This window comes from Equus caballus, chromosome 17 (genome assembly GCF_041296265.1).
Source record: "Equus caballus isolate H_3958 breed thoroughbred chromosome 17, TB-T2T, whole genome shotgun sequence".
In the NCBI taxonomy this organism is placed as follows: Eukaryota; Metazoa; Chordata; class Mammalia; order Perissodactyla; family Equidae; genus Equus; species Equus caballus.
The window spans coordinates 81,554,288-81,842,645 of NC_091700.1; the positions used below are offsets into that span (position 1 = coordinate 81,554,288).

The following is a 288,358-nucleotide window of genomic DNA, read 5'->3' on the forward strand; positions in this document are numbered from 1 at the left end:
TATGCATTTTTTTTTTTTGAGGAAGATTAGCCCTAAGCTAACATCTGCCACCAATCCTCCTCTTTTTGCTGAGGAAGATTCGTCCTGAGCTAACATCAGTTCCCATCTTCCTCTACTTCATATGTGGGACACAGCATGGCTTGGCAAGCAGAGCGTAGGTCCGCACCTGGGATCCTAACCAGTGAACCCCGGGCTGCCAAAGCAGAATGTGCAAACTTAACTGCTGTGCCACCAGTCGGGTCCCAAGTCATGCATATTTTGAAGAATATAAAATGTTGTTTGAGTGATGAATTCTGTACATGATAATGTCTTTTTGTTTTTCCTAAAACTAACATTTATTTCCAAGGAGTTTCATTTAATTCTGGTATCATGGAATTTTGTGATCTTACATGAATCCTGGAAATAGAGATACTATCATAATAGGGCAATTATATATTGCTTAAATTATGACTACATTATAAAACTTAAGAGAATGCATAGAATGTGTCAACAGTAGTAATGAATGTATCAAACCCTTAAGTAAAGAACAGCAAATATGACACAGGTGCTGATATCAGTTCTCCTACATTAAACCCAGTATGTATGGGGTTAAAACCAAAAGCACTCATCCCTTTTCCCTGCTTACTCTTTGGCTTCCTGGCACCAGAATCCACCTTCCACCACAGAGGCAGACAACCAAGAACATCCATCTGTAGACGCCCTTATTTCAGCATCCTCCTCTCTGCAAGCTACCTCACAAGGCCGAACTCAGGCTTGTGGGAAATGGCCAACCAGCAAGGCCTCAGGTTTCCCCTCCATACAAGAAGCTGCATTCCTTGCAACCTTTAAAACCCCTTGCCTCCCTTTCTTTCTTTCTGGGAGACAAGAGGAATTTGAGGCCTCACTCCTGTGTCCAGGCCGATGTCACCTGAAATAAAGACGCTTTCCTTGCCATAAGCATAGCATTCACATTTTTATTTGGCCCCTCTTGTGTGGTGGGTAAAGAACCTGTTATGTTCCCAATAACAAATATGCCTAGCTTATGAGAATAAATAGTTCAAACACCTGAATTACTTTAAATGGACAAGTGTACTGAAATTATCATTATGAATTAAGGTTTAAAGTAAGAAACTTTATTTCTCTAATAAAAATGTTCTATCATTAACTATTCAAGTGAGAAGCTAAAATATTGGCTTTCCTCATGGTTCAAGTACAGTAAGACATTTATTAACCATGTAAATGCAACTTCATGTGCGCACGTGGTCATAAACTTTGCTACCAGAAATGAAGTTACAAAACAACCAATGATTTATTCTAAACTTGAGTAAAGTATGCATGGGTAAAGTCGAGAGTTCAGCCTTAGGATTCAACAGTGTTCTTTTTGTTTAAACTAAACGTAGAAGTTAAACATCCTGGGACTTTATATACATATATATATAGACACACAAAAAGAGTAAATATACAGAGCAGTTTTCAGATCTTGCAAAGGCCCCATTTGGGTGTTATCCCCATTCACTGAGAAACTCTGAGCGATAGACACAGATCTCAGCCCTAATTCCTAAAATTTTTGAGCCAATGACTTTAAAGTTACTGGGGCAATCACAATGTCTAAATCATATCTGGACTGGAAATTCATTATGGCCTCTAGCATCATTTATGTATCACCATCTGTGAAATGTAATAGCTAGTTTAATAGATTTTCTTTTGAGACATGGCAATATGTAGAATCCACCCATTTATTAAATTAATTTCTTCAGTCATTTACTTAGCATACCTACTGATGGTTAGATTGTTTTCAATTTTCGCTATTATAAGCAATTAAATACCTTCCAAAAATAGTATTGTTCTATTAAAACCAAAGCTAAATATAAAATGTTTGATATTTATTGACAAATTTCCTTTAATAAATGCAGTAACAAATTATTCTGCCTTTAGAAATTTATGAATGTCCTATTTCTACAGACTCTTGTACATAGCCTTAAAATATTTTTCAAATTTACATGAAACAAGAGTTAGATACAAACATACATCTATATGCCATCATCAAAATCTACCCATATCAGAGTTATTGCTCTTTGGAATGATATCAGCATGGTTTTCCCAGAATAACCAAAACTCTTAAAACTTTAGGTCAGGAAATTATGGCCAGTCTGTAAGTTTGATAAGTATTCTAGCTGATTCTGTATTTTAGTTCTGTCTCTACCTGTCTTTCGCTGAAATAAGATAAAGTAAGCAAGTTTTCAACCACGTAGCTAAATGTAAAAAACCAAAACAACCAAAAAGCAGGATGAAATGGCCATTGGGTACATGAGATTGACAGACTGACACACATTAGAGAGTCTGCATTTCACTAGAGTCTTGCTCATGAAATAGAAAATGATCTTATATAACGTTTCTGATTCTAATAGTCTTCACACCTCTCTTAAAAATGTAAAAAACTCTCAGATTTTTCTCAGCATTACCAGCTCATAGTATGTTTTCAGGACCATCTGTCCCATTGGCCTGTATAAGAGTAGTTTCAGAGTGAAATAAAGGTAGAAGCCAGATGGGTAAATATACAAAGAGTAAGTCAAGTCAGTGAGCAGAAAGCATTATTTCCAGAAACTTCACTTATAAAGTTAGAAGGCAGATATGTCATTGTCTAGAATTTAACTCTCAATGGAGAGTTTGATGGTTTTGTTAGTTTGTTTAGTCTTTAAGATAGAAGATACTTGAGTATTATTATATACTTACGACAAAGATTCAGGAGAAAAATGTTGATGGCCCTAAAGAGAGAGAGTTGATGGAGCTAGGCTCGCTCAGAAATCATAGAAGACGGAGCCATGGCAGAAGGGAAACAGTTAAGTGTAGATTAGAAGAGATACATCAATTCCACTTAAACTGAAGGGAAAGAGAAAAGAGGAAATTTATTGGTGGAGAAAGTAGATAGTTAAGGGAATTCATGACAGATAGCTTCAATTACTTCTCCAGAGTAGGCGGCAAAGGTATCTGGTCAAAGAATGTTTGAAAGAGGGAGAGGTGCAGTGCAAAGCTTAATTGACATTGACTTCTGTAATGAATAAAAAATAAAAGCTGGTTGGGGACATGTTTTCAAACTGTGTTCAAAACTCAAACTGAAAATATTAAAAGCAAACAAACAAGTCAAAAAAGGCCAAAAGTCCATATTAAAGTTGGTTGAGAATTGTTAAAATGTTTGAGAAACATTTAAGAAATGCTGGTTTAAAGAAATTCGAACAAGATGAGCTTTTTTAAACTGGAAAGGACTTAATATAATAAGGTTCATGGATTGTAAAGAAGATACACATAGAGGAAATCAATGGAAAAAAGATGAATAAATTGAATGTGCTGCTAGAAAAAATGATTACAGTCATTAGGCAAGGGGATTAACCCATGCAGAGAAGAGGGTAAGTAATGGAGGAGATATAGATAGGAGAAAAAGGAGGGATCCAGCCATGGTCAGACTTGCTGAAGAGAAGGATAAAAAATTTGGTCAGAGAATTGGCTAATGAGGAATGCCGTCATGGTGTGGGACCATCTAATTTACTGCTAAGATACACTGTGAGGCCATGCTGATGAGTTGCTGAGGCTGATTGGGGTTGATCATTTGCCATGCCATTTTAAAGAGGAATCTAGGGCTGAGGCTGGGTTAACCTCGTGCATTCCATGGATGTCAGGAATTCTGGAAATAGTTTGGAGAGGAGAGAGAATGTCTTGTAGAAAAAGCCTTGATAAATGAAGAGGAGTGATCTAAACATTAGTAGGCCACACTAACAAATCCAGGGGGTATAATTAAATGAAACGAACTTCGAAAGAAAAGATAATTTTGCCTGATGGTAGAGTCTAGTGGCAGCTCTGGAGAATTAAGAGAAACAGGTGCAAAGAAACTTGTGCATTCAGAATTACTTTGAATTTTTATCTAACCCAATGTTACATAAAACTGTGTATAATAACTTTAATATATATTGTTATTAAAATAGAAACTTGGATTGACCTCTTAATCCTTGTCAAACTTGTACTATGTAGCTAAATATGTATATGCTTTAGCTCAATAAATTCAATTTTAAGAAAGTGTTGGGGACAGCCCTGTGGCCAAGTGGTTAAGTTCATGCTCTGCTTAAGCAGCCCAGGGTTTCACAGGTTCAGATCCTGGGCATGGATCTAGCACCACTCATCAAGCCATGCTGAGGCGGCATCCCACATAGCAGAGCTGGGAGGACCTACGACCAGAATATACAACTATGCACTGCGGGGCTTTGGAGAGAAGAAAGAAAAAAGAGGAAGATTGGCAACAGATATTAGCACAGGGCCAATCTTTGAAAAAGAAGATACTTATAATACTTTATAGATAAGAAAATGAAGACTTAAACATTTAAGTATCTTTTTTGAAGGCCAAACAGCCGGGAAGAGGAGAAGCCTGTATTTAAAAAACCAAGTCTGTGTGACTATAGAAATGCCTCTATTGTAGGGTGCAAGTGGAGGAAGGAGCGGGTTGAAAGCAAGAGAATTGAACATTGGTGACTAGGTGGTGATTAAAATAGTAAAAATTTCTTTAAAAAATTTGATGAGAATATTAGTGATAAAGAGTGAGATAATAATGTAGCATAAGAAGAATCAGAATAGAATTTGGCTTGTTTGGTATTTTCTTATTTTTGCATAAAGAAAGAACAACTTTTACTACTTTGGGGATAGATCACGTCTAGTAAAAGGAGCTTGTAGAGGAAAGATGAAAGATAAGCCAAGATAAATTAGATGAGATGACTTTTCATAATATGATTTGAAATGAGAGACAAGGAATATTTAGAGTAAAGTGTCAAAGGAGAAGGAAAGATCAGTAACATACATTAGCCTCTTGTCAGTTTTTAGATTGAACATGGACTTGGTTTTGAAAGAGTTGTAGTTCTTTTATTCGCATAAGTATCACTATTAGATATTCATTCCTTGCATAGATATCTCTATTAAAAGGATTTCAGGGGCCAGCTCAGTTGCGTAGTAGTTAAGTTCGCACGCTCCGCTTTGGCAGTCTGGGGTTCACAGGTTCAGATCCCCAGCACAGATCTACACACCCCTCATCAAGCCATGTTATGGTGGCGTCCCACATACAGAATAGAGGAAGATTGGCACAGATGTTAGCTCAGATGTTAGCTCAGGGTCAACCTTTCTCATCAAAAAAAAAGAGGACTTCAGTTAATTCAAAATGTGTTAAATCATTTTTCTGTCAAGCATGATCAAGGCGCTAATGAAAATTACAGTTATAAAGAAGGAAAGAAAGAGAGAGAAAAGGGAATGAAAAAGGGAGGAAGGAAGAAAGAAAGGGGGTGTTTATTAGTTCATTAAAATTGATTGATTAGCGTCTTTTCATGTGTATATATATTCCTTGGTGAAATGCGAATATTTTGTCCATTCTTAAATGTGTTTGTCATTTTCCTATCGATGAGTTTAGATAGTTCTTTTATATCTAAAAATGAGATCTTTTTTGGACGTTCAAATTGAAACTATCTTTGCCCAGTCTGTAGCTTGTCTTTTCATTCACAGAGTTAACAGTGTTTAATTTTGATCAATTCCAACTTACTATTTTTTTCTTTTGTGAATCATGGATTTGATATTATATCAAAAACTCTTTGCCTAATCCAAAGTCATGAAGATTTTCTCATGTAATCTTCTAAGAGTGTTATAGTTTTACACTTTATATTTATCCTGTTGATCCATTTTGAACAAATTTTGATATAACATTGTGAGATATAGGGAAAGATTCTTTTCTTTTTTTCTTTTTTTTTGCATGGCTATATCCAATTGTTCCAGCACTATTTGTAGAAAGGACTGGTTCTCTCCATTGCATTGTATTTGCAACTTTTAGAATTCAACTGATCATATTTTGTAGGTCTATTTCTGGACTATTATGTTCCATTGATTTGTGTGTCCATCCTCTCACTAATACCACATTGTCTTGAATAATGTATCTTTACGGTAAATCTCAAAATTTGTTAGGCTGATTCTTTCAATCTTGTTTTTTCTTTTTCAAAACTCTTTGCTACTTTAATTCTTTAACCTTTCCATCTAAATTTTAGAATCAGTTTGTTTATATCTACAAAGATTATTGCTTTTCTTTTCATTGGATTTGTTTTCAATCTGTGGATGAATTAGGGGAGAATTAACATCTGAACTGTACTGAGTCTTCCAATTCATGAAGCTTTTAATTTCTTTCAACAGTGTTTTCAGCAGCTAAATCCTGCACATAATTTTGTTAAATTTATACTTAAGTATTTCGGTTTTGGGGAGCTATTGTAAACAGTCGTAGTTTGTGTTGAGAAAATTATATTTATTCAAAACTGAAAATTTGATTTTATATTAAAAAATCACTATAAGTCAAAATATTAAAAGATTAATTAGAAAAATGAAATTTAATAATTTCGATTAATATAGGAAAAGCATTTAAAAAATAACTTTATACTTTAAGATTTTTAAAAAATGTCTCAGCATAATAGAAATACAAGGTAAGCTGATATAAAAGGTAAGTTAATTTTCACAGATGTAAGTTGTATCTGTGAAAAAATAGACAGCAAATAACATTAGTGTTTAAATTTGAAAATAATCCCGTAAAGTCAAGTGCAAGACGAAGGCTGCTACACTCCTTCCAGCCAAGGCAGCTGAGTAAGGTGAAATAGGAAAGTCAAAGATGTATAAAGTAGATAGAAAGACACAAAAAGTTTTATATGCTGGTGATGCTTGTCAACATCGAAAATCCCAAAGGATCTAATTAATAAGTATGGCAAGGTTGTCTGATTTTTTAAAAAAAATTGATATAAAACTCAAAAAAATTGATATAAAACTCAATTCCATGTCTACACAACATCTGCCAATAGTATATAAATATTAAAATGGCTATCTTAAAAATAGCATTAAAAAAGTCTCCAGGCTTAAATATAATGAAAGACTTGCATGAATTTTGTGGAGAAAATTATAAGACATTATTGAAAAATATTAAAGAAAACCAAATAAAATAGAGATCCCGCTTAATAGCATCTAGTGCAAAAGCAGATATAACATAGGATGTGTTCATTATTAAATATCCCTTATGACTACTGCCAATATGATCATCAGTGTCAGTGCCCCTGGTGTATTTTAGCAATTTAGGGAAAACAGCACATGATGTCTTTAAACCAATTTGTCTTTCTAAAATGACTTAAGAAGTTAAAATTGCTTTTTTCCCCCTTATTTTCGTAAAAACATGTAACTTGGTTATAAACTAGGCAGCTGCTATGGCTCCTGCAGCCTTATTTTGTCACTACTTTGTCACACAGTTTAGGATAGTTTTGATAACAATCCTAAAGCAGCACCCTGCATTCTGGACAAAATTAAACGTGAATTGGTAATGAAATATTTCCAAAAAAATCATCTCAATTTACAGGAAAGAAAAAGTGGAATTTTCAGGTTTGCTGAATAAGGCAGTGTCTGTGCAGAGCCAGCTTTGAGGAACATGTGTTTCTAGACTCAGAAAAAAAGGATCTGATTCTTAGACAATTATGAGCAGACTCACAGGGTGGGCCCAGTTCTGTGGCAGCACACTCCAGTGTGCGTTCCTTTCTGCCTGGACAGTAATTCTTGAAGATGTCAGTTCCCACTATATTTAAAGACAGTGTCTACCTGGATTATTCTTAATGTATTACTTTCTCTGCCACTTCCTTTATTTGAGAATTAACTGTTAGTAATGTAGTTCACAGGCTTTGAATTTGTCAGATTTTATTTGCTTTTTTGTGCCAGTTATCCAAAGATTTAACATGAAATAGGATAATTTTGCAAGAGGAGATTTGAAAACAAAAATTCTGCCACACTCGCATAAGTATAAAACACTGTGACTACTAACTTTAAACTGTTTTATCATTCAAAGGTACCATTCCCTAGTACTTTGAAACATTGTTCTGTGGTGTCATTGTGTAAAGAAAGCTCTTTGCGCTGCTGTATATTTTCAGTTATAATGTTACATAGTAAAGCATGCATACAATAGCGTACTGAACAAAAGTTATGTAGACAGGATCCACAAGTACACCCTTTTTTAAAAAGGTAGAGCATTATGCTGTTTAGAGCCAGACAGGTAGAATTTGGTATATTTGCATATATTTATATGACTCCATATGCACAAACACACATATATAATTTACTTCCTATGCAATTTTTTTCACATAGGCAAATTCATCAAATATTGAAAAAATAGTTCATCAATATCTACATGAGAATATTCCTGACAAACCTTTGAAAAAAAGACGATGAAAATGTTAAGTAATTAAACACCAGCACATCCGTGCAGAGTGCTTTCCATTATACAATCTGTTCAGTAAAATTACTTTAAAACGTTTAACAAAATCTCTGAGTTCTAAAAAATGAGGTGTCACTAAGCATTCCCCTAGCTAAGTCTTCTAGAACTTGCTCAACTTAGCATCCTCAACTGGTTGAATTCCTAGAATTTTTCCTTACAGTTTCCTCAATGCCTCACCTCACATCCTGCACACATTCATCCACAGGAGATCAATGGACAGACAAGATTATATGTATATATTTTCTTTTTGTTCCTTTGCTGTCCTTTTCGAATTCCAAGGAACAAGTTGAAATGTCAGAGACATCATTTCTGGTGGCATTAGAGGTGTGTAAAAATGTGATGTGCATTCTCTATTTTCCCCAAGAAAATAAGCAACTGTTATTACACTTTGTTACTGACTAGTTAAGCCTGAGTATAAGGGGAAATGATTGAATAAGACCACAATATTTCCTGTATTCTGACGATAGGATTCTAAGGACAAATTGTCCATATACCTTAATTCCAAGAACTTCTAAAAAACATCCAGGTAAAGCAATACTGCAGAAAAGAGTTGCAAACTTAGATTTGACTTCTTATGCCGTTTGGAATCAGATAAATGGATCCAGATTAGTTTTAGAACCATTTCTTTTCTAATAAGATTAAACTGATTATACGATACTCTCAAAACCAGGCATCGCCATTCAGTGGGAAACATCAATTATTTCCTCTGTTTTTGCAGTTACAAATTAATATAGCACTCCATTAGTGAGATGAACTTCAGGTTACTAATTAGTGTGGCACCTCATTAGTGAGTTCTGTTTGCTCTGTCATTTGGCAAAATCTGTTTTTGGAGAATGTCCTAAATCTTGGGCTCAGAATACTCTGTTCTTCTATTTTTTTGTTTTAATCTCTCCCCTACCTCCAGATCTGCCCTTTGTCTCTCTGTCTCTTTTCTTTTTTCTATTTCAGTGGAGGCGATTGACTTTACTGCTAGCCTGAGATGTACCTCTCTTAGCATATTTTACTTCTCTCTTTCTAGTACCAAATTATTCTCTTCCCCTTATAAGAACTCATTTGAATGGCAAGCAAATGGGTCCATTTACAAAAAATAATCAATATCGTTATTGCTGAGACCTGCTCTATAATAAACCTGAAACACTTGTCCAATAGTGGAGAGACACTAAATTGATTTATAACACCTTTGTCATTGGATTACTCTTAGACTCAACTCCATCTTTCCTTACATAATGTCAACAGTCCCCGGGAATTCTAACTTGAGATTAGGGTACTTTTTAGACTCGCTATTAGATAGACACTGGCTGGTAACAACTATTGACCTCTGTTATACACTCCTTGTCATGAAATAGTTAGTATAACCTCTAGGCCTTTAAAACTACCTGGGTACAAAGAAGTTAATCAGAGACAAAGAAGCCTAGTCAGGGGTACAACTGGTTCTCCTAGGTCTGCTCTCTATTTCCCCAAATGTTGTGAGGCTCAGGCTAGCATGAGTTCCTATGATCCTCTGTTATTTCTACATTTTTCTTAGGGTGACTCAGTAAAACCTTAATGTCTTCAAGGAAGCTATTTTAATAGTTTCTCCATTAGAGAATAATCCTTTGCAAGCATCCTGTGGAAACCACTAATCCCAAGACATTTTGTAATTCTCTGTAATGGCCATGGTAAGATCTATTATTAAGTTGATTTTTTTTCAGTTTTAGGCTTTACCTTGTGTGAAGACATTATATGCTCAGAGTATTACATCAAATAGGAAAACCACGCCTGCTTGACTCATACTATTTCACGATGTTCTTTCTTTGCCCCTGTTCTTCCAGAGTTCTTCCTAGCACATTGATGTAGTTTAAATAAACAGATCTTGATAATTCATACCTCCAAAAAGATTTGTGTAATAAATGCTAAAATGTAGCAAGGGCCTGAAAATAGCTTGAGATACACTTTCCAAAATAAAGAGCTGCTGAGAACAGGTTAAAGCAGTGACAAATTTTTTTATAACTCCCTTTCCTCATAGAAACAACTTTCCACGGTATGTTGTCCAGGGCAATCCAAAATCAGTGGAACTATCTGAATCTGTTTTCATATAGTCACTCAATTATGTGCTTTAATTTTGTCTAATTTATTAAAAACTACCATGGGGCTGGGGGTGGGACACAGAGCTATAGGATTCAGAGATTACCTCAGTAAGCATCAAATATTTAATATGTTCTTACAAATAAGTTCATGACTTCAAACCATGCAATCGCATTTGACTTCTCAAAATCAGGCATCAATCAATTTTTATCCTATGGTGCATATTCTAAATTTAGGCCACATCCCTTGCATGGAGGAGATAAATAATATTCTTGGCTTAGAGTTTCTTCTCAATTTCTCTTTGCATTACAAAAATGGAAGCTCTCAAACTTTCATTTGGGAAGAAATGAAGGCATGATCCAGTCCACACACCTCCAGAGTAAGACCAGGAATGAACATCTTAAGCTTCTACTTGGTCTTTATCTGAATCCAAAAATTGCATTTATAACATTAATGGAAAAGGCACATAAGTATCAGGTTCAGGCATGCTTCCTGAAGAAGATGGAATCTGTTCTGTTCTGTGCATCTCTGCAGATCTCCTGGATCTGGTGAAAATACAGAAGTTCTACTTACTCTCAACTGAACCCAATTTCTGCTCCTTCCTCCTTCAGGAAATACTTGTCTGGTGATTACGTAAAGCGTTCATGAATAGCTTTTGGCAAACAAGCCACAAGGGACAGCCATTTTATAATATGATAAGTCTATGTGTTTGTCTAGAATTATTCGACCATGGTGATAATATATAATGCACTATCTGAGTTGACTGTTCTTCAAAATCCTTCTGTCTTTGCCTCTATCTCCAACTCAGCTCAGGGCCCTGCATGTTTTGAAGAGACTGGAAACTGTTCAAGGAATGACTTGCAATGAAATTGTTCCAGAATGACTCCCATCTTTGGAACAGTCACTATTTGCACCATACTTTTGGTGCTCTCATCCCTCTAAGAAATCACAGATGATTTCTTATCACGACCCCCATTTTGCTTTGGTGAAATTACAGGGTTAAGAGGTTAAGTTGGCACTTGTTCTTTGGTCTACTCAATTTCCTTTACTTTTTTAGTCAGCATTGGAAAGCTTGAGTAAGAGTATCTATAACCCAAGTTCCCCAAACCCAGCTAGCACGCCTTTAAGGCATTGTTATATTTGCTCCTCTCTCACTGCCTGTCAGGATCTGCACCAGCACTACCAGCAGAGCTTCTTCCAAGTTATGTGGTCTCCTCTAAGGGTTGAGAGCTAGTCTTTCTCCTCGATGTGTCTGACTAGTTTCAATAACTAGAAAAGAAATTGAAGAATCGTACATAGTATCAGGCTAAGTTCAGAATGGAGGTTTCACTTAATTTAAACCCAGCCTGAAACTATATCAAGCTGGCACATTTGGGAGTCCAAAGCCGTTTGGTCAGAAGCCTTAGCACCAAAATCTCCAGCCACATGATGTACACATATAGACAATTGTTTCTAAGCTTTCTGGCAGATACCATGTTTTGCTGCTTTATAGCTCCCTGAATGCCTCATACCCATGAATATTTGGACACTTCGACTCAGTCATTATAGTGCTATTTCCTTTAAGGACTCACATGATCTCAGAGGCTGGGCTTTTAGTGCATCACCAGCCTCTATCATATATCAGACTTTGACACTCGCCATTCCGGCAGCATCTCAGTAATGCTCCCTAACCACGGATAAGTGGCACTTCCTGGAAATAGCCCCAGCTTTCCATAACATCTCATTTCTCAGTTATAAAAAGCATAGTTTCTCTAAGGGTCTGCCCTACTATATGCTTAATCTTTGATCGTTCAGAAGAAGCTTTGCACTCAGAAAAGGATGCTATAAATAAAATGTCTAATGAACCCCTCTAGGAGTTAAGCCAGCATTTTAAAGAAAGCGACATTAAGGTGCACAATTTGTATGTCCTAGCTCAGTCCTTTCACATTTTCTCTCCAAATGACTCTTGGGGAGCACTATGTGACAGCAACTACTAGTTTTCTTTTCTAACTTTCTTTTCTACTTTATAAGAAGGATGTGCATATATTTCAGTTTGCCTAAGCAGAGTTGGGTTAAATCTCTTGTTCCAGGATAATTGATAGCACCCAATTTCACTATGAATAAATACTGGTTATACAACAAATTCTGTGATCACCCTATTTATAATAAAACCATAGATGATCAGAATGAAAACTAAATTCCTCAGCCTCTCTTTCAGATAAGTAAGTGCATGTGGCTAAGCTCTGGACAAGAAGATACAAAGAGAAGAATTGAATGGGACTGTCAGAAATCTCCTTGGAAACAAAAAGACACCTGTTTTGCCTTCCCTGTCTGCTGCTGCCAATATAGAATGTAGACATGATGACTAGCGTTCCAGCTGCCACCTTGGATCATGAAAAAACTTAATGATTGAAGCCATGTGCGTTATTTAAGGTGAACTCTAGTAGATATAAGAAGGAGAGTAGAAAAGAACCCAGTGGTTGAAAGATATATAGATTGATTTCTCTTTCACTTAATCATCCTCAGATTAGTGGTCCAAGACAGTCAAAGAATTTTCTTCTATATGGGCTTATTTGGACCAGTTTCTTCTATCACTTTTCCATTACTTTCTAGCTCCTTGCTACTTATAATTACAATCCACAAACCAGCCCCTCTGAAGTCACTTGGGATCTTCGTAGAAATGTAGGCTATCAGGCCCCACCCCAGGCCTACGGAATCAAAATCTGCATTTCAGCAACATCTCCAGGTGATTTGTATGTTCATTCAATGTAAAAAAATCATTGCTTTACTGTACTGTTATCATCTGTATGGTCAAAAGTACAGAAAAAAAGTTTAAAGTTGATTGTTGAAAAAATGAAAAATTGAAGCTCTTTTTTCCCCACAAACTAATAACTTGTTAAGCTTATGAGATAATGATATCTTAGAGAAAATGTGAAGTTTGCCTATTAATGAGCAGGTCTAAAGTTGTCTACTGTCTTTGCAAATAGATGCAATAATGCAGGCTGGTGGCTTAGTCATAAAATTGTCACTAGAAATGGACTCATATTATATAGGTAACACCAGGATGTGGGACTTGTGCACAAAGAGAATTTCTAAAGAAGTCTGAAGGGGATTCACTTTTTGGAAAAGAAAGTCAAAAGAACTTTGTGGGCCTCTTTTCATGTCTTTTTTTTTTTTTTTTTGGAGGAAGATTAGCCATGAGCTAACATCTGCCACCAATCCTCCTCTTTTTGCTGAGGAAGACTGGTCCATCTGCCTCTACTTTATATGTGGGATTCCTGCCACAGCATGGCTTGACGAGTGATGCTTAGGTCGGTGCCTGGTATCTGAATTGGTGAGCCACGGGCCACCAAAGTGGAGCACTCAAACTCAACTGCTGAACCACCAGGCCAGCCTCACGGGCCTGATAGTTTTTGATGGATACTTGGCCTTGTGATTTTAACTTGGTGGTGGTAGAAATTTTTGTGTCCCTATAAATATTCCTGAGTACTATTCAGGGACACATCTAAATTACTTGGTGATGGTTCAATCCTCTCAAGGCTGCTTTCAAGCTTTGCTAGGCAGGATAAGAACAGCCTTTAGTCTAGGTCTGATTTTGCCCCACCATCAAGGCAATGCCCTCTGAGGACTCTACTCAATAAATTGAGAGGGTTTTTGACTCTGGCTAGTGAGAACAAAAACCATTCCAGATTGTATTTGAACTCTGGGGCTTCTTACCTTAAATTCTTTCAAGTTTTTCATACCTGAGCCTTGGCTAGTTTCCTCACCTACATTCACTGAGCAGTGATCAGTTGAAGACTCATGGGGATGCCTGTAGATAACCAGAGATCCCCCTCTGGGCAGGTCTGTCCTCCATGGTAATCGTACTGCAAACTCTTGTCACCTTGGTCTCCCCAGACTCCCAAGTCTATCTCTCAGCTCAGGGAGGGGCCTCCCAAATTAGGCAGAGGCCAGGCTTACTCTTCCCGGGGAGTGAGCTGTGTCAGCCTTACAGCTAGCTCATCATTGGTGCTTCCCCTTCTCGGGTATCTCAGTCTTGAAAGCCTGATGTCCAATGCGTGAAAACCATTCCATCTATACCTTGTTAAGTGTTTAAGTTGTTTCAGTCAGGAAGATATATTTGGTCTCTATTCCTCCACCTTGACTAGCAGCAGAAGTGCTACCACAATTATCTTTTGAATTTACTTCTAGTATTACTCATGTTATGAAATGTTAGAGGATTACTTTAAGCCTCTAGTTATTCCCTGCTTTATAGAATAGTTAGGGATTTTTCCCCCTTATGCATTGGTAATATAGTTTTGCATGGATTGTGTATAAATACCATTTTTGAAATTTAATGTCATTGATGACAAGCTTCATGCTATTCTTTTTTTGCTAAATGAAATTTCTCTCCCTCTCTATTCTGCTTGATTTCGCTATTACGCTGTTCCTTTAGTAAATATCTTTGTAACTCTAAATTTTAATTCTTTAAAAATGTTCATTCCTCATTTCCTAACTTAAATTCAGACAGTGCTGACTAAATTATTGCTGTTAATAATAAAAACACGTGCATATATGCACTTTCACTTACTCTATCACTCTACTTGCCTGCAGTTTATGTAATTATGTTTATATTGTTAGATTAACCATTTCCGCATTATGATTTGCAGCTGTAATTATCTTTTGTTTTTGTCTCTTTATTGATCATGAAAACAGATGAACATCTTTTACTATTGTCATTATGTAACTATTATTCATTTTAATACCATGAATCATGATTGTTCCACATAGAATTAAGTAGAATTCTCTATCACTAAAACTACCATTTATAAGAAAAACTTATAACAAATTTTTAAAATACAGCCATGCATTAGAATTATCTTGGAATTTTTTAAAAAATGCAAATGGTCCAGGTATGTTTTCTCTCCAAAACTCCATATGTGATTCTAATAAGCAGCCATGTTTAAAACCAACTGGACTATACGGTGCTCTTTTAATTTTTCTAGTTTATTTCACTTTTTCTGTTTCATATTTAGTTGCTCCCATTTCATTTAGTTTACGTTTTCCAATTTCTGCCTCTTTTCTTTTGTTGTAGTCCTTTCTCAAGTATACTAAAAAAGCTTTTATATATATTATATAAATAGTATATATATTATATATGTGTATTTTAGAAAACGAGGATTTTTGCTTAGCTAAAAGTTTTATGACATTTGATTCCATTTGTTTGAATAGGTGTGAATAGAATGCTAGACTTCTAATTTATTCTCCCTCAAAACTTCGATATTGTTGTATTTATTCTAGAATCCAGTATTACAGCTAAATATCTTGAAAGCTTATTATTTTAGTGATTTTAAAAAAATCTTGAATGAAGGTTCAAACCATTAATCCAATTCTGAGAATATAAAGAAATAGTAAGTGGTAAATTAAGAAATTTAGGTCACTTTCTTTTCCTAAAATTCCCATGCATATTACTTCTCGTCGTGTTAGTTGAATGAAGATAATAAATTTTCTTTTTCATATTAATTTTAATTTCTTTGAGAGAAACCACGTTCTTGAAGTACAAAATAAAAGCATCATTTTCATATTGCACGAAGGAAATATAATATGCCCTTATGAAAAAGGGTTTGTTTTTCTTCACACACTATTAAACTCAGTCTCTAAATTTCGATTAAAACCACGCCTGAATGAGACCTGTAGCCTAAAAACTGATTTATGATACTAGGCAGTTTAACGTTTGGTCATTCATTACTGATTACATGGCATCCATCTCTGGGTTGCAGATTACTACAATTTAATAGTCAAATAAATTACCTGATAGAATACTTCATCCTCAACCTTGTCTGACTTTTGGACAACTTAATTTGTCCTCTGTAAATAAACAATTTTTAAATACTGATTTCAAGCAATTGTTTGCCTCTTTATGTAGGTAACAAAGAAATTGATAATGTTCAGTCAAAGGAAAATTCCTTTATACACCAAGGACTGTTAAAAGCGGCCTCTTTGCTCCCTCACTTTCCTCTCCGTCCATACATAGAGTGTCTGTTTGTGTGAAAGGTCACTTTTCCTTTGCCATTCTTGTTTATTGTGTCCCAAGCATGTATGAAGATCTAATTTTATGTCTTCAAAAGTTTTCAATAAAGATGACTGTCATACTATTGCCCAGTTCCCATCAAAATTAATTCATGACCCTTTGTGTCACCATTTCCAAACCTAAATGATGGACTATCTGGGTCCTTGCCTTCCTTGTTGGCCCTCCAATTCTTACTGGCCGCAATTATACTCTGTTCTAGTTCATTAATTATGCTTATCGGGAAATTTGGAGATACATAACACTGACTTCATGTTCAGTGTCAACTCACACACGCTGCTGTTTCAAAAGCAAACGTATGCGTTGATGTTAATGCCAGATTTCCTCATGGCAGAGTTCAAGCCCCTCCTTCCTCACTAAGCTCAAGCCACACCTGTATCTGTTCATTTTTTCAATTGTGCCATGTAGCTATGCATCTAGGAGTTGAACTGCTGTGCAATAAGGTGTGAAAATGTCCCAATTTACAAGAAAATACAAACACCTTTCCCAAAGCAGTGGTACCCATTTGAATTCCTAATAGCTGTATGTAAGCAGAGTTCCCATTGAATCATTTCTTCTCAGATCCTCGGTATTGCCTGATTACTTAATTGTAAGTTGGTGTCTCAGTATGGTCCTAGTTCATTTTGCTCTAATTGCAAATGAAGTTGAACATCTTTTCATACCAGAGATGACTCCAAACTGATGATTTTCCTTGATGAATCCTCAGACCATGACATCCTGGAATATCTGATAGAAAGTTAGAATTCCAGATGGAGCCAAGACATCTGTGGGAAGATGAGGTTTATAAAAGAAAGACCAAACCTATAATTACCTTCCTTAAAGAAACCCAGGAGATGTTGTAAAATCTCCTCAAGTTTCTCCAAGAAAATACTCTGGGGGAGGTTTAAAACAGCAAAAACGTCAGTACCCTCCATCACCACCACCACTAACAACAAAATTAACAGAGCATTACACATGTGCACAATGTGAAGAATTCTGTTAGAATATTTTGCTCAAAAAACAGTTTGACTATGTTGGAGGATTTTTAGTGGAAAGGTAAGGTTTACAAAGCAAAAAAGTACTTTGTGAATTAAACTATACATGCAGAAACTTAAACATGCATAGATTAAAAGAAGTCACTTGTCATGGGATAGAAAAAAGATTTGTCCTTAAGGTTAGAGTCTTACATTTCTCCTTCTAGGTGGTTGGATTTGAACAGATAGCCTCCAATCTTCTTGTTACAAGACTCATATATGATTTTTGCTGGTTTTCTGAAGCATTTATTGTAATTTCTTATCAATTTCTCATAATGTACCTTTTATATTTTCAATGGTAAATAAAAATATAATAAAATTTGGAATTTAATTTTTTACTTTAATGTCAAAGGGTATAATGATGTTGAGGTTTTAGATGGAGCTATGTGATGTTATTAAGAGCTTGAGCAACCATACATTTAAGCTCACGAAAGACATTGAAATTCTACACCTAAACCAGTTATAGTTCAATGTGAGTGAATTATAAATCATTAGATTTTAAAAACTTATTAAGCTGAAATATGCTAGCATTGTTAAAACAGTTGTTTATGAATTTGTTTTTGTAAAAATCTAGATAATCAGAAAAAATACATGAATGAAAAAAGTTTTTGACTTGAACTTTTGGATAACATAAATGTGGAAGGTCTGATTTTTCTGACAAGTATTGATAAACACAATATTTTATTTTCATATACTCTGGTTATTTTAAACATCCTCAACTGGATTTTGGAAGTTTGAAATACCATAGAATTGAATAATGGATTTGTATTATTCAAACACCTCTTAGAAATTGGGAGTTCTACACTAAGATTGACTGCATATACAAAATAAAAATACTGTAAACAATTGCATAAAATAAAGTCTGACTTTTACCCATGAGCCAAAAAATAATTTAATACAAAAACACAACAGCCTATGTTTATTTCTTTTTCTCAGACAAGATGGTGTAGCAAAATACTAGAAAAAACTACTTGATCCTCTTACTTATACAGTAAAATTAAGACTTAAGTTGATACTTGGTAAGCTAATATTATTAGGAGAATCAAATGTGCTAATACAAAACAAATCTTGATATTACTATAACAACACTGTATATTACTCTGATAAGGAATATAGTATATTACAAAAAAGAAGAAAAGCCTGAAGATCAGAAAAGGAAGCAAGATAAATTAAAAAGCTCTAATTCAGAATAGAATTTGATCAAATTAAAATTTACTTGAAAATATGAAAATATAAATGTCATACATTACTAAATATTAAATAGTAACACATAGAAATAGTTTGTCTATTTAGAACATACACATAACTTTGTCTAATTACAACTAATATATAAGTATTTCTAACTCTGTAATATGTCATGAGTAGACAAATCACGCAGTTGCAAAATGAAATTCTTATGTAGAACATTGGGAATTAACATGCTGGAATTTCCTTATTGTCTCAAAGTAGACTGGTAGCTGGGCCTTAGTTTCTCCTCCAGTAGCTGAGTATGATCAAGAAGAAAAGAGCATTGTCTTAGAGTCTCCACAAAGTTAAGATTTAGAACTGTCAGGCATGGTAATAACAAAGCCAAATGGAAAGAAAACTAAAATGATTGATTAAAAGGTCCATCAGATAAGTAATTATAGAGTCACACAAAATGATGCTTAACGAGACATCTTAGAAAAATAAAATTGACTGTGCATACATAGCCAGGTGCACCAAAGAACCAAAGGAAATGAAGACAGAATCTTGAGCTTCATTCAGCACTGTCATTACTCACATTAATATTGAATTGCCATCTTCTATTTCCTTCTCCTGTAAAGGAAACAAGTAAGTATGCCATTTCATTAGGAATCAAGTTATCTAGCGTAAGAGATGACAAATAAAAATGGCAAGCAATAGGATATATTGGAGTATATGAGGAAGCCATTTGGTATAAACCTAATTCGGCCTGACTTCTTTTTTTTTCCTCCAAAAGGGCCTGACTGGCTATTGAGCACGCATTGCATATCTGCTTAGACATTTCCTTTGGCCAGAACAAAGGCCCTTGAGATAAAGATGCAACTTCCCCCCGACATTGGCATTTTTCTTTAGGCTAGGAACTGATTGCTGCACTCACCTCCCAGCTCACTTGTGACCACCCAGCTGGAGACAACAGACTGCCACCCTGCTGTGTTCACAGAGACAGAAGACCTACCTGCTATTTCCATCAATCGCTGTGCCGACAGAGCAGTCTCGCGACTATTGTAAAAGGGACATTTCAATCCTATGTGAAACATCCTCTTTGAGGGTATATAACCACCCTTATACCCCCACTTCTTTGGAGTGCTCTGTTCCTTTGTGGAAAGACTCTCCCGGGTTATAATCCTCAGATTTAAGCTCAGAATAAACTCACCCAAATTTTCATTTATAGATTGGTTATGGATTATTTTCGTCAACAGAGAGGAGGGAGACAAAATATAGAATGAAAAAAAAAGTAGCAGCATTTTAAAGTTGGATTGAATTGTACAAATTTTATCAAAATTATCTATCTGTTTATTACCTAAAAATGCTCTTCAGATCTGTCCATTGAAATGGGTTCAGATCAATTCAGCCTATACTTAGATCTTGTTCTTTAATACTATTTTTCAATTAAAGATAACCAGGGATTTTTGGAGAACTAGTTCATTCCATGTCTGGAGCAGGAGTGTACAAACAGAGTCTGCAACATTAATATTCTAATGTTTAATTAAAAGCATTAATTAATGAAAAAAATTAGTGTTTAAAAACTTTACGTTAGTATTTTTTGAGTCAGAAAGAAATAAAGCTTGCGAGTATTAACAGTTATGCCAGAGCACATAGATGCCAACTGAAAGACAGACGCTGTGAAAATTTGAGCCTCAAAAGGAGGATAATGGCTGTATTTAATTAAAATACATTAAATCTATAAAAAGTCCATAATAATCAACCAAAGGGAAAATTAACATAAAATATTTTAAAAGAAGATTAATGTAAGAAAAAAACATGATTATCTTGGGCCTTTTTACTGGTGTGGTATTATTGACACATTTATTTTATCAATAGAGTATATAGAAATAAGCGCTATAAACAAAAATTGGAAGACTTTCTCTGACTCAGGGAAGGATATCAGCTTAATTGTCACATTTGTTGTAATAGTAAATCAAATAAAATCATGCAAATTATCTGGAAATCAATTGAATATCATTTTAATTATCTCTAAGGGTTCCATGAGCCCAAGGATATGAAAGGATGCAAGAACTCATCAAGGCTATCTTAACTCTATATAGCTAAGGATTCTATTCAGTTCTAAGAAAGACATTTATATAACTTAATTTATCAACCAGAGTGGGAGCTACAAATTTCTGTAAATAGACAGATGGTTAACTAATGTGTATAGCTTAAATCCAACCACGCATGCTAAGTGATTGTATACTTCCTGAAGGAATGGAATCATTCACATAACCACTAAAACTAGGCTTTAAAGTGTCGCATCCAGTTACTACATCTAGCCTAAATCTTTGGTAGTAAGTACCTTCAATTAATTGGGAAGGTAATAAACTTCTTTAATGGGTAAGCATTTTTTAAACCTGAGACAATTTAGGAAGAAGCAGAGAAATGTTTATGAGAATTCAATCTATAGTATTAATAGTTTTGTGTTAAGAAGAAAGCTTTGCATATTTGCTAATTTATATGCTTGTAATGCATAAAAGATTTTGGCTTTTTAGAATGATAGTATTGTAACTTTAATTTGAAAGATACACTTACGTAATTTATTTAAACATAAATTTTATATGAAATGATAGAAAAATCAGACTTGCAAGATGAATGCAAAAGTTATCATCTTGTGGAAGCTTTAGCCCAGACAAGAAAGTGATTATGCTGTATAATCTACAACAAATTGAAGACCAAGATGAAGCCTTGAGGGACTGTATGAATATGCACACCAACCCCTCTTAGGACTTGTGATAGAGACTGGAAAACACTAAGCTAATTCCTCACTGTCATGGGACATTCTTTTCAATGTCTTAACAATAGTTGCTGCAATGACAATTACTTCTGGAAAGCACTTTAGTGAAATAGTATGTAAATGTGTGGAAGGTATAACCACAAAGGGAAGAAAATGAAGAAGAAATTGATGTCTCTGTAATAAGACAGCAATATGTGTTGATAGTTAGAAAAAGTTTCCATCTGGCCAAACTTTGTGAGTGTTTCCAAAGGTATTTCATCAATATTCTTTTACATTATTCTGAGTATCAGAAGGAGACGAAGGGGCATTTACGTTGCAGAAAGGAACTGGAATGTGATCCCAGGCTCTAGTTTGTAAGAATCGTCATCCTTTTTTATGATATATTTCAGCATATGATAAAGGATTTTATAGAAGAATTATAAAACTAATTCTAAGTCTGTGCTTTTAATTTCTAACACAAGAGATCTGTTGATTCTTTTAAGGGCTAATTTTAACATAAAAATAATAGAACATGAATTAAATTTTATATTAGGGAGTGGCATGTTATGTTTTGAGTGTAGCATGTACTCTGTAGATATACTCTGTGGGCACATTGGGGAACGAAGAGGAGGGATCCCCATGGATTTGGAGAGGCCATTTTTGGTGACATCCAGGAAAGAAATGGTTATGAATTGAATGCATCCTCGCAAAGTTCATATGTTGAAATCCTAATGTGATCATTCCTGGAGATGGGACCTTTGGGAGGTAGAGTTAATTTACTTAGAGATTAAATGAATTAAACATTCATCCAGATAAATACTAAAATTTATTTGTATAAAGCTGAGAATGTGTTTGACCAGTAATATATAACCAAATCTTGTCTTTTAAAGTATAATTTGATTACTTGTAGCATTTAATAAGACTACATTCCTTGCAGAGCGTTTTACATTTGAGATCTACACATACAACACAAGCAAGAAAAAAGATGCTAGCCAGATTTGATAAAGCATTGGTGTGATATGTTAATGGTCAATTCATGTTTCTATGATAGTTTACACTTTTTCTAAAGTGAACATAAATACAGAATCACAATACAACGTGAATTCCTTCTGAAAAATCAACTTTTACATTTTGTCCAACAAATTTCTTTTCTTCTATTTAAAAGAAATTCCTATTTTAGATTATAAACATTATCCCATACTCTTCCTATTTTACATCTGAGAGAAGAAGGTTCACACCATTTTGTAGATTGAATACTAAAAGTTTTTATTTATTTTCAGTTGATCTTCTTAGCAACTGATCACCTCCTTAATATTTCTCACCTTCAAACTCCATAAAAGAAAGGACAGGGTCGTTTCTCCCAGGTATCACGTAGAATGAATTTTCCCATAATTTTTTGAGTTTTTGAGCCAGGGCACATCATATGGCACAAATCAGATTATAGATCATATTCCGTTGAAGAAGATGTTCACCCCGCCCCATCAGCTGAGGCCAAGGTGATTGTATTCTAAGCAAGTTTACAGAATTACCAAATGCATTTCTCTGGAAAGAGATCATTCATGTGGAAATTTCATTAAAAGAGGCTGAGGAATGAGAGCCCTGCAGAGCATCATAAACTCCTTTTCAGAACACGTGTACACTCGCACACAAATAACGATGATACTGTACATGGAAAAGTATAGTCTCCGCAACCACAGGAATAATAACTCCACTGTACACTCCACTGGGCAGCTCCTATTAGAGAATTCAGTCACCCTGAGTCTCTGATCTGTAACAAGCACTGCTATGGAGCCTAGGACAGCAGTATATGACAGGCAGTATTCCCGTCATCAAAAAACTTACATTCTATTTGCAGCCTATTGGCAATGAACGCTTAAATAAATAAATGAATAAGGTATTGAAAAGAACCATATAGAATGTAAAAATAATGCAATACAATGGAAAGCTACTACTGGTACTAAGAAGCACACTATATATGCTAAAATTTTCAGGAGAGACCTTCAGGAAATTGACATGAGACTTAGCACCTAACTAAGAAAGAGGCAACCACGCAAAGATCTGAGAAACGATGTCCCAAGTAGAAAGAACAGCAAGAAACAGAGCCCTGAGATCCAAACAACCTAATTGTGCTGGGAGACCAGGAAAAGGAGCAGACATTTGGAGCATACTGAATAAAAGGGCATCATGAAGTGGGTAAGTCAGAGAGATAGGCAGGGGTGAATAATATCGGCTCTTGTAGATGACCGTCAGAATGCGTTTTTTATTCTAAGATTAATGGCAAGCCCTTTGCACCTTAAAGCAGAGGTGTGATGTGACCTAACAACACTTTAGCAATATTACATAGAGTTATAAGAGGAAATAGAAAAAATAGAAAAAATGAGATTATTTAGAAGGCTTTTATTATGATCTAGGTGAGAAGCTGTGTGATCTTGGATCAAGGCTATAGGGAGATAGATGGTGATGAAATATTGATTTCTTTTTATATATTATTTGGGAAATTTGCTCATTGAACATACTGAAGAATTGAATATAGAGCTTGAGGGAAAGGAATTGAGCGTATCTCCTACATTTGGGCTGGAGAGATTGGTGCGTAGTGGTAATCTAACAAGATAGGAACAGACTGTAGGAGGTAACTCACATTCTTCGTTTTGGCCATTTTTAATTGACTGATGGCTGGACTTCTATGTAGACATCTGAAACAGGCAGTGGGTTATATGAATGCAGAGCTCAGTATCTAAGTCCAGGCTAAAAGTATAAGCTCATCAGCACAGGCATAGTATCTACAGCCATGAAGTTCCATATTGAAATCACCTAAAGATACCACGTAAATAGAGAAAAATAGCAAAGTACTCCATCAATATTTTGCTTATTACACAGAGAAGCCAGTTTTCCCTGGAGCTGCCTGTGGAATGTATGCATCTGGGGTATCTTGCCTCTTATGGTTTCAGAACATTTCGACCTCCCTGAGCCTCTGACTCCCTGACAAGTGAGTTTGACATCCAGACCTCATTCAAGGAGGCATCTCAGGAGAGTATTGGGACCAGCTCAAATTTCTTGCCAGCAATTAAAACCAGAGACATCGAAGATTGCTCCCATGTCAGCCTTACATTTTGACATCCTCACTCTTCTAGTACAACACTCTCAAAATCCATCCCTTCATGTGTTCCCTTTCTCCTGCCAATAAACGTTAGCCAGATCCCTCAATTCATCTGGTGAACAAAATAGTTCCTCTATAAGCAAGATTTGACTTTTTTCTGGAGAGCTATTTTGCAAGTTGACTCTAGTCACTGATCTAGAGGTGACAAAGGGTAAATAATGAACTGATATGACAAAATTTCTTGTGCTCAACTTCATTAATAATCAGAGAAGGGAAAAATTTAAACCACAAGGAGATACCACCAGCTGGCAAATAAAACACCAGAAAGAACCAAGTGCTTGCAAAGATGTACAGCAAAGAGATTTTGCATTAACTGATGACCAGAGTGTGAATAGTAAAAAGATTTTGGAAAACAAGCATTACCTAGTAAATTTAAACATATGCAAACAAGATGACTCAATATTTTCACTCCTAGGTGTATAGCCTAAAGAGGATCATGTGCATATGTGCCAGAATACAAGTACAAAAATGTTCATAGCATTCATAACAGCCCAAAACTGGAAACAAAGCAATTGTCTATATATGGTAAATAAATGAATAAATTAATTTAATGAAATAAAAAATACAAAATATGCAAGATACACAAAAACATAAGAAAGAATAACTACATTCCATTTCTATAAAGTTCAAAAACAGGCAAAACTAAAAGGATGCAATCATATGTGGTAAACTATAAAGAAAAGAAAGAAAATGATAACTAAAAAAGTCCAGGAATCTTGGGTAAGAAAGGAGAGTTTTATTGGGAAGAGACGCATAGTGCGAAGCATAGGGGCCTCTAGGACTTTGCCCCATTTGGGTCTCAATTAGAGGGAGTTTTTGTGTATTAGCCAAAACCCCAAAACCTTATCAGATGTTGCCTCCAGCAGTACAGAGAAAGGTGCAACTTTTCCATATTGTGAATTCACTTTTTTATACCAATAAAATTCAAATATATTAATCATTGAGATTATTACCACAAAGACACCTTTAAAACACTTAGCACCCACAATTATTGCATCCATTGACCGCCCATCTCAGTTTGCCCAGGACTGTCTAGTTTTAACAGTAAAGGTTGAGTTTCCAGGAAACTTCCCAGTCCTGTGCAAATTGTCTAGTATTCAGTAGAGTTATGAAGATAAAAGCCCTGGAGATTTAACAGATTTTATGAACGAAGGCATCAAGGTTCTGTTTATCCATTCTTCTTTAAGGGTTTTTACAAAATCATTCTGATGGAAAGTTTTGTATTATAATTATTTAGCTATTTTCTTCCTTTTAGTAACCATGAAAAACAGCTAATTGTTTAAAATTTGAACTTAGCAGTCAAGTAAGTATAATTTGTCTCTGCAGTGGGACAATGAAACAACATGAATGGAGCTGATTAGAAAGACTGAAAACTCAAAAGCTCAGGGCCTTAACAGCTCTGCGGACAAGTGTAGAAGGGCTGGGTATTTTTATGGTAATTGAATGTTACTACTTGTGGGTTAACAACTGTCAGGAATGTTCACAAAAAACAAGAAGCCACAGAAAGAAACGCAGGGTTTAGTAGCACTATTAGAGGTCAAATCTACCAAAATAGAAGAAGTAAATTTAAATACATATAACACAGGCACAAAAAGAGAAATGCTAATGGTTAACATAATATATTTGAGGAATAAGTAAAGAGTTTCAGATTGTGGTGTCTGAATATACTAATCAACTTTCAGATATATAAACCAATACATATTTTAATGAAAACTAATAATTTAATATTTTAAAAATAATGTATAGGCACTGGCCTAGTGGCATAGTAGTTAAATTCACATGTTCCACTGTGGTGGCCAGAGGTTTGTGGGTTCAGATCTTGGGTGCAGACCTACATGCCACTCATCAAGCCATGCTGTGTCAGCATCCCACATACAAAATAGAGAAGATTGGCACAGGTGTTAGCTCAGGGACAATCTTCCTCAAGCAAAAATGGGGTTGACAACAGATCTTAGTTCAGGGTCAGCCTTCCTCACCAAAAAATAATAATAATAACAATAATAATAATGTATGAAAGCCTATAATACAGATTGTAAATTAAGTAATTTAGCTTTTAATGTGAATGAAATTCACCTCATAAAATATGTATTCCTTTGTATTAACAGCAATGATCTCTTTTCCTCTTTGATTCTATTTTTCAATATTGTGAAGAATCCTAACCAGAAAACCTTCCAAGATAATACGTTAAAAAGTATGTACTTTTTTTGAACAATCATTTTTAATCATAATATTCCATTATTGAATTAGAATTTATCTGATGAGTGAGACAATTTTATAAGGCCAAGCTCAATTGTCACTCCAAGACATAAATCTTTCTTCTACCTCCTAGGTCTACCAAAGGGCCAGCCCATTGGGTGCACGACTGTATTCCATGCACTCTCGCCTCCTCAAAGATTTTGTACCTGAAATGATTATCTTCTCTTTCTTTTGTCTTATCTCTTGTATCTTCAGCCATTTTTCTTTTCTCCATCTTCACTAGATATTTCCCAACAGTACTTGCGATTCTTTATTGTAGGGGAGGAAGAAATTTCCCCTACCCACTAGGTTCTCCTGGCTGGTCTAAGAATTAAATTGACATGAAACAGATTAATAGGAGAAAATTAAATTTAATTAATTTCACACATACAAGAACCCCAGATACAGGAGAGGGTCAGAGACTGAAAGGTAAAGTGAGGTACTTATGCCATCTTGAGGCAAGGAATGGGATAGGGACCTGGAGCTGCAGAGGGGAGGAGGGAAACTGACATGAGGATAAAAATAGCAGATATGTTTGGTAATTTAGATGCTGGCCATATCATAGAGATATGTCATAAAAAGATTATTTCTGGTAATTATTCTCCTTATAGGCAAAGCCCTTAATTTAAATTCCTCAAGGGAGAGAAAAAGTTTCTCTTTAGCCCACAGGGTCTCAATTGCCTTCAGCTCAAAATACTCCATACTCCAAAGTGGCACATCTTGGAGCGGCTTGCCCTGAACCTCATCATTACGATCTCTTATTCATAATGAATAAACAAATGAACAAATATGTAGAAAAATAAAATAAAAAATAAAGCCTTTGAAAATCTTCAAGAGATTATAAATTGGTAGATTGGGTAGTGGGAACATGAAATCACTCCTCAAACTAATTATGATGTTTTCCTTTCGAAAAGATCATATAAGATTGTTTTTATTAAGTAGGTTTGGTCAAGATCTTTGGCACATTTTCTGTAAGTCTGTATTGAAGGAAAATTAATAATGTCTATTAATCCCCTGGATAATCTTCCTTTTGTTTAGGAATCTTGTTCACTGGTATTCCACTAAAAAAAGGAGAAAAAGCGTGTCTTTTGTTTCCCCAAAAACACAAAGAAACTTGTAATTGGATTTCAACTTAAGCTCAAATTTTGCCCTGGAAAATGTAATTAAATAGAATTAGAGCACTTTCTCTCACAATCCCTGACATGTTAACCTTAGTAGACTACAATAACAATTTGTCATCTGCCCCCAGTCCTTAAGTAACAACTCTAGCTCTGGGGTACAGGGACATTGTTAGTGGCCATTGGGGTGAACACAGTGCAGGTGATATTTGAATTCTGCTTATCAGTGCATCTGAAGGAAAATAAAGGGAACGTAAAACCTTGCGTTGGTCTTTCCTCATGGTGATTAAATATTATATCATACTCTAATTAGAAGAAAAAATTGTCTGGGCTGTCTATTCTATTCTATTGGTTAAATTAAATTATAGTGACTTGAATTGAATGCATTTCTATACATTAACTACAGCAAAGGTTATTATTGGGTGGATTGGGGGAGTGGCTGTAAAAGTACTACCCAACCTGACAACTCTGTCCGAGCTGAAAAAAAAGGTCAAGGCTGTTTGCATTTACCAAATGAAAAAAAAAATAAGTGATAAGGGAACAATTACCAACTCTATTAAGGAATTTTCTGTATATTTTAGTCATTCCTATATTTTTTTAAATATCCCATAGAACATAATACATCAAAAAAAAGTCTGTTTTGCAACACTGAATGTCTGACTTCTATTACTTTTTGTTGAAATGTATTAGAAGATTATAAACAGCCCATCTTTAAATTGTTGAATTCATAAATAAATGACCTTAAAAACTAACTCAGATTGTTTATCAGAGTGGAAACTGAGAAGGGTAGCTACTCTTCAGAGCATTAAGGTATTTGTTTACATCTTGGACGTGCCTTTTATATGTAGTGTAATGTTAAACAATTTACTTAAATTTGGGATGAGAGAATTAAACTCATGGAGTGTTGGTTGGGTTAAATGACAAAAACATCTATAAAGTGCTTAGTCATGAATTTGGCAAATATTGTTACAAATAATTACACCTTTGATATGTTCAAGAAGCTCTGAAAATAAAATGAAACCATTGTGTAGTGTAACAGTGAAAAGCCTGAGGTCACAGGTTTTTTCTTCCTTTGAGGCAGGAGAGATCTAAAGTATTCCACACTATCTGTTGATTTCTTTGTTTGTTTTTTCCATTAAATAAAATCAGCTGATAGCATGAAAACACAAAACAGCCTCCAAAAACCAGTGTTCTGTTTAACATGTTGAGAATAATTATTTGCAAAAAATTTAAGTACTCTTACTTTTACATACTTTGACTTTTAAATGAAAATGTAAATATTTTTAAAATTTCTGATAAAAATTAAAACATTATTCCACTTCTACTTATTCATAATTGGCAAGAGAATCAAGGTAAAAACCATCATACAGGGTTTAAATTTTAAATCTTAATTATAAACCAGGCTAATGGGTAATTAAGATATACTTATTAAGTGGTTCTATTAAGATGAATTATCCTAATATAGCTCTTAAATTAGCTCAAAATTTACATAATACGCAATAATTATAAATATGAAGGGTCCTATCTACTGCTTCATTACCAACACCTCCTTTGCACATAGTAACTGAGATTAGGAGGGCATATTCAAAACGTAATAATCATACAAATCGTCTCCTTGCTAAGCTAATCTCTTCTAATAAAGTACTAAGGTACAGACACAAATCTGTTTTTAGGACAAATAATTAGTGCTGTAAGCCTTTATTTTAACATTAAACTTTTCTTCTAAAGAGTTTAGGAAATACCACAGGACAGAATTCAGCATCACAATTAAATTTAATCCAACAAAATGCACACAAAGCCTAATTTCCATCATAAAGTAGAACCCCAGGAAATAACGCTCCAGTGTACATTTTAATTTTCTTAGTATAACTAGACAAATCCAGACTAATAATTGGCTAACCAAATTGGGTTGAATTGTAACAAGAAACTAAATATAAAAAGGTGTGTAGGCCCCAAACGCATTATTTATTCTGAGTCCCAGTCACATAGTCAGAGGGAGAGAAGTCATAGGGGAGTAATTTTTATGACATCTCCTAGGACTAAATTAAAAATGGTCTTGTAATTCAACCTGAGAACAAGAAGGAGACAGATATTCTACATCACAATTAGGTGCAAAAATTATACTAGAGCTGTGGGGGATATGAAACTTGTAGATCATGTGATACTATTTGTCAGAAAATGGCTCTTGCAATATCATGAGTCTGGTTTTAATTTTTCTAAGGTATGGTAGGATATGGGAAAAGAAAACAAAAAACAAGAAAGGAGTGAGGGAGCAAAGAGACGGGGAATGGATGAGGGTTCAGAAGCGCAGAATGGGCCACCCAGCACAATTGTTGCTCTTCCTCCCCACCCCTACCAACAGGGTAAACGGGTGGCATAGCAGCAGTTACGCGTCAGTGACCGAAAGAATTTAGAAAAATTATGCACATTGTTGCACAATTTAGGCTGCATCTAAAAGCTTTAATCATGAGTTTAACTACCTGCAAAGTACATAATTCCCAAGATACTACATTACATTTAAAAGTTATATTTAGCCTTTACATGTGTAAAATGTAATGGCATAGCGATATTCGCTAACAATAATCATCTATTTATAAAATGTACATGAACAAGGACTTTAACAGGTGGTAATTTTATGATGTCGCCTTTTCATTTAAAACCTGTGCTACCACTATTTCCCCACCAGAAGTTTATGCCAGCATCCTTTGCTAATCCCTGTATCATACATCCCCAAAATGAGCAACCCTTCATAAATGCCACAACACACTTAAAGTGAAATTTTCATTTCTGTGATTAGAAGTCTCCAAGTTTTAAACGAAATTATCCAGCTTGAGTTTTCATTTCAATTATTAATACCAGATGATTAATAAAAACAACATGAATGCTATAAATTTTGCTGATGATTAATTATTGAAAATGTTTTTCTTAATGACAGGGAAAACATGATATTTATTGCTACATGAGACTGGAGTACACAATAAATTTTATAGTAATATATCTTTAGATGCCAGTGCTGAGAAAAAACTTGTTCATGTAAATGAAATGGAAGGTGTTTTATAATATTTCACACAATGATTTGAATTTCTTTAGAGTTATAGGCTAGAAATCATACAGTGATCGATTATTACAAGTTAATTTTTATTGATTTATTGTCTCATAAGTCGATTTGTCACTCCTTTCTTTTCTGTTGAAGTAAAGAAATGTAAAAAGATTTCTTCCCCAATTATTAGGGTCAATCATGCTTTTAGTTTCTTGGAAATGTACTATACCTATTAATTTCCCCCTTAGAGGAAATTCTTCTTTAAACTAAAAAATATTTTGATAAAATATTTAGATAAAAATAATATTTAGATAATTTTGGAAATCAAATTGTTCTTAAATTCAATATACATTTCCAAGTCTAGTTTTTTATTAAAATGTATCTATTTTATCACGTGCTTTCAATATATTTTCAGGAAAACTTTGGAGCTACAGATTCAGCTCAGTTAATATAAAATATCTATCATATAACCTAATTAGTAAACCCACTCCCCATCTTCTAACCAAGCAGCTGAATCAGGGTTGCTTTCTTTCATGAAGACTGAATTCATTTTTCAGTTTAAATATTTGTTTTAATATAGACTCCTATGATCACTATCTGTCCTTTAGTCCTCATTCAAGAAGAGAGAGAGAAAGAACTTGCTCTCTCTTAAAAGATGGAAAATAGGTCTTATTGAAATGAAAAACATCTGGAATTTTTACTTTATTAGATATCTCAGGGATTTTTACACTCGTAAAAATGCAGCATCAGAAGATTAAGGGTAGCCAAGAGGTTTATACTTCTTTTTTAGAATGAGAGAGATAGCAACTAGGAAGGCGGAGGTGGGAGAATGGACCAATGGGAAGGAGTTCGTGTGGAAGTTGAGGATCTCAACTGTCCATGTCCACATACCCTTTGGGAAAGTTTGTGTACCTCCCAGGTGTAGGTATATCCAAAGGTCAAAGCCAATGGGAGAAAGAACAGGTTTAGCTTATCTCTCACAAGGTAACTAGAGATTACCAAGGTCCAAGAGGTGGTGGGAATGGAAGAGAGGCAGAGATTTCAGGTAGAGAAGGGAAGTTAAAAGAACAAGAGAACAAAATTAAGTGACCAAAGGTTGTAATGTAAGAAAAGAAGAGAATTTTCTTGAGGGGACACACTGCTGGCTGAGGGCATGGACAGTTTTGACGTCTCCAAATTCTGAACAGGAAGGGTCCATATACATATAGTTCATTGGAATGAGTTAGTTAATCCCGATGTTTCAGTTATGAGTTTTCTTGTGTTTTCCAGGAACATAACCCTCACTGAGTGTGAAGGAATGCTGTAGTCCTTTGTATATGTCTGATTTCCATTTCACACTGAAATGTTCAATAAATCCCAGCACTTGCTGAAATAATACGAATAATGTCATCACAAAAATTTTACCAATAAGTTGATACATAGATGATTTCTTTTTACTCATGCAAGCTTATTTTTAAAAGAATTAGACAGTTGTGGTTGTTTGAAATTCAGATATAAATTCAAACCCAAGGAGGGGCATTATGTTCTTTCAGCAGTAGTCCTTGATTAAAGCTAAAATGTATTTTTTTTTCTTATGAGGAAGATTGGCCTTGTGCTAACATCTGTGACAATCTTCTCCCAATTCTACATGTGGGACGCCACCACAGCATGAGTTGGCGAGCAGTGTGAGAGTCCACACCTGGGCTCTGAACCTGTGAACCCTGGGCTGTCCAAGCAGAGCGTGCACACCCAACCACTATGCCATCAGCCAGCCCCTAAAACGTAACTTAACAATCTACAGGTGTTCATGTGAGTCTGTAAGAGGTTTATTAACTCCAGGGTACAAATTAGTATCGAGGTTAGATGATAGAGAGCTATAAATAGATGACTGAGAATTTTGAAATTAATTTGACTAAAAAGAGAAAAATATGCAATACCTCAAATTCATTGCTAAATAATAGGGTTTTGTAGAGTTTTGAGTTGTTTTACAGTAACAACTTATGATCTTATATAAATTCTTCTTTGAAAGAGTGGTATTCATTTAATGTTACTAAATAGACCAGGAATGTAATCTGACCTCAAGAAATAGGACATTATTCTATCCCAGGTAGGAAAGGCATCCAGACCTTGGCCTATTATCATCCATGGAGCCACAAGCAAAGGGACTGGACACATCTTTTCACAGATAATATCTTCACTATTTCAGTCATTTTACAAAAGCATGTTAACATCCAAAAGAAATTTGATCGACACTTACAATATTTTAAATAAAAATAATTAGGTCATATTTGGTATTACAAAGGGGCATTCTGGATACAAGAACAACATGTTAGCAATTTTAGTAATAGAAATTACTAAATATCATTCATTTAGAAAAATCAATAACTTATTTAATGATTTCAATTTTATATATTATAATATGATTTTCAATGTCACTACATTTTAAGTTTTTCTTAAAATATTGGCATAGGTTTTCATAGAGAATATTAAAAACCTCAAATATTTTTGTATAAAAAACATAAAGAGTGACAATCCTGCTCATGTTTACTTGTTATTAAGCATGATTTAAGAATTAAATTTCCTCATAACAACACTCTTAATATTTTCTTTAGAGTTCTAGAAAGAGAGTAAAAACATTATTTTTTTATTTTAATGAAATAAGACTTCACAGTAATAATAATCTCATCTGAAACCATCCAAACTTTAATCAATACATGAAGAATAATAGCAAAGAGAAATTATAATTCTTTTTTGGACTTCCAGCATATAGTACCAAAATTTCACATTCATTTTCATTAATTGGGCATAACCTATAAAACAATCTAAGAAAAAATGATTAATCAGAATCTGAAGTTGCGTGCTAATTATGATCCATTGAAACATTTTATATCGCAGCATAAGCTTTTTATACTCTCTTCAGCTTGCACAGCTAATGTTAATTACTGTATGGATTAATAGCTGTCAAGTGTGTCCTACTTTCAGTATAAATGAATATAAATTAGCTTCATATTTTGGCAATAAATAGAGTACCTCACTTTTGGAATTCTTTTAACTCTTATCCGCACACATCGTCACAGAATTTAGAGTAGTAGTTATATAGTTCTCTGAAAATAAAATGATTCTCAATTCTGAAGCAAGAAGAAATAACCTTGGTTTTGTTTCCCCCTCTAATTGAGATTGTTGATGAAGCAGACAGCAGGGTGTCAGGCCGCCTATGAGTACACACCGTGGAGAATGAAGCAGGCTGAAGGCAATGACCCTGAGCTGCCACCATCAAAAACCCTTTGTGTGATTTTTCCTTCACACACTGTTTTGCTCCTTACAAATGAATAGGTATTAAAACACTTAATTTTTCCCATTAGTTATTCAAGGTTTAAAATCTAAGTTCATTTCATTGGAGACAAACCAAAGACACCTGGAAATTTTAAAACAGTGCAACAGTCATTGCAAATAAACGTTAAGCTCCTCTTTCTCTGAAAAAGTTCATGGATTCTCCAGCACTAAGTTTATGTTCTCTAGAAATCAAACAGCCTATAGTTTCTTCCCTACAGATTATGCTTATCACTTTATTAGAGTCTTGCAACAACAATTCCAGAGTTTATTTCCTTGATTCCAGTATCTCTTTACTATCATTTATCCCAAAGTCCACTGCCAGAGCAGTATTTCTTAATTATTTTTTTAAAATACCATTATTTCACACAATGTCTCCCTCTTTCCTTATCTATTCAGTATTACTAGTAAACAATCAACTAAAACCTGGAAAACTGGAAAGAGATTGTTAACCCCAAACAATGGAGGGTTACCCTCAACCATGGTTATATTCCTAGGACATCAGACCAAAGGGATGGAAGCCTAGAAAGACATCGCCTCTTGGGTCTCAGCTCTGTCTTCCCAGCCAGGTTTCTTCTGTGAAGGCTTGTCTTGCCCCTGCTATTTGACACTAGCCATTTATGGCCAACTTCAGAAGAAATGAAAGCACCTGTTAGAATATATCCCTGGCCAACGACCTCAAGAAGATGACAGAGTCAGAGTACAGCATCATAAACTTAATTTTTGAAGACAAGAAAACAAGTTACTGTGGCCATTGTGTTGTTTTGCTAACAATTCCTTTGACCCTATATTAGTTTCTCAGGGCTGCCATAACAAATGGCCATAAACCAGGTGGCCTAAAACGACAGAAATGTATTCTCTCAAAAGTCTGAAATCAAGGTGTCATCAGGACCATGCTTCCTCGGAAGCCTCTAGGGGAATATTCTTCCTTGCTTTTTCTAGCTTCTGGTGGCCTCAGGCATTTCTTGGCTTATGGATGCAACACTACAATCTCTGCATCTGTCTTCACGTGATATTCTCCCTGTGTGTTTGTATTGAGAATTTCCTATTTCTTACAAAAATATCAGGGGCCAGCTCAGTGGCACAGCAGTTAAATTTGCACATTCCACTTCAGTGGCCCTGGGGTTTGCTGTTTTGGATCCTGCTCGGCACGCCATGCTGTGGTAGGCGTCCCACATATAAAGTAGAGGAAGATGGGCATGGATGCTAGCTCAGGGCCAGTCTTCCTCAGAGAAAAGAGGAGGATTGGCAGCAGTTAGCTCAGTGCTAACCTTCCTCAAAAAAAAAAAAATCAGTCATATTAAATTAGTTCCCCCCACCTCCTCAAATGACCTCGTATTAATTCAATTATTCTGCCAAGACCCTGTTTCCAAATAAGGTCAAATTGACAAGTACCAGTGTTCAGACTTCAATGTATCTATTTTGGGAAGACGTGATTCAGTCCACAACAGACCTCATTTTTGGAAAAGCAGCTTAAGGGAAACATTCTCTGGAGACTTTGGAGATAAACGATTCTGGATGATGAGTCACAGAATACAACCTCTGGAGTAAAGTTCTTCTGGGTTGGATAAAAGGTTATTTTTATTACTTAAGTCCCATGTATCCTTTTCATTTTATAGCATAGTCATGTATGTTCACAAATGCTTTCAGAGGAGTTTCCAGGAACTTACCTTTATACTTTTGGATGGGTTATTCTATTGTATATATATATTATTTTTTTTTTTGATACTACAACCTACGAGGAATACTGACAAATCCTAGTATAGAAGAAAAATAAGTCAAATAATGAAAGCTCTTGAAAGCATTATATCTGGAGAAAAATCTGAGGAATCGGGGAGCTAAAAAAGAAAAGTCACTCGGTAGCTGTCTTTGGATAGACTTTGTGTGTGTGATTTGGAAAGGGATTAGAGTGACTTTGCTCATCTTTATGAGGCAGAAATAGGACAGAGGGGTCAAGGGTATAAAGAGACAAATTTCAGTTCAGTGTAAAGAATGCTGTATTTTATGATATCCAGACTCAAAATCAAATGTGTAGGACAGTAATCTTATAAGAAGAAGTCTTCAGAGGTGGATAATCCCTTCCATTAGGTTAAAAAAAAAAAAAAACGTTTAATAAGCACAGGCTCTGTAACAGGGTCTGGGGAGGTGACCAAGCCTGAGGATGCAAGTTTTGCTTGGATGAGTAGCTGGATTGGGCTGGTCCTGGCCCCCTGAAAAGTCCTCTGATCTCTAGAATTATGCTTTAATATACTACTAAACTTTCAAAGACAGGTCTAACGTTATTAAACTTGTAAGTCAAATTAAATAAACATAGAATGAGTTTGATTATAAAATACACAGTGCAGTACAGAGGAACTGTCATAGTATATGAAGCCATTTTCTGACCAGATACCTTTGCTGCCCAATAAGGAGTAAGGACATGGTTATGTTTTTCCCCACCGTATCCTCAGCTTCACTGAGAGTCTTGATGAGCATACAGCACTGAAACCTGTAAAATACCTTTGTCTCCAACCCAAAGGTGAAAATACATGCTAACACACTGGATAATAGGAAGTAGACCAATTATTTCTAACTTAATTAGCAGAAATTCATTCACAGTTTATGTTGGTGTCAATTTAGCTCTGAAAAGCAAAAATGTAAATAGAATGCAAATCACAATAATCAGTAAGCTAAATCGTTTGTAATAAATGTACATATGGTATGTTTCCTCCTAGCTCATCAGAAATGATTGGAGTATAGAAACTATCTCATTGGAATTAATGCAGGTTCTCTACTGCCATCAGTATTTTCAAGTATTACTCCACTATTTTACAAATTGAAATCATCAGGCGTTAAAATGGAAAAACAGTGCTGAGTTAAGATGTAATTATCTACTGTAGCACATTAACACTTTCAAGCATCAGATTCATAATTAAAGGCCAAGAGAACCACCTAAGGCTTCCACAACCATCTGTCAATTTAGCTTTATTGTTGAGGAATATGAATAAACAGAAACCTTATTTCATTTAGGATTTAGTGAAAACATAGCTCAATAGAATTAACTTCCAACTAGAATGATGAAGAAAAGAAGTGAGAAGACATAGATAGCGAGTATCTGAAATGAAAATGATGTGATCATACCTTTCTGACATCTAAAAGATGATAGCGGAATATTACCCACTATTTTAAACCCATAAATTTGACAACTTAGATGAATTGAATGAACACTTTGAAATAGGCAAACGATTAAATTTTACTCAAAAGAGATAACTTGAATAATCCTGTACCTAATAATTAAACTCCAATTATAGTTAAAAACCTTCAATGAAAGAAAACTCCAAACTCAGAGGGCTTTACTGGTAAGTTATACCAAAAATATAAGGAAGACATAACACCAATTCTACACAAACTGAGAATATAGAAAAGTAGTGAATGCTTCCCAATTCACCCTATAAGGCCAGCATTACACTGATACCAAAAATAGACAAAATGTTAGAAAAAACACTATCCCTCATGAACAAAGACGCAAAACTCTTCAAAATGTTAAACTAGATAAAACAATATATGAAAATGATAATACACCAATACCAAGTGGAGTTTATCAAAAAAATAGCACGTCAACATGTCAACTAACTGTAAGAGGGGGGAAAAACACTTGACAATGTCATTATATGCAGGAAAACACATTTAATAAAACTGCACATCCACTCATGCTAAAACCTCTCAGTGAGGGGTGGCCCCATGGCCGAGTGGTTAAGTACATGTGCTCTGCTTTGGTGGTGCAGGGTTTCGCCGGTTCGGATCCTGGGCGTGGACATGGCACTGCTCGTCAGGCCACGGTGAGGCAGTGACTCACATGCCATAACTAGAAGGACCCACAACTAAAGTATACAACTACGTACCAGGGGATTTGAGGAGAAAAAGGAAAAATAAGATCTTAAAAAAAAAACAAAAAAAAATCTTCTCTGAATAACAATGGATAGGAATTTCCTCAAACTGATTAGGAGCATGTACAGAAAAGTTACACCTAATATTCCACTTAATGGTAAAAGAATGAATGCTTTGCCCATAAGATTATGACCAAGGCAAAGATGTTTAGTTACCACTCATTGTTCATCTGACTGGAATATCTAGCCGGTGCAATAGTGCAAGAAAAGGAAACAAAACATGCAACAGACAAATATATTGGAAACCAAGAAATAAATTGCACCTATTTTCAAATGGCATGATTGTTTATATAGAAAATCTCAAGCATTGTTGAAGATAACGTTAACAGGAACAATTCTCAAAAATGATGAAAAAATATAATCATGTATGATTTAGTAAAAGAGCTTTAAAATAGATAATAATTGTGACAATTACAAGGACAATTTTACAAAGCTTATTCAGAGTGAGAGAAAGTTACTTGCTTCTATTGATAATTGCTAGGCAGGCCAACTAAAAAGAGTAATGATTTAGAAAATTTGAATAATAAAATTAACAAGTATCACTTTTACCAAATGGATGTACAAAAAATTTTGCACTTACCATTAAAAATATACATTTTTTTCAGCACACCTGGAATGTTTTTCAAAACTGATCACCTGACAAGGCAGAAAGTGAATTTGAACAAATGTGAATTAGTAGCATACACTCCAGAAAACTTTAACCACAACACAAATCAAGCAGAGATTCTAAAAAAAGGGTACATTCATATATAACTACATGGATTTAAAAGTATTTTAATATTCTATTAGTTACAGAAGAAATTGTAATGGAAATGAGAAAATATTTAGGACTGAATAATAGTTGAAATATTCATATCAAATTTGTAGGATATGTATAAGCAGAGCTTAGAAAATTCTAGCCTTAAATCATTATATTTATAAATAGAGGAAAGACTAAAAGTTCATGAGCTAATATTTCAATATGAGAAATTAGGAAACAAACCTAGAACAAGGGCAATACAAGAAGAAGGATGGAAATAATAACATCAAAATCATAAGTTAATGAACTGGAAAACAGGCGATCTAGAGGAGAGTCCAAACAAACAAAATCCAGTGATTTCTTAAGATTTACAAACAGACCTCCGGTAATATGGATCAAAATCAAGAGAATGAATTCCATTTAAACTTGACACATTAAACTGTTTTAATATCTAATTTCTCTTGAAATTTCACTAAAATTGCAGTAAAGGAATAAACACACACACAGAAACAAAGAAGGAACAAGCAAAGAGAGCAGACAAGCGATGTCAACGTAATTTTGAACATGGGTAACAGATAAACACACAGTAATTGAAACAGCAGAGAAAATGAAAGAGAGAATTCCAGCTAAGAAGGGAACCAATCTTAATTGGCTAATTTACATTCCAGAATTCTGGGAAGGCTCTAGAATTGAGGACATCAGATTCTTCTCTTTGGAAGATGAAGCTGAAAACAGATTGCCCCTCTTCCCCCAGAGCTAGACACACCTGTCTTCTCTTTGACAAGTCTAGACCTCTGAAAGCTTGTGGTAGAGCTCAGGACACTGAGAAAGCAGGCAAAGTTGACATAGGCCATGAATTCAAGGTCTGAATGAACATATATACACTCCTATAGACTTGTATAAGTACACCAATGTGCACACATAATTTTATAAATGGGAAGTTCAATAATCAGATAATTAGTTTTGTTTTAAAAAACAATGAGTGGTGTATGCAAGTAAATCTTTCAAAAGTTGTTTATGACAGGGAGTGTACTCTTCACTATTTCTAGGTAATACTTCACTGATCATTCTTCCAGTTTTGGCTTGGGAAGAACACTCCATACTTATAGGCAATAACTTTGATCTCTTTAACTATTTAAAATATGACTATATTGCATTATACTTCAGATTGTTCTTTTTATTTCCTTCTTAGGATACTATTCCTCCTGAGTGTGGTCTCTACCCACTCACCTCGTGGGGGATGTTTCTTGATGTAGATTTGATCTTTTATTAGGAGCTCATTTTCAGGGTCCTACCAATCATCAGCCAATCATTGAGACACATTTGGGATACTGGAAAAATCAAGGGAAAACACTGTGTTTGTTTCTGTTGGGCTTTCCATTATATTACCAAAGCAGAGGCAGTTTTCATATTAATCTCTGGGCTTGGCATTTACTTTAACATGTGAGTAATTTACATTTGTTGTTCATAACCATGCATGGAGGAGCCTTGAGATTTGTATTTCTCATGAAAGATTTTTTTCCTGTTTTCCTACCAGATGCACAGGGAGACACAGGCTTCATTGATTTCTTTGAGTCAATAAGTAGAATATTTCTGTTTTCTTTTATGAGACAGCATTCTCTCTAAGGGACAGCTCCAATGCTGGATTCTTATCATAAACACCCCGGCGCCCTGCACAAGTCCGCTTTACCACGCTAGGGTATAAACCCCCCAGCTGCCATGAGTGTAGAATGCTGATGATTTACTCCTGCCCCTTTCCCCCAACAAATTGCCTTTGGTTGAGGGGAGTCACCTGACCTGAGAAGTTACCTAACTGACACCCCCAGGCCATAGTCAATGCCCCACTGAAGCCAGACTATAAAAGCATAAACCCTAGTCCCAAGGGCGGGGAGTATTCTGTGATATGCTTTATATGCCAGAGTCTTCCCTGTGGGCTATGCCAAAGCTCTCCCCTTTCCTGTCCTGCTTCATTTGCTCCTTGAAGACTTTTCCTGAAGAGCGTTGTTCTTGAATAAATCTGCACCTGAATCCCTGTCTCCAGCTCTGTTTCTAGGGAACCCAGAACATAGGCCCATTTCCAAGAAAAATTCCTACTCCTCCCTTTCTCCACCCAAAGCTCCTGTGACAGCAGCCCAGGAGCTTCTGCAAAATGAAACTGCTCTTTCTTTCAAGGTCAAATTTGAGTTTAATTTTGTGTTTGTTGTTACATTTTTATCTAGCAGTCCTGTCTGTAATAGGCAAGGTGGTTCTTCTTAACTCATCCTGCGACGCTGTTGTTTTCAAACCACATAGTTCATGTCATCCGTAAATTAGGATTAAAACTATTTGCTTTATGCAAAAACTTTCTGACACTTTAGTCTGAGTCTTAGAGTTTAGAGAAGGGTTATTTGACCATGTAAAGCACTTCTGATTAAGACAAGGGGACAGAGAGGAATAATTTCCTCTGTACTGGGAATGGAAATTAGCACAGCTTTTTTTGGAAAGCAAGTTGGCACTATGTAGCATGGATATTAAAAATATTCACACAATTTGACTCAATTCTACTTCTTTCCTAAGGACACTTTTGAAGGAAAGAAAAATTAAAATAGAAGGAAAAACATGCATAAAATGGCAATGATGGTATTACCTTAGAGAGTAATTGAAAACAACATAAATGCTGCTCAACCAATGAGTGTCAAATAAATATAAAAATGAAACCCCAACAGACTTCTTTAAGCAATTTATCAGATTTAAATAAATCTCTGAGTTAGGCAGGCTCTGCTCTGTGTTCAGAGGCAAAAACAGCCAAGCTTTTCTGTAATCAACCTGATAAAAACAAATTGAACCAGTAACATTGTGGTTGAAGAGGCCAAGGTCACTTGAGCAATGGCCTGTGATTGATCAGTGCTGTGGCAGCATCCTCGGAATTGAACTTTCAGGGTTGATAAATGCATGCATAAAAGGAAAGTCATCATAACAAGTCAAATCATTACCATTTATTTTATGGAATTAAATAATAAATGTGTTTTAGGAGATAAAATATAGCTGGAGATGAGCCCTAAAATCTGTTTTCACTCTTAGATCAGGCCTAGTTGTTGATCTTAGTTGACCTAAAAGAAAGTCTTGTTACTTAATTACACTCTTATTTGAACTTAGTGTCTTTCTTTATGGTTTTTTCCTTAGAATTTTTTTTTCTATTTTTGATTTTTCAACATTTTTTTTACTCTTTAGGGACTAACTCGAAGGTAGCTTATTAATAATTTCCTGGCAAAATCCCCTTCCATGTCACCACTGTGGCATGTCTGATAATACTGTGTACTGATTTATGAATAACTACATCTCTTTCTCCTACAGCAGGCTTCAAGAGCAGGCAACCTATTTTGTCTTTATAACTGCACGTCTAGTAAACAGCAGTAGTTAAACAAGGGCTGAGTTAATGTAAATTGAATTAGATGCAACATAATTGAATTTTTACCACTCAAATTTTATCACTCCTATTTTGGTCACCATAATATACTCTTTCTTTGAAAAAATTGTGATGGCAGATATTTGAGAGAACCAAATTGTTGGGATACAGAATTTCAACATTCCTTAAAATCTTGAGAATTGACAATAATTTTGTTGTTTTCCACTGCCTTCTACTTTGGGACATCATTCCAAACATGGGATTGTAGAGATGTGGACCATACTTATACATATATAGAAAGCTGAAATACATTGGTAGAGTGAGTATCCTAGCCATGCAAGACTCATGAAAATCATTAAATTCTTTTTAATGTGGGTGACTTACATGTTTTAAGAATTTTTCTTTTGACCCTTTTCCATTAACACTCTGTAACTTTTCTCCCACTACCACTCTATAAAACTGCTATAAGATCAATAATAATAATATAAAAATTTTAGTACTTACTACATGCCTACATTTTTTTCCTAAAGCATTTATGTGTAATGATTAATTTAATTCTCCAAAAACTGAGTAATTGTCTTTTACATATTCACCTTCTATTTAATTCATTCCGGAAAAGATATGTAAGAAGAATTTTAAACAGAAAATTGTGTTATTGAGAAATATATCTCATTTATAAATAAAACTATCAATGAGAAAGAGTGCTTCAATTTTTTAAACTCCTTCTAGTTCTAAATTATAGTGAAATTGATTCCACCATCTGTCAATCAGATATAAATGCAATATTTCCTATCCACTGATATAATTGAACAAAAATTAACTTTATTATATCTATTTAATTGGCAATTTTGTCTATATTTCCTCAGTAAGTTGCTAAATTTAAAGTATGTAATATTGCATTTTCCATTGCAATATTGGATTTTCTATGCCAGCAATACTTTGCTTTACAAAGTATAGTATGTATCTGTCTATGAATAAATGCTATTAAGTAACTTTAGGGGGCCAGCCCTGTGGCTGAGTGGTTAAGTTTACATGTTCTGATTCAGCAGACCAGGCTTCGCCTATATGGATCCTGGGCATGGACCTACACACTGCTTATCAAGCCATGCTGTGGTGGCACCCCACATAGAAGAACTAGAATGTGTTACAACTAGTATATACAACTATGTACTGGGGCTGTGGGGAGAAAAAAAAAGAGGAAGATTGACAACAGATATTAGCTCAGGGCCAATCTTCCTCACCAAGGACAAAAGAAAGAAAGAAAAGAAATAAATAACTTCAGGTATATAATCAGGAAGTGGTTTTTTTGTGTGTTATTTATATATGCATACACTACACACACAAACACACACACCCGTTGGAATAGACATACATGCCATTTAAAACATTTAACTTAAAAGTAATAAACATAGAAGAGGATTTGACTGTGTACCCAAACACACTGGGAAGAGGTCAGTGTTGGTGGATGTGATGCAAAGTGATTGAATTTGGTATATCCTGTATACTGAACTAACAGGACTTCTGATGAATGTGAGTTATGAGAAAAGTGGAGAACAAAGGATGACTCCTATTTATTTTATTTAAATAACTGAGGAATTTACTCATATGGAATAAATGAATAATTTTAGGATTTATGTTTTAGAATTGTCATGTGTGCAGATAGGGTGCTAACCAAGATATTACATGAGCTCCCTTGCAGTTACGCTGAGGCCATATGATTAGGTTTGGCCAACAGGATGTGGTAAGAAGTGATGGCGTCACTTCTAAGTTAACGACGTTAAGAAGCCTAGGATCCTGACCTCTTCTGTAGTAACCACAGATTCCAGATGGTATGCCTACAGATGGCAGGATCTCCATCAGCCAAGGTCCTAGAATGACTGTGGGAAGCAGAGCCCCCTCTGAAAAGGGGCTCGTTCACGTGTAGCATGAATAAAAAACACACCTTTTGTGGTATTACCCCAAGAATATTTGTGACAGTTATGTATTAGGGTAATGAGCATTGATTCTCCTGAAAAATAAAATGCCTTAACAGAGTCTAATTTTGATATAGAGTGAAAGGTTTTACTGTTTTGGAGTAATCTGCTATTCTTATATTGTTTAATTAATTTCAAAACTTTTTGACAAGGGATTAAAATATTAAAACTTCCCAGCATTCTGAATACCATATTGAACTTTATAAAATATTTTTAATTTTTGCTAAGAATTTTGGAGGAAGAGAGCAGAACTGGCAGTTCGGTGTATATTATTCATATTTGGTGCCATAAACAGAGAAATATCAAGAACTAAGAGATAAGGAGTAAACTTTAAGAGAGCAAAATGTATGCAGGGACTGAGGCTTTGGGGGATGCTGAGGGGCAGGACTGTAGACCCAGCATTTTGTAGAGGCCCTTGTATCTGAAGCCAGACTTAGGCTTTCCTAGTTGTGCAGTTGTTCATAATTCTGAAGCCTGAGTGTGGTAAGAACAAACAGAGCTCCCCGCCCCCAAAGATATCACATTCTAATCTCTAGAACCTGAGAATATGTTATATTACATGGCAAAAAGGAATTAAGGTTGCAAATAGAATTAAGGTGGCTGATCAGCTGATTTTTAGATGGAAAGAGTATCCTGGATTACACAGGTGGGCCCAATGTAAGTAATCACAAGCGTCCCTATAAACTGAACAGGGCGGCAGGCAAGTCAGAGAAGAGGCAAAGACGGAAGCAGCAGTCAGAGCTCTAGGGTTGCTGGTTTCGAAGGTAGAAAGGCTCTAACAGCCAGGGAACGCAGGGGGCCTCTGGAAGCGAGAAAGGGTTAAGAAAGGGGCTCTCGCCTAGAGACTCCGGCACAGCCCGGCTAACACCTTGATTTTAGCCCACTTCAGATTCCTGATCTCCAGAATTATAAGCAAATAAGTTTGTTATAACCATTAATTTGTTTGTAATTCATTATAGCAACAGTAGGAAACAAATGCCCTAAGTCCTTAAACCTGCTACGTGCAGTAGTTTAACTTTGAAGATAGCTCCTGTCTATGGGATTTTGGTTTTGCCCTCAGGGCTGTTTTTAGAACATGCTGCCTGGGATGTTTGTGGTCTAAGAAGCAAACCTGCAGGAGGGAGGGCTTCAGCCTGGGGTTGGAGAGTCTGGAGGCTTAGCTGAGTCACAGAGTGGGGAGCAGGAAGATCTAAAAGTGTCTGGGGGCCGATCCAGCGGCGCGGGGGTTAAGTTCGCAGGTTCCACATCTCTGTGGCCAGTTCAGATCCTGGGTGCGGACATGGCACCGCTTGGCAAGCCATGCTGTGGTAGGCATCCCACATATAAAGTAGAGGAAGATGGGTACGGATGTTAGCTCAGGGCCAGGCTTCCTCAGCAAAAATAGGAGGACTGGCAGTAGTTAGCTCAGGGCTAATCTTCCTTAAAAAAAATAAATAAAAGTACCTGTTCCCCCTCCTTCAGGGCTTCTGACCTAAATGGTTGAGGGTGGGACCCGGGCATGGAGATACATAAATGCTCTAGGTGATACTAATGTGCAGACTAAACTGAAAGCTACTGATTTAGAGAATGACATTCTGGAGGCCTTTTAGAAAAAATGAATAGAAAAGTACTTGCTACTTGTTAGCCAAGATGATGGCTGACACACAATGCCAGGGCGTTCTAGCTGTAAATCATTAGTTTGAGATCTAAAGATAAGTACTAGATTAGCTGACCCTCAACTGTAGATTTAGAGCCAGAGAGGAAAGTGGTCCATGATCAACCTTGGATTTACGCGGCTGGAGATTGGGTCTGAGAGTGGAAAAACAGACAAATTTTGTGAGTTTCAATGCAATGCAGGCTTTGTAAGTGGGTGTAGAGGCATTTCCTCTTCCTTGAGCAAACGCCTGAAAATGTGTGGATCTTGAAAACCGAGAGAGTGTGCTTTGAGGAGCTGAACGTATTGATCCTCGCTGGTCTGAGAAACACAGATTTTAGACGTAGCAGCAACATCATCTTAGGAATCTGTTCAGAGAGATTTTTTTCTAGTTGAAATTTTTCCAGTTGTTTGAAGTGACAAACACCATTCAGGGGCACGTTTAAAAAGACTAAACCTGTGATTTTCAAATGTGCCTGTGTATTAGAATCACCTGGGAAGCTGCCCAGGCCCTAACCCATCTGACTAAATAGGAATCTCGGGTTTAGAGCCTGGGTTAGTTTTCTTAAAGTGCCTCAAGTGACTTTCAGGTGGTCTTAATGTACAAATCAGGTGGAGAATCCCTGGCCTAGGCTGCGCGGCAGCAAGACGGGATAGCAGCGGCTTCTATGGCACAGAACTAGTAAGGTTTGACCCCAAGATATCACGAAGTCTGTTTTACTAGACAAATCACTTCCTGAGAACCAGAAGCAAAACCTTAAACAAAAAAAATAGAAATTAAGATGTTTTGGATATGGTGGGTGGAGAAAGAGGTACCTCAAATAAGTCCTGGTGACTGGGACTACCCTCTGCCAATTTCTACACGTTTAGGAAGGAAATAATTTCAAGTGGCACTTGGTGAAGGAGGAGATAGTTGGTGTGCGTCTATTGCTTATCTCATTCCAACCTCCTCACCCCTGAGATTCGGTAAATGAATGATGCCAAAGTATCCCTTGCTAAGGATTCTCCTATTTGAGTTGCTTCTACTTATGGGCACAGACTGACTGGTATCCCAAGGCAGTTCAAGCGAGATGACTTTTTTCCCCACTGAATGCTTCTATGTGTCTGGGGTAGTGTGCTGGGTATTATGGAAACATAATTTAGCCTGAGATGTCACCTTTAGAGTCTTGATTTTGGCTTCTTTTCTAATATGGAGCCACTGTAGTAATCATATTTCCTGTTGAACCATTTGGACTCTATTAAAAGAGGCTACCTGGTGTTAGTTTAGCTTCTGATATTAGAGCTAAAGACTTTACTGCAAGAGAACATTTACATCGTAGTTGCTACAAGCTTGAATCTGTGCAAACCCCAAGAACAGTTCCAGCTGAGATTGATAGAGGAGGAGATGAGAGGGAGGGCTTGCATCTTTTTGGACTTCTAATACACAAGGTTAATAAAAGTTGATAGTGTGCTCTAATGTTAGGAACTTCTACTTTCAAAGGCACTATTGTGTCTATTGTTTTCTTCCTTCAAGTTCTGCTATGCATTAGGGAATAGTCAGCCCAGCCCACAGTCTCGTACCCTTTATGTCCACTATTCTATTGCACTAGCTCCTTAACCTTTCAAATCTCCTTCCTTTATGCATTTGAGTTCAGACAACTATGAGTGAACATCTAATTACTGTTTGCTACTGCATGCTATGAACCCCTAGTGTCCTATTTTGTACTAGCTGTGAGGTCGTGATAAGCTTCAAATCTAATCAGATCATTGAACAAATTGCAGTTTCCATTTTTAAGTTTTTTTCCTAGATACATGTCTATTACCAAAAAAAAAGTCAGTTCAGGAAAACAGAAGCCACTTGATATGTTCTAGGTATTTTAATATATGGATCTGGGGCTTAAGCAGCCATTAGGAAAGCAAAGGTCATGACAATTCCTTAGTCTGAAGCATCCCTGAAGATGGTCTCCAGTCAGGAAGGTGTCGTGACTCTCAGTCTCTGGGGAGCTCTCACTGGCTTTCTCAGTCTGAAGCAATGAAGCAGGTGGTTCCCGCAAACTCACTCAATCTGCTGTGAATCTCATGTCTGTCCGCACATCTAGCCCCACCTGTCTCTAGATTAATGATGTCTTCCTCCTACTTTCAAATCCTGTGTGTGTATCTTTCACTGGGAAATTACAACCTGGAACCATAAAGGAAAGGATAATATGCATACCAGGGTTCCTGTTTTCTGTGACCCAAAGAAAATCTTAAAAGGATGAGGTGCTGATGCCAAGTTGACTGCAGATAATCCAGCATAATCAATGTTCTTTTAATTTAATCTTTTCTTAAAATTCAGCTCCACGTGAGGCTAGCCCAGTGGCATAGTGGTTAAGTTCATGTGCTCCACTACAACGGCCTGGTGTTCAAGGTTCATATCCCTGGCATGGACTTACACCACTCATCAACCTCTGCTGTGGCAGCATTCCACATATAAAATAGAGGACGATTGGCACAGATGTTAGCTCAGGGCCAATCTTCCTCACCAAAAATTGAAAACATTAAAAGCTCCATCTATTATGCAGCCTTTAGTTTAAAAATACCTTTGTAAGCATGTGACAATACAAAATAAGATTGGCAAATGTCAGGCAAATTAAAAAAAAAAAAAAGAAAAGCAGTGGTTTAACTTTTTCTGTAAAACGTTAAATAATAAACACATTCTGCTTTTCCAGCCAGACGTTCTGTCTCAACTACTCCACTCTGCAGCCATATCATTTAAGTAGCCGTTGGCGGTATATAAAAGGACATGCCTGTGTTTCAATAAAACTTTGTTTATAAAAACAGGAAGAGGAGGCTGGATTTGACTTGAGAAGCTTAGTTTAATCCCTATGGTTGAGAAACACTCTACTTGGATACATAGTGGGGAGAGAAAGAAAGTTCTTATTACTTCCTAGAAGTTAAGAAAAAGGAAGAATCTAATGGTCTTTTAGAAAATCTGTTAATTAGGACATTCAAAGTATTTTGAAGGTTAATGCTGTTTCATTAAATTCTTCATGGAGTTTGTCATATTGATCCTTAAAACATGGATATTATATATAATAATAATTCTCCTCAAAAGTAGATTTGAAAATATGTAAAACATTATTGACATGACTTTTTTACACAGATCTTCCATAAAGACAAGATTAAAATAATTAACTTTCAATTGGGGTGAATTGCCACTGCATTTTAAACTGAAATAGCAAATTTAGCTTTTCTGAAAAAAAAGGAAGTGTGTTTAAATTTTAGAAAATCTAGTCATTCTTTATGCCCCTTAGAGTGTCTTGTCCATCAACTGTTTTTTTCAACATTTTTGTAATAGTTGGATAGCAGTATTCTAACAGAAATTTAATGATTTCCTAGAAAATATGATCTCAGAAGATTACACTTTTAGTCTTGTTTCAACGTCTATCCAGCTTTATGAAAATAGGCCTGTCACTCAACACTGGTTGTTGGCTGTAACAATTCTTAGGAAATATTGGGAACACTTTTCAAAAAGCTTTACGTTTTACAAGTGACAATATGTATTGATCTACTGAATGAGACAGAAAGGAGCACTTAGAGATCTTTTGAAAAAACTAAAAGGGATTGATATTAAATTACTGTAGGTTGACAAATATGTGTAAAGGGAGCATCTTCAAAGTAGTATCGAAATTTAGATTGATGTTAGAACTGTTTAATTCTGGATTTTTTTGCCTCTGAAGTTCCAAAGTGCTCCAATAAAAATGGAAAAAAAAATCAATAATTAGAAGTATTTGGAAGCATTTGAGTCTTTTTTTTTCATGTCTTATTTGAATATGTAACAGACATGACTTTAGGGAGTGAATTGATGCAAACTGGAGCACTGACTATTCTAGAAAACGGCCACTTTATCAGTATTTTGTTTTACTTGTAACATCTTTTCATCGGTTAAATGGATCTGAAGTTGAGAGAGGAAATAACTTCTAGACTTGGAAATAAGGCAAATTATTGTAAAATTATTTTTGTCTTTCTAACTAAAGTTCTTCATAAAAATCCATGGAAAGTGGGACAGGAATAAAACTAACCTTTACGCCAAGTCAAAACAGTGATGTTGATCAGCACAGAATCCTGTACATGCCAAGTCAAGGCCTGACTAGAGTAAGATCTTACTAACTTTCAGAACCGAGTTCTGTGCCCACCCCTTTCTGCCAAAAGAAAAAGAGCCGGTTTTTTCATATTCATCAAGTTTCCATGAGGAAATTAGTTCATTAAAATTTTCACAATGTATCCCACTTTTCGGTGTTCTGATTTATCAACTTTACATTTTTCTTACGACCTGGAAAGATATGTATTTGTAACAAACAGAAAATATATATTAGAAATTATAAATGTCCATTCTTTGACCTAGTAATTACACAATATTTATACTTATTTTAAGGAGATATATACAAATAAACCTTTATCAAAATGCTCATTGTTGGGGCTGGCCTGGTGGCACAGCGGTTAAGTTTGCATGTTCTGCTTTGGTGGCCCAGGGTTCGCTGGTTTGGATCCCGGGTGTGGACATGCACCACTTGGTATGCCATGCTGTGGTAGGTGTTCCACATATAAAGTGGAGGAAGATGCGTGTGGATGTTAGCTCAGGGCCAGTCTTCCGCAGCAAAAAGAGGAGGATTGGCAGCAGTTAGCTCACGGCTAATCTTCCTCAAAAAAAAAAAGTTCATTGTTTATAGTAATAAAAATATAAAAACTGATATCTAAATATTCAAGCTACTAAGTTATGATTCATACAAGTGATATAATCAGCCACTAAACATTGTTTTCTAAACAAATTTCATAACAGGAAAATTCTTATGGTGTGTTAAATGAAATCATGGTGGAAAATAGAACACGAGGTATACATAGTTGGAACACTGATTATCTGGTAATACAGAGTTTCATTTTGCTTTGTAAATATTTTTATTTTATATTTGTTTCATAAGGAAATCTCTAGGGCATCTCATGGTACTTTCGTACCTGGTGATAATGATGAATGGACAGTTGCAATAACCATGAACTGATAAGAGCAAGTATTCGAACATCTCAGGGTTGAAGGTCAAGACAACCCCAACCTAGAAAGTTACCTAGACCAGTAGAAATGCTAGTGATGGGTAAGAGAAGTCTAAAATAGGTAGTAGAAGAGAAAGATAATCAATATAAATTAATAGCCTTAAGTCAGTTGCAGGAGCATCGATTGTAGCTTGTTACAAATTGGCTTGCATTTTGGCTTTAATAGACATTAAGGCTGACTTCAAGCTTAAAGACTCAGTGACAAAACAGACCAGAGTGAACACAAATGGATCTGAGTAGAAAAGGAGTGGGCTGTAGCAAACACCTGTCATACCCCATGTCTCACCGCCTCCGTCCACCCCTGATAGTTGATATTGGATCGTTTCATTCAAGCTCAGACCCACCTGCCACCCCTCACCTCCCATGCTGACCATATTTTTGCTTTCTGACCTCGGACTTTCACCAAGGCAATCAGTGTCTGCTGGATCCACACTCAAATGCAGCCTGGAAGAGTTAAGGACTTAATGTTCTTAGAGTCGAGCTTCAATACATCAGAGAAGGGATCTGGCAGATAGACACTCCACCTGACAGTCCTACCGATATTTCCGGAAGACATTCTGTACACCTCTCGGGGACCTGAAACAGAATTGGTCCCCATTTCCCACAGCAGTAGTTTTGAAACAACCCTTCTTTGGCTTTTTCTTCTTCCTTGCCTCTCTCTCCCTGATCTTGGATCACTTTCCAAATATACTACCTAAACCCACGTTATTTCAGGCTCTGCTTTTTGGCAAACCCAAACTTAGCCACTGTTATATTAAGTTTATTTGGGTTACTATGATTGTAATTCTAATACTGGATAAGGATGCTATAATAAAATAAGGTTATAGTCTTATTAACTATATACAGATTTGAAAATTCTAAATAGAATATTAATTAACAAAGTATACTAAAAATCATATAATTAAGAGATCCTAGAATTATCCTAGGGATAGATACAAATAACAAAGACAGAAAAACCAAAGTGTCATTTTTAAGTGATACAGTCACCTCCACATAGAAAATCCAATAAATTTAACACAACAATTTCAAACTAACAAGCCAAGTCAGGAAGTTTGCTTGATGAAAGATTATATAATTGACAGTTTTATATACTGTTAATATTAGAAAATTTAAAATAAGATACCACTCACAGTAGAAATTTAGATAAGAATCTATGAACTAACTAAAGAAGACACAAAGCTTATATTGAGAAACACATAAAACACTTATAATAGATTTTAAACAAAGAAATGTCACTAATGCATGGTATTAATTTTAAGATGTTAATTTTGTTTTAATCTATAAATTCTATCAAATGCTATTCTAAATTTGGCAATTATTTTATTAGAAACCTTGTCAAACAACCTAAAATCTTATCAAAGAGTAACAATACACAAAAACAGGCAGGAAAGAACAAGTGGAAGGGACTTGTCCTGTCAGATATTATATGATGCATAGCTATGCAATAAAAACAATGTTATATAAACACAGGAAGGAACTAACCGAAAATTAAACTGAAGAGAGAGCCTAGAACAGAAATGTATGCATGGGAATTGACATATGATAGGGGTGGCATCACTAATCAGTGTGGGGCAAGGATGGATTAGTCAATAGTGGTGAGAAAATTGACTCCATCCATGAGGGAAAGGTCTGATTTCTAACACAGTCAAACGAAAAAAACCCAAAACTCTGCAAAGTGAATTCATGACCTAAAAACAAAAATTGAAACTCTAAGTCAAATAGAAAAGGCAAATCAACTAAATCAAATCAAATAGTAAAAGGACAATAGCTGTACAGATGGAGAGATGATAGATAACTTTTAAAACAATTCATAAAAAGCATATATAAAAACAAAAAGTGGATCTGACTACATTAGTTTCATCTTCAACCTGATATGCTCTAAAATGAGAATGAGAAAATATTTTTGACATCTGAGAGTAATCATTTAATACTTAAAACATATAAGGGTACCCTGTAACCACTAGGAAGAAGGTAGGAAAACCATAGAAAAATAACAGGTATGAAAAGTTAATTCACAGTAGTAGAAAGCTAAATGGCTAAGAAAAAAAATGAAACAATGCTCAACTTTACAAGTAACTAGAGAAATGGAAATTAAAACCACAAACTTGGGGGGGATCAGGTCAAGATGGCAGTGTAGGCATACTCTGAATTCACCTCCTCCCATGGAGACAGCCAATTTACAAATATTCTTGGAACAATTGCCCCTGAGAAAGAATTGAAAACTTGATAGAACTCCTGTCACAAGGGACAGTCCTGACTGAGGTGCAAGAGGCAGAAATTCCTTTCTGAAGAGAATAAAAAGCTGCCTTCACGAGCCACAGAGCTTCAGGGCCAGCCAGGAGCAAGCCTGATTTACACAGCCTTTCCTAGAGGAGTTGGGGAGCATCACCACTATAAGCATACTTTGGACTCAGCACAACTGAGATGAGTCTCATAACACCTGGCTTTGCTGGCTATTAACTACAGTGGGGAATGCCCCTAAAAAAACTATCAGACATAAGCAGAAAAAAGCTGACTCTTAAAGTGCCCACACGCAAATTCACCCATTTTGGAAAGCAAGCTAAAATTACCAGAAAGAAAGGTAAACAGTCTTTTCTTGAAAAGAGACTCACCTGATAGGCTCTGGGTGCATCTTAGTGAGAGGTGAGACCTCTCCAGGGTTAGAGATACTGACAGTAGCCGTTACTGTGATCTAGTACAGGTGTGCTGACACAGATGCCTGCAGACACCAGTGGAGTTCTTCCACCCATGAGAGCACTGATTTAATCCAGCTCAGCTGGGGCAGGGAGCCTGCCCTAGGGAATGGCCCCACCCAACAGCAAGCCCTAGGAATTGTCACTGCATAATGTGAGACTGAAGGCTGATGCTTGCCCTTCTGATTTCTTTATGTTATTCCTCTGGGCATAGAGTTTTAATATTTGGTCAACATAGAACTCTTCTAAGGATTTCCTGTTACAGTAAATGACTGCATTGTAAGCTCCACAATTGCAAATAATTTAGCTAACTCATCCACTGCTAGCTATTTCCCCACATGCTTAGCACTGGAAGTGGCCAAAATAAGATGCTTAATACTATTGAGTAGAATGATAAGTGAGTCTTGCCAAAATAATACACTACCAGAATTGCTACTACCACTCCCATCACAACCACCCACTGCTATGGCCTATATACATAGCAACAGATGGGAAAAGGAGTAGCTAAAATATTCCAAAATACTATCTCTGTGACTAGTTTTTAATATTCTATATTATAGCACCCCTCATTTCATAAAAAGTTAGTGGGTCTGAAGTCTGATGTGCAAATACGGAAAAAGTGGTCCTTCTGAATTCTCTGATCTTCACAAAGCTTTCTATATTGGCTGTGATAAATATGACAACTAAGATACTCTGAATTTGTGGTGTGCATGTGCAAGCAGGTTCAGTCTTTGCAAAAACACTTTGGATATTTAGAAAGGGTGATATGTGGTTATCAACATTCACAGTACATTATGTAATTTGTTAGCTTGACATTTTATCCCTATTGTTGGCAGTAGTTTATTTATAACAGCTATTTAATCACTAAGATATTCAGCTAGTTGATTAAAAACAGGGAGTAAATCCTGATCAAGAGGGTATCCAAAAAAGAGAGTTGAAGTTCAATCCTCTGCAACTGGACTCACTAGAAGACACAGATTTCCTATCTTTCTCCTAGGTAGCCTTTTAGAGTTTGATTTTTATTCTTTCAGTATCTGAGCTTTTCATGGGGAAATATTTTTAAATTGGGAAAACCTATTCTTATTGCCATTTTTTACCACCTGAAAGTCAAGAATTATTTTCTTTACCTTACCTCTCTGCATTAAAAGACAGAACTCCACTTGGTAAACAGTAGCCAACCCAATAAGGTGGTTAGAGAGTGGTTCTAATGAAGCCAGGGTCCTAGGTAAAGCAGCATACATGCCAATTAGTTTGATGTGTAGAAATATATAATCCCATGGCTACATGCTGCATTCCTAGCTGGGCCCAGATTTCAAAGACGGAATTAGAGAATGCAATGACTCAGCAGAAACCTGCCATCATTAGCTGAAGCAGGGGCATTTTGAGTTCACGTCCTCTTACATATTGACCAATTCTGTCTTTTTCTTTCCTAAGTAAAGGGAACATTTTGAGTTGGACAGGTAAAAATCTGGAAATGTAAGAGCTAAAATATTTTGCAAAATACAGTGCAACTCTTCTTTTCTCTCCACCATAGAATCTCGGCACCACTTTATTACAGAATGTGTTTACATAATACATGCTTATGGTACAAAACTTAAGTTTCTAAAGGGAATACATAAACTGTATCTCCGTTTCTTCTCTGTTGCCCAGACATCCAGTTTCCTCTGTAAATTGAGTAACTGTAACAGATTCTTATTCATTTTTCTAGAGAAACTTACTGCATGTAAAATTATATGCTATAACTTGTCTTTTTTCTCCCTCATTTATAACAAATGACTTTATTCTTTGACTCATTCATGTGGCAGTTCAGGGAAACTGTTGCCTTCCTCAAATCATTGTCCAAATAATTGATCTTTATAAAGTTTACCCCAGTAATGAAATACTGAATCAAAATCAGTCTTCCTAAGGAATCCTTCATTCCTTCATTCATTCACTCCTCAAGTACTAACTTAGTACCTGTTACGTGTTGAGTGCTGTGAGTATTGTACGTATATCCTCCTTGAATTTCCTAGTGATCTGTGTGCTACACAGATTACTCTAATGACTTTTCCTAATGATAGATTTTTGTGTAGTTGAGTTTTTCATAAGATTTAATACCTTCTGTTCTTTCAATTGTTGATCATATCATAATTTGAATGCCCTTTTCATTGCTCTACTTTGAATATGCAAAGAAAATTTGGCACCTGTAGATACATACAATATTATTTGATTAGCACAAAATAAAGTGAACTTAACATCCGCCTTGTACCCAGATGCTTTGTAGTAGAGGTTTATCTTGCTCTCTAGGTATCCTCCTCATGAAAATGTCTTCCCTTAACACTACCCATCAAGACTGTTAGCAATTAATCTAAAGGGATATGCTGAGCCATCAAATACCCCTGTGCAGGTTAGACAGTGACCAAAGATGTTCAGCCAAGAGGATAGTCAGGACTCAAGCTCAGCTCTACTTTACTTTTCATTCTGTTATCTTGCTACACAGCTGGGGGCATTTGGGGGCAGGAGCATCTTTTCTTAAAAATAAACAATAGCCCATGATGCTGTGTCAGCCTAGAGGAGCATTGTTACAAATTTCAAAATGGGGCGAGATAATTCTGCAGTTCCTCTCATTAAAAAGTAAAGTCCATTTTCCTTAACTTTGAATTTTGGCTGGCCTTGTGTCTTTCTTTGACCAGTTCAGAATGCGGCAGAAGTGACACCTTGTCAGTTCTAGAATTAGGCCTTAAGAGGCTTTGCAGCTTTTTGAATCACTACCCTAAGATGGCCATATAAAGAAACCAGTCTAGGCTGTGGGAGAATGAGAGACCACATGAAGGTGAAGCAAGGCACCTTAGGCCACATCCAGCACTAATGATTAGACAGGTGAGAGAGAGCATCTTGAACTTTCCACCCCAGCTGATCTGCCAGTTAAATGCATTCTCGTGAGGAAGGCCGGGTAAACCAGCTGAGGAATTTCCCAGCCAACCTACAGAGTCGGGGGAAAAAATAAATTGAGGTTTTAAGCCATAAGCTTCCTAGTGATTTAGCAGCAAGAATTAATTGATAACTGGTGTATTTTTATCAATCCTTTGGTCAAGTCCAACATCCAAGTACAGAGGGACCCGGGGTTCTTTCTAATTCTTCACATTGTACAATATGTGCTAGCACTGATACTGTAGTTCAAAGCAATATCTTGAGGAGTTAAGACATTCAGATAGTATGAATCCCAGGTAAGAGCATCAAAGGGAATAGTTCTTGAGTGACTGCCTCCTCCATATATATAGCTATTATCGATAATAATACTGAATTATCAAAGTTGAGGGTCTTTACCTAGTTTGCACTTTTGTCTTTTATATTAACTTTGGCTAAAAATAATGCTCAGAATCAAATTTTCTAAAGAAATTTTTAAAAGCCATCTCAACAATTATAACAAAGAGCCCATGCTCTTGGTAAGATGCCTTCCATGCTAGGTTTCAATTAGTTTTATACTTGTGTTTATGTAGTATACTCAAGGAGTCTAGGATGGAATGTGACCAACCAAATGGACTCTATCTGGTCCTTTTGAGACAATTTTCTGCCACTACCTAAACATAGCTGTGTTGTTTTTTGTTTTTGTTTTTCCCTGACTGTGGCATATTTTAACACACAGGAAAGTATTGCAATTATTATTTTTTATTGAGAGGTAATTGTCATAACATTAGTTTCAGGTATACAACATGAGTCAATATTTGCATATATATTATGACATGATCACCAGAATAAGTCATTAACATCCATTACCACTCATAATTATGTATATTTTTTCTTGTGATGAGAATTTTAAGGTCTACTCTCAGCAGCTTTCAAATATTCAATGCAGTATTATTAACTATAGTCACCATGCTGTACATTACATCTCCACAACTTATTTATCTTATGACTGGAGATTTGCACCTTTTTGACCACCTTTACTCATTTTAGCCACACCACACTTCCTGCCTTTGGCAACCACCAATCTATTCTCTGTATTTATGAGTTGGGTTTTTTTTTTCTTTGATTCTACTTTTAAGTGCGATCATGAAGTATTTGTCTTTGTCTTATTTCACTTAGCATAATGTCCTCAAGGTCCACCCGTATTGTCACAAATGGTAGGATTTCTTTCTTTTATGGCTGAACAATGTTCCATTATGTACATATACACCACGTTTTCTTTATCCGTTCATCCATTGATGGACGCTATGTTTCTTCCATGTCTGGGCTATTGTAAATAATGCTGCAGTAAAGGTAGGGGTACAGATCTCTTTTTGAGTTAAGTTTTTGTTTCATTCGGAAAAGTACCCAGAAGTGGATTACCGAATTAGATAGTAGTTCTCATATTTTTGAGGAAATTCCATACTGTTTTCCATAGTGGCTGCGCCCATTTACATTCCCACCAACAGTGCACAACCTTTTCTTCATAACCTTGACTCCACATTTCTTGTTTTCTGATAATAGCCATTCTGGCAGGTGTGAGGTGATATCTCATTGTGGTTTTGACTTGCGTTTCTCTGATTAGAGATGTTGAGCAACTTTTTGTGTATCTGTTGGCCGTCTGTATGCCTTCCTTGGGAAAATGTCTATTCACATCCTCTGCCCACTTTTTAATCAGATCGTTTGTTTTTTTTTGCTATTGTGTTTTATGAGTTCTTCATATATTTTGATATTAACCCCTATGAGATGTGTGATTTGCAAATATTTTCTCCTGTTCAGTAGGTTGTCTTTTCATTTTGGTGATTTCCTCTGTTGTGCACAAGCTTTTTAGTTTACTGTAGTCCAACTTGCTGACTTATGCTTTTATTGCCTTTGCTTTTGGTGTCAAATCCAAAAAGTCATCACCAAGACTGGTATCAAAGAGTTTATCACCCATGTTTTCTTCTAGGAATTTTATGGTTTCAGATCTTATATTCAAATATTTGTTCTACTTTGAGTTAATTTTTGTGTATGGTATGAGATCCTGGTCTAGTTTCATTCTTTTGTATATGGCTGTCCAGTTTTCCCAGCACCATTTATTGAAGAGACTGTCTTTTTCCCATTGTGTAATCTTGGCTCCTTTGCCCTAAAGTAGTTGACCATATTTGTGTGGATTTATTTCTGGGCACTCTACTCTGTTCCACTGATCTATGTGTCTATTTTGGGGTCGATACCTTACTTTTTGACTACTATATCTTTGAAATGTAGTTTGAAATCAGGAAGCATGATTCCTCCAGGTTTCTTCTTATTCAGGATTACTTTGGCTATTGGGGGTCTTTTGTGGCTTCATACAAATCTTAGGTTTTTTTCTATTTCTATGAAAAATGCCATTGGAATTTTGATAGGGATTGCATTGAATCTTAGATTGCTTTTGGTAGTATGAACGTTTTAACAATATTCTTCCAATCCATGAGCAGGGAATATCTTTTCATTTATTTGCACAACCGTTCAATTTCTTCTATCACTATCTTATAGTTTTTGGTGTATAGGTTTTTTGCCTCCTTAAGAAATTTATTTCTAGGTATTTTATTCCTTTGGATGCAATTATGAATCATATTTATTTCTCTTTCTGGTAGTTCCTTATTGTATAAAAACACAAAAATTTTTTGAAATTGATTTTTTGTATCCATCAAGTTTACTGAATTTGAGTAGTTCTAACATTTTTTTATGGAGTTTTAGGGGTTTTTATATGTCATCTTCAAATAATGACAATTTTACTTTATTTCTGATTTGGATGCCTTTTCTTTCTTTCTTCTTCTTTTTTTTTTTTTTAATTGCTCTGGCTAGAGCTTCTAGTAATATGCTGAACAAAAGTAGTGAGAGTGGGCATCCTTGTCTTGCTCCTGATCATAGAGGTTTTCACTATGAGTATGTTGGCTGTGGGCTTGTCATATATGGCCTTTATTATGTTGAGGTATGTTCCCCCAATACCAACTTTATTGAGAGTTTTTAACATAAACGGCTGTTGAATTTTGTCAAATGCTGTTTCTGCATCTATTGAGATAATCTTATTTTTATTCTTTTTTTTTTTAACATGGTATATTTATTTGCAGATGTTGGACCATCCTTGCAACCCTGGAATAAATCTCACTTGATCATGGTGTATGATCCTTTTAATGTATTTTGAATTGGGTTTGCTAATATTTTGTTGAGGATTTTTGCATGTATGTTCTTCAGGGATATTGGTGTATAATTTTTTTCTTGAGGTGTCTCTGTCTGGTTTTTGTATCAGGGTAATGCTGGACTCATAATGAGTTTGGAAGTGTTTCTTCTTTGATTTCTTTTGGGAAGAGTTTGAGAAAGATTGACTATTTGGTAGAATACACCAATGGAGTCATCAGGTCCTGGACTTCTGTTAGTTGGAAGGTTTTATTTACTGATTCAATTTTTTTACTAGTAATAAGCTAATCAGATTTTCTATTTCTTCATGATTCAGGGTTAGTAGGTTGTGTCTAGGAATCTATCCATTTCTTGGTTGTCAAATTGGTTGGCATATAATTATTCGTAGTTTCTTATGATCATTTATATTTCTGTGGTATCAGTGGGAAAGTCTACTCTTTCATTTCTGATACTGAGTCCTTCACGGTTAGTTGAGCTATATGGGTTGGTCTATTTTGTTTATCATTTCAAAGAAACAGCTTAGTTTTGTCAATCTCCTCTTTTGTCTTTTCAGTCTCTATTTCCACTCTCATGTTTATTTTCTTCCTTCTACTACCTTTGGGCATCATTTGTTCTTTTTTCTAGTTCCTTAAGGTGTGAAATTAGGTTATTTTTTTGAGATATTTCTTGTTTCTTGATATAGGCTTTATTGCTATGACCTTCTCGTTTTGAACTGCTTTTGCTGCATCCCATAAGTTTTGGTATGTTGCATTTCCATTTTCATTTGTCTCAGGGTAATTTTGTTATGTCTTCTTTGGCCAATTGGTGATTCAGTAGGATGTTGTCTAGTCTACATCTATTTGAGTTTTCCAGTTTTCTTGTAATTGATTTTTACTTGCATACTATTATGGTTGAAAGAGATGTTTGATATGATTTAAGCCTTCTTAAATTTATTGAGACTTGTTTTGTGGCCTAATATATGATCTATCATGGAGAATATTTCATGTCTGCTTTAGAAAAGTGCATATTCTGTTGCTTTTAGATGGAATGTTCTGTACATGTCTATTAAGTTCATCTGGTCTAATGTGTCATTTTAGGCCAATGATTCCTTATTGATTTTCTGTCTGGATGCTCTCCATTAATGAAAATGGGGTATTAAAATCCCTTACTATTATTGTATTGCTATTTTTCCATTTAGGTCTGTTAATATTTGCTTTATATAATTAGGTGCTCCTATATTGTGTGCATAAATGTTTACAAATATATTGTCTTATTGGATTGACTCTTTTACACTCATATAATGACCTTCTTTATCTCTTATTGTAGTCTTTGTCTTAAGGTCTATTTTGTGTGTTAAGTATAGACTCCAGCTTTCTTTTAGTTTCCGTTTGCATAGACTGTCTTTTGCCAATCCTTCACTTTCAGTTTCTGTGTCCTTATATTTGAAGTGAGTCTCTTGTAGGCAGCATAAAGATGAGTCCTGCTTTGCTTTTTTAATCCATTCAGCCACTTTGTCTTTTGGAGAATTTGTCCACTTACATTAAATGTAAATATTGATAAGTATATTGTTAGCATTTTGTTAATTGTTTTCTGGCTATCCTGTAATTTTTTTTTCTTTCATCTTCCTTTGTGATTTTGTGATTTTATGTAATGCTATGCTTAGATTCCTTTATCATTTTGTATCTGCTATAGGTTTTGCTCTGTGGTTATCATGTGGCTTATGTAAAACAACCTATGTTTGCAACAGTCTATATTAAGTTGATAATTTAAGTATGAATGCCTTCTAAAGTTCTATATTTTTACTGCCCTCTTCCCAACATTTTATGTTTTGGATGTCACAATTTACATCCTTTTATCTTGTATATCCGTTAAAAAATTATTGTAGCTATAGTTACTTTTACTTCTTTTGCCTTTAAACTTCATAATATCTTTACAAGTGATTAACCCCTCACCTTTACAACATTAGATTATTCTGAATTTTATATATTTACCTTTACCAATGAGGTGTATACTTTCATATGTTTTTCTATTACTAATTAACACCCTTTCTTTTTAGCTTAAAGAAGTCTCTCTGATATTTCTTGTCAGCCTAGTCTAGTGGTGACTAACTCCTTTAGCTTTTGCTTGTCTAGAAACTCTTTCCTTCAATTCTGAAGGACATACTTGCTGGGTAAAGTATTCTTGTTTGGCAGTTTTTTTTTCTTTCAGCAATTTGAATATTTTGTGCCACTCTCTTCTGGCCTACAAAGTTTCTGCTGAAAAATCTGCTAATAGACTTATGGAAATTTCCTTGTACATAATAAGTTGTTTCTCTCTTGCTGATTTTAAGATTTCCTGCTTGTCTTTAACTTTTGACACTTTAATTATAACATGTCTTGGTGTGGGTCTCTTTGAATTCATCTTATTTGAAACTTTCTGGACTTATTGGTTCTGGATCTCTATTTTCTTGCCCAGGTTAGCGAAGTTTTCAGACATTATTTCTTCACAGTAAGTTTCCTGTCCCTTTCTCTCTTCTTCTGGGACCCCTATAATGCAAATATTGGTCTGCTCGATGTTGTCCCATAAATCTCGTAAGCTATCTTCACTCATTTTTTTTCTTTTTTCTTTTTGCTGCCCTGATTAGATAAGTTCCACTGTGCTGTCTTCAAAATCATTAATTCTTTTTTTATCTAGTCTGCTCTTCAATCCCTTTATCATATTTTTCAGTTACTAGCTTCTGCAGCTCTGGGACCTTTATTTGGTACTTATATTTTCTGTCTCTTTGTTGAAATTCTCACTTTGTTTATCCATTATTCTGAGCTTAGTGAGCCTCTCTAAGGCTCTTATTTTGAACTCTTTTCAGGTAAGTCACTTATGTTTCATTAAGTTTTTTTCCTGATGTTTTATATTCTTTCGTTTGAAACACATACCTGTTTCTTCATTTTTGCTTGACTCTCTGTGTTGGTTTCTATGCATTTGATAATATAGCCACCTCTCCCAGTCTTGGAGTGCCATTGTGTAGGAAATGAATCTTATTTTCCAACCCTGCCCTAGCTCTTGGTTGTCTCTCAAATCTTTATGATTTTCCAAACAGTCTATTTTATTCTTAACAGATCCCAGTAGTTGAGGGTGTGCCAAGACCTGTCAGTGTCTCAAAGGGGAGGATCTCAGTCAGTACCTAGATTCAGACTGATTGAAAGCCAGACCCTCAGGCAGCAACTTTTAAAGTATACAAACCTACCTCTTTTAGGGAAAGATTGGGAAACAGCATTTCTGTCTGCTTCCTCTGCTCTGGTCCTGGTGTGATAGCCAGTTAAGAAACCCTGCTTGTCATAGCCACCAGAGCCAGGCTATCAAGGGATACGTCCTCTAGGCTGGAGGCACAAAAGCCAGGGTGCCTGATGTCTACACATGATCCTTTCTCAGAGATGCCAAACTGTGGTGGAACATAGGAAGAGCAGAAAGATGGGGCCCATCAGCCTCTCCAATCTCTGGAGAGGATTCTACTGAGTCCCTAGATGTGTGTTTAATAAGAAGCCTTCTTCTCAGGCCACAACTATAGTAAGCTAATAGTCCTCTTTCACAGAAAGACTGGGCTGTGTTTTGGTGTACTGTCTCTGTTCTGTGCCCTGGGGGTGGGAAGTCAGTTAAGAACTTCTCTGTTTGTTACAGTCTTATGGGATCTGTGGATAAAAGCCCCACTGGCCACTAGAGCTAGGCAATCAAAGGATGTCTATTGGGCAGCAGCTGCAAAAACTGGGTCACCAGATATGTGCACTCATTCGTTTTCAGGAAATACTGGCAACCTGGAGCAAGGCAGAGGGAGACCATGATAGACCCCGCCCTCTGAGTTCTCTGGAGAGGATTATGGTAGTCCCATAGACCTGTATTAAGTTAGATGCCTGCCCCTCAGGTTGAAGCTTTAAGATAAGCGAATAAGTGTCTTTCACAAAAAGACTGGGCACTTGTTGGTTGCCTCTGTGTTGGGCCCTTGGGTAAGCGAACGTGGGTGAGCCCATGCTAGCCCTTTAAGACCTGTTTCTCAGTTCACTATAGCCTTGTGGGCCTTGTGGATGTAAACTCTGTTGGCTTTCAAAGCTAGATGTTTTGGGGGCTTCTTTTTCAGGTGCAGGTCTTAAAATTTGCTGTGCCAGATGTGGGTGTTCAAACTGTTTGCCCCTCAGGGAGAAGCTTGGGGTTGTGAGTTCCCTCCTAATTACGGGTCCCCACACTGTGGGTGGGGCTTATTGCAAGATTTTGACTTAGCTTGTTCTATCTGCTTCTATGTGGGGCTTTTCCCCCCATTTGGCAGATGTATAGGAGTTGCTCAGCTAGTTTTGGGATTTCTTTCAGACGAAATTGTTTCACATATAGCTGTAGATTTGGTGTGTCCATTGGAGGCAGTGAATTCAGGATCCTTCTATGTCACCATTTTCAACTGGAACCCCCACTGGTAAGAGTCTTAAGGATTACGATGTCCCTGTAGTTATCACCACCCACTTAACACCAACGGTGGCATCCCAATTGCTATTGGATTAATGAGTCATCAAATGATATTACCCAGTACTAAGGCCACATAGTGGGGAGAAAACCACCATGCCTGGATTTCCCAGAAAGCATAAACCTGAGGAAAAGTCTTATGCACTTCTAATTTAGTACAATTGCAGAAAGCAAGCATGTAAAAGAGTAAATGAAACATGACAGGAAGAGAAGCCAATCTGATGGGTTGTTACTTACCTGGCCACTGTCTGATATCAAGCAAGACTGATTTTTATCCTCATTATTCAGATAAAGAAACAAAGCAATTTGCTTATTCCCTCGTAGCTAGAAAAAGGAAAATCTCAGATAGAAACACAGCACTAGGATTCTGTTTCTGAGAGGCCAATCATTATGTTACTCAAAAAGTCCTTTGATTCTACTAAATAGTTCTCGAATTATCCTTTTTAATCTGTGCCCACTATCAAAAACTCAGTCCAAGTTGCCATCTTCCTGAATTTATACAGAGCTCTTAACTAAATGCCCCGTTATCCAACCTTACTCCTTTCCAGTCCACTCTCTACATTTCAAACATCACTTAGAATATAAATGTGATTATGTCCATTCCTATGTAATGTCATTCAAAGGCTTTCTAATGATCTTGAAACAGCGCTGAACTTTGTTAACATGGCTCACAGTGGATTTAGCATTCTACATGTGGCTTATGCCCTCTTCTCCATATCGTCTCTCCAGAATCACCTTCTATCTAAATGATAGCCACATTCAGATAGTTTGTCTTCAAAGATACCACACTGTCTCTCATGACAACACCATGTCTTCTACGTGCAACCTTCTTCCTATCTCCAGCACTCTCATGCACATTATTTTTCTGGTTTGACCCACTGATCCTCATTTTTCAAACTTAAACTTCCTCAGAAAAGACTGATCTCGAAAAAATGTATGCTCCTGATTTATAAGATTGTTTAGCTACATGTATCCCCCTCATTATATTATTAATAACTTTAATGTTGTTATTGTCTAGTGTCAGTATTCCCTGTTTGACCATAAGCTCCCTGTGGGCAGGGACCATGTCTGGCTTGCTCACCACTCTTCATTGCTAGCACAGCACTGGGTACAGGAAAGTCTTTTTCTCACACATGCAAATATGTACACACACATGAACGGGAAACCAAATGCATGCACAAACATACACAGAGGGGCTTACACCATCCAATAAATTGGTTTTGTAGGGTTCTTCCAGTTTGGTTTGATGGTTAGAAAAAATACTCAACTGGGAACAAATGGGGAGAAACCTTAATTGGGTATCACTAGTTAGACATTTTCACGTACTGACATGAGAAAGCTTAATAAAGTTTGCTTCTAATTTATCAAACTATTTGCAACATCTTGTCTGAAAATTGTTTCTCTATCTTTATTCAAGATCCTTCTTTTATTTTTTTCAAGATTAGCACCTGAGCTAACATGTGTTGCCAATCTTTTTTCTTCTTCTTCTCCTCCTCCTCTTCAAAGTCCCCCAGTACACAGTTGTGTATTCTAGCTGTAAGCCTTTCTGGTTGTGCTATGTGGGACACCCACCTCAGCATGGCTAGATGAGCAGTGCTAGGTCCATGCCCAGGGTCAGAACCAGCAAAACCCTGGGCTGCCGAAGTGGAGTGCAGGAACTTCACCCCCAGGCCATGGGGCCGGCCCCTCAAGATCCTTTTGATTGTAAACACAACATTGGGTTTGTTCTCTCCCCTCCTTTAAATTCCCCTACATTGATATGTACTTAAGCAAATGTGTTCTACAAAATTTCTGATGCTATGTTTTAAATAATCTAAAGCAGCTTTTCTTAAATGAGCTGCATTTAATTAACCTTAAACATTAAAACCTAAAAATACTACTGGATTAGGCATCTAGGTAAGTTCCAACCTTTTCTCTTAGCATTGAAAAATACTATTTTCTTCTCACAGCATCTAAATAGAAGTGTTTACTGCATGCTAAAGAAAGTATAAAAAAGGGATGAAATGCAGTTTAATTTTCTCACATTAAAATGAGAACACTTTGAAATAAACAGTTATCTCAGTATTGTTGTCACTAAATACCTTAATGATATTCCCCTGGTATGAATTCTAAATATTGTAATCAGAGCATCAATCCAGATGCTTTATCCAACTGAAAGTCAATATTTAAAAATTCTGTCCCAATGCAGGTAATTTCAAGAAAACAGCTTTCTCTTAAATCTACATATAACAACAAAATAACGAATCCATTCTAAAAAATTTTAATTTGATCTGTCTCTATGCATTCAATACAGCATGCTGTGATTTCTTGCTAAAAATACATCTTAAAACAGTGATTTTTGAATTTTGGCAACATGTATATTTTTATGTGCGTATATCTTAGAAAAAAATTATTCATAGTGATTTCTTAAGAAATGATAATTTTCAGTACTTTCTGAAAATAATTCAAAGTATTTAAATATGACTGAAAAAGTGTTATTCCTTTGTTTTTTTTTTTGCACTGAGGAAGATTAGCCCTGAGCTAACATCTGTGCCAATCTTCCTCCACTTTATATGTGAGTTGCTGCCACAGCATGGTTGATAAGTGGTGTAGATCCACTCCCAGGATCTGAACCTGCAAACCTGGGCTGCTGAAGTGGAGTGCACAAACTTAACCACTCCACCACAGGGCTGGCTCTGAAAAATGTTATTCTTAACTCTGAAAATAAGTCTCTATTTGTAAGAGAAACACAAATAGCTTTTGTTTTTTTTTTCAAAGATTGGCACCTGAGCTAACAACTGTTGCCAATTTTCTTTTTCTTTTTCTTTTTTTTTCCTGCTTTCTCTCTCCAACCCCCCCATACATAGTTGTATATCTTAGTTGCAGGTCCTTCTAGTTGTGGCATGTGGGACGCCTCTTCAATGTGGCCTGATGAGTGGTGCCATGTCTGTGCCCTGGATCCGAACCAGTGAAACCCTGGGCTGCCGCAGCAGACTGCATGAACTTAACCACTCTGCCACAGGGCTGGCCCCACAAATAGCTTTTGAATGCAACTATTAAAACATTCTATAAAATTTCTTTCACCTTTCCCACTCCATCTCATATCAGGTCCTTATACTCTACAATAATAACTTTGCTGTTTTTCCTGCCACAAATCTTATCTTCCTCAAATGCCTTCTAGTCATTCTTGTCCTGTTTAAAATGCAACCTTGACTATAAAACTTTGCATATTTAAATTAGTTGATGATCCCTGTTGGTTACAGGAGAAAGTTCAAACTAAAATAACATACAAGTTCTTCCATAAACTTGCCTCTCACTTTCTTTCACTATAACCAATATAGAACCTTGGTAAAAGTGGGATAGCCCAGCATTGGTGAGCCCTGGAACTCCATTTCACCCATAGCCAGATCTGTTCTTTTAGCTCTGGTATCATGTCCTTTCATGACACCATCCAAAGGAAGAAGATATGATTTATCTTTGCATGTCTCCCTTACCAGGGGGAAAGCTTCCACGGAAGCCACAGCCCCTATCCTCTCAGAATTGCCCTTAAGTTTTGTTGGCCAGGACAGGGTTACATATCCACTACTAAACTAATTACTATTACTAGTAGTAATTAGTTTAAATACTAATACTTTGATCAGTTTGGACTAATTGTGATTAATTCCCTGGAGCACAAGAGAAACCTATCTCTCTTGAATATATTGGCACTTGAACAAAATTGGAGTTGAATTATTTGGCAATAATAACAGGAATTCATGTTGGATATGCAAATCATGATTCCCAAATCCTCTGAATATTTCTAAAAGTTTGGTAACTGGCTTATCTGTCCCCAGAATGTTTCCCTTTGTTGGGTTTATTTCTTATCTTCCATTCCTTCACTTCAAATCTCCAACGTCCAGTGTCATCTTTCATTCTTCCGATTTTATACATTTTCATGCATAAAGCAAATATAGAGGTCTTTAATGACACATCACTACTCACGTTTGAACAAGCACATCTAAGGTACTAACTCTTCATGACCCAGGGAGGAGACAATCATAGACTTCATGTTTTGTCCCAGTTGTATTTACAACCTTAAAACCCTAAACTTCTTTTAGGTTACTGTCAAAGCCATATTTTTTTAACTCAGGCTTCAACTCTTGATCCCACTGTGCTTATATATGTTTTCTCCATTCCATTTCTGCTACATTGGCAGCTCCCAGATCATCTCTAACAAGCCTTCTCTGACTTCACTGGCATTTCGTCACCTTCCTCCATGCTTCCAAAATACACTGGACATATTTTCCTCATTGTCAAAATGTCCTTTATAAAATCAGAAATGGCATGCACTGTTATGATGTATTTTTCTTAATTTTGAAATGTAATGCATGAAGTTTTAGATTTGTCTAACATGCACAACAGCTCAAACTCTCTAACCTGTAAAATGTAACCAAAATTATCTTACATTTTGTTGTAAAAAAATTTAAGTTGATATGTAATATCTAAACAAACGATTTAATACCAGTACTTACCAATGCTAAAAATGGTGATTTGAAAAATGACTGTTTAATTATTCATGCATCTCTCCTATTAAGAATATTAATTGAATTCATTATTTTTATAGTAGCTGTACCAGGTTATTGCAATCTTACCACTATAGGTAAGCTGTCATAGCATCTATTTGTTAGTGGCTATTACTGGAATTCCTTACCCTATATTCCAGAACTCCTCCTTTCACTACTTCATTTTTTAGGTGTCTTATCATTTTTTGAAATGTAACAAGATAATTTCAGTAAAAATATAGATGAAAATAGCAAAACATTATATACTACACAATATTAAAAATAGTGTATGAGTGTGTGTCAAGGAATGTTGTCAGCATTTTACATGTACTAGTTTATGTAGTCTTCACAAACCACTCTAAAATAGTTATCATTAGCCACATTTTAAAGATGAGGACTGAGATAAGTTGCCCAAAGTCATACAGCAAGTTAGTGGATTAATCAGAATTCAAACTAAGGCATTCTGTCTCTGAGGATAGTAAATGCCTCAAGAATTAATAATTAACTTATATATTCAGATCCTGAGAAACACTGAGAAATAAATTCCTTGTTTCACCCCAGAATGAAGCAAGAATGGGAAGCTTAGAAAACAAGAGACATTTCTCTCTTGACCTTTGTCACTTACTAAAGGCAATTTGTTTTATAACGTCACTTATAAATTCATTTACCTTCAGTGATTCCACATTACCTCAAGGTTAAAATCCAAACTCTTACAGGGCATTCAAGATGAGCTGTGATATGACCCCATCCACCTTTCTCAGAACTATCTTTAGCTGTCTTTGTTGTTAGCGTGATGTGTAGTAAATCAAGAGGACTAGACTTTGGCTCTGACTGATCTGAGGTAAATCAGGGCTAAACTATCCTCCAGTTCTGTTACACTGAGTGTCTTAAGTTTTGTCATCACTACGCTCTCATTTGTGAAAGGAAATGATTCCTACTACATCTTGGGTGATTGGCAAGAATGTGTATGAGAACTTCAAAATCTTTTCCTGGTCCCTTCCAGGTAATTGAGGCCAGGAAGCATTCCTTAATGTAAGAGCATTTTCATGGTTTACATCCTCATTTCTAAGAGCACTAATCTGTCCCCACTGCTCTGAAAACCTCTTTGTCCTATGGTGGATCTCTCCTACTTGTGAGCTATTATAGTGTTTTCTACTGAAACCACTTAATTGACAATTAAGCAATGGTTTCTCATATTTGTCTCATTATTTTAAGTTTATTTCTATTTTACTATCTAACAACTTTTTAATTCATGATTTAATTAAACAAATTGTTGGGGCCAACCCTGTGGGGCATGATGGTTAAGTTTGGTGTGCTCTGTTTTGGCAACCTGGGTTCTCGGGTTCAGATCCTGGGCATGGACTTGCACCACTCATCAGCCATGCTGTGGCGGTGACCTATACACAAAATAGAGGAAGATTGGCACAGATGTTAGCTCAGAGCCAATCTTCCTCGCAAAAAAAATTTCATCCTTGAGGTCAGGAAACATAGATTGTGACTACGTAAGAGTGCTACTAATAAAATGATATATTGACAGTATTTTGCTTATTCTACCTATCATGTTGCTATATTGTAATCATCGCTTTAAAAATATATCAAATTCAAGGTGTCTGAAAGGAGAAATTTATTGGGTACTCACCTTTTGCTCGAGTCCATGCTAGCCACCTTTTAATGTTATTTAATCCAAACAACCCCTCCGTGACGTTACAGCTAGGAACTGGCAGCCTGAAATAGGGGTTGTGAAAAGATAGGAAGTCAACTGAGTATGTACATGTGTGAGCATGAATAATCTGTATGTAAAGCAGTGTCATTGATCAGCTTGAGTCCACATCCAAAGCAGGGTCATTTTGTAGAACTGATAACAGAGTATGTTAATGTATGATGAAATTATGGTGAAAATTGAAGAATGCAGGCCAATAGATTTATCATAATTACTACTATTATATATTCAGGTTAATCATTGTAAGCAATATTTATCGTCTCAATATTGGACACTCTGCTAAATACTACACATGTATTACATCATTTAATACTCTCAAAAGTCACAGATAAGTACTATTATTTCCCCAACTTTCCAGGCAAGAAAACTAAGACATAAATATTAAGTAAATTGCTCAAGTTTAAAAAGCTATAGAGTAGTAGAGACAAGAATTACAATATAAAATATGGATTTGATTGATTTTTTACATGCCCAGGAGTGTTACATATCCTATACTGCCTCCTGTATCAGATTAGGTTGTAGTCCATAAAAGAAGGCGTAAATGAAGAAGAATAAAATGGCAAAAAAGACTGCATGACTTACATCTGTGCTCTACTTTTCACTATCATTTTAGCCAAGAAGCATGGTCCACTTGTGATCTCACCACCAAAGAATGATTATAAAATTCAACGATGAATAATAAAAAATCTGAGGAAGGAATAATCTGGGAGCTGTTTGGTTGTTTGTATATACAATTGCCCATACAAGAATACATGTGAGATTATAAGTGTAGCTGTATGATTTATTAAATTTATCTGTATCATATCAATCCACCCACTAGAATGTAGCCACCATATAGGTGGATATTTTCATCTTTTTTATTCAATATTGTAGCTGCTTTGCTTAAGCAAGTGCTTGGAATATCTTAGATACTCAAAAGTGTCTGAAGAAATGTCTGTGAGTTTATGCTTTTTTGTTCTATGAACTCCTCTGGAGTCTCAGAACATGGGTATGTAAGGCACTATCTTGTAGTGGTTAAAACAGTGCATTTCACACAGAACTGCATTGATTTACCCTCATAGAAACTATAGAAACTATGCTAGACAAAATATACTTAATAGCATATATTAAAGTGAAGAGACAGAAGGCTAAGAATTGATTATATAAAACAGTCTTAAATATCTGAAGGCCAAATTTAGAGAGGAATGTGCAAGTGATTTCATTTTTAAGAAGTAGAGAATGAGGTAACAATTTATTTCGGCTGTGACTGGTCATTGCTCAACTAATACCTAGAACATGTATGTTACCTACTGAGTCTTTATTTAATACCCATGGACTCCTCAACAAATTAAAGTCCACTTGACTCACAGGCCTGTGATGCTGTCCTCACGCCAGGCATCAAGCTAATCAATTAGCACCCATAATTTCATCTAATCTCCAAAACAGAACAGAAAAAAAAGTGGGAAGTACCATTAGTTTCATTTTACAAATGGAGAAACCAAGGTTTGGAAATTCAGGTCTGACTCCAGAGCCCAGGTTCTAAGCTAGTGCTTCTCAAGCTTTATTTTTTCTTCCATTTTTATTGATGTAATTGACATCCAGCACTGTAAATTTAAGTATAATGATTTGACTTATGCATATTGTGAAATTACCATAATGTGTTCAGTTAACATCCATCATCTCATATAGCACAAGAACAGAACAGAAGTTTTTCATTGTGGTGAGAACTTTTAGGATTTACTCTCAACAACTTTCAAATACACTGTACAGCAGTGTTAATTGTGGTCATCATGTTGTATGTTATATCCCTAGTACTTATTTTATAACTGGAAGTTTGTACCATTTGACCACCTTCATCCAATACCCACCTCCCACTCCTACCCCTGTCCTCCTGTCTCTGGTAACGACAAATCTAATCTTTTACTGTGAGTTTACTTTTTAAAAATTTTCAATATAAGTGATATCATACAGTATTTGTCATTGTCTGACTTCTTTCACTTAGCATAATGCTCTGAAGTTTCATCCATGTTGTTGCAAATGTCAGAACTTCCTTTTTTATGTCTGAATAATATTCCGCAGTGTGTGTGTGTGTATCACACACAATTTATTGATCCATTCGTCCATCAATGGACACTTAGGTTGTTTCCATGTCTTGGTGATTGTAAATAAGGCTGCAATGAACATAGGCGTGCAGATATCTCTTTGAGTTAGTGTTTTCCTTTCTTTTGGATATATTACCAGAAGTGGTATCCCTGGATCTTATGGTAGTTCCAGTTTTAATTTTTTAAGGAACCTCCATACTGTTTTCCATAGTGGTTGTACCAATTTACAATCCTACCAACAGTGCACAATGTTTCCCTTTTCTCCACATCCCTGCCAGCATCTCTTGTCTTTCTTATGCTAGCCATCCTAACAGGTGTGAGATGACATCTCATTGTGGCTTTGATTTGCATTTCCCTGATGATTAATGACGTTGAGCACCTTTTCATGTACCTATTGTCCATCTGTATATCTTCTTTGGAAAAATGTCTATTGAGATTCATTGCCCATGTTTTTAATTAGATTTGGGATTTTTTTTGCCTTTAAGTTATATGAATTCTTTATATATTTTGGACATTAACCCCTTATCAGATACATGGTTTATAAATATTTTTTTCCCATTTTATAGATTGTCTTTTCATTTTGTTGATTCTTTTGCCATACAGAAGGTTTTTAGTTTGATGTAGTCCCACTTGTTTGTTTTTTGATTTTGTTGCTTGTCCTTTTGGTGTCAAATCCAAAAATCATTGTGAAGACCCAGGCCATGGAGCTGTTTTCCTATGTTTTCTTCTAGGAGTTTTATAGTTTCCAGTCTTACATTTAAGTCTTTGATACTTTTTGAGTTGACTTTTGTGAGTGGTGTAAGTAGTCTAGTTTCATTCTCTTACATATGAATAACCACTTTTCCCAGCACCATTTATTGTAGAGACTATCTTTTCTCCATTGAGTATTCTTGGTTAACCTTGTCAAATATTAGTTGACCATATATGTATAGGTTTATTTATGAGTTTTATTCTATTCCATTAGTCTCTGTGTCTGTTTTTACGCCAGTAACACACTGTTTTTGTTACTACCACTTTATAATACAGCTTGAAATAAGGAAGTATGATATTTCCCACTTTGTTCTTCTTAAGATTTATTTGGCAATTTGGGATCTTTTTTGAGTCCATATACATTTTAGGATTGTTTTTCTACTTCTGTAAAAAAATGCTGTTGGGATGTTGATAGGGATTGCCTTGAATCTATAGATAGTTTTGGGTAGTATGGACATTTTAAAAAATATGAATTTTTCCAATTCACAGAGGTGGCATACCTTTCTATTCATTTGTCTCTTAGATTTCTTTCATCAATGTCTTGTATTTTTCAGTACAGAGATCTTTCACCTCTTTGGTTGAATTTATGCCTAAGTATTTTATTTTTTTTGATGCTATTGTGAATGGGGTCATTTTATTTTTCAGATAATCTTTAGTGTATAGAAATGCTACTGATCTTTGCATGTTGACTTTATATCTTGCAACTTTTGATCTCTTCAGGATGTTCTCTATATATAATCATGTCATCTGCAAATAGAGCTAATTTTGCTTCTTTCCAATTTTAAAGACTTTTGTTTCCTTTTCTTTTCTGATTGCTTTGGCTAGGACTTCCAGTATGGTGTTGAATAGGAGTGTTGAGACTGGGCACCCTTGTTTTGTTCTTGATCTTAAAGGAAAGGCTTTCAACATTTAACTATTGAGTATTATGTCAGTACTTCTCAAGCTTTAATGTGTGTCTGAATCTTCTAAAGATTTTGGAATATTCAGGTCTGGGATGGCACTCAGGTTTTGTGTTCTATCAATCTCCCAGGTGATGCTGCTGCTGCTGCTCATGGACCATATTTCTAGCAGTCAGGCTTGAAATCACTATACCATACCGCATACAAGGGTTTTATGACAGGTGTGTGGATGGATGGATGAATGTGTATTCCAGAACACTTATTTGCAATAAATGCAGCTGAAAATATAAATATTTCAAGAAAAATCTTAAATTCAAGTAAAATCAACCAGGCTATCATCAATAACCAGCCTATTCAATGATGTTATTGAAGTTTGCACCATCCTTATCCCATATCATTAACATTGATGTCAGTGTCATGAATTACGCATACACATACTATCCTTTTAATGTCAAAAACAATCTATTAAAGCTCTTATCTTTGCATAGAAGTTTTTGATAATTTTCAAAACCTGACATGCTTTTTTGCTATCAATAAAATAAACGCAATTTTAAACCAGAGTGTGAAATAATTTCTTCGCTTTTATTCCTATCTGTTTTCTTCCTTGGCCAACTTATTTATATTTTTGTTCATTTGTGTATATAACTGACAATCATTAAATGAATTTATATTGCTAACATAATAGCAAGTTTTTTCTTAAAGCTTTGCATTATGAAGTTTTTTGCTCCCATCTAACATTTTCCTCATGTATTTAGGTACATACCTTCCATGACTGTTACAAATTTTATCAGTGTGTGAAAGAAAACTGTTTCTGAGCTAAGAAAACAAAAATCTGTCAACAACTTACATAATTGGGGAAGAAATGTTTTAAAATTATCTGACAACTCAAGTTGGCTAAAAGAGATTTTAATTCTTTGTCTTCTAAGACTGAAAATAAACAGGAACAAAATCTCCAAGGACATTACATTTAATTTTTATAAACTCAAAAACAAATAGGTGACTAGGAAATGAGATTGTAGCATAAGAGTGAAGAAATAATAAACATCACACTAAATCCACAATCAAAACAATGCATGTCATTTCTGATTTTATAAAGGACATTTTTCTTTAGTTCCCCCAAGTACCTATTTTCTATTGAAATATCAAATTTTAAGCATATTCTTACTTAATTTTTTCACAACAGATTTGCATACATACTCCTATCACTGCAACTTATAACATTGCTGATCATTGGGATAAACTTTTTTTCTGGAGAATATAGTAACTATATCTGTATCCCCAAGTTAAGATTGATATTAAATGCTAAAACAGCATGTTCTTATTATATTAAAAGATGGATTTATTCATATGTTCTCTTGGGACATCACAAACAATTTTTATATTATCTAAAAGGTCAATTTTTTCCACTAACTTATTTATGTTTGCTAATTATTGAAATAGGCTAAAGGATGATTCTGGATTTAAAATGTTTAAAATCCAATGCAGGGGCCTGCTCCATGGTCAGGTGGTTAAGTTTGCACACTCCACTTTGGTGGCCGAGGGTTTCACTGGTTCTGATCCTGGGCACAGACATGGCACCACTCATCAAGCCATGCTGAGGCAGTGTTCCACATAGCACAACCAGAAGGACCTACAACTAGAATATGCAAATATGTACTGGGGGGCTTTGGGAAGAAGAAGAATTTAAAAAAATAAGAAACAAAATAAGAAAAAAAAAAGATTGGCAATAGATGTTAGCTCAATCATTAAATCGTTAGGCAATCGTTAAAAAAAAAACAATTCAAAGCAAAAGAATATAAACAATAGCCATAAAATATGAAAAGATGAGGCCATTCCTTTGATTATAATTAAAGAATTTTTTAAATAGACTAACATCCACTTTTTAAGAAAAAGCAAAGAGAAAATTTAGAAAACTTGTAATACCTGCTGAAACAACAGACAGGAGTGCAGGCAGCAGCGGTCGGGGTGAGGAGTCTACTTCATGGAAATTTGTCAGACATAAGCCCAGTACCTCTAAATTACTTGCGTAATGTTCAAGCATAAATTCTTTTTTAATAATTCTGAAAAGCAGACCATTGCTAATAAGTATATGTCAAACGGCTCTTGTTTCCAGGCACTGTCCTAGAAATGTTAGACTATTAAAAATAGATCATGGCATGGTGGTTAAGTTTGGTGTACTCCACTTTGGTGGCCCAGGTTTGCAGGTTTGGATCCCAGGCATGGACCTACACCACACATCAGCCATGCTGTGGCAGTGAGCCACATACAAAATAGAGGAAGATTGGCAACAGATGTTAGCTCAGGGCAAGTCTTCCTCAAGAAAAAAATGTATCATTCAGGTCAGAATCAGACATGGCTTTTCTCTGCAATTTTAGCTAACTTAGTTAATGTCTTATTGCTAAAATAAAGACAATGGTACCAGTCTGAAATGATCACTGTGAGAATTGAAGTAGTATATATCAATCTTAATCCTAAACAAGGTAACCGCTTTAAAAGAACTGGTATTCTCAACAATTCAATAGGTTTAATTTTTCTTAAAATGTTATTTAGGAGTATAAAAAATAGACTTTGGCAAATGGTCCTAATCTTTGCTCAGGGTGAGCTGACAAGAGCTCATGAGGTGATCGGAGGGATACTGAGAGATGCCATTCTGAATTCTACATGTTTTTAATGTTGGCAAATGGGACCCCAAAACCTAGAAAAAAACTTCAAGAATTCCATATTTTCCTACTTTTCTATTAGTAGATTGAAATTGATGAGAGTTGTTTGACCCTTTTCGACCTAAAATACATGGCATTTTATTAAGATGACTCTTCCATTATATGAATCCTATATCTTTTCCTTGGGACCTTTGAGACCCTTGAGATGTGTGCCTGTGATCCAAAGCACCTTCCCGACAGAAAAAGCATGCATTTTAGAGGAGCAAGAAAGGAGACAGATTCCAGAATGGAGAGGATTAGAGAGTTAGCAGTCCAAAGCCTACAGGACAAAAGGCATCACATTCTTAAAGCCTCTCACCAGGCCTCTCAAAAGTCATCCCCAAGTGCCCAGAAGCCAGTCCTTATGTGTCACACTGGTGTTTGTAGACTTCATGCCCAGCAAGGCTCACCTACAAATTCTGGAAAGTCTGGTTAACAGACTCTGGCTAGAGAGGAGCAGAGCAGGTGAGAGTGCAAAAGAGGACATACCCTGCCCCCTCAGCCCAGGTTTCTGAATAAACTGACTTGTGAATTCTCTGGGAAGTTCACAGAACTTTGTGTCAATTGTACATCTGTTCTCTAGAGTTGATTCCCTTCTGTTTAATAATCTAGAAAACAAAACGTTTGGATCATCAAATATTTCTTCATAAATGACTGAATTCTCTCTTCCTCACTTTCTGTCTCTTTATATATACAAGTTCATGTATATGTATTATACATATATGTATACATATTTATGAGAGCAAAAAATGTTGAGGTGGTCTTTTAATCTTAACTATAGCACTTGATCTTCAAATGATTCTTTGCTATTATGTACATCAATGAGTTCAAGGAGATACTACATCAAGAAGACTTGTGATTGCCTGCCTTATTTTAGAGCTAAAATTTAAACAATTGTCAGATGTCAATGATTTTCTGCAACGTGTTCCTGCTGTTAATAAGGGAGGAATGCTATCTTCTGTCACATGGTAATCAACACGTAGAGGAGCCTGAGAATATCTAGTACATGACTATGTGACCAAAAATAACGCAAGGTTGAACCAGTTAGCTGGTTGGGGGTAAACTCTAGAGGGAGAACTTAGTATTTTAATGGAAATGGGCATTTTTTTAAGGATAGAGGGCAATGATTACAATATCAGAACCAACCCATAAAGCCAATGGCTATTATTAAGAAGAAAAGGAGTTTAAATAAATAGAAATGGCTCTTAAGACTAAAACTAGAACAGAGACAGGAGTCCACATGGAAGCCATTTGATCCCAGTCATACAGCCTCTTACAAAGCCCCCCTAAGCCGCTGTAACCTGTCTCATTCTAGGATTCACTGTGATAATTCTTCTGTGCTTCCTGGAGAGTAGAACCAGTGAAGAGCCCCAGTCAGGAGGAATGTTTCACAAGGAAAACTGAGTAAGCTCAGTTGAGATCACAGCCACCTTTAGTGTACAGAGGACAAAACCTACCAGAGTCCATGGGAAAGCAGAGAATTATTTAAAAGTATCAGGGGAGGGGCACTGAATTGAGGATATTCTTTTGTTTTTGAGGAAGATTAGCTCTGAGATAACATCTGCTGCCAACCCTCCTCTTTTTGCTAAGGAAGACTGGCCCTGAGCTAACATCCGTTCCCATCTTCCTCTACTTTATATGTGGGATGCCTGCCACAACATGGCTTGCTCATTTCAAATTTTACACCTACATGTTTTTCCTATGATTACATTTTATTGTCTGTCTGACCAATAGACTGGAAGCTAGTGGTTCTCAAACTTGGCTGCACATGAAATCATTAAGGGCCTTTTAAAAAAATTACTAATGCCAAGACCCCACTCCTAGAGATTCAGATTTAATTACGCTGGGGCAAGGTCTGGGCCTCAGAAATATTTAAGAACTTCCCGGATGATTTGGTAGATAAAGCTGATAATCTATAATGTAAAGTCTCTGAGACACGAACCTGTTATGAAAAAGACTATATCATTTTTTTTCAGTTATTGAGGACATGATGGTTTATAACATTGTGTAATTTCAGGTGTACATTATTATTTATCAGTTTTTCTACAGACTGCATCATGCTCTCCACCAATATTCTAATTTTTACCCATCACCATACATATGTGCCCCTGTACACATTTCACCCACCCCTAACCCAATTCCTCACTGGTAACTACTAATCTGTTCTCTTTGTTCATGTGCTTTTATCTTCCACATATGAATCAAATCATGTGGTGTTTGTCTTTCTCTGTATGGCTTATTTCACTTAACATCATACCCTCAAGATCATCCATGCTGTTGCAAATGGGATGATTTTGTCTTCTTCTCATGGCTGAGTACTATTCCACTGTACATATACACCACATCTTCTTTATCCGTTCATCCATAGAAGGACATGGGTTGCTTTCATGTCTTGGCTGTTATGAATAGGGCTGCAACGAACATGGGGGTGCATGAGTCTCTTTGAATCGTTGATGTCATGCTCTTTGGACAAACACCCAATAGTGGGATAGCTGGGTGGTATGGTATCTCCATTTGTAATTTTTTGGAGAAATCTCCATACTATTGTCCATAGTGGCTGCACCAGTTTGCATTCCCACCAGCAGTGCATGAGGGTTCCCTTTTCTCCACATCCTCTCCAACATTTGTTAATTTTTGTAATGTTAATTATAGCCATTTTGATAGGTGTAAGGTGATATCTCATTGTAGTTTTGATTTGCATTTCCCTAATGATTAGTGATGTTGAACATCTTTTCATGTTTCTATTGGCTATCTGTATATCTTCTTTGGAAAAATGTCCATATCTTCTGCCAATTTTTTGATCAGATTGATTTTTTGTTGTTGTTGAGTTGTATAAGTTCTTTATATATTTTGGAGATTATCATCTTATCGGATATATGATTTGCAAATATTTTCTCCCAGTTGGTGGATTGTCTTTTCATTTTATTCATGATTTCCTTTGCCTTGCCAAGCTTTTTAGTCTGATGTAACCCATTTGTTGATTTATTTTCTTTTGTTTCCCTTGCCTGAATAGACATGGTATTCAAAAAGATGCTGCTAAGACTGATGTTGAAGAGTGTACTGCCTATATTTTCTTCTAGGGGTTTTATTGTTTCAGGTCTTACATTCAAGTCTTTAATCCATTTTGAGGTAATTTTTGTGTATGGTGTAAGATAATGGTCTACTTTCATTCTTTTGCATGTGATTGTCCAGTTTTCCCAGCACCATTTATTGAAGAGACTCTCCTTTCTTCATTGTATGTTCTTGGTACCTTTGTTGAAGATTAGCTGTCCATAGATGTGTGGCTTTATTTCTGGGCTTTGAATTCTGTTCCATTGATCTGTGTGTCTGTTTTTGTACCAGTATGTTTTGTTTTGATTACTATAACTTTGTAGTATATTTTAAAGTCAGGGATTGTGATCTCTCCAGCTTTCTTCTTCTTTGTCAGGATTGCTTTGGCTATTCAGGGTCTTTTCTTGTTCCATATAAATTTTAGGATTCTTTGTTCTCTTTCTGTGAAGAATGTCATTGGGATCCTGATTGAAATTGCACTGAATCTATAGATTGTCTTATGTAAACGAGACATTTTAACTATGTTTGTTCTTTAATCCATGAGTGTGGATTATCTTTCCAGTTCTTTATGTCTCCTTCTATTTCTTTCAATTGTCTTATAGTTTTCAGTGTTTGCATTTTTCACCTCTTTAGTTAAGCTTATTCCTAGGTATTTTATTCTTGTTGTTGTGATTGCAAATGAGATTGCATTCTTGATTTCTCTTTCTTCTAGTTTGTTGTTAATATATAGAAATGCAACTGATTTTAGTAAGTTAATTTTGTAACCTGCAACTTTGCTGTAGTTGTTGATTATTTCTAATGGTTTTCTATCTGGATTCTTTAGTGTTTTCTATGTATGGTTTTCCTGAATCACGTTGTCTGCAACCAGCGAGTGTTTTGCTTCTTCATTGCCTATTTGGATTCCTTTTATTTCTTTTCTTGCCTAATTGCTCTGGTCAAAACCTCCAGTACTATGTTGAATAGGAATGGTGAGAGTGGGCACTCTTGACTTGTTCCTGTTCTCAGAGGGATGGCTTTCAGTTTTTCTCCATTGAGTATGATCTCGGCTGTGGGTTTGTCATATATGGCCCTTATTATGTTGAAGTATTTTCATTCCATACTCATTTTATTGAGAGTTTTATCACAAATAGATGTTAGGTCTTGTCAAATGCTTTCTCTGTATCTAGGGAGATGATCATGTGATTTTCCTCATTTTGTTATTGTGGTGTATCACATTGATTGATTTGCAGATATTGAACCAGCCCTGAGTCTCTGTTATAAATCCCACTCAATCATGGTGTATGGTCTTTTTAACATACTGCTGTAGTTGGTTTGCCAATATTTTGTTGAGGAGTTTTTTCATCTATGTCCATCAGTGATATTGGCTTGCAATTTTCCTTCTTTGTGTTGTCAGAGTATATCTCTTTTAGATTACTACCACACCACTTGTGTCCAGTAGAGTGCCTACCACAATACCAGAGACTCCTGAATGAAAACATGGGCTCTCACATTGAGCAACTCAAGAATGACATGCAGAATAAACAGGTTTTTCAATTATGACTAAAAAGCTTATAGATATTTTTTGTAAAGTAAGAGTAGGGAGACAGTTTGGCTGAAATCAGAAGGATGTCAAGCAGCAAGTAAGGTGTTATTTGAGTAGTCTGAATGGGTTCAAGTTACAGGTACAAATAGTTTAAATATTCACCCTTTTATTGGCTGTGTGAGCTTTGGCAAATTTTTTGCCTTGCTTGTGCCTCTGTTTCGTCATCAGAAAAGTGGCAATAATAATGATACCTAACTCATAGAATTCTTGTGAAAATTTAATGAACAAATGAGTATATAGTAAGTGCTAAGTAATTACTAATTGTTATCTGGTATCATTATCAGTAGCTAAGTATTTTATTCTGAACATACAACTACATATTAACCTGAAGAGAGTGACATATTCTAAGGGAAATTGCCTGTCTTCCACTATTGCCTTGGAAAATGAGCACTGTGTAGCAACAAGATGAAAATAATGCCTTGGACACTGCCACAGTCTGATGAGGTCATGGCTGTTCAGTCAGAGACCTTTGGAATGAAGCCCAGCCACACAATTCACGAAAGCACTGAGAATTTCTCTCCTCCAAAGAAAACTCTAGATTTGTCTCTTTGTTTTGTGTTCTTACAACACAAATTTTATCCAATATGTAAATTATCTAGGTAGATATATACATGTAAAAATTACTGACAAACAATAAAATATGCTGACATAGCAAAAAAAATGTTTGGAGTTAATGGAGGTTTGAAGAATAGACAAGGTAAAAAAAAAAAAAAATTAAAGCACGAATAAGAAAAGACTCCCAAATTTTTGGGACAACATTGAGAGTTGGTAAATACCAAAGCTCTAAAAGCCAAATTTATGATGTCATTCTGGTTATTAACATTGTTTCAAATGTATGCTGCCAAAGATTGCCAATTTATAGAATAAAATAGATGTAAATAATTAATTCAGCAATAATGTCCCTCAATTTTCTTTCAGAAAGAGCTAGTTGGATAAACAGTAGCTTGAAATTTATTAAACATGTGCTCTGATTCTATAGAAGACTTTTGTTCAAACTCCTTTTCTTGATACAAGGAAAACAAAACCAAGTCCAGAAGTGCTGATGGATTTCTTTCAGAGCGTGCTTGAGAGTGTGTACCTCATATGGTCCATAATGACTGGCAATGTTATTTACTTACAAGGGGAATTGGTACCTTGAAAGGGCTGTCTTTTTCCAATCCCACAGTCTTTAACACTATTTTTATTGCACTGAATTCTCACTTTTCCATAGAACTGAATAGTCTAAGTCACGATGATGAGTCTGGTCTTCAGAGAGTGTGAGTTCTAATTTGTGAGTCTAATTAGAAATGCTGCTAGGGAAGGTCATATCAGAAACAGTGATGCTAAACCCCTTTTGCTGGAAAGGTCTTTGAGCCAGAGAATTCCTTCCTCCGTACATAACTGGCTGGTAATTCTTTACCATCATTATGAATACGTGAACATTGCCAGGGTAACACAAGAAAAGTTTCAAAGCTGTTGGAATCAAAAATTTCAAGTATTTCCTTTCTAATATAAAACATAAAGGTGATGAATGTCAGCTCTTCCATTTTTAGAGTTTTAACAAAACTGGAAAAAGCATGATAAAAGCCTAGTGTCAGAAGTTTAGTTGGCTATTATTATAAAGTGCCTTATATGTCCTGAAATTAAATTTAAGAGGAAGCCAATCTTTAGACAAGTCAATAGTTTTTAATGGACAGGTAACATCAACATGGACTTCACGTATGAGCTTCACTTTCATGTCTCTATTTTTTCCTCGTCTGCAATCCTTCTCCTCAAAACTAAATTTTAAATATAATACAGGTGATATTACTATCCAATACCTGTTATTTTAGAGGTCTGCTTTTGTTGTCGCTGAAGTCTGATCAAAAGATTGCTGAGATTTACTTTACATCCTACCTTTACATTCTGAATAGAGAAAATATTTTCTTGTTGAACATTCGAAACCTCAGGATTAGTTTAACGCAGGGTCTCTTATGCTTCTTCACAGAACTGTCATGAAACTCTCCTGCATGCAATTTTTCAGTCAACACAGTTAGAACATTTATACACCCACACCAGCTGAACTATGGCAACTCTGCTGTTTGGGGGTCTGTCTGTCTGTCCTACCTTGTAAACAGATAACAGCTGAGTAGTTTGATCTAAAATGAGAGCTCCTGTTTCTGCTAGTTTAGTAACTGGTAACACTTCTCAGCAGGAGAACTTGTTAGCACGACCATCATCTGTAGCTGTACGAATGTTGCAAAAGCAGTATTGCAATTTGGAAAAGCAAGTTAAGGAACCGTAGACCGCACTTTAACTGCTTATATGTGCACACTGCTTGATATAAAAGTTTTCTAAAATAATACTTTTAAGTACAGAAGATAAATAACATATTTTTACTTTCTATAACAAAATAGCAGTGATTTTAGAAATATCTATTAACGTGATGGACAGTGAAAGAATATAATGAACAAATGCAAACAATAAAACCACCACTATCCTTCCAAGAGACACACCCTGGTGGCTTTTTAAAAAATGCCATTTAATACCATCCCATTAATTACTAACCTGGATCTCTGTAAAATGAAATCAATTCCAATTTGGAAAGGGTTACATTTTGTCGTTATTTATTTAGGATATAGAAACCCCCAATAATTGCTTGAAAGAAATCACTATTTTAGGCTTAATCTGAGTTAGCGAACTCCATGTGTAGTTTTGGAAGTGAGCAAGGCTCAAGGGCTTTATCGGGACCTAAAGGCATGTGAGAAGAATGACGACTTAGCAGTTGCGTTCTTAGATGGGAGACTCTGAGATAGTTCTGCCCAATGCTTTTCAGGCTGTGACTGACTGGAGTGGGTCAAAGGACGAAAGTCTACCAGAAGGATTTGCAATAGTTTAGATTTAGAATGACGCAGTACCTAAAGTACTGTACGCTTTCTGGAAACCCAATGGGTAAATAGAAGAATGAGGGGTCTGATTTTCTCTTAGGTGCTCAAGGCTGCCTGAATGAAGTACCGCTTCAAAGTTCAACGGGCAGACTACATCACCGGCAGACTGCGTTTCCGAAAGCCACATTTGAGGCAAAGAGGTCAGAGAAAAGAATAGCATGGTTAGTGCCTGGAGTCTTTAGGAGCCTAAATTAAAGATTTTGAGCATAAAAAGAATTGCCTTCAAACAAGAAACAAGACATTTGGAAGCTTTAAAATTTGAAATGAAAATAGAATGTCACTCTTTTACCTTAAAGTAGAAAGAATTGAAGGAGAATGGGGAAAAACTTACCAAGGTTAACAGAACCTGTACAAGTGAGAACTGCGATACTCTTTTATGAAATGATGTATTTCAGATAGTCATCATTTGACATCACTTTTTTTTCTGTTTTCAGAATTTTGCAGGCTTTTTTTCACCCCCACTTTTTCATATCTCATATATCCTCGCCTTATAATGCTAGGTGATAGTAGCAATATTATGTTTTTATTTTGATTTTCATTTCTTTATTTGATCTATGATAACCTCAGGGGAAAATGGTACCAATATGGCTTTTAAATTTTTAGGGAAAATTATATCAAATCCAATTTGGAAAAGATGATCCAGTTGACATTTGACATTACATGTGACAACAAAACCTGCAATATAAGCTGCTAAAACGAGTATACATGGTTTTCCATGCTTTTTCCCCCCTTTGCTTTAAAGTGAAACTTAAATTGAGAGCTTTCTTCACCTTTTGGCTAGAGCTGGGCTTTGTGGGCAGAGGTCATGTTTTTAGCAAGTGTAAGTTTGCCTCAGGCTGGACGGCTGCTTTGAGAAAGGGAAAAAGGCGATGAGTACATTACTATCCGTGTGTGTGTTTAATATAGCCCAGGAGGCAAGTTACTCTGCACAGAACTTCTGTAGCCATTACACTCTGATGCTGGTGGAGAGCTCTTCCTCAGTCAGACTTCCACCATCCCGCGGGCCTTGTCCTTTAGGACAAAAGAGGATGGCAGTGAATGGGAGCAATTGATGTTGTCAGCTCTCTCTGTATCTTGTCAGTGCTGGACCACACAACTCCTCTCCCTCCCCTACGGCTAGCAAAAGGAAGCACGGAATTATTGTAATAAATAAGAATTTTATGATTTCTAAGTAGTATTTATGAATTCAGTCTCTAAGCATTATTCTGTAAATGTCAAAAGAGGCAGTCTCTTTGAAAACAAAGATACCTAACTTTTTTCAACCAGTATTAAATACTAAAAAAGCACTTAGTGAATAACGTGTTTAAACCTTGGCTCCTCTACTTAATTGCTGTGTGGTCTTGAATAATTTGCTGAATGTCTCTGCAGTTCAATTTTTTAATCTGTATAATGGAAATGATGATAATAGTTGCTTCTTCCTAAAGTAACTGAACGAATTCAGTAAAAAATACATGTAAAGAACTTTGAACAGTGAATGCCATCTTGTAATTGCTCCATAAATATTATTTTATCATTATTATAATTATTGTTAAAACTCCTGGGGATTTGCACACAAAATTATGTCAAATTTTACACTGATGTGTGTTTGAACAGCCTTAAGATTTGGTTTGTTGATATGACTTTGGAGATGATCTATGGTTTCAGCTCCTTTAAAAAATATCTTGGGGTCAGCCTGGTGGCGCAGCAGTTGAATTCGTGTGCTCTGCTTTGGCAGCCCAGGGTTTGCCAGTTCTGATCCCCAGTGCAGACCTAGCAGGGCTCATCAAGGAATGCTGTGGCAGATGTCCCACATATAAGGTAGAGGAAGATGGGCACAGATGTTAGCCTAGGGCCAGTCTTCCTCAGCAAAAAGAGGAGGATTGGCAGCAGATGTTAGCTCAGGGCTAATCTTACTCAAAAAAGTTTTTTAAAAAAATGATCTTAACATTTCTTAAATGCATAGCTTGGCATATATATATAATTATGTGACTTGATAGAAGTGTTAGCTAACACTACAGACGGGGTCAAATTGCAATATAAAGTTTCAAATCAACATGTTGTACACTTTAAGCAACATTATATGTCAATTATATCTCAATAAAAATAGCTTATGGCACTTAAAGCTTACAGCATCAATAAAGAAAAAGTAAATATATAGAGGAGTAATAAAAATTTCTATTTGCTTAAAGTTACTCATGGTCACTAAAAGCTTAACATTGGTCTACATGGTAGTCACTTCATGATGAAAAATGGACCAAGGATCTTAGAATGAGCATAGCTTCATACACACTCTGATATCCACACATGCTTCTAACTTTGGGATGTTTTGTTGTAGTAAATTGAAAAGAGACTCCATGGTAGACATATATTTCTGATACTACCTCAAATTCCCACCACTTCTAGGATTTCTTGAAAAAGCTTTAGATTTTGTATGTTCCTTGAGAATCTGTAGCTCTAATCAGGAACACGCATAGTGGGTAGCAAGGCTCTAATAAACATTAATGAAATGAATTGACGAAAGTTTCCATTTTTTCCTATGTAAAACAAGTGGTTCTTCTTGGTTCTCCTACCTTTCCTTTCTCAGTGCCTGATAACGGTGACTACCTCCATTCCTACAGGTCTTTCCTCCTGTCTTCCATTAGGCTGTTCCCTTTGCTCTCATCCTATTTTTTTTTCCTTTCTGTTTGTTTGCTTCCTTTTTTCGTTCCTAATAGAAATGACCTCACAAAGCCCTTTCCTTAAATCTTTAACAGTCTTTCCTCTCACTTATGCTCACTGTGAAATCTTTCACCTCTGTGGCTTCTACTAACACTTCTAGACTCATTATTTTTAAATCTTAATCTCTAATTTATGAACTCAGCTGTTTCCAGTTCTGTTTCAAACTCGAAACATTTGTATTTGGATATCCAACCATCCTTTCAAGCTCAAAATACCTGCTTATGGCTGGGCCCTTTGTCTTCAAAACTCGATCCCAGTGAGAGGTCACCAGGTCTATTACACATATGTTGACCATCTTTTGACCAACTAGATTGAAAACCAGGAAAACATTGATAATATGCCCCAACTTTACTTGTAGCTGATGACAGCTTGTCCTTGACCAGTCATTTCTTCTTTGAAACATCACTAAGATTTGCTATTTATCCTCTGGTTCCAAAGTTACCACCTGAGTAGAAACCTTTCAACTTGCATTATGGAATTGCCTTCTAGTTTCCTGTCTTTGGCATTTCCACAATCTTCTGTAACCTACATGCTACCCTCAGATTAATCTTGATGAGACCCCACTTTCATCTTGCTGCTCTCCAGCTGCTCTCTCTGTGAAAAGCACCTCTTATGATCTTCAGAGCAACCAGAAATCATCCCCAGTCCTTCTGTTCAAATACATTTCCCACAACATACACCCTTTGTTCACTCAGTGTTTCTGAAACTCCCACTTCCATGCCCAGACTCAAACCCACGACAGACTGTCTTTCCTCCTGTACTTCTTCTCATGCTGGTCATCCTCCAAAGCCCACAGCACGCACTTTCTTCCCTGTAGAGCCTCTGGAGTGAAGTGATTTCAAGTCTCACTGTTTCCCTTTTCTATTTTTGTGCTGCTCTGAGGGTCCATGGTTATCGCACTGCTGCATGGTTAGGGACTTCTGACTTCTCTAGTGATATCAATTATCCCAGTCAAATTTTAAATTTCTTAAGAAAAAAATCAGGCCTTGGGCTCTCTTCATATCTTCATAGGATTAGCACAGTTTTAGGCACTCCAGAGGGTGTCAATACATGATTGTTTAGTTTTTTATCTTTAGACATATAATTGATTGTAAGAAGACTCTTAAAGTTCCTTTTTCCTTACTGATCTATAATGTCACTTGTGTCATATACTAAAATTCCTTATTTTCATGAGTCTGATCTTGGGTTTTCTATAATATCCTATGATTAAGTACTACACATTCATAATTACTAGAACTTTGTAATAAGCTTTGAATAGTTTTAATTTTATATTTAATTAGAAATAAGCTAGAAGAGTTTTAGTTTAGCTGAAGCTCATGGGACTTGGCAGAACATTTTCTTGAATTTGGACTTCGAAGTCTTCTTTCAGAGTTCTTTAGCTAATTTCATTCCTTTACACTTACATGTGCACTTTAAACTTTCACTGAATACAGAAAGTATACAAACAAGAGTATAGCTCACTAATTTTTCATCCAATGAACCTTCCTTTGACGGTTAAAACTATAAAATGGCTTTCAAGATTCCTGCCCCTGATGTGCATGCCCTGTATGATCTTCAGGACTGTGAATGTGATGGATTTCATTCCTGTGGTTGGAATATGTTATGTCACAGTGGACTTCAAGAAAGAAATATTTTGATTGGACCTGACCTAATCAGGTGGGCCCTTAAAAGGGACTTGGTTCTTCCTGAACACAGAGATTCTAAACACCAGAGGGGTCTGGGCTAAGCATAAGAATGCAAGGGAGATCCTTGTTGCTGTCTTTAAAGATGGAGCCATGTGGCAAGGAATGCAACTTTAGTCCTACGTATCTGAGGAATAGAATTCTGCCATAACCATATGGGCTTGGAAGAGTACCCTAAGCTCCAGATAAGAAAGCAGTCCAGCTGATACCTTGATTTTAGCTTTGGGAGACCCTAGGTAGAGAACTCAGATACACACCGTACCTGGACTTCTGACCTACAGAATTATGAGCTAGTTAATGGATGTTTTAAGCTGCAAAGTTTGTGGCAATGGAAAGCTAGTACATCACTTATTGTAGTTATGCCCCTCCAAAAAAAACATATTATCAGCAACCCAGAAGTGCCCCCGTTAAGTTTAGCCATAGCTATACCTTGTATCACTTGAATTTCTTTTCTGATGCTTCCCAGTTCCATGTGTCTTGCTTTATCCTCCAGGAGTACATCTATCATTTCTAGAGAGTGAGAAGTGCCAGTCATGATGGAAGCAAGCTGTATCCTCTCCTCCACTCAGCCTCCTGTCAGAATCTCATGACGATGAGAAGTGCATTTGAAGAGAGAACACTTCCTGAAAGACCATCATGATAAGAGCTGATTCTCACAGAGGCCTCAGCGAATGATCACGTCTCTCTCAGGATACCATGAAGAATATACACAAGGGTACAATATCCAGCCCATGAGTAATTTTATGCTTTCAGCTTATTCTGCCCAGAATGGAAAATGCTATGACAATAAAATCTCTGCAGTCAGGAGATTTACTCTATTTAAGTTTTTGCTGTTAACCATTTAAATAGTCTGTTTCCTGCCTTTTTGATACGTGTATCATCAAAACCATCAAAACAACAGCCTCCTTTTTCTGCACTGTTTGTACAATCTATCTCTTAAGCATATCATCATACGACAAAGCTTGTCTCAAGTACACTATGATATACACACATGAATCTTTATTTATCCCTTGCTAATCTTAATATAGCTCCTCACACAAAACAATACAATCTAGCTCATTTTTTTAAATAGACTTCATATCTTTTCTCTTATTTCTAAATTCTTAATGGCAACAGCCACCCAGACATTGAAGCTCTGGATAAAGTGTAAAACATGTAAAAGACATTAGATTTTACACAATTTAGATGCTAGTTTAATCTTTTCTGAACTGTCAAGCAAGCAAACGTTCAGGTACTAAAAAAGTTTCAAGGATAACTAAAAGAGAAAAGAAAGCCTTTAAAATAAACCTTTCAACTTATTTTCCGTAGGAAAATAAAAGGTTCTAATCCTTTCATAATGAACAGCAACAAAATTAAATTCTATTCAGCGCAATCGAATTTTTGAAAAGGTAAAAGAAAAAATTAGTTAGAAAATTTTTTTTTGCCCAGACCCGTGAGCTTCAGCTAAACTAAACACTGCCTCTCTAGCACATTTCTAATTAAATATGCAATTAAAATGTACACTGCACCCTAAGGCCTCCGATCCTATTTAAATAGCTTCTTGTCCTACTTTAAAAGGCAAGTTATAACTTTCTTAGTACTTTTTAAAAGTCCTTTAGATTTTCCACGTGATTTCTCTAACAAACTTACCTTTCACTGAAATGTACCACGTTAGAAAGTGAACAATGCCTTAAACAGTTAATGAGCAGAAATTGGACATCTGTAAGCAGCTGATATAAGTCAAAAAGCAAAATTCTGTGAAAAATGAGTGTCTTTAAAGAAATTTAGGTGTGATTCAAATAACCACATATATTCATGTTTTTGACTTAAGTACCAGTGGAAAACTACAAAATCAAATACATGTTCCAACTCATTTTATCTCAATTATTTATTATCTAATAGAAATTAAGCTTTATATATTTCTACAATTTCAAATGATACTTTCCTGTATCATGCCTTTAAATCATATGTATGCCTATTTTTAGTAAGAACATCTTAGTGTGATAAAATTATCAAATTATAGATAATATCTATGGAAAAAGTTCATTTCAGATTATAAGTATTTTTAACAAATCATTTTTGAGATGAGTCAGATTCAACATATATCAATAGACAACTGATTGGTTAATTAGCTCTCTAAGCTTTCCATGTTACGACATTCAACTGAAAGAATAAAAAAGACAATGACAACAGCTTTTATTACTAGAGGTTTTATATAGTAAAATTTTATCATTTGGACTTATTACTTAAAATCTTTCTTTGACAATGGTTAGGTTAAAAAATATACGGACCTGTCTTGGTTCTTAGGAAGAGGGCAGACTATTGATGGATTTTTGGCTTCCTTCTTAGAGGTCACCCTGGTGATGACACTAGGCAAGTCTAGGTTTGTGGATTTCAGATGAAAAATAAATGAGAAATATTCAGGGAAAGCAAAGATGCTTTTGTTTTACCACCCTCCCTCTGCCACACACATGCACATTTACCTGGACGATCATTGGCCAACATGTCACCTTTGTGGGATTAAAAAAAGGACACTATAACTGAGATTCCAGGAGGAGCCTAGGACCTAACGTCAAGCAATGCTGAAATACGTCTGAGGAGGAAACAGATTCTAATGAGAGCATCACATGGACAAGTCAGCCATGGTTGTTCTTTCCTGCTACACATCACCCCAGGCCAGGAAAACTGTTAGATATCATCAGAAAACTAGCAATCACTGTTGTGGTGAGAACACCTCAACATATTTGAAAGTTTTATGGAAATTAGTAATATTTATAACATTTAACATTAATGAGTCTTTAATATCTAGAATTCACATGAAGAATTACTGTTCATCTAAAAGAAAAGGACAGGAAATCCAGAATAAAAATGGAGAAAGTTATCAATAGACAATATGCACATGAGGAAATCCAAAAAGCTAAAATCAGAAAAATGCAGACAACACAAGCTTTCCATATTACACCTGTCAAATTGACAAAATTTGACAAAAATTAAAAATCAGATAATATCAAATGATGGTCAAAAATGTGGAGAAATATTATACGTGGACCTGTTGGTGGGAGTTTTTATTGTAACGCCCTTTCCGCAGAGCAATCTGTTAGCATTTAGTGAAACTAGAAATATGTAGGCCACGTGCCCAGCTATCTCCCTCCTGGTGTAACTGCAGAGATGGTCTCTCATAAGGAGTAATGGACCGCATACAAGGAACATTATTACAGCAGCTCTTGTGGTAGAAGCAGCCTGGAACCATTCAAGTTTCCATCACTAGAGATTGAACAGGATAGATGCACATTTCAGAATATTATGGAGGAATCAGGAGGAAGACACTGGATGTGCATAAAGAAGTATGGCTACATCTTAAAACCAAATTGAGAACAAATAGTAGAGAACGAAAACAATAAGACTTACAGCCTAAATATCTGTAAATCATACATAAGACAAACCGTAGAGACGTGAATTTTATTGGAAAACTTAGAGTAGATACCTATGAGGCAGCAGGGAGTAGGGTTGGGGTACAAGGGAAGCCTTTCATGGGTTGATGATTGTAATGGGTAATAATGTGACATTGATGAAAGATTTTGATTAACTAAATTCTCTGCACCTGAGGTTCAAGATAAAGTCTGCTGATACGATAAAGTGCAAATACTACTATTGAATAGACTTACACCTACTCAAGAGAATAAACTGATTTAAGAACTCTTTGGACTACTTATATATAGACAATATGCTCATTATAAATCTTTATCTTAAGTTAGTCTTTCCTCCCAGCTTTCCTTATCAACCTTTTTGTTAGTCTAGTTTGAATTACTGTAGAGAAACTGAAAGCATTCAAACTTATTCCATAAATAAATCTTTTTATTCATCAAATATGACCTTTGCAAAGTTAGACTGTTTTTTTCCAGGTTAGACTGCTTTGTTTTTCTTTTCAAATTTTACCTTTATTTTGCTCTTGCAGAATAGGAAAGTGTTTGGAGTTTGATGGGTTTTTTTGTTTGTTTCTAGAAACTCAAAGCTAGATCTATTCAGAAAACAAATAGCAGTAATTCATTAAAGAGATGAATGACAAGAAAATCATACAAAAACAAAAAGACTGTAATTATGTAGAGACAATATTCCAGTAAATATTGAAATGTGAACAATTTAATAGCATCAAAATCTATAATAAAGTCTTGTTTTAGTAAGAATAATTTGGTAATCTTCATCTTCAAAATTAGTATTTCTGGTCTCAGCTACTGTACCATATGTGATATACTGACTTGGATGGTATTCTAAAGGAATTCTCTTAAAACACTCAACATTCTGTATTTCCCTATTTTTTTCAGAGTTTAAAACTATACAATCGTTTCCATAGTATAATAACATTACCTAGCAATATTAAATGTTAATAATGATAGTCTTAGACATAGACTCAACAAGAAAAGTAGACAAAAATTGCTTACAAAATATACTTTATTTCCTCAATATTTCCAGGTTAAAAGCAGCATTGGAGAGCTAATTTAGCTTCAGTTTAATACTAGAACATAGGAAAAGAATGGTGTGTTCTTCAACCTATGATATATCCTTAGTTTTGCCTTTGACCGCAACAGCCTGAATCAATACTGGTGATGGAGTAAGAAACTGAACCCAGAACTGAGTGCTAGGCCTAGATGATGGGCCTTGATAAGTCAGATCTCAGGAATGCATGAAAAGTCTTGGTATGTGCCCACTCAGATCATTCAAGTTGGCAGGAGCTCATCTGGGCAAGGCAGAATTCCATGGCCAACAAACTAAGCATGTCCAGCAAGGAACTAAGGAGATTCAAGAAGCTGCATGCATTACACTTGCCCTTGCCAGGTATCCTCTAATCCCCACTGCTGAAAGTCAACTCCTTTGGCTAATCACAGGGAAATGTAATTTGCACAAGATTTTTGTGCTAAAATGTTTATTTTTACCAAGGTTCTCTGAGGTTATTTCAACTTCCTCAAAGGAATTAAATATGGTTTGAGGTGAGCTTAGAAAAATGGATAGGAAAAACCGGCAGGAAAAGATGGAATTGAAGGCAAGTTGAAGGAACATCTTTGGCAAAGTGACAAAAGTTTTGAAATGTGGCATGTGTTCAGAGATGCCGGGCATTTGCACGGGAGAGGACTGAGAGATGAGACTAGAAAGGAGGCTCAGAGTTACTTCATGGATAATTTGAATGTAAACTAAACTGTTTGGATTTGAGTGTTTATGCCAGCATTCTCAAGATCTTAAGCATACCCCCATATGTGGATATTTAATCATTATATACATGCGCTCATATGATTACATAACATGTATGTTTATAGTAAAACAAATCCAAAATTTTAAAGGATGATATAAAAATATGTAGAAAAAGGGGCCGACCCGGTGGTGCACAAGTTAAGTTCACAGGTTCTGCTTCAGCGGCCTGGGGTTCACCAGTTCAGATCCCAGGTGCAGACCTACACACCACTTGTCAAGCCATGCTGTGATAGGTATCCTACATATAAAGTAGAGGAAGATTGACACGGATGTTAGCTCAGGGCCAGTCTTCCTCAGCAAAAAGAGGAGGATTGATGGTGGATGTTAGGTCAGGGCTAATCTTCCTCAAAAAAAAAAAAAAATACATAGAAAAAGAAATTCTAAGATTAAGATGGATCATTATACACCCTCCTGGAGTGCACATACTTGAATTCAGAAACCAAAGTTATTATAAGTATTAATAAAGATTATTGAACATAGAAGTAATATAGTGATCCAAATATATTATATATCGTCAGCTTTACCTAAGAGTTAAATTGTCTTCTGCTAGAAAATTTTACAGTTTGATATAACATAATTATATCATTTCAAGAAATTAAAGGAATACAAGGAAAATATAAGACATGGACCAGAAACAGCTATTCTAGGTATACTATATAGCTCTGTGATTTGTTTTATCATCTTACAAACTCATAGGCAGACAATTATGTTTTCACCAGTTCTCTAAACTGGTTTAGAGTAGTGATTTGCAAGCTATCCTTCACATACCTGGGTAGCAGCCTCAGATGCTCTGGTTGGATGGAAGAAGGGTTGGGGAAGATTGATTTGGTGAATCTTTGGGACCCTATTTCATCCATAGCATCTCTGATAATCCAGCTCATACCCTGAGACTTCAGGAGGATTGCATTTGATAAAGTGTACCCCTGCTTTCAAAATAAAAAGTAAAAACCACTTAAGCAGATTATAAGGCCAAGAGGAAGCAGCATTTCTTTACAATTAGATGTAATTCCAAACTTAGCTTTGCTATACCTTCAGATCACCTGTTACCTACGTATAGTGGCCATGTTGCTTCCCAACAGAAATTTACATTTTTCAATTATGTTATTTAAACAAATAACATTAAAACATAACTTAGTCTGCTAATATGGTCCAGCAATAGAGATATACAAATTGACTATCGCATTGCAATGCAAAGCTCTTACTTTTTTCTGTTACACCAAACAAAAAGTAGAACAAGGAAGAGAATAAAATATCTGTTATGGTGTAGTAACTGCATTTCTTCCTTTGAAGGAAGCATATTAATCCAGTTGAGAGAAATGATTACTTAATGGGGTTTTGTACTAGTACCAGGAAATTCCACTTATGTTCTTTGGCAAGAACATTGCATTTGAATCTTGGTTCCTCTTAGAGAAAAGACGTAATTGACAGCTGAGAAAATACTTTTTGATTCTCATGAATATTAACTAATAAGATGCATTCTTCCTACTGAAATATTAAAATTTACAATACTGTGAAGCTGGCTATATAATTGTGATGAAGACGTAAATATTATAGTTAATACAGTGACAATATAATGTGACAGCCATAATAGTTCTTGACTGAATTTTGGTAAAATGTGGATAATAAAGATCAAATAAATATTCAGAAGTTCTTCAAGATAATGCTACTCATTTGCTACCTTATGGATGACTTGGTTGCAACTCATTATTCCCATAGCAACCTTTTTTGTGTTGTTCTTTTTTAACAGAAGATATAAGTTATTATTTTTTATTTGATATTAGTGGTTCAAAACATGGATCTTGAATTTCATAATACCTAAACTTACAAAAATTATTCAAAATCACTAATAGAAAAATAGTTTTGCAAATTTATCTCCCCGTTTTCTCTCCCAGATTTAACATTTTCTGTTAAGCAATGACCAATTAATTCATAAGTTCTTTGTCTAAAGAAATAGAGTGAACAGATGCTTTCCCCTCTCGCTCTCATTGTCAGGGTTACTTCCAAATGATACTGGATAGTTTTAAACATTTCTCCTCAAACCTTATGAATTTAGAGTGTCTGCTTTGCAAACTCCTGAGATTTTTATGTCGAGATATGTTTAATTAAAATAGGTTTTAACAAATAATAGCTGTATGGAACAATGCCTGGGCCACAAAGAGAAATATGTAACACCTTTTATTTTTTAATTGTTTTGGTGGAGAGGACTTTGCTCCCTGCATTAACTAGGAAAGGAAATACCTTTCTCCTTTATACCAACCAAGTTCCTAAGAAAGAGTCTGATAATCTTTACAAAGGATCCTGTAGAAGTGATTTATCCTTATGTTCTATTTATATGAATTCTGTTATGAATATTAATAGAAAATTTGTATCTGCACATTCTTGACTGGTAAAATATTTTTCATGCCATAACAAAATCATGTCTTAAATATATTTGTCTTATGTAAAATTTGATCAAAATATTTATAATTCTTGATCACATTTTATTTGGGATCCAATCACACGAATACAGGACTTCTCAAACTCAGCACAGTTGACATTTGGGACCAGACAGTGTTTTGTTGTGAGGAGTTTACCTGTGCATTCTGGGAGATTTAGCAGCATCACTGGTCTCTGTGGCCTAGATGTCAGTAGCTCGCATGTACACACACACGTACAAACACACACAAAAAATGTGTCCAGATCTTGCTAAATGTCCCCTGGTAAGCAAGTAACCCCTAGCTGAGAACCACTACTCTAATACATATTTTATAAGAAATCGAGCTTTAGGCTACAAATAGTATGTTCCATTTATTTGGACTCTTTTGAACTTTCAAAATTCCATATGTTAGCAACTAAATCTTATTCTTAGCAATAATAGAAAATTAATAAATATACATGATATTTGGTAAAAAAAAAAAAAAGAGTAAGTACTTTACTAATGGAAAACTATTACTTAAATTTAATAAAAATTAGATTTCAAAATATCTAAGAATGTAGTAGGTGTTTATGGGTCCACACTGTGAAGTTATGTATAATTTCAATAAACCAAATTAACATGTAAAAGTTCCTCTAATAGATATACCAGAAAAACTATTCATGCCCACCTACCAGGAAAATAAGATTTTGAAATACTAGCCATAACTTCTTAGTAAGTTACTATGATCTCTGTTACACTATTCTGGAAAAAGTAGGGAAGTAGGCATATAACCAAAACTTAAACATATAAACAAAAATTTAAGAGGAAGCAAAAGACCATGGGGAAAGAAATGTTTTTTTTTCCAGAGAGCTTGGTGGTCCTCACAGTTCCTTTTTAAGGAGGATTTCTTTCTACTTAAGATTGTATGTCAATATGAACAGCAGCTTCTAGAAGGAAGCACAAGTTGGAGTTACTCTCTAGAAAAAAAGATTCTTTCCTTGATGGTCTGATGTTTTTCTGACCCTCGTTAATGTGCCGCCATACTTTGTTTAATGTGCCATCCTGTGTTTAAAGTTTAACAGGTTAAAAAGAAGTTATTACTTTCTTACAAAACTGAAACAGGTTCCCCCTAACTGGGAGAACAATATCATGAACAAATGTGAAAATACGAAGTGACTGGGCTAGATGTAACAACCGTGGCAGAACTCTTCCAGCATCAACAATGGGAACCACAACTATGGCAGTAATTAGGGTTGTACTCTAGAAACATGGCTCAAGTACAAGGACAGAGGTTATAAGAAATCTCTACAGGTAGCACTAAGAGACATCAGCCTGCAAAAGAAAACATCTGACCAGTAGATTTGCTTGGGATTCAATAAGTGATGAAATAAAAGAGGTTTTGGAGTATGACTGACACTGCTTTTAAGCACTTGTGGTTAAAAGATAAGATTGGTTCTTCAATAAAGAATGAATACCTAATGTAACATTGTTCTTGAGTTACTAAGCAAGTAGGGTTCTTCGAAACATCTTTATTACAAGTGGTCTTAAAACACTTCTCTACATGCAATGCAGAATTTGTGTAACTTCCATTCACTGATATAACATTGTTCTCCATGTACCAAGCAAGTAGTATTCTTTTTTTTTTTTAGGTCATTAACATACCATTCTATACAGTCGTGAATTGCTTAACAATATATTCTAAGAAATGCCTCATTTGGGTATTTCATTGTTATGTAAACATCATAGAGTACACTCACACAAACCTCGATGGTATAACCTACTACACACCTAAGCTATATGGTACAAATCTTATCTGACCACCGTGGTATATGCAGTCTGTTGTTGACTGAAACATTGTTATGGAGTGCACGACTGTATACACATGTAGAGAATTATGTCAGAACATTTGCAATGAAAATGTTTCTAAGAACACTACAAAAAATGAATGACTAATGAAAGCTATGCTTAGATACACATAAAAGATTTGACGAGTGTTTTGTAGTGGTTACAGGTGGATGTAGTATATACACTTACACGTAATTAAAAGATAGTTGTACATATGTAGGCCTGCTTTTCCCACAATATCACTTGGCTATTTTCTTGCCAAACCTGACTGCTAAATGACTCACATAAAGTGCAACTACGCCGGGATTTTGGTTATTTTCAATTCTTTGATTTATAAAATAACGCAATGAAGTGATATTCTTAGTTTGGAAATCAAGGCAACATTTATTCAAGCCCAGAAAGCTTATCCTACTACAATGTACCTGTCTAAGCACAGACAGACCTTTTCCCTGTTATCATTTACTGCCCTGACAGATAAAAGTAACTACCATATTTTCAGAGCAAGCTCCATATGTTTATCAATCCATTCACCCAACCATTCATTGAGTCATGCATCCATTCATTTGACAAATAGTTACTGAATGTTGGCTATGTGCCAGACATCATTCCAGGTACTGGAGGTATGTTAGTAAATAAAACCAAGTTTGTACTCTTTTGTGAAACATGTTCTAGGGGGGAGGGGCACAAAAGGGGGATACAAACAATAATTAATAAAGCAAATGATCACAATTTATCCAATGTAATATGTATCATGGTGGTAATACAGGCAATGGATACACTTTGTATGTACTTTTAAGGCTGCAGTATAGGCGCTCCATTGTAATGTGCTTGTTTATGTTTCTGACCACTATGTTCCTCAGGAATTGCATTTGAGTGTTACTAACACAGACCTGCTGTGGTCTCTCTCTTTTTTTACTTATGATAAGTGCCTGGTACTATAAGACTTTATATTGATTTTTATTGAGGTATAATGGACATGTAACATAGTAGTTTCAGTTGTACAACATGATTTGATATTTGTATACATTGCTCAAGTCACACTAAGTTAACATCCGTCACCTTATATAGTTACAAAAATATTTTCTTGTGATGAGAGTTTTAAGATCTACTTTCTTAGTAACTTTAAAATATACAATACGATATTATTACCTATGGTCACCATGCTGTACATTACATTTCCAGGACTTCTATTTTATGACTGAAAGTCTGTACCTTTTGACCCCTCCACCTATTTCACCCCCAACCTTCTGCCTCTGGCAATTATCAATCTGTTCTCTGTACCTATGAGTTTGAAGTTGCTTTTTTTCTTAGATTCTACAAATAAGTGAGATCATCCAGTATCTGTCTTTCTCTGACTCATTTCACTTAGCATAATGGCCTTGATGTCCATCTATGTTGTCAGAAATGGCAAGTTTTCATTCTTTATTATGCCTGAATTATTCCATTGTATATATATGTATACGTAAGTATATGTGTATATATGTATATATAATATGTGGCATTTCTGTATATATACCACAATTTCTTTATCCATTCATCCATCAGTGAACTCTTCGGTTGTTTCCATAACTTGACTATGGTAGAGAATGCTGCAATGAACATGGGGATGCATATATCCTTTTGAGTTAGCGTTTTCTTTTTCTTCAGGTAAATGTCCAGAAGAAGAATTGCTGGATCATATGGTAGTTCTTTTTTTAATTTTTCAGGAAACTTCCATACTGTTTTTCATAGTGGCTGTGCAAATTTACATTCCCACCAACAGTGCACAAGGGTTCCCTTTTCTCCACATCCGCATTTCTTTTTGATGTTCAACGAATCCTTTATGTACAAACGGTGAATGGCACAAATGGAGTTAATTTTTATAAACATGTGCAGCAAATCCCCTAAAACGGTGTGAAGAAAAATGACTCTCTGCCCAAAGGGCCTGCGCATCCTTAAAAGTTCCCTGGAGCCTATTCTTAGCCAAACAGCTGTGGGGACCTCCTAGGAAGGGCAGTAGCACTTTAAGACCAGGAAAAAGCCTTTCCATCTCCCCAGAGAGCAAAGGTGGCTTGAAGGTCACCTGTTGCCCAGGACCCAGGAGTTATTTAACTGTTTCTTCCCCAGATTTGGGTCTTCTTTGTCAAGCTGCTGACTAAGCAGTCTCTCTGTTTCCTGGCAGTGGCCTGCAGGGAGGATGGACAGGAACCTACATCAGTGTGAGGAAGTAAACTAACAAAGTGCTGCTATAGTGTCTTAAATAAATTAAGGGTTTATTTTCTCACGTAAAAGAAGTCTAGTGCTTGTGCAATGTATCCACAAGTCATTAGGCAGTTTTTTTTTTTCTGTTTAGTTATTCTTCAATATGCTTTCATTCTGAAGGTAACAAAGTGGATGCTATAATCTGCCTCCATGTCCTGTGTCGGGGAAGTGGCAGAATTCCCCACACCGCTTTTCCTTAAGGTTCTTATGGCTGGTCAAATAATCAAAGAGGCAGGTTAGCAAGAGAAAATCAAACAAAATTTAATAGCATGTATACATGGGAGAAACCCAGAGGAAACTGAGTAACTCAGCCATCTGGCTGAGTCCACCTAAGTCCCCTCAGCTACAGACAAGGAGGACATAGTGATCTGGGACTCCAAGGGGGAGGAATACAATCTACATAGAGACGGAATGCAACTGTTTGGTAAACAGGACTTTGATAAGAGTGGACTTAGCAAGGATCCTCCCAAGTGTACTAGATACCCAGAGTTATCTATGGTGATGGCCTGTCCTGGAGACAGCCTTTATTTTAAATTTCTTTTAGGCAGTTTGGGGGAAGGTAAAATTTTCTTCCTGAGTCTTTTTTTTCTTTTTTTTTTTTTTAAAGATTTTATTTTTTTTTCTTTTTCTCCCCAACGCCCCCCAGTACATAGTTGTATATTCTTCGTTGTGGGTCCTTCTAGTTGTGGCATGTGGGACGCTGCCTCAGCGTGGTCTGATGAGCAGTGCCATGTCCGCGCCCAGGATTCGAACCAACGAAACACTGGGCCGCCTGCAGCGGAGCGCGCGAACTCAACCACTCGGCCACGGGGCCAGCCCCCTTCCTGAGTCTTTTGAGGCTTCATTGTCTTCAGCTCGAAATAGTCTGCATAGCAGAGTGGCACAGCGTGGGGCGGCCCGCCCTCAGCCCCAGCACCTGCATTCCGTGTAAGAGGAAGAAGGGGAATAGCAAGGGGCAAAAAGATGCCCTCCCTGTCGAGCCAGCTTCTTAAAGACCTTCCCTGGATCCTGATTCTATGACTTCTGCTTACCTCAAATTGGTCATTCCCAGCAACAAACAAGGATGAGAAATACATTATTATATCTGAAAACATCATTGTCCTGAATAAAATCAGGGTTCTCTTACTAAGCAAGCAGGGATAATGAATATTTAAGAAGTTCCCAGGAGTCCTAGCCACAGCATCCTAGACTTCAGACTTCTTTAACACAGCAGGGATTCTTTATGACTTATCTGGTGTCGACGAAAAGAATCCATAACCAATCTATAAATGAAAATTTGGGTCAGTTTATTCTGAGTTTAAATCTGAGGATTATAACCCAGGAGAGTCTTTACACAAAGGAACAGAGCACTCCAAAGAAGTGGGAGTATACAGGGTGGTTATATACCCTCAAAGAGGATGTTTCACATATGATTGAAATGTCCCTTTTACAATAGTCACGAGGCTGCTCTGTGGGCACAGCGATTGATAAAAACAGCGGATAGGTCTGCTGTCTCAGTGAACGCTGCAGGGTGGCAGGTCTGTTGCCTGGAGCTGGGCAGTCACAGATGAGCGCTGCAATCAGTTCCCAGCCTGAAGAAAGATGCTTAATCTTTAAGGAGATGCCAACGTTGGGAGGGGGAGGGAAGTTGCACCTTTATCTCAAAATGTCTAAGCAGATATACAATGCATGCTCAATGGCCACAGTCAGGCCCTTTTGGAAAAACAAAGTCAGGCTGAATTAGGTTTATACCAAATGGCTTCCTCATATACTCCAATATATCCTATTGCTTGCCATTTTTATTTGTCACTGGGCAACAGCGCAATGTATAGCACGTAAGAGATGCTCAGTAACTGCTAGAAGGAGCCCTGAGTAAATGAATAAAGCCATCTGTTACACTGGCAGTGGTTACTCCTCTGCTGTCTGAAATAGGATGGTCCTAAGTTAAATAGCCCAAGTATCATGCAAGGGCCTGTGGCTGTTACTGAGCTCACAAAGGTAGGTAAAGCAAAGTCTTTTACAAGGACTTTAAAATCTATTGTAATCTCGAGACTGATATATACTCAATCTAGCCTAAAATATTGTATCACATGAAAGATATAAGCAAATTGCTCTGGGAGCACTTAAGAGAAAGAGATAGGCCTGCAAGGCCAGATAATTAACTGAAAATGACTTTTATTCTAAGTATCCGACACTTAAGTGTTAAGTTTGTATTGTGTATTATTTCAGTTTTAGAATGCAAAATACAGCTATCTGCACAAGTTGTACATAATTTGAAAGAAATGCAAATGATATCCTTAGAGAGTCTAGTTCATAAGAGCAGACGTATTTTCATATTCGAGGCAAACATTCCAGACAAATTTTGTGAGAGAGCTGTGTTTTCCTTAGGTGTTAATATCTAACAAAAGGTCTACAGAGAAGCAGTACTTATAATGCTAAGATCTATGTAAGTCTTGGGGCTTTATTTTTTCGGTTATGTCTCCAGAAAAAGATAAATCAAATTACCTGAGGACATTCTTCTTTGGTAAACCCACGAGCTCTTGGCCCTCGCCACGATGTAAAAGTTCTCCTCAATGATTAGTGTCTGCTTTTAAGTAAATAAACTTTATATGCATATATATATATATATATATATATATATATATACACATTTTTTTATATATGGGCCACAAGAAGGAAAGACAGACCAGCATATACAGAAACTGAAGAAATTTTTTCCTGACAGTTTCCCTGGAGTGATGGAGTGATCGTGGTTGAGTTTTGTTTCAAGATCATAGATAAATGTCACAAATTTTTTAAAAACTAAGGGGAAACAATGAAAATTCTCATAAGGTAGAAAATACCAGATTTGCAAAAAGAGAAAAGGGGTTACCATTTATAGAATTCCAAGAAGGAATATGCTAAGAGAAACTCAATGGCAAGTCTAAGTACAGGAAGGGAATTATACAAATAATGGATGTTAGTTCTTGACTACAATGTAACATTTGATAAACTGTGGGAAACTCAGCATTTTCCCTAGAAGGATTGCCTGGGTCTCAAGTGCTAAAATTTGAAGTGTGTGTGCTTTCCTCTGTTTGGTCTTAAATTGAGCCCTAGAATCATGCTACATGATTAGAATTTGTCTTCCTCCGCAGAATGAGATCTGATTGACACTTTACGTTTGAACAGTGCATTATGCAGGTCTGTAAAATAAGCATACATGTATGTGTGATGAGGCATGTGTGCGTGAGTGGGCGGATGCCCTGATGGTGCATACAGAGATCTATAAGCAGAAAGAACAACTTCTGCCAGGTTTGATCTTTATTTCCTTGAAAATCAAGCTTCTTAAGTAACCACCCCAGTAGTGGCTAAAGTGAAAGCAAACCTCCCCTCCAATTTACTCAACGTTCATCTGTGTAGCTGTCTTGGAAATTCAGGGAACCTTTAGCGTTGTGAAAATTTTTCAATAAAATGCCCTCTTCCGATTTCCAAAATAATGCTTATCGCTTCATTGTAGAGCTAAATAGAATGTGACCTTCTGAAAGTTTGCTTCACCTCAGTATTGAAAAAATTCCAGAGTTTGTAGTGCTCTATCAGAACCTCCTTTTCCCCAGCATGCTGTGGGTAGTACAGAGAAAAGAAGGATAAATCAGTTATTATTCATTTTAATTATAGTTTGTAACAATGTTAAGTAACTTAAATTTCACTTAACTCAGTGCCTGACTACAATATATATTTAGAAGAGTTTTTGTGAAATGATTAAATATTCACAAAATCTAAAATGTGCTGAAAAATTATACAAGACCTCTTAAGTCTTATGAGACCTAAGAGAAATATTTTCCTAAGAGCTGCATAGAGTCGATGCTATCTATTATGTCCCCAGGTTAATTATTATGCCAGTAAGTTTCATAAAGCAGTGTTTCTATGCCCCCTCAATAGAAGCAGATGATATCATGTCAATTACCTGTACTCAGCAAAGCAGAAACACACAGAGACTAAAGAGCAATCCCAGTGCACAGTTTTCTCATCATCTAATTTGATCTAAGGACAGAATGTGAATTACACAAGTCAGGAATTTCTGAAATTTAGTATGCCTAAGAATAACACGAAGTGATTATGAAAAGTGATAATTCCAAGACTTTGATCACCGTCTCTGATTCGGTGGGTTAGGGCTTCTAAATCTATTTTAAATAAAATTGTTCTTGTTAACACTTGATAAACACTGTATGTAGGAACAAAGTGACTATGTATCCTTATTTCTCAGATGTCAGCTTTTGACAATAGAAGTCTACCAGGGACCTTGAAATCATATTCAACTGCAGTAAGCAAGAGTACAGATATCTCATTTTGCTGATTAAGAGTAAATGTGCACATTTCAAAATTAAGCGGAGCAGAGGCTTGAGTTGGCCATTTTTTAAAACATTTAGAAACTAACAAGGACATTTGGCTGAAGAGGAACTCTACATGGTTTCAAGTTAAGGATTTCATTAGAAAACACATTTGAGCGTCAATTTACAAATGCATGTGTCATAAAGTTACCACTGTTCTATGCTATGAAGTCTGGGAACAATAGATTGGGCCCCTAAAAGTTTAAAAACATGTGATACTAATTGCCTAATATGGCCATAAAAAGAAAAACAGAGATTCAGTAGACTCCACAAAACAAGGGCATCCATATCTGTGTGTATGTCTGTGCATCTACATTAAGTAAATTGGTTGACTCGATGTATCATAATTTGTTTTTTTTCCTGAGGAAGATTCACCCTGAGCTAACATCCATTGCCAATCTTCTTCTTTTTTGCTTGAGGAAAATTAGCCCTGAGGAAGATTAACATCCATGCCAGTCTTCCTCTATTTTATATGTGGGCCGCTGCTGCAGCATGCCTGACAAGTGGCATAGGTCTGCGCCTGGGATCTGAACCCAGACCACTGAAGTGGAGCATGCCAAACGTCCAGCCTCCCTCATAATTTTTATTAAAGGCCAAATAACTTTTGGAGAACTGTGTTAAAATTTTTAATTTAAACAATTGGATCATAAACCACTGTTCCTATAAATATTTAAAGGATGGAATCAATTGTTAGTTGAGACCATTTTTTAAAAAAAGTCAAATCATAAAAATATATACATTTTTCTATATTTGCCAGTTTTGAAAATAGAAAAACATATATATGTGTATATGTACATATATATGTATATACACACATATAAATGTATATATACATATACATATATATATAAATTTATACAACAAGATTATCTGAAATTATCAAATCATGAAAGTACAAGTTTAAAAAAAAACATTTTTGGCCTCTCCAATTTGTGTGGCCTGCTAGGAGATTGTTGCTATTGACCCTCAACCCCCTGGGGATATTAAAGTCTTTATAGGCATCATTTTCTGCCTGGTCTCTAATGATCCCACACAACTTAGCTATTGGTGGTCTCTCAGGGTCAAAGTCTAGGGAAAGATCAATAAAAGCTGCAAACGATCTCATGTTGTTTTGACAGAGTATTCACAAGGTGGGAGAAAATAGAATGTGCATCTCGACTATTGACTTCCATGTCTGGACTCATGGCTCCAAAAGACCAACATAATTTTAATACTTAAAATGAGAAAACCATCAAAGAATCGTTATTAACCTGAATGCTTACAGGCAATTATGAGAGAAATTCTGATGTACTTGCATCTCAACTACCTTTTTCTTTCAATTTCAGGGTTTTTTCCAGCTTCATTGAGATATAAATGTGAAAAAATTGTATATATTTAAGGTGCACAGCATGGTGTTTTGACAGAAGTATACGTTATGTCATTATTACCACAATCAACCTAATTAACATATCCATCACCTCACATAGTTACTATTTTTGTGTGTATGTGGTGAGAACACAAGTTGGAGAAGATGTGAAGAAATAGGAACTCTTGTCTACTGTCAGTGGAAATATAAATTGATACAGTCATTACGGAAAACAGAATGCAAGTTTCTCAAGAAATTAAAAATAGAACTACTAAATGATCCAGCAATCCCACTTCTGGATACATATTCAAAGGAAATGAAAACAGGAGATAGAAGAGATACCTGCACTCCCATGCTCATTCTTCACATCTCCCATTCCAAGATACAGAAACAATCTGTGTCTGTCAGTGGCTGAAAGGAAAAAGAAATTGTGCCGAATATACACAATGGAATATTATTCATCCTTAAATTAGAAAGGAAATCCTACCATTTATGATAATGTGGATGAATTTGGAGGACATTATGCTAGGTGAAATAAGCCAGACACAGAAAATATTAAGTGATATCACTTATATGAAGAATCTAAAAAAGTTGAACTTAGAGCAACAGAGTAGAATGGTAGTTACTGGGGGGAATGGGGAGATGTTGGTCAAAGGCTACAAACTTTCGGCTATAAGACGAATAAGTTCTAGAGAACTAACGTACAGCATGGTAACCATAGTTAATAATTAATGTATACTTGAAATTTGCTGAGAGAATATATCTTGTGTTCTCAACCACCTCTTGATACACTAGGCTATATAGTAATCAATTACTTTTCAAGCTGTGCACCAACGTGATCTGACGCAGGTCCAGTGGGATGCCCTGGTTCCACTCTCAGTTCTTGCAGACGTGCTTATAAAGTGGTACAGTACTGCACGTCTCCGGATGCTTTCTCAAATTCGGTCAAAATCAAATTCTTAATCTTTTCCCCCAAACTCAGTCTTTCTTAGACTTTCTCATTTTGGGTGTAAGCTATCAACAAATGATCATCAGAGTTTGATATCATAAAAGCCAGAGGCCAAATCCAGTCATCAGAAATAAATGGAACTTGAAAGAAACAAGAAACAATGCAAGAACAGATGAAAATTATTTTAATGTTCTTGAAGTAAAAAAATGTTTACATACACAAAAAATGGTATAAAAATAAATGAAATATTGTGGGGAAAAAGTCTTCTTAAATTGAAAATGTACTAGAAGGAAAAGTAATAGAGGGATGTTAAGAATAAGTTGAGGGAATTGCTTAGAAAATTGGACACTGACAATACTCAGAAAATTAAATTAAAAGACAACAATTGGAGGGAAAAATAACAATAATGGAGTTCAATAAAAGGTTTATATTAAGCTAATAAGAATTAGAGAAAACGAGAAATTATAGGAGATAAAATTAGAATATAAATAGAATAAATTTTCTTAGAACTGAAAGATACTATATTCTACACTGAAAGTGCCTACTAGGCCCCAGCAAAACAAATGAAGAAAGACCACACCAAACACCTTTCTGTGAAACTTTACAACAGGAAAATGAACACAGTCTTAAAAGTTTCAAAATAGGGAACAAGAAGTTGCTGTACAAAGAATTGAGAACCAGAAATGCGTCGAATTTTTAGAGTGACAGTGGAAGCTAGAAGACTCTGGGAAGATGCTTTCAAGAGGAAGAAAGATAATTTATCTACCCAACTAAATTATTCATGAAATGTTAGAGTAGATAAGATTTCAGATACACCAATTCACAAGGGTACTTCCCAATTACCCTTTCTCTGGTTACTGCTTGAGCCAAGCTGCACCAAAATGGAGGAACGCACCCAGTGAGAGAGCCTGGGAGATCCAAACCGAGAGTGAGGCAAAGGGACTCTGCAGGATGAAAGCACAGAGCACCTGGTCCATATTAGAACAGGAAGAGAGGAGTATCAGGTAAAAACCAACAGGTTTGATGATGGTATGGGGAAAGATAGCCAAAAGTTCTTCCAGAAATTGGGACAGTTAGTGGACAATTATGTTGAAAGTTAAGTTGATAAACAAGAAAACTCCAAGAAAACAATGTTCCCTACATAAACAATATCTTCTCGGCTATTACAAATATTGTGACATAACCCTTGCAAGAATAAGAGGAACAGAAGTATGTGTATTTACATGTGTTGAGGATGGGGAACAGGAAGTGTTAAAAGCTAAATATTCATGTACTATGGTAAGAAAAATCAATAAATAATAGTAGAAGAGATATAGGGATATTACTTGGGAATGTGGACGTAAATAGAGAAAAGCTTTCCCTAAGAGATGATAGCAGTTTCTCGGGGTATTGGGAATTTGGAGTAAAGAGGCGGTCAGGTAGGAGACTGCCTATGCTTATATTTAATTTTTAAAATTATGTATCCATATTACTTCTTTATAAACATAAATGATTTAAACATTTGCCTAGTAAGAGCTAAGTATTTTAACCAATACTAAATGCTCAAAAAATTTTTTATTAATGCTTTAAAACCTTTAGTGCCACGTGTCCACAAAAAAGTACGGATATTATTGTAGCATTGTTTGTAATGGCAAAAGATTGGAATTAGACTAAATATCCACTCATAGGAGCATGGGGAAATAAAATACAATAATTTCTACACTGGGATAACGTGCTTTTGTCAACACTAATGCAAATGTTGATCTGGAACTCACTCTAAAATTCATCGCTAAGCCAAAAAATTAGAACTACGCCTTTGGGTGGTATCGTTTGTGGGAAAGTGCATGTAGTATGTGTGTGAAGAGGAATATATACAATGTAATATAGTATACTATAATGTATATAATGTATATTTAATGTATGCATCTATGTGCATGTAATATGTATATATAGCTACATATATGTAGATGTGTGTGTTTGTGTAGTATTTTGCACATACAAGAAAAGAAAGAATATCATGTGGTTCACGGTCAGAATATTAGCTGGGTCTTCACCTCGCCTGCGCCACTTCCGTGCTCTCTCACTTAGGAGAGAAGTACGTCTCTGTGCCTCAGTCCTCGCTTCTATACTGTGGGTACACTTATTCTCAGTTGATCATAATTTACTTATTTTGGTTGCCAAAGTATTTCAACTTTAAAAATTTCTCTGACAGCTGCTGAGATATATGAACCAGATAAACCCAACAGACTATTTCAATAAAAGTCTTATTGCTTATGTTTATCAAATATTTTTTTAATGTAACTACCTATCCCAGTAACCTCATTCCAGCGATTCTCTTCTAAGGAATAATTAGATGTATCTCAAAAATGTATGCCACAAATTTTTCGTCACAGTATTATTTATAACAAAAATTAGAAACATTGCATTTCCAGGAATAAGCCATTATTTAAATACATCGGATTAAATCTGCAAAATAGGACATTTTTACAAAAACTACATATAAAAATACTGATAATGTGCTAAAAGTGAAAGCAAAATCTACAAAGAAAAACTATATATATATCTTGTGGGCCAAGTTTATTTAAAGTTTAAGTAGTATCCACTTATGTAAGAATGAACATATTGATCTACGTTATGTGAATGCAGAGACACCACAATGCTAACAGTGGCTGTGTGTGGTTAATGACAGGGCTTGTCCTCCTCCTTCTACTTCTTTTGATCCTCCTTAATCTCCTCTTCCTCCTTTATATTCCTAAATTTGCCATATTGCGTGAAATGTTGGCTGAGGAAGGTATACGCATGGGATAGAGCCACATATTACACCGCAGTCACCTTGACAAAGAAATGGTGCCTTCCTTTCTGCTGTCCTCCTGTGCCACACCTGAACACGTCTCCTTCTTACAAGGTGTAGCTGTATCTGTCATTACCTGGGTGACAGATGGCCTGGTTTTGTGACACCAGCACACAAACTGCCTTGAGCTTTGGTTACAAATACTTAAACATAAACCTTCGTCATTAGCAAAAACAAGCCAGTACTCTGAATGTTTCCTAGTTAAAGAGAGTTAATTATTAGTAGTAAAAGTTTATAATGGAGGCTCTTTTTGTAAATTCTGGAAAAATCATTATACAGGAAATCAAATGTTTGGTCTAGATTCAAGGGCAAGGCAGCCTGAGGCATAGACCTGCGCTTTATAACCATTCTTAATTGTTTTGGGACCAGTCAACTACGATCATAAATATATTAACTTGTTACAAATTATAGTGATGTCTGGCAACTACTTTTGGAAAGGTGATCCATCACTTAGTTTAGGTAATAAATTTATCCCATTTGCTAAAACCTCTTGTTTTATAACCACTAAGCTGAAGTTACTGATAACTTTATATCAATTTGTATCATAAATCACTCTATTAATTTTCCCAACCTTATTGGGTTTAAAAGATCTTTACATAGTTGAAAAATAGTATTCTCTATATATCATCACGTACATAAAGCCTACTTCCCTGGCTCACTGGAGGGAAGAAAAAGCTAAACTAAGTGTTCTCCTCGATGCAGGAGATATATTTGTTCTTGTTTCAAATCATCTAAATTCTAAAGCTCATTGTACACTACCGATCTTGTTTCTATGGTTACCATGGAAAAGAAGAACGCATATTACTACACACAAACCTACTATTTTAAGAATGACCAAAAAGGGTAAGAAACCACACATGCTTTTCCATTATTTCTAACCTAGGCCTTCACGAGATTAGAGGGACAAAGAATAAGAGTGGGAAGTGAAAGTCAAAAAGGGAAAATTAAAAACAAAAACAGAAAAAAATGGCCACAGAAATCTTTGAACACAATATTGAGTTATAACCTCCAAGGACATAAAGCATATTCTGTGTGTTGTGTGTGTGTGTGTATGTGTGTACTTTAAAACTGTGCAAATTGATAGGAAGGAACAAGTTGTAAAGATGATGAGCTTTAAGGATGACCTTCTGTAGTATAAACCTGAAAAAAGAAGTAATTTTGCTTCTTTATTCAACCATTAGGATAAAGCTAAATTCTTGTCGTTATTTCAAAGTTGATGAGCAAAGGGAAAGAAAAGATCATAAAACAGAGAAAACTTGTGAATGCCTCATTAAGCTCAGTAGACAAAAAAAAAAGAGTATACAGTATGTAGTTTCTATCCTAAGGATCATTGTCATGTGTTTGCATTTGGAGAATCAAGATGCAATTACACGACATATTAGGTGTTAAAATGTAAGGGCATGAAAAAGGTACAGTAGAATAGGAGCCAAAAAGAGAGATCCAAGGAGTTAGGTCTTCATGTTGTAGCCACGTGCCACAGATTGTTCAAAAAATATTTGAAATGTGTCATTAAAGTCAGTATTTATACCATCAAATGTTGGAGAGCATGTGTGGAAATAGGAACCCACATTCCCTTCTGGTAGGAGTATGAACCAAAGTAGCCTTTCCAGAGTGCAGGCTGCCATTGCTTAAGGAAACAGAGATGAACCGTTCCCTATGACCCAGTAATCCAGACCTGAGAGAGGATACGAAGGCAGCTCTGTTTATGGTCACAGGGAACTGGGACAATGGCCCATCTCTGGGAAGTGGATAAGTTACACAGAATTCTATGGAATACTCTTCAACAGTTAGATACATAAGAAGATACACATTTTGCCTTATGAACAATTTTTTGAGTACAGCTTAAGACAAGGAAGGATTCTGACACAATATCATTTATGTAAAATAATACACATGTGCACATATCCATGGCATTTGTTAAACTTGTTATGGAAGGAACCTGAGTGAGAAGGGAGATGAGGACTGAGGAAAGGAGAGAGAATAGGGAGGCCTTAAATGTATTAATGATGACAAAGGAGACTAATTCTGTCAACTCTCTAGCTTTCCACACTGAAGTAAAAAAAAAGGATAATAATAATAGATATACCATATGTGTTCCTAAATTTCTGAAACTGAATTGTTGTAAGGAAGCCTTCCAATATCACCAAGTAGCTCTCAGTGTCTTAGTGACAAGGACTGACTCGGGCTTTCAAGAGTCCCTACTAATTAAGAAACCTGCCTGTTAGATCTTTGCAGTTTTCTTAGTAAATGTTTACTAGATGTTTAATGTATTTATTACATCTTTTTATAAGCTATATCCATTTATTCTACAATTCCTGTGTTTATTTCTAAAAGTAAATGTGCAAAGATTAGTAACCATAAGATTTAAAGACCGTGAATACCCTCAACCTGGCTTGAGAACATGTGGAAAGGTCCTGTATGCTAAGACCCACTGTACAATAATTAAATTTCAATATCTCTATCTATTTACTGAAAAGCTCCCTTTATTTCCTAAGTAAAGAAATAATCTACCTAGAACGAAATCATATTCTAATCTGGAACATTTTTACTTGAGTGCCCACCAAACAATGTTAAGATATGAAGGAGATTTGACAATTTATTTACATCAGCCCTGTAGGAAATGCGTTTCTTTATTAGTACTGCTTTGAATTTCACCAGGACCAAAGAAAAATTGGCATATATGAAAATATGAAGGCCAGGTAGGTACTTAAGCAACAACAAAGTACAACTCCTGCCTTCTAGGGTCTTATGCCTAATGTGGAAGACCAGCTAAAGAGCAAGTATTTTCAATGGGGTGTTTTGTATCGTGAGGAAGACATAATGCAGGATGCCATGTCAAAGTTCACCGTCTCACGTTGTCCTGCCTTTCTTTGAGAGAAAGAGATGCTACGTTGAGACCTGAGGAACAACTTTAATATATCCAAGGAATAGGAGAGACAAATGTATTCCTAGAAAAGGGAAAAGAATCAGTAAATATAGCTAGACAAGACAGAACACAGTTCATTCTGTGAACTGCAAGTACTTCAGCATGGCAGAAACATAATACGCAAGATGGTAAGTTGCACAAAATGAAAAAGAAGTCAGCAGGTGCTAAAGGGTTTTAGATCACTAAGTAATAGGGGCTTCACACTGGAGGCAACAAGAAGTCATTTAAGCATGACACCAGTATGATCAAATTGTGCATCAGAAAAATCAATCTTCTATACGGAAAACTAATGGGAAAGACGTTTGTTAAAAGATATGGAGATCTGTGAAAACAGGCATGCATATCCTGAATGAAACAAAAACACAAACATGAAAAGGCAAAACTATGGAGACAGTTGAAAGATTATTGGTTGCCAGGGGTTAAGGGGGAGAGAAGGATGAATAGAGCACAGAGGATTTTTAGGGAAATGTAACTATTCTGTATGTTACTACACTGGTGGATACATGTCATTATACATTTGTCAAAACTTATTGAATGTAAAACACCAAGCGTGAACCCTAGCAGAAACTATAGACTTTGGGCGATAAAGATATGCTAATGTAGGTTCATTGATTTTAACAAATGTCCCACTGTGGTGCAGAATGTCAATAGAAGGGAAAGTTGCAGGTGTCTGGGAACAAGGGTTATACAAAAACTCTCTGTACTTTCATTCAATTTTGCTTTGAACTTAAAATTGCTCTAATTTTTTGAATTAAAAAACAACATAGATGCAGTAGATATGTAGAGAAGTGGACAAATTTGAGAGCTAGTAAGAATGAGGAATCTACAGGAATTGCTGGGTGATTCGATACAGAAGAACATTGGAGAACAAGTGAAAGTATCACCCAAGTTTCCCACTTAAGGGACTGAAGTAAATGTGCTTCACATTCATGTGTAAACAGAATAGAGGAGGAGAACCAAGCCTGGGGAAGAGGTGTGTAAATATTGAAGGAGGAGAAATATCTCTGTGGAAGAAAGAGAATAATTTCCTACTTAGATGATCACTTCTAATAAGTCATCCTTATTAGTAGAATCCTTGTAATAGAACAGGTAAGAGTAAGGCGAGATGGAAGGAAAGGTTTGTAGTGAGAAGAACTAAGAATTATCCTACTTTTCATCAGAGGAGATTAAAATAAGGTGAAAGTCCAGTGCATCCTTGTGACAACAAAAAGATGGCCCTTAAAAACTGCTAGCCTGTGTGTGCATGCCATGTGCGTCCTGAACTGAATTTTGGGGATCTATAAATTATAAAAATATAAATTCTTATTTATATTTTATTTATTTTTATAAATAAATAAAATGTATACATAAAAATTATATTTAAAATTTACATATAAATTTTATATAAAATTATATAAATATAAAAACTTTATGTAAAATAAAATTTATAAATTAAAAAATGTTTATTTATATTTATATATAAAAAGCTATTCAGAGCCTGTAAGTTCCATAAAGTCTTTTCTTGATACAGAATTAGGCTATGTTGCGATTGACCAAAAAATATGCATTTGGAAAGATGTGTTTTCAGAAAAACTCATTCAGTAAAAGGACTGGCTTGTTCAGAACTCTTACCACTGAGAAGAATGAATTAGAATTCAGTGATCCATTTTCAGATGTGCTCTTGGTTGAAAACGGACATCCTTCTAGAAGCTTGAAAAAAGAATTGAGAAGGTGACCTTTGAAATCATAAACCCAGGAATCCCCCAAGAAATGAAATCGTCATCTATGGAAGGTGTGGAATCTTTGCTAAGGAGATAGTTAGGCTTGGCCAAAAATAATTATTATTGAAGTCCTGTGCATGGTGAGGAAGGTAAACGAAGTGGGGCAGAGCCAGGTTAAGAGTGGAGAAGGTTCCAGGAGAACACACGACTTATGAAGGACTAAATCTTCACTTCCATTATTCACAAAAAGAGAAAACATAAGTTCACTAAAACTGCAAATATTCTTCATAATAGGTGGATAATTTTGAAATTACTTGATTGTATTAGGGTTCGTCAGAGAAACAGAATCAATCTCACGTGTATTTGTATAGAGAGAGAGAGAGAGAGAGAGAGATTTATTTTAAGGAATTGGCTCATGCATTTAGAGTCTGGCTAGTCGAAAATCTGCAGGGCAAGGTGGCAGCCTGGAAACTCAAGGAAGAGCCAATGTTTTAGTTCAAATCCAAAAGCCGTCTGCTGGCAGAATTCCCTCTTCTTCCAGGGAGGTCAGTCTTTTTCTGTTAATGCCTTCAACTGATTGGATGAGGCCCACCCACATCATAGAGAGTAAACTACTTTATTCAAAATCTACTAATTTCACTGTTAATCTCATCTAAAAATACTTCCACAAAAACACCTGGAGTAATGTTTAACCAAATATCTGGGTACCATAGTCTAGCCAAATTGACATAAAATTAACCATTACATTGAGTTTTTTTCAAAATTTGTGAATCTAGTTCTCAGTATAATAAATTGGTCTCTGGTGGTGGGTACAAGAAACAGGTGGCCAAGAAAGGATGGATATGCTCTGCCCCATTTTCTTCTATACTCACACTGAAACATGGAGTAAGTTTGTCTAATATACAGCATGGATTCAGCACAAGACAAGGTGACAGAGCAAGAAAACGCAGACTGCCCACATGCCAGAGGTTATGAAAACAAGTTTTCTGATTTCCCTGTGAGTTTGAAATAGGAGAAGTCTCTCATTGCCCAGTTGAGAAGTAAGAAGGGACCTCACACACCTAAAAGTACTTCGGATATCTAAGTTTCAGACAAACCCTCTCTCTTTCTTCAGGATATCAATAAGGTCTATATAAGTAGTGTCAAATCTATGAGGGATAGCAATGAAATATCAAAGGTATTTGTACATCCATGGTAGCCCAGTGGTGCAACTTCTAAGAAAAGTTCCATCTCTGCTAATATAATCAATACTCTGGTCTCTAAGAAGCTTGGAAGTTGGCCTTTGGACTTATAAACGTAGCATTCTGTAATGGCTTAAGATGGTTTCCTGCAGTTGGTTCTAGCACCATCCAAACATGCAGATGTATGACAGCAATCCTAAAGAGGGTTTTTTTTTTTTCTTTTGAGGAAGATTGCCCTGAGTTAACATCTGTGCCCATCTTCCTCTACTTTATATGTGGGATGCTTGCCAAGTGGTGCCATGTCCACACCCAGGATCTGAACTGGCAAACCCCGGGCCACCAAAGTGGAACATGCGAACTTAACTGCTGCGCCACCAGGCAGCCCCCTAGAGAGGGAATTTTTATGTTGAGGTAGTCAGTCACAGAAAACATGGCTCACCAGGTTTTTGAATAGCTCAGGTATTTTACAGTCCAACAATCACTTCTCAGTCAGACCTTACATCTTAAGGTGTGTCACAGTAATAGTCCTACTGTCTTCAAATGAGATTGAAGACTTTCTGAAATCTCTTTTTTGTGAATCTGTCTCTTTTTCCCTAGCCTACATGGGATAATAAGCTATGAAACCTGAGCTAGTAGAAATCCCTTACAGTCAGCGATTTGAGCCATAATAATCTTAGCACAGAACAAATTCTCTGTTCCTATATTTCCTAGGCCACGGCAGGTGAGGTTGCAAAGCGAAAAACCCTTTCCAAAGATCATGGGCCTGTTGCTCTAAAAACAAGTCTACCTTCCTCACAGACAGGAAATGCCCAGCAGGAAGTCAGTTGCACAATCACAGTCCTCATATACAGTGGACCTCCTGCCTCTTGTCCCTAGGGGTTTCTCAGGGTCACCTGTGGGTCAGCTTTCAGGAGGAATGGCTAATCATAATCTGAAGTGAAGTTCACCATTTGGGTAAGAAACAAAATTAGTAAATGACCAGTAGCAGCAGCAGGTTCATGTGCTTCCCCTCCCTGATTTCCATGCATGGGGCCTGTTGTGCCCTAGACTCACTCAGCAGCTACTGCCATCATTCGTGACCTGCCACTCCAGTTGGAGCCAGATATTTTGATTTGGTGGAACAGGACAATTTTGGGTAGACAGAATACCCAAAGGCTTAGAAATGGACTTGAGAAGGGGAGAAGATCTTGACCCCAAATCTTGAAAATGCATAAACGGCCTGCTAGATGTGTGTCTCCTTGGCAAGATTCCATCAATTTCCTGCGAATGCTGTAAATATTTAGTGTTGTAAGGTACATAGGTAAATTCTGACAACACTGCTCTTCCGTAGCTAACGTAACTCATTCAAGGGTAGTAGTCGAGGATATGGAAACACTTCTGGAGACAGGATTTGAGGCCCCCCAAGTTTGGAATAATAAACAATGAAATTGTTTCTTGGCCTGGCTTTCTGGGTACCAAGAAGGATAAAGTAGCCATTTAGGGCTGGATATATAGGACATCAAGCTTCTAATCATAAAATGCTGACTTACCAGTTAAAATAAGGTTAACGTTTCTCAGACATGGAATTCCTACAACAACCATACCCAGATTCTTAAATAATTTTATTAATATCACCTATGAGCCATGTATAACTCACTGAATTTATAACACCATATGGCTAAGAACAAGGTCTGGGAACATAACGCATTGTCAAATGTAGACGCTTCATTTACTAAAACTTAATTCTGCTGAGCTGAGAAAATATTTAAGGGGCAATATCTATGTCCCCAAACAACTACTGAATGACAGGTAAGTTTGTGCAGACAGAAAGCAGTATACAAAAGAAAAATCCTAGAGACACAAGCAAGGGGCCTACAGTGGATGTGGCGTGACTGTAGGATGCCAGGGGAAAAAAATGAACATGTGATCAGCTTGAAGTAATTGCAGTAAGAGGAATGACTCATTTTGAGCAAGGACAGTCTTTGAAAGCAAAAGTCATAAACAGACTTGGCAATGATTATTAACTTCCATTTGTATGCTGCACAGTACATTCTAAAACACTTCCACATGTTTTATCTCAGTCAAGTTGGAAAACAATCCTGAAAGTTAGAAACAGCAGGTATTGTTCTGCTTGTTTTATATGCAAGGGAAGGAATACAGAGAGGTTAACTGAGCTGGCTAAGGTCGCATTCCCAGTTAGAAAACCAGCAAAGAATAGAACCTAGGTTTCCAGAATCTCAGTGTAATGTACTTTAACCACCCCTGGCTGCACACAGCAGTTTTGCTGAACGAAGAAATTCTTCACTCATGTACGGCTTAGAGAACATTGGTGTTTTTAGCCAGTCTTGCCCTATTAATAACAAGGATGTCAGCTTCATCCTTCTCCAGCCATGAAATCACAGGACCCCAGAGGTCATCTGGTTCATCCCCCGTCAGTTGTGCCACAGCATTCGTCAGTCCAAGATCACATTAACCTTTTCAGCAGCCCCATCAAAATGTTTATTCCTAGTGATCTTAAAGCCAAACGTATACTTGAGAAATGTATGATGCATAGAAGAACTTAGTTTTACCTAGAAAAATAGAATCTTTCCTAAAGAACATATTCGAACTGCTTTGCTTCAGGAGTGGTTAAGAAGAATATGAGGTGTTTACAATGTGTGTTATGATCTTGGACTGGAGGTGTTTAAAGATCACCTTAAAACTAAAAAATAGTTCACGTTTATTTTCCACACTAACATAATTTTCTATTTTCCAAATATCTAAATCAAATACCACAGCCATCAGTGCTAGAAAAGGAAGGAGGAAAACAGCTGCCCTTGGGCGTCTAATCACAGCCTGTCGATACCTGCTGCGGATCAGCAGTGGGCTCCACTTTTCATTGTCAAACAGTTGATTTTCCCAGGCAACGTGGGTGAAGTGGAGAAGAAAATTTCTTGTGTTTGCATCCAGGGCAACTCCCCCTGCTTGGAATGACTGAACCCCAAATCAAAATAATTTCACTCCACATCCTAATTATATCAGTTCCCAACATCTCCAGCATCAAAAATATCCCCTTTCTTTTTCCAGCTGAGCGTCTCAAGCACAAGAAAATATCGTCTAAAGGGGGCGTGGAAGGAAGCATGATCTGAAGCAAGAGAGGTGTTTTGCATAAGACAAAGCTGCTCTTTAGTTTGCATTTAAATATATTTCAGCTTTTGAAGATCTACCTTTCTCTCCCTACGATGGTATTATCATTGATTGTGCAGCTTGTATGAATAAATGAGGCTTAAAAGACATCTACATGACTTAAAGTCCTTTCGCCAGTAAGAATACTTGTAATTTGTCCTCCAGTTGGAGACTTGAAATCCTGCTAGCAAAGCCTAAAGTGTTTAATGTCTGCCTCTTTCCTCATTGGCTGGCTAATGTTTTTGATCTAGTCAATTCTGCCTATTTCTGATTAATGGGTGCTAGAACAATCTAGCTGTCACTTCCCTACAATCTATAGCAATGGGATACTACTTCACATTTCAAAATATTCAATTAGTTCCTTTGTCGTACTTTAGTGGGTCACATTTTCTTTTTCTTCATTAGGTAAAATCAATTCTACACATTGAGTTCCAAAGTAAATGGCAAGACACTAATGTAAGTACTGCGGAAAACAAAAGGAATATAGGATATGGTCACTGATCTCAAAAATGAGACAGAAAAATGCTGAGCCCTTACAATCTGGACTGTACCAGGCCTTTTAAATGTAAAGATAGATGTCCTACTCATTCTTTTAAATAAGAGGACACTGAGATTTAATCACTTGCTAAAAGTCACTCAGAGAGTGCATGGCATGTCTGTGGTTCCAAATCCAGTGCTTTGCAAAGCAACACATTACAGAGTCTCCCAAAATGTATCCTATTATCTAGTTGAGAAATGAGACGCAGAAGTGATGCAAGTTACACAACAAGAATGCAAATGAGATAATAAAGGCATTTCTTAGTGATCTTAAAGATACTAGTTACTATAGTAACCATACTCTAAGAGCATAGTGAAGCGGCAAGTTATTTCAGGTGTAGGTGTTTAAGAAAGCCTTTGGGAGAAATAAGAAAATTAAACTACTTCTCGAAGAATGGTAGAATTTGAATTGATGAGAATAACGAGCCATGTATTCATCAAGAGGGGAACGGTACGAGCAAAAAACTTAGTAGTCATTTAAAGTAGTGTGCCCAGGTATTTGAACAGAATGCAGGACTTGCTCTACATGCCCTCTTTGGTCTTGAGGAGCAGACTGGCTGGAACATGGTGGCCCTGGACATAGCCAGTGCAAATATCTACCTGACGCATGTAGTGGAGGTCACACTCAACAGCTTGTCTACTTAAAAGTATCTGCTTCAAATGGCTGTATGATTATTTGAATATCTCATGAGTATCATCTTTCAATTTATGTTTTTAGGTCCATATAGTTACTATGGCATTTCTTGACTAAATGCCCATATTTGCTTGAAGTTCTTCATACATTAACCATTATACTGTCACTAACATGTTTGTTTCCAGATTGTCATGGACATGAGACCCCAATAGATAATTGTGAGACTTGGAGAGGATCCACAAGCATAAGACCTTGCCTAAGAAAAATGAGCCTGGATGTAGGTGAGCAATGAGGAGAGAGAAGATGAAGTCCCCTAAAATGGAGGAAGTAATGAGCGCACAATGGCAGGGAGGACGAGATAGAAAGTACTTCAGGAAAGGCTAAGGATATACTGATGACACACTGGGACATTTTAAGTGAAGGCAGGATAAGGGAGGATATTTCATATGCAACGTAACATAAAGATCAACAAGTATGGTTATTATTTATTTCTTGGAGGTCTCTACATTCATTTTAGTAGTTCCTACATGTGGAGAAACAATAGTACCTGGGGGTAATCCTTTTTATTGAGATAAAATTGACATATAATAGTTTCAGTGTACAACATAATGATTCAGTATTTGTATGTATTGTGAAATGATCACTACAATAAATCTAATATCCATCACCATTCCTAAACTCTTAGCAACTTTCAAATATACAATACTGTATTAACTAGAGTCACCATGCTGTATATTACATCCCAATGAGATTTATTTTACACCAGGAAGTTTGTACCTTTTGACACCTTCACCCATTTTTGCCCACTCCCCCACCCCTTGCCACTGGCAACCACCAATTTGTTCTCTGTATCTATGAGTTCAGGCTTGGTTTTTTTTTTAGAGTCCACATATAAGTGAGATCATACAGTATTTGTCTTTCTCTGTCTAACTTATTTCACTTAGCATAATGCCCTCAAGGTCCATCCATGTTATCACAAATGGGAAGATTCCCATTTTTGTGGCTGAATAATATTCCATTGTGTGTATGTATATATATATATACACACCACAATTTTTTATCCATTCGACCATCAAGGGAGAATCAGGTTGCTTCCATGTCTTGGCAATTGTAAATAATGCTGCAATGAACTTGACGGGGGGGATGGTGCAGATATCTTTTTGAGTTCATGTCTTTGTTTTATTCAGATAACTACTCAGAAGTGGAATTGCTGGACTACTTGCTAGTTACATTTTCAATTTTTTGAGGAAACTCCAAACTATTTTCCATGATGGATATACCAGTTTACATGCCACCAACAGTTCACAAAGGTTCCCTTTTCTCCACATCCTTTCCAACAAATTATTTCTTGTCTTTTTGCTAATAGCCATCTAACAGGTATGACGTGGTATCTCATTGTGGTTTTGATTTGCATTTCCCTGGTGATTAATGATGTTGAGCACCTTCTCATGTAACTGCTGGTCATTTGTATGTCTTCTTCGGAAAACGTCTATTCAGATCCTCTGCCCATTTTTTAATTGGATTGTTTGTTTGTTTTGATTTGTTTTTCCTATTAAGCTGTGTAAGTTTTCTGTATATTTTGGATATTAGCTGCTTATAAGTTATATGATTCGCAAATATTTTCTCACACTCAGTAGGTTGCCTTTTTCACTTTGTTGATGATTTCCTATGCTGTGCAGAAGTTTAGTCTGACATAATCCCACTTGTTTATTTTTGCTTTTGTTGCTTTTGCTTTTGGTGTGAAATCCAAGATATCACCAAGACCAATGTCAAGGAGCTTACTGTTAATGTCTTCTTCTATGAGTTTTATGGTTTTAGGTCTTATGTTCATGTTTTTAACCCATTTTGTTAATTTTAGTGTGTGGTGTAAGATAGTGGTCTAGTTTCATTCTTTAACATGTGCCTGTCCAGTTTTGCCAATACTGTTTATTGAAGAGACTATGCTTTCCCCATTGTATATTCTTAGCTTCTTTGTCTTAAATTAATTGACCATCTTTGTGTGGGTTTATTTCTGGGCTGTCTATTCTCTTTCATCGACCTATGTGTCTGTTTTGATGTCAATACCATACGTTTTGGTTACCACAGCTTTGCAATATAGCTTGAAATCAGGAATCATGATGCCTCCAGCTTTGTTCTGTTTTAAAATTGCTTTGGCTATTTGGTTCCATACAAATTTTAGAATTGCTTGTTCTATTTCTGTGAAAAATGCCATTGGAATTTTGTTAGGGATTTCATTGAATCTGTAGATTGCACTAGGTAATGTGGACACTTTAACTATGTTTAGTCTTCCAATCCATGAGCACAAAATATCTTTCCATTTCTTTGTGTCTTTTTATTTCTTTCAACAATGTCTTATACTTTTAAGTGTACAGGTCTTTCACCTTCTTGGTTAAATTTATTCCTATGTATTTTATTCTTTTTGCTGCAGTTGTACATAGGATTGTATACTTGATTTCTCTTTCTGCTAGTTTGTTGATAGAGTATAGAAACACAACTGATTTGCGTGTGTACCCTGTGACTTTACTGATTTGGTTTCTGGTGGATTCTGTAGGGATTTTTTAATATATAAAATCATGTCATTCATAAATAGTGACAGTTTTACTTCTTCCTTTTCAATTTGAATACATTTTATCTTTTTTCTTGTCTAATTGCTCTGGCTAGGGCTTCCAATACCAGGCGGAATAGGAGTGACAAGAGTGGGCATCCTTATCTTGCTCTTGATCTTAGAGGAAAAGTTTTCAGCTTTTCACCATTGAGTATGTTAGCTGTGGGCTTGTCACCTATGGCCTTTATTATGTTGAGGTAAGTTCCCTCTATACCTATTTTGTTGAAAGTTTAATCATAAACGGATGTCGAATTTTGTCATATGCTTTTTCTACATCTATTGAGATGATCATATGATTTCCATCCTTCATTTTGTTAATGTGATGTATCACATTGATCTGTGGCTATTGGACTGTCCTTGCATCCCTGGAATAAATCCCACTTGATTGTGGTGTATGATCCTTTTAATGTGCTGTTAAATTTGTTTTGCTAATATTTTGTTGAAGACTTTTGCATCTTGGCCTGCAATTTTTTTTCCTTGTGATGTCCTTGTCTGGTTTTGATATCAGGGTAATGCTAGCCTAGTAAAATGAATTTAGAAGTGTTCCCTCCCCTTTTACTTTTTGGAAGAGTTTGAGAAGAATTGGTATTAAGTCTTTGAATGTTTAGTAGAATTCACCAGTGAAGCTGTCTGGTCCTGAAGTTTGTTTGTTGGGAGGTTTTTGATTACTGCTTCAATCTTCTTACTAGTAAGTGGTCTGTTCAGATTTTCTATTCATGATTAAGTCTTAGTAGGCATTATGTTTCTAGAAATTTATCCATTTCTTCTAAGTTGTCCATGGGAATCTTACATAAAGACATAGTGGATAAATTATTGTGAGAAAGAATGAAATGAGAAATAGAAACAATAATAGATTGTCAGTAATGATTACCTTATTCAAATACCCGTGTGCTGTGTTGCTTTTCCCCTTTAACCTCTCTTTCCACATTTGCTATGACATCTCTATTTGTTTATCTAATATAACAAGTAGCACTATTTGCTCTTTAATAGTAATGCTTCTTAAGAATCTTTGCACACCCCAAGTACCTAACAGTTTTTATACATAATTGTGACTTAATAGTTGGTTACTTCTGAAATTTTAATGTTCTTAAACAATATGTCTGAGATTTTTGAAATAACTGAATTTTTTAGAAATCATTGAGTACCTACTGGCACATAGCAGATTCCCAGTAACTATTTGTTGAATAAATAAAATGTATGAATGAAAAAAGAATGAGTATATACTTTCATAATTGGTATTATGTGCTGTTATGTGGTTCATATATTTTTACATATTAATCATTTAATATTTATGACAACCTCTTGATGTAGGGAAATGATTATTCCCTTATTACAGATGAAACAATCTGAATGCCACATTAGTAAATCACAGAGCCAATATTCAAGCCCAGGCATCCTGACACAAGTAGTTTTTATTAACCACTATGGTGTGAATGAATGAAGCTCAATGAATAAGCAATTGGAACTACATAGTTTCTTAAGATATCAGTCATTTTTCTATGAAATCTTTAACCAGTTTAACTATTTTATGTCACATTGTGACTCCTTAATGGAATTTGAACAAAATGAGCATTAATAGTAAATGTTGAAATCTCTCATTGACTCCTACATCAATTTATAAATATGCACTATGCATGATTTCCTCAATTTTAGGGATACTATCTGGACAATGCAACTTAATGTCTGCTTGTTAATGTCAATACTAACAGCACCACAGGAAAGAGGAAAACCAACAATGGGGAGATTACATCATTATGGACGCAATTTCCTCAACATCTTTTAAATGTACCTAACCAAAGATTGATAGCCAATTTACTGAGCAATCTGTTCTTATGCTGAATGTGCATGATGCTATTATATGAAATGGAAACAACTGGAAATGTGTCAGAAATGCACTTTACAACATTAGTTGAAAATGCCATTGATTGATCAATATCACCCTGTGTTTGACCCCAAGAACTGCTTCCGCAGTGTGCAAGACAAATGACGTGTGAAAGAAGGTTTCAAGTAAAATCCATGTTTGCTTGATTTTTTTTAAAGCAAACACTATTCTTTCATGGAGGAAATGTCAATGTCTCTTTGAAGCAAAATGCCAATAAAATGTCTCCTCTCACATAAAGGAAAACAACCGTTTTGGTAAATTATGTTGTCTGATCCTTTGGATGTGCCAGGCATTCATTTGGTAAACTGCTGCTTATATTCTTTCATTTTTACAGCTGTAAATTATATCTGATTTATCCTAAATTGCAACTCATTTAATGGACATTTATTGAACAATTTTTTCTACTTGGCTGGTAAAATGTAAGGGAGAAACAGAGGTCATATAATGCTTTATGGAAGGCCATCTCAGACTGTGGGAGGAAGCAGCATATAAGGAATAGAATTTTACCCTGAGTGGATCCCAAATGATCTCCTTTAGTCTCTTCTTTTCACATCAACAAGTGCTAATTGATAGGTCTGACTGATTAAATTTAGCAAAAAGGGCCATCACAGCAACCAGAAGCAGAGAAGCAAATCATAATCATTATCATTTGGTTGAAACAAGAATTAGCAAACTCACAGGCCTTAGCTTTCGACTTTGCTTAATTCTTTCCTCCCTTCCCCTCCCCTCCTCAGTGATAAATGAGGATAAAAGTGTTAGTTGAGCCAAAGAGCATTAAGAATACTACCAGAGCAAGGGACAGCAAAATTTTCCTAAAGTATGAAGAGGATTAACTAGTTAATTCAGAGAGGGAATTAAAGGAGTTTATCTTGTTATGGTGAGCCAAGGGCATGACCTTATTAATACCCTAAGAGTACACATTGATCATTTCCAAGAAAAAAAGAACACAGGAAAATATGAGAGAATTTGAAGAAATATTAGTAAATGTTCCAAAGTAAAGGGAAGGCAAAAAACTTAAAATTATAAACTCTTGTTATTTTTAAGTATATAAAATAATATTCAAGAATTTTCATTCAAAATCAGTAGTTCCCACTCCCTCTATAACTTTGTCCCCAGAGGCAACTACATTTAACCATATCTGTGATTGTTATTCTGATGGTGAAGGCCATAATTCATATAAAGCTCTTTCATAACGTGTTAGCTTTTTCCAGTATCTTTGACTCTTGGTATGAAAGATGAGAGTGCGACTCATATTATTTGCCACTTCCCCTATCTCTTCATGCCCAGTTGATTAAAAGTTTAAATTACTTTTAGTGTTTCAATTGATTATTTTGTAAATGATACATATTCTCTATTTCTTGTTTAATCTCCTTTAGGCATTCTTTCTTAATTACTAACTGGGAATGAATATTAGCATCCATATATATACTCCACATCTCTTCCCCACTCCCCACTCTAATTTTTCAATGTTTGCAGCTCCCTAAACTTTTATCTTATCAGGGTGAATACTTTCTTCTTTACAAATAGTTATGTATTTAATCCTTTGTCCATAGATAATTGGTGAAGGTTGAAAACAAATAAGCATTTACGTGAATCTGGCTATAGAAATATTTTTCATTGCAAAATACACAGCAGAGGTACAAAGCATTTCCTTTAATTTATTAGCATCTCTAAGGTCCAAGGTCAGGACAAGAATGACACTCACAGAGGAATGCTCCTAACATCGAGGACAGATTCTATTTTCTTATATTCCATTAATTGTTCCAAATAATGACACATTTTACTTCGTCTCATATGTATACCTTGACTTTCTATTTCTTGCATTTAGTTTGTTGTTTTATTTTTCCTGAATTTTCTAATTTTCAATTATTTTATCTTCTGAAGTAATAGATAATTTGTTTTGTATATCAGTAGTATCTTCCATGGGTTTTTTTGCATTTGGTCACTTTTTTGCATTTAGTTCACTAGCCAATGTGTTTTTCAAATAACCATTCTGGAGCCACTGACATTCAAGTCTTAATAAAACTACTCTCGGGGTGCTATATGCTGAATAGCATTGTCCCCTCCTAAATTCATACGATAAAACTTATTCCCCCAACATGATAAAAGTTGGAAGTGGAGTCTTTGGGAGTTAAGTCCACCATTATGAATGGGATTGGTGCCCTTATAAAAGACCCTAAAGAGCTCCCTTGCCCCTTCTGCCAAGTGAGGTTACAGTGAAAAGATGGCCATTAATAAATCAGAAGTGTGCTCTCACCAGACACTGAACCTACAAATGCCTCGATCTTAGATTTCCCAGACTCAGGAACTGTGGGAAATTTTTCATGTTTGTAAGGCACCCAATCCATGGTATTCTACTATAGCAGACCAAACGGTCTAAGATACAAGGTCTGCTGCAGAACCATCGTCCTAGGATTTCATTTCCTTGAGCTCTTCTGTCATGGCCGCTGTAATTCTACAGCCTCTGCTCCTGCTTGTGCTTTACCTCTGTACTGAGTAACTGTCTCTGAAATTGTGCACGAGCATCATTGTTTAAGATGCTATCATTCATGAAAATGTACTTATTTTGCATTTATAATTGATGGACAGTTTGTTTCAGTGTAGAATTCCAGGCTGAATACCATTTTTCCTTAGAAACTTGAGGTTGTTCTGCCTTTATCTTCTATAATCCAAAGTTCATAAAAATACAGGTTATATCCTTGCTTCTTTGGAGCTGACTTGCTTTTCTTCTTTGGTCTGGACGTTTTTGAGAGCTGCTTCTTATTCCTAGTGCACTGAAAATTCAGAAAGTAAACTTATATGTAGGCCTTTTAAAATTCATGCCAATTTGTGAATGCCTTCAATTTAAATCACTTACCAGGTCTGGCAAATTTTCTGTTCCTCCTTTAGTTCCTCCTTTTCCTTGCTCCTCCTTTTCTTTTTCCTTTTTATTTGTTCTAACCAACTGAAGTATAACAGACACATGGAGAAGTATACACATCAATAACTACACTAGTCAATGAGTCATACCAAAGTGAACATATCTGATATTTTGACCATCCAACTCAAAAAACAAGATTATAAAAAACAAGATTCCCTAGCAAAAATCCTGATTACTACACTTTTCATCCTATACAGTGTAAACTTTATTCCAATTTCTAAAACTGTAAACAAATTTTTCTGGTTTCTTTTTTTAACTTTTTTGAATGGAATAATACAATATTTATATATATATCTGGCTTCTTTCATTCAACATTAGTTTTGTGAGATTAAACCAGGTTGAATGTAGTGGTGGTTCCTTTGATTATTCTGTTTTAGTCACACTGATAGGAATTAGATTACCTCATTGTCATGTTAATTTGCATTTTCCTATTGTTAATGTTTGATTAGCTTTTCAAGTCTATTGAATATTTTGATGCCAGGTTTGGTAATTGTCTGTTTAAATCTTTGGTCAATTTTCCCTTAGGTTGTCTGCCTTTTTCATGCTGACGTGTAGCAGTTTCTAATATATTCTAGATATGGGCCATTTCTGAGTTATATTTGTTGCAAATATTTTCTTCTCGGGAGCTTTTTGCTTTTTCACTCCTTTAATGGGTCCACTTCATAAACAGAATTCTTTAATTTTAATATTATCTTATTTTCCCTTTTACTCAGGGCTTTCGTGTCCTGTATATATACCTAGCCCAAATTCATAAAGATAGTTTTTTACTTTATTCTAAAACCTTCAATATTTTGCCTTTCATATTTAAATCTACAGTAACATGAAATGGATTTTTGTGTATGGTATGAGATAAAGGTCAAGTTTCATTTCTTTCATGAGAGGATCCAATTCATCCAGAACCTTGTATTGAAAAGAACATATTTCCTTTAATATTATGCAATATATTCTTGTCATAAATCAAGTATCCACATATATGTGGGTCTCTTCTGTTCCATTGGTCTCTTTGATATCCTCTGTGCAATTTCATTCTGTATTCATTCAAGTAGCTTTAAAATATTTCTTGGCTTCTGAAAGACTAAATCTTTACACCTTGTTATTCTTCAGGAATGTCTTGAATATCTTTGCCCTTTGCATTTTGACATACATTTCAGAATGGTTTTGTCAAAATCCATTATAAAAACTCCTTGGAATTAAATCACATTGCATTAAGACCATAAATTAATTTGGAGAAATTTGATAGCTTTACAATTTTGAGTCTTTCAACACTCGAACATTGTGTATTCCTCCACTGATTTAGGTGTTCCTTAAGGTTCTTAATGTTTTATGACTTTTGTAAAGGATTTCCAAATATTTCCTTAGATTTATTCCTCTGGGTATTTGATAACTTTTGGTGATAGGATAAATATATTTAAATTTTATTTTCTAGATTATAGCTTTCAGATATAATAGGGATGTGATTTACCTTCCAAAATTTGACAACTAAGGAATTGCACAAAATATCTGAAACGGTAATTCCAGACACTGGTAACAGGCAAAGCAGGACTGAGTTCCCTTAGAGAAGGGCTATAACTAAAGTAAGCCCTAAACTGCCTCAGTTTGCTATTGAGGCAGCTGCTGGACTGAAACAGTGTAGGGACGCGGCGCCCTGCCAGCATCTTGCAGTGTTGCTGAGTTGAGGAGACTGAGATAAGAATTCAAGGAGGCCAGGTTAGCCAGAATTTGGAGGGCAGAATACCAGAGAGTAAGGAGTGGTATAGAGAGAGAGTCCTGAGATTTCCAAAGGGAACCCCTTGAATATTTGGCTAAGTACTGATCTTGGTATGCACAGGAACAAATTGCCTGAGACTAGAGAGAGAACTATTGGAAAGAATTAGGTCAAACGATTCCTGCATCTCACACAGGGCTGAAAGGAATTTGTGTCCTACCAGCCAGAGTGGAAAGACCTCATAAGCCATAGATATTGGGCAGAATCCTAAGAAGGTTATCATTTTAGTAGGAGGCTAAATTAGCCCTACAACTAAAGGATGCCAAAGCCCTGCCATAACTAAGAAGGTGCATAAAATTCAAAAGATCAAACTGGTTTCAAGTAACTTAACTGAATACCAGAACAAAGTTCAATACCCAACAATGTAAAAATCAAAATATACAACATCCTATCAAAATTTACCAGGCATGTAAAAATCAGAAAAATATGGTCATTAGCTAAACAAAGGATCAACATAAAGATACCCAGAAATGATACAGATGATGAAATTAGTAGCTATTGTAAATATATTCCATATGTTCAAGAAGGTAGAGGAAGTCATGAACAGAACTAGAAAAACTTTACATATAAATCTTATTTTTAGTTGCTTATTGGTTATATGTAAAGATAAAATTAAATTTTATATACTGACATTGTGTGGAAAGCACAGAGGTGAGTAGGTCAGAAAGCTCTTCATAAAAGGACTTGCTGCCCAGTTGCAAAAAGTATATTTCACAGACAGCTTCAAGTTATTGTTTCTTTCTGGATCTGCCTCCACGCTTAATCTTAGGTCACTTTTTTTACAGTGGCCCCTGGCCAATGATTAAACAAGAAGATAGTGGCTGAAGTCACACTGTTCTTCAGTAGCCCCTGGGCAATGGCTGAGCCAAGCAGTGACATAGGGACTATCCATTTCCCTTAATGGGGAAGGGTCCCTTATGCTGAACAGGAGGAGAAAGAATATGGGCACTCTTGGTTCAAATGTGTTTTAAAATAAATGTGAGTTGGCTCAGTATATATGAATAAATTGAAACAAAATATAGCTATAGTACAGTATCACTTAAGGGTATCCTTGAAAAGCAGCAGTGATGGAAAACTCTCCCAATGGGCAGAATTTTTGGCAGCGTACTTGCTCTTTCATTTTGTGCACATACTAATGGGTTAGTTAGTTAGAATTTACACATACTAATGGAAAGAAACCAATGGCTTGGCCGGGGCCTGCTCAGGAAGATTAGAAAATTGGGACAAGAAGATTTTGGGTAGAGGCATCTGGATGGAGCTTTGGGAGATGAAACACAGTGTGAAGATGACTGTGTTTCATGCTAATGCCTACCAGAGAACACTCATCATGGAAGAGGCACTAAATATCTAAGTCAGTAAGCCTCTGTCATTGTGCAACACGAATGTGAATGGAGTCACTGTGGTGGTTCCCACTCACCAAATCTGATCTATCTGCTGCTTTTGCCAAATGTTCAGGCTGCCAGGAAGAGAAACCAGCACTGGGTCCTTGTTACAGCATCATCTTTTGAGTATATCCACTGGTCACTTTGTGGAAAGACAACACAGTGGACTGCTTTTAATCTAGAATTAACTATGATTAGAAAAGTTCCAAATTTTTTATACATCTTAATTTTCCTGCCTGCAAACCCTCAGCACATGCCACTGTTGGAGGGCTTATAGATTGTTTGATTCACTACCAGCAGATCACATATAACCTGTAATCAGACAAGGAACCCATATGACAGCAATTACTCTATGACCATGGTGTCTACTGGTCCTGTCATGTACCACACCAACCAGAAGTGCTGGCCTGCTGGAACGATGGAACCATTGATGGCACAGCTTAGGTGACAGTTTGGAGAGGATACTCTGTGAAGTCAAGCACCTTCCTCCAAGAAACAGTATACTTCCTAAATCAACAATACTTATGAGGTTACATCCCCAATTGATAGACTACACAGGTCCAAGAACCAACGGGTGAAAGCAGGAAAGGCTCCACTTAACATCATTCTCAGTAACTCTCTTGGGGAATTTGTTTCCTTTCCCCAGGACTTTGCCCTCTGCAGGTTTAGAGGTCTTGCTTTCTCAAAGGGAAGCACTTCTACCAGGAGAACCAGGAAGGTTACCATTGAGCTTTAAACTGCCACCTGGGTACTTTGAGCTCTTTGTGCTAAGGAAATAGGAAGCAAGAAAAGGAATCACCATCCTGTCAGGGGTAATTGACCCTGATCAGCAAGAGAAGGTAGAGCTGCTGTTTCAGATGGTCATAGAGAGAAATATGTTTGGAACCAAATGATTCAATTAGGTATTTCTTGGTACTTACTTGCTCTATCTTAATGGTAAGTGGACAAGGGCAACAACTATGTCTTGAGAAAGTTATGGTGAGGAGACTCAAATCCTTTAGGGATGAGGGTCTGTTTCATTGTGCCAAGTAAGCCATTTAGATCAGAGTAGGTGCAAGTTGAGACGGAAGGGGATCTAAAATAGATAATAGAGGGAACAGAAGCTAAGTGTTAGTTGTACCCTGGAGGCCTGCAGGGCTATAGAAACTGTAATTAATTGCATTAGCCCTCCTCTTATAATTTTCCTTTGGTAAAGAAGCCCCCCAGCATCGCGGGCTATTCCCAGAACTTATACTAAGTGAATCTGAGTGGTGCAAGGGGTCACTACAGTGAACACTGCCGCATTGCCTTTTAGGACTGAAGGATTAATTTCCCAGGCTGTGGCTGGAAGTACTGCCAGCTGTTAACCCTCAGCTATCAGCCCTCTCTAGGAATTCCCCTAGGCTGGAGAGAGCTGCATTGCCCAAGGTCAGGACGTTTCCCAGGCAGCCTACATGCAATGACTGCTTGAGAGTTATAAAAGCTCACCCTCTTGCCCCGCTCAGGAACAAATATGAATGTCCACAACGGCTTCAGAGCTTCACTTGGAGTTAGCTGAGGGCTTTGTATTTTGTTGCAAGCCCAATTTCTCTGCCCAAACCTGCTTTCTTCCCTTCCCCTTCAGATGTTGATCCTACAAGTGTTACCAAAAGTTTGGTCTCTGTTCCTGATGCCAGTCCAAATAAGGAGAACAGACTCTTCAGTGAAAAAGGAAAGGCTTTACTTTGCCAGGCAGAGGGAGGAAAGCAAGGACTAGTGCCTCAAGAATTGCTAGCTCCCCGTTAAGAAATGGGCAGGGGTTTTTATTTAGGGTTTTAGGTAGTGGAGCAGGGCTGTGGCCTTCTTGACCAGTGTTTTCCCATAGGCCTGTGTCTGGGGCTGCATCCAGTGAAGGAAACAAAGGATTTCTCAGATGAGTGTCCTTGGCTGTCTACCTCCATGGTGGAAGGTAGACTCTGATGTTAGGAAGCTGAGGAGTTGGGCCTGGGAAGCTTCAGTTTCTTGATATTCTCTGGACATTAGTTGCTCTGTAAAAGAACTTCAAGATCCTGTGATTAGCCAGACTGCGACTTTATTGGGAGCCCAGCTTGAGGCCATCTGGGCTTTAACAATTCATAGCATCTATTTGGTTGTAAAGCTCAGGGAGTCAGAGGTTAAAGAAACAAACATTTTACATATGAGTGTAACTAAAGACGGAGGGAACTGGGAATGTGTGCTTCTAGTTTTAACCCCATATGTGCTGGGTTCACTGTAAGGGCACCAATATCAAGGCTGATGTTAACTAAGAGCCAGTAACAAGAGTACTCCCTAACAAACTTTGAACATGCCTCATCTTGGCCTCAGTCTACTTCCTGGGAAAACCAAACTAGCTCCACATCATTGCAATCAACTTCATCCTTCGCATGCTTCTAGAAACTCTCTATTGATTCCAGAAATCTGTCAAAGTTTCTTGCATTGGAGATCATCTCCTTTTACTTCTCTGTGTATGTTTTTCCTTTTATATTAGTCCTTATGTTTTATTTTATTTGTTAAATTTGTGTCTTTTGACCCCGCCCCCCCCACTCATTTCAACCACCCCACTGCCTCTGGCAACCATCAATTTGTTTTCTTTATCTGTGAGCTCAGTTTTTTGGGGCTTTTTTTTTTAGATTCCACAAATAAAATCATGCAGTATTTGTCTTTCTCTCTCTGACTTGTTTCACTTAGCATAATGCCCTCAAGGTCTACCCATGTTGTCTCAAACGGCAAAATTACCTTTTTTTAATGGCTGAATAACATTCCATTGTGTGTGTGTGTGTGTATCATATTTTCTTTATCCATTTGTCTGTTGGTGGACACTTAAGCTGTTTCCATTTCTTGGCAATTGTAAATAATGCTGAAATGAACATGGAGAGCATATATCTTTTTAAATTAGTGCTTTCTTTTTCTTCAAATAAATACTGAGAAGTGGAATTTCTGGATCCTATTGTAGTCTTATTTTTAGTTTTCTGAACCTCCATTCTGTTTTCCGTAGTGGTCGCACAAATTTGCATTCAGACCAACAGTGAACAAGGGTTCCCTTTTCTCCACATCCTCTCCAACATATGTTATTTCTTGTCTTTTTGATAATAGCCATTCTAGCAGACATGAGGTGGTATCTCCTTGTGGTTTTGATTTGCATTTTTCTGATGATTAATACTGCCAAGCACATTTTCATGTATCTGTTGGCCATCTCTATATCTTCTTTGGAAAAATGTCTATTCAGATCCTCTGCCCATTTTTTAACTGGATTTTTCTCTTTTTTTGTTATTGAGTTGCATGAGCTTTTTATATATTTTGGATATTTACCCCTTATCAGATATATGATTTACAAATATTTTCTCCCATTCAGTATGTTATTTTTTCATTTTGTTGATGGTTTTCTTTGTGTGCAGAAACCTTTAATTTTAATGTAATCCCACTTGTTTATTTTTGCTTTTGTTGCCTTTGCTTCTGATGTCAGATCCAAAAAATCACTGCCAAGATCTACGTCAGGGAGCTGAGTACCATCATTTTCTTTGAGGAGTTTTGTGGTTTCAGGCGTTACATTTCAGTCTTCATTTTGAGTTGATTTTTGTGTATGATGTAAGATAGTGATCCAGTTTCATTCTTTTGCATGTGGCTGTCCAGTTTTCCCAACACCATTTATTGAAAAGACTGCCGTTTCCCCATTGTATATTCTTGCATCCTTTGTCATAAATTGATGATCTATGTGTGGTATTTCTGGGCTCTCTATTCTGTTCCATTTACCTATGTGTCTTTTTTGATGTCAATACCATACATTTTGATTGCTATAGCTTCATAATATAGTTTGAAATCAGAGAGCATGATGCCTCCTGCTTTGTCCTTCTTTCTCGAGATTGCTTTGGCCATTTGAAGTCTTTGTGGCTCCATACAAATTTTAAGATTGGTTGTTCTATTTCTGTGAAAAATGTCATTGGAATTTTGATAGGGATTTCATTGAATCAGTAGATTGCTTTGGTTGTATGGACATTTTAACAATGTTTTTCTAATCGATGAGCATAAAATATCTTTATATTTATTTATGTCGTCAATTTCTTTCATAAATGTCTTACAGTTTTCAGTGCACAGGTCTTCTACCTCCTTGGTTAAATTTATTCCTAGGTATTTTATTCCTTTGGATGCAATTGTAAATGGAATTGTTTTCTTAATTTTTCTTTCTGTTAGTTCATTATTAGTGTATAAAATGCAACATATCTCTGTGTATTGATTTTTTTATTCTACAACTTTACTGAACCTATTGTTTACATCCTGAAATACTTCCTTTGGCACATTTCTGTTTCCTAACAGTCTTTTGGTGGGGTCTTTAGGGTTTTCTATAGTATCACGTCATCTGCAAATATAGACAATTTTACATTTTCCTTTCTGATTTAGATGACTTTTATTTCTTTTTCTTGTTTAATTGCTCTGAGGAGGATTATCAATACTATGTTGAATAAAAGTGGCAAGGGTGGGCATCCTTGTCCTCTTCCTGATCTCAAAGGAAAAGCTTTCAGCTTTTCACTGTTGTGTATGATGTTAGCTGTGGGCTTGTCATATATGGTCTTTATTATGTTGAGGTACGTTCTCTCTGTACCCATTTTGTTGAGCGTTTTCACTATAAATGGGTGTTGATCTTTGTCAAATGCTTTTTCTGCATCTATTGACATATGATTTTTTATCCTTCACTTTGTTAATGTAGTGTATCACATTGATTTGTGGATGTTGGACCATCCTTGCATCCCTTGAATAAATCCCACTTGATTGCAGTATGTGATCCTTTTAATGTATTGTTGGATTTATTTTGTTAATATTTCGATGATTTTTGCATCTATGTTCATCAGGGATATTGGCCTGATATTTTCTTTTCTTGTGGTGTCCTTGTCTGGTTTTGATTTTGGGTTAATGCTGACTTTACAAAATGAGTTTGGAAGAGTTCTGTCTGCTGTTTTTTGGTACAGTTTGAGAAGGATTAGTTTAAATGTTTTGTTTGTTTTTAAGAATCCTTTGACGTATTCTTTAAATGTTTGGTAAAATTAACCAAATTAACTTTAATTAACTTTTATTTTAATAATGCTTTTGGGAAAGGGGATAGATGTATTTCTTAACCCAGATCTTTCAGTAAAAAAGAAATTAAGTTTAATCCACGGGCTGATAATTCTACACTCAAACATTCAGTAATGACTTTATGTGAATTTAGATTATTGATCAAAATTCACACAAAAAAAATTCAAACTCTTTGTAAGGATATAATTCTGCAATATAAAATTACCAATGGCTTTTACAAAGGACAGAAATTTTGGAAGCTGATGTATGAGAGCAATAAAAGAAATGCTATTGCTTAAATATGGTTGTGTTTGAAGTAGCACAATTATGTTATAAAGGGCAATACAAGTAATCTATTACAAAAAGCTTTGTGGCTTAAGTTGTTTATTTTTGAAGCTAAAAATACTGTATTCATGACTCTCCTTGGTGTACTCTACTAATATAATATTTCTAGCTTGATAATGTTTATATTTTATAAATACTTTAGATGAAGAAATAAAGCTAAAATACTTATATTTTTCTATCTACACACATCTTGAAATATTTCCATAAACCTGTAAATAAAATTACATTTGATTTATATATAGACAGGTTAGTAACTCAGAAATTCTCTCCAGAATGGTAAATTATCCTGAAATAATTCCTTTGGCACATTTCTGTTTCCTAGGCAATGAGATCAGCTTCAATATAACATATCTTCTATACTTCCAGTGACCCAGTACTTTCAAATTATTTAACTAAAGCTCCCCTGTATGTTCAAAATACATGCTATGACTATGGTACTGAAAGAATCATCAAAGCACATGAGATAAAAAATTTCTCAACACACTCAAGAATCTTTTGAAAAGAAAAGTGCTAGTTCTACACATGATCAGTTAAAAAAAGTATAATTCACGCACACTGAAAAATGTAAGTAATAGAAAGTATAGACATATTTATAAGAGACAAGCCTTATGAAAAAGTCTGCTTGGGAGTCAATGGTAATTGTTTTCTTACATAAATAAGGCACATAGGATGGGGTCAAGAGTGGGGCTGTTTTAGGTGCATATTTTTGTTTCATGATCCGACATGCTTCATTGACACAGGCGTGTTAATCCAGTTTCTGTTTCTGAACTGAAAGTCCTTCACGTGAGTTCTGCCTCTCTCTCGCTGGTAGTAGAGTGTTTTCTTTCAAGATTCCTGCCAAGCACACATTTCTGAATTAGTAAGGAATGCTTGTACAAGTTAGAAAGTACAAAATGGCTTAAGAACTCCATACCCCAGAATCTAGCCTTAGACCTGTCACATAATAGGTGCTCAGTAAGATTCATATGATTCATATAAGTCAAGATCTGTTGAACTTTCTCTTGACTTGTAAAATGGTCAAGGAGAAAGTCTAGCTTTTGTGACTACATGTACTTTGCTGCTCAAATATTAGTGCAATGAATGTGGAATGATAAAGTAATAGTTCGCTGTTTGTAGAAATGTACTTTTAAATGGCATCCTCTAAAATGTATTCCCAATTGAAAAATTGAATGTTTAGGTCCATGTTTCACTATGTATATATTCACTTGCTTTATCTGTGATGAAAACCAAAATAGTCATATTGGAATTAGGCTCTTTGCCTATTATTTACAATCCAAATACAAATGAAATGTTTAGAAGGTACAAGTAAATTGAGTGGATAGATGTATGCCGAAGTCAGGCTCTGGGTTCAAGGCCTAAAATGGCATAATGACATGATGATAATAAATATTTTGCTCTTATCTATAACATGTTTTTAGCTGGTAACAACTCATTTTCCTCACAAATATATCATTTTATCAAGGAAATTAATTCTCTAGAATATTTATTTAATCTATTCTCTAATGAAATTTCATTATTTGATGTGGGTACTTCTTAAATTTAAAAAATTACATGCGTAAGAACTGGGAGTGACATACCCAAACAGGCACCTTCAAAGGATTCATGTCACCTGCTTTATTTCCTTCAGAACATCAGAATCTTGATGTAATACTTACAATTGACCATGTAATTCAGTATCTATAAATATGCAAAACTCCTGTTATTTAACTAGGCCCTTAATGACAATAAAATGGACATATGAGAACCCACATTGTGTAATGAGAACTATCTCAAATGAGCTATACTCACTTACAGAAAATGAGTCAAAAGTACTTGATTCTTGCGCCACATCTCCAGGAAGTTGTCACCAAGTAGCCTATAGTATAAACGTATTAATTTGCCAGGGCATGCCAGCCATGACAAAGTGCCACACACTAGGTGGCTTAAGCAACAGAATTTAATTTAATGTTTTTTCACAGTTCTAGAGGCTAGAAGTCCAAGATCAAGGTGTTGGAATGTTTGGTTTTATTTAAGGCCTCTCTTCTTGGCTTGCAAGTGGCCACCTTGTTTCTCACTGTGTCTCCACATGGTCTTTTCTCTTGTTGACCTTAAACAAATGGATATCCAGTTATTTCACCAGCAAAAATGGGTTTATACTAGACCAGCAAAGAATTGCAATTCGAGGTCTGCAATCATGGCAGACCACGTGCAAGTCTCCTGCAGCAAGGGGAGGAGAGATTCTTTTATAGAGAAGAGGAGGAGGTTGGGAGGGCTATTATAAACAGAGAGTCCATTGGAGAAGACTAGGAATTCAAAGCGTAGTGGCCTTTCATGGGCTGAATTGTGACAGTCTCTCATTGGCTGAGCTTCTTGCCAGGCAAGAAGAGGAAGTCTTCTTCCTGTTGGGCTCTACCATTGACCTAGGGCGTGTGAGCTCCCCCTTTTGGCCTCTCCACTCTAATTTAATGAGGTTTCTGTTTATTAATTTAACATTGTCCCCTTTGGATCTTTCTCTGAAGGTATTGCTGATCAATAGTCAGATTTTTCTGGGTTCAGCAGCCTTTTGTCCTTTGATGCCAGGTAGGACCTTTGGTGCTGTGTCCCATGTTGTAAGGAAAGTGCACAGATTGGAAATTTGTTGTGGCCACACTTGAGTAACAAGAAGGGGTAGAAGACAGAACTCTCAGGCATTTTTCTTTTCTAAAGTCCACATGTTATGAAGATCATAGGCATTGGCAATCATCAGAAACATTGTCATCATCAAAGATTTGGCAGACAAATTTCCAACAGCCCTGGTCTGGACATGTTGGGAAAGCTGTCTCATCAGATGTTGTCTGTTTTAATTCTGGGAAATTTTTAATTTCAGATCACCAGATCATGTGCAGGTCCAGGTAGGGTTTGGCACTTTCTTTAGGTGTGTCACATGAATCCTAGAGTCTATTCCTTGGAGTTTTGTAGCACAAGGGTTAGTTAACAGTACCTGATGGGGCCTGTCCAGTGAGGTTGCAGAGAGTGCTTCTAGAGATCTCTTTTCCAGTAGGTGAAATCTCTAGGTTGCAAGCTGTGATGCTTAAGGTCTTCGTCTTCCCGGAGTGCACTGTGAAAAGTTTGCTCTATCAAAGCATGGTTATTTCTTATAGAAGTAATTAAACCTTTGCAATATTGGAATATAGCTCCTTTTTATCAACTATGAGTCAGGAGGCAGGAGCCAAGTGCATTGGGTGTCCTGTGACTGTCTCAAAGGGTGAGAGTTTGAGTTCCAAAGGAGGTGGATCTGAGACTTAGACGGAACAACGGCAACACTTTTGGCCAAGGTTTTGGAAGGTCTCTAAAAACTTTGCCAATTGAACCTTAATAATCCCATTAGTGTGTTCAACTAAACCTGAGGATTAAGGGTGACAAGTGCAGTGCAAGTGTTGTAAAACTGGCCAAATAGTGCAAACTTATTGAAGTACCTGACCAGTAAAATGGGTTCCTCAATCACTATGAAGCTGGAGAAGAGTTCCCCAGGTAGAAATAATCCTGTCCAAAATGACTTTAGCCGCAGAATAGGCATTAGTTTGTCTGCAAGGGAAGGCTTCAGTACAGTGAGAAAACATAAATACCATGACTAAAGTATATTTATATCTGTAAAACATAAGTTTTATGAAACCCATTTGCCAAATTTGAATGGTCCATTAGACAGTTTAAAATGTCCAGGAGCAGTACAAACAGGCTTCCTTGAGTTGTATTTTGGACAAGTGAGGCAGGCACTTTTTGCAGCCTTGTTAATTTCCCCACCAATATTGGTTCATGAGGGCTATCATTTTGTCAGTACACCAATGGGTTAATTCATGTACAGTGGTTAGGAGTGGGAATTTTAGAGTCTCTGGTAGGACTGGGTTGACCAGACCTTTCTCTTTTTATCAAACCAACAATTATTGAATTTCCAATCTTGTTTTTCCTTTTCTGAAGCAAATTTTTGGGCTTCTTTAGCCAGTTTTTCTAAGCTATCATTTGCAGTAATGTTCCTTTGGACCGTGAGGGAGGCTTAGCTGCTGTTGGTCCCTTTAAGGGCTGCATTTTTTGCAGCAGGTAAAATTATAACATGCAATAATTCCTGAACATGGGGCCATGTTCCCTTTCATTTCTGCTGGAAGTAAGGAAGCCACATTACTTCTACTACATTCCAAAATTGTGAGCTACTCCAAAAGAATATCTACTTTTAGTATAAATATAGGTAGTTTTGCCCTTGGCTAAGGTACAAGCTCATGTAAGAGCATATATAATTCAGCCTGTTGGGTTGAAGTAGCCATAGATAAAGGTGCTGCCACAAATATCAAAAGGGCTTTAAATAGCATACCCAGCACAGTACTTGCCATTTTCACCTTTAAACAAGAACCATCAGGAAACCATGAGAAGTTGGAGTTACCTAAAGGAGTTTCCTGCACATCATCAAGAGGAGTCAGGAGGCGGTCTGTCAGCATTCGGAAGTCTTGAGGGACTTTATCAATAATGGAAGGGAGGAGAGTAGCAGGACTGAAGTTATTATAACATAAAAGAGTTAGTTGAGGAGCAGTTAACAAAAGGATTTCATAGGAGGTGAGGTGGCTGACTGGAAAATGTTGAGTCTGATGAGCATTTGGAAGGGCTTCCACAGCATGAGGTACAAAAATGGTTAAAGGGGATCCCACAATAATTTTCTTAGTGGCCTTAACCAAAAGGGCAGTGGCAATATTGGCTCTAAGGCAAAGAGGGTACCCATGCTACAGGGTCCAGTTGCTGACTATAATATTCTAGGGGTCGATGGTGGTCCATCTGTCTTTGGGTGAGTACTCCAAGCTCATTCTCTTCTTTTTCATATACGAAAAAGAGAAAGGGAATATGATAATTGAGGTGTCCAATGGTGTTGCCCCATTATTCCCACAAAATTGGGTCAGGGTTTTTGTTCTTTAATAAAACATACAGAAGTTTGGCCATAAGAGGGAAATTTGGAATACAATTTTGGCAATAACCAACTAGCCCAAGAAAACCTCACAGGTGGTGCTTAGTTTTGGGTTTGGGGAAGCTTGAGACACTCTGAAGCCTATCTGCATCTAGGCGATGGCCCTTTTTCTGACATAAGATGCCCCAAATATTGAATGTGGGTTTGGGCAAAATGCAATTTTTCCTTGGCAACTTAATGTCACTTTAAGGCTAAAAGCTTTAGTAAGTGAATGCTGTCTTCCTGTGAGGAAGCTTGGGAAGGAGAGTAAAGAAGCAAATCACGCATATATTGCAACACAGTGGAACCCCTATGGAGCTTTATATCACCCAGATCAGCCTTCAGTATTTGTGAAAAATAACAAGGGCTCTCATTAAAACCTTGAGGCTTTACTGTTCAGGTGAATTGCTTTCCTTCCCAAGTGAAGGCAAAAAACTATTACTAATTTCATCGACTGGAATGCTAAAGAATGCACAGCATAAATCAATTACAGTAAAGAATTTGCTTCCATTGGGAATGGCTGTTAATAGTGTATGAGGGTTAGGAACAACAGAGTGTTGAGGGATAACTTTGCGTGTTGCTTGAAGGTTGTGGACAAACCTCCATCCTCAGCTCTTGGGTTTTATCATAGGTAAAATAGGAGAATTACAGGGACTAGTACAAGGAATAATAAGGCCTCGAGCCTTATAATCTTCTATTATGGGCTTTATGCCTTGAAGGGCTCCTTTACTTATAGGATATTGATTAATTCTGGGGAGAGGTTTTGAGGGATATTTTTGAATCTTGATGGAGGGTGTACTGTGAATTTTACCAATATCAAAGATTTTGCCCATAAGAGGGGTAGTAGCTTACTCAATAGGGACAAAATAATTACTGTTTCTAGAATCAGCTCTAGTACCATCAGAGATTGAGCAAACAAAAGATGTCAAAGGGTCAGGAAATTCATCTGGTTGGCTGTTTTGATCGTTAACTGTCTAATTCTAGAATTATTTCCTCCTTTCAGGGGAAAGAAATTCTGGAATGATACTTTTCCAAAAACTTTTGGAATAATAAATGAATAGGGGTGGAGGAACTAAAAAGAAAAGGGTATGAGTCTCTCAAAGGGCCTAAACAAAAGAGAATAGGTTCAGAGACAGGAACCTTCTGAGGTTGATTAGAAATCCCCACTGTTTGAACTATTTTAGTACTTTGAGGCAAGGACAGCTTTGTAGAAGGTGGGGTAGAGCCCCGAGAGTAAGCTCTAGTGTCAGTGAGGACAGGAAGAGACTCATCCCCAATCTGCAGAAATGTCTCTCCCAGGCAATTAACAGGGAGGATTGGGACAAGCCCCTGTAGTTCATTGGAGCCCTGTCATTGGGAATTTGGAGGACATTGGAAAGGCTGGTTGGAGGGCTGAAGGTGCCTGAAGCACTTAAATTTGTGACAATCTCTTTTCCAATGTACTAGCTCTTTGCAATAATAGCAGAACCTAGGAGAATTTTGTTTCCTTTAGGGGACTTCGTTTGCTGGAGTTGAAGAAGAAGAATTTTGGTGGTCTTCCTTTTAGGTCACACCTCCAGGGTGTGAGAGAGGTGGTTTTCCACATTAAATCTGAAGTGAACACAGTTTCCCATTCCATCCTGGTCCTTTTTCTAGAAGGTACAGATCTCAGTTCAGCCCATCATTAAACATAGAGTTAAAAGCTACCTAAGTGGAACCAACATCTCAAGGAAAATCCGAATTTTCTTTAAAAACAATCCGAAGTTGGTTGTAGTAGTCATAAACAGGTTTATCAAGTTTTTGTGCACAATCCTGAATTTGTTCCAATCAACAGGCTTTGAGAAAGCCCCAGGAATTGTCTGGTGAAGTTATCTAGTGGTGCGCGATGCCTGATCATACAATAGATGGGTGGGTTGGTCTCCCAGTTGTAATTCTAGAGACCCTTCAGGATTTTCCCAGTTAGCAATTTTCCTCCAATGCTGGGCCTGGCATTCACTGGGAAGTATGTGAACTAGCTGATATAAGTCAGAGAAAATAGGTTGATAAAGTTTGAATGACTATATCAAATTCTTCAGCAAATCTATAAGGATCTTCAGCTACTTTGGAAAAATCTTTGCCTGTGGCCCACAGTTCAGCATTAGTCCAAGGAGTATAAGAAATTCAAGTTTAGACTCTTTGGATCCTCAAAAGTCTTAAATTTGAAGAGACAGGTTCTGATAGGTTCAAAGGAGGAGGGAGTGGGGAGAGGTTCAGGGAAGAGAGGAAATTTGGCAAGTGAGTTAGCATGGGGGAACTGCGGGTGTAGAGGAGGTGTAGAACATATAGAAAGGAGGAAGGAAAATGGCACTGAAGGTGGGGCCTGAGCATGATGAGCTGGGGAGACGAAGATGATGGCACCAGAGGTGGAGCCTGACACAAAGACGCCAGGGAAGAGGAACATGAGGCCTCAGAAGCCATTTTATCTTTATTTGCCCCAGTTAGTCTTAAAATTTTACTTTGCAAAGAGGCAATTTTGGACTCCTCATAATGTTTGGAAGCCTCAAAATAGCAATCAAAATAGGCATTGCATTCAGTTCTGGAAATTACAGGGCCATGGTTGTCCTATTCAGTTTTAAGAAAAGTACATTTGGGGAGTTCAAAAGTTCCCCACCAAGGCCATGGTTCTAAATTGCTTTTGGTTAAGTCAGTCCAATTAGTTTAAAATGTGCATGAGGAATGACTGCAGTTTTCAGACAAAAATTCAGCTGGGGTCCCTATCGGGGGACACCCTCAAAATATTATGTAACTGAGATCCTATTTCTCAGAGATTTTTTGCTAAAGTAAAAGAATGATTTTCAAACAGCTTGCAACTCAGACAGCTTGAACAGCTCCAACAGTCTGCGGGCTTACTACCAGCTGGGTCCGATAGGAACTGTTCGATTTCAGTTAAGTGGACTGAAGGCTGAATCAATACAGTTCCAATGGGAATCGAACCAAAGATTGATCAAATCGGTTCCAATGAAACAGCCTGCTCCCAAGGGAGTGAGGCCAAAGTGCCAGTTCAGTTCCAAGTAGAAACAGTGTTGTTCCAAGGGAATCAGACTTAGCACAGTTCTGGTAGAAACAGTCTGATTTCAAAAGAATGAGACTGAAGTGCCAACTGAGTCCTCACAGACAAGCAAGGCCTTAACTAGTAAAGGACAAAGCCTTAAAATCTTGAACAAAGCCTGGAGAGCCTCAAACACAAAGAGGGTGAAAGCTCAGAGCCAGGAGCAAAGACTCTCAAACTTCGGGGTGGGAGAAAAAAGTAGCAAGCTCAATGGGATCTGTTGTGAGTACCACACCTTTTTGTTCACCAGCCTTGGAATCATTGGAGGTCTTTCTGGATCCCTGTATGGGCCACCAAAATGTTGACCTTTAAACAAATAGACAGCCATTATTTCTCCAGCAAAATTGTATTTATTCAGGATCAGCAAGGAATTGCAATTTGGGGTCTGCAACCATGGCGAGCCACACGCAAGTCCCCTGTAGCAAGGGGGAGGAGAGACTGTTTTATACAGGAGAAGAGTGAGTTGGGAAAGCTACTGAACAGAGTCATTGAAGGAGACTAGGAGCTCACGTGTAGTGGTTTTTCATTGACTGAGATGCGATAGTCTCTCATTGGCTGAGCTTCTTATGGAGAAAGAAGAGGAAGTCTTTCTTCTTCCTGTGGGGGTCTGCTATCACTGTAGTGCATAAGAGCCCCCTGCTCTGGCCTCCCAACTCCATTTTAAGTGAGGCTTCTGTTTACTGATTTTCACATGCTGTAAGCACATCTGGGTCCTAACCTCCTCTTATAAGGACGCCAGTCATATTGGATTGGGATCACCTATAAGACCTCATTTTACCTTCATTGCCTCTTAACAGCCTTATCTCCAAATACAGTCACTTTCTGAGGTACTGGAGGTTAGGACTTCAACATATAAATTTGGGGGAGGGGCACAGTTCAGCCCATACCAGTAACCCCTAATTATTGTGGCTAAGATAATAAACTCTGCTCCCCAGTCTCTTCTCTGGGTCCCACAGCTCTCTTGTCTCCCATCCTCTGGACTACCCTGGAATGTTCACTTCTGTTTTTCTAGAGAACAGATGCAGAGATGGTGAGGAAGCCAGTTCTTTCTTTAAATTGTGCCATGTTGTTTTGCATTCCTTTCCTTCACTTGCTAATTTCCTCCATCAGCGTTGGCATTTTCTTTAGCCTGAAGTGATGAGAGCAATTTTAAAGTTCTTTCCTGTTTGGAGTCCATCCAAACTAAATCTGGGAACTGGAATCTACTCTCCCGTTTAATTGGATCAAAGCAGGTCCTGTATTGCGCCTGCATTCACAGTAAGTGCTTAGCACAGTTATTGGGTGATCGATGCAGGCCCAACAGCTTGGGTGTTATGCAAGGTCACAGAGTTAGCATATCAATGAAGTTTAATGTGAAATCCCTACCAGGAAAATAAACCGAAGTTACAATTTTTGGAGCTAGACACTAAAATAATATTTCTTCAAAATACTTTTCTGTTAACAAAATAATCATATTTCTATTTGTTAGAAGAGTGTGAAGGCATTTCTTTTGATGCATTTCTATAGGTGCAACTAATTGAATTTCAATTATCAAGAGCTTCTCAAGCCACAAAGGCTAATATACAAATTACCTACCTTAAAGGTCTAATTTTTTAAGTAGTAATTCTACATTATATGATATGTGCAGTGAAATTAAATATAAATGGATTTTTCAAGACATATGACTTATATTATCATTACATTGGTTAATCATTTATAATGAACTATAATGAACAAATAGATGACAATTTCTTACTTCTTACAAATGTTCTCAGTGATATGCAGAACTTTAAAGCCATTCTATCATAAATTTCATAACATCACCCTTCTATCCTGAAATACAAGATTGTCATAAATTATTATCCTGGGTCTTCATAGTTCCATAAATCTGTACATTCAGAAAAGCTTGACCCCTCAAATTTACTTTATATTTGAACGTATATGATTCAGTACCATCTGGAAGCTAATGCTTGTGTTCCTTCTCATGTGTTTTTGTGTCTCACAGTCTTAAAGGTGAGTTCAGTGTTGTTCAGAAGTGCTCTGCAACGAATACCAATTTAGAGAGTGGAACAGTTAATTTTATATGTCAAGTTGGCTGAGAATTGGTGCCCAGATACGTGGTCAAACATTATTCTGTATGTTTCTGTGATAGTGTTTTTGGAAGAGATTAACATTTAAATTGGTGGACTTTGAGTAAAGTAGATTACCCTCTGTAATGTGGGTGGGGCTCAACCAATCAGTTGAAGGCCTGAATAGAACAAAAGACTGTTCTTCCCCAGGCAAGAAGGAATTCTGCCAGTAAATGACCTTGAGGCTTGAACTGCAACATCTGCTCTTCCTGGGCCTCCAGCCTGCTGGCCCACCCTGCAAATTTTGGAGTTGCCAGCCTCCATAATTGTGAGCCCATTCCTTAAAATAAATCTCTCTCTCTCTGTACATATATATATATACACACACACACACATATTTACATATATACACTCACATATAGACACACAAATATATATGAGAAAGAGGTGTGTGTACATATCTACACTTACATACATCCTGTTGGTTCTGCTTCACTGGAGAACCCTGACTAATACAGAGAGTATCTCCAAGCACTTTATAAAACAAAACAACAAATATGAAGAATGGGAAAAGGCAAACCGAAAGAAGAGAAGGTAGAGATAAAGAGATGAAAAGAAGAGAAATATTTTTTTAAAAGAGTACAAAGTTAAGAGAAAAAGAAGGAATGTAAACAAAGGTAGATCTACCCATTCATTAAGCATAAAGGTTTTGCATTTTGTGGAAGAAAACCTACTTTTAAGAGCAGTTTATTTGCCATCAGAGAGAGAAATGTATCTAGGTCATTCCGAAACAATAGTTATTTGTCATAAACCATTTGTATTCTTATCTTACGTAATCCTTACCACAACTCTATGTGGTAGGTATTATTTCCTTTCTTAAAATAAGGAAATAAAAATTCAAACATGTTAATTGATACTCCAAAGTTCCAGGGTTACTAAGTGGCAGATGGTTCAAAATAAAGTCTGACACTAAAACCTACATTTTTCACAACTCACTCTTTTGTTTCTATAAGGGTGAACTACATTATCTGGATACAAATAGGGTCAATAACTCTACACAGAAAGCTTCCATGATCACAACATAATATAATAAGACAATATGGTTGGATTTCACTCCCTTAGATGGGTTTCACTTACATTTATAAGGACCATATTGGTTGAAAATGTTTCAACACATTTTTATTAAAATTTGTTCTTTACAATCTGTTCCTATTAATCTACCAGAAAAGTATGGAAATATGTAAATTAATAATCTCACTGAAGAAATTAGTAATTACATTCTTCAATGATATTATTTCAAGAGAAAAGAACAAAAATACATGGTTAATATATTTAGTCCTGAAGAACTAATACTCGAGCACCTGTTGGGAACTTAGCATCAGGCCTGAGTTCTTACCTAGTTTTTTAAACGTTATCTGGCAAAAAGTAAACTTAGCATGAACTGGAAAATATCCAGTCTTTGCTAAGTTTCATAAGTGTGGAAAAGATCAGAAATACTTATGAAGAAATAAACATAGAATCATTATGTTTTAAGGTTGGAAGGTACCTATTGGGGAGTCTGATAAATTCCTTTTTCACATGAGGAATTGAAGTCTCTGGGGTGAAAAGTGACTTGCTTGTGGTCATAAAGTACACATGAAAAATAAATGCAGGGGGCCGGACCAGTGGTGTAGTGGTTAAGTTCATATCCTCCACTTTGCCTGCCCAGGTTCACCAGTTTGAATCCTGGGTGCAGACCTGCAGCACTCATCAAGCCATGCTGTGGCAGCGACCCACATACAAAACAGTGGAAGATGGGCACAGATGTTAGCTCAGGGCCACTCTTCCTCAAGTGAAAAGAGGACGTTAGCTCAGGGCCAATCTTCCTCACCAAAATAAATAAATGCAGAGGGAGATTGAAAGGTATATTTAAAAGTAAAACTCTCTAAATTAATCACCACTTTTCAAAGTCACACTGATTTATATTTAGAATATTAAAAAAAAATTAGGAACCTTCAATAGCTAATCGACACGAAAGAACATATAAAATAAAATATTCAAATGCATTCATAGAGGAGAATTGAAACTTTAAAGAGCAAATTATTTTTAAATAGATGTGGGTCAAGAACCTGCCAAAAGAGAACATAGCGATAAAATGTTTGCAGAGAAATGCATTTTACAAAGAAAAAATATCATAAAAATATTCTCTTTTAAACTACTTTTAAATGATTTTAAAGGTATTCTCACTCATAAAACTCTTTTGATTCCAATTAACTTTAATTATAATTTTTTTTAATAAACCACATCTTTCAAGTTATGGAATTATTTCAAACTTTAAAAAATACCCTTGTACTTTAGCTCTGGACAAGTCATGAACTCAATTAGAAATTTGGAAAGGTTTATTAAAGAACATTAAGTAGGAGCTCTCTAGGACCATTGCCAATAATCATCTGATGGCAGCAGTGTCTCAGTATGTACAATAAACGCCCATCAACTCGAGAGTTGGACATTCTAGTCTGCAACAACCAATACAATAATCAATACAGATCTCTATGGGGAATGAGTCTATGTTTGCTTTTTAAAGCCTTCACTCTACAATACCCCACCCTCAACCTTGTATCTTAAAAGCAGCAGGAAGGCCAACAGGCATAGACACAGTTCATTGAGTTCCTCCAAATATCCCCTCCTGACATTGCTTCCAAATTTATACCCGGTTTGTTCCAGTTTGGCACCTCTTCTGACCTTTGATTTGCACCCAAAGTAATCTTGCATTTCAATTTTCAAAGTGTCCTTTGCTTTCTTCAACTTTGATTCTTGGGCTCAGACTCAGTACAAGATTCCTTCCTGTTAAAAAGTTAGTGTTCATCCTCAAACAATTTTTAGATCCAGAAAATGGGATTATACCCCACATACCATTTGTAACGCTCTTTCTTTAATTATTGATATATTATGAATATTATCTATGTCAATATACCACTACAACAAGCCCTAGGAGCTGTTCTGTGTGCTTTACGTGTATGACCTAATTCAATCCTTCTTACTTCACTGAGAGGATGAAAGCCCTTAGCAGAGAACTTCACAGATGCCTACCAACAAAATGACCCCATCTGCCAGCATCAGTTCCTCATCTTCTCTTTCCCATCTGTTATCAGAGACAATTTTACCAAACTTCTATCTAAATCCGTCTCCTCTACAGGAGTACTAGATCTCATCATGTCACACCTGCTTAAGAACATCACTTCACTGATGCTCTCCTGTCTCTTCTATATCTTTTTTTTTTTTGGTTTTACTCTCTACTGGATGGTTTTCATCAAATGGGCTATTCAATCCATCCCAAATGAGCTTTATGAGGACCCAACTTCTCCTGCCTCTTCATTTCTTCACTCCCTTTGCAGCAAAACTGTTCAAAAAGTTTGTGATGCTTACTCTCTCCCTCCCCTCCCAGGATCTCTTAACTCACCCCATTAGGTGAGGAAGCCGCAGAAACTCTTATCCAATGGCCAATGATCATCTGTTGCTAATCTAAGTCAATTTGCAATCCTCATCTTAATACATAAGAATTAGACCATTAGATCCAGTTGATGCCCCCCACCCGCCTCTCTCTCCATTTTCTTAATTTATCTTTTGGAACACCACGATTTCTTTTTTTTCCCCTGCCTTATTAGTTGTTTCTTTGCAGTCTCCTTTACTGGTTCCATCTTTTATCTTCTAGAACTTAATGTTGCAATGCATCAAAACTAACTTCTTGTTTTGTTATATAATATTTACACTCTTTCTTGGAGACCATATTCATTTTCATACTTTCATATACTATCCATATGCTGATGACTCCCAGAAATTTACCTCTAACTTTCCTATAAACTCAGATTAAATACATAATTGCCTACTCAACATTTCCATTCCATGCCTAATAAACATCTCAAATTCAGTATATCTGTAATTGATCTCGGTCACCTGAGTTCTCCTTTCACACCCACTCACTCCTTCCTTCTCCTTTCCCATCTCAGTTGACGGCATATCCACCTTTCCAGCTGTATAGGTCAAAAATATTGGAGTCATCTTTGACTCCTGTTATTCTCTCTTATCTCAGTTCAACATGTCATCAGGGGCGGCCCAGTGGCCAGCGGTTAAGTGTGCATGTTCCCCTTCTCGGAGGCCTGGGGTTCGCTGGTTGGGATCCCGGGTGCGGACATGGCACTGCTTGGCATGCCATGCTGTGGTAGGCATCCAACATATAAAGTAGAGGAAGATGGGCACGGATATTAGTTCAGGGCTAGGCTTCCTCAGCAAAAAAAAAAGAGGAGGACTGGCAGTAGTTAGCTCAGGGCTAATCTTCCTCATAAAAAAAAAAAAAAATCATCAAATCCTGTTTTCTTTACCTCCAAAATGTATCTAGAATTCAAAAATTTCTTACTATGACTACTGCTACCTTCTTGGGTCAAATTATGTCCTCACTTCTCATCTGAATTGCTGCAAATTTTTAATCTCCAAAAAAAATCTCTGCCTCTGCCCTTGTCCTATACCATCTATTTCCACGCCCTTAGTGTAATTCTTTTTTTCCTTACAGCTTTGAGTTATAATTGATATTTTAAAACCTGTGTATATTTAATGTATACAATTTGATGAGTCTGGATATACACATACACCCAGGATATAACCATCATAATCAAGGTGATGGGAATGTAAAATTGTTCAGCTGCTTTGGAAAACAGTATGGAGATTTTTCAAAAATTAAAAATAGAACTACTATATGATCCAGCAATCCCACTCCTGAGTATATATCTAAAAGAATTGTAATTAGAATCTCAAGGAGATATCTGCACTCTCATGTTCATTGAAGCATTATTCACAAAAGCCACAAGATATGGAAACAATCCAAATGTCCATCTGTAGAAGAATGGATAAAGAAAATGTGGGTATACATACAATGGAATGATATTTGGTGTTAAAGAAGGGAATCCTGCCATGTGCAATAACATGGACCGACCTGGAAGACATTCTGCTAAGTGAATTAAGTCAGTAGGACAAACACTGCATGATTCTTCTTATATGAGGTATCTAAAATAGTCAAAGTTACAGAGCAATTCTTTTAAAACACAAGTTGGGTGATGTCTTTTCTATATGCAAAAACCTGCTCTGCATTTCACTCATATTAAAATTACAGTTCTCCGCAAGGCCACCATGCTCCATCATTTTCCAGCCCACTTACCTTTTCTCCAAGGGCTCCTTCTCCACTTACTACATTCCAGCCACATGGACCATCCTTCTTTTCTAGCAATACTTCACACGTGGTCTGCCACCATACAGCCTTTACTCTGCTATTCCCTCTACCTGGGATGCTCCCTCCCCAGATCCTAAATCTCTCTCCTTCAATCTTTACTTATATTTCACCTTTTCCATCTGGTTTACTCAGACCATGTTTCCTGATTCTGCAAACTAGCCCCCCATCTCACCCCAGCATTTATAATTCCTGTGTACTTATCATCTAAAACAGTAAATAATTTACTTGTTTCTAATTGCACTTATTTGATATCTCCCCAGAAATTTCTCAATCACTCTGCTTTGTGGTCTGTTATATTCAATGATATAGCCCAAGCCTGTAATTCACTTCTTACAACATAAGAGACATGAAATAAACATTTGACAAATGATTGAATATTAATAATGGGCACCTATACATTTTTTAATCTGCAAACTATATGTTTTGTTTTCTTTGTAATATTTTTTCCCTTCTTACCAATTTTTATTTAGAACTCTCTTAATTTCTAAGGATATTATTTTATATATTAATCAAGTTTTATCTCGAGGTTATTTTGAAATAAAAAATTGAGTAAGATCTTTTGTAATGGTCAGCCATTTCCATATCATCTATTAAGTAATTCATTCTTTCCCCATCCTGGAAGCCAAGTGAAGAAGCTGTATAAGGAGAAGGCAAAATGAACTGAGCCTAGAGCTGGTGGAGGGAGACAGTGATGGCTGATGATGAGTAATTAAGTCCAGCAACTTATTATACATAGGCTGTGTATATGCACTTAGGTCTATTTCTGGACTTTCTATATTGTTCACTTATCCTATCCAGTCTATTCCCATCCCAGAAGGTTGACTGATTCTTTTAAAATATAATGTCATTCCTTTGCTCAAAAACCTCCTCCTACATTTCATTCACAGTAAAAGCCGTATATCTATCCATCTATTCTTTTGCCAATAACTTATCTTTAAAATGATTCATTTTATAATAAATTTAAAATTTTTGTAGCTAAATCTCCATCTCAAAATGTATTATTGCTTTTGAAATTAGTTTCAAGGATTATTTTGTCAGCCCACTCTTAAATTTTAATTAGCATGTATGGATTAATTTTCCATGAGGTCTAAGAAAGACCTCTAACGATGAGCTAGCTTGAATAATATAGGCTTACGTGCAACGGATTGGGTTAGATAATGGATCACTGGCCGCCATCGCCTACTTCTCAGTAGATCAGTGGCTGTGAACTAGCCACAACTACCAAAAGAATATGAACATCCCACTCATCTGGAAAGGAGAAAACAGGAGGAGTGAAGCCTGAACTAATGTCGTATGTGACTACCAGGAAAAGGCAGACATTTTGTGCCTAATGATTCCATATCCCTTCCTTTTAGAGGATGCACAAGCTAGCACCCCACCTCACTGTATCATGTCCAGCTTGGCTTACTTCTTATAGGCATAAGTCTAGGGATAACTGGCTCATCCATGAATCCTCTGAAACAGGCTACCCCAGCATCATGGGTGGAACCCCGATACTGACAGCTTTAGGTATCTTCTAAAGCAGTGGTCAGCAAACTTTTTGGTGGTGATGTTAAGAACCAGATAGTACATATCTTAGGCTCTACAGTCTTTCTTGAATCTCCTTCACCTTTTCATCTCTCTTCCTCCATTCTCTCCTCCTGCTTTACTCTTTAAAAATTTAAAAACCACTTTTATCCTACAGGCCATACAAAAATAGGCCACAGATTTGGCCCATCTGCTGTAGTTTGCCAACTTCTGATCAAAAGGCAGATGTCTTACTTATGATTTATCAACCAAGATTTTTTTCTGTTACTACCATAATGTCTGGAGAGCACCTTGAACAGATAACTTATGATTCAGCTCACCCTCAAGAAGTAAATTATTTACTCTCCTGAGGCATCTTCAGATTCCCCAGTGTGGTAGCCATGGAAATGCACTGCACAGATCTCATGCTGCAGGGAACATAGTTAACTGATAGCCCAGCTGCCACCCCTCTTTATCCATCACTGCATTTGTGCTGAGGCTACACTGCCCTCAGGCTGCTTTCAGTCAACAAGTGTGCATGGTAGGGATACCATGAAAGCTTTTCCTGCAAGACATGGGACTCCCATGATGGGTGACTTAGGGTAAAGGATTCCTCATTAGCCTGGCTTAACCTTCCTCAGAAAAATGCTGCAGTCTGAGACTCTTCCTACCCCATCCTTCTTTCTTCCCCCTCTCTTTGCCCTGGTGTCAGACTTGCATTGTGGTCAAAAGACTCCTGTTCCCTTCTTTTATATTTCACAGGCATTTCCCCCAATAAAATCTCTTAGACATCTGATCCCATTTGATATCTCTTTCTCAGAAGACCCAAACTAACACATCAAATGGTTCTGCCTCTGAGAAATGAATTTTCTTCATAGTTTTCTCTTCTTCACCAGGTTAAAATATAATAATTTGCTGTGGCTCCCATAACAAAGTACCAAAAACTGGGTAGCTTAAACAACAGGAATCTATTGTGCCACAGTTCCAGAGAGTGAAAGTCTAGGCTCAAGCTAGGTCTGCAGGTTTGCTTCCTTTAGTGGGCTCTGGGAGAAAATCTGTTCCCTGCCCTCTTCTAGTTTCTGTTGATTTGCTGGCAATCTTGTGTGTTTCCTACAGATGGTGTTCTCCTTGTGTCTTCACATCATCTTCCTTCTGTACATGTCCCTCTCTTCACATGACACTCTTTTAATAAGGACACTAGACATATTGGATTAGAGGCTCACTCTACTCCAGTATGACCTCATCTTAACTAATTATACCTGTGATGACTCTATTTCCAAATAAGGTTATATTTTGATGTACTAGGGGTTAGGACTTCAGCATATGAATTTTCAAGGGGGCACAACTCAACCCAAAACACCAAAAATGATACCTAACCTCCTTGTCAGGGACTGCATGAACAAAACAAAAATTATCCCCATAAACAATAGTGAAGATCTGAGAGTGACACGGTTAGAATTTTAACATTCATCAAAGAACAAAAATTGAAGATTGCTTATCTGAAATTCTTAAAAGATATTTCAGCCAACCACCTCCAAGGGACAGGTTGCCTCAACAGACAATCACCCACTTAGTCCCCACCTGCCAAGATTCCACTGGTTTACCTTGCCCTCCTGTTTCTCCCTCTTCCACCTCTTTGCCTTTTCTTGAGGAAGAGAAATCCTTCTCATTCTCTCTTTTATATCTGATAACCATTGCCCTAGAGTAAAAATGGGACTATGCGATATATAGGTCTAGTATCCTTGGGTGGAAAATGCATCTTGAAATAATATTTCACCCGCCTCCTTCAGGCAGCAGACAAGCAATATAAAATGTTAGCACAGGAGCTTATGGGGTATACAACAGAAATTTATTGCTTCATAAGACAGATAGCTCCAGAATACAGTAAACCACAAATGGGATATTGCACATTTTATAGTAGGGCAATTTTTCTTAAGGGGGGGAACTTTATGATAAAAATGTTTTTAAGAAAAATATTAGTATTAGTAGTTGATAAGTTTTAATGTCAACCAAAATAAAAATAAATTATTATAATTATCCTTCCATAATTTCTCACATTTTCATAACTAGTTAAGCTTCTCTGAGTTAACAGTGCCTCCAGTTTTGTATATGGAGGACTATTCAGAACAGCAGAGTGTAATCAATCAACTGGCAAACACTCCCTGTCTCAAGCAGAGCTGTAATATGCTTGGAACCCAAATAAACCAAGTTAATGCAAACTAACAATCCCAGTAGTTAAGACCCCTTATGGATTGCATGAATTTCATCCACCTTGCACTGAGACTTTATATCCTATCTGAACACCAATTTTGGGTAATTGGACTCTTTAAGAGAAAGAAAGTAAGGCATTTATGTAGAGCAACAAGAGTATCATTTTGTTATTACTTGATCCTTTTATGGCTCAGGATTAATTATTAGTCATATTGAATTCAAGTAGAACACAACCTTTACCTAGCAGTTTGACCCTGTTAAAACTACCACATTAGGGCCAGCCTGGTGGTGTAGTAGTTAAGTTTGCACACTCTGATTCAGTGGCCTGGGGTTGCAAGGTGTGGATCCCAGGATGGACCTACACACTGCTCATCAAGCCATGCTGAGGAAGCATCCCACATACAAAATAGAGGAAGACTGGACATTTGTTAGCTCAGGGCCAGTCTTCCAAACCAAAAAAGAAAAAAAAAAACCCACTACCATATTGCCATGGCATGGTATCCTATAGGTACACTGGACATGAATACCAACTTTACAAATCATATCAAAGTAATTTCCCAACAGACTATTGCTTTTCTCATTGGAATCTTCTATCTGATTGGTTTATATGTTGCTATAATGATCAATAATACAACCAACAGTATTTATTTACAACATTTTTTCAAATAAATTTGCATTATTTAAAAATAAAGTAAATAGAGAACAGCTGTTAAGAGAAAAAAAATAATAAATAAAGAGGCAAACATGGAGAAGTCAAATATGTGCATCCGGGAGGGAAATTCTCATGGAGACATGAAAGGAAACCTGGTCTTCTCAGTCCCTGCAATTTGTTCATTCTGCCCAATGCTAAGTCCAGTGGATTTTCCGTTTCTATTGTACATATTTACTTATTCTTCGACCTTTAGGAAGGTGGAGCCCATATCTATGGTAAAGCAGATATTTTGATGTACTTAACACTGAAGACACTTTGTGGAGATACTATAAGCAGGCAAATATGACAGAGTTCAGACTAGCAGCTACCTTACCAAGGTAAGATATTTGTATTTATTCCAGACGCACATAAAGAGCCAATGGAGGATTTTGAGCAGAAAAATAACTTCACTATATTTGAGACTTGAGAATTTACCATTGAATTCAGCAGAAAATATAAACAGTCTAAGAGAAGAAATTTGAGTCAAGGGCTATGTAGCAGAGAAAGGAATGAAAGCCTCATTCTTAGCAGCAGATCAGTAATAGCGGGGGAAAAAAGCAAAAACATAAAGATCAAGCAAACTTAAACCATAGGCCCTATGAAAATAATTTATTATTTAGTAATTCTGGTTTCATTAACTCTTACTGAGTGCTTACTACAAATCTTGCACCTAAGAATATAGTGTTATTACAGAGTAAAATACTAAATTTTTTTATATAGTGATGGAGATGAGAGAAATGACTATAGTTGAGAAGGAACAGTAGAGGTTAACTGTGAGATGAAGAAAAGTAAGGGTTTTTCAAACTGGTTAACATCATGTGCAATTCCAGAGACAGGATAGAACCTGGCAAGTTTGAGAAACTCATGCAAGTCCGGTAGTGACTTCAGAAGACAGCAAGAAGCTTCATGGTGTGCGATGAGACTGAAAAGACAGATAAGGACTGGAGAAGGAAGGATATTGTAGACCACATTAAGAAGAATTTCTCTCTCCTTCAACACAATAAGATTTGGACTTTCAACCACCTTTGCATTGCTTTTACTTTCTTTTCTTGAATGTATGAGAAAGATATAGGGCAAATTTTTTTCTCCACATCCTGGGAATATTTGAAGTTAAAATACTTTCTGTCCTTCAGGTCAGGGAAGAAAAAGAAAAGGAAACCAAATTCATATTCTGATTTTAATGAAATGCCAAATAAAAATGAAAGGATAACGTTTTTTGTTTTTGTCCCTGCCTCCCCATTCCCTCCAACCCATTGGAAAGATAAGGAAAGTGTGGACCCAGGAACTCTAGAATTGACTGGAGGAGGGGATGTTATATTGTAAGACCTGGGAAACCTGAAAAACACAATAGGAAAACAACAGATAAACAAGAGGACCCAGAAGGAAATAAGTGAGTTGAACTTGCAAAATATATTTGTGTGAGACCTTCTGAAGTATTCAGGACCAAATATGGGGCCATCTGATTTTCCTCCAGGCTGTGGGATTTGCGTGACTATCTCTAGTTACCCCTTATGCCTTTGTACCCAGTATCACTAGCATACTTCAGGGAGGAAAGTCCCCTGTACCTTAGAGGACTGAGATGACGCTAAACAAGCTTGAGACTCCTCGACTGGAATAGTGATCACCAACACCTCATTTTTGCTAAGAAAAATGAGAAGGCAATAAATAGTTTTAATATCATGTTTGTGTTTCAAACGAAGCACTCTGGCCTGCAGAATGGTGAAAGAACTGACTCAGGGAGGAGAGAATGCACGTGGCATTAGCAGGCTATTGAAATAGGCACATTTACAGATTTTGTACCATTGAAGTAGCAGTGGAAATGGGAAAACATTTTTGGATCTGAAAAGATAATTAGGTAATTTAAAAAGAATTGCTAAGAGCTTATTGATTGGACATTGAAGATGAGAAAAGAGCATTGAGCCAAAGGATGCCACATCATCTGAATTAGGAGAAAACTAGTGAGCGTAGTGTCAGACAAGTTGAGTAGAAAGTTTTCACATGATATCTTTGTGTTGGTGTCCATCAGGAAGTTGGAAATGTGGATCTGAAAAACAGTTTAAAGTTAGAGGTTAGTGATTTCAATCACTTGCAGAGGAACGGTAACAAAGAACCAAAAATGTAGTAAAAGTCAGTTGCTATAATTTACAAATATTATTATTCCATCTAGTTTTCAAAATAATATCAGAGCACCAATTTATAGATGAGAAAAGTGAGGCTTATAGAGTGTAACTTGCCTAGGGCCTGATTTTAAATTTGTCTTCTTTAATTACTACCATTTTCTGCCTCTCTATGAATGGCTAAGGTTGCCCAGAAACAGAAACAGAGTCTCCAGTAAAGGAGAATGAAAAAGAAGACTGAGAAGCATATGAAGAAAGCCAGAGGACTAAAATACCTTTGAAATCAAAGGTGTAATTTGATGGTTTGGAACGTTGGTTTTAATAAAGTTTGTTAACTTTGCAAAGTGCTTCAAAGATACATAGGATGAGGAATGAGAACAAGTTATTTTCATTCAGTCATTCCAAAAATTTTATTGAGCGACTCGTCTGTGCCAGATACTTTTCCAGTTGCTGTTAATATAACAGTGACCAGCACAGAGAAAAATCACCTTGCTAAAAGAGATTAAATCCTAGTAGGAGATAAATGCCAAATAAGGAAACAGTCATGCAATTCAAGACAGTGATTTTACTCTTACCAGTGAGGAGCTCAGTGGAATTGCCTGAGTGAAGTAGATTCTCTGGGTCATATGCCAGTTGGCCATGAATTGAAAAATGAAGAAGAGGTGATGCTGGATTGGGATAAAGAATTATTACCATGGATTATTGCTGCATGTTATGTGTTAGGAGAAAGCATGTAATATATAGATTTTTGCGGAATGTTGACAGTATGTATGAAAACCACACTAAGATGTGACTAGGTGCATTTGACGGATCCTTGGATACATATGACTACCTCCTTTTGTGTGGTTTCCAACCAACAGGGAGGTAGATGTGGGAATTTTAAGTATTGGTTCTCAAAATTTAGTGTTTGTCACAATCAACTGAAGGGCTTTTAATACACAGAGTACTGGGTCCGTTCCAAGAGCTTCTGATTCAGTAGATCTTGGGTAGGGCTCGAGAATTTTTCTCATAAGTTCCAGGGTGATGCTGAGGCTGCTGGTTGGTGGATGACAACTTGAGAATAACTGCTCTAAATGAAAGCAGATCTTGTAAATAATCACAATAGTCCAGACTTTAATCACATTTCCTTGTTTTCTCTCCCAACCAGTTCTTAATCAGAGGCAACAGGAAAATCTTGAGTTCACTTGAGAAATTCTGTTTTTGTCTAATTATGTGTTTAGAAAACTGAATGTAAATCTTCAAAAGGCAGGTTTGCTCTATCCCTGAAAAAGTCCCTATGTCTCATTATAATAGAGGCTCCGCGCACATTGCAAAATGTCAATTCACTGCTAAGGAGCAAGTTCTTCAGGGTGCATTTGACATAATGTAGAAAAACAACCAATTAGCAAACTTTTCTCACAGCAAGACCTCCCTCTAAGAATTCTAATCATAAAGACCACCTTGTATTCCTGCAAAAAGTTGCGTTATGATTAATATTAACTTAAGATGTGAGATTTTAACATTTGCTTCCTTGTAAAAATTATTGACTTTGTATATTTTTAGTAAATGTTCTCATTACAATCGCAAACTGTGCCTGTAAGTAACAACTTGTTCTGTCCAAATCACTCAGTGGTCCTCTGGCTGGTCTCCCAAAGTCCTTGTCCACTTGTGAACATTTCCTTGACCTCTATACCATTTTGTACACATTTCAGTTTTCCTGTTGCCATGTAACTCTGGCTGGATTCTGGCTGGATTCTTTTATCTTTCAGGTCAAAGCCTAAAAGCCATTTCATTGGGTGAGCTCTATCTGACCCCCTTCAGGCTAGATCCAGATTCCTTTGTTTTAAGTGCACACTGGACACTGATTTTTGGTTTTGTAAAACATTATTCCAGTAAATATATATAAATACATATAAGCATATATATAAATACAAAAATATACGTGTATAAGTACATATATCAAATACAGAAAGGTATATATATATCAGTATATTTTCTGGAAATTACCACATGCGTAACAGCCACCATCCAGATCAGGAATCCGAATATTATCAGAACACCATCTTCCATCTTGTGCTTCATTAAAGATTTGTACAGGAAGTCTCAGTGACCTCTGCTCCCAAGCACTTGTACACAAACTCCGCTGTGCCCTTTAGATTCAGATTTCTTCTGCCTGGGACCTGTCCTCTGCCCTTCACTAGAAGGCAGGTCTAGACTTTTCCTGGTGAATGCCTTTCCTGAATCATGGCCGCTATTTACAGTGATTCCAGAGCCCAACCTGAGGCAATGTGAACATGGATTTTGGAGTCAACAAGAAAAGTACATTAAGATCCTGGAGCCACAGTACCCTCTTGAAAGATCTGGAGTTTAAAATATCTACTTTATGGGATTTTTGTAAGAAGTCTATGATACAGAACATGTAAAGTACCCAGCACAAGACTGGCACTATTTAAATACTAATTATCTTTCTTTCTTTCTACTACCTTACTTTCCTATCTCAGGAAGATTCTCTGTTCTTCCACAGTTCTATCAAATATTTCTGTTCTTGAGATGGAAAATATTTTCTTAGGAGATAGATATAGGAATATTTTTGACTGTCTAATAACATCTGCCATTTATTGCATCTAATGTGAGTCAAGCATGTTTGGTCTATTTATGTTTATTATCGCCAATCTTCATAACCTTGCTTCAAGGTAGATATAATTATCCCGGAGATGTTAAGTGACTTATCCTGTGGAGAGAGCCCAGACTCTTGAAAGTAGGATTCATATTTAGGTCTTAGGTCTTTCAATCTTTTCATTGTAATTTGCTTATTTGTGTTACAAATATTTAAGCAGTGCTTGAACAATCTCTAACTGAAATCAAATGGTGGTAATTGCTGTACGAATGGAGCAAAAGGCTTCAGTCCCACCCAGAAGAACATTGCATTTGTCAATTCCATACCATCTCTGGAGGAATAATAATGACATGAGTAAAGCACCTTTTTAAACATCGACTCCTAATCTCTACACTCCATTCTAGTTCTATCATGTTATGCCTCGCCGAGTATAAAGATATACTTTCAGTACAAGTTGCCATTCAGTCCACAATTTTAATAAAATTGTGATTGATAAATATCTTCAAACGGGCATATTGCTATGATTGTCAAGAGTACTGTGATTCAATGTAAGTGGTTTTAATGTATTTCAGCCTCTGTACCTGAATGTTGCAGATTTGTGAGCATAATAATTCCAGAATATTTTCGCAATAGCGAAAGACTGTTATACCTCAGATCTTTCTATCCCTTACTGTGTGTTCAGTTTTTCTTGCTTTTTTGTTTAACTGAAGCTTAATAGTGCCAATGAATCTAACTTAGTTTATTGAAATTTTGAATGAAGATAGAGATTAAATATGTATACACCCTATAAAGGAGATTATATTACTCTGATTTTCTAGTTTATTGTGATATAAACTAGGTTTTGTGAGATAAGTATTACATTATTAGGTTAATAAAAATCTACATGAAAAATATTACTCTTAATTACAAAATTCCAATCCTATATTTTTAATATGCGTTACTTCAATTTTATGTAATGAATCTAGGTTTTTGAAAGAACTGACTGCTATTTTATATTTTCCAGGGAGTGGAATATGAATACAAATACGATGTCACTTTTGCAACTTGTAAGCAAATATCAAATGAAGTAATCTAAAATTTTCTGGAACAGTTTATTTAAATGCATTATGAACTTTTGTTGAAAGGGAAAATTTCTAAGATGACCTCTTTTACGTTAAGTATTCTATGAATAGGTATAAGAGGAAAATTTAAAGTCAAATACTGAAGAGTATTTTTGAGAATTTTTTACCCTGATATTTTTTTATGGGTCATTTCATGCATTTTAACAAAGCATGCAATAAATTAATGCATATTTTGCATTAATACTACTAATAGACACACTTCAAATGATTCATTTAAATCTCTGAAGCTCAAATATTGTAGTCCAAGACATCTAGACATATGGAACATAGATTCTCAAAATAAAATTATAAGTATCTCTTGCTAATTTTATCTAATTTTTAAGCCCAAAATAACATCTTATGGGATATTTGGTGAACTAAGTAATAAGAAGATTTATCTATCAGTCTGGTAACTCATTAATATTAAGTCTTTAAACCTGTGGGACACAGAAGGACAGGAAATTGGAAATCAGAAGAGAACTCCATTACTCTGTAGTTGATTTATCTCTCTGATTTCTGCCAAATTCTGCTAATTCTGCTGAAACTAAGAAATAACGAAAGGAAAGCTTTAGTAACATGGTTACATAATTTCCTTAATATCCATTTCATAGATTTTTATTTGGTATCTGGTATATGGCAGAAATGATGCTGAGGAAAAAGTGAAAAATAAAGACAAGGTTCTTGGCTTCACGGAATTCATAACTGGTAGATTATACCTATATTCAGTGGATAATTACATAAATTATTTCAACACAATTGCTCAAAGTTACAGGAACAAAAAGTAAAATGTTATGAGATATCATAACAGGCAACCCTGAAAACAGCCTGGGGAAATCAGGGACAGATTTCCAGAATGGTAGAATTTGGTCTCAGACCTGAAAGGTGATTTGAAATTTTCAAGGCTAAAAAGAATGGGGGAAGCTTTTTGACAGAGGGATATCTATAAGCAATGTTCTGCAGAGGGAAGGTGAGGACTGTTTCTAAGTAAAGAAATGGAGATTGAGGTGGCTAAAACACAGTGGCAAAACTGCTGAAGAGCTGGGCAGTGGTGAATACAATGGTCAATGAGGTTAAAGACTGAATGCTATCCTAAAACCAGCAGGAAGTCAAAGCATACTGAGAACCTGCAGGAGCACATTTGCAGGTTATATATTTTTTCAAGAATATTCTATCTTCTCTATAGACAATGGGTTAGAGCAAAGTAAAAGAAGATGTAAGAAGAAAAACTTAGAGGCCACTGTAGTCACATGGGCAACAGTGTTGTTAGCTTGAGCCAATTATAATGGAAAGGGAGAGAAGTAAACAAATTTGAGATAACCTGATAAAGAGCAGGAGTCAGTGATTGATTGGATATGGGACGGAATCAGCCTTTGAGGATGTCTAGGATAATGCCAAGTAATGAGGCTATCAATGGAGTAAGGACACATTGGGGGAAGGATGGATGGAGAAGGGAAGGAGAAGGAAGAAGGTAGTCAAGTGTTCAAGTTTGGACAGATTGCGTGTGAGATGCCTGAGAGTTATCCAAGTGGAGATGCTGAATAGGCAGTCAGACGCACGTGCATAGAACTCAGTAATGAGGTCTCACCTAGAGTGACAAATTCGGAGTCTGACATTGGAGCGGAGGAAAATAGCTTTTCCTCTATCCTCCTGTGTTCTTGACTGAGACCTCAGTAATCAAACACAGATGAACAAGAGAAAAACAGAAGTTTGTTAACACGTATGTCTCATGTATACACTGGAGATACCCAGTGGAAAAGAGGTGGCTTTAGAATTCAGGATTAAATACCATCTTAACAGAGAAAAGGGAGGGAGGATGCAGGCCTTTTAGGGGAGAGTAAATGATTTTTAGGAAACATGAATGGGTTCTTAGAACAACAGATGGGAGGTATAAGATAGTTTGTGACAAAGTTTGTCTTTGTGTGGTGCTGGCTTCTAGTCTCCTCTCCTGTGACAAGAGTCAATCTTCCTTTGTCGATAAAACACTCTTTCCTGGGAGAGCATCTGTGACAATTAAGTTCCTCTTGGAAGATTTATCTTTAGGCAGATAAGGGGAGTTCAGAGAAAGCTTCTCCCAGTATTTGCTGTTTTTCAAGCGCATACAGATCAAAATAATCAATATGGCCAAGTAGCATATTTTGGGGAGCATATTCTGCTACCGTTCAACCTACAGATGACTTTTTCTCCAGAGGAGACGTGATCATCTTTAGTATGGCTGGACCATAAACAATATGAGTGGTGGTAATGAGAGATATAATGCTTAAAATGTTGGAATATATGGAGAAAATTAAAGTAATTTATTGAGATAATTCCTTTATTCTGAGAATAAATGTTTTTGTACAAACTGTTGCTGATGCCCTTGCTTTTCTTCTCTCCATCCCCCCCACAACACGAGCCTCCCTCCCCACAGCACACACACAAATTGCCACCTATCTCCCTTTCTCATTGGCCAGGAAGAATTGCGCAAAGTTTGGCCAGGATAAAGCATAGTCTTGTGTCTGAGTGTTAGTGATGTTAACAATAATTGTTCTGATCATCTCCCCTTTTGCTTCCATGTAGACAGACCATGCTGGTTGGCTGGACCAGTAAACAATTTGGAATTATTTTCTTTTTTCAACAACATTCTCTCAGGTGCTCTGCTCACTCTGTACCAGGCACTGAGTTTAGCACAAAGTGATGAACCAAAATGAAAAGACTATTTAAACCATCCTGTCTCTGAGAAGCAGACATGGCCACTGTCTCAAGACACCTGGAAAGATGTTCCTAATCACTTAAATTCTTTCTTTTAATTCTGTTCAGTGTATGTGAGGTAATAACCATATAGTAAATAATCCATGACTTCTTAGAAAAGGAAAAAATGCAGTAGCATATATTACTCCCTTTAAAATTAAGGGTGAACTTGAACCCCTCCACATCTTTGACTTTAAGACACCAAAGGTAAAAACTGAGAATTGTCTCATTTATTTTGGACTTTAGAGGAGTGGAGCATTGAATACCTTTCCCAACACCAATGCACATAAAATATCTAGCTACCTAGGGCTACTTTTATATATCTATGGTAAACGGGGTTTTGTTTTTTTTTTTTTTTTTGGCTGCTAAGTGTATGTTCCTAAGCCTTTTATACGTTGAGCTAGATAATTTTATCAAAACTGTTAAGTCTCTTGCACTTTCACATTTTATTATGTACAAATTCTGTCCACTACCCAAGAAAACCTACTAAGCATTAAAAAGCTTTTTCAGAAGCCAATTTTTGTCTTCTGGATAGTGTCAGTTTACCAAATGTGTTACAGAACGCTTGCTAGAAAGCTAAGAAGTATAGAAATTACTGTCTGTGTATGGAAAAACCAACCATATCTGTTAAAGCAAATGAGTAGAGTACGCTATATGATGAACTGGTGTATTTTTATTTATCTTGATTTTCTCTCTGGCCTGGAAAATACCAAAAACATAAGTTTACAGAGAAATCTACAGAGAGAAAGAGGCTCTATCCCCAATAATGTTCTTTCCAGAGTTGGTCAGTAAAGAAATCTCTTCTCTGCAACAGCCACTTTGTAAAGCCTTTTCCATGTTCTTCTTTTCTGGGGGAAATCAGCCTGGCAACGTGAAACAGCAATGGATCCTGTAGAGAAAGAGGTTAAGAGTGGCCCTTGGAACAGTGATGGTAGAAATAGAGCTCCACTGCATAGGCAATGAACTGTGCCTCGTATAATTTTACTTCCAGTGATGCTGTCCACAACAGGGTTTATCGTGAAATCATAATTCCCTTTTCAACAAAACAATTGCTGTTCAATTTTGACACAAAACTCAGAACTAATTTTAGATGTGTTGAAACTCTTTGGCAATTTTTCAATAGATCATTGAATTTAACTTTAAGTAGGACAATAAATTGTCACAATTAATTTTGAAACATTGATTAATTATTGTGCCAAGTCAGACTATCTTGGTTCAAATACCGACTTTGCAACTTATTAATTTCTTGACCTTGGGCATATCATATAAACTCCCTCTATGTTGGTTTCCTCATCTATAAAGTGAGACTAATGCTAGTAGCTAACTTATCAATCTAACCATTAATTTAAGCAGTAATAAAGCTAATAGATGTCAAAGGCTTAGATCAAGGCCAAGCACATGGTAAACACATATAAGTATATCTATCATCGTCATCATTGCATATTTATAAGCCCATTTTAAACTTTATTTTGTGCTATGTTGTTGTGGTAATCTTACATTAGACAATTTATAAGGTAAAAGTGAATATGGTATCTGCTTCAGCAGCCTGGGGGTCGCCAGTTCGGATCCCAGGTGCGGACACGGCACCACTTGACACACAATGCTATGGTGGGCATGCCATATATAGAGTAGAGGAAGATGGTCATGGATGTTAGCTCAGGGCCAATCTTCCTCAGCAAAAAGAGAAGGATTGGCAGCAGTTAGCTCAGGGCTACTCTTCCTCAAAAATAAAAAATCCCTTTTGAATAGTTTTAACTAAAGTGAATTCTTTTGCTGAAAGTACAATCAACTGATGTAGTTTGGTTTTGAATGTCTTAATGCATTTATCTTGTTTACGGAAGGTTTACACATGACATACAGCAGGTTTGGTCAAACTAATAGAATAGTTTATTCTTCTGCAAGATGCTAAATATACACATAGTGAAGAAAGGAAGTGCATTAGGAATCTAGGGACAGAATTTAATGCTAAATAGTAATTGAAAAAGACGTGTTGCTTGGAAACTGCAGAGAACACTGCTTTGTTTCTAGTGAAGGGTAATACAAATCATGCATTAAAATAGTAGAACCTTTTTAAAATTTCAACAGTGCAATTGATGAAAGTTTTAATAAGCTCTGACACATAACTTAGAATAGTGCATTTCAATCATACAGATGGTTCACCAAGATAACCTCCAAGCACTGATAGATTTATATTGAAGTTTTGTTACGCATCTTATGAGACTTCAGGTTATGGTTGCATAAACTGGACTCAGATTAAGGGTTATGAAATATTCCTTCTAAGAATAATCACCCTTTCAGAAAAAACTGCACATAATCAGAGGTGTCATGCACCATTGGGTTTTATGCATAGGACTTGCTGTTTAATAGCTGTTTGGTGACATTTGCAATTGGATGCAGTTATTAAACAACACAAGATGCTAATTTGTTACTTGGCAGGAGAAGTGAGTCTTTCCACTCCTTCCCAATTTCAAAACATGATGACCCCAAAAGTTAATGAAAATGAAGAGATCTACACAGAGAGAGCAAAAACCACAATGCAGTGGCAACGACTATTCACCCTTTGTTTGGCTGCTTGATGGATGAAATTCAAACACTTACAGACAAGGCCCCTGAATTGTGAGATGTTCACACCATCATTAATTTCTCCATCCTGAAGACAAACTCTATGCAGTTCTTCCCCTGAGGTCCTGAGAGTTTTTCCAAATTGGAAAATAGTTGATGTTCACATAGAGCAGTTTCTGAGGCCCTGATATTTTGGAAATCCTTTCTTTGTTTGACCCAAAACTTAATCTGATCATTTCTTAGCAAATTATAGCCCAGGATTAAGCTTCTTATTTACACATTAGTTATCAGAAGATGTTTAGCTCATCTTAAATCATTCGTATCAATTATAATTATATGTAATTACAGTCATGTGCCTCATGATGTTTTGGTCAACGATAGACCACATATACGATGGTGGTCCCATAAGATTAGGACACTGTAGCCTAGGTGTGTAGTAGACTATACTTTCTAGGTTTGTGTCAGTGTACTCTGTGATCCCACAACAAAATCACCTAATGATACATTTCTTAGAATGGATCCCCATTGGTAAATGATGCGTGACTGTAGTTTAATAGAAGGGAAAACATTTATTGAGTCCTATTGTGTACCAGCCACCCTACTTACTTTATTTTTGTTTTTAATAGCTCACACTGAACTGTCAAGTTAGAAATCAATGAAATTAATTTCATTATAATAAATTCATAAACATTAAAACTGTAAAGATGCCCAGAAGTTAGAGTAATTTTTGAATGTATTTTGTTAAGAAGAGATTTTGGTAACTTTTTCCCTATTTATAAAAGAATAAAGAATATACGCATAAGATAATAAAAAGTTATAACTTTGACATGAAATTGATAAAATCCAGAATGTCAATAAAGGTAATAATACTACAAATGTTATAGTAATTTAAAGCCTTAAGAACAATTATCTCTAAAAACCATCCCAAAAGAATTTTGGTACATGTAGTATATTAAAAATAATTTTCAAATTATTTTTCCAATTGTTTTGGCTACCTATTTTTCAGATTGGAAAATATTCCTGGTATTTCATTAAACCTTAATTTGCAATGTTTTAGTACTCGATAATAATGAAGAGTATAAAAATAGATATTTATGTAGTGATTTCTGATACATAAAATATTTTCTTATTTTTTTATTTAAGTTTCACAATTGAATACTTGACCATTTAGGATAAGACTAGGTTATTGTGAGGTAACTGACATCACAGAAGCCTGACTGACTCAGAAGATTTCTTTCTTTCTCCAGCTAGAGTATCCTGGAGGAGGAGGGAGCTGTTGTAATTGTTGGCTCTCAGGACCAGTCCGAGGGGAGCAACCAACATCTCAAATGTCACCACGTCAGAGTGGAAGGAAAGTGGGGAAAAGGAGTCTTACACCTACTATTAAATACTGTATTGTGTATCTGAAAGTTACTAAGAGAGTAAATCTTAAAAGTTCTCATCACAAGAAGAAAAATTATAGCTATGCGAGGTGATGTTAACTAAACTTACTATGGTATTCATTTTGCAATATATATATTTGTGAAATCACTGTGTTGTACACCTTAAACTAATACAATGTTATATGTCAGTTACGTCAATAAAAGTGGAGAAAAAGACCTGTGCCTCACACATGACACTCATCACATCTCACAACTCATTGGTCAGAACTAGTTCAACCATAAGTTCAACTCTCTTTGTTCTTGAGAGGGGGGAAGAACCAGGAATAACACACCAATAACTCTTATAACTGCCACTGACAGGTTTTTCTCTTAGCATTGTCTTATAGATAGAGACAAGACAGGCACTTAGAAAATTTAAGTCGCTTGTTCGAGATCACCTAGTACTTAAATTTAAGAACCAGGATTCAAATACATATTTGTAAACTCCAGATTCAGTGTTCTTTCCGTTATAACTTTGGTTATAACTCTTCAATCCACATCTACTGCAAAAATGTGTGTAATGAATTTGTAACCTTTGGTTTGTACATAACCAGCCATAATTTTTTTTCTCTCTTGCTCTAGACCATTGTTCTGACTGCAGCCGTTAGTAGGTAATATGTAGCAAGTCTCACATTGAACTCATAAAATCTGACTCCAATGTTCTCCTCTTCTACCTTAGGCACTTGGTATGATTACCCACTTAACTACACATTTCAGGATTATCCGCAACTTTCTAATCTCTCCCATTCGAGTCATGTTACCAAACCCTAAGAATCATGTCTCAGAAATGTGACTTCAGTTGTGTGGTTCTCTCCTCTTCAGTGCTAGTGCATAAAAGAAAAATTTCACTAGATGCTTGTTTAAAAACTTCAAGACAGGCTTTGTTCAAGATTATTGCAATAGGAGTCAAGGCTGTTGTAATAGAGAAGAGAGATTGAACTCAATTCCACTGAAGCAAAAGGTGGGAGAGTTTTAAGTGCTGGAGAGAGCTAGTGGGGAAGTACTGGAGGACATTAGTGGGGAGAGTTGGTCAATGTGATTAGGCCATCTCTATTTGCTAATTGGTGCTATTGAAGTTGGGCTGCTACCCTCCCATAAAGACTAAGAGGTAAGTGCCCTAACTTTCTTTCTTTTGTTTTTTTTTTTTTTTTTTTTGGTGAGGAACATTGGTGCTGTGCTAACATCTGTTGTCAATCTTCCTCTTTTCGCTTGAGGAAGATTGTCCCTGAGCTACCATCCGTGCCAGTCTTCTATTTCCTATGTGGGAAGCCACCACTGCATGGCTTGATGAGCAGTATGTAGGTCCACACCTGGGATCCAAACCTGTGAACCCTGGGCCACCAAAGCAGAGCATGCATACTTAACCACTGTGCCACCAGGCCAGCCCCTAACTTTCTTGATGACTATGTTTCAAAAGGATGGCTCCCAGGTCTTTCAGAAAGACATTCTTGAGTTGTAAAACTGGCGAAAAGCTGGGAGAAGATTTACAAATCAAAGGAGCAGAGAAAGAATTTACAATTGAAAGTTTTCTAAAGTAAATATTCGAAGAAAAGGGAAGAAGTCAGGGGCATGGACTCAGGAAGAAGCCTGTGTAAAATTTAGTCAAGCTGAAGCGAATGTTGAAACCATCTTTGCCACGAGTTCTCATCCCCCCTCCTCTCACCACGGCAACAGCAGCTTTCCCTGCGCTGGTGTCTCACCATTCCCATCTGGCTTCTTCCCTAGCTTCTGAGATCTGGCCTCCTCCAACAAAACAAGTTAGATCATGTCACTCTCTTCCATAAAAAATAATTCCTGACCCCTTCTCCTTAAAATATATGATGTTTACAACTCTAGACCTTTATCACTCTATTTGCCCTACATGTACATTTCATTTCCCACCACACTGATTTTCTCATTGTTCTCTAAGAATACTTTTTCACTACTCTTTATCTTTGCGCATTCCATTCACCCCTAAAATGGTCTTTATTCCCTTCTCCTACCATAGCTTCAAGACCAGTTCAAATTTTACCTTTTTGATGATCTTTATGTTTTCTAGGCATGGTTAGTCTCTCTCCTTTCTGGCTTCACATGTACATAAAACTCTATTGATCCTTTAATAGGACTTACCAGATTGTTCTTCAGTTTGTCGATTCACGGTCCTGCCTGATCTTCTGGTGCCAAACACCTCTAGGACAAGGACCTTATATTATTTAGCCTTATATTTTCAGTACTTACTAATGATCCTAATACAATTGGTAGTTGTACTAGATAGTTGTGCAATAAACATTTTTAGAATATTCTTTGATATTGAATAGTTCATATACAATGGTAAATTCATTTTGCAACTTGTTTTTTAAGGAAATTCATTATTCAAGTATATTCAATAAAGGTGTCAAGCATCTTCTATACACGAATAAGGAGATGAAATTCATATCCTTGACAAAGTTCAAGCTCCTTGAAGAGCTCACTATTTAATGGTGTACCAGGCAGATGTTTCATGATTCATTTAAGAATAGAATGAATAAGTGTGATGTGGACATTGTAAGAGACCTCAGAGGTCACCTCAGCTTCTCAGAGGAAGGAGCAGGGCAGAGTAGGCTAACAGCGAAGAGAACTAGTTCAGGCCGCTCCTGGACTGGAAGCATTCTGCACAGAAAGAACAGCACATGTGAAGGCACTGAGCCATGGGAAAATCGAGCATTTTCTGGAACTACAAGTAGTTGAGTGTTCTTGGAGCGTACAAAGCGAATAACGGTGGGGGCGGGGTAAGAAGGAGAGCAAAAGATAAGTCTGAACTAATTAGTCGAGGAAAGTCCATGAGGATCTACAATGCCATCCAAGGTAATTAGAATTTATCTTGTCATGATGATGAAACTGAAGCCCCAAGTCTTTATATGATTTGTTCAAGCTCACACAGCTCAACAGTGAGGGGAGGAGATAAAACCTTGCCTACAGCTTGATACTTAATGAGTGTTTGTTTCTCCAGAATATGTTGTAATCAGTAATTAACGCTGAATCCTGAAATCCCTATGCGATCTAAGTTTGCCTCACTTTTCAAGATGAGGCTGATTAACAGAACTGATGAGTCAAAGGCACAATAACACCCTTTTGAATTAAGGATTAACATGAGGCAGAGTTCACTGCTCAGTTTATTTTTCTATATTTTGCCTTTCTTAGTAAATTATATGTTTACATCTTTGAATCAAGAACCCAATATTTCCCTCTAAATCTGATTTTTAAAATTCATATAATTTTCTGACCTAAAATTACATGACAGATTTGTTATCCAACTGAGACTCTGTTATGAAATAAATACCTGATAAGCACGTTGGAAAAAACATACAATAAAAGAAGAGCCAATAGGTTTTCCTACACCTGTGTATTACCTAACCGAAGAAAACTGTGATATGGTAGCCCTACAATTAACTAATAAAGAGCAAAGTTAATAGTAACTTTTTCAGGTGAAAACTATTTTTTGGTGACATGGGGAATGTCTACATGCACATAGCAAATGGACATCTCTCTTAAGAATAACACGTTTTTTGAAATGATTTTTAAATAATCTATGTAAAAATAAGCTAATCCTAAGGGTAAAATGCTTAAATGAAATGACTGTACCGCTGTCTGGAAGCAGTCGCTGCTTAGAGAATTTACAGCACTCCTGTCTTACTGTATCATCGGGAGTATCTGCTGGCCTCTGAAAGCATTGAAATGATTTTCATTTCTTCGTCCTTGGGAGACGTGGGGATGCTGGGGAGAAATGAGATCATTGTAATGGGATTGCTCCCCTCCTGGAATAGGAATTCACTTTAAAAATCTCCTTCCCCTTCAGTGATAAACAGTAGATGTTTTGATGGAAAGAATATGAATAATAATACCCTGCATGAATCCTTCTCCCTTTAAAAATAAACTTCTTTCTTTTATTATTCAGACTAAAAGCTTCTGTTAGAGAGCATGCTCATAGACTTTGAGCTAATCTTTGAAGGAAACAAAACTTCCTGGTTGACCTTTTGGCAAGGTACTTCTTACCAATTAATTTAACCTTTTCATACCATCAGAGGATTGTTTAAGATTGTGTGTTTTACTCCCTCCTCTGCATTTTTTACTGAGAGCGAACATCTTTGTAACATCATATCAGCTGAAATAATAATTTTAAATATTTTATCTATTTCCACTTTTGTCAATCACTTAAAAAATTTTAATCATGCTATATGTTTTATGATATATTAGGAGAGTAGTGAAAATATATGACCTAAATTTTACTTATATGAGCAGTGGGCTCTGTTTTTGTTACCTGGTATGTGATATCAAAATTTGAAGCCCTCTGCCCTATAAAACTTCTCTAGTTTTAGAAATTATTGTAAAAATATTTCTAGGCCCATTTTATCTCTTTGCTAATAACATTTATGGATTAAAGATACTAATGGGGCCTTAATTTGTGAATCAAATGTCATCTTTTCATTCTTCTTTTTACTAAGATTGGACGCTATTCACTATTTCATTTTTTTAAAAACACTTTTGAAACTTGGCTCCTTGAATAACATTTTGTTGATTTTCCTCCTTTTGCTCTGTATTTTCTTTCCATTCATCCTCCTGAGCATTGGTTCTCAGCCTCAAGGCAATGTTTCTGAGAATTTCATCTTCGCTTGTCTTCTCTTCTGTATTCCTTCCCTTGTCTATCACAACCACATTCATTATTTCACCATCTCAGGAACAAAAATTCTCAACTCGACCTGCTCCTGTTTTCACACACTCATCTCAAGTTCTACATATTCAAAACCCAACTCAAAATCTTCTCTTATCGGGGCCAGCCCCGTGGCCTAGTGTTTAAGTTTGGTACACTCCACTTCAGCAGCCTGGGTTCGTGGGTTTGGTTCCTGGGCAGTGACCTACACTACTTGTCAGCTATGCTGTGGCAGTGACCCATATACAAAATGGAAGAAGATTGTCACAGATTTTTAGCTCAGGGTGAATCTTCTTCAGCAAAAAAAAAAACCCTTTCCTTATCAACTGTGCTCCATTTTTGTACTCACACCTGAGAAAATGAAATAATCATTCACCAGTTACCCAAGCCACAAATGTGATTTTTATCCTGGATTCTTCCTTTTTTTCCTCTCTCTGTCCCATATCAAATAAGTAGTAAGGCCTACACAATCTTAATTCCTGATCATTATTTTAATCCTCATATTCTCCATCCTAATGCTTTTTGTTCTGGCCTCATAACATTTTTCACGTAGATTATTAGAACTAAGTGAATTTCCTCTTTCTCATCTTGCCTCAGTTAGTCCCTCTTCACACTATTTGAATCCTCTTTTGATGATGAGTCTAACTATTTTGTCCTTTTGCTTAAAAGTATTACGCCTGGATTAGCATTGACTAAATGATTAAAATACGACCTTATTAACACACTCAGGACTTTCCATAATCTAAAACCCACCTTTTTTTCAAGTCTTGTTCCTACCTGCTCTGCACAATAGGACCCAAATCAATACCTGCATCAACAATGTACAAAGCCTCAGGATAGAGGTGATTATTCAGTTCATAAATGAAAATTCAATTTAAAATATTATTTTAACTATTGTATTGAAAGATGGCATTAGTTGACTATAAGACACAACATTTACAAATTTAGGAAATATTTTATATCTGTTATCAAGTCAACCTATTTCATCACCAATTACACCTTTTTAATTTTGGAGCTAAGCAGCAGAAGTTGGGTTGTCTCAAAATGTTACATCTACCTCACTGAACAGGAGTATTCATAAGGCTGCATTTTGGGAAAGAGATTGTCTTGCTTTATCCCTTTTAATCCTGAAAAGATATACCATTATTTAATTTTGACCTATGTGCTACCATTACAATGAGAGAATCAAAGATTATTACAATTTCCAATGATATTGTTACCAACGCAGGTTTATTTTGCCCACCACATGATCATGCCCATCACTGAGATGATGAGTTTGCAAAGAGAAAGGGTTTAATTACAAGTCAGCCAAACAAGGAGACGAGAGAACCAATCTCAAATCAGCCTCCCAGAAAAATGGGCATTAGGGCTATTTATGGGATACAGGGGCAGGGTGGTCTGGAGTGGGAATAGATGATTGGAGATAAGAAGAAGTGAGCTAATTGATAATCTGTGCAAGTGTAGCAGTCAAGCATCATGGCTCTTCATAAGACACGTGTTCACAAAATAGTGGCATTACCATGATCTAAGGGTGGAATTTTACCTCCTTGACCTCAAATGGTCACTATCGGTCCTCTGCATGAGCCCAGTTGATGAGTTGTTGGTCTTAACCAGACTGAACTGTACAAGGAGTCAACTCTCAGTTCCTGGAAAACTCAAGCACCTGTTGCCAAAGTGACCCAGGCATCAGGGATGCTGTCTATAGGGTGAGTTTCAGTAATGCATTATCTAACTGTTGCAAACAGACAAGTGAGTATAGTTAAAGCAAGTTGGCCCCCAGTTTCAATATGTTTCAATCTTACTTTTGAAAAAAAGGGAAGAAAATCTTCAGATACTTTAATGATTTGTTCTTCAGTCTTCCTAACACAAGAAATAATAAACCCAGGGTTTATTTCAATAATGACAATGAATTTAAGCTCCTACCACAGATTTGTTTACATAAATCATCTCAGATACAATATATTCCTAATATTTTGTGAGCTATTTGAGAACTGATAAAAGTAGAGCAATTTATATAAAACACAAGAATTTTCATGGTATTTTAGATGGACTCTCCATTTTTGGTGGAATTGACTGTCATTTAGGACAAGTGCACATCCAGGCTTGTAGAACTTTTTCTTAATTCAAGTCTTCTAATCATTGAGAAACTCATTTTACATGAGACACACACATTTCAATAACCTAAACTCACATGGTACTTTGTGCAATATTAATTTTAGAACACACTCTCTTTGGTATTGTAGGGGAGGAGGAGAATTCCTCTACCCACTCTAGGTCCTTCTGGATGGACTACAAATTAAATTGACATGAAACAGAATAACAGAAAAAATCAAAGAAAACTTTATAACATGCATACATAGGAGAGACCAAGGAAAATAGAATAACTTGCCAAAATGGCTGAGGTCATCATCTTAAATAGCATCTTCAGCTAAAGACAAAGGAGAATGATGAGGGTAGTAGTTTGGGACTTCAAAGGGGAGGAAGGCAATTCACATGGAAATGGAAAAGCAAGTGTTTGGTGAACAGAACTTTGATAAGAATGGGCTTAGCACAGACCCTCACAGTCTACTAATATCCTGAGTCATCTATGGTGATGGCCTGTCCTGAGGACAGGACTTCTATCTTAAATTTTCAGTCTTTTGTTCTATCAAGGCAAGGAGACACATTTTAAGGTGGGCAATTTTGATTCCCCACAGTATAATTTGTTTTCCATGCATGGTGTGTTTGATTCCTCTACATAATTCCAGAGATTCTGCTTCACTGTATCATTTCCCTCATCCTCGATCTTAAGTCAACCATCATTTTATTGTATAAATTTTCTTTATATAACCAACCAAATTTTACCTGTAATTTCTTTAAAAAAAAAACAAAACAAAACAAACAAAAAACCCAACAAACCTATTCCATTTTCTGGAAATAATGTTTTAATAAAAATCAGGCATGTTAGACATTATTCTTCACAACTATAGTAGTTATGGATTTACTTGAGAACCATCTGGTCCTTTACATACAGTTGTACTCAGGTTTTGTAGAAAACTAAGCTGTGAGTCAATGCTTTTCTGCAGTTTGGGATTTCAATTCAGGAGCACTAGCTAACCCACAGGTTTTCAGCATGATTACATTTATCTATATTTAAAGTACAAAGGAATCAACATGCTGGAAAGTAATTGCTCTGTTGCCATAGGGAAAGAGATTAGGAAAATTCTGCATTTAAGGAAGAAACTGCCTGAGTAGTAATCCCTTTTATTATCTTCTCTAAGCCATAAATGATTCTATCCCTAACCTAATAAATAATTATGTCATGAACTGTAAGATCAGAGGACTTCAGCAAGATTGTTAAGAAGGATAACTATCAGAAATTTTCCATATTCCTAAGGTCACATTATTTCTTTTAAAAGTATGTATGTGACAGCACTGAATGCAATGCAGAAGCTAATGCACACAGCAGGGGAGAACAATTATCAACACCATTCATTTACTAGGTGATCTCTAAGGCCCCTTCTAACTTTAAAATTCTATGCCTATGTCTAAATTAGAGTCATATTCATTTGAATTGACAAAGCTAATCATATGTTTTAATTAAGATATGTTCCTTTCACTAAACGATTGTGTGTCAGATCAGGGAATTACATTAATGGAGAATCCAAAATTTGTCTGGAAAGCCAGGGTCATAGAGCAGGCAGAATTTAAACAAATAACCGAGATCTCACAAAACAAGTTCACTGGCGGGGCCTGTGCTAAGGCTTTCGTCAATTGAGCAGGGGTAACACACAAATCCGTAGATAAGGCTAGATGGGAACAGGAATCAGCGAGATAAACATGGAGTAAACAGATAAGGCCAACTGAGGTTTCATGAAAAGACAGACAAAGCAAGCTCTGGAGTGTGAGTCTAATATTTTTACTCTTTGGTCTCTAAGATTTTCCCCTGTAAGTTTTGTTTCCAAGATGAGATCTCTTAAGCTTTGTTTATTCTAGCACTATGAAAGTAATTTTGGATCCATTCTGCCAATTCAGAAATCCTTAATAATCATGTACAGAAACAATTCTAGATAATATGGGCAAATCATAAGCACATTATAAAAGCTGGATTTGGAATAGGGTGGGTATTAGGGTCCTATGTGAACTGGCTATGTAGTTGCTAATAATTTGGTGAGTTTCAAGTCTTCTCATTGTCATTTTCTATTTCCGGGACCCAGACCTCCACTCTGGGGCTGAGAGAGAGAGTACCAACAGTCAGGCACTTGGCCAGAAACTAAAGGAAAATAATCAGCTTTAATGAGTATGCAATGAATTTGACTCAACTTCTCTGGAATGTCATATTTCTTTCTTAGCTATGTGTTACCACACAAAATTGGGGTTTTCTGCTCAATGTGAACAAACAAGCCAATTAATTATGGTATCAGCCTTTGGGGGGAGAAATCAGCTTTTATTCTGTGAGATCCATCTTCAGGGGGTCAGAGGACGTGTGCCCTCAGATCTGTCTCCTCAATTCAGGATTTGAGCCGAAATTTTAGAGCTTGGGGAAAACAGGCTGGCACGTGGAAAAGCTGGTGGGACAGGTTTTGATTACTGGGCTTCAAACTCTATGCTAAGGTTTTAAACATTTATGACAGAGTTCTAAACATTTATGACAGGGTTCTAAACATTCTTGATGAGGTGGGGGAGGAATTTTAACACCAGGTCTTCCTGAATGAGGGACACCTTGCCCCTGATAAGAGTCCAACTTTCAAGTTCTGGTCATGTCCTCGTCCTCGATTTCTGTGGGGAGGAGGATGTTTGGTTTTGAGGTCATTTCAGGTCAGACTTTCTTCTTTTGTGCATGCCCTGGCTACATGACTTTGCAGACTTCCTGAAAGATAATTCTTAATCACTCTGTCAGTAAGAGATGAGGTCAGTTGAACTGGTCCTGGAGAGTCTGTGGTTACGTGTGTAAGGCCCATCCTTGCTCAAATCCCACTTTTAATATAAAAAACTTCAATGAGCATTCCTGATCAAGATGGCCTCCTCTAACTCTGCATTCCTCTTTCATTCTCATTAGGGTCACTTGCTGCCTTGTAACAGCTCTTACACTGTTTTATTGAATGATTTAACTATTTAATGTTAATGTTAATGTAGATGTTTATGACTTCTTACCAAGAAGACCACTACCTCTTTGAGGAAATTAACCATGAAGTGTGAGATATTCACAATAGCATCATTTCTGAGGTGGTAGGGATCGTGTCTATCATGTTCAATGTTATATTACCAAAGAATGCACCCAATAAATACTTGTTGAATACATGAATAAAAGTGAGAGCAAGGAGTGGAGGACAATTCCAAGTTCTGAATAGGGCAAATGAGTAGAGATTTTCATTATTGAAACCAAAAAGCAAAAGAAAGTAGGTATAAGGGAAAAAGATAAATCTTATTTCAAAAACATTAAATAATCTATGTCCACACAGTGTTCAGCTGTGATGAACACATCACTCCTTATGGATGTGTAATGTTTACTTCTTACTCCAGGTGCTAAGTTTCATAATGGAAGAAATCATGATTTTTATGTTTGCTTCCATATAACCAGTATTGAGACAGTGCCTATCACATACCAGGTACTCAATAAATCTTGACTACACTAATAACTAAGTTAATTTCGTTAATTAATATTATATGCATTCACCCTTTTATTAGTATTAGGAAGTCATCCTTTATATAGTTAATAATAACATGCAGTGTTTTCTTTGTGTCAGATACCATTCTAAGCACTTCAATGTGTTAGCTAATTCAATCCTCAGAACAACACTATGAAATAGTCACTATTATTATCCCTATTCTAAATATGAAGACAATGAAACACAGGTAGATTAATTGTCCAAGGTCATCAAACTGGTAGATTTGGGGGCTAGAATCTGAGTGCAAATGGTCTTTCTCTATAATCCATACTGCTACCCATTGTCTTAATCTTCTCTGTTACCTCTGTCAATGCAAATAATCCATGATCAATCTATAAATGAAAATTGGGGTAAGTTTATTATATGAACCAGTTTTGAGGACTATAGCCCAGGAGAAACCCTTAACCCAGGAAGGAAGCACTCTGAAGAAAGAGGGTGTACATACAGCCTGGATATATATCGCCTTGGAACAGGAACATACATCAAATATGACAGGACATCTTTTACTACGGTCACAAGATGTTTTGCTAGCACAGCAGGTCAGTGGTCACAAGATGAGTTCAGTAGGTCAATAATTAAGCCTTAGTTTCTGGGAAGAAATGCTGATCCTTTAAGAAACGCTGATATGGGGGAAGTGTACATCCCTATCTTTAAAGGCATCATTCTTGGCTTTGGGACATTGTAAATATTTAAATTGGATGTACAATGCATGCTCAACAGCCCACATCAGGACTTTCTGGAAAAACAAGTTCAGGCCAAAGAAGTTTTTAACCAAATGGCTTCTTCAGATACCTCAATATTTTAAATTTTCGTATTTATTTTCATTTATTCATCACTTCCATAATGAAAATAATGCTTTACAATCTATATTGGCTAGACTTTAAGCAAAACGATTGACAAATGAAAAAGAATCAAAGGGAATTTATACCCATATATACTTTGGAAAAAGAGAGTACGGAAAAATAAGGGAGAAAGAATTCCACTGGTAAAACCAAGAAGCGTAAGAAGATCTATTAGAAGTTAACATTGGGAAGAGGAGAAAAGGGGAAACATATAAATGTTTTCTATTTAAAATAACTCACCCTGGCAGCAATATAAATGTTCATTTTAATGATGCTACCAAAGAAAGAACTTGAATTAGCAGGCTATTCCCCAGAAAAGAAGGCACTTGAGGAAGTGAGGAATGGAACAGGTTAAAGCTGAGGAAATTTAAAAAGTGGAACTGGAGGGGCATAGTAATATAAAATGAGAAAATAGGAGTAAGTGTGTCTCAGGCTTCTGTGTTTGATGACGAGATGGATGCTAGACCTACGATCATAAAGATATAGAGGAATCGGGATGACATTTTCTTACGTGTGCTGATGAGTTCAGTTTGGAATTTTTTAATTTAAGATATCTATGTGTATCTCCAGCTTCTTTTCAGAGCGACATATATTTAATTGCCTACTTATCACTCCTACTAATTTATCTCTCAAACCCCTCAAATTAAACATACGCAAGACTGGATTCACGAGCTCTCTCCAAACCTGCTGCTATTCTGGTGTTCCCAGTCTTAGGAAAGGGCACCATCTCCTACTTATTGGTCCAATCTGCATGTGCGGACTTCTTTAACTTTAGCTTTTCCCCCATCTTCACATGGCCACAGGCATGAAATCCACATTCCTAATACAACTGAATACATTCATGCTTTTCTGTCCCTGATTTTAAATCCTCATTATTTCTCATTTAGCTTTAGTGCTACTTTGGTGGATGAGTTGGTGTTAACTGAAAGAAAGGTGAGAAAGTGGAACTTGCAATTCCCCTCTGTTAAAGAATTTCTTGCTTATCCCCTCTTCACAAATCAACACTTTACTTACACTTAGAACTCAGCTAAAAATTGCTTCCACTGAGAGACCTTTTCTAACTTCAAAGCTAGGGTAGGTCACTCAATTACATGTTCCCATGGCACCTTTTTCTAACATTTAACAACTCTATAATTACTTGTTCAGTGTCTGTCTTTCAAACCGAATTGTAAATACCATAAAAATGTGGTCTGTCTCTGTCTTGTGCACCTCCGTCTGTTTCCCCCGTGCCTGCCAATAGTAGATGTTCAATAATTCATTAAGTGAATGAATGAGAAGAGGTTAAGCAAGATAACACCAGAAAGCATCCATTTGCTTTCATGACATGAAAATCATTGGTGATTTATGCAAGAGTGATTTCAACATAGGAGTTGTACGAGGAGGCATAAAAGGTACATAAGAGAAAAATAAATTAAATAGTTCAAATATATTTTCAGTGCTGCTGTCATTTCAGATGAGTTGGAAGAGGAAATTGTAACAATTGTGAAAGTACCCTCTGCTCATTGACAGTTACCCACTGACTTGAATAATTGAGAGGTGGCATGCTTGCAACCTTGTAAACAATGGAATCAGCAAGAAATACTGCAGTAATGATTTGTTAAATTTCTTTGTAAATGCCCAATATAACATATTTTTCTGAGTCCCAGCTGGAGCAAAATGGGAATTATAAAATCATTACCTACAATCATAATGCATTTGATAATTCTCAACTGAATTCCCATAGTCCAAAAAATACTGTTACATCCTGAGCGTCACACATAGACACAGAGCAGCCATAAGCAGAGGAAAAATTGCCAGGGCTTTAACCCCCAAAAGGCACAGAACCATCTAGCAACATCACAGGCAGCCAATGCAGCAGAGAAACTTCCGGAGATTGAGTTTGACCTGCTTTTTTCCCCTTGGGAGCCTCATATTCAAGTTGGCCCCAAGATTCCCCTGAGCTAATCCTGTCACAGGACTCAAGAGAATAGCAAAAAGGTATAATTGATATTTCTTTGCAGTTAAAATTCTTCCAAGGACAAAGAAAAGAAATCTAAAAAGTAATTCTTACAATAAATATTGTTCTCTTTTATTTAAAAAAAATCTTTTTCTTTGTAAACCTTGTTCTTTCCCAAGTGAATTTTAACACATAACCATTGCCCTTTTACTCCAACACAATAGTGTTGAATATAGATTAGTATAAGTCACTCAGAAATTTAAAATCTAAACAGAAAAGGGTAACTTCAACTGAAATGTTAACTCATTTTGAATTTTTGTCACTCTGGGGATCTGGACTAGATAGGCACTCCCTTTTAAGTGGATCTAGTCATATGATAGATGCCCTTTTACTCCTTTCAAATTGTTTTTTGAATTGTAGATTGAAATAATATATGAGGGGATTTCAATGTTATTCCACATTCACTATCTCAAAGGAAGAATTAAAATGCAACAGATTACTAAGTATATTGGAATATGCATAATAGCTTTACTCTAAAGGGTCAGTGGGGCTACAATTTCTGCATAATGAATATTTTTAACAATTAAGGTGCTGAAAATGAAACAAATTAAGCACTATCATTTAATAATGCATAAATGTGACAATGAGGTTTCTAGTTCCTATTTCTAATATTTAAAATTTGAGGGGGTGCAGCAGGGGAGGAAAGGCCGGTGAAAAGAATTTAAAGTGGGCACTGTTCTGATGATTAGGGCAATCAACATTCAAGTTTGTTCTTCTGTGTCTACCAGTTATCTTTATAATTTGTCTCATGAAGATGTTTTTATTTTAATACTGTGGGGGCCTGGAATTGGCCACCCCAAGATATGTCGCTTTGGTATGAGGATTGTTTGGGGCTGGTTACTTTTAATAAAAGCAACTCTGAGGAGTAGAGTTTCCTTGCCCTTTGTTGGGAAACATTGACATTGTAAAGGAAATCTCCATCTCTAAAGGTGTCTCCCTCTCTCTACCAGGAAAAAGGGGGAATGCCCTTATCTCTAGAAACTCTTATCAATACAGAAGGCAAAGACTTAAATCTGCATAATAATCTTATTCCTGTTTACTGAGCTTATCTGGTAACCTCCTGTAACTGACTCACCCCACCCCCACATCCTCCTTTGTCTTTAGCTGAATATGATATTTAAGGTGGTGGCTTCAGCCATTTTGGCAAGTTGCTCAGTTTGCCTGAGCCTCTCCCATGTATACATGTTATAAAGCTTTGTTTAATTTTCTCCTGTTATTCTGTCTCATGTGAATTTAATTCGTTCTCTGGCCAGAAGAACCCAGAGAAGGTAGAGAAAATGTCTTCCTCCCCTGCAATACAAAAATGCAGATTAATACCTATTTTTTCTCAGTGTATACTAAAACCAACATACTAGATTCTTTAGAAGCTTCAGCCATGTAAAATTGAGTTATCTTGTTGGAAATTATGAGGATAAATCCACAAACTAAGGATTCTTAACCTTAGAAGTAGGCAATAAATGATTCCATGTGTATATTTGTCACATCAAATAACTTTTGGAACCCAATTTGCTGACCTGTAGATAAAAGGAATTCTTAGAGGAACTCTTCAGAAAATTTTTGTTAGAATGGAAGAATTTTCTCCCTTATACGATTTTTCAAGTTACTGGCTGAGTTCTTTAAATCCGGCATAGCACTATTTTGTTAAGGAAAATGTACCCAGTCAAGGAAAGAGTGGTATTGTGAAGACACATGTAGAATAAATGTAGAAGTCATCTGCAACCAATAGGGCTGTGTTCCAGTGAGGCATCAATTTTCTATCTCTCATGGTGTATCTGGTTGTTACTGTATACCTCTCTCTGCCAACAACATTCCTCTACTTAAGAGTAGTTGTTCTTCTGCATAACCTTGACTTGAGCATTTTCCATTGTGTATTTTTAATTCTAACACTTCTTCATTACCGTTCATTCCATATTCTTACATAACTAACTTATTCTCTCAAATTTAATTAGTTCAAATTTCATTGAGAGTAACTTATTCATCTTTTATTTCAAAAACACCTAACCAGGACCCTGGGTAAAGTATTTGCTCTGAATTAGTCTGCTGTAACCAAGGCACGTAGGGCAAAGTATGGTATAAAAAAGGTGCCAACCAATAGAATTGTGCATAAGATAGTTTAGTGCTATCTTAGAAGTAGGGATCTGAATAAACTTATCTATTATAAGAAGAAGAAATGGACTTATCAGATACTGTCAGTTAATAAATTGTAAATATTTTAATTTGGATAAAATAAATGACAATAGTAGAAAAAATACAAATTCTGTTAAATGTTTGAACAGTTTTCATTATAATAGAACTTTATATTATTTTTCATTGAACTTAATTTAAAAATATTGAAAATACATTTTGTATGTAAAATTTTGAGGTATGGTTATTTGAGTAATTCCATTCCCTCCATTATTAAAAACAACAATAATTTTAATAAAGTGTTTTCAGTACTTCATCATCATAACATGGATGCTAAGACTATTTTTGGTATAGATCAAATCAAACCCTTAATAATTAAAAACCCTTAATAAAAACATTTTTAGATGTCACAAACGACACTTGAAGAAATATGTGACAATACACAGATGTAATTGTGACTTTTCTACAATAGAATGTATTATCAATGAAATAATGTACTGATTCTTAGAATGTCTTTCTTCCAACATATCCTTTAATTGCAGAAATCTTCAATATTAATCTCAATTTGAATTTTGTCCTCATAAAGTCACTTTATTCCTTGTTAGAATATTTAATTCTGACAGATATATTTGCTTAACTCATACACTTCTACTCTTCACTTGTTTGTTCCTTATTTTTTTAACTTTATTTATTTATTTCTAGGAAGATTAGCCCTGAGCTAACACCTGCCAATCCTCCTCTTTTTGCTGAGGAAGACTGGCCCTGAGCTAACATCCATGCCCATCTTCCCCTACGTTATATGTGGGACTCCTACCACAGCATGGCTTCTGCCAAGCGGTCCCATGTCTGCACCCAGGATCCGAACCAGAGAACCTCGGCCGCCGAAGTGGAACATTCGAATTTAACCGCTGTGCCACAGGGCCAGCCCCTTTTTTTTAATGAGGATAGGTCACAATCACTTTTGCCTAAATCAAGATTCATATCCATTCAATATACCAGGTCTGATATTGTTTTACATACTGTTTCCTATTACTCTAATTACTATGCTGCACATATTTTTCCAAAGTGGCATTGCAGTGTACTGTACATTTGTCTGATATTCCTAAAATTACCCTTTTCCTTCTCATCTTTTCCTTTCACTTCAACACCTTTTCAGTAATGTTTTCTTAAAAGGAATTCTCAAGTTCAAATAACTATATAAGTAGCAATGATTTTTTTAAATTAACTATAAATTGATGTTTAAAATTTGCATTTTTAAATGTGAGCATATATAGAAAAGTCAGATGCAGTAGCTGAAAAATAAAGAACAAAATAAATTGTTCTGATCAAGGCACTCTTTTATTATTTCACACTATAGATTACTATAATTTACTTGTAAAATCTGTGGTGCTTCTGCAATATTAATATCTGTCTTTTCTTGTCTCTAAATTCTTGTTTATTCTCTTTGGAAATCTTTAGTAGAGGACAAATGAGTGGGAGATTATAAATAATACCTCACCACTACATTGTAATAACATCATATTAAAATATAATTACTATTTAGTTCCAATACACCTCATGAGAATAAAGTAAACTATGGAGGAAAGTAGTACTAATTCAGAAAATAAAATAGACTACTTTTAGCACCTAAGACTTAAAATTTAAAAATTATGAACTTACTTCTGGTAAAGGTGGTTATCTACCATTGAACATATAGTCACAAATAATTCATAACCAATCTATAAATCAAAACTGGAATGAGTTTATTATGAGTCAGATCTGAGGACTAGCCTGGAGCCTTCCTTCCCCAAGAAAGGAAGGGCACCAAAGAAGTAGGTTGTACAAAGTGGTTACATACCCTCAAAGAGCACATTTCACATATGATTGGAATGTCCCTTTTACAGCAGTCATGAGATTGCCTAGCCAGCATGGCAATTCACAGAGGTCTGTTGTCTCAAGCTGGGTGGTCACAGGGTGAGTGCAGCCATCAATTCCTAGCCTAGGGAGAGAGGCTTATCCTTATGGAAATGTCAATATGGGGGAAGATGCATCTTTATCTTAAGGGCATTTGTTCTTGTCTTTGGGACATGGCAAATGCTTAAGGCAGATATACAATGCATGCTAAAATGGCCACATCAGGCTCTTTTAGAAAACCAAGGTCAGGCTGAGTTAGTTTTACATCTAATGGCTTCCTCATATACTCCAATATATCCTATTGCTTGCCATTCGTTTATCAAACATCTAGCTGAATCTTTTTCAGATTTATAATGAAACAATAATGTTCAAGAGCACATGCTTTACAGAATACATACAGAGTGTTTCATGAGTTTGTGTGTCATCCTTTGCAAGAGCCCAGCTAATCTTCTCTGAGCCACTCTAATTTTATTGTATGTGCTGCCAAAGCAAGCATGATTTTTAAATAATCTCTTCTTAGTTTCAACCACCATTAGACACTTAATTTTATATAATATAGGCAGTTTCATAGGCAACAATAATTTACATCAATACTGAGACATGACAGTTATCACATAACAAAATTGATATGATAAGAGTTTGTTATTTAAGCCAACCTAGTCTATGGTATTTTGTTACTGCAGCCTGAACTGACTAAGACAGATTTTGGTATGAGAAGTAGGGTGCTGTGGTAACAAAAACCTACAAATGCACAAGTGGCTTTGGAACTGCCTATGAGTTTTGAAGTACCAGCTTGAAAAAACCTATGTTGCCATGAAGTGACGGTTAAATGTGATCCTGTGAGGGCTCAGAAAGAAAGGAGAAGACCTGTAGAGAAAGCTCCCCTCTTCTTAAAGAACACATAAATCATGTGTAGAATGTTGATAGAAATAAGGGTGGTAAATGCCATTTTGCTGTGGACAACAGAGAAAAGGTAATTCTTGTTAGACAAGAACTTGGCTGAATTAAGTTTGTTTTCAAGTGTTTTGTGGAAGGTAGAACTTGTGAGTAATAAAATTAGATATTTAGCCAAGAAGATTTTAAGCAAAGAGGTTTAGCTCCTCCTGACTGCTTATAGTAAAAGGCAAGAAGAGAGAAATAAATTGAAGGAGGAATTGTTAAGCAACAAGCAAAAAGGAAGTAGAACTTGGGGCAGGCCTGGTGGTGCAGGGGTTAAGTTTGCACATTCCTCTTTGGTGGCCTGGGGTTTGGCAGTTTAGATCCCTGGTGCAGACCTATGCATGGTTTATCAAGCCATGCTGTGTGCAGGCATCTCACATAAAAAGCAGAGGAAGATGGGCACAGATGTTAGCTCAGGGCCAGTCTTCCTCAATAAAAAGAGGAGGATTGCAGCAGATGTTACCTCAGGGCTAATCTTCCTCAAAAAAAAAGGAAATAGAGCTGAAAGATTTGAAAAATTCTCACCTGGCTCATTTTGCAAAAAGAAAAATGAGAAAGCAAGTTCTGAAGAGAACACCAAGATTGTGGCTGACCAACTGTTTTGATAAGGAGATTACAATGAGTAACATCAAAATTGACTTTAGCAGAGCCATTTAAAAATGAAGTCAGAGCTTCCTTTACAGAGAAACTGCCTCCCTGCCTTGAACCTTGGACTGGGTGAATCTTTTGGATTGAGCCTGTGGGGGCCTAGAATTGGCCACCCCGAGATATGTCTCTTTGGCATGAGGATTATTTGGGGCTGGTTGCTTTTAATACACTGCAGACAGGAAAGCAACTGAAAAGTAGAATTTACTTACCCTTTTCTTAAGAGACATTTACATTTGTAAAGGAAATCTCCATCTGTAAAGGTGTCTCCCTCTCTGTACCGGGGAGAAAGGGGATGACCTTATCTCTAGAAACTCCTATCAATACAGAATGCAAGGACTTAAATCTGCATAATAATCTTATTCCTGTTTCTGGTAACCTCCTGTAACTGACTCCCCCCACCCCCAACATTCTCCTTTGTCTTTAGCTGGATATGATATTTAAGGTGGTGGCTTCAGCCATTTTGGCAAGTTGCTCAGCTTGCCTGAGCCTCTCCCATGTATACATGTTATAAAGCTTTGTTTAATTTTCTCCTGTTATTCTGTCTCATGTGAATTTAATTCGTTCTCTGGCCAGAAGAACCCAAAGAGGGTAGAGGAAATGTCTTCCTCCCCTACAGGCCCAAATAACAACTGTTTTACTAGGAATTGTTGGAGAAGTCAGCAAATAAATGGACACCCTGATCACAAAGACTGATGATTATGGACTTTCTATTTGAAGATAGGATCAGTAACCAATTACTTAGAGCCAAGAGTAATTTAGCTTGTCAGCACCAATGAACTCTTTAAAAACATCTGACCTCATATTCCAACTTTTCCCGATAAAAATCCTGAGCCTCTCTTCTGTAATTGGAACACTATTCGAGTTTCTACCTGAATCTGTGCTCCCTGAATTGCAATTCTTTCATTCTAAATAAGCATTTTGCCTCTTAAGTTGGTTTCCATTTTAAAAGTTGACATAATACAAACCATGAACCTGCTCAGTCATCTCAATAGAAACCAGGAATGGAGATGGGATTATACCAGCAGAAATACTGCCAGCCGGGACCAAAGAGAACAGAGAACATGGGACAGAATGAAAGAAGGCTGTCACACTTCTCAGATTCTACAGGACAGTACAATAAAGTTCTTTGGCTGTGAACTTGTGTTATGCTGCATCTTTTCAAATACCATGTCTACTCTGGCAAGGGAAACAAAACAAAAAATTAACAAATGAGACTATGTCAGTCTAAAAAGCTTCTGCAAGACAAAGGAAACCATGAACAAAATGAAAAAACAACCCATCAACTGGGAGAAAATATTTGCAAATCATATATACAACAAGGGGTTAATCTCCAAAATATATAAAGAACTCATACAACTCAACAACAAAAAAGCAACCCGATCAAAACATGGACAGAGGATAAGAACAGACATTTTTCCAAAGAAGATATACAGATGTCCAAGACACATGAAACGATGTTTAACATCTCTAATGATTAGGGAAGTGCAACTCAAAACTACAATGAGTTATCACCTTACACTGGCCAGAATGGCTATAATTACCAAGACAAAAAACAAATGTTGGAAAGGATGTTGAAAAAAAGGGAACCCTCATGCACTGCTGGTGGGAATGCACACTGGGGCAGCCACTATAGAAAACAACAAGGAGATTTCTCAAAATATGAAAAGTACCAATACCATACAATACAGCTATCCCACTACTAGGAATTTATCCAAAGAACTTGAAAGCAATGCTCCAAAAAGATTTATGCACCCCTAAGTTCATTGCAGCATTTTTCACAATAGCCAAGATGTGGAAGCAACCCAAGTGCCCTTCTACGGATGAATGGATAAAGAAGATGTGGTATATATATACAATGGAACACTGCTAGGCCATAAAAAAAACAAGACCATCCCATTTGCAGCAAGGTGGATAGTCCTTGAGGATATGATGTTGAGTGAAATAAGCCAGAGAGAGAAAGACAAAGGCTACATGATTTTCACTCATATGTGGAAGATAAACAAATACACGGATAAAGGGAACAGATTAGTGGTTACCAGAGGGAAAGGGGGCTGGGGCTGGGCGAAAGGGGTAAAGAGCCACATATGTGCAGTGACAGACAAAATTAGACTACTGATGATGAGCACAATGAAGTCTATTCAGAAATTGATAAACAATAATGTACACCCAAAACTACACAATGTTATAAACCATTACAATCTCAATAAAATTATTGGGGAATAAAAATAAGGGAAGAACGGCCCTGAAGGTGATTCAGCTAACATTAGGGCCAACTCCTCAGGCCAGAGGGCCTCATACAGAAGCCATGGAAGCTAAGCTGCCTTGAGCCACCGGGTGCAGACCATGCCCAGCAGAATATTATCATTTATATTAATATTAATGTGATATCATTTTCTTGGCAACAGTGTTCACAATCTATTTTTTAATCTTTTTTATGTAGAACATCAACTGCGGAATTAAAAGTTTCTTTATAAATATTAAGTATTACAAAGTACTTTATACTATTGCCAATTGATAAAGGTACTCTACTTGGATAAAAACTTGGCAAAGAATGAAATTCTCTTGATTCTAGTCCTATCTCTATCATTAATTCCCTGTGTTTTTCAGCTGGGCTCTGTCATTCTCTCTGCCTTGAAATTTTCTTGAAGGCAATAATTCTTAGTCTACATGCTTCCTGGGGTTGTTGTGAGCAAAATAATTCTGGTAATATTGTAATTTGGAAATGTGAGGAATGATAAAATATAAGATCTATTATTGCTGGTGTAATTTTACTAGTTAAATTTGATTATTTGAGCGATGATAGTCATACTTAAATATAGCTTCTTCTCTGCTGGATATGCAATTAAATTTTGCTGTAAGTGTGTGACTTCTTGGTTCTGAAAAATATTTAGAGGAGAAAATGTTTTTAAAATTATTACCCCCTACATAAGAATTTAAGTTCTAAGGTAAAGGTGGTTTAGCTTTAGCCTCAAGAAAACCTACTTGTAATTGTTGGTCTCCCACCTGCTAATGTCACTTTAGGTGTAAGGAATGAGCTGTGAGTTTGATTTTACATTAATTGTGAACACATCACCTTGACATTTAAAGGGAAAGAAAACATTTTATGGCACTGCAAATTAGTACTTAAGATATGGAAATACCTCCTTGATGAAAAAACAAAATGCTCTTTGTCTTTTAAAAAACGCCAACTTTCTTTTCCATAGTAACGTATGTCAGAGTACCTACATAGCTTTGGGGTGAAGAAGCCAGCCCATAATACTTCAAATTACCATTGGTTTTTGCTGTGAACTAAAGCATTTTTTTTTTATCTTGAAAGATAGACAAATAGGAAGCAATTTTCAAAATTTCTGATTTAGGAATGAGGAAATTATGCTTTGAAGAATAACAGTAGACAAATCAACCATTTTTAATTGAGATTTATTTTCATGGGATTATAAATTTCAGGAATGACTGACAGATGCATTTATTCTCTTCAAATAGTGGTTCATAATGTGTGAGCTATAGAGGGGTTTCAACTGGGAGAAAGGCACTAAGGTGAAGAGAGGTATTGCAAGGGTCTGGAAATCCCTATGCATGACTATAAACTGAATATCTCATTTTTCAAGCGTGTGCTGATAAGTATACTCAACTTCACGTGGCATTTGCCATGATCAGTTTTCTTAATCTGTGAGTACTAAAATTACAACTACTATCAGTTGAATATCTACATATTTTTTAGAAAAATGTAACCATTGTCAAATTAATTAAATAAGGCCATTCGACTGAGGTGGCTCTAATGCCCTGGCCGACTACATAAGCAAATCAAAATCTAAGCCTGTAAATGCCTCAAGGTTACAAAATTGAAACCTAAAGACAACGAATCACCAACAGGCAACCAGGCTTTAAGCTCTAGCCAATCAATAATTGCCTTGTTTTACTTCCGCCTTTTCTCTATACATGTCCCCCCAAGTTTCTTATCACTTCCAGGTTGGCACTGCCTATTCAAACTGGTTTCTGTTCAAATAAATGCTTAAACATTTTAATATGCTGCAGTTTATCTTTTAACACCACTGTCTATAACTAATGCTGATATTAAGAATTGACAGGTCACAAAGCTTTGGGACGGAATCACCAATGCAAATTTATAAACAAAATATAATTAGATGAAATGATCATTCTTGGCACACATTAAGAAAGTTACTTCAGTCACCAAATCAGTGTCATATATGTTTAGTTTTAAGAAGGATTATCATTTACATGTTGAGTATGTTCACAGTACATAAAAATGTAAACTAAATGCAAAATACATCCATAGAGAAAGGGAGATAATGTAAATATCAGTACCAGTTATGTTTGGATGGTGAAACTATTCAATCTTTTTCAATTTCCTTTTAGAATTTCCTTTATATAAAAAGTATAAATTGCTCTCACATTGAAAAGAAACAATTTAAGTAAGAAAGCATTCTACATAGCAAAAATTGAATCTCTTTTTTCGCATTTTGATTTTCTACTTTTGGCTTTCCTTAGGTTGTATAGGACTTATAGTAATATGACCAATACTTCCTAGGGCTGGAGGATGTTCAAATATTTATTTATTCAACAATATTAATTGAGTAACAAATATTTATAGCTACTGTTTTAAAGTATGTGGGGTAAACTAAAGAATAAGACAATTGTGATTCATTTACCTGAGGAACTTAAAGTCTAAAAGGATTACAGAAATTACATTTACAATAAACAATACAATCAGAAAGGTAAAATCTAAAACTAAAGGAAAATAATGAGTTGTAATAAATATGATAAAGATTTGATACTCAACGTAAAAAAAGCTCACGAAAGTTAATAACCAAATCACCAAAACACCAGTCTTAAAAATTGCGAGATTCAAAAATAGACAAAAATGTGGGTAATGAATCTGGAAAAAGAGGTTAATGTTCAACTTCATTTTACATAAATACAATAAAGCACAACTCTCTCAGTCTCTCCGACTCTCCCTCTTAATTCGCCAAGATAAGGTTGGTGAGGAGAGGTTCAGTCTGACTCCCTCACATAAGCTTTCTGGATGCAAGTTAACATTGTTTTTTTTAGTAGTACAGTGTTCACTACAATATAAGCAAAATTTTCCTCATAAATAGCTAAGTACAAAAGCAGTCAGAAATTCAAACCAATATTTTCAGCAAACACATTTAATAAATAATTATTTACACATGTGAAACAAGGGTAACATAAAAAAAATAGTATGATCCTCCTCTGTACAGTTTCATACACTGGTGGTCTTCACACTTTCCTGAGGCGTTCACCTATGGAGAGGAGAGGAGTAGAGACAAAGCCGGTTGAAAGACAAGGCATAAAGATTGTTAGAGCAAAAAGTATATTATTTAACCTCTGGTATTCAAAACAGGATTTTTGAGTGTGCATCAGAAAAGTCCTTGCCAGGCTTTGTGAAGAAAAGCACATTTTTCTGAATTTCTTAGGACATATCAAAAGGCAGGCCTCAGGGGGACAAACCATGGAGATTTTCCCACTAGAGAAGACCTCTCTTCTTCCCCTGACATAGGCCATGAAGCAGTAGGAGATACATGAGAAGCTCTGGAGTGATAATGTTGGTCACATCCTGTGGCTCTGACGTGGCCCTCAATGGACCTAGAATCTCTCACTGTGTAGTGATGCAGAGATGCCAGCAGCTGAAGTATGGAAGCAGGACAAAGAGGCAGATGGCTGGGACATGGGTTCCAACAGCAGGTACCAGCTCGTCACCCCAAAATGCCAATGAAACCTTGTCATACTTTAGTAATAATAAATCAGGACCCAGACCAATCAAGCCATTTCACTAAAGATGCCAGAGAGAACACAAAGGATGCCACATTTATCTGAAAAACTCTTTCCCAATTGATAAACAGTAAACCCGAATTACAAAGTCTTATGCCAGTGGAAGCCTCTTGAAATTGACACTCACAAGTAAGACGCAATTTTTTTTCCAGAGAGCAGTTACCACATTTAACAGTATTTTCATCTCTGTTTTAGGCCACTCCCATCACTGGTTTTGATCTTATTCTTGATTACAGTTGAAGTGATTACAGTTGTTTAGACCTTTCAGGAATTACATCTTCACACAGGGAGTTATCTTTTTATTTAAGGCTATAGTGGGTAGATTTCCTTTTTCTCTTTTTTTAACAATACTAACCAATGAATAAATTTTGTTTTATAATAAAACACAAACATTCTTAATGCATTCTTTATTTTACATCACTGCTTTGAAGCATGAGTTATTAAAAATTTATTCGGATGCATTTTTTCCTGTGACAGCAAGACATGATTCAGATACCTTACATTGTCCTCTCCAACAAAGGTGTTAGTAATACTTAATTTTAAATTTTAATGCCAGCATTTCAGTATATGATGCTACATGACTCTTTAGTCTTGAAGGTTTAGGTTGCTGTTAAATTACAACACTCACTTCCGCATTTGATTTCATAATTATGTGAAAATAAAATATTACTGAACCATTGCACATGCTTCCATATAAATAATTATATTTTATCCTAATGAATACTTGAACTTATTAAAATTCACCCAAAATTGCAATACCATGATGTGTTGATCAAAACATTAAAATCTCAATGAAATAATGATAGAAAAATCAACTTTAACTTCTCATGTACCAAAACTAATGCAGAAAATATTTCTTATGCTATTAAATATTATACTTATCACGCTGGTGCACAGATTCTCTATTTTTATGCAAATTTTCATTATTGGTTTGTGTCGATTATTTTACTATATTTGTATACAAAGAAACAAACACTGGCAAAATATGAGATCTGATAAAATTAATACCAGAGTTACTAGATACAAAACTCCATCTATCCAGAAGGTAAAGATGTGTCTTTAAAAGATGAATTTCCCCATTGTAGGAAAGAGGGAGACAGGAGAGCCTGGTCTGCTGTAGATTGATATCTGGTGATTACAGAGCCCTTAGCCTTCTGCCTTGAGGGATGGACCTCATCTCCTCAAATGCAGGCTTTGATTAAAAGGAAGATAAATGAAAACCATTTTCTTGGTTCTTTCCTGCCCATTTCTGAACCGACATACACATTTAAATTCCATTTATTTCTCTTTCTTAAGTGTCTTCTACCTCCCATCCCCACAACATATTGTCACGTTTCTTTCAGTCTCTGCAGTAGCTCAGACCCAGTGAAAAGAATGCACAAGATCATTTTGTTTCAAAACTAATTAGAAAAAAATGAGAAGCAGTAACTTTCATGGAAGAATAAGCCAGAAAGAACTTGGATAAGAGAGAAGTCTCAGGAGAATCCTGATTGGAAAAGTTGGGAAGGGTCAGAAATAGCTTGCTCTATTTTTGCACGTGAAAAAGTTCTGAATTGGTGGAAGAGCCCAGAGACTTTGAATGAGAGTTTATAGGTTTTTATTCCAGCTCTGACACTTAGCTGTGTGTCATCTCCACAGGACTCGAAACCTCTCATTAAAGAGAGAGAATATCTATCTCATAGGTTTTGAGGATTACCTCAGATAATTAGCATAATAGGACTTTATAAAATAGATTGTAGTCTGTTAGTGTAAGTTATTAAGTTAGAAGTTGGTTGTTCAATATTCTTGTTAAACAACTAACTTACTTAGGTTAGTACTTTTGGAAATAACTATACAATTGGCTACTATTACATTTTATTTTTGATAAATGCTTTCTTATATGTGTTCCTCTCCTTTGAGATCATGAGAAACAACGACAGGACGAGTCAATTCATGTAACATTATTGAGTGCTTACTGTAGGTCAGGCACTATGCTAGGAAATTTGAATGCATTATTTTCCTATTTAACCCTTGCAATAACTTGCTAAGGATGTTATTTTCTCTCTATATAGGAAACAGTGGACTGGAGAAGTGAATCAGGGTAATATTTTTATATATTAAACTTTTGTGTTTTCCCCCCATATATTCCTTGTCCCTCATTCATCTGTAGTTAGGGTATTTTATGCTGGATGCCTCGGGAATAATAAGACACCATAGAATTTTATGACTTCTGATTTCTTCCTCAAACTATAGGCCAACGAGTAAGTAAATAATAGTAGGTTTTTTTCAGTTCCTAGTTACAATAGAAAGTTTTGCAAATATCTTACATTATTTCATTTAATACTCTGAAAAACATTAGGAGATATGTGCCATGATTATACACATTTTATAGAGCCTTACCTGTGATTTTATAAAACCTTATACAGACCTGAAATAGGGTCCTTTCCCAGATCACATTGATATTAAGAAGTAGAAGGAGGGTTCAAAACTCTCTAAGCTTCACCGCCAAGGAAAGACCTAAGAGATGAAACGATCTTATGCCCTGTATACTTCTGCCTTTTAGATGATTCCAACTAAAGAAAAAATGATTTGGAGATCCAAGGATAGAGTGCAACTGTTGCCTCGAAATGCCGTAAGACACTGGAGAAATTACAAAAGCCCAGCATTCTCCTAAGTCCGCCATCAAACCAGAGTGGAAGAAATGCTAGCATGGTACATCTAGGCAGATGGCCAAAAGCAACTTGTTGACCTCATACCATATCCATGTATCCCAGCATTACAAATAAAGTAGTATAATTTTTCCTGATCCATAGAAAAACAGAGAAATGGAGCATATCATTTAGCAACAATGTTGCTAAATTTCTTAGCGCTCCAAAAGAGCACAAGATCAGCTGAACCTCCAGAGGGCCTCCAAACTGGGAGAAGGAGTGGGTTGGGGAGGTGGAAATAGCAGAACTGACCAGGAGAGCTGCCCAGACATGAGATGCCCATAACAGTGACTGCATTGACAGAAACTGGAGGACACAACGGAAAACCACAAAGATGGGTTTTTCATGAAGCTATTGAAGCTTAAAGTTCAGGGCTTCTAACTTGCATGAGCTCCTCCAAAGACATGAAATGTGTTGAATTTATCTTATTATTTTCCGACGTTTTATTTAATTGAAGAATAAATTGCAAAAATATAGCACACAGATTTAAAGCGTAGAGTTCAATGAACTGTGACAAATTTAAGCCCTCATGTAATCCCCTATCATGTCAAGACATAGAACATTTCCATCACCCTAGAAAGTTATCTTGTGTCCCCATTTGTTATATCCCACACTCAGAGCCAAACACTTTTCCTATTTGCTCTATTTTTCTTTCTAGATTATTTTGGCTTTCCTAAGTGTATGAATGGCCATATAAATTTTAGAACCGCCTTGTTAATTTCTACAAAAAAGACTTTTAACTTGGCGGGAATTAAACTCTAAATTCCCTCTCCGTAGTACTCAGTGCCTACTGATATCTCTACTCAGTTGGCTCAGCCTTCAAGCTGTTGTTCATTCTGAGGAGCTTGGGGGGCTGGCCCAATGCATGCATAGTTTAAGAAACAGCCAAGGGTCTGGAGGGAGTTTGTTTGCAGGTTTTGGGCACCTCCATTTACGACTCCCTCTTTCATGGCATTTTTTTCTCACTTTCCAATTGCTTTTGATCTTGAACTCTGGCCTCTGACTTTTCAGTCCATTGTAACTTCACTGCTTGAGATCTATTTTGCAGGCACTGTTTAACAGCAGAAATAAAAGCTGGATAGATCTGAGTGTCACCCAGTCTTTTTCCCTCCTTTCAAGGACCATGTACCTACTGGTTTCTGCCTAGTTTTGGTCATCCTCCAGTATCTTCACAGTTACTGTTTAAAAAAATTTGTCTAGCTAGAAAGGACAGTTCTCTTTGGAAGACACTCTAATTTTCTATACGATACTCTGACATTTCCAGGAGTGGGACTTTTCATCAATTACTTTAAAAATTCACAGAAATAATATCTTTTAACTGCTACCTGTTGAGAACATTGACTCTTTCCACACTGACTCATGCAGGGTGTCATTAGAATTTCAGGAATTTTAGGGATCTGGCAAAGGAAAAGTGGAGTAGGTAATATGTATAATTTGAGTGTACTGAGATATGTTTAGGTGATTCTCAAATATATCATTGCTAGCATCCTGTGAATGAATGGCTTCCTAGAATATTCTTACTGCCCATTGCACTTTCTCAGTGTATATCATAACCTGAGTGTGTCGTGCCAGAGGTACCTGGCCTGAGAAATATATGGGTAGTGGGTGAGAACAAGATTTGAAATGTTCAAAACCAGAAGATATTTCTTTATTTCTCTTTAATATATTTTATTTTTAGAATAACTTTAGGGAAAAATTGTGAAGATAGAACAGAGGTTTTCCAGACACCACACACCCAGTTCCTCTTATTAACATCATATATTAATATGGTACATTAGTTATAATCAATGAGCCAATATTGATGTATCACTATTAATCAAAGCTCATACTTTACTAATTTTTTTAATTTGTGCCTAAAGTCCTTTTTCTCTTCCTGGGAAACTTGTATCCTCTCCCCCATTTATTAATTTATTTAATCATTTTTTTATATTAGTGTGGACTCATGGATATTTATTTTATAACTTGGGTTTAATTCAATATTACTTTATTAATATTCTTTTGCTCAAATTGTTCTAGCTTTGACCATTGGGATCTCTTTCACTTGGCTCCGGGATCCCTTCTATATAACCCCATTCCCATATTGAAAACTGGAAGATATGCCATAAAAGTTTTTGAGTTGTCTCTGAGTTTGTAACTGCCAAGACTGTACTTGGTGTAGTGTACATAGCTCTTAATGTCATATGTAAAGATCGACGTATAAGAATCACACCAAACAGAATTCATCAGAACTCTGTTTTTGTAGGTCACATCTCTCTCGTAGAACTCCAAAGAGTGAGTTTGCCTTTATGTAAAATCATATGTTATGATCCTAACTATCAATGATAAATAACAAAACACGATCAAGAGGGAAACATAAATTATCTCTCTATTTTCTCCCCAATAATTATACAAAAAATTCTTGTCATTTGAAGAAGGAATTAAAATGCAGTCGAAATTGTAGGCAAAAAGTATTATGAAAGTATGAGTTCTTATTTCTCTGGAGTTTATGATATTTACAGTGTTGACTGGCTTTTTTATAGTTGTAAATTGCTGTGATATATTTTCTCTAAGTTAATATTTGCTTTTGTACTTAATTTTGTGTCCATAATTTTGTAGTATTTTCATTAAAGCCTCCTCTGCCCATCACCAAATATACAATTTTCAGTACATACAAAACCTGACCCCACCCTGGGTAACATACACTGCAGTCTGTCTGCAGGCACGACTGATAGCTGAGGGCCATCTCTCCCCAGCCCCTTAGTAAGACACTACGTAGGTTTCCAGTGCTCTGATGCAACTGGGAACAAAGGTGGCAAAGAACCTGAATTAATGGAGAGTTGTTCTTTTATTTCCTTTGCTGAGGAAGGTTCGCCCTGAGCTAATATCTGTTGCCAATCCTCCTCTTTTTGTATGTGAGCTGCTGCCACAGCAGGGCCACTGATAAGTGGTGTAAGTTCGAACCTGCAAACTGAAACTTGGTCACCAAGGCAGAGTGCACCAAACTCAAACACTGTACCACCACAGCTGGCCCTGTTGTTTGTTTTTTAACATCCCATGGAATGGCTCTCGTAAAAAAAATTAAGTTCAGCTATAGATAAGTAAATATACACTTACTGTTTGGCCTGAGACTAAGTATTCATTACGGAGGTGAAATAAATTCCTTAAGTACACAAAACTCGTAAACAGTGGAGCAGGATTTCCAAAATAAGACTTTGGGTTTCAAAATAGAGTCTTTAATACAGGGATAATGAAAATACAGATGTGCCAGTATCACCTTTAAATTTATGTGTATTCCTAAAGTCCCTTTGAATATACAGATGTATACATGTGAGCATTAGGAGTCTTGTGAGATAAGACAATTTCAAGAAATGCTGAAGTTATATACTTTATGTGATGGAGGTTTTTTGCTGGATATAACAAACACTTACTTGATGGTCACTCTGTACAAGTTACTATTCAGAGGTTTCTATAAATGCTAGTGACATAACCTTCCTAACAATCTAATCTGAGTATTGTTGCATCACCTTTTACAGTGTCAGGAACTGTGAAGAGTCAGATATTTTACCTTGCTTACTAGCTAATTGGTTAGCCTGACATAGTTTCATAAATGCTGACAGAAAACATACACCTCATGGCTTAGAGACAAAGGACTTCATTTCTAATGGTGCAGCAGCAGCAGCACTTCAGTTCCCCTGTTCCCCCCAATTCCCACGCAGGAAATGACGAGGCAGGATCAGGCGGATGCTGTGCGCACACTGGATTGGTATCACAAGTAAATAACACCAACCTTAGTAAAACCTCAATCTATAAAGGTGACTTCCAGCAGAGCTGCCCAACTTCTGATGTGGAGAGAGTCATTATCTCTATTATCCTACTCAAAAAACAAATTTGCCTTCTAACCATCAGGGAGACCCTATCTCTATCTTTCAAGACTATTTGCTACTCAAATACCCTTGCAAAGTTAGACCAGAACAAAATCTGTCTCAAGACATGTGGAAGCACCATGGAGAATTGTCCCCCAACAAACAGATGAGGAAACTGACGTTGAAAAGTAATTTGTCCATGATTGTTCAGTTAGTAAGTGGTAAACTTGGAATTACAAAACTGGAAAGTCAGGCTCCAGCATCCTTGTTCTTAAAGACCACTGGGTTTTCCTTCTTTATATTCCTTCTCCAAGTCTGGAGGGGAACATCACTAAAAGCTCACTGATTAGTCAACTTCTGTCCTTCTGTTAGATGTTAGGCACTATTTGGCTGCTTCTGTTCCCAGGGAGAGATATACTGAATCCCTCTTGTAAATCCTTAGGAATCCCTCCCCTAAACACCTTTGGGAGAATTTCTCTTTGATTCTTCAAGACCCCATCAGGAATGATGGCATCACACTTACCTTCTTCTCTACCTAGGAGCACAGTCTTTCCAAACGTCTTTCTCACACAAACAGTCTTGATTCTGCAAATAACACAAAGTGACAGAATCATAAAATGTTGCACTGATGGGAGCTCTTGTCGAGTTTTATACATTACAGATAAGGAAGCTAAGACCCGAAGTAGTTAAATGAAATGCTCACAGTCATACATTTAGCAACAAAACCAGCAGGAGAGAACATCTTCCTAACTTCATTCTCTGTGCTTTCCACCCACATGCCACAGGAAGTAAGATAAATCTCACCCTTTCAAATTTTATGCCGGAGTTTTCTGTCCCTGAATTGTTTGAAAAGACAGTATCAAGTCTTCCTGTGGAGCACTAAGGAGAGCCACAAGCAAAAATGGACACTTGATAGATTTTTTTAAATCTAAGGACAATGACTTTAAAAGCCCAAATGTAATTAACTGATTTCTTTTTTTAATCCCTAACTTTTAACTGGAGTCAAATTACTCACTGAGACAAAGAACATTTTCTGGGACCAGTAAAGCAATTACAGAAACAAATACTTTCTACTCAGTAAAATGAAATAGGCCCAGGCGGAAGACCTATTTATATCTATTTCCCCTGAGGCTTTTTTTTTTTTTTCTTCTGAAATGAGTTCGGAGGAGAAATGAAATTTGGGGACTGGATGACTCAATTATGTAAATACATTAATTATATATGGAAAAGCTCCTATTGTATATTTTTTCTTTCTCCTTTTCCTTATGACCAGGAGAATTTTTTTAGAGAAGTGTGTTTCCCAGGGTTCGGAGAAGGTAGTGTTCTCTGAATGTGCAGCACTCCGAAATACAGTTCGAGGGACTGTTTCCTCTCTCGCTCGTCCAGGTACGGTCACTTTGTAAAGGGTAATACAATTTTAGTATCAGGGAGAGGCAGTACTAAAAGTTTCCACAGACCTTCCACCTAATTTGAAAACACTACACTCTTATGGCCTCATAAGCAGGTTATTAGGCTTAAGTTTACACTGGAGGAGGTTTAAAAGCTAATATTCTCCCTCTGCAGGACTACAACCATTACTGTTCTGTAAAAACCAAGTGTGTTTTTCACTGTTGGAAATAATATTATTTGAACTACTACTTTTTAATCAAGATACTTTTTTGTATACATTATGCATACAATAATGCTACTATATGGTTATTTTGGAAACATATAGTTTACACTAAAAAAATTAAAAAAATATAAAAGTGTTTCTGAACATCAGAACATTTGAAAAAACCGCTAGGATTCATTTCAAACATGATCGCCAAGTAGAGGAAATCAGTATAGTGGATGTCTGTCTCTGCTCTTCTCTGCATTTCATTCAATGAGCCAATGCTCTTTTCCTAAATCGAAACCTCCTCTCAGAGTCTTTTTTTTTTTCCTGAGGAAGATTAGCCCTGAGCTAACTACTGCCAATCCTCCTCTTTTTGCTGAGGAAGACTGGCCCTGAGCTAACATCCATGCCCATCTTCTTCTACTTTATACATGGGACACCTACCACAGCATGCCATTTGCCAAGTGGTGCCGTGTCTGCACCCGGGATCTGAACTGGCCAACCCCAAGCTGTGGAAATGGAGCATGCGCACTTAACCGCTGCGCCACCAGGCCGGCCATCCTCTCAGATTCTTAACTGGTTATAATGACATAGCCAAGTCCTACTTCAAGACTGCTCATTGCAGGATATTTTTATTTTAAAAGAAGAATATAAACCTTTAAATTGAAAAGATTAAGGTCCAATATTTGTCCAGCAGGCCAGCACGTGAAGGGACTTGGGACTTTTTTTGAGCATCTCTTCAATTCCACCACTTGTAGCCACTTTAAGTGAAAGCTGTCACTCGCAAGCCCCTTGGTGCAGTGGTCTCTGCCCCTTTCCACAGCCTATAGCCACTGGCTTTCCAGGACCCTCACGTTCCGCACAAAGACTAAATAATGTTGGAAATTTAACATTTTTACTTCAATTTTTGATATACTGTCAATTAATACACTGTAAAAATGCAGTTGACACTTGATTGATTGTTGTCACCTTAGCACCAGCAATAGTCTCTTCCAAACCCGCCATCTGCATTTCTCATTCTCCCTGTCCTTCTCGTGGCTATTTGCTGAGGTGGGGAACCATTGAGAGAGGTCTGCAAGGTGGAAGTGAAGCCGAAGCCAAGACTTTCAGAGCCCAGGCCAGTCTCTGATGGGACGTGCTGCCGGCATACTTCCTGCCGTGCAGTTGCAGCCTTCCCCGAGATGGGGCCTTCCTTCCTCCTTTCCGGACTTCACGCTCTCCTAGCGGGGAAGTGGTTGTAGCATCTGACTTCTGGCTGCTACCTTTCGAATCTTCAGCTCCTTTCACACTGGTGGAAACCCTAATTCCTAAGAGAAACTCCTTATTCCCATGATAGTTGAAGTAGTTTTGTTTTCCCCACCAAACCCACCTGATACAGAATTCACAGAAAAAATTTAACATTTTTTGCAGTAGAGAAAACTTCTTTCAGATTTATAGGTGACCATGATGGCTGAGGCATATTCTACCAAAAACATCAGTAATTTTCAAAAGTCCCTTTAGCTTTCCATGTGATTTTGATTTGAAATAAGGGGCAAAATTTAAAACTCTCTTATTTAGATGTTTAATTTTCTTTTTCAAAAACGTCTAAAATTGAGGAGGCATAAATATGTTAAAAGATTTAGCCAATACTGTAAGTTTTTTTATTTCACACAAGGTATTGAAATATTTTTTAGATTTCTGTGTATAAAATTTTATTCTATAAAAGTGTCATGTAAAACTGTTCTGATTTATTTACATAATTTTGAGACGTTTTCTAATATATTTCCATGGAAAATATAGAAATGTAAGATATTTATATAATTTAAATATAGATGTTTTTCTATATGTGTTTTTTTACTGTGGAGTCATGTGCCACAGGACAATGTTTGATGGACCCCACATAGGACAGTGGTCCCATAAGATTAGTACCATATAGCCTAGGTGTGCAGTAGGCTATACCATCTAGGTTTGTGTAAGTATACTCTGTGATGTTCATACAGCAATGACATCACCTAAGGAAGCATTTCTCAGAAAGTATCCCCATCAAATAAGACCCCATCCCAAATAAGACTGCAGTTCTACAGAATATATATAAAAAATATTGAATATATCAATATCTTCTATGTCTTATTAAGCCAAAGACAACAAAAAGATTATTAGCTCACTAAATGCTTTCAAACAAGAATTCTAATTTTAACCAAGATCTCCTCTTTTCATTTTGCTGGAAGTCAATGGTACGTGAAGAAATTGTTAAATCAGTGAGTAAGACTATTCTCATGGGTCAAGTTGAAGAGAAGAGTGATCAAGAAAAGGCTAAGCAAAGTTTATTTACTTGATAAAATGCTAAATTCAAAGGTTTCTCAAACAAATCGCCTACTCTTAAAATATTCATGCTCACCATGCTTATTATGTATGAAATAAGATGAGTTAAGAACTGCATTTTTTGAAACCTGTACTCTTAGCAAAGAAGGTGTGCCATTTTCAAAGGCCATTTCTTAGTACATTTATATAAAACAACCCATTTATCAAGGATTTTCTTTTCGTTGTTGTTGTTTTCTGAGGAAGATTAGCCCTGAGCTAACATCTGCCAATCCTCCTCTTTTTTCTGAGGAAGACTGGCCCTGAGCTAACATCCATGCCCATCTTCCTCTACTTTACACGTGGGACGCCTACCACAACATAGCTTGCCATGTGGTGCCATGTCCTCACCCAGGATCCAAACCAGCGAACCCCTGGCAACCGAAGCCGAACGTGCACACTTAACCACTGTGCCACCAGGCTGGCCCCTATCAAGGATTTTCTTATTGTGGCAATAACACGGGTTAAGCTAATGCTTCCAAAAGGACAGTCAGTCAGTGTTGTAGTCAAGCTGGACTTCCATGTGTTGCAATGAAGAATCACAAAGCGTTGTTAAATAAAGAAATCCCATGTGCTACAACTCACTGTGGAGTGCGGTACATAGAGTGGTCCTGGTTGGAGGCCACATTATCAACGTTTAGTATGTAAAACTCAGGGCATCTGCTTTGTGTTAAGAACTGAGAGCTCAAACATGAAACTACTTTGTCTTCTGTATCTAAAGCATCTTTACCCAATAATGGTTTACCCAACAGACATTTTGCTGAAGTATAAATGTTTCCATCTTAAAATCAATCATATATTCTTTAATATGTACATTAAAGAAAGAACTTCTGTGATAAAGAATAAATTTAAAACTATATCAATACATTTTAAGTCCAATTTTACTATTTAAAATTCACGCGCTCCGCTGCAGGCGGCCCAGTGTTTCGTTGGTTCGAATCCTGGGCGCGGACATGACACTGCTTGTCGAACCACGCTGAGGCAGCGTCCCACATGCCACAACTAGAAGAACCCACAACAAAGAATATACAACTATGTACCGGGGGGCTTTGGGGAGAAAAAGGAAAAAATAAAATCTTTAAAAAAAAAAAAAAATTTTAGTAGTCAAATTTTAAAAGTTTGATAATACATAGTGCAGGAATTAACTTCTTAACACTGCCAGCTCCTAGCTACTCTTGCTGTCCACTATGCCTTTTACACTTCCACATCCAAACAGCTTATTTGAAATTGGCTCACTAGATATCACTAACCATATTTTACAGAAGAACATAATTCTGAAAAAATTGTTTTTCAACAACATGTTTTTTAAGAAAACAAGTTGTTGCTCTCATTTGTAGGTTGGGTAGCTCTCAAAAGCAACTTGTTTTCAATTATTCAAAATATTTGGTGTTTTAGCACAATCATTTCAGCAAACTTGATTAAATCCTTAACCTCCATAAACTCAACACTCTGAGGAATTGCCTTGTTTTAGAACAAGTTTACTCTGGTTGTTAAAAAGCATATTTTATACCTAATGCATTTTTGAAAACCTGTTGTTATGAAGTTTGATTTGTGAAAACGTAATATGTTGTTGATGCTTCATTTACTTTAACACTTCATTTTTGTCAGATTTTCTCCTGTTATTCTTTAGACTGGATGGGAGAAGATTTATCACAGATGCTGTGATTTTGGAGATTTTCCTCCCCAGAAAACTTGGAGGTGGCAAAGTTACTGTTTTAATTTTATATTGTCCTCAAATGTGTGAAGAATTTTCAATAGAGCTTTTCTTGAAAGAATCACAGTCTACATGGAAATAAGTAAGATAAATATAGTTTTAAAAGTTAATTTTTTGATTTTATGGGTCATAGTCTAATAAATAATTATTTCTATTAAGTTTTCATAAACATAATTTTGCACAAAAAGGGATTTAATCTTCATAATAAATTACCTAGCTAGTATTCTTTTTTAATATTTATATTAACTGTCAATTTTACTAATTATTAAAATATTTGATAGTTCTTAATAATTGCTTTATTATTACAGTTAATGACTATCACAATCATTAAATATTGTACTGTTTTACTCAAAATATGCCTTTTCTTTACCTGACTGACAGAATATCAAAATATAAAGCACATAAGGTGATTTTTCACTGCAAGTTACATCTATAATTCTTACTTTTTTAAAGTGAGTATTTTGTTATTCAGGACGTGTCTCTATTACAAACTTTGTGTTACTGATGAGATACAATGATAGCCCGTGTGCTAACACCATCATTGATCACATACTTGTTCAGGTATGTCAGATGTCAGAATGACAATGAAGTTGACATTTCTCTATTTTGTCTTTGAAAGGCTAAGACTGGAATAGAAGCTAAAGGGCAGATTTCATTGATGACCACAGCCAGAAGCAAACACAGAACGTTTATTCTTGAATATACACCTTTCATAAGTGGTCTTAAGTGCTTGCTTCCTGTAAGGTGCTAGTCTAGCCTGGAGGTACAATGGTAAACAAAACACATAGCATAACACGTCCTCTATCCTGGATCCGGGGAAGGAGAGGCTGGCAATAAAAAGTAAAGGAGTAAATACATAATTTGGTCAGATAGTAATAGGAGCTGTGAAGAAAGGAAAAGAGAGCTGAGAGGCTAGAGTGAGGGGTGTTGCTTTACAATTCATGGTCAGGAAAGTCTCTGAGGAAATAATCATTGGGAAGAGACATGTCTTTCTTAATCAGCAATCCATCATCCGAGTCTCTCCAAACCACAGTCTCAGCTTTGCTGAAGAATGCCTGCCCATATCTTTGGGGGAATCCCTGAGGGCACCCAAAGAAATTTTTATGTACCTACTTTCTAAATTCAATGAAAATCTGCCTAGCCACTTTACAAAATGTAGTTTATGGGTTTCATGCTGATTCACTGTTTTCTATATGTGCTTTATATGTCCATTTAAATAAGTATCCAGCTATTGGCTTTTTACATGTTAGAATCTCTCCACTTAGGCAACTTTATTAATCTAAGGAAGCAAATTACAGCCTGTCCATTTAAACAAGAATTATTATGATGTAACTATTTGGGCTTTTAAGGGAATAGAATTACCGTGAAGAGATGGGTAATGAATACTGCATTTCCTTTCAGCCCTTAATGAGCCTGTGCAGAGTTAGGTAAAAACTGGAATAGCAGTGCATTTCATTGACTGTAGGTGAGAGAGGTTTTCCAGATTTTCAAAACTAGGAAAAGAGCTTTTCTTCCTTCTTTATTTCCCACATCCATTCCTTCACAGAATTCTATGCTAACTTGATCTTCCACTACCTCCACATCCAATTCACCAATAAATCCAGTCATCTTACTCCAAAACACATACCAAATTTTTCCAGTGCTCTATTCTAGAAATATGCCCATGTCTGAGCCACCTTCAGCTCCCTCCTAGGCTATTAGAATATTATAATCAGTAGAGAGGGACTTATTTACCCTATCTGGGACTTTGGGATTCAAGGCTGAAGTTAGAAATCAAGGAATAGCCTGGAAGAAATAACTACTTATAAGACCAGCGAGTATCATGTATAATTGTGTATCTTTTATTACCATGCATTCCTTATCACATATCTAGCCCAGGCTGGACTTAGTGTGGTCTGGTGAGTTGAGACAGAAACCTGCCTGTAGCTTGGAGGAAACACACACCCACAGGAAGAACAGGCAGTTGCCTGGGGGCCCTGTGGGCTTCAGCAGCAGCAGCAGCATTTCTGAAGGAGGTCAGCAATTACCTGGACAGTCCTGTGGAGCATACAAGCATTGCTCATAACTTGAAATCTTGAAATTTTTTAGGAAGAGAAACCTAGTAGAAGAGTAGACTTCAGACTTCATATCTTTTGAAAGGTAAAAACTCTGAGACTGCTTGGAAATTAAAGTGTTTATTTCTGCAGTCAGAAGACTACTGAAATTTGGGCACAAATTCATTATGCAATATTCTGAATTTAGCATCACTGTTAAGAGCAATCTGGGAATATTTACAAGTTTACAGGTAGTGATAGAAATAGGCCACAATGCGAAATATTTATTTAAATGGAAGACCAAAGAAATTGGCGAGTTCTATCAGTGAATCTTTAATCTCTACCATGAGTCTATTCCTCCACCAATTACATCCCAGATGAAATGCCACCAGGCTCATTTTGCAGCCCTCTTGATTAGGCTAAAATATAACTTGGTAAGGCATATGGATTGAATTCTTTTATATCATTTGAGCTGAATAGCTTCAATTGGTCTCTTAGAGACCTATCAGCTTAATGAACTGCCTAAGTGTCCTTGCCATGGGGCAACAGAGTCTAAAGTTTAAACGCAATTCCAGAAGTTATGCTTGAGATGTGTCTGAAATCCTAAAGAATTGGCATCGTTTTGCTTTTACATATTTGAGGAATTTGTTTTGATTGTCTTAATTTGGTACGTGATTTGTGGTTAAATTCTCTCCAGAAAATTATTGCTCATTAAAAAGAAAACTATATTAGTATTCAACTAGAGTCCTCAATTAGAGAGGAAAATAAACAATAGTTACCTCAGCTATAGATTGTCAACCAGGGATGATGAATGACAGCTTTAAAGATGGTAAAGTTAAAATTCAGTTGATGATTAAGCAATTCTATTCAGACAATTATATTATGCCAGTGATTCGCTGTTACCAATACTGGAAATAGGAAAATCCTCTTTAGCTTGATAAAACAGAATATATTTTTATCCTCTATAAATGTTTTTTTAAAAAGGATACATGAAAGTAATAGGAATATTGCCATTTGTATTAGATAGCAAAGATGTAATAAATTATTCTGTTTGATAAAGATGTGCTAGTTTTCCTTCCTATGAACACAAAAAGTTTTAAAAGCAGGCCAAAACATTCAATATTTAAAGTATATGTTTAAAGAATCTATACTTAGATTACCTTTGAAGTTTATGAAGATGGACGTATATAGATTTTTTAATAGGACAAGATGTCATAAATTACCCTGGGCAGTTTGTATGTGCTTATACAGTCATGCACAGCATAATGACCTTTTGGTAAACGATGGACCACATATACCAGGGTGGTCTCATAAGATTAGTAGCATATAGCCTAGGTGTGTAGTAGGCTATACCATCTAGGTTTGCATAATACTCTGTGATGTTCAAACAGTGATGAAATTGCCTAACAACACATTTCTCAGAATGTATTCCCGTTTCTAAGCAATGCTTGACTGTAATAGCATTACCCCAATCTCGTCGACAAGCCTGAGCTCATCTTTCATAAAAGGGGAGACTTTGGCTGTATGTATATATCACAGCTCTTATCAAATATGTGACAGCTTTTGCTTCACTTCAATTCAAGGGGAAAAAAGAGACATGCAAGTTAGGAAGAAAAAAAACTCTCTCTGTCCCCATGTATTCTAAAATAGGCAGCCTGATCTTGTAGGAAAACAATAAAAGCAAAAAGAAAGAAACCCAGCTTAAGAGTAGCAAAACTTCTCAGAGCCTTTTTTGGAGATTGTTGTTTAGTAAAAGAAATTATTGCCAGAACAGCTTCAGGAAGACTGGCACAAAGCCAGGGCTCTGGTTATCACATGCTCTATTGCTTACTAGGACGGAAGGAGTCCCAGTGGCATAAATGTACAAAGAAGAGAAGGTGAAGCACTATGCAGCAACTCAAATGCCAACTCTTACTCAACCCTATTCAAACAGCCATGCGTGATTTCTCCTGAAATTGCTACTCCAGGCTTGACGCTTTCTTCATTAGATTTCTTCTTGCCACCTCTACATGGTGTTAAACCGGGGGTGAATAATGGTTACCCTACAGCCTCATAAAGCAGAACACTTTACTAAGTCTCTCTGTAACTACAGAGCAAGAGCACTGATTAGCCGTGGAGTGAAACTGCGAGGGAACTCAACTGGCAAACAATTTCTCTTTCATTATCCCAGGTGATTAGAAGAAGTAAAAAGCTATGTAATTTTCAGAGGGATTTTGCTTTTTAAAACACACATGAAACTTAGTGTGGCCTTAAAGTTTATGAAAATATAAATACTCTTCTGCGAAGCAAACATAAGATAGTCTTTAAAAGGAAAACTAAGATTTATTTTGACCTTTAGCTAAAAGCTATTTCCCAAAAGTGGTATTTCTGGAATGGAAAAGAAAATATTGAGGATACTCTTGAATTTTAGTTTTCACTTCTATTCAGCTCTATTATGATAGTTATCTACTCTATGTAAAAAGTTACCCCTGAACTTTGAGGTTTAAAACAACAAACTTTTATTATCAAATAGTTTTTTTTTGTCTTAAGCATCTAGGCACAGCTTAACTGGGTGTTTCTGCCTCACAGTCTCTCACGGCGTTTCAGCCAAGCTATTGGGCTAGTCTGAGGCAGAATACTACTCTTCTAAGTCATGCACATGGTTCATGGTAGACCTTGGCTTCTTATCACATAAAGCCTTTCCGTAGGCTTCCTGAATAACCTCACAACATGGCAGCTGGTGATGTGAGAGAGAGAGGGTGCACATACCAGGAAGCACTCGTGACAGAAGCCAAGTCTTTTTGGAACCTAATGCTAAATGTGACATCCCATTGCTTGTGCTGCATTCTCTTGTTAGTAGTCAATAAATCCAGTTCACACTCAACAGGAGGCAGCTATACCAGGGAAAGAATACCAGGAGGCCAGGATCATTGGGGGCCATTTTAGAGGTTGCTTACAACATCTATGCCTCTTGGTATTTATTTCCACATTTACTACTTTTAATTTAGGAAGAAGCAAATCCTTATTCTATCTAACTACAGGCATTGAAATAAAATCTTCTTCCTAAAAAAAACACATTATGAATAACACAACATGAATAACATTCTTGTATTTAAGAGCATATGGCATAATTCTGTATAGAAAATATCTAAGTCATGTTTCATAATACATATTCATATACACATACCCCATGAAGGTTTTATCTTAGGTTTAGAAGGAAATTAAATTCATTTATTTTAACCACGAATTTGCTAGATTCTAGACTAGATTCTGTTCGAACGCTGTTAGGCAATTGCTTCCTCTGTGTACACAACACCTTGGTAGGCATTTTGATGGAAAAATTTAAAGTAATATGCATGACTAGGAAAATGCAATGAGCTTCTTTAAAAAGTTAGATGTAAATTACAAAGGTAAGGTATTCTGGAAATAGCTCTAGATAGATCTTATTCCAGTCTCTTATCTGCTACTTCATATCTATGACCACAGGCGAGTTGCATAGCATCATTAGATTAATGTCTTAGTTTATTCTTTCACGGTGTCTTAGTGTCCTTTCATGGTGGAAGGGACAACCTAGCTCCCTGGGGCCTCTTTTATAAGAACACTAATCCCTTTCCTGAGGGCTCTGCCTTTATGACCTAATCATTTCCCACAGGCCCCACCCTCCAATACCATCAATTTAAGCATTAGGTTTGCAACAAATGAATTTTGGGGAGACTCAAACATTCAAACCATAGTAGTTAGCTTCCTTATTTCTAAAATTGAATGGGTTAGACCAGTAACTTTTAAGTTTTCTTTCCATTGAAAATGATTTTATTTTACAGTGAAACATACCAAAAGTGAAGAAAGAAGGCAATGAAGAAAATAGTATTATTGCTTTTATAAGCATTTTCAGAATTTTAATTTTTTAACCTTAATATTCTTAGCAAAATAGTTGCTTAGAGTACTAATAGTTAGTGAAAATGTTTGCACTGTGCACCCCTGGCCTTAAGTAGAATCATTTTTACTGCATTTCAGTTTATTGAAAATATGAAACATTAAAAAAATTCTCCATACATTAAGATGTGTATTATTCAACTTTATTATTATTAAATTCCATTTACCTATTTTACTTTTAAAATTTTTAATATTTATTATTTATAACAAATATTAAAATCATATTTTTATTAAAAAGGTAGTATATTTTCCATCTGCATTTCAAATTTATGGCACTTACTTAGTCCATACAGAAGCAATGTCTTTTTACTCCAGTTTAAAAATATTTGTGGTAATATTTATCTCTGTTGCAATAAACCTAAATGGGAATTAATCTGTGGAAAGATAGACTAACAAACTGCTTGTCTACAACGACAATGTCATTGCTAGAAAATTCAGTTATTTGTAATAGGAAAATTTTATTAAACATGAGCACACATTCAGTGTTTAACTGACTTATCAAGGGAAATATTTCATATGCAGAAAAGAAGCTACCCATTCATAAAAAACATAATATTGAAAACTGATCATTGATTAGCATATTTCATATTTTAATACTTAGTGCATATCAAAAAGAAACAGTAAATTAAAGAAGACTTAAGGTTAAATACCTCGGCTGAATAATGCCCATTAGGATCTACTAGAACTGGGGCCAGCCCCGCTGAGTGGTTAAGTTCACGTGCTCCACTTCAGCAGCCTGAGGTTCACTGGTTCAGATCCTGTGCATGGACCTACACACTGCTCATCAAGCCAAGCTGTGGCGGCATCCCACATAGAAAAACTAGAACAACTTACAACTAGGATATACAACTATGTACTCAGGCTTTGGGGAGAAACAAAAAAAGAGGAAGTTTGGCAACAGATGTTAGCTCAGGGCAAATCTTCCTCACCAAAATAGTATACCTTTAAAACAAAAAGAAAGTACTAGAATCAGGCATACTTTTTTAAACCAGCTTTTTATTAACAGATTTCTACCATTAGATATTTTTACTTTTAATTATTTAATTCTAATTTAACACTTTGCTTCTTTTCATAAAAAGGAAAATCAGCTGCAAGTTCTATATATCTTACTTTGCAGCTTCACTATTAAAAAATTGGTAAATTCATTTAAGCAATGATGTTATATTCAATATCAGATGTCAAGGTTATTAAACTAACTCATATGATATGTAATGGAAATATATATTAATGATATAATAATACAATAGTATAAAGTATGAAAATTTAAAGTACAACTTCTATATCATTCATAAATTGATAAAATATTTAAATTAAAAAAAATAGTGAATAGCCTTAACAGCAGATGGGAGATGACAGAGAAGAATACTAGTAAACTAAAGATAGGTCAAATAAATTGTTAAATCTGAAGATCAAACTAAGGATCAATAAAAAGAAGTCAATAAATCTAAAAAACAGAAGAAAAAAACAAAACGATGTATGGGACAATATCAATCATTTTATCATATGTGTATTTTGAAGCTTAACAGTAGAGAGAGAATGGAGTAGGAAAAATATTGGAAAAATGCTGGCTGAAAACTTCCCAAATTTGGTGAAAACCATAAATTTACAAATTAAAGAATCACAGTGAATCTATCGCAGGATAAATTGCTGCACTATAAGAAATGCTAACAAAAGCTTTTTGGGCTGAAGGAAAATGATACCAAAAGGAAGGAATAAAACGACAGAAAATATTTTTTTCCTTTAATAAGAAATTTCAAAGATATATCACTATTTAAATACAAAGTTATAACATCATGGGGCTTATAACATGTGTAGATGTAATATGTTTAAAATAATGGTAAAAATATGGGGGAAATGGTACTTACTGTTGCAAAGTTCTTTATTTTACATGAAGTGGCACAATAGTAACTCAAAGTGGACTGTAATAAGTGGGGGATGCATATAATAATCCTTAGAGCAACCACACACACACAAATGCAAGGAGTTATGGCTAACATGACAATAAAGGAATTAAAATAAATATTAAATAATATACTATTAATCCAAAAGTAAGCAAAGAAAGAACTAATGGGGAAAAAACACAGGTGGGGCAAATAGAAAAGAAAATTGCAAAAATAGCAGACTTGAATCCAACTGTATTAAAAATTATATTAAATGTAAATAGGCTAAGCATCCCAATGAAAAGGCAAGGATTGTTAGGTAGTGTTATGGACTGAATTTTGTCCCCCCCCAAAATTCCTATGCTGAAGTGCTAAACATGAGTAGTTCACTACATAACCATGTTTGGAAATAATATTTTTTAAAGATATAATTAAGTTAAAATGAGGTCTTTAGGGTGGGCCCTAATCGATTATGACTGATGGCCTTATAAAAAGAGGAAATTTGGACATAAACATGTGCACACAGCAGGAAGGCAGCCATCTCAAGCCAAAGAGAGAGACTCAGAAGAAAACAAACCTACCAAGGCCTTCATCTTGGAATTCTAGCCTCCAGAACCATGAGAAAATAAATCTCTATTGTTTAAGCACTCAGTCTGTGGTGTTTTGTTTCTGCAGCTCTTGCAAACAAACATAGACTGTATGAAAAAGCAAAACTCAACTCTATGCTCTCTAACAGAGATGCAATTTAAATATAAAGCAAATAGAATTAGTATTATAAAAATAATACAGGAAGGTGAAGTTGGTTAATATTTGTAATCAATGTAACTTATTAATTAATAGAAAATACACATGATCATCTCAAAAGATGTAGAAAAACATTACAAAAAGGTCTGTAAAGATATTCAGAATTGAAAAAATACATTTATTCTCAAGAAGGGAACAGGGAATTGAGAAGTTAGTCAAAGAGGACTTATAATTGTTAGTATAGCTCAATTCTTTTTCCTTTTAAGCTTTTGTTCTTGATTTATTAATCATTTTAAAATAAAAAAATATTGGAATAATAACACCTATTTGATACTAATGGCTAATTTCAATATGTAGCAAGGATTCAAAAAACATTTTGTAGTGGAAGAATGACTGAATGAAAGAATGAATAAAGAAATAGCATTTTACAAATAGCATCATTCTTGATACATATTTATGAGCTAATAAAAAGCATTTCTTATTAAGAAGTATTATTTCTATTAAATTTTATTATTTTTGACCCAATGGTTATGCAGAAAAGTATATTTCAATTTTTAAGAATTTTTTCTTTGGAATATTATTTATTCATTGATTTTTAAACCAATGTCATCATGAAGAACATAAAGCTCTTTTATCAGTGACAATACATGTATGCTTGAAAAAATGTATTATTATTTGTTCAAATGCTAAAATTCAATATATGTGGAATAATTTAGGCTTATTCATTGTGTAATTTAATTCTAGCTTTTGGAATCTTCTTTTTTCTTAATCATCGGTAATAAATTTTAAATACTATTTTCTAAACAGTAAATGACTAGAAACCTCATTGAATAATAAAGGAGAATTGGTTGCCTCCACAAGTCACAGATAATTGTTACATATACTCTAAGAAGATTTTTTACAGACTAATACCTCTCAGCTTATGATTGAAAGATCTTGATCTACAAACTCACCGTCTACTGTCTATCCCAAATGTCAAGACCTCCTTACATTTATAGACCACTTCAAGTTTCCCAAAACTACTATCTGCTTTTCTGGGAGAAAATATAGAAAGAAAACGTCAATGAACATAGAGTACATTATTGATAAGTATACAAATTTTTATGTGGTGTCTTCCATGCCTACCAAGGTCCCCTCCATGGGGAAGTGGAATGCCTCTCCATCCAGATAAGATTTATGCTTATCTGTTTTCTAAAACGAATAGATCCAACCACCACCAACAATTCAGATTACTTGCACTCTAAGTAATCAACCAAGGATAATACCACAACCCTTACTACTTAGTTCCTATTATAAGGTTTTTTGAGAGACATGAAGTTTGCTGAATATTCTCTGAAGGATATTCAGACTCTTCATGTGTCTAGATATTCTTAAATTCTGGGATAATCAGGTTGGCAACATATTATAACCTATCTCCATCTACCACCACCACCACCGCCCTCCCAACGTGTACTTTACATGCAATATAACTGAAGTTTATTGAAAGAGGGAAAGCATGTGAACTGACCCTGGTTAGGAAGGTAGGGGCCACCATTATAGCTCAGGCTTTATTCTAAGAACAAAGAGATCCATTGAATGCCTGTAAGTGGGGAACAAAATACTCTGATTTATATTTCGAAGAGATAACTTTGGTTTCTGGAGAGAGGTTATTAAAGGGACCAAGAGTGAACATGGAGAGATTATTTAAAAGGATTTTGCAATAGTTCATGAAGAGATGATTTTAGCTTGGATTGAGGTGTGATATGAAAAGTATAGGCTGTAAAGAGAGAAGGATGAGCAAGAAATCAAGATGTATTTTGTACCTACAACCAATAGGACTTAATGAATTGAATGTGGGTAGTAAAAGAGAGGAATAAAAAGAATTTTAACACAAGTTGAGTGAACCACAGTTCGTCACTCTATCTTTCCAATCTATTTTCATTACATTCATTAAAAAAAATAAATCATTCCAGCTAGCATTGATGCAATTCATAATAAATTATAAAGCATTCCTGCATAGATTATCATCTTGCTCCCCAGCAACAGCTCTGTAAGGTTGGTTTTGTTACCCTCAATTTATAGATAGGAAGCAAAGGCTCAGAGAAGTTCAGAGTGTGCCCATGAGCATACAGTAAGTTACTTATCATAACTTCAACACAGGTTAACTGATTCTAAATGCTATAAGTGTTTCGCTAATCACATTGCCTCCCAGCTCAACAGTGCTTAATTTAGAAACATAAGAGACAGTAAGAACTATACTCGATGCTGCATTAGGTTAGCCCTTTATAAATAATAACTTTGTCATGAGCATCATTATCCTGATCTTTATAAAATAGTTTAGATTCCTACTTATAAAGGGAAATCATATGTTTCCTGAGTAGGCCATTCCTGCATGTCCCTAAGCAAAGCAAGTTTGGAGCACCACTGGGGAAAATATGCAGGCACCATTTGCTTGAAACAAATTGTATATTTAACCTAAAATGTAAGGAATGACTCAGGAAATGTAAATTCAAAATCGTGTACTCAATGTTGGACGTTATTTATAGAGTCTGTCATAAAGTCCCACATGGAAGGGACCTTAAGTCACAGTTTATACTATAAACATGCTTCATGTACATCAACAAGTGTTGATAAATCTATAGTGGATAAAGGGATGACACAAGAATGAGAGAATAATAGCAAGAGAAAGAAAGATGGATGGGCACATGCGTCCTTTTGTCTTGTTACACTGAATGCTGTCAGATAAAAAGTTTCAAAAGTTTTGGTTAACTGACTGAAGAAAGTTCTCAATTTGGTGATGACAGAATAGGGAGAATTAGAAGCATCATTTAATTTCAGAACTCAGAACTCATGACTAAAGTCACCAACTGGTTTCGGACTGCCTTTCTCAAATGCAGCCTTTCGCTTCATTTTACTGAGTGATTTAAGAAAAATAATCTGACCATAATAGTTTTTTGGAATTGAAATATAATACATATACACACTTACCCATTATATCAGTTTTAAAGAAAGACCTCAAATAAATGGGGTGGTGAAAGGAATCTGGTCCCATATTTGAGGCAAGATATCAAACGCTCCTTATTAAAAATAGGCAAAGAGATAAAAGATACCTTGTTGATCAATATCATGACTAAAGTAGCACAGCAGCATCGTGTTTTGCTGTAGCAACTGGAAATACAGCTAGTGATGAATGTGCTCCTATTTCAAAAATGATAATCTGTGAGTTGGTTAGTGAATTAGGTGTTACATTTGTAGTCAAAAACAGTACTTTTACCCTCCTCACCGGACCGATGGTGTGGCGCACACTCATCCCGTCCTCAGCACTATATTGTGTAAGTTGATGGACAGTCCTCTTAGTACCTGAGTTCTCATGGGCAAGATAACTTTAGCCATTATTTAGAATGACTCACTGCATAGCATCTTGATGGCAAATTTTATGTCTGCTTCTCACATTTTGCAAAATTGAGTCTCTGGTATTTTTAATATTTTAATAGTTTTATTCTGTTCTGAATAAGTTTGTGTTAAGGTACATGATATAAGGCAACGGTGAATAAGAAATGCAGACCCTCCATGTTTAAATACTTTATCTGTGTTTGGTGAATTACTTCCTGCTTTTACATATATATTTGCTTACTTTTATTTCCCTGGTAAGAACTGGGTTCTTGCAAGAGCCAAATGTAGGACAAAAGTTTATTTCACTTTTTTGCTTTGCTATTAAACAAGCTAAAATTTTCCATATTCCCATAAACTGTGAATCAAAACCCCAAACAAGGTTCCCTATCAGAAACCAAACACTGCATTTTTATATATGACTGCCAAATACTTGTCAAATCTATGAGTTCCTAAACCATTCTCCCTGTTTCACTGTCATTTATAAAGGGAAAAATGAATAGATGTGCTATTTCTCTGAATATGTTTGAAAATCCATTGTTGCTTGAGGGAGAGTATTTCTTATATGTTGACATTTATTTCTTCTTTTGCCATTTTGTATTTATAACTTGTCTCCTCTTATTTTTATTGTCTCACTAATCTTTCTCCTTAGCCGATCCTTTATATTTTATTAGAAATACCCAGCTTTTTCAGAGAAGTACTTTTTATGTCCCTTATAACTAAACTGGCCTCAGTTGTCCTTTTAGTGCATCAGCTGTCTGGGGGTGAATTGGAGGCCTTACAAGTGTTTCTTAACATAAAGTCAATGCTTCAAAGAATCTCTAGAACACATTAGGAAACAATCATGTTTAAATATTTATAGCTTTAAGAAATATTTCCAACCACTTTACTTGATATAAACATTGGATTTTTATTTCTTTGCATGTTTATTCTTTTAACTCTAGAACATTTGAAAATAGTTGTAGTTTCTTCTGGAATAAGCATGGCCTTGATTTAAGTGAAAATGATATTAGGTTTCGGCTCCTTTTTCCAAAATTTAAATGTCTTACATTTGCAGGGAATGCTTTATGAATACATAGATCATGTTATGCAATAACGTTCATTGACATTCTAAGTATCTGAATATTGTTTTGTAATTATAGTCTTTCTAAGGCTGTTCAAGTTTAGTTAACCTGTCTTCATTAGAATCATTTTTTCTGAAAGCTTTTGTAAATCTGCCTATCATAAGCTCACTTTTAGATTTTCTTCTTATCAGGAAATGTTTCATCTCTCATCAATCCTTTCTAGAAAAATCTATCACAAACCCTCACATTGGTTGGTGATAGTGAGTTTTATGCTACATTCTATTAAGTATTTAATTAATCATTCTTTTTCTTTGATGTAATCATTCTAATATGTTACATACACGATGAGGAGGGGAACGTGTTTGGTTCTCTTCGGCTGGAAGAGTCTCTTCGTGCCTTCTGGGAGGACACTTTCTGTGGAATTAAACATCTCTTAGACAACTTTTTCTCAATATGTTACTGCTTAATATTCTCATCCTCAGCATCATATGGATTAGAATTCCCCTCCATCTAGAGAATAAATAATACTAAGTCTCAGGTACTAAAGATGGCACACAGTCTGTATCCAAAGCATCTTTCCATCATCGCTTATTTTTGTTTCTCTTTCTGCGTTTCCTCATAGCTCACACAGAATAGGGAAAAAAATTCATTTAATAAACGAATGAATGCATCAATTCAAGAGTGAATAAATAAAAGTCATACTTCTTCAAGTCAGGTACCACCACTTCAGAAAAATAAGTTTACCCGAGTGTTCCTAAAAATAACTTTGCTTATCCACCCTGCTCTCTCTGACCTTGCCTTTTTACTCCCTACTTCTACATGTTGGAATGCTACTTATTTTCCACTCACAGCTCACATCCCACCTCACAAAAGCCTCTCCTGATCCATCTTGTCAGAAGCAATCTTCCCATTTTCCAAATGCCATGGATGCTTCATCCCTCCTAAGAGGCAGTATTATGCCTATTTATATTAAAGCTGGCTGATAATTATTGAGTGCTCATTAGTTTCCATGCATGGTTCTTTCTTTGTTCTTTTCATCTCCTGTAACCTTTACAAATTACCAAAAGAATTTTAGAAAAAGACTTTAAAGATGAGGAAACTGAGGCACAGAGCATTCATATGTAATAGAACTTGGATTCCAACCCAGGGAGCCTGATCCAAGAGCCTATGGTATTAACATCCTGCTGACTGTTTTAGAGTAAAGATATCATCTCATGATTACCTCTAAGTATTAAATAATTCCTCAATACTTTTTTTTTGACGTTCAATAAATAGTTTTAGTAGAATTGAACCAACTGTATGATTTGAATTTGATCAGTGTGCTTCTCATGTTATGGCCCATTAGCAGCTGTTCCTAACCAACTATCTCTCTTGGTTTTCCCAACGCTTATTGTGTTCTCCTAACCCAAAACATATCTAATTATATGATGCCATTAGACTGATCTTGCTTCCTGTTTCTGAATAATTACTGTATTCTCCATGACCTTTAATCTTTCTGAAATGCATAAAGCTTCTATCTGTAACTAAATTTAGTTAAGTAGATTCATAAGAGGCTAATTTTTAGGATCAATTAATTATAAACAAGTTGAAATGATGATAAATAAAAAGCTTAATTATATTGCAACAGTATTCTAAAAGATTATATTGTACATTTTATCCAACTGTTTATTTTCCAAACTCACTTCAAGAAGCTAATACATATAGATAGACAAATGGGCTTCTTGTATGGGCAGAATGTATTGTTTCCTCATCTGTTTCCATGGTTCACATTTCAATTATAGCATTTATGAAATTTTATCATGCTACTTTTTTCTTTTGTGTCTGTCTCCAGATTGTGGATTTCTTGAGAACAGAGAGAATATCTTTTATAGATGCATTGACCTAGTGTGGCTTTTTCGGATTAACTAACCTAAAGGAAACTTCCCTTATATTACTTCTTCCTTCACATTACTCTGCTATATATCTGGTTTTTTTCCTGGAGTAAGATTAGCCATGAGCTAACATCTGCTACAATCCTCCTCTTTTTGCTGAGGAAGACTGGCCCTGAGCTAACATCTGTGCCCATCTTCCTCTACTTTATACGTGAGACGCCTGCCACAGCATGGCTTGACAAGCAGTGCGTAGGTCCGCACCCAGGATCCAAACCGGTGAACCCCAGGCCGCTAAAGCAGAATGTGCAAACTTATAACTGCTTTGCCACTGGCTGGCCCTGGTATATTTTCTTAATAGCATAAATTTACCTTTTTCATTTATTTGTTTATTTTTTAACATTTTCTGTCTCTAATCTCTCTCCATCCCTTTCCTGCTTCAGTCTTATTTACCACCGGATTTCCTAAAAAAAGAAGTGTCCAGAGCCCTCAGTAAGTGCTCAATAAACACTTATTTAATGAATAAGTTCTAGGTCCTTAATAAATTTAGGAATTCATTTTATTATTGTGGAATTAATGAGTGATGATTATAAAACTAAAGCACATGGTTATGATAACAAGTACATAACAAATCACATTCAGTCTGAAAGAACAGCATCTGATTCATTTTTTCATCTGACATTCATTTACTGTCCAAAATATAGGAAGTTTCTCAGAAATACTTGCTGGAATTTGAATCGGATAAATAAGTAAAATTTAATTTTCTTTTGAATTCACTAAGGTGGGTAAGTTTATGTTCTCATAAATGAGAATTATATCAGAATATTTTCCTAACATAAAAAATTTGGTATTTTATCTTTATGGTTTTGTATTAAATGTTATAGTTACTCTAACACTTGTTTTCTCATTTGAACGGCATCTTCTGTAATAGTGGGAGGGTTTTTCTTGTTTTGTTTGTTTTCTTCTTTGAATTTTGAGTCACAGACCTCTTTGAGAATCTGATGAAAGGAATGACACTTCTTTCCAGAAACACAAAGATGTAATGATACACAGATAATTTTATATATAAATTCAGATAGGCCATGGCCAGGCTTGCTAAACTATTTTGTGTGGTTCTGATGGAGGAGCAAGAAATGAAACATGTGTGTACCTTTAGCACAGCAAGAAATAGTTACTATTGTAATAAGATGATCCATAGAGTATAGCTGTGCTCCAGTAAAAAGGATAATATGCCCAAGTGTCTGGGCCTCATTCATCAGGCTGACTCCTCACTCTCCACTGAGACTACCAAGACCTCCAAACCTGAAGTGTGCCATGGGGAGGCACAGGGAAGTACAGGAAGGCAATGCCGTGACAGCATGTGTATTACTTGTATTGTTTATTTCCTGGTTGAATAGTAAAACTAAGTGGAAGTAACCTCATAGATCTAAGGATTCCTTGTTGGTCCTAAGCCTGGATCAACCCTTTGAGCCTGGTCTATCTCATTTGGTATACTCCTAAGGAATTGTCACATTGAGATGATTTATATAAGAGTGAATGGAGATAGTGGTAATGAAACCTTCTGGCACAGGAATTGCTATAAGAATTCTTGCCACCTGATGGCCTGTGAGTATTTAAGAAATGAAAATGGAATGTTGAACTGTGGTTCCTGATTTGGCTGCTGGCTACCCCTTACTATTCTGGAGGCTGAATGCTTCTATCTGCCCACTAGGATAGATGGAGAATGGGCTTTGAAGGATGAAGAACACATTTGAAGCTAATAATTTTTGGTCAAAAAGGATTCTTGTTAGTACCCAGGATAATCCTCTTAGGTCATTCCCAGTCCTTGCTTAGACTCTGTCTACAGTTGTACTGATAGAAAGGAAGCACAGAGTAAATAGAATGAAGTTTTAGGTGGACGGGAGATGTGTGGGAAACCAGTATTCTAGCCAAGTAAGAGCAAGAGCTTCTGATGGACAATCTTATATGGAAATAATGAATTTGCATCAATTTCTGGATATTTCAATGGAACTAAAAGAATACTGTATTGCCAAGAAAGATCCCTTATATATGAGTTGCTGGATTTCTCATTGACCATCTTTCCTGGCACTTGGGATCCATGTTCCTATTGCTGCTGATTAAGAAACCCACTTCACCCCCGTTGATGTTAAGACTGTGCCCTTGCAACTGGATTTCACCTCTTATTTTACGTTTAGGCAGAGGAAATAATTGAGTGGTTGAGGGACTTTTAAAGGAGCAATTACACGAAGGCATTCTTAACTTTCAACTGTGAACATTTTTCGTCAAAACAGCTGTTTTTTCATCAAAAACAGCAGCCCATTTAACCACTGACAATAACCAAAATAGGAGAGGATCCAGATTTTACTGGGACTTAATGGCAGCCAGCCACTAAAACAGATGGAATGGACGTGAAAATTTTTTGGATGTTATTATTCTAACTGCTGCTGATTCTAGTTTTGTTCCCAGTGGGTGCTACCATGGACTCCATGAGATTGTACTACTCTACCTCATCTAATGGAATGGTAGATTCAAGAGAAATGGCAACAGTCCCCTTAGCTTCAAAGTCATCTTTTCTCTAGGATAGTTCATGCAAAGCTCTTGCTTTCCAGGTTTAGTAAGCAAAGCATGGTACCAGGGAAGAATGTGGACAAATTGGTCTAGACAAACAGGAGAAAGCAGTGGTTTAAGTAGGGCAAGCACTTTCTAAGTGGTAGAGTAGCTCAATTGGTCTTTGTCTGTAGTTCCTGGATGAAAATGAAACCTTGTGAGACCCCAGACTGCTCTCTATGGTGCTGGGCTGAGACCATGCACGGTGACAGAAAGGTGGGCAGAAGTAATTGTAAAAGATCAAGGGAGAAAAATGTATAAGAGAGAGTGCAAGGACAACATTAGTTACATTCTTGAACAAGGTTATCACAAGAGGAGTGTAGCCCTCCCGAAATCCATCAGATATGACCCATACAGTCAGATATCATCAGAAAAAGTTATAAGGGCTACACTGATCACATTGGCTCTGAGCCTGGTTTTTCATCACCATCCTGAGATGAATGACAATCTTTAATGCATATATGGTATTGAGCCCCAATAAGGGAATATTGACAGCAGATACCCAAGAAATTGCCTGGAGAGATTATATCAAATATCCACAACTCCATAAACTAAAGAGTGTGAGGTGAACTCACCCACATCCCCTTTATAAGTTAAAAGTAGGTTTGATTGTATACAAGAGAAATGCCAAAATAACTAGTAAATCACCTGGTAATTCAACAAGATAGAGGTTTATTTCTCTTACATACAATCCGTACCGTTTTTTATACTGGAACGGCATGGTCTCTGCTCTACAAAATCATCAGGAAACATTTGTATCCTTCGAGCTCACTCTCTGTCCTCCCAAAGATAGTAGCCCTCTTTCTCATGATCCAAGGCCACATCGCCACACCCAGTAGCAACAAAGACTGAGGGATTGTCTTAGTTTGTTCAGCCTTCCATAACAAAATGCTATAGATTGGGTGGCTTAAATTACAGAAATTTATTCTCTTGCAGTTCTGGAGGCTGGAAGTCTGAGATGAGGGTGCTGGCATGGTCGGGTTCTGGGGAAGGCTCTCTTCCTGACCTGCAGGTGACCACCTGCTCACTGTGTTCACACACGGTCGAGACAGAGTGGGAGCTAGCTCTCCAGTGTCTCCTCTTAGAAGGGCACTAATCCAATCATGCAAATTCCACCCTCACTACTTCATAAAAACCTAATTACTTTCCAAAGGTCCCATCTCCAAATATCATATTAGGGGTTAGGGCTTCAACATATGAATTTTAGGGGGACACAAGCCAGCTGTAGCAGAGATGCAGTCCCTGATCTAGGCGACCACACTTTTAGGTGGTAAATAAATAAATATATAAAGAATGAAATATTGGGGGACATCCTCCAGTCTCAGGAAATGAAAATGAGCTAGACTGATTCTGGAATCACTGGCTTCCAAACACCAGAAAGTGGAAGTCCTGACAGTTACAACTGTGCCCTATTTCAAGACTTTTCAATCTGGTGTCAATGGTCCTGCAGCACAGGGGTTAGCAAACTATAGCCCATGGCCAAATCTGGCATACCTCCTGCCTTTGAAATAAAGTTTTATTACAACACAGTCATGTCCATCTGTTTGTTTATTACCTATGGCTGCATTTGTGCTACAGCAGCAGAGTTGAAAGGTGCAACTAAGACCATACGACCCAAAAGCCAAGAATATTATCTAACCCTTTACAGAAAGGTTTGCCCACTCCTGCCCTAAAGCATCCATGAACATACTTTACAATTTTGTGAACCTGTGAAATGGCAAACAGAATGATACTTGTAAGGGTATTTATTGTGGAGTGGGGCCAAAATGTGTACTTCATCCTTTGGAGCCCATTCCTTATATATTCTAGTGGGTGTATAGAAGCATTCAGCCTCCAGAATAGTAAGGGGTAGCCAGCAGCCAAATCAGGAACCACAGTTCAACATTCCATTTTCATTTCTTAAATACTCACAAGCCATCAGATGCCAAGAATTCTTACAGGCAATTCCAGTATCAGAAGGTTGCATACCACCATCTCCACTCACTCTAAAATAAATCACATCAATGCGACAAATCCTTAGGAGTATGCCAAACGAGATAGACCAGGCTCAAAGGGTTGATCCAGGCTTAGGACCAACAAGGAATCCTCAGATCCATGAGGTTATTTCCACTTAGTTTTACTATTCAACCAGGAAATAAACAATATAAATAATATACATGCGGTCACGGCATTGCCTTCCTGTACTCCCCCTGTGCCTCCCCATGGCACACTTCAGGTTTGGAGGTCTTGGTAGTCTCTGTGGAGCATGAGGAGTCAGCCTGATGAATGAGGCCCAGACACTTGGGCATATTATCCTTTTTACTGGAGCACAGCTATACTCTATGGATCATCTTATTACAATAGTAACTATTTCTTGCTGTGCTAAAGGTACACACATGTTTCATTTCTTGCTCCTCCATCAGAATGACACAAAATAGTTTAGCAAGCCTGGCCATGACCTACCTGAGAGACTGCCTGAAACTATACATAAAATTGTCTGCATATCATTACATCTTCATTTTTCTGAAGAGAAATGTCATTCCTTTCATCAGATTCTCCAAGAGGTCTATGGCCCAAAATTTAAAGAAAACAAACAACACAAAAGAAACTCCCACTGTTAAAGAAAACGCCCTAACCCTAATCCTAACCCTAACACTTCTCAACACATATGTGAGCCACTGAAAAAAGTTAATAAATTCTCTATAAACCTTGAGAGAATACTGGATAGATTCACTTGCTTGTAAGAACATGCTGGTATGTCCATAAACAGATAACTGGTGTGTGAATTCACAGTGTTTGGAGTGGCGTAGATTAGTGCCGTAAAAGTAACCGTTACAAGAAACATCTAGTTAGAATGCCATGTGAGACACCAATAGAATTTGGAGTTCATAGAGCCATTTTACACCTTTAAAAAGTTATTTGTAAATATTGACATTTTGAGATTATTAACTAAAGCTGCAAAAAACTCACTAGCAGCTCTAACTCTGTGAGCATATTCAATTGCTTTAGAATCACTTTCCAGTTTGGGTATTCATTGAAAAAACATCTCCTGATACCGTAAAAATACTACTTTTCTTTGTAGCTGCAATTATTTCAAATTATTCCTAAGACTGTTGTTTATCAGCCATTCTTTCTTTTCCTTTTGTTTTTTAATAAGATAAAGCTTTATTCACTGTTTGAATTTCGATGGCTTTCTTTTTTAATCAGCTAAAGATTCATAAGGCTATTTTCTTCTTTAACAAGTAAATTAAATTATTGAAAGGAGAGCTGCCAATACTGTCACTTTGTAGAAACTATGTTCTATATCCTGATTATTTCAACATAATGTCAGTTGACTTTGTCCCATAAAGGCATGTAGTGTGACAGTGTTCAAGTTCCAGAAGGAAAGGTAAGGCAAAGTCAAGGTTACATTTTTTTCAGTTACACAAGCCTTATTAAAGTTTGTTTTAGGCTGGCATGAAGAAAGGCATTAATGGGTCAGAAATATTATACTTTTGCCTGCTAAACATCTGAAGATTATTTACATAAAACTTACACTAAAATTTATTTCTGTAGCTTGGTAAGCCAATCTTTCATTTTTATACAACAATCTCTTAACACCTTGGATTTGCATATCTTATAAAAATGTTTTTAAAAATGATTTCACATGTATTAATTCACAGCCACCCTGTGAACATGGCAATTATGCTCTCTTTTTATGGATTAAAATGTTGAGGTTCAGAAAAGTTAGGTCTTTGATAGAGAAAAACCTGACATGCATCAAAATCTTCAGTTTTATGTTCTTTTTTTAAACTACACTCTTATAAAATGCCTCTACTTTTTTATGCAAAAGAACAAACATATGCTTAAATATTGAATATATACATGCACTTATCATCATTAGGAAACAGAAAATATATTTATTGATTTGTGGTTCAACCTATACACAAAAAAGCAGTTAAACTTACCTCAAAGAGAAGATACTGAATTTCAATTTTCTTAGTAAACATTAAATTAGTTCAGTTTTTAAACTAACATAACTAATATATTGTATTTTGGTCATTATTATTGCATGTGTGCATTTTAAGTTCAATATTTATTTCTTCTCATTTTTTATTTACAATTAGCAAGCATCTCACTCCAATCTTACATCTTTCTTCCTCCAAGTATCACCACCGATGGTGGAAAGAGTGAAGGAAGGAAAGTGAAAGTTGCAGGAAAAAAATGGTATTATCACAAAATCACAGGGATGATATTTAAATCAGATCGATGTAAATAGAGGCTTTCTGTTGACTAGTAAGGCTACAATGACTTTGTTTTCCTTTAATTACATTCTCCTTTCCATTTAAATTTAATAAGTATGTATGGGGACTAGAACCTCTATATGTAGTAAGAGAACAAGGTCGATTATTTAATGAAGAACCTCTGAGGATTATAGAACCCCCATGCTGCTTTTAGCAATGCTAACAATTCCAGCTCATCTGAATATAAATCAACAATCATAGGTAAGTCAGCTCTGCTCCATTTTCTCTTAGCATCTTAGTCTTCGTAATCAATGTTTGTTCCTACTAAGCCAATAACCAAAGATAATTCAGCTATTTGGTTTTCTGAGTAATTCAAATATGTGTCAACTAATTAGGCTATTTGAAAATACAATTGTAATTAGAACAATGTGTACTGAGGGGGTAATGTCTTAGTATTTACGGTTTTTAGAACACCTGTAAAGTTACTGTAAATCTGCAGCACAATAGGACTCAGCATAATAAAAATGTTAGAATTTATAAAATGTCATCAAACGCTTGTGGCCCACTTCTATAAAAAGCATGAATAATTCAGAATACTATATATGGAATTAGATTTTGCTGCCCTGATTCCATTTAAATAAACATGTTTATGAGTCACCAATTTCATTTTCCTCTACTTATACGTGGTGACCTTTCACTTATGAGCTGGAAAGCAATCAACTCTGAGTGTGAAATGAGATAAAGGAAAATAAATTTAAATACTTATGGTAAACATTTATGATGGCATGTGCATTAACAATTCCAAACACATTTTTGTTTAGAGAAAAAAGAAGTATAAAGTCCATTCACTCTGCAAATATTTATTGAGAAGTTACCATGTGCCTATTCAAGCACATTACATGATTCCAATGAAAATTAGGCAAGAAAACACATGGACAATAAAATAATGTCCAATGCTCTTTAATTTTTCATATTTTTTAAAAAAGGCACAGTAACTCAGAATGATAATTGCCAATATGTAGTGATTCTTCCAAGTTTCCACCTATTATTCCTTTATATACTTCGCACAGTTATCAGCAGGTATTCATTAGGATGATTTGGTGGAACATATACCACAAAATGAAGGTAATCACGAAAACAATGTTAAAAACCGAAAGGAGACAGCTTACTGCTGATTACATCTAATGTGTTTCTGTTCTTATACTTTTTTATTTCCAGTAAAATCCATCTCAATACCCTCTCCCCATTCCCTCTATGTTCCAAAATACTTTGCGCCTCATAGTAAGAGCACTCTGCATAGTGCTCTACCACTTTGCATGGACGTCTATGGTAGAACTCATCTCACTGTGTCTCGTGTGGTCACGTGGCTGTTGTCTGCCCTCATAATACTTTCAGGATATGCCTTTATTCCATTGATTCCTACAGTGCTTGAGCAATATTTTGTACATGATGGACGTTCAATAAATAGTTGGACAGTGAACCCCTCACACCACTCCTTTTTCACAAAAGTCTGTGATGACTCTCCATTGCCAACTGCGTTTGACTTATTGAAGCAAACAAAGCCCTTCGCAGCCTGCTTCTAGACCACTTTTCAAATGTCTTCAGTCACTTTGCTTCACACTTTCTAAAATCCATTGACAAGGAACAATTCAATTGCCTTACACTTTCTCACTTTGTTTTGCTCAAGGCGTTCTAATCTATCTTAAATATCTGCTTTCCTATTCTTTCACCTGGCCGAGTTCATTCATGCTTCAAGCCTCAACTCAGTTGTCTTTTTTCTACAACATGTTTCAAACATTATTTTCTCTACTTATTTGCATATCACTTTATATTTATCTATATCTCATAAGATCAAATGGAATTTAGAGTTACATCTGATTTGCTGTGAGCACCAATACATGCAGAAAGAAAGTTTACCTTTCTTTCCTAAAGGAGGTTGTTTATTGAAAAAGACACATGGCCTAAAGTAACTCTCAGATCTTAACATTTACATGTCTCTGTTCAGTCAAGCAGAGTGAAGAACACAAACCTTGGATTCAAATGGTTATTAGACCCTATCCCCATTTCTCAGTGGTTGTGACTTGAATAAGTTATATAATAATTGCAAATTAGTTTCCTCATTTGCATATCATGTCTACATCACAGGGTTATGGTGAAAATCGTACACCTTAAATATGTACAATTTTAATTTGTCAATCATATTTCAATAAGGCTGGAAAAAAATTAAAGTCTCAACTTCAGCCCTGACAACAAGTAAGGAAATATATAACAAATTTTACATCTCATTACACCAAAAGTGATGACTTCAGAGCTGCTACAGGTCTTATTTCTCCTGTTTAGTATATAAACATGCTTTAGAGCCGGTTTTGGAGTCAGACTACTTGGGCATAGCTCACAACTCTGCCTCTGCAAGCTTGGGCAATGTATTTTACCACTCTGTGTCTTAAATTTTACATGGGGTTGTTGTGAGGATTAAAGAAGCCAACATGTATACACCACCTGGAACAGTCTCTGATATGCAGTAGATTTGAGATATATGTATCAGCTAATATTATTGTTCTTATTATTTACTTTAAAATAGGATCACCTTATTAGCCATACTATATTAATCAACACTTTCTACGTGCAATTTATAGACAGGAACTCAAAATAACTTAATGAAAAATTAAAAAGGGAGAGATTCCTGAAACTGGGAAAGACAATGGGGAGATCACAGTATCAAAGAGCCTAGGCTTTACTTTGGAGACCCAATGCCGCTGTGATACAGAATGCATCATCTCTCATTTGCTTTTTTTTTTTCAGTCAGTTTTATATCTTGCCTTTATTTTCACCTATTGTGGATAAACCTTCTTCTAGTGTCAGGAAATATATCCTAGGCAGCCATACTTTGTTATGACCATAAAAGGAAAATTTAAGTTTTTTCTTCTCAGTGTCCTTATGCCAATACTAGAGAAAAGCTCGCATGCCCACATCTTGGATTAATCACTCTTTTTGGGGAATGGATGATCTGATTATCCAGGTCTGATCATGGTGCTGAGTTCTGTTATTTTTAGTCCTTCTAGAACCATGTGGTATAGGGGATGGGTGCTTTTAACAAAAGAAAGAAAAAGGGATTCTATTTAGGCAAAAACAATAGATGTCCATTACATCTTTTTCTAGATCAGAGAACAAGCCAGAATAGAGAGAACACTACCAACCTCATGGTAAACAAGTAAGAACTTGTGTGTTCTCACTAACCCTCATGTAAGGCACGTAATTTCTCCAAGCAGAGCTAAAATGGTCATTTCTTAGCAGATATTGGTTTCAGGTTAAAATACAGTAATTTCTGAGAGTATATGTTGATGGAGGTTATGCCAAGGAGAAGCCATTGCACAACTGAAGTGATGTTAGGGCGAGGGAATAAAATTCATAAGAAAGCTCAATGAAGACTTCAGAATTTGATTGCTTGCCAACCAGGCTTGCTGCATTCTGGTGAGATGTGAGGATAAATAGGCAGTTCTACATTGTTTGAATATTTCTGATAAATTTGATCACAATCACATTTTCACTCTCTAGAAGAAAATTCACATGAATAACATTCCCCAAATGGGAGAAAATTGAATCTAAAGAAGATCATCTCAGCTAGGTTTAAAATACACCACATGAAGAAGGAAAAAAGATATCCAACAGATTTTGCATCACTATAAAGGAACTAATCCCAAGAGATACGTTTCAACGGCACAGTGGGCTTTTTTTTTTTAATGATAGTAGATAATGTGCCATTATACTTCTTTGGACAGGCAGTCAATAAACGTTTGTTGATAAAGCGAATTTATGTAGTTTGGTTCCCAATATAGACAGAGCAATTGAAAAATTGAATCTGATAACAATAATATAGGTAGCGGGTACATCTGTAGAAACGGCTTCAGCTCAACTACTGTGGAAAGTAATTTATTCTTCTGGAAGCATATCACGGTACACCAAAGGAACTCTGATGTAACCTAGGTTGCAATTCCCTGCGAACATTTATTTGCCACAGTAATTATCTCTGATTAGGAAAATAACAATAAAAATCCCCATGTTCTTATCAAAGATTCATGTTGACAGCTCTCCCAGTTGGAATGGTCATGATGGTGTGAAAATTACCATTGTTACTAAGGACAGTGTAGCTGTTTTGTTTTAGAAAATACCAGAGTCAAGAGACTGTAAGAAAAGAATTATCCTAATTCTATCAACCCGTTCGCAGGGAAGTAATAACAAGGATCTAGTACAGGTGCCAAAGATTGTTGATAGTTGACGAGTGGTTTTGGCTGCCAATCCTGGGCAGTGGCAGCCATCTCTTCCCCAAAATTATTTTTTAAAAAGATATGTAAAACAATTAACAAGTTGGAATTCTATAGAGTAAGCCAAGAAAATGCAATTCAGTTGAATTTGGAACAAAATAAGGTTCATTTTAGACAAAGGAAGGAATAGAATGGAATTGTCAGAAGCTGTTGGAGGTCAGAACAAACAGCAATGATTCAGTGGTAGAAAAATTCGAGAGAGAGGTAGTGCTCCTTGACAAGAAAAACTAAATGGGTGATGAAAAGATTACGATACTAACAAACAGAAAAGGGAAGAGTGATAAAAAGGACAAGGTTAAAGACATAAACAAGGCAGTTTCTGTGGGATTCATAGTGTATTCGTCAGAACACATTGCAATAAAAAGTCTTTATAAGCAGGTTCAATAATGTCACTCATGAGTAATACTTCATACTAAATAGGGAGACAGAGCCATTGAAAACCGGCTACTAAAACAGCCAATTTGCAAGCAAAGTATGATGATTAATCCAACATAAGTCTGTGGGACAGAGTGTACATAGAGGCTGATAGCAATTGTATGTCATACACCACTTTGGATAATGGAACACAAGCTGAATGCTGAAGGAAAACCTTGAAGATACATAATAAACATCTTAAAACCATGGAAAACAGAAAAAGAGAGCACATGAGGGAGAATAGCTATCCAACAGATGCACAGATAATGCAGAAGATACTGTTAAGCAAAGGCCCGTAAGGCAAGGAACTAAATGGACAGTAAACTCCAATGCAATAAGAATCAAAGTCTTTGTACCCATACAGCGTGGAATGGACAATTGGCTTATCAGATTTCTCAGCAACTTTCATATATGTAAAAATGTCATCACTGTAACTCTCTTTGAAATCAATCGATAAATTGTATTTAGAGGAGCTCTTACCATGAAAGAGCTACTTCCTTAAAATAAAGCAAAACAAACGAAAATGAAGTACACAAAGTCTTTCATCTAATGCTCAAATTGTAGAAGATCTGGTTTGGCCCTACTTTATCAACATAGTGCAGAAGTATAAAAATAGATTTCTTCTTTTATATTTATATGGTTAATTATATTAGACACGATTGAAATACCTCTTATAAATTGTACCATCATAGTCTTCCCTGTTCTGCTAAGGAAAGTCCCAAGCTACTGACAAATAGCTTTTTTTCTTTCCTTCTTTTTTTGAAAACATTAAAATGACTGAATATGTTTTTCATTGACAGTTGCTGGTGGCCTCAATCAACCAAATCAACTCTTGTCCTTGAAATCTCTGTATCAAACAACTGAAAGCTTTGCAAGATCAGCAGCATTTATAAATGTCTGCTTATTCTATACCTAGACCTACATGCCGCATTTTAAAACAACATACTAAACTGAAAAACAGTTGGATAGTGTAGGTCTAGATCATAATTACATTTAAAAAATTGTACTTAAATCCTGAACAATTTTATCAGTGTGTTAAGGTAAAATCTGTTGGAGGGCATTTCACAAAGATGACTTCAAAACACTTATATTGCATATTTCTGCCACTTAGGACCATATCGATTCATTAGAATGACTAATCCTTCAAGTTCATGCAGTCACCTTGCTTTTGGTAAAAGTCACACTGTTAGAGACTGAACCAAATTAGGTAATGAAACAAGTTGTTTTCACTTAATATGTTTCAGCTTTCTATTTCTCTAAATATATCTTTGTATTTTTAAACTAAAATGGAGGAAAAATATAGCAAATTGTTACAGAATAAATTCAACATTAAGTGCTTTAAGATCATATTCAATAAGAATCAGATTTCCTTGTCAATTCTGTGTTTGGGATGAATATATTTTTGTATAGTTTCTTTATTTCCTCATTTCTAATAATCTTGTTCTTACATTTTAGCCTGAGTATGTTGTAACAATTTTACAAAACAAGATTTATTTCCTCAGTTAAGAGTTGACTGCCCAAGAAGAAGATTTAAGAAACATGTAAAATGTCATGGCTTTAGTGGTTTAAATATATTAAGAAGAATCTTTGCTTTGTCCTAAATGTAAATAGCAGTTAAACATTTTGTCTGTTGTGAAGCCAAAAAAATTGCTACTAAACAGAAAGAGCTAAGTTATTTATACGTTCAATCCACTTGCTACTGTCATAGACTTTTAATTATTCGATAATTATTCTATTCTATCAAACAATATTGTTTTCTTAGCAAAACTATTCCAGTATCCCTGGTTTATTCTCTTATGATGTTTTAGAGATGAGACAACCAATTATATTATGTAAAATAAAACAACTAAAAATCGGATTTACGTTTGGAAAGATTTTGGCATCAACAGGCATCAGAGGTAAAACTGAATATAGGACAAACTTGAGCGTAAAATTAAACCCGAACATGTAAACTAGCAAAGACACATAGAATCATTTCATTGACTCTAGTTTTGAGACTCCCAAAGTAGTCTACTTTTCTCCATTTTCACAGTTGCCACCCTGGACTAAGCCAGCCCACTTTGAAACCTTTCAAATAGAAAAATTGTCTCCATAACACTTAGTATAAAATCCAAACTATTCACTACTACTTATAAGAATCCTACGTGTTTTGGGCTCTGCCTACCTCTGATCTCATTTTTCTATTGAGTGTACATTCCCTCTTATATTCAGGCACACATGCCTTCTTTCTGTTTATCAAGCAGCCCATTTCTTCCATTCCAGGTTCTTTGTACTAAGTCTTCCCTGTTCTTGGAATGTTCTACAACCCTAATCTCCACCAGCCTTTTTCTTTTTGAGAAAGATTAGCCCTGAGCTAACTACTGCCAGTCCTCCTTTTTTTTGCTGAGGAAGACTGGCCCTGAGCTAACATCCGTGCCCATTCTTCCTCTACTTTATATGTGGGATGCCTGCCACAGCATGGCGTGCCAACCGGTGCCATGTCTGCACCCAGGATCTGAATCGGCAAACCCTGGGCTGCCGAGAAGTGGAACGTGTGAATTTAACCACTGTGCCACCGGGCCAGCCCCCTCCACCAGCCTCTTTTCATCAGTCAGGAGCCAGCTCCAAAATCACCTTCTCAGAGGGCGTTTTGCTGATATCACTCTTCTAATGCTGACAGTTGCTAGATCATTCTCTATCATATAACTCTTTGTTATATTTTAATAGTATTTAGCAGTCTCTAAAATTATATCATTTGTTAATTTCATTATTTGTTAATTACCTGACCCCTCCCAGGAGAAGAGATGTTTTCTCTGTCTTGTTCGCTATTGTATCCCTGGCTGCTAGTACAATGTCTGGCACCTAGTAAGTGCTCAGTAAAAATTCTTTGAATAAATGAATCATTTAGCATAGGAAATCAAACTAGAATTCAGAGTGAGGTTCAGGAGAAACTGCACAAATGTTTATATGAATTTTTAAAAAGCATTTAGAGAACACTTTTTAGAAAAAGGAGAATGCAGATTTCAGGTGCAGGATAGCAGCCTCCCAAGGTCTCATGAAAATGCATGAAGGAAATAAATGAAAAATGTCAGCATGTTGGGAGATAGCGCTTCATGGATTGTTTGCATTTCTGCACTTCTGATGGTAGCTTTTTTTTTTTTTTTGGACTGTCTGATTATCTTTTCAAGGATATCTGTATAGGAACAACCTTGGAAGATAGAGGAAATATCTCCCTTTGGGACAAAGGGCAGGTTGTTTGTTGTCCAGGATAATAAAGATTAATGTCTCCCTCTAAGTGAAAAGCTGGGCAGGTTTGCTAGAGGCTCTCTGTGTAAGATTGGAGACTACCTAAACTCTGAGTTCCTCAGCTGTGGGACAAACCCACTGCATATGCAGCATCTGCTGGGGCCTCCACATTGGCTCTTTGGACTTGTAGGGGGAAGGGAACTGATGCAACAATGAGGCTCATGCTGCCTGTGGGACCGTGAGTCATATAATCCATTGTCTCTGACACAGGGGTCTCATATCTTCTGCTAGCAGGTATAAAACTGTGCAGGCTAACTTGTTAGCTTGTAAACTGGGTAAATTTTTAGGATCTTCACAGTTTTTGACACAACAATACTTTAAGCTGATGTATTAAAAAAAAATGATGATGTGGTTGAACCCAGTGGAAATTACCTTTAAAAATGCCACTTATGGAATGTTGGCATGGGTTATACATTCCCCACGTTCTAAACCAAGTCAGCAATGATGACTCCCAACTCTCCTATTGTCTGCTGCTAATCTGGGTTTTAAAGGCTTTATTGATCTCCAGATCTATACTGGAATTATTGCTGAGCAGGTAAAGCTGGAAACAGGCACTTCTCTTCCTCACATTCTCCCAGCAACACCAGTGTTTTAGGAGACTATAATTTGCTTTTAAAAGATCCAACAAAGGATTGTTATGAGAGCTAAATATATCGATTTTTAGAAAACATTGAGAACCACAGCTAGAGCAATGCAGGCACCATATATGGTTTGTTAAATTTAAAAGAGAACACATAACATTATTTTTTAAAACAGGAAGTGCTGAATTTGAAAAGAGAATGGAAATTCTGCAATTTTGGGGTTTTTTGGAGACGATATTTGAAATCTCTCACATTCACTCAACAAACACTAAATGTCTGCAAAGTATGTGTTTATGTCACTCCATGCTTTTGCTCTGTATAGAAACACGAAGATGACCTAATCCTGAAATTGGTCTTCCTTTCATACAACGAATAGTTATTTAACAGCCAGTCGATGCCAGGCACTATTCTAGGTACTGGCCATTAGACAGTGTGCAAAGCAGACACAAATTTCTGCCCTCCAGAAGTTTAAATTCTAGTAAAGTGATTGCATGTAGGGTGGGGAAGGGGGATAACAGGGGAGGCTAGGCGGAATTTTATATTGAATGCTCAGAGAAGCATCACTGAGCTTCACCATTTGACCAAAGAAACAGACTTCTAGATAAGTGAGGGCAGTACCTCGGCCAAGGTGCAGGATGACGTACAATCCTTGTCTATTAGTCTGCTGGGGCTGCCATAACACAATACCACAAACTAGGGGGCTTAAACAACAGAAGTTTAGTTTCTCATCCATTTTTCAGGCTAGAATTCCAAGATCAAGGTATCAACAGAATTCGTTTCTTCTGAGGGCTCCCTCCTTGGCTTGTAGATGGCTCCCTTCTCGCCGTGTGCTCACCTGGACTTTCCTCGGGCTCACACATCCCTGGTATCTCTCTGTGTGTCCTAATTTCCTCTGCTTATAAGGACACCAGCCAGATTGGAGTAGGGCCCACCCTCCAAGCCTCACTTTAACTTCATCACCTCTTTTAAGGTCCTATTTCCAAATACAGTCACCTTCTGAGGTACTGGGCATTAGGATATCAATATATGAATTAGAGAGGACACAATTTAGCCCATAAATTTTTCTTAGAGCTGCAAAGAAACAGCTGGGGATTAAAATCCTGGTTTTATCTTCTTGCAACACTAGTCTCTGAAACATAGTGCATTGTGATACATAATGTAACTAGTCCATGCTATGCTAAATTCACAGAATTATTTGTGAATTTTCAGAATTATTTCTTTGAATCCCTGATGTTGCAGCTGCTCCAGGGGGGCTGTGGCTTGGCACGTATGCCCAGTGAGGCTTCTTGGCAAGCATAATGTAAGTGATGGTTAAGTGAAGTCCAGGCTTCCCTTCCGGTCTCTGCCCACTTCAGCTCTGTCTCTTGCAACAGAGCACACCCTGTGCGTGGAGTAGCCTGGCAGCTGTCCTGAGGTATTACAAGACTTCCCCATCAATTGCTGTTCCTCCGTGTGCACCTGTGCTGCCTGCTTTGGGTTCTTCAAATTTAAGTAAAAATCACTGATGGGGACATAGTAAGCCTTTTTCATCTTTTTTTTTTTTTTTTTCTGATCTTAAGCCAATGGTATTAAATTAGAGGCCAGATAGAATGCAAAGGCGGAAGAACAAGTAGTCACAAAGAGTGACTCAACAAGCAGGTGTTGAACATGTTAACGAGGCACCGAAGGCTTGTCATTTCCATGCTGACACAGGAAGCAGCGTTAGCAAAGCATGAAGGTATTAAACTAGTGTGTAAGCTGCAGCTTGGGAACTGCATGGGATTCAGTTTAGATAAAGCATAGGTGAGGGGCCCAAATAAAGAGATTGAAGAGGAAAATAGGGGCTGAGATCAACGAGGGTTCTTTGAGGTCTGCTGAGAATTCAGTTCCTAGCTGGTAGTCATGGGATGTCTGTTTCATTGAAATGCTTTAAGCTGAGGAATTTGATGATCAAATTTGCATTTTTGAAAATGAATTCCGGTGGCCAGATAATGGACTATTTTAAGTGCTTTCTTCTTTATTACTCAGGGAAGGTCTTTCAAGACACCGTTAAATCAAGGTATGATAATCCAAAACATTTGCTTCCCTGTGCCCTTTAGAAATGTGAGGCTTGCAAATGATTCAGTGCAAGAAACAAGGGAATGAACAGGAAATCATTTTAAAATGAGGTGTGCTTATCACGTGAGGGCATTGTGTCTTGAGTCTCGGCATGCCTCTGATTTAGGGTGCAGATGGAGAGAAATTTTTCCAATGGCACATGAGGAAATGTGTATAAAGATGCTCATTAAAGCATAGCCAAATTTGGACTCAAACTATCCATCAGTAAGAGGATGGATAAATGTCTGTGATATGTTCATACACTTGAATCAGAGATATAGAAACATACAGGAAAGAGCTCAAAAACAATGTGTAGTGAAAAATTAAGTTGCTTCTTACAGATTGACAGCATTTATGTAAATCTGTGAAAACATAAAGCAATTAAACAAGTGATATGTAGATTTTCAGTAAAAGTATACAAAAATGGTATGATAGATTACACACAAATTTCATCATGGTGGTTGCCTCTGAGAGGCAAGGTGGGAAATGAACTTTGACACAGGAAGAAAAAAGGAGAAGTTATTATTTGTTTCTCAGCTCTTTAAAAAATGACAAACTATAAACATACTTAATTATTGCTGGTAAATACGCACTTCTTTCAATCGCTGTACTTTTCTCTGATTGTTTAAACTTTTAAAATTATTTTTTTAAAGGAGAAAAGTTTTTTCTCATCTGTTATCCTTTATATTTAACATTGTATTATTCTTTATACTTTGCCCTGCGTCTACAGATTTATTGCCTCATGACTTCCCTATGATGTCGATGGGTTAAAGTAGCTTTATTCTTATTTCATCAACTAAGGCTCAAAGAGGTAAAGTGCCTCACCTCTACATTTTCTAAAATCTTTAAAAGGTGAAGTGGAAGTTCAATTCCAGCATTTCTGAAACCAGAGCAAGTGCCCCTCTTGCTCTCCTGCAGTAATCTGTCTACATTGTAAGAACTTCTACTGAACTTATCCAGAATAGGCAAAAGACACTTTAAGAAACTTCAATGTGCCCACTATGTTTTGTTTTGTTTTGTCTTGTTAAGAAAACTCAAGGGACTGGTGCTCTGGTATTTAGGTGATGACATTTGATGCAGTAGTTGAGGGCCCCATCTGACTTTGAATTTCCATTCTGCCATATTCTAGCTTTGAAACTCTCTGCCTCAGTTTCCTCATCAGTAACATGGGCAAAATCATAGTACCCAGGCATAAAGTTGTTGAGAATGAACTGGGTAATCCATAAAGTGCTTAGCATGGATCCTATTAGAACTATCACAATGAGGGGTAGTTGAAGAGAGTTCCAGTATGTTACCAAGCCCAGATTGTTACGGGATTCACCTCTGGGTAAGCTAGTTTACGTTCTCTGTTAAACGGCTATCCACATAGGGAGTCTCAGAAAGGGAATGGTGCAAGACACACTGTAAATAGATTAGCATAAACATATTGTGCTGCTACCAAAAAAAAGTGTATATTTAAGTGAATGTGGGCTTCATTTTGTATACATTTTATTTTTAATAAAAACCAAAACTATAAAAAGAGAGTTGAAGAACAGAGATAAAGGCAGTCCCACAAAAGAAATCTCATTAAATATACTGGCCAATTGACTTTTTTTATACATTTCAAGTCTATTCTGTAGTATAGATCATAGAATACATCCTAAGGACACTCGAAATCATCAAGATCCGGCCGCGGCCCCATGGCCAAGTGGTTAAGTTTGCACGCTATGCTTTGGCGGCCGGGGGTTTTGCCAGTTCAGATCCTGGGCGCAGACATGGCACCACTCATCAGGCCATGCTGAGGCAGCATCCCACATAGCACAGCCAGAGGCGCTCACACCTGGAATATACAACTATGTACTGGAGGGCTCTGGGGAGAAGAAGAAGGAAAAAAGAAGAAGATTGGCAATAGATGTTCACTCAGGTGCCAATCTTTAAAAAAATTTTAAAAAAATAAAATAAAATAAAGATGCCCATTCACCTCCATGCATAAATGTGGTGTCTAAAATATCTAACTCTAGTCATTGAAAGCAAAACAGATTTTGAAGTGTTTTTAATGCTTTAAAGAACATTCTGTAAAAGAAAATAAGTATGAGTAGCTGGTAGCAGAGCTTGTCCCAAATTCCTTCATTAGAAATCCAAATTTAAAAAAAAAATCAATGACATATTCTCAAAGATGGAATCAATAGTTTAAAAAAAAGAGGCTGTGCACATTGTTTTTAGTACTCTTGTAGAAACAATGTCACTTTTATCTCACTCTGATCTTCAAAAGCAGGTGACCTTGTTTGGATTTCAATAGAAAAATCTCTCATGAATTTACATGGCCATGTTAGCTGTATAGTGTTGATTGCAAAGAAATAAAACCAAATAATGCCATAAAACAGCCCTTCAGGCACATTGCCTTTTTAAACTATTTGCATAAAGATGGACAGCACATTATTATGTGCATGTAGTTAAACTCCCAAATTCAAAAGAAAGAATAAAAGTCTTACTTGGGTTTCCCATGGCTTAGGAAGTATAACCTACACAGTAACCTTACAAATGAACTTTAAGAGAGGAGACAAAAAGGAAGCATATCAAACTTGTTGAATATTAGCATTTGTTTGTTGTGTATTGCATGTAACACTAAAACAAACACTTGTCACCTAAAATATCCTTTTTATGGAAGAAATGTGGAAATAAATGTTATGGACACTGGGATTGGTAAGAGCAGAATAAGTAAAATTACTGTAAGTTCTCAACTAATTCTTCAGGTAAGGAATAAAAGTAAAAGTGAAATTAAGCAATAAAATCCTTGTTCATTGATTTCTTAGGAAAAGAAAAGAATTCCCATCCATGTGACTTTGAGATTTCTTTCTTCTGATATCTAAATGTCTTCTTTGTATGCATGCTATGTAAGTCCATTTAATTTATGCTTCTGTAAAAGATTTGTGTTACTTTTAAAAGTGAATCATTGCTGAGTTAGTATTTTAATTATATTTATGCAATTCAAGTTTAATGTTGTAATTCTCACGAACATTTTAGGATGACTGAAACGAAGATGTCTCTAGATAATTCACATGCGTTTCACCATTGGTATTATACAACAACCATGCAAATCATTCTGGTTTTCTTTCTTCCAAAATGTTTTGAAATGAGGGCTGGTTTACTTCATACTCCTGGAGAATACACTAGATTGATCTTCTTTTCCTCTGTATCGATTACAAAGAAAAGATATAAGAGATATGCCTCTTCTTTTAATTTGCTGGATGATCAAGGACTGTTAATTTGCCTCTGGGTGATGGTTGAATGTTTTCTTTAAATAAAGGATTTGGTTTTTGGTAGTGGAGTTCAATATCTGATGTTCAATGACACTGAAAATTCCTCAAAAGTGTCTTGCAGATAGTCACTCCAGGGACAAAAGGAAAGCTGAGTTGGTGGCTCCTTAGGCCCCCTGCTCACTTGATTCCAAGTGGGCTTATTGCTTTTTAAATATATTTTTAATAATTAGAATAAGTGATCCACTAGTCAACAATACCTATTACCCCTTTTCTCCATAGTTGCTACAATCTCTACAGCTGTAAGAATTTGTAGATTATTTTCGATAGTTGGTGAATTTGCAAGTGAAATACTAACAATAATAAAAAGCTAATACACATGACACTTTCTAAGCACGAAGAACTCTTCCAAGGCTGTAAATAAGTTAGTCCATTTAGATCTCACGGAAATATTTTTGAAAATAGTTATATTAACATGTCTCCAGGTAATAGATCTGAAAATTTTCATAAATATTCTTTATTCATTAATATTTTATACAAATAATATTCTTACACGAAGTTCACATAAATATGTTAGAAAACCGCCAAGACTCTCCTAAAAACTGACCAACTCATACTGCTAAAGTTTATTAATATTCAGATTAAAATTTAAAAAACAATTTCAGCTACCAAATTAGCAAATATCAGAATTTAATAGTGCTCTATTGCAACGAGAGGTGATGAAAAAGAGATTTTCCAGTTTCTGGTGAGAGGAGAAAGTCATAAGTTTTGGGAAAGTAATTTATCAATAAATATTAACAGCTTTAAAAATGTTGTATATTGTACTACTTCCTGGAATTTCTCCAAAAGAGGTCCTGATATTTAAAATTATTTAAGAACATGAATGTTTATTACACTGTTAAATGTAATTCCAAACTAATGTAAAAAATCTAATTAGGGAAGGAGAAAGTAAAATATGGAACATCTATTTTATGAAAAATTATAATAAATTAAAAACATGTTTACTTCTAAATTTTTAGGAGTTTGGAACAAAGTATAGCCTCATAAAAATGAAGAGACATTCTATATATAGTAAGAAAATCTCAATTGCATATATGTTCATCCATACACATACATATGGAGAAAAAAAAATAGTGACTCTAAAAGTACTCTAAACCACCTGTCAGCTAAGAGCCTATGGAGCTAAGATTAAATCTAGATTTAATTCTCAATGTCATGTCATATACTAATCCAGATTATCCCCCTCCACGTAGCTTCTGGAACTTTTCAAATTCGCACAATTTCTTCTCTCATCCCGTCTTTCTGTGGACTCCTATTCCAACTTGCTGACACGGTTTCACCTGCATCAAGCTAAACATGAAGCACAACTCTTTCACTATCTTCCTCTCCCCAACAAACGTACTTGCCTATAGCATTTTGAGAGTTTACCAAGTTTACTAAAATTATGAAGGAACCGAGGGTGGGGTCATCTCATACTGTGCGAGAACTTTTACCCTTCCACCTCCTACATCCTTACCTCTTCCCAAGCTTCCTTTCTGGAATCATCAGAAAATGTTTCCCATTCTTATACGTAATGGTTCTCCTGGTTTGGAGACCCCTGGAGGTTTCAACTTGACCTTAAGAGAATTTGTTAAGAAATTTCTTTTGAACAAATATAATAGTGTTTTTGAAAGGATTGCTGAAGATACACATTTCTTCCCCTCAGTTTGTTATTATTAATATGAAACATTTTTCTTTAAATGGTAAATACAGCTTATATGATTAGAAAAAAGATCATTCACTCTCATTGAAAACTATTTCTGATTCAGATATCTTGAACCATTTTCCCTGTTCTTCTGTATGTGTCTAACCTAAGAATAACACCTCCAGCTCTGGGCTGCGTGGACTGCCCTTGCTCTCTGGATGTGTAGGAGGATTTCTTACCTGCTATCCACAAACCCTGCAGTTCAAATCACTGAGCTGTCCTTGCTACACCCCAGACCAAGTCTCTGTCTCTTGCTTGCTCGCTCTCTCTCTCTCTAACCAAGCTCTAGTGTTGAATGATAGCATTCATGTAGCCAGAAGGATAAATTTGAATTGGTAAAGGAAAAATGATGGAAAAGCAATCTTCATCCTCCTATCATTTGTCTCCCTCACAGCAATATTTGGATTCCTTCAGCACCCTGCTATGATCACCTTCTAATGGAATCTGCTGTTCCCTGTCTTCCTCATCATTACCTTTTCTCCCCTCTTTTCCTTTCTTTCTTCCTGTAGCAACACAAAACCTACTTAAAATGTCATCATGCGTGCGTGTGCATGTGCAGATGCATACTTATGCATGCATCTCTACATACAAGCAACAGCGTATGCCATTTTAAATGCTTGGAGTGGTACAGCCATGCAGCTCCTTATCCTAATGCCTTAGTCTGTGTAGCCAGAGAAAAATTGGGTGGTTTGACATCCAAAGAGCTCTTGTACCAAGATGTGAACATATGATACATAACCAAAATGGATTATTTTAATTGACACGTTTATTCTTGGGTTAATACTTTACTCTTAATGTCTTACCATCTATGTCCACTTGGGCTGCCAAGTATGGGGCCATGACAATAACCCATTCAGGATCCTCTTTCCATGTTTTCTGAGTTCATTTTAATACCTAAACTCATCACTTTCTCCTACACCGCACGTATTTTTAAAACATACGTGGACCAAATCATAAACTATGTGCAGTGATTGCTTTTAATTAGAGCCTCCTAGTCCTACCTAAACTATAAAAGATTAAATAATGGGAGAGGGAGAGAAATTCTCTGGGTCAGGAACTCCAGTCTTGTGCACCACCTCACCTTCAGAGCTCCTGCTTCCTCATAACTTCTTTAAGCTGGAACATGGAGGAGAGACACCAGACTATCAGAGACAGCACATCAATGGCTAGAAGTAGGTGTCTGCATCTCTTTTTATTTAAATAGAGAGATGTCCCATTGGTTTCCAGAAAACCCCCAAGGAAAAAGTAGGATCTAAATATTATGTTGAGGAGGAAATTGTTCAGATAACAAACACTGGAACTAAACTCACAAGAATCATACTCAATCAAATCAATGTCAGCAAGGACATACTCGAAAGGGGGTAAGGATTCCTCACTATTGTAACTTATCCTTGCCTCCCATTCTATTTTCAGTAAGGGTGAAGAGAAATGTGAGGAAAAAAATAAAGCAACAATATCCATATGGTGCTGTACCATGTCAGTTGTTCTTATATTTACAGCTTTTGTTTTCTTTTCTCACATCCCCAGACTCTCACTCAGAATGCTTACTTCCAGCCCCTTTGAAAAGTGTAGCAGAACTAGAACTCCCCCATCTAGGACGTGGCTTCTCCATCTAAAGCACTCATGCCTCTGGGTGATCCCCATTCCACTGTCTCACAGGTGGGAGGGAAAAAAATACCCCACTTTCATTCCCAGTGGAACACATATACCGCATTTGTAAAGTTGAAGTGTTGAGGCAATATTATCCTAAACATGATGCTTAAGATTTTAAATGTTTTTAATGGAGTAAATTCCCCAGACATAGCCTATGTTTGAAATAGGCCTGTCAAGGATAGAAAGAAAACATAACCATCATGAGAGATGTTTATTTGTCTGAGTTTGAGATTATAGATTTACAAACAAACACAGGCACTACGAGACTGGATTATCTGCATTTTAAAGGGGGATTAGTATGAACTAAATGCTTCATAGTGCAGATTTTCAGGCAAATTTTATCACAATGGATGATAGTGTTTACGCTAGAAATCTCTGTTTAGAGTAATTCTGTCAATACAAACCAGAACACCTCTTATGGTTTACTCTCTACAATCACAACTAACCTTTTTTTGTTTGACTTTACAAATGTGTGTGATACCAATTGCCAGTGTCCCTGAGGATTTATTTATCCAGAAAGGAAACACTTTGATTCATAAAATAAATTTATATTTTAATTGCTAACTTGGCAGGATACTTGGTCAAATTGTCAGAACCATAGTAAATAAGATCAATAAGTTAAACTATCAGGAAATGTGAAGTTAAGAATTTCTCAAACCACGCATTATTTACTGATTGCTTACTTCAGTTTAATTAAATCCATTATAAATAGTTTAATGGGCATCAGAATGGGCAAAAAAAATATTATTTTCTTGAATATTCTGACAACTGTCCTTCCATCCACCTTGTGCCAACATTGCAGAATTCATGAATTCAGTCTAAAAATAAAACAACTCCAGATCGTTTATGCTTGCTTTAAACTAAGGAATGGAATAAGCTAGTATAACTGGCACAGATGACAAGTTTAGGTTTTTAAATTACCATGATCAGAATCTCATCAAAATGTTGGCATAGGCAGACTCTGAACTCACCTCCTTCCATGAACACAACCAGGTTACAACTATTCATGGAAAAATTAGCACTGAGAGAATTAAAAACTGGATAAAAAGAACCCAAACAAGGGACAGTCCTCAGTGAGGTAGAAGAGGCAGAAATTCCTTCTAGAGAGAAAAAAACCAACTTTATGAGCCACGGAGCTTCACAGCCTGCTGACTGGGAGCAACGCTAAGGTATGCAGCCTTCCCTGGAGAAGCAGAGTACCTGATAGGGGGCACATTACCACTATCAGCATCCTTCAGACTCAGCACAACTGAGATGAGTGTCATAGTATCTTCATTTGCTGGCTATTAATTACAACTGGGAATCCCCCAGAAAAGCTATTGGACATAAGGGGAAAAATTCAGCTTTTAAAGGGCCCATGCACAAGTTCACCCATCTCAGAAAGCAACTTAAAGTCACCAGAAAGAAAAGTGCACAGTTCTTTAGTGTAAAGAGATTCACCTGGTAGGCTCTGGGTGCATCTTGGTGAGAGGTAAGACCTCTCCAGGGACTGAGACCTAGGTGGCAGCCATTCCTGTGACCTAATACAGGCATGCTGACACAGATACTGGCAGATGCCATTGCAGTTCTTCCCCTGGCTGTTAGCCCAGGGGTCTGCCACATCCATTAGAGTACCAATTTAATCCAGCTCAGCCAGGGAAGGCAGCCTGCCCTAGGGACTGGCCCCACCAAGCAGCAAACCCTCAGGCTACTTGGCGGCCTGCATAGACTGGCAAGAGGTGACATCCTAGATTCCCTGGGCACCTGCAGCAAAAGCAACCATGCTGAAGCAGGAGGACACACACAGCCCACAAAGGGATCATTCCTGGAACATTTGGACTGGTGACAAGAGGGAAGTACACTGCTGGGCCTCAAAAGGAGCCTCTTACATAAGGCCACTTCTCCAATATCAGGAGACATAGCTGACCCACCTAATACATAGATACAAGCATGGAGAAAGAAGCAAAATGAGGAGGCAAAGGAATGCATTCCACGCAAGAGTACAAGACAAAACCCCAGAAAAAGAACTAAATGAAACAGAAATAAACAATCTACCTGACAAAGAGTTCAAACAAAAAGTCATATGGATGCTCTCTGATCTTGGGAGAAGACTGGATGAACACAATGAGATCATCAACAAAGAACTGAAAAATACAAAAAAGAAACAATCAGAAATGAAGAATACCATACTGAGAATGAAAAATTCATTAGAGGGACTCAATAGCAGAGAAGATGATACAGAAGAACGGATCAGTGAACTGAATGAAAGACTAGAGGAAATCACCCAAGCTGAAAAGACAAAAGAAAAAAGAATTAAAAAGAACAAGAACAGTCTAAGGGAACTCTGGGACAATATCAAGTGCACTAACATTTGTATTATAGGTGTCCCAGAAGGAGGAGAGAGAGACAAAGTGCAGAGAATCTATTTGAAGAAATAATAGATGAAAAGTTTCCTAACCTAAGGAAGGAAACAGACATCCAAGTACAGGAAGCACAGAGAGCACCAAACAAGATAAACCCAAAGAGGCCACACCAAGACACATTATAATTTAAATGCCCAAAATTAAAGATAAAGAGAGAATCCTAAAAGCTGCAAGAGAAAAGCAACAATTATATACAAAGCAAAGCCGACTGGCTATCAGCTGACTTCTCAGCCAAAATCCTACAGGCTAGAAGAGAGTGGCATGTTATATTTAAAGTGCTGAAAGGAAAACACCTACACCAAGAATTCTATACCCAGCAAGGTTATAATTTAGAATGGAAGGAGAGATAAAGAGACAAGCAATATTAAAGGAGTTTATCAGCAAGAAACCAGTTCCACAAGAAATGCTAAAGGGACTTATTTAAGTGGGAAAGAGAACACCACAAATAGGAATAAGAAAATTATCTTTAAAAAAGGCAATAAAATCACTGGTAAAGGCAAAAATACCGTAAAGGTAGCAGATCAATCACCTATGAAGATAATATGAAGGTGAAAAGACAAAAATAATAAAATTACCTATTTCGGTGATAAGAGGGTAATAGATAGACACACACACAATAAGAAATTAGGTATGATATCAAAAACATAAAATGTGGGAAGAGGGGAGTAAAAGAGTAGAGCTTTTTAGAAACACCTCATACTAAAGAGATTATCAACTCAATATAGATTGCTATATACATATATTTCTACATATGAACCCCAGGGTAATCACAAACCATAAACCTATAATAAGTACACAAATAAGTAGGAGAAAGGAAATCAAACATATTACTAAAGAAAACCATCAAACCACAAGGCAAGAGAGCAAGAGAAGAAGAAAGGAACAGAGAAGAGCTACTAATAACAGAAAAAAAGTAGCAAAATGGCTATAAGTACATACTTACCAATAGCTACTTTAAATGTCAATGGACTAAATGCTTCAATCAAAAGGCATAGAGTGGATGATTGGATTAAAAAAAAACAAGACCCCTGTATACGCTGCATATGAGAGACAAACTTCAGACCTAAAGATACTCACAAACTGAAAGTGAAGGGATGGAAAAAGATACTCCATGCAAATGACAGAGAAAAGAAAGCTGGGATAGCAATGTTTATATCAGACAAAATAAACTTGAAAACAAAAACTATAACGAGACAACAAAGGGCACTACATAATGATAAAGGGAACAATCCAACAAGAGGATATAACACTTGTGAATATCTACGCACCCAACATAGGAGCACCTAAATATATAAAACAATTATTAACATCTGTAAAAGGAGAAATAGATAGTAACACAATAATAATAGGGTCTTTAACACTCCACTTACACCAACGGATAGATCATCCAAATAGAAGATCAATAAAGAAACATTGGCCTTAAATGACTCATTAAACCATATGGCTTGTAGATATATATATAGAACATTCTATCCTAAAACCACAGAATACACAGTCTTTTCAAATGCACGTGGAATATTCTCCAGGATTGGTCACCTATAAGGCCATAAAACAAGTCTCAATAAATTTAAGAAGATCAAGATAATACCAAGCATCTTTTCTGACCACAAAGATATGAAACTAGAAATCAAATACAGGAAAAAAATTTTAAAAAAAGCCACAAATATGTGGAGATTAAACAAAATGCTACTGAACAATGATTGGGTCAATGAAGAAATCAATGGAGAAATCAAAAAATACCTTGAGATAAATGAAAATGAAAAGATGGCGTGCCAAAATCTATGGTATACAGTAAAAGTGGTTCTAAGAGGGAAGTTTATAGAAATTTAGGCCTCCCTCAACAAACAAGAAAAATTCCAAATAAACAATCTAACAGTGCCCCTAAAGGAAATGGAAAAAGGAGAACAAACAAAGCCCCAAATCAGTAGAAGGAAGGAAATAATAAAAATCAGAGCAGAAATAAATGCAATAGGGACAAAAAAAATAGAAAAAATCAATGAAACCAAGAGCTGTTTCTTTTAAAAGGTAAACCAAATTGACAAACCTTTAGCTAGACTCAACAAGAAAAAAAAAGAGAGAGGGCTCAAGTAAATAATATCAGAAATGAAAGAGGAGAAATTACAATGGACACTGGAGAAATAAAATAGATTATAAGAGAATACTATGAAAAGCTATATACCAACAAATTGGTTAAACTAGAAGAAATGGATAAATTCCTAGAATCACACAATGTTCCAAAACGGAATCAAAAAGAAATGGAGAATTTGACTAGACCAATCACCAGTAAGGAGATAGAAATGGTAATCAAAAATCTCCCAAAAAATAAAAGTCCATGACCAGATAGCCTCCCTGGTGAATTCTACCAAACATTCAAAGAAGACTTAATACCTATCCTTCTCAAACTCTTGCAAAAAATTGAAGAGGAGGAGAAGCTTCCTAGCTCATTCTATGAAGCCAACATTATCCTGATACCAAAACCATACAAGGACAACACAAAAAAAGAAAATTGCAGGCCAATATCACTGATTAACATCGATGCAATAATCCTCAACAAAATACTAGTAAATCAAACGCAACAATACATCAAAAAGATCATACACTATGATCAAGTGGGATTTATGCCAGGGATGCAGGAATGATTCAACATCTGCAAATCAATCAATGTGATATACCACATTAACAAAATGAAGAATAAAAACTACATGATCATCTCAACAGATGCAGAGAAAGCATTTGACGAGATAGAGCATCCATTTGTGATTAAAACTCTGAATAAAATGGGTATAGCAGAAAAGCACCTCAACACAATAAAGGCCATATATGACAAACCCACAGCTAATATCATTCTCAATGAAGAAAAACTGAAATCTATCTCTCTAAGAACAGGAACGTGACAAGGATACCCACTTTCACCACTCTTGTTTAACATAGTATTGGAAGTCTTAGAGCAATCAGGCAATAAAAAGAAATAAAACGGGTCCAAATTGGAAAGGAAGAAGTGAAACTGTCACTATCTGCTGATGACATGATTTTATATATACAAAACCCTAAAGGATCCACTAAAAAACTTTTAGACATAATAAATGAACACAGTCAAGTTGCAGGATACAAAAATCAACATACAAAAATCAATTGCATTTCTATACACTAACAACAAAGTAGCAGAAAGAGAAATTAAGAATACTATCCCACTTACAATTGCAACAAAAAGAATAAAATACCTAGGAATAAACTTAACCAAAGAGGTGAAAGATCTGTGCAAGAAAAACTACAAAACATTGTTGAAAGAAATTGAAGAAGACACACAAAAAAGGAAAGAGAGTCTGTGCTCTTGGATTGGAAGAATTAACGTTGCTAAAATGTCCCTGCTTCCTAAAGCAATCTACAGATTCAATGCAATCCCCATCAAAGTTCCAACAACATTTTTCACAGAAATAGACCAAAGAATCCTAAAATGTATATGGAACAACAAAAGACCCTGAATAGCCAAAGGAATCCTGAGAAAAAAGAACAAAGCTGGAGGTATCACACTCCCTGATTTCAAAATATGCTACAAAGCTATAGTAAACAAAACAGAATGACATTGGCACAAAAACAGACACAAAGATCAATGGAACAGAACTGAGAGCCCAGAAATAATCCCTCACATCTATGGACAGCTAATTTTTGACAAGAAAGCCAAGAACATACAATGGAGAAAGGACAGTCTCTTCAATAAATGGTGTTGGGAAAACTGGTCAGCCACATGCAAAAGAGTGAAATTAGACCATTATCTCACACCATACACAAAAATCAACTCAAAATCTATTAAAGACTTGAATGTCAGATCTGAAACCATTAAACTTCTAGAAGAAAACATAGGCAGTATGCTCTTCAACATTAGTCTTAGCATTTTTTCAAATACCGTGTCTGACTGGGAAAGAGAAACAATGGAAAAAATAAACAAATGGGACTACATCAAACTAAAATGCTTCTGCACAGCAAAGGAAACCATCAACTTAATGAAAAGACAACCTAACAATTGGGAGAAATATTTACAAACCATATATCAGATAAGGAGTTAATATCCCAAATATACAAAGAACTCGTACCTCTCAACAACAAAAATACTAACGACACAATTCAAAAATGAGCAAAAGATCTGAACAGACATTTCTCCTGAGAAGATATACAGATGGCCAACAGGCACATAAAAAGGTATTCAACATCATTAACTATCAGGGAAATGTAAATCAAAACTACAATGAGATATCACCTCACTCCTGTCAGAATGGCTGTAATTAACAAGACAGGATACAATAAGTATTGGAGAGCATGTGGCGAGAAGGAAACTGTTGTATACTGCTGGTGGGAGTGCAAACTGGTGCAGTCACTATGGAAAACAGTATGGAGTATCCTCAGAAAATTAAGAATAGATCTACCATATGATCCAGCTATCCCACTGCTGGATACTTATCCAAAGAACATGGAAACACAAATGCATAAATTTACATGCACTCCTATGTTCATCATAGTATTATTCACAGTAGCTAAGACTTGGAAGCCACCTAGGTGCCCATCAAGGGATGAATGGATACAGAAGATGTGGTATTTATACACAATGGAATACTACTCAGCCATAAGAAATGATGAAATCCAGCCATTTGTGACAACATGGATGGAACTTGAGGGTATTATGCTAAGTGAAATAATTGAAAGGGAGAAAGTCAAATACCATATGATCTCACTCATAAGTAGAAGACAAAAATGACAAACAAACACATAGTAACAGGGACTGGATTGGTGGTTACCAGAAGGGAAGGGGGAAGGAAGGATGTGAAAGTGGTGATTAGGGCCAAGTGTGCAGTGATGAATTTTAATTAGTCTTGGGATGGTGAACATGATGTAATCGATACAAAATGCAAAATATATTCTGATATACATCTGAAAAAAATTTTAAAAATGAATTAAAAAAAATTACCATGAACTCATTCACATATCTTCCATTGAAGCCCTACATGATTCAAAGGGAATCCACAAATCTTTAAGACATGGTCATTTCCCTTGTGAAGTGTGTGACCAATTTAGGGAGATAAATTCAATATAAAATTAATTATAATACTACATGATAAGTTCAATATGGAAAACGTGACCATTGTGAGATTGTGACAGCATCCAGAATCCTAGAATGATCCGAAAGGCAGACCCTAACCCTGAAGGATTGATGGGAAAAAGAAAATGGGAAACGGGCACATTTCACAGAAAAAGGAAGGCATGATCAAAGGAAAAAGATAAGACATTTCATCAAGTATTGCTTAAAAGCCATTGCAAAAGGGGCATTTTCCCAAAATAGAGGTGTAGGAAGATGCCCAAAGTCCTCTGTGACCCATTATCCATCCATCAACTTTGTTTATGTTTTGAGATTATTAAACGACTGTCAACTCTATGTGAATAACTCTATGTAGACACTGTAGTATACTGTGGGAAAGAGAACATTAGACTGAGGACAAGGAAGCCTCAGTAGAGTACAAGTTCTTCTACTAAGGTATTTGTTGACCCTGGGCATGTATCTACACACACTCCAGTGTAATAATGTAACAGTTAATATTAGCAGAGGAGTCATGAACGTATATTTGTCATCACCTAATGGTGGATCCTGGGCCTGTGTGTCCTTCTACTCTTCTGTATTTAACCTATTAAATAAGGAATTTAATTATCAATATTAAAGTAATTAAGCAATGTAAATATATGTAAAGCAGTTGAACACAAAAATCGTTGACCCTCTTGGGGAAAAAAGCAGTACATAAATAATATTCTTTCTGAGAATAATATTGCAAAGTTAAGCTGTTAGAGATAATTCCGATATCCCTGTGAGGTATTCAATATGCATCATGTAGACACTCTCCTGGTCACGTTTCAGATTTCTGAAGAGAACTTCTGAAGAGTTGGATCAGGGCCATGGGCTTGTGAAGCTGCTATTTTGATTATCTTTTTAAACTTTGCCTCACTTATGAGAAGTGATTTTCTCATGAAATTCTACCTCCATGTGCCAGTATAACACACCTACACCTTATTACCAGAGGAATATTTATTCATACTTGCTCAAACAGATTAGCATTTGCACACCAACAAACTCATTTGGTTGGAACCAATTTGAATATCAATGTAAAAAGAGAAAGGTGAAAGGATAGAGGACAAAGGTAGAAATCAAAAGTTTTAAAATTTAGCAAAATCTGAATATAGAGGTTTTTTCTTTCTTTCTTTTTTAAGGCACTGAATTGGAATTACTAAAATTCTTACTTTACAGCCAGTCACACTTGCTACTCCAGACTACATAAGGGAAAATTCTCTCAACATCAGTGTGACTCATGGCCACACAATTTCTGAATGCTTTCCAAACACCCTGTTGCGTGGTATCCAACAGTGTTAGAGCAAAAGCAACAAACTTGTGTTATGTGTCCAGGAATAAATCTATTTTTACGATGATGTGCAAAGGACACGTGATGTGTCCAAAATTCATCTCCAAATGGGGTTTCCAAAATCCATTTTAAAATGCAATGATAGGGCCAGTCTTTGCAAAGCTAAGTACTGATTCCTAGAGGAGGAATACAGGATCCACGCCTTTCTCTGCTTTTATGCACAATCACTTTCTGAACCAGAGACTAATTATGTCTACTGATAGGATAGAACTAAAACAGCTGCAGGCAGGAATTCATTCCTTCATGAAGCCAAATTCTGTTTCCAGAAGCAAATCACTAGAATTTTTCAGTAGAACCATAAAAGAAGAAAGGAAGGAAGGAAGGAAGAAAGAAAGGAAAGAAGGAAAAAAGAAAGAAAGAAAAGAAAGACAGAAACTCTTTATTAGATGAGGTGAAGAAAATATAACATAAAGATAGCTTTTCATTATTTTCATTACTAACAAAGACACAAATCACGTTCACGATCTAACAGAACTCTGCTTTATTGTATCTTCTGTAAGGACATAACACCTTATCCCCTTCTGTTAATTTGATTCAATATTCAATATATTAGGTCACAATTATTTACCTTCCTCAATATAATGCTCCATATTTTCCAGTGTTTTCTTACTTTAAAGAAAAAATGACTTTGTCTAACAACTATGAATGCCAAAGCAAATTTCCTTCAGTTTTAAGGAGGGACATTGTGGTTGTTTTCTGTTTGTTTCAGCACTTTGCAGGGAGGTATTAAAAACGAGAAATCTTACCAAATTTTCAACTCATAAAAGAGGGGTAAGAGAAAAATGGAAGCGCTTCAAAAAATAGAAGCACTTACTTCAAAAATTATCAAAATTTATGAATTATATTTGCTGTGCACAACGTAGGTGAATGGCTCTTCTTGAACAATAGGTTAGCTTAAGTATTCTATTCCCCATTTGTAGTGCTATCAGGAACATAGAAACGTGTTTTGTTTTCTATTGATTTGTTCCTCTTATCAAGTAAAGATTTATGTCTTCTTGCTTAAGCAGCCTTGAAATAACAACAGCCTCTTTGGTTCCAGACATTTCAATAGAACTTTGTGTAAACCAAGTGCCTTGGTTTCTTCAACCTCATCACTAACGTCAGTGCATTTTAACGTCTTCTTTTTTATCCATTAAATAAATTAAACAAATTAGCATATGTCTGCAAGCCAGAGACTTTTAAAGAAATCAATCCAACCCTTAAGACATTGGGCAACAAACCAAAAAGAACCAAGGCAGCTCTTGATTTATAAATTGCGTCAATATCATGTTCTAAGAGTTATTAGTGAATTGTGTGAAAGATTGAATGTCTTTCTATTTTAAAAATGTTTTCCTTAATGTTTATTTTCGATGAAAACCTAAAAAATTAAAGAAAATGTCTCCATAATTGAACTTTACCAGAGTGTACTGGAAACCTCAATGATGTTCCAATTTGGGATGTCAACCACATCTTCCTCCTTGGTGTATACTCACCTGTGGAAGAATGTGTTCCCTTCCTATACTCAACTTTGATAGTAGAAACCTTCCCGGTAGAAACAAGAATCTTAAGGCTGCAGTGGCAACAGGCAGCCAAAGAAGTGAAGGGTTCATTGAATTTCCAGTCAAAGCAGAGGGAGGTCATGTAGTCAGCATTCACAGGCAAAGCACTGAGAGTAAAGGAGAGTTTCTGGGCTGCTAAAGCAGAGAGCTGGATGTCCAGTGAAATCATACATATATGCCATATATATATATATATGTGTATGCGTGTTTTAGTTAGGGTTCTCCAGAGAACCAATAGGATGTTCATGTGTGTGTATGTATGTATGTATTTACATATAAAGATATCTTTGATAAGGAATTGGCTCATGTCATTACGATGGCTGGCAAGTCCCAAGATCTACAGGGTGAGTTAGTAAGCTAGAGACCCAGCAGAGCCAATGGTTTAGGTCTAGTTCAAGTCCAAAGGCCTGAGAACCAGAAGAGCAGGTCGGTGTAGTTCCAGTCTGAAGTTACTTCAGGTTCCAGATCCAAGCAAAGCCTATTTCAGTTCCAGTTCAAAGGCAGGAAGAAAGCCATTGTCCCAGTTTGGAGGCCATTTAATAGAAGAATCCTCTTACTTGGTGGAGGGTCTGCCTTTTTGTTTTATTCAGCCCTTCGACTGATTGGTTGATGCCCACTAACATTGTGGAGGGCAATCTACTTTACTCAGTCCACTGGTGTAAATGCTAATCTCATCCAAAAACACCCTCACAGAAGCACCCAAAATTATGTTTGACCAAATATCTGGGCACCTCATGGCCTGGTCACGTTGACACAATAAAATAACCATAACAATATGCCAAACATTAATAAATCAGAAATAGAGGAGCTGGGGTACTCTTTTTCCTTTTCAAGGATATCTCTGTTCTTCATAGTTGTTGTTACTATATCTTTTCTTCATTGACACTTATCACAGCAGAGATCTGAGGGTAGGGATACAGGGATGGAGGACTAGAGATTGGAAGTAGAGGGTTTGCACAATTCTAGCTACTAAACCTTAGTTCTTCAAAAACTGTGTACTCTCAGGCTGATATTATTTCTTGCTGAACTACAGTAGTCCCCTTTGTCTACAGTTTCACTTTCCATAGTTGGTTTCAGTTACCTGCCGTCAATCGCAGTTTGAAAATATTAAATGGAAAAATCCCAGAAATAAACGATTTGAAAGTTTTAAATTGCATGCCATTCTGAGCAGCGTGATGAAGTCTTGAGCCATCCTGCTCCATCCCATCCAGGACGTGAATCATCCCTTTGTCTGGCATACCCATGCTGTATATGTCCCTTACCAGATTACCCATCTGGTTATCAAATCAACTGTGGTATCACAGGGCTTCTGTTCAAATAACCCTTATGTTGCTTAATAATAGCCCCAAAGCCAACTTATTATTAGTTATTGTTGTTAATCTCTTACAGTGCCATATTTATAAATTAAATTTTATCATAGGTAGGTATGTATAGGAAAAAACAAAGTATATATAGAGTTCAGTACTATCCACACTTTCAAGCATCCAAGGGGAGTTTACGAATATAATCGCCCACAGATAAAGGAAAGCTACTCTATATAAATTGAGAAGCATTTGGAGGCAGATATTTTTTATTATGTTGTTTTCAAATAATTCTGGTAATGAAAATATGACAGTTATAGGGCAAGCAAACACTTAAATTGACAGCCATCTGATAGTAAAGACCTATGTTTAATCTACTACATGAGAGGTAACTATTACTCCTTTCCAAAGCTGTTATCAACTTGGAGGGTGGGGTTGAAGAAGCTCTTCCGACACAGTTAGTGGTACTCACAAAAGAACCACTGCCTCGAAAGAGACAAACGTAGGCACTGGTAATGAACACAACACCTCCATTAATATCTTATATAAGCAAAAAAAATCCTCATGTAAATATCAAGACATGGTCTACACCCCCAGAGTATCTGGTTTGTCATGAACAATGAAGTGTCACTTTCTAAACTCTTGAACACCCGAGCAACAAGAAAGAAGATGCATAGCAGGTACCAAAGAACCTAGACTAAGAGTTGACAAACTACAGCCTATGGGCTGACCACCTGTTTTTGTAAATGAATTTTTATTGGAACATAGCCATGCTCGTTCTTTTTCAATATTGTCTATGGCAGCTTTTGCACCACCACAACAGAATTGAGTAGTTATGACAGACCTTGCATGGCCAACAAACTTAAAACATATTTACTCTCTGGGTCTTAATACAAGAAGTTTGGCAGACAAATCACTGACCAAATAATTTTTCAATGTTTACTATATACTAGGTCCTAGGATTATAGGAGTGGGGAAACAAAAACCAAACATTCCTGACCTTGTACAGTCTATCTTCCAGAGTCAGCTCATATTCTATCATTTCAATTCCATTTAATCTCCCCCTAGTCCTTTCTCGCCTTTGCAAAAATAGTTCAGCTATTTTAGAGTTGCTCTTGGTAACATAAAACTTCCAGTCACGTGTTTTATCCTTCTTTTGAATTAATATCGAAGTTGTGTTGCTACTCACTGGATTTTATGAGACTTGAAAGCATATAATATTTTCTAAGGAATTTGACTCTTAGAAAAGGGGGGGATGGAACAGGATAGCGACGTCTGCTTCATAACAAAAAAAAGACTTGTTCGCCACCTAGAGGCCAAACGGGGAATCACTGGATTGTTCAGTCCTCAGGTCAACTAGAGCTTGACTGCCTGAAAGGAAGGCTACTGATCTACACCCACTGCATGGTTGAGTATGAAGATTACATAAGAAGACGCACAAAAATGTTCAGCACAGTAACTGGCACAAGGCGAATAAGCAACAAATATTTACTTTCAAAATGTCAAATTTTGCAATATATTCAGATATGTTTAAACCCAACATACATTCATTGTCTTCATTTCTACCTCATTAAGATAGCAACTTCCTTGTATTATTCAGCACCTCCATCATTTTGCCATACAATTTTTCTATCTCATTCTTCTCAGAAACTGTAAGCTGCTTGAAGGTAACTTCATCTATAAAAGCTGTCTGGTTTTTAAAGTGGTATTTACGTGAAGTCAGCACTTAAGAAATCTCTTTTGAATTGAATTGCAAACAGTAGGATCCATGAAGAAGAATTTAACAAATTCATAGTTGAATAGATATTTTTAAATATCCCCAAATCTTATCTTGTGGAAGAAACAAATAAGGTTACTTTTTCGAAGGCTCATGTTACAAAAATCCATGCTACATGTCTACCCATTTGAAACAGCATTTTGTCATATGGAAATCATGAGAGTCTCACAGAACTTAACCACTGCAGTTGTCCTATTTGTCTCACAGTGTTTATGTAATCGTTGATACAGTTGTCTTTGCACAAGTTAGAGAAGAACAATTTTGTCATAGTTGACTAAGGAGATGACATTTAGTAAAGAAAGTTTTTCCTGAGGAAAATGAGATGCCCCAGAGAGTGTGCAGGCTGCACTTCTTTATTTCAGGTTAACGTGACCCATTAATACATTTCAGAGTTTCTAGTGCATTTAAAATTGGTTTATTCTTCTACAAAGCTAAAAAACCTTCAGAAGTGTCATAACCCATTTTAAAGGAAATTCTGAAAATTAAAGCAAGGGAGCCCCCTTGTGGACTAATTCTAATGCTAGGTACAATAAATTACCAGTTAAATCACTGATTTCACTAGTATTCATGAGATAGATTCAATAGCAACTGAATAGAAATAATTTATTTTCAGGTGAATTGCATCAGAAATGGATTATAAACTATTCTGTCATATATATTTATATGTATCTACTCAATACGATGGAAAGTAATTCCTAAAGCCAGCACTGCTTGGGTGAATCCTGGACTTGGCAAAAAACAAACTCTCCTCTCCCTAAGTGGTTTCGCCAACAAAGCCGCCCAAAGGATTTCTTCCAGAATCAATGACTCATTCAAGAACTCAAAAGCGTAATTGGCATTGGAAATCAAATACGTTTCTTTACAAGACAGTGAATTTAAACAAAGGTGGTGAATTCATTGGTGAATTCAGTTTGTTTAATAAATGAGTACCTGTTATTTAAAAAATGTACCTGTTAATACTTCTACCTGGAAAACCACTTTAAAAAATACGTAAAAATATATTCTGTTATCGTAGTGAAAGTTTTCTCATCTTGAAAGTTCAGAATGAAGTAAAAGAAAACTGTAACTAGATTTATGAGCAGTGACATAGAAACAAATGCGCTTCCTGGAGGCTAGGCTCCTCTATCTCTGCACTAAGCTGAAGATCTGAGAGCAAACTTTTTTTGAGTCTAGTTTTATTTTTCCCCTTCCATCCTCCTTTCCCCCATGGCACTATATTTGGACCAAAGAATAAAAATGAGTAAAAGGAAATAGTTACAAAAATAACAGTTGTACTTATTAATTAATTTTTCACAGTTTAACACCATAAACAATCTTTATGCACACTTTTAAAAAAAAGAGGCCTGCATGCTCTGGTAATAGTGTATCAATTTATTGAATTTTTATTGCATTGTAAAATTGCACAGCTCTTGGTGGGTAGGCATAAACTCAATTTGATTTATTCCATTTGAATGCAACTACCGAGCTCTGTTAGAAACCTCTCCTGGTCTGTTTTTTTCTCAGTAAGTGGTGCTAGTTGTCTGTGGTTTTTTTAAGGTATGATAACATGCTGTTTAAAACCAAACAAATGATGGTGACCCCCTTTGCACAGAATATTCTCTTAATTTCTCTCTGGTGTAGATTTTTTTTTTCTTAAGTAAAGTATTTCCATATAGGGAAGGAGAAAATATAACAGTGACAGAGTGACAGCTAAACTGTTCTGCATTTGAGATTAATCTAAATTCAGGGGTTTGGAAGCCGTCTGAGGAGCTGGGAGAGATGAGAGATGCTGAGGGGTTGAGGATATGCTAATCTGTAGCCGAGAGAGGGAAACGGCACTCCCTATGAAATTTCTGGCTGTTGGGCTGGGTGGTCAAATACTTTTAAGCACCTAAAAGGCTAATTCTATTTTAGGGTTTTTTTACTGTGTGGTAGACCACTCTTCCCATCGCCAAAAGAGCCTCTGCAGAAGTTACTAAATCAAGACTGTCCTGTGTGAGCATTCTGTTGAAGAAAGCATGGAAAATGAACTGCAATGCATGGCTACCAAAGTTTGGAGCAGAGAAAGACTCAGTGACGGGAAGGACAATGGTCAGACCAAGCATCCAACAGCAGCAGAAAATCAAGTTACAAATCACCATCAGAATATAAACCCTCAGAAAGTCAAAGAAGTTATGGGGACAGTATGGACTTCCTAGAGAACATAAGGTCATTGGACAAGATAAAGCCAGGTGACAGACCAATTCCACAAATATTGCACATTCCTCTCATCTGGACTGTTGCCACAGTCTTAACAATTGTTCCACCTACACCTCCAGCCCCCTACAAAACAAAAGTCATTTTAGCCCCCTGTTTAAAATGCTTCAGCGGCTTCAAACCACTCCTGAGATAAAGCCTCTGCCTTCACCTCTAGCTCCTTCACATTCCATGTCACAGCTTTGTCTTTGTATTCCAGCCACTCTGGCCTCTCAATCTCTCTAATGTGCAAATTCCATCACACCTCAGACCTATGGCCTCTTCCTGGGGTATTAGCACCTTCATGACTTGACTTACATAAGCCTTTTCATGATGTCTCTTCTTTCTTTCCAACTGTCCGCAAACTTACTAAGAGCAAGGCATGTGTTCCATCACTAGGCAACTTTTCAGTACTATATCCACTTATGTCATACTCCATTGGCCCATTACAGGGTAAATCCACGTCAGGTACACCCTCTCTCATTTAGCAACATTAAGAGAAGAGAAAACAGTCTTCTGAAGGATTATCACTTAGCATCTTTCTCTGGTGCTGCTGTGCCTGCCATGGCTGCCTGTGAACAATGATATCTTCACCTTACCATGTGTTTCCTGCTAGATTGTCCTTCTCCCTTGCCCATCAACCATCCAGGATCCTTGGAGGGAGTAATTGTTCCAAAGCTTCATTTCATGAAGCCAAGTAATCATTAATCTAGCTTGAATTGATAGGTTACCTTCCTTCAATTTTCAAGACCAATCCCATCATGCTGTACGGCCATTCATATCTAATTTCCAGAAGCCCAAAATTCTCAGAACACCCATCTTTTACTTTTCTGTGTATCCTCTAATCTGAGCTCTATGAAACCCTTCCACTCCTCTCTCTGAAACTCCTGTGCAATGACCAACAAACCCCCATAATCCTCAAATTTTTTAGCTTTTCTGTCACTTTCCTACCTCAAGTGAAACCAGACTTTCATGAGAATACTGTTTCCTGAAACCCTCTCAGGTGGAGCTTTATTTTTGCTCATAATCAAAATCAAGTTATGGAATCTCCTTATTATGAGACTTTAAGGATATATGTAATAATCATTACAATGACATGAAGGATATTGAGTAGTGATTGCCTCCAGTTATCTTAAATATTTCCATCATCTGAATTTTTTTCTGTCCCAAGCACCACATAAAGTCCATATGGACCCCTATGTTTTCTTTCTCAACTTCCTATTCGATATAGATGTTAAATCCTTACCAATACAAATAAAATCTCTTAGTTTATCTTCTACTGCACAATGATTTCTAAATTAAATGGTATTATTGCTGATGTCTGGCATTCTAGGTGATGACGCATTTTCAGAGAAATTTTTTTTTCCTCAGATGAATGCAATTTAACAGATAATGTCAATAATTCCCTTTTTGGTATTCCAATACAGGCTGTGGAAGGAGTTGTTTCCTTCATTTTGACACTCATTGTACAAGATAAGCAGTGGCTTTCAGTTCAGATATGAAAAGGAAACACATATAAGGAGCATCTAACACAACAGTAGCAACAGGGTATAAGATTTAAGCACCTGGAGAACTTTAGCATGTGGCCATCACTCAGAAGAGTCTCAAAATGTGTATGAAAATGGAAAAGATATTATTTAGGAAGAATTGAGATAGTTGAGAAACATACTGCTAACAAATGTTAGCACAGAAAATGAAAAGGGTACAAGAAATCTAGTTTGAAACTGTAACTTTTGGTAGATAGTTAGGCGAAAGCAATTACCTATAATCCTCAAATTAATTTAACTTTTTTCATCACATTCTCACCTTAACTGAAAACTGGCTTCTGGGAGAATTTTGTTTCCCTGCAGCCCTCTCAGATGGAGGCTTGGCTTTCATGACACCTGTGTACTCCAGAGTCTGGAGGTGGGAGGATTGCCCTGCTTGGTCCTGTGGCAGCTTCCAATCTGTTTTTATCTCCTGTGTCTTTCAAAGCACATGTTGTCTTGAAGGACCTTCCCTGGCAACTCCTCCCTCGGTGATCGTAAACTGTCCCCTCCCAGTTACTCCTCTTCATTTGCTGAAGACATTCACTCTTGCTCATTTCTTTCTCTCTGTCCCTACTCTTAACATTATGCTTGATAATATCATCACTTGTGGAAAATCCAGCAAATGACAACATCTAACACTTCTATAGTGCTTATGATATGACAGGCACAGTTAGGAAGTTTATGTAAATAAACTCATTTAATCATTGCAACAATCATGTTCAGTAGGAACTATTATTATCTCCATTATACAGACGAGGAAACTGACTCAGAGATGTTAAGTAACTCACTTGGTTCCTTTAGTAAAAAGAAGAGAGAGGATTTGACCCCACGAGATCTGGCTCCAGAGTCTGTACACTTAGCCAGTAACATCTAGGTGAGGATCACAGCTTTCGATATTTGAACACAGTTGTGTTTTACTTTCACACTTAGTCTCTTCAACAAAATAGCATTTCCTTTTCCTATGTTCTGCAAACAAAAGAACCCTCAAGTTTTGGTTATTTCCATTTGAGATCCTCTGTACTCTCAATTTCCAAAAATAGATTATATTACTTCTATTATGATCAAATAGGGGCAAGCAAGAGTGAGACAATTGTTGATATGGACACTAATAATTACATTAACAAAGTCTTAGCTTGCAAAATTATTTTATCAATCATGATGAAATAAATGTAGGAATGCAAATATAGTTTTCACTGAAGTTAATGCACAATTGTGAGCTATGATTCCCTAAATATTTGCTTAAGGTATGCTATAAATTTGTCTCTATGATTTTTAGCAGCCATAATAAAGGGATAATCAAAATATGTTACAATTCACAAAGTTCATAAGATTAAAGCAAGTCATTTTCTCAGGGGAAGCACAACCTTTAATGAAAATGAGATGAAAGGGACCTTTCCCCAGTGATTCCAATGAAGAAGACATTGAGAAATATTATAAACTACCTCATCAGCAGCCAAGTGCAAGTAAAGCACAAAGATTCACAGAGATAATTTCTTAAACTATCCCCCAAATATAGGCCAGTGGCCTTGCATCAATGTGCAAATGAACAACATTCTCCAAGGGACTAATATGATGCAGTCTTTGTAAACGATTTTAATTAATGAAATTTATTTTTACTTCTCAAGTCATAGTAAAATTCATGTTTAATTATTTTATTTCAATTTGTTGTTTCCTAGATATATTTCTTTCTCCATATGTCCATTTGTTAAATATCTGCAATCTTCTGTGTGCTATAAGAAAGACTAACAAATATGCTTCCAATTTTTAGAAGAATAGTTTTTGTAAGTCATATGATTATTATATGTCATTAAATATTAGCTAATAATAAGACAGTTGAAGTTGGAGGCCTGTGTTTAAATAACAGTGTACAATATCATAATTCAGACCATTCTTCTGAATTCAAAGTGCCTACGTTAAAATCCAGACCCTGACACTTAGTAGCTGAGGGACCTTGGGCAAGTTTACGTCTTTCTATCCCAATTTTGTCATTCACAAAATCAGGGTAAGATTAGTACAAAACTCATGTGGTATTAATAAGAATTAAATGAGTCATTATATGTAACACACTTAGTATAGTGACTAGCAAAGGATGAACTAAATAAATCTTTGTTGCAATGGGAGTGATGACGATGATCTGAATTGTCAAGTTATTGAGCTTCCTTAACTTTTTAGCTTTCTCATCAATATAATGGAGATAATACTACTCAACTGTAGTTTTTTTGTAAGAATTAAAATATAAAGATAGCAAATAAAAAGCATGTAGTTCAGTTCCTGGTACATAAGAAGCACCCAATATACGGCAGCTATTGTTACATTGTTGTCCATTTTTCAACAAACTTTAGTCTATGTCTATTACTAACAAAGCACATTGCTAGTTCTAGAACAAAATGGGATACGAGTCTTGGAGGATTTAGTCTCATTGATTTGTGGAGCACAGCAGATAATCAGGTCTGACAGAATTCAAGTAATTTATTAGAGACCAGAAATTAAAGCTGGTCCTCACTTCCTTTCTGTGTTTGCAGGCAGGGCAAAAAACCAAGACATGGTCCTTCCCTGGGGGATAGGGAGGCACTTCCCCCGAGTCGTTGGTTGTCTATCTTGAGTGTGCGTGTGGATGGTTTGGTCAGCACATTTCTGTTCCAGTGAGATCCAAGTGGGCCACTCTGCAGCGGCAGAAGGGGTAGGTGAGGCGCAGCTCTTCTCCACAGGAACAACGTGCCTGAATAAACCAGAGTCCTTTGGAAGTTTCCTCTGAGTGGCTGAATGATTCAGAATTTAAGTTGACCACATTCACCTAGGTTTTAACACTCATGTGAGGCTCAGTGAAACATTAAGGAATGTAAAAGCAGCTGAAATTGAAAGAAGCTAATCTGAAAAGGCCACATACTGTATGATTCCAACTGTTTGACAGTATGGAAAAGCTGTAGAGACAGTTACAAGATCAGTTGTTGAGAAGTGTGAGCAGGAAAGGTAGAGATGACTAGGCCCAGCATGGATTTTTAGGACAGTGGAAATACTCTGTGTGTTACCATAATGATGGATACACGTCACTCTATGTTTGTCCCAAACCATGGAATGTACGACACCAAGAGTGAACTGTAATGTAACCTATGAACTTTGGATGATAATGATTTGTCAGTGTAGGTTCATCAGTTGTAACAAATGTAACCACTGTGGTGAGGGATGTTGACAATGGAGGAAGCTATGCCTGTGTGGGGGCGGGGAAAATAGGGGAAATATCTCAGTTTTTATGGGAACCTTAAACTGCTCTAAAAACAAGAGTCTTAATAAAAGATTTTACAAAATTAAATCAAATAGGATCATATAATAATTCATAGAGAAAAGATTTCAATGCCCAGAGCATTTAAGTGTTTCAAAAATATTTGACTCAACTCTATTTCACATATGAAAAATATAACAATAATAGTGCAATTATTTAGAAGATTCTACTACTGTTACTGTAATCTTACAATCTTGAAAAATCTTACAAAGTCGTGAAAAAATTTTTACAAAGCACCTGAGGGCCAGACCAGTGGCATAGTGGTTATGTTCGCATGCTCTGCTTCAGCACCTTGGGGTTCATGGGTTTGGATCCCAGGCATGGACCTACACATCACTCTGCAAGCCATGCTGTGGTGGTGTCCCACAGACAAAACAGAAGAAGATTGGTGCAGATGTTAACTCAGGGACGATGTTCCTCAAGCAAAAAGAGGAAGATTAGCAACAGATGTTAGCTCAGGGCCAGTCTTCCTCATCAAAAAAAAAAAAAAAAAAATAGAGCACCTGAGCATAGTGTGTGTGTGTGTCTGCAAGTGCACGTATATATGTGTGTCCATGTGTTTTGGAGAACACGGTGCAGTTGGGAAGAGAATTAGGAGACTAGAGAGGTAGTCTCTGGTGTGGGCATCCTGTGTGTATACCATGATGAAGAAGCTGGGCTTGAGGAGTTAGCCCACTGTTCTTAAGAATGCCCTTATTTGGAATCATCTAGGATCCTAATTTTAAAAATTAGGCTGTTGGCTGGCCCTAACCTTAAAAATTCCATATTTAATGGGCTTAGGGAGGGGCCTGGGCAATAATATTTTTCAAAAGTTTTCCATGTCTGATGTGTAGCCAGTGTTGAAAATCAATGTTTTAGACAATGAGAAGCAGCATAAAGACTTTAATTAGCTGAGTAACATGATGTGATTTGCCTTTTAGAAAGATCTGTCAGGAGTGTGGAGTAGATGGGGCACAACTGAACACAGTAGCATACAATTTATTAGAAACATCAAATTGTTAGAGAACAATCTAAATCCAATAACCAGAAAACAGTTAATTGAGAGGAAATATATCTCTGACTATATCTCTGTATTATTCTTTATTGACTGGATAAATTGAATTGCTCACACATCACAGAAGACAATTTATTTGTGTTTTGAATTATTTGGCTTCTAAGGTCGCAACACACTCTGAGATACAGCGTGTTTTAGTTCCTGGATTTAGATGTGTGTTTACTATTGAACATTAGATGTTACACACAAGTTAAATGCTATGTAATTGGATTTCTGTACAATATATAAAATCATGTTTTCATCCTTTTTGAAACTGTTTATGTTCATTAACTAACCATGGGATATAAATTAAAAATCACAGGTAGCAATGAGGAAACCTGATTAGAAGCAACATTAAGACCTCGATGTTACCGAATTACAGCACATGAAAGGGATAGGGAGATGTATGAGGGAAAGTCCTAAGACTAGATTGATTATGGGAGGGTAGCTATTATTAAGCCTTAGGTGATTTTATACATAATTAAGCACATATTTATTAATATTTGGAGAAGTACAACTTTTCTAAGATTTTATTCCCACCTAATCTTGCACCAAGAACTGAAAGTTTACTGTTCATTTATTTGGATAAAGGAACTGTTCCAATTTTAATTGAATAAAAGATCAAGAAAGGGACTGTATCAGCACTAAGACCTTAGTCTTATCTAATTATTTACAAAATTACAACTAAAAGAGAAGAGATCACTTTATGGGTGAAACATGGAAGAGGTAAGTTTAAACGCACAAAGGGAAGATTAGAGAAGGAAATCCAGGATATCAAAGTAAGCAATAATCCTGGAGAGAGGAAATCACAGGGAACAACTTGAAAGGAGAGAGGAAGAGAAAGGAAAGTAAAACAGAAGTGAGAGGGTCCTGAAATCAAATAAGAGTTGTGCATTTTCAGAACTAGAAGGAATCTTAGAGATTCGTTATGCAGTATAATTTGTCTGAATCAGCACTTGGACTCAATTTAAAAGCTTCTCAATCCAGGTTCAAAGGGCTTTTCTATTACACGTGGCCACCCTTCAGCAAAATATTCTTTCTTGAAATATACATAAACACCACACACACATTCTTCTGGGCTTCTTTTGGGCCAATACTTGTTATAAGGCATAGAATTATGGCTGAAAATATGTTCAAGCCTTCTCCCTCTGATACAGTATAGCCTCAAACCTAAACATAATAAAAGGGTGATAATCTAGTCTATGTAGCAGAAAAACCTTCTCCCCAAGGATTTCCGTCTTTTTCCATAAAGCAGGAATTCCCCACTTCTGAATTGTAGGGTACTGCTGGGAAAGACCTTCTGATTTGGGAGTTTCTCACCTCTGCCCGCGCATACATGCTACTGCTAAGAGGTACATAAAGAATACCCAGTTGGTTCCACTCTCAGATCCTTTGATTTGATTGGTTGAACCATGGTTGAGAACCATTGCATGGGTGGGCCTGAGAGAAAGGCTCCATAAATTTCCCCGTCTTTCCACCTGCACACACGGTCCCCTCTCCACAGGGGGCAAAATGACCTAAACCAGCTGCTGTCTGCAGATTCAGATAATGCTTGGCTGGGTCATCCCAAGATTGGGAGTTAGGGACTATTTGGCCACAAATCAAGGAATGATATTGAATTTATTTACAGTTTTGGTGGAACCCCATTCTTAATCTATTGGCTGGATCAGAACCAGGAGGAAAAGTGGTACAGTCAGTGGTCATCTTCATGACCCATTTGTTAAGGTCTGAGCCATGAGAGAAAGATATTTTGCAAACTTGCTAAATAGGGTGTCACTTTGCTTAACATATATAGTTCACGATCTTTAAGTTAGTATGTCTAAGTTAAATGTAAATGGTATTTCAGCCAGGGATAAAAAGACCAATCTTTATGTCAAATTTACATATTACTTACACCAACAGACTTTAAAGCCATCCCCTTAAAAAATGGAAAATGTTTGAATAGGAGAATACATCTATGTCTATAATATCTATCTATCTATCTTTCAAGAGAGGGAATATTTTATTTCTCAATTAAAAACATATAAATGACTATTAACATCTTTAAATTCATACCTTCCAAAAACACTTATTTGCCAAATGATCAAAATGAACAGCATGCATCCAAGCCTTATCTAACCATGTTTTGGAATGGAAGACTTTAGCTTAAGAATTCATACTCATGTTGGAAATAACTTTTATCAAAGACCGATTTTGGAATGCGTGTATTCACTACCTTACTTCTTTGCAAAAAATGTGTCCTGGTTGTTGCCTTCTCTCCTTGTACTTACTCCACACTGACCATTTGGAGTTTATACATCATCACTCCTGCAAAGTAATTCTCAACAGAAGGTCAATCTATTTCTCAACAATATCTCAGCCTTTAGGGTCTTGTTTCTTAAAGTTGAATAGTAGCACTCAGCACAGACACTGGCAAAACGGAGATGTCTTTCTTTAATGCCTTCTCTCCTTTGATTCCAGAAAAGTCTCTCCACATCAGCTGCCTCCTCTTCTGCTCTTCTTCATTCAGTCAGGGACCCAGGAGTGCTTTTTGCCCTGGCAACCTAAATCCTCCATAAGTGCCTGTACAAGCCTGCCTCTCATAAACCTGGAAATATCATCCCACTTTCTCTTTACACAAATACTGCTCCTTATTTCACATGGGGCTACTTTCGACTGGCTGTGACACTGCACAAGATATGAAAAATATACGTTTGCTGAGGTAGCATTTTCCAAAGTGATAAAAGTAGAATATTAATCCCAGTAAATTCCCTGGTATGGAAGTGTGGGGACCAAGTGTAGGGGTGAGGGGAGTTTCTAAAAAAGCTTGAGGAGTTTACAGTCACAATGTATAATCGCACATCAAAAGCCCTGAGTGTTTCAGTAAAGAAATCTGCTTAAATTTTTAAATTCAAGGTGTCCTGAAAGGATTTGTCCATAAACTTATTTTTGTCATCTAACACTTATTAACATCCTTACAGGAAAAAGTGACATGTGTACTCTTACTCCAATTAACATGATATCGTTGCCTCTGATATTATGTGTTATTGCATTTACTCTATGCAGCATAACATCTGAACTAGTCTCACGGAAGACCCAGTTGGAGGAAATGAGCACTTTCACGTAAAAATTTCATAGACATTACAGTTTATTGGGATGAGCTAAAAGGACGACTTCTCAGCTGAGCCTAGCAGGCTCAGTGATGTGGGCTCCTCAGGACTCCCAGTTCTCCACAGCAGACATGCTTGGTTGGTAACAATGGGACTCTACCAGTCCAGGAAGAAAGCCAACCACATCCCCCTCCCAAGAAGGAGCTGGCCAAGCTTCCATACTTCCAACCACATCACCTGGAACTCCAAACTTTAGCAAGTCATATCACCTGGATCAGAGATTTAGATATCAGGTGTGATTTCTAACTTTGCCTCCAGTTTCTTCTTGCTTTCTGGACCACAAATTATGTAACAATGACTAGGAATCACACATGTCTAGTCACGCTGCAAACTCACAAGGAGAATCGGCCTGTGGACCAGTGCAATCACATGATCCATTGTTTCAAGGCCTTGATGGCAGTGATCACAACCAGTCTGGGCTTGACCTACTGCACTGTCCACATAAGAATGTTCTCTGCAGTTTAAATACCAGGAAAAATATTGTCTCCTCTCATATTGTTCTTGTTTTTTTTTTTTTTTTTTTTTTCTGATGAAAGCTTCTTCATATCTTAACAGAACTTTTCCTTCTTTTCCTAGTCTGACAAGGAGCTTAGAGATAGGTTTTTTGTTCAATTGAAACAGCATGTTTTGGGTGCATGACTTTTTGTTTTGTTTTCTTTAGTGAGCTACCTCAAAGCATGTTTATTCAAAACTGAAACATGAACTCCTCAGATAACCCAGATCTATTTTGAAGTAGATAAATGAGAATAAAACAAGTTAGAGTATAAAATTAATTTAAACACAAAATTTTCAGCAGCTATCAGAAAATTATTATGATTTTTGAAGAAATGTGTTATTTCTACACATAATACTGAAGAATAAATTTTTAATGATAACTCTGAAGATCATTAAGAAAAATTAAATTTGTCTAATATCCGTTTATGTGCTAAGTATATTTAATATGTTCTAATTCTTTTGTATTTGGTAATCTGTTTGTGGTATGTATAGGCTGATGTATAGATGTAGTAAAACACCAGAATTTGACTTTTATACTTCTTATTTTCTAGGGATGCAATGTACAAGTCCCTGTAGAAATATTTACATGGTAGTTAGGAACTGATTGCATATAACTGAAAAAGCTGTTAATCCATATGTTTACTCAGGAATACAGAAAGAGGGATATTACTAAGGGAGTCTCTCTTAAGCACATGCGCACGCGCACACACGCACTTGTGGAGTAAACATCCCCTCATTCTCCTTAATATTGGATGAACTCTCCAAGAGCATTCAATGGTAGGGGGTATAACAGACATCCTCTTAAGTTGGACTCAGACCTGGTTCCCAGGGCATAGGGGAGGGTCAGGCATGGACTGGCATAGGAAATGCAGATTCTCTTAACATGAATCAGGGGACCAGGGGTTCACTCAGAAGAGTAGGGAGACTCAGTGCCTAGTCATGTGTGCTTCTAGTGCCCTTCAGAGAGAAGGGATACAATTTCCAGAGGATAGATAAGAGAGGGCCTTCAACGTCTGTGACTTTCAGAGCAGAGGTTGTTCACAATGGAGTGGGAAGACTGGGTTCTCAAAGCCTCAGAACCAACTTGAAGCATCTGCTGAATCTCACATGGAAAGAGTGGCTCCAATATTTCCATTGCTAAACGTTCTAAAGAAATAAGAGTCCGTTGAAATACTAAGAGATGTCATCATCATCTCTGGATTCAAAACATCTTTTTCTTTTATTCCATCAAAGGGTGATTAGAAATGAAATTTGAGGGGCCGGCTCCATGGCTGAGTGGTTAAGTTCGTGCACTCCACTGCGGTAGCCCAGGGTTCGGATCCTGGGCGCGGACATGGCACCGCTTGTCAGGCCACGTTGAGGCAGCGTCCCACATCCCACAACTAGAAGGACGTGCAACTAAGATAGACAACTGTGTACAGGGGGGGATTGGGGGAGATAAAGCAGAAAAAAAAAAAAGATTGGCAACAGTTGTTAGCCCAGGTGCCAATAATCTTTGGGGGAAAAAAAAAAAAAAAGAAATGAAATTTGAAATGAAACCATGCATGCTTCTTTCATAGATTGACCATCTCCCTTTAACAGAATATTCTTGCCTACACTATTAACTAATGAGCCTTTTTTGTTCTCTTTTTCATATAGTTCAATCTTATCATTTTGACATTATGTGAAATCTACTATTATTAGCATCCTATATCAAATTCTTTCTGTTGTAATGCCATCAAATTCTACTTGATTAGTTAATATCACCTCTTGATCAGCAATTACATGTATATTGGAGCTGTTTACAAACGATATCCAAGACAGAAAGGAGGAAAAAACATGTTAGTATCTAGAATAGTAAAAATGTTATTTCAAATTTATCTCTGTGCTAGCCTCAGATGTCTGTTAAAATAAGAGTGTCAAGTTTAACAGAGGAGCATTATGTTACAAATAGAGCTTAAATAATAAAAATAACCATTTGAGAAAGTTTTCTTCAGACCTGTACTTAAAATGATTTATTCAGGATGCAAAAGTACTTTTATTGTCTCTATTCATCTTTGATCTTACTTTTGAGAGACAGTTACAAATCTAATTCTGCATGTTGTCAGCTACTTGAACCCAGCTCTTCCGTTTATGGACTTGAACTTCAACTCTATATTGTCAGAAGAATAGTGCATTATTGCGCTGCTAGCAATGTGAGCTATTTTAATGGAAACTATTTTATATTTATGATTTCAAATGAAAATCAATTATAACTCCAGTATAAATCACCAATTGATTAATGTGGGTTTCTTGCCAGTTTCCGAGGTTTTCAAGGGCTCAGGCTACAGACAGCTGACTGCAGTTTTTTGATCAGTAATTTTTTAGCATTTTGAAACAGTCAAAACTGTGGACATTAAAATTTGGTGGCCACATTTTGGACATTCTACAAGACAAAGGATTCAGTTATCAGGGGGCAATTACATTCTGTTTAATAAACTTGTTTTCTTATATTATTTTAGTAAGTTATCTCCACTGAAAAATACATCATTTTATTACTATTACTGCATTACACATTTTCATGATTGTAAATTAATTAATTATCCTTATTTGATTATTCAAAGAGAAAGGAACAAACATGATTTCTACCTTTGTTAACCGTTAGTGGACTCTTAAACTTAATCATCAAAAGGAGGACTTTGTTAAAATTAATACAAGAATCTACAAGATATAATTGCTATAAGGGGAAACGATAATAATGATTGTTCCATTTCAGTTTAATTAAAAATTGTTTCCTTGAAAATAAAAAGTTAAAAATGAATATGTTTTTTCTGAATTATTTCTTCATAACTATATATCAACCTCAGTCATTAATGGATCCACTATTATTTTTAGCTACTAAAACCACCCCCTGTGAACGAGATCTTGAAACCTATCAAGGGCACCTACTTTCCTTTCACCATAATCCCTTGTTGTAGTAATCTCTGAGCCTCTCAGTTTCCATCAAGGATAGTTGTACAGAGAGCTCAGATCCACTTACAAGCCATGTCTGAATGCCAAAGTTTTCTCATCTAAAATGAAAGAGTAAAGGAAGGAAAGGAGGGAAGGAGGGAGGGAGAGTGAAAGAGAGAGAAAGAAAGAAGGAAAGAAGAAGAAAGGAAAGAAAGAAAGAAAACAAGATAAAGTAGGATAGGAAGCAGGGAAGAAGAGAAAGAAGAAAGAAGGAAAGGAAGGAAGGAAGGAAGTGAGGGAAAGAAAAAAGGAAGGAAGGAAGAAAGAAACTTAACCCACAACTTACGGTTTTTATAAGAATTAAAATAAAATATAAAGAATCATTTACAGTACCTAGTAAGTAGTGAGAACTCAGTAAATAGTAAATATCGCCATTATTATTATATAAATGCACTGGTAAAAGTGTTTGAAATGGAGTATAGACTCAAACTTCTACTAATGTCCTGGAGCCCAGCTTCTCTTCTTATCTCCTAACCTTGCTTATTAGTGAACTGATCATCCCAGATGGGTGTACTCATGTGCCTCGATTAGCATGATTCTACTTTGCCTAAGATTACGTAAAAAATAGAAGAAAAATTTTTAAACTTTGCCTAGATTATTGAGGTGAAATGAAACAGAGGAAGCACTGTAAGAATTTATGAAATTTTAATATGTAAATGTCTTTTTGTCTCAAAAAAAAAGCAACTCAAGTAAAAATATATTTGTGTAGGGGCCTGACCATGATTAGTAGGACTAAAAATGGTGATTAGTTTTGAGTGTCTAGTTACTCAAGGGAAGGGCCTGGAGGAAAAGTTTAGATCCCAACTGATACACAGAAGGTTAATCCTATTAACAATGAAGAAATTTTTTAGATCCTGAGCTCCTTTTAAGTCTGGGGCTAGAATAATACTTCCTCATTATAGCTGATTTGACCTAAAAATGGCCACTTAAATCAATGAGTCAAATGACTTTGTTAATAGATATTGTTAAACCTTGTTATCATCGGGAATGGAGCAGGAGGAAGGATGATTTCATCCGGATGGAATAAAAGTATTGCCCTTCACAATTTCCAACAGCACAATTCTCCATCTCTCAAATGAACTAGTGTTGGTTAATTTGGATCACTCAGTCAAACTGTAGCCTGGGTTCCTGTCTGGGATTTCAAGTATATTATTTTACTTGTGAAACAGGCAACTGAGATGGAGTTACTCAGTTATTGTTAATTACAGTAATATCCTTCATCTTTCAGCCATATCTGTACCATACAATGCTTTGCATTTTCATTAATGTTTCCAATCCCCTTTGACTTGAGTCAATAAGAATTGATTATAAGTTAAACTGTATAATATGGCTATCTAATTACGGAGGTTCCAAAAGATCTATATTTTAATTCTCCTGTTAAACTAAAAGTCAGGAAAAACTGTCTTCTTACATGTCAGATAACAGGATATTAAACACATATTGTCCTTCATCTTTTTTCCCTACTTCTTGAGACCACTTTTGCCTGACTTGGATGTCTGACTCCCTGGCATAGAGAATATGATGTTTGGAACAAAATTTGAATGTCAAATGCTTTAGATGAGTTATGAACACATACATAGAAAATGGAAAGTAAACATAATGACCTGCAAAATACAATCTGTAGCCAATCTAAGTGACTGTGGAATAGGGACATCTTGGTAACTAATCCTCTTTGCAATTCTTCAGTTCTAATTTTAAGCCAGTACTGGTGATGCTGAGGTGATAAATGAGGAGCACTTGTTCCTGAGTGCACTGCACTGTGTTCAGCATCATTCTCTATTCGTGGTGTGTCTTATATTACACCAAGATTGATGAGGCGCACCTGCCTAAGATGAGGTGGCCCCGAGTAGATGCAATAAACGTCTCCAGTCATGTGTATATAAACCTGGACAGGAAAGGAGGCCTTTGAGCTCTCAAAAGATCTAGTGTGACCCTCTTGTTCGCTCAGTCTTATGATTTGCAATTGTGTGTCTACCTCTAAAGTCTTTGCAGGGTGCCTGGAAACTTAAACTTCTGTCATTAAAAGTAGTGTAGAGCCAGCCCTGATGGCCTAGCGCTTAAGGTTCAGCACTTTCACTGCTTCTGCAGGCCGGGTTCATTTTCCAGACACAGAACCACAGCACCCATCTGTCAGTTGCCATGCTGTGGTGGCAGCTCACATAGAAGAACTAGAAGGACTTACAACCATGCACTGGGACTTTGGGGAGGGAAAAAAGAAAAAAGAGGAAGATTGGCAATAGATGCTAGTTCAGGGCAAATCTTTCCCTGAAAAAAAAATGTAGTGTGGACTTCCCTGCTGTATGTCCTAACTGGCTGGCTTCTTTCTGCATTCTTTGCATGAAAAAACATACTTGATTTACCTGGGTCATTTGCGTCTGCTGGTCTCATTCAGTTTAAACCTCTTATTTACGTCAGTAGAATACTTTGATTCTAGGGTCTCTCATTTCAACTGATCCACTCAAAAACTCCCACAAGTTGAACAAAATATGTATTTCTATTCTGCTTTTACCTTGGGGGAACTCTGTCATAGATAGATTAAGAAAATGATGTGAAACCTTAATGTAGGTAAAAGGCAGCTCTGAGGTGTCAAGGAAGGTGTAGGGATTCAAGTCCAGCTCACTTTCGACTATATCCCATTGTCTGTGTAGAGTTACGGAATATAACCTCCAAACAATTGACAGAATTGTAGTAAAGATCAAAAGCAGTGAAACATGTGAAAATGGGTTTGAATGTAAAATCATTCAAGATCCTTCGGTTTGTAGAACCTTCTTCTGCCCTTGCCTCTAGCCCCTAAGTAGCTTTTTGATGAAACAAAGACATAGAAACCAATTTCCATTGTTTCAGTTTTATTATTTTAAAAACATCTAGGGTGAAAAATGACAATGACTTAAATTTAATCTAAATAATTATGGGGTGGGACATGGGGGATCGGTGTTTTGAGAGGAGTACATACCATTGAAGAAAACAGGAAATCAGATAATGATGATATCATAAGTTTTAATATTGGTTTAAGACCAGGACTTTTAGAGGGAAAATTGGATAAGGCAAGGATAAAATTATACCAAATATAAACTCAGCCTGGAAAGCCCTGTTTGGGAAGAGTCAATTGATACAGATAAATCTAATAATGCTGAATCAAAAGTGATATACCTGGATATGGAATTTTGTAGATTAAAGTTTGAGGCAAAAATACTTTCTTCTTTCAAAGAGATTTCTGAAGAAATATTTTCCAAGAAAAGATACTTGAGTCTTTGATTTTCTATTGGTTATCTTTTAAAGTACCTTTTCACTAGCCAAGTTAAGATAAGGAACACAAAACGTGATTATGTTCTGTTAATCTTGACTTCTTTATATTCTAAAATCTTCACTCCATCAGCACATAGTCCATAAGCAACCAGGGGACAGGACCTGTATGTTCTGTTCATATCCAGTTTGCTCATAGTATCTGGCATTTAGGGGTCTTTTCATAAAACCTTAATAAATGATTGAAGAAAGCTAAGTCTAACAACTTAAATGGATTGCCTATATTGTTAACTTAACACCTAATATCTAAGAAGGACCTTTATTGGGTACAAATAAGTGTCACTGTAAATAGCATTAAATGCTCTTTATAAACCTATGTGTAAGTTCTAGAAATGACTGTCTCCAACTCTTCCCGTGTACACTGATGAAAAGGAGAGACCATATCATATTGTCTAAAAATCTAGTAATCTTGATAGAGTTTAATTTTATAACGTAATGTTTATGCTTAGAATGTAATAAACGTTCAAATGTGTATTTTACAGAATATCCTTCATCCAAAAACCTCATTTGTTATGTGTATATCCCAAATATAGCGGGCACTCTGAATGGTGCAACAGAAATGAGACTTGTTCTGCAATTCAATAGTTAAACATTATTGAAAACAGGCAAGTGTTACGGACTGAATGTTTGTTTCCCCCCAAAATTCACCTGTTAAAGCCCTAACCACCAATGTGATAGCATTAGGATGTGGGGTCCTAGGAAGTAATTAGGTTTAGATGAGGTCAGAAGGGTGGGGTCAATGATGGCACCACATATTGGACTTGCCACCTTTCAGAACTGTGAGAAATCAATGTCTAATGTTTAAAGCCACCCCCGATCTGTGGTATTTTGTTACGGCAGCTTGAGGAGATTTAGACATAGGGAATATCAGATAGTCCTGGTGTGTGCAAGGGATTTACTTGAGGTGAATATAATTTAACATTTTTATATTTACAATTATTTTTAGTACATAGTTTATCCTCTGGGAAAATAAGTAACAAAAATTAATAGTTTATAGCTATATTGATACAATTATACTAAAAAGCTAGTTTTACATACAAGAAAACTGAATGTGAAAGAGATTAACCAAACGAAATCTTCTAAATCCAAATCTCAAGTTACTTCCTTGAAAAGAATATGCAGACTTGTTCGAGAGAAGTTTTTAGAGTAAGATTTTTCAAATTGTGACTACTAGATCATATATACGTATATAAAAAGTCCCCTATGAGAATAATAATTTGTGTTTACTGTGTTAAAGAAAAAAAATAATGTATCAATACAAGTGTAGGAGCAGCATAAATACTATAACTTACCAATTGGATATAAATTCTTCAGCTGAGACAGTACATACCCTGGGTTGTACAGAAGTGCAGCAAGGGCAGAAAGTTCACCAGGAAATCCTCCAATAGTGGGTCTGCAAGCTGTAAAAGCCATGTGTCAGTTCTGTTTTGAAGAGGTTAAGAAATGAAGAATGAAGGAAAGAGGGAGATGGAAAAAGGGAGAAGAGGGAGGGAGGGAGGAAGGAAGAAAGAGAGGAAAGAAGGTAGATGAGCGAAAAGAATATTTAAACAAACATTTATTAAATAGCTACTATGAGTGAAACTTTATGAAAGGCATGGGGAAGTAGGAAGGAGGCAAAAGCCCTTAAGATGCTAATTTCAGAGGCATGAACAATTGTTTCTTTTTATCCAACTGATTGTTTTGTATTGTATAGTCACAGTCTAAGAAGTTTATCTTAAGCACGATTCGACTTTAACATTCCAAAACACAAGCCATATAAGTTAAAATTTAATAATTTATGAAAAAGAAAACATACCCACCCACCCAGACACACACGTTCTTTTGATTCGTAGAGTCAGCAATCGCAGTCAGAGGCTTGATGTTGTTCCCTAGGCAAACCTATAATACCATAAGTGGATGCATGTTAGCTCTCAAATTACATTAATCTCCTCAGAGTATTAACTAAATAATACATTTCAGTCTCCTCCCACCACTTTTGGGAAGAGATAGAATGTTGAAACAAAAAAATGATGTAAGATCAAAGACATAATGTCATAAACATGTGCACACCCAGCCTAACCCTCATATGGTTCACTCCCCAAATGCAACCACATTATGTGCCTACCTTACAACGAAGATGAATTCTATGTCTTAACTCTAATTAGCCAAATTAGAAGAGTTGAAACTTTCAGATGAATTTACTTAGTCTCATCTAAATCTGGTTTTTAAACCTTATATTACACTTCATTAGGGCGATTTTCACTTAAAGACCTATCTTCAAAATCAGAATGAAAGACATCTTAAAATTGTGTTGGTATCTTCTCACTGGTATGCAGATCTCCATAACTATAGCTATGGCTATGGAGCCACTAGTTGATCTCAACCCTGAAGTCATCCTATCTTTGCACTTCAGATTTTAGAAACTAATAAATTTCTACATTGTTTGTGCCAGTTTCAGACAGATTTTCCATTACATAAAGCCAAAAGTATCCTAATCGATTCACAGAGTTTCCCAAAAGGATAATCATTCTGTCCAGAAGCGTGCGGTGCAGGCTAGACAGGAAGAAGTAAGCACTTGGAACTATAAACTGGCTTGAGGTAGCAAGAGTCGACTCTACCTGATGAGCTGAAGTGCAACTCAGTAGGAAGAATACAGACAACAGATGGTAACGCAAGTAAACATTTGGCCTCCTGACTGCTCAACACAATGTAATGAAGGTGCCTCTACAGGCAGTACTCTGAAACTCAGCGGAGCAAGCGATAAATCTGTCACAATGTTCTGTCCCAGCTACAGAGCCAGTGTTTAGGAAAAATTATCCAATTCTTAGAAGGAGAGACAGATAAGAGCAAAACCTAAATCCAGCCTTTGACTGACTCTGCTACTAGTTAGATAACAAAAACAGAACTTGGGTACCAGTAATAAGAGTGAGAGGGAGAAGAAGAGAGAAGGGAGAAGGAAGGGAGATTTGTATGAACAAAGGGGCAAACTCTGCTAAACTGGGGATACATTTGGAGCAGGAGTTAGTCTAGCGGGAAAGTTAACTTGTTCTTGATCACCTGATTGAGCATTTTAAGCCTGTCTTGACTAAAGTCAGGCTTGGTCTTAGAGGCTAGAACAAGGCAGAAAGAGTGTCCTGATGAGGCAAGGTATCTCTTCAGTAGAAGAGCAGGAATTCAGGAACTGAGAAGACTCTAGGTCCTAAAATGGTGGCAGAGTCATCTGGAAAGCTAATGTTACTTCATAACCACTTGATCTTAACAAGTTGACACTTGGAAATCACTTACCCTAGTTCTTGGACTTTTCACAGGCCTGTGTAGTTAAAACTAACATTTCAGTTTAATCCCATAGCTGATCAGCTAGAAGGATTGGACCTAGAGACAACTTAAAATTTAAAAAATAAATTGAAGCCTCAAAGAAGTGCACCAAAGAGAACGGGGGATGATAGATCAATGAGAACACAAGCCATTCCTTCTATTTTTCCTGCATTTGCTGAGCTCCTATTTAATACATCGTAGCAGGATCAAATTATATGAACTACAGCTAAAACTAGCAATAGAAAAAAAGTTTTTCAAAACTTGTCAATGTTTAAACTAACTTCATCACAGGCCACTGAAATTACTAGGAAGATAAGACACATGTAACTATCATTGTCTAAAATGATTTTTCAAATTAATCTTTTTTGCATGAATTTTGCATTAGTATCCAGACCATTTGAAGTTCAGGCCCCTATCAGGGTTATTTCCCCCAACTTTTCGCTCCTTCCTAACATGACACCTAGATTCAAGAGAAAAACATAGCACAGCTCATTGTCTGACTGCTAGTCTCTGTTCTTTGCTTGTCTTGTATGGTGTCCTGCTGATGAATTCAGAGGCTGGGAAAAGATGTGGGATGTTGTCTTAGCACTGGCAGTCTACGATTATAGCTCCTGGGATCATAGTTATGTTCCCTGGTCCGTTGGTTCCATTCCTCTATTTGCAGGCACCACACATCTCTGATTCTTGGGCACAAGCTTCATATGCTGCTTCAGTTAAGATGTCTATTTTGCAACTCCATATTCAGAGTCACCTCACCCCTCAAAATGACAGCTTCGTGAGAGGCATGAAATCTCTCATCTCAGCTATATTTTTTCCCTAATGTGTGTTACTAAGAACTTCTATATCAATCACACATCAATGAAAGTCCACAGGGAAGTGGTGGTGTTATTTCCGGCTTTTCCACTTGAACACCAGCCTCCATCAATGCCATAGTATACCTTGCACAGTTAGACAATGTGGATTTCAACCATGATTTGTGAGTGAGAGCCAAGACATATGTTTCTCATACCCTGTCCTTTCAGGGTCTCCATTATATCATAACTCCTGTTGAAACCATGTAAAGAGAACTTGCTTCAGTTTGTTGAGAAGTTAAGAGGTAGCAGATAGAATTCCCTTGCATCATATCCTCAGTCCTCTCAATTCTATGTCTTAAATGCAAACTAAAACTCAGATCTCTGAAGTTTCTTTTGATACATACATATGCTCAGTTTAGGGAAAGATGGTTAGATTGTCATCTTTATATGAACTGAAACAACAATAAAAAATTACCTTCTTCTTTTTCTTCACGTTCCTTTTTGTCTATCCCAAACCTCTTCAAAGTAGTGAAATATGTCTTGATACCCTCAGGGGAAAAAAGTGCAAAAAGAAGGAGAGAGACACAGTGATTCATATATTTTAAAAATATTATCTGTATTTTATTAGTTAAATGCATTTATAACATTCCAGAGCAGTCCAATAAGCTCTGTAAATTATAAACAACTTCTCTAATCAAATCACCGATTATTAAACATTTGACAAATATATAGTATAATTTTAAGCTCTTATTTGGGCTGTTGATCAGTTTCTCATACATGAAATTCCTGTATATACTAATTTTACTTTCTCTCTCTCTAGTTATTTCTTTTCTTATTCTTCTGGAGGGCTTCTCATTTTCAAATACCACATCTCAGGGCTGAGTTTCAAAATTGTGTATGCATTACCATTTGGATATACAACTGAAATTTCAAACTCAGTAAGTTAAGACCATAGTGAATACTCAAAATATCATTTAAATTAAAACATTATTTTTATCATATTAATATCTACACCTAGTTTTAAAAAATAGTATTGCAAGATTTATACATAAAGATAGTAATCTCTTACATCAAGACTCAACATCTCTAAATCCTGTTTCCCAATGTCAATCATTTTCCAATTTTTTAGCTATTCTTATTGCTTGCCTCCATATTTCTATACAATATGTTTATACAGCTGTGTCTGGGATTTTAAATTTTGTTATATATTATTATTCCAAATTATTTATACCCCATATCTACCCTTCATGTTATAAAAGAAAATTAAATGGTTCTATTGCTAGCACCATTGTTGTTCTGGTTTTCCATTACCTGCAGTCAAAAGTAATTTTGAATGACACACAATGACCACAATGACAACATTATTGGAAAATTCCATCTTCTGCTTTACCCAAATAACTACCCTGTCCTTCAAAATTCAGGTCTGGAGTCTTCTTTTCCTATGAAGTTCACACTATCACCACTATTACCCTACACACACACACATACACACACACATACGCAATTTGTATCTTTTCTCCCATGACACCACTGGAATATCTTTATCACTGCTCTCACTTCATTATGTTAAAGTTGTTAACCACTTGTCTGACTTTCCTAAGAGACTATAGCTACTAAATAGTGTAGTCGAGTGTCACTCAACTTTTATTATTGTGGGTAACTATGGAAGATTTTTAGAAGTCATTCAGTACACATTTACTGAGTTGAATTTTTCAGAGTTCCTGACTCCAGTGCTTGTTATTCTTTTATTTCATGCCTCAGAGTCCTTCATAGGTGCTTCACACTTCTACCATAAACAGCTGCTCACTACAGCAAAAATCTCAGAGAAATTGGTAAGGAGGAATTTTATTTAGGGTTATATCATAATCTTGAAGGAGAAAGAAAGGTGCATGTATAGTTTGAAACTTCCTCCCTCCAGATGATTCAAACATGCCCCTCCATAACCTACCCTAGATGACAGTCACTGTTCTAAATATCTTACCGAAAGATGATGAGATGTTGAATCTCAAATTTTTATCTCTATAACTGTTCTCTTAGCTGAACTCAAATCATGCTGAGTGTCTCCAATTAGACTCCTCTGCACTTCAAACTCAGAATTTCCAAAACTTCTTTTAAAACCTGCTACTTTTCCTTGAAATGCTATCTCTTGTAATATAACCATAATTTAACTAGTCACTCCACTCAGAACCTTGACAATCATTCTTAGGCTTCTCTCTTTCCCTTATCTACTATACACAATGTGTTGTCATATTCTAATTCAATTCCATCTTCTAAGTCTCTCACAAATCTACTAAACCCTCTCTAGTCCCACTGCTGAAGTGTTGGCTGAGGCCATGTAAGTTTCCCGCCTGAAATCTTAGGCCTCCTGACTGCTTCTAGCCTTGCTCAATTCTACAGTGCTGCAGCGTGAGCTTTCTGCAGTGAAAATCTGGTCATACAACTTTCCTGCTTAAAAGTCTTTGAAAACACTAAGGAGAAAACATAATAAATCTTCTTAGTTTCAACTCTGACTCACATCCCAAAGAGTTATCTCACGCCAGGCTGATAGAGGTGATGTCATGTAAGATGTCAACTAATGAACACCATTTAAATTTGCCTAGACAAACAGTTTCTCATTGTGAAAAAAAAATACTATTCTAAAAAGTGGTTGTGGTCCAGCAATGTGAAAAATGTTGAATCCCAATAAAGTTTATGTTTCCACCACAGGGCTTCTTCACTGCCTCCTGGGACGCTGAAGCCCACTCTCACGCCAACACTGAGCATACTCATAAGCAAAGGGATTGGGTGTTGACAACCTGGATTGGACTCCTTGCTGTTTCTTCACCTTTGGGAAAGGAACAGAATCGATTCTAAATTTTATTGCTTATGAGCAGCTCCAGAAGTTTATGTCTCTCAGCTTTATCTCAAGGAACTCCCCAGCATGGTGAGCTAGAGCTCATTGCCCACTCCCTTTTCCACTCTCTACTGTAGCAGAATACTGTAAAACTTAAGCTTACGACTTAAACAGGCCTGAGTGTCAGCCTTACAATAGGAGTAGAGTCGGGAGTGGTTGACAGGAAAGAATGAATACCTTGTTGTCCCAAATTGTATATGCATCTAAATAAAGTCATCCAATCTCAAGATAGGAGTGAAGGTGAAGATTTCCTGAGTCCAGGAAACTTGGCAACCCAGGATCCACAAACTGATCCAGGCTCTCAATTCACACTTATAGAACGTTTCCACTCATGCAGCCATGGATGGCACCCAGTTTCACTCCTATGATAGGTAGCTACCCTTTGGGAACAGCTGAATATGGGATGTCCACAAACTCTTTTGAGTTACCAAATGATCTACAAATCATCAATCAGAAACAGGTTTTAGCCGGGTCTGGTCCCACGGCCTAGTGGTTAAGTTTGGGCTGCTCTGCATCTGTGGCCAGGGTTTAGTTCCTGGGTATGGACCTACACCACTTGGCAGCAGCCATGCTGTGGCAGTGACCCACATACAAAATAGAGGAAGATTGGCACAGATGTTAGCTCAGGGCAAATCTTCCTAAGGAAAAAAAAAAGAAGAAGTAAAGATTTTCTTCAAAACAGAGATTATTTTGAAACAAATTGCAACACTCTTCTTGGGTCTCTATTAACACACAACGAAACATGATAACCAATTAATTGTGTCTACTTCTATGTTAACTCCATTTTTTTTTCTTTCACCTTAGCTACATTATTCCCATCTACTCCAGCTTCTACATATTTCCTCTCTTTATTTTCTTTCTATTAATGACTCAATCATCCAACACTGACTTTTCTTTCCTTGATAATTGAGCTTTTGACAGAAATTAAACATTGCTCCTAACCCTTGAAAAGTGTTTCCTTTTGCATCATTTTCTGTTCAAATTGAAATTAACATAGCAATTATTCCTAAAACAGTGTCAACCATCATAAATTTCAACCCCCCAAAAAACTTTTCAAAGGTTATAAGCAAACAAATATAATTTTAAAAAATTTTATCTTGCCCACTTTCAATTTAATTTCATCTTTTATTATTATTTGCTCCACATTATAAATGTTTTCATTTTATCTTAGATAACCTCTTTTTTTCTTAATTTAGGGAAAATCTTAAAACTATCTAACATGAGACAGCAAAATATCTCAAAGTATTATTCTTACCTCAAAATTCTTAGGAGCATTTCATTGTTTGCTATTGGTCAAATCCAGGAGAAAACTGAGGTTTTGAATGAGAAAACTCTATTTTAACTCAGTTGGACTCACTGCCTGGAAGGAAATATAGTCCTTAACTCAGACTTTACTGATTGACTTGAGGATGTCAACGAACCCTCTAAAATCAGACAAAAAAATTTGTGAATATTCATATCCATTGTTTCTCTTAGGATGATAGTTTACAAGTTTCAAAAGATTCTCAAATGTGCTTTTATAGAAAGTGTGTTACCACTGAAGTCTGTCACACAAGAAACACATTTGAGAAGAATAGTGAGCATTATATTTGATAAGCATAAATATTCTTTTAAACTTGGGCTTACAGCATCTTTTCTTTGGCAATATTAACCTGTATCTTTACAAAAATCTCTCTTTATAATAGCACTGAAAAAATGACACTATAATTTCCGTATCAAAGTCTAAATGGATTTGGACAGATTCCTTGTTTAAACTCACGCATGCTGAGAAAACAGTTATAAAAACCATGTCTTTAAGAAAGATATAAAGCTCATTGTCAAAAATTCAGACTAATGACCCAATAACATTCTGATGGTTTTCATTGTGAATTACCCTTTTTTGTCATGTTCAGGATTTTTTAAGTAACATGTATACCATAAGTGGCATTTGTTATTCTACACATTTATAGATTTTGACAAGCTTATTATCCAATCTGATCCATACCACACCAAAGTTGTCAGGACACTATCTTTCTCAACAGGCAGGTCTAACAGTTTAAGTGACTTCTAGTCATAATCACAGAATAAGTAAATTACGGAGCTGAGTCTCATACCAAAGAATTCGAATATGAGGTCTAGCCTTTTCTGTCTATAACCACTCTGCCTTCTTGGACAGACAGAGGCAAAGAAACTATTTTTATTATTGTCTCCAGGAGATACTCACAACTGCTACTATTTTTTTAAGAGGACCACTCAAATGAGAAACATCATTATATGTTATCATGATGTAATGAAATGGTATCATACATTAATTTTCAAGAAATTCTTTTCCTTAATTAAACATCAATTATTATACGTACACATATACACAAACAATACACACACACACAACTTTGATAGAGGATTTAAAAAAATATATACTTACATTCTTCAATAGAATTATTGAGGACAGTGTCTTTCTTACAATGAACCAGGAGCAACATTTTTGACGATTGCTTACTGTGTTAGGCTGCAATTCAATGGTGCGCAGTGGAACCACGGGTGAGGAACTCTTTGCTCCCCATAGCAAACGCCCACAGACAAAATTACAAATGTTGATTTTATCTCTTCTCTTGTCTTTCTCAACACTAGGTGACATCTTACGTTTTACTTCCTCTCACTCTGTTTCCTCTGTTTCCCTGTCTCACCCTCCCAAAGGATTTCTAGTAGCCTACTAGAAGTTAACTAAGGGAAATCCAGATAACCAAACCTGTTCAATCAGTTAATTTCATTTCATGTGTTTAGCCCTTTCCTTCCTGGAGACTTGAAGGTAAAGTTCATGAGCTGTCATGAGACATGATTTAATACGATTCCTAGTCAGGGCTGACTGCATATATGCAACATTACTATCATGCTATATCATGCATAGTTCAGGAAATATGTAGGAAACCAGTAGGAAGGGTTAAAGAGGACGACATAGAACAGATTACCTTTTCCATGCTAAGTGGATTGATTTTTCTCCATCTTCCTCTGCACAGAACTCCTGCAGGGGCCCGCCCAGTGGCGCAGCGGTTGAGTGCGTATGTTCCACTTCAGTGGCCCGGGGCGCCAGTTCAGATCCCAGGTGCAGACATGGCACTGCTTGGCAAGCCATGCTGTGGTAGGCGTCCCACATATAAAGTAGAGGAAGATGGGCATGGATGTGAGCTCAGGGCCAGTCTCCCTCAGCAAAAAGAGGAGGATTGGCAGCAGTTAGCTCAGGGCTAATCTTCTTCTTCTTCAAAAAAGAGAACTCATGCATTCTTTTGACTGTCATAGAAATGAATGAAATATACACGTTACCCCACTCCCTTTGATCAAATTGTGGGACTATTGCTGACAGGAAAACCTAGGAAAACTTTATATTTCAGCTTACCTTCTATTAGTATTTCTCAGAGTGGGAGTTGTTAATATCAAGAGTCTCTCCATTGGCCTGCAGGATGATTCCTGTAGTATATTGTTTATATTATGATAGAGTATATTTTATTTTAGACAGAAATAAATATATCTTTTGTCTCTTCCCACTTTATGTATGCATGCCAGGTAGAAGGTAAGCAATTACAAATATTTGTCTTAAAAATTTAGTAAAATCTACATGAGAAAGCATACATTTTACTTTTAAATTTTTTATCCTTCTGAAAATATTTATGGTGATTGTCAAAAGCATACAAACTGCTTTGCACCTATGAAAATGTTTTACAAACACATCTAAATGATATATTATTGCTAATACATATCAAATAAAACCCACAAGTAACTTAGCACTATTCACTTTAATGAGCATAAATAGCGCACAAATAGTGTTTTTACACGAGGCATGTTCTGCATGATCAGAGTTTCAGCTGAATTCCATATTTAGAGGAAGGAAAAACCTTCAAAGAAATAAACATTTGTTATGCTATTATTTGTTTCTGTTGCATCTAGATCTGAATCATTCCTCAGATTTGCAGTTCTTCTAAAGCAATGATGAATTTAAGTAGAGGCATATGTCAATAATGGGAAATTTGTAAGCCCTCTTGAGATGAGGTCCAGAAGTCATAATTCCCATGACAGTCTTCCAGCCACCCCCTTCCTGCCTCTTGGGTGATCTTGGGTGCTGGGCTGAGAGAACAGATTCTAGGAGCTGTAACAAATAAGCAGCCCATAACTTCAGGCACTTCCTGGTAGGAGGGAAACTAAACCAGCTCACCTAGGCCACCAAGGGAAACATTTGCCCTAGGGCTTGGCCTATTCCTGGTAATATTTCACGGTTTTGTTTTCCTTGGGTGTTAAGACACAGGGCTCTGCTGGACCACGTCATAGCCTTACGCAAAAGGAAAGATCAATACTGATCATGTCTTTTATTTTAAAATTTTTACAGTTTGTTCATCACTTCTTGCATTTTGCAGTAACTTTTATTTTTTAAAATATAGCATTACAATATTATTTATCTTGATTGCTAAGTTTTTGTGGCGCCCCTTAAGTTTTGCATCTGAGCCAGGTACCTCACGATATCTGTTGACTGAATGCTGATCCTATATCTTTTGGGTGAACCCTAGGAGTCTGTCTTCTTAGAAAATTATTTTAGAGTGTGGTCCGTGGACTCCTAAGTCAGAACTTGCAGAATCACCAGCCTCTCATCTGCTTTACCCTAGACCTGTCATGGTGATAAGAGAGCTCCTTAAGTAGAGTCACACAGTCTCCTTTTGTATCTCTGTCAAAGCCTAAATTAATAGGAAACATTGAGTAGATTTGTATTAAATATATATTGGCATGGTCATTTGTGGCTTTTCATCTGTTTCTATAGAATCTAGACAAGTGGTATTTAAAAAATGGTCCCCAAAGAAGTCACTGCTTCTTTGTTCTTTTCAATCTCTTTGCTAACACTTTTCAAAATGTCATCACTTTCTGTTTGAAATACCTATAAAAGTGAAAAAGCCAGGGGCAAAGTGGAATGAAACATTATACTTTGCTGTTAGCATAATGTGAGTATCAATTATACACAGTCAAAATGTGGTGTTTGAAAACATTTTACTTTATAGTTTGTTTTCTCATTTATTAAATATTTATTGAATACCCAATCTTGTGTGAGATTACAAACAAATGAAAAATATATTAAGAAATAAGAAACAATCTAAGCTGAGGTTGGTAATGTAAAGCTTGAAAAATAAACCCAGAGGAACTATAAAATATTTATTAGTTCAAAACCAAGTTAGATAGCCTAAAATTTCTAAGGCTTCATGGGATCTCATTAATGCATGGAAAATTTGGCTGTAAATCCATTATTTCCAATTTATAAACTAAAGGTAACGTTTAAACTCACAAAACTTATACAGGAAACAAATGCAAAACTGAAAAAGTTTCACATCACAAACTTTAAAAGTCTTTTGAGGAGTTTTGCACAGTACAGCGGATTGTGACAAATCATAAAAAAGACTGAGGTTAAAATGGCTGTGTGTTAAACAAAATATGAACTACATAGGCAGAGAATTAAACATCAATGCTTTTATTTCTTTCACATTTTTAAATTAAAGATGAAATGTCAAGACTGGAGTATCAGTTTATCCAGGAATTCTCACGCTCTCATTGTGTCAAAAAAGCACTAATTCTGAAGTCTTTGGGAAATCTTAAAATTACCCAAATCTTTGGGCAATCTTAAGGAAGCTACGAGTTGAAGACATATTATTACAGCCACAATCCATTCATTAACAAAATCCTCAATGTTAAGTCATCTATGCCTCCACTTCCTTCCTCTCCTCCACACAGGAAAAGAGCAAGTAAGAATGGCCCAGACAGGAGATGGAGACCGATACGCAGTCCAAGGAGATTCATTTAACCTGGGGCAGAGATTTATTGAATCTCTCCTATATTCTGAGAACTGTGCTGGAGGTCAAATTGGATTCACAGACAGATCCTCAATATCCAGCTCTCCAGAGTTCCAAGGCCCCTCTTTGTTGAATCTGACCTAGTCAAGTTCAGAATAACTAACTGTTCGG

General features: G+C 36.3%; 1 long non-coding RNA gene and 1 other non-coding gene across 3 annotated transcripts; both read right to left on the minus strand.

The window, feature by feature from the left end:
- Positions 1-19,172: 19,172 nt before the first annotated feature.
- Positions 19,173-132,198, minus strand: LOC138918552 (uncharacterized). Of its 2 annotated transcripts, XR_011428044.1 has the most exons (7): positions 132,060-132,198; positions 131,513-131,667; positions 106,480-106,548; positions 70,315-70,400; positions 40,096-40,196; positions 38,707-38,762; positions 19,173-19,210 (listed from the first exon to the last, which is right to left on the minus strand). It is a non-coding gene; the product is annotated as an uncharacterized lncRNA (long non-coding RNA). The 2 variants fall into 2 exon arrangements; XR_011428045.1 differs by lacking the exon at positions 131,513-131,667.
- A 53,589-nt stretch (positions 132,199-185,787) lies between these two features.
- LOC111768718 (U6 spliceosomal RNA) lies at positions 185,788-185,889 on the minus strand. Its single transcript, XR_002801189.1, has one exon. It is a non-coding gene; the product is annotated as a U6 spliceosomal RNA (small nuclear RNA).
- Between the last annotated feature and the right edge of the window lie 102,469 nt (positions 185,890-288,358).